Source organism: Ptychodera flava, chromosome 2 (assembly GCF_041260155.1).
Source record: "Ptychodera flava strain L36383 chromosome 2, AS_Pfla_20210202, whole genome shotgun sequence".
NCBI classification, from domain to species: Eukaryota; Metazoa; Hemichordata; class Enteropneusta; family Ptychoderidae; genus Ptychodera; species Ptychodera flava.
Window position 1 is genome coordinate 7,897,683 of NC_091929.1, and position 260,766 is coordinate 8,158,448.

General features: G+C 37.5%; 6 protein-coding genes and 2 long non-coding RNA genes across 8 annotated transcripts; 5 read left to right on the forward strand and 3 right to left on the reverse strand.

The window, feature by feature from the left end:
* The first annotated feature begins 1,486 nt into the window (after positions 1 to 1,486).
* LOC139147052 (FAS-associated death domain protein-like) lies at positions 1,487 to 6,293 on the forward strand. The gene is made up of 4 exons (XM_070717906.1): positions 1,487 to 1,593; positions 3,295 to 3,613; positions 4,839 to 4,923; positions 5,196 to 6,293. The coding sequence occupies exons 2-4, from the start codon at positions 3,319 to 3,321 to the stop codon at positions 5,251 to 5,253; spliced, it is 438 nt and encodes a 145-aa protein (XP_070574007.1). The 5' UTR covers positions 1,487 to 1,593; positions 3,295 to 3,318; the 3' UTR covers positions 5,254 to 6,293.
* Positions 6,294 to 33,650: 27,357 nt separating this feature from the next.
* Positions 33,651 to 49,700, reverse strand: LOC139152662 (uncharacterized). Its single transcript, XM_070725947.1, has 3 exons — positions 49,516 to 49,700; positions 46,288 to 46,430; positions 33,651 to 36,452 (listed from the first exon to the last, which is right to left on the reverse strand). The coding sequence occupies exon 3, from the start codon at positions 36,442 to 36,444 to the stop codon at positions 35,188 to 35,190; it is 1,257 nt and encodes a 418-aa protein (XP_070582048.1). The 5' UTR covers positions 36,445 to 36,452; positions 46,288 to 46,430; positions 49,516 to 49,700; the 3' UTR covers positions 33,651 to 35,187.
* Positions 49,701 to 50,428: 728 nt separating this feature from the next.
* On the forward strand, positions 50,429 to 72,055 carry LOC139152672 (ras-related protein R-Ras2-like). The gene is made up of 6 exons (XM_070725958.1): positions 50,429 to 50,697; positions 63,629 to 63,716; positions 64,469 to 64,571; positions 65,612 to 65,720; positions 66,745 to 66,863; positions 68,232 to 72,055. Exons 1-6 carry the CDS (start codon positions 50,596 to 50,598, stop codon positions 68,299 to 68,301), a joined length of 591 nt encoding a protein of 196 aa, XP_070582059.1. The 5' UTR covers positions 50,429 to 50,595; the 3' UTR covers positions 68,302 to 72,055.
* A 6,696-nt stretch (positions 72,056 to 78,751) lies between these two features.
* Positions 78,752 to 80,372, forward strand: LOC139147061 (perlucin-like protein). Its single transcript, XM_070717918.1, has 4 exons — positions 78,752 to 78,767; positions 79,110 to 79,482; positions 79,966 to 80,045; positions 80,182 to 80,372. The coding sequence occupies exons 2-4, from the start codon at positions 79,151 to 79,153 to the stop codon at positions 80,211 to 80,213; spliced, it is 444 nt and encodes a 147-aa protein (XP_070574019.1). The 5' UTR covers positions 78,752 to 78,767; positions 79,110 to 79,150; the 3' UTR covers positions 80,214 to 80,372.
* A 12,961-nt stretch (positions 80,373 to 93,333) lies between these two features.
* On the reverse strand, positions 93,334 to 96,427 carry LOC139124211 (neuronal pentraxin-2-like). Its single transcript, XM_070690351.1, has 2 exons — positions 96,346 to 96,427; positions 93,334 to 93,848 (listed from the first exon to the last, which is right to left on the reverse strand). Exons 1-2 carry the CDS (start codon positions 96,425 to 96,427, stop codon positions 93,334 to 93,336), a joined length of 597 nt encoding a protein of 198 aa, XP_070546452.1.
* A 12,049-nt stretch (positions 96,428 to 108,476) lies between these two features.
* LOC139124223 (uncharacterized) lies at positions 108,477 to 135,066 on the forward strand. Its single transcript, XM_070690359.1, has 12 exons — positions 108,477 to 108,494; positions 113,486 to 113,510; positions 116,284 to 116,913; positions 120,554 to 120,793; positions 126,029 to 126,090; positions 128,243 to 128,333; positions 129,017 to 129,345; positions 129,753 to 129,864; positions 130,357 to 130,484; positions 131,312 to 131,540; positions 131,718 to 131,809; positions 132,173 to 135,066. The coding sequence occupies exons 1-12, from the start codon at positions 108,477 to 108,479 to the stop codon at positions 132,248 to 132,250; spliced, it is 2,034 nt and encodes a 677-aa protein (XP_070546460.1). The 3' UTR covers positions 132,251 to 135,066.
* A 106,556-nt stretch (positions 135,067 to 241,622) lies between these two features.
* LOC139147070 (uncharacterized) lies at positions 241,623 to 242,846 on the reverse strand. The gene is made up of 3 exons (XR_011555628.1): positions 242,687 to 242,846; positions 242,228 to 242,316; positions 241,623 to 241,825 (listed from the first exon to the last, which is right to left on the reverse strand). It is a non-coding gene; the product is annotated as an uncharacterized lncRNA (long non-coding RNA).
* Positions 242,847 to 256,226: 13,380 nt separating this feature from the next.
* On the forward strand, positions 256,227 to 258,455 carry LOC139147077 (uncharacterized). Its single transcript, XR_011555629.1, has 3 exons — positions 256,227 to 256,318; positions 256,709 to 256,806; positions 258,038 to 258,455. It is a non-coding gene; the product is annotated as an uncharacterized lncRNA (long non-coding RNA).
* Positions 258,456 to 260,766: the final 2,311 nt, after the last annotated feature.

Below are 260,766 nucleotides of genomic sequence, written 5' to 3' on the forward strand. Positions count from 1 at the left end.
TTATTCAAACCCCTAAGCTTGACTACCATAATGTAGTATTGTTGTACAAAACGTACTGTCAAAGCTTTTAGGATCTCACCAGAATTTTCGCGCACTCAGGGTAAACAATATAATAATTCATTATGACAAAGGAAATGCCAGCATTTCGAGGTAGTCAGGAGGGGAGGGTTGATGGAGTATTTTATTGTTATCATTATGAATAGAGTCATCTGCTTAGAAGAACTGAATCAACTGATCCCGGCTTGTGTTGGTTTCAGTTGGCATAGTTGACACCGACAGATCTCGAATGTGGCTCTCGGAAGGTATCTCGTGATGGGTACACTTCGCACCAAAACCAAAACCATGTCGCACCAAAGCATCCCGCATCAAAACCGCTGTGCCCAAGGAGTCACGTCACTTAAAACCACATTCTGTCCCAATACAAAGCCACTTCATCCCAAACTACCGCCAACTGGTAAAGCTGAAAATAACCAGCCACTGCCATCGAAGTTTTCATCGCCTAGCTACACATGCAAAACAGCTTGTGTTGGGAAACAATAAAAATCAATTTGATTTGTGTGAAATTCTTTATAAGGGACCGTCTCAGATTGTCGCATAAGTTCAAGAAACGAATTCTTTCGTTTATATCAAAACCCCCTCCCCTCTCCGGGCCCAAAACGAAAGTTCAAACTTTGGGAAAATGCGAAATGCTTAAGTCTACCTGAGAGTACAATGTAGTATTTTGCTATAGCTACTGAAGAATATTGTTTCCCGACAAGTAATCGATCAAACCTCAGTACTAATACTGTCAGCATGTGACACGAACGAGTTGGATTTAGCTACAGAAAAAGTTGTTGGTACGAGTGTGCAGGGTTTGTTTATTTTTACATACAACTTAAAGTGCGAAAGAGAAGTCCACTGATTGAATTGAGGTCAAACCCCCTCACCCCGTAAACGAATGAATTTCGCTTTTTGAACTTCTGCGACAATCTGAGACGGCGTACAAGTGATCATTCAGTATTGAAAGTGAACACATTTCGCGCACATAATATCGCACAATTCAACGCAAGTCACTTTGAGGTAGCTTTGAGTAATTTGCAATTTTTTTTCTTTTCACTTATTGCACCGTTTGTGATTTTGTGCAATAATAATGTTAGCCAAAATGTTTTGATACAGTACTGCTTTCAAGTTACGTGTAAAAACAACACTGTGGTACATTGTTGTTATACTAGGACGAGTTCGTAGCATATAGATGATAGTAGCTTGGTAAAAAGTGATTTTGGTACTAGGTGGTACTTTGGCTACGTGGCCTTGGACGAGGTAGTACTTGGGACGAGGTGGTTTTGGTAACTTGAAGAAGCTTTGTGTGCGACCTGGTTTTAGAACGAGTTGTCTGGACCCCACATATCTGGAATGACTATGAATACCATGTACCTGTAAAGCCTGTTTATCATACTCTCGTGTCATACGTTAATCTCGCATCTTCAACCCTTCGCACGAGAATTTGCTTTGGAAATTCCCATATCGTCATGCAGCGAGAAAGTGTTTACCAAAAGCTCTGCTGTGAGTGTGTCAGCAGAAATACAAGAGTGCACATCCCAAGAAATATCCAAGGTGAGATATTAATTCATTGAAAAAATACATTAACTGTGAGTTGATGTCACATACTCGTAAATTCTTCAATGTGCAGGACGTTATGTGTTACTTATACACCTGGAACATCTGGTAGTTATGGGAATAGCGCACCTTTACTCAGGCTTTGAACAAACGGGGTCCAGGTGAAAATATAAGATCCCATTATCCAATCATTGCAGTTACTGTTGTAAAACTAACAAACTGATTTATTGATATCTGTACGATTAATATTGTTATTATACCACTTTCTCGATATATATTGTTGAATTGTGCTTGGCAATGAAGGCATTAGACATCAACACTTTTACCTGCAGAGTTTGGTACATGTCAACAGGTTTGATTACCGTATGTAAGACTGAGCTGATAGGGATTTGGACCATTTTTGTCAGCAAGACCGTCTCTTGAAATTTGATGAGTTGTGACAAATACCGTTTCTCGCAATGGTGTTTTCATGCCAATATTTAAAGGTATAGCGATATTACAATGAGAAATAGGTCAGCTTTACTCGCTTTCTTTGTTCCGATACGGTGACCCGGTGACTACATTTTGTTATTCGTCTTTGTCTGAAATCACCAAGCAGCCAGTAGAACGTAGTAGCTTCTCTGGGTCACGATTTTAGAAGTTTGCCCTTGAAAGCTATTTAGAACATGACCTGCAACGCACTGCACGAGCCAAGGCGAAGTCTCATTGTTACCACTCCTGGTGTACGGCGCTAAGAACTATGTATAAAACGGCACAGAACGGACTGTGAAAAGGACCATTGTTATCTGCTTTCAGCGTCACAAATCTAAAACGGCATGTTAAATTAAAACGACTTTCAGATATAATAACAGAGAGTCAAGTATCGAAAGCACGAAGTAAACATTTCTTTTCCATTTTTTTCGTAAATAAAGGAAACATTCTGCCATTTTATCTTGAAATATAACATGGTGACACCTGGTCGACTTTTTAAAATATTTTTTTCTCTAAATAGCTTCATGTATTGAATTCCTCATCGTGAAAGTTTCCACAAAATGACAATGTTACTTTTTTTACAATGACGACATTTTCTTGCATTTCTACATGCCCTTTGATATAGTTTGCTCACTCCGGGCTACCCATGCATAGTCCTCTACCTTTATCGAAAGGCTTAGATATCAATATTTGCTAAAACGTCTATGAATGCAATTTGTGCAATAAAATTTTACAATATTTATAAAAAAATGTACAGAAAATTGAAATTCTCGATTTAAATTTGATTTTGCCTGATTAACTTGCTGATGTAGAATATGTGATATATATGTGCAAAGACGTCAACATAAAACATGTTTTTAATAATTCTTATTCAAATGGTCACTGTAGAGGATGTCCAATGGCATAAAATAAGATTTTCTTCATTCATTCATTCATTCATTCGCTCACTCACACTCTTTCTCTCTCACGCGCTCTCTCCCTCTCTCTCTCTCTCTCCCCCCTCTCTCTCTCTCTCTCTCTCTCTCTCTCTCTCTCTCTCTCTCTCTCTCTCTCTCTCTCTCTCTCTCTCTCTCTCTCTCTCTCTCTCTCTCTCTCTCTCAGAACAAACGTTCTCAAGATTACAAACTCATCATAATGCTGTTAAGTTTAGTGAATGCACATGACTATGTGAGTGTTAAGGTGAAATTCTTATTTCATATCAAGAGTTGCAAACACTAAATGTTACAGATATCGACCAACGTTTGAGAGAAGATGACTGGCATTGATCCGCTACGTAAGCTGTTTCGCCAGATATCGAAACAATTGACCAAGAGTGAAGTATCAGATTTGAAGGAATGCATAACAGCTGATCAAATTTCTGCCTCGACATTGGAATCACTTGACAAAGCCAGTGCCATCTTCATAGAGTTACAGAATAAAGGCCTGATAAAACATGGTGATCTTCAACTTCTGAAAGATTTATTGTCAGAAATTCAGCGCCATCCCCTCGTTGAAACTGTTGAACGGTTCGAACGTGAAAGAAAGACTGAACGTCACCAATTTGGAGGTGAGTGGTTGACCCATGAGTGAAGTAAAATCGTTTTTCAATACCAACACACAATTGAATCTCCAATGTGGGATTTCAGATACACAGTGAGGTTGAACATGTTGTATGTCGAATAATCTATAGAGAGGATTTTGATATCTGAAACAAACATTATAGCCAATAAAAATCATCTCAGATTTTCCGCATTGTGAGACCGAGGTGATAAGCTAAAATTTGCTAATGTTCAATATGCTGCGGTTGGATTCTTTACATCATTCACTAATACATAGAGAATTTCTGTACATATTTGGTGTTCCACATTTCACAAAGGAAACGGTATAAGTGAGTGGGTAAAATACGAAAATTTCACATTTTAATTAGGTAGAACGCGCCTCAAAGACAGTCGGACTCTCAACTTTTACAATATTATTTGGCCTACCACTTGTTTGGGCTCATTTTGAAGCTTATGGAATAAATAGAATTTTTCGTCGGCTTAGATTTGTAAAAAGTGGGATTTTTTAAACACAGGGATGACGTCATTTTGAATTTCAAAATTCAGTAACAAACATTACGTCATTCGCTTCTCTAGCACCAAACTTTGCACGGTGACCCCCGATTTTCAGTCTTAATTTTGAGATAGGATGGTTGAAAGTTTTCATGAGAAAAATTAGACCAAAAGTTAAAGTCTTTATTTTAAAGGCGCGAACTACCTTAATAGAAAGTGAGCAGGTCCCCAGTGAACCAATCAGTGACTTCGAAACAACTCTTGAAAGAATGATAAACTTACGTCTATAATAAAAGCAACAACAAAAAATAAGGAATATAAAAAAACATCATTTGTTCATTCCCCCGTTTTGGAGAGTACAATTTCTTCAATTTTTAGAGATTGACGTCATCTGTCTGTGACTATATATGGTTACGTTTTTCCTGTGTACGTTACAACTGTCACTCACGTCAATTTCGCTTTCGAACATCCCCTACTGAAAAGTCAATCGTGGTATGATCATAGACCCTAGAGCGTCTATGGCATGACGGACATATGCCCAAACATGAATGGATACTGTTAATAAATCATTTGAAAGAACGATAAACGAATCTCTAAACTGAAAATACGAAGGAATTCTATGACACAAAACTCTTTTTCTACTTCCTTACAAAACCAGTGAAGAATGTAATGACGTCATCAAGTGACTTTTCTTTTTTATCAATAGATTAGTAAACTATGTGGTTTTTTTTCCATTTGTAGGTACAAGTCGCAAAAGACGTAATGATGATGATGACGATTCTGACGATGATCGATGCCGATCAACCCCTAACAAAAAACTTCACAGGTATGGACTATCCTCTTTAATATGTACATATATTAATAATTATAAACTTCCATTATGTTTTTCACTAGTGTTGCCTGTAAATGGAAAGGAAAATATTAAAAAATATGCATATATTTAGGTATGTTTTTAATGATAATGTAAGCACTGTGAGGTACTAGATGGTTTCAATAACATAGCACAATTATGATATCGTGTTAGTCCATTTTCACCTCCGTCGTCAAAATATTTCAGACGTATTGATGATAATCTCTTCAACGTTTCTGTCTCTGCAGATTTTATGAAACTCTGCTGCCAGTATGGGCACAAAAGGTCAAGGATGAGAATCCGTGAGCAACGTTGTGACGCTTATCGCCCGACAAGTTATAACGGCTAATATTACAGGGTTATTCTGTTGTTTACCAAGGCTTGTTTCGGAATAACAGTACTCAGAGAGTAGGGACTGCTGTTATAGTATCACTATGAAAAACTGACAAGCTTATAAGCTTATGGACACATACTGCTGAAAATGGAACACATCAAGAAACGACGTGCAATCTCTGTTAGTTTGTTTGTTTTCTCCTTGAACAAATGATGATTTCAGCAATTCTGATCTGTGTGGAACAGTTGCCTGCCTTTCAAAACCGTTATATGCAGTCATCTATCTCTCTCTCTCTCTCTCTCTCTCTCTCTCTCTCTCTCTCTCTCTCTCTCTCTCTCTCTCTCTCTCTCTCTCTCTCTCTAAACGAATAATACAATTTCTGTGGCATTATTTTAGTAAACCAACACTATACATACCGTACAGCAATCGGATAAAGAAAATGTCAAACTTTAGACGCCAACGAAAACAAATGAATCAGATACTGTTTGAGGGGTGCGTATGGAGATATTAAACATCCACGGTAAAGTTGGCATATGATAGTGTTCTGCCCAACATTCCTTGAATATTACATTCCATGGCATTACTAAATGTTCAAGTTTCCTTCCCTTCGTGTGAAATGATTCACTCGTTATGTGTACGTGTTCATTGAATTAGGAAATAAAGAAAATTAAAAGAAAAGAAAGAAAAGAAAATAAGCACATGTGCTGTATGTTTGGACTCAGTGTACAGCTGAGAATATGTAGAAAGTAATTCATCTGGTCTATTAGGACTCACACCATAATGGTCTAACCCACTGTAAAAAGTAATATGAAGATCTTGAAGTTTGCTGCGCTGATATGAGAGTTGTACAGTTAGTCGGATAGAATCTATATCACGGTCGACCATTTAGATTCGTTTCATTGACGATGTACATATTCCATCGACCCAAATAATCCAAATAGATAACTATAGTAATGTATATTTTAAGAGATATAAGAAAGCGAAAACTTAATAAAAACGTGTAAATGACAGGGGCACACTGTACCTTGCATCTGGAGATAATATTTTCATCAAATCTACGCTAATTTGCATTCGTGGGGTACACTACCGCTCGCCCAGCTGTCTATTCATCTGCCTGAGTGTCTGGCGTGTCTGTCTGTCGGTCCATCCGTCTATAAATCTGTCTCACCACTTTAAACAGCTACAGGTAGATATGAATACAATTGCTTACCTACCTTTTAGCATTGTCGCAGTAGGCCAACTATTGAAAATACGTGACTTTCCGGTTACCCAACCTATCCTACGAAAAATCTTGCGACCGTAAACCGTTTTCCACATTTTTAAGAACCACGCATAGTTTTGCCAACTTGTACTGTTTTTGAAGGGTCGAACCACATTCTAAATAAAAATAAAAAAAGTTCTCGACCACCTGACCCTATTCCTTGAAGGATTGTTAACGGAAACAGGTATCTTTTGGCCTTCCGTGACTTCACTGCAGAAGTTCACACGGTTTTATTAGTACCAGAAAATCTATTTTTTGTATAATGACACAGATAAATTCAATGGTAGATACGGGGACATGTTTTAAAAGTATGAAACAACTGTTACGCAAATGATGCGTGGCAGTATTCCTAACTTTGATTTTATGCGGTAGCTTCACTGAGTTGTCATTGATTTTGACACTTCAGGGCCATGTTTGACGGGTGTAACATGCTAGCAGGGTCCGCTTACCCATTCCGGACACCTGGTACCGCCATTTATGATTGCATTCGTGGTTCAAGATGGTCCTTCATTATGTTGTAAATATGTTAGTTATGATAGTTTATACTCAAGGACCTGGTAATTTTTTACCCTGTATGATTTGGATTATGTTGCTTTTGTTTTGACGACATATTGGAAGCTGTCCAAAGGTCAGGACTGGTCAAGATGCATTAATACTAAAATAAACGCTACATCAGTGAAATGAGAGCAAAGATTTCTAAGATATGAAAATGTTGAAAAACGAGATAAATAACAAAAAGAATTTATTTACATTTAGGGCCTAGGGACAAAAATCCAGAATAGCGTGGATGGTTGAAGGGAGCTTGGAAGGAGTCGAACCCTCATAACCCTATTCCCGCAATAGATCCTTTACCGTTAAGGTACAAGCTGAAGTAACCATCCAACATGGCCAGCACGACAGGTGAAAGTGAATTACCATACATAAATCTCCAGCTCGTAAAACTGATGCAAATAACGAGGGATATTGTGCAATGGGTTGCAAGACCTACCGCAAGAGGGCGTTCTTTCACTACGTAATTGCTCTCTATTTTTCGCGGTGTTGCCTCCGACGGCACTATGGTACACTAGTACTCAACTGAAACGAAGATAAGCGCCGTGGATTTCAGACGCAGTGGAGAAAAAATTGTTGGTTCTAGGTAGAACGCGGCTCGAGGACAGATATTCGGACTCTCAAACTTTTACAATTCTTTTCTGATATACCACTTTTGGGGTTCATGCAAAAGCTCTGTGGTGTAAGAAAACTTTTCACCGGCTTAGTTTTTCGAAATTTGAAAATTTTATTTTTCTCCATAGAGTTAACACAGGGATGGCGGCCATTTTGAATTTCAACTATCCCTAAATCTTGAGTTATTTGTTACTCTAGTACCAAAGCACACATTTTATATTAAATCCTGGATAAACTACGCATCGGAGGGAAACCACGTATTCTCATGTCTCTGTTACGGAGACTGCATTTTTTTCAATGCGTATCGGATTACGCAGACATCAATTTACGTTGCATACTTCAGTGATTGCAGAAAACATACAAAACTTTTCAAATGGTCGGACATGGGCTGTCAACAACTGCGATCGTTCGGTACAACTGTGCATACTCTCTAAGTCAGCGCAGCGAAGGGAAAAATAATGTCGAGTAAAGGACATGTAAATGAAAATAATAAAAAAAGTGGAAAAAACTGCAAAATGTACTGGATTGCGTCGGTGGAAGGGTAGGTGCTTGGAAGGAGTCGAAAGTAGTAGAGTAAGCGTGGACAACTGGGATGAAGTAAGAATTTTACACCCATTTTATTCATTTATCTACATGAAGCGAAGGAAAATTTAACCATCCATGTAACTAAAGTGTGACCCTGACCTATATATGAACTCACGCGCAACAGGGGTTTGGCGCAGTAGTGCATTGTCCTGAACTAAGCGGGCCTGCTGAGCATGTTTATACACTGTCCGAAGGTGGAAGGTGGGAAATTCCGTGTGAGTCATCCGGGTCATCAAACTAGCCTATATAAAGGACCCGTTGTCAGTCCGGCCGGTCGCGGAGTCTAGCTGATGTTGAACACGAAGTTCCTATCGGGGCGAACTTGTTCACCCGATAGATAAAATTTTAGTAATTTCCTCTGAACTTAAAATGTGACGGAAGACCATTACTTCAAATAATATGAGACGTTTCAGATGAATGGTACTGATATCTAAAGTGTTCACTCTTTTATCTCTACGTACAAATGTAGTTCCTAAGTCGTTCTCTATTCTATTCCCACCAACAAAACATTCAATACTCATTTCCCCTCCCCGATCTTTATCAATACTTATGATAATATCACAAGTTGTTCTGTTATCTGTTTTCATAGCATAATATCCAACCAAATCGTCAAATTCATCTCCAGTAGCTAACTTTACACATCTAATGAGAACTGTACCATGTTGAAGTATTTTCATATTATCAGTCATCTGTTGATTTACTGTCTGTAAAGTTAATTCAGCTGCCTCATCACCGACACTTTTAAGACCCAGTTTCTTTAAAGTTGTGTCCCAAAATAATCTAACTGGAACTCCGCTAGCTGTATACGAGCAATAATTCTCCCCCTCGTTTATCCACCTTCTTAGTGTATTATCTGCCTTCATTATTGTATTAAGAGGACTAATTTTAAGGTGAATCGGTATACCAAGAAGTGCAATGTATGGATTCGTAGGAGTAAGCCAACTACGAAAATCTAACAATTTATATTTGTTTACATTGCTATCAAAATAAATCACATTCGGAGTTCCTGGTGGTTCAGCAACACCTCCTGCAATTTCACTATCCAATATATCTAAGATGTTACGCGGCACATTATAAGGCATGAATTTCTGACTATCCCATCCCATGTTAGAGCAAAAGGAGTAGGATCATTCGAAGCCTTTGTGGCGTCAATTACAGTTTCATCAATGTCTTTAAGTTCGGAAAATTCTACAGCATGTTCGTGGGGTGGCGCCGCGGCATTGGCTAAAACGAAATATTTTTCGCGGTCTTTATAACGAAGGACGTAATCCTTATTATGATTAGCAGCCATCTTAGTATTATTGTTAACTTTAACATCACTCAGATCTTCAAGCTCAAGATTTTGCATACGAATTGTACCTAGACCGAAGCCACTTGGATCAGACATACTCCGTAGGGACCTATATACAGTGAAAATTAAAATAATACCTTGTAATATACAATACACAGTCATGGCTTCAGCAATAGGAATGACAGTTCTCGGTGCTGTATTAAATGCAACGGCATTCACAGGAGGAAATATTATCGGACAAAAGCTTTCTGGGAATGGTGAGGCTCTTATTGAAGAAAAGGTCCGACATGATAAAGCATTAGAAAAATTTGAACATGATCGCAACGTCTGGTCAGAAAAAAGATTACTACAGGCTGATGGGAAAGAGAAAATCAAGCAAAGGACGCACATGCTGCAGCAGAATTAAGAGATACAGATGCAGAAATCCTGGAAGAAGCAGAAGCGGTGCAAAGCAACTCTACGTCAGGCCCCTTTCGGAACGGTTCCGAAGGGGCAGTTCAATTCTCAGATTATTATCAACCCAGTCCTGAGCAAAAGAAATATGAGATGATCTATATTGCTGGAGGATTGGTCGTGGGATGGTTTATCTTCCGATAGGGTTCCTTCGGAACGCACCGGTAGGGGCCCCGCTTCGGGACTACTACAGCAATTCAATACAAAAGCTAATTGGCCAGTTATTGAAATCGATCATGTTCCCATCCTGATCTGTTATCCAGATACGCATTGAATTCATGTAATCTCCCCCTTTTCTCAATGGCATAGCTATCGCCATGCTCCCGTTTTTAAAATCGTAAGTAACCTTTTCACTTATTTCTCTCGTATCCCGGATGGGAAGTATTTGTAAACAGTTCGATACTTTCCCCTGTATGTATCCTCCGGAGCCAAATGAAACATAATTTCCAGTAACATCGACTACATCTGAATGAACTATATATTTAGTGACTGTTAAGAAATCCACTTTCTTCGGACTAATAGTACTTTTTATAACTGGGTTGTCCTCAGGTTTATCTGAAAAGCCGACGACGTTGGCGAAGCTACCTGTGGCATTGAAATAGACTTTAATATCTTTAGCCAAAGTTAGATAAACATGGTTTGTCGGCAGATGTTTTTCAAAATTAATTTTTTGCTTCAACCCGATTGCTTTGTTTAACGTATCGATATTGTAGTTACCTGGACGTATTGATTTAGTCTTCTTCGGTTGGTCACCTTCTTGATATTTTATTACATTATTCGTCGATGTTATGTTATGCCATGAATTATATAGTCCGCACTCTAGCAGTCTTATCTTCGTAAACTGTGTCGTGTCAATACAAGGGTAAAAATTAACAGTGACTGGTTCACCTGTTTGGCTTTCAATCCAAATGATCATTGTTGTACGTTGTATGTATATATTACTAAGTATAAATGTTCGATGAATATTATTATTACGAAGTATAAGGTTCAGCAGGAATAATATTTTTCTGTTCAGGAGATCTTTGGTTGCTACCGCGGCAGCAGTCGCACCGCCTAATTTTGCCAATCGAGTCAAATTTGGACGACTTGGATCGCCAACCTCTATTTCAGAAATTTGCTGGAGATCATAAGATATCCCATCGCAAGTCCTGCGATTACAATACCATCGTACATTGTGTTTACAACTGTTTTAATATCCATGATTGCTGACTAGTATATAAAATAAAAAATAAAAATAAAAAATATGGGGAGTTAATCCATCTCATACAATGTAGAGGAGCTGGAAACCTCTCCCTCCCCCTCTCCCTCCCCTCCCCCTCCCCTCCTCTCGGAACCCCTGTCGGAACTGTTCTGGAGGGAGCTGCTACGTGCTCTGTTTTTTTCGCTTTCTGGGGAGGATCTTTCGAATGGGACAGGGGGTATGTCGAGCACGCCCCAATATAGCCCTAATGCAGTCAATGAAACTCCACAATTCCTAAAACAAGATAACATTTATTATACCAGCGTGAATTATTATCACACTGTTCTTTCATTGTAGGCGGTAGGCTTATACAGTTTGTCGCTACCGCATCGCTCCCCCCCTCCCCCCCTCTCCTCCCCTCCATTGCTTTTAGTTTCTTCTCCCTGTTTTGCCTGTTCCATTCCGCTAGTCGCTTCCCTGAAGCAACTCTCCTGGATGCTTCGGCGGCATTGTAACTTTCTCTATGTTGCGCTGTGGCATAGGGAAGGTCGTCCCTGACGGAGTCGTTTGCGGTGTGGGCTCCGTCGGCGGAGCTTCTGACGGAGTCGTTTGCTGAGTCGGCGAAGTTGAATCCATTTATTTCAGGTACTATATTAAACCGATTTTTTAAAATTTAAATGTTTACCCGTAATTAAACCGGTGGAAATTAGAGCAATCAGGGGACCCCATGTGTACCCTATCCGTCCTGATAATCGTTTTATTTCACTGTTTAGAATAAATCCTTGTTTAAGATCAGTGGCATAGTTATCTCGATCATCGATTGGAACTACCTGACTTATTGCACGGGCTCCTAGATCTATGAAACTTTGAGTGATGGTATCACTTATAAGAGAACTGTATTTCGCTTCATAACTTTAAATGCTTTATTCACTGTTTCATCTCCCCATTTTTCTACGTCAGCAACTGAATCTCCTTACCAAAAAATAACTTACTTTGTCCACTTGCGATGACACAGAGTATTTTTTCACGCTTTGTTTCTATTATGGATCGAGCGTCTGAAGGTAGTTCCGAAGACCCTTCGGAACGCGTATTTGCCGCTGCCGATGACTTTATTAAATTCTCCATTGTTTGCAGTATGTTATCTATTCTTAGTAAAAAATAAAAATTCGTTTAAACCTGAATCCGAAATAAAGTATTAACATAGTCTGGAATGTTAGTACCCCTAACAGAACCGTACCGACAGGGATTCCGACAGGGATTCCGAGAAAATTCTCCTCCATTTAAATCTATATGTATATAGAAACACGAATAATGAGTACAGACTTATTCCCAGTTGCTTTTCAATTGAATAAGACGAGCGTACCGACAGTACAGCATGCTGATACCCCCCCTTCCAAACGGACGGGGGAATAAAACCTATTCTCATGGACTTAGAAATATATGTAACGCCGACAGATAAATTTACTTTCATCCTCGAGATATTTAAAGATAACGTAATCACTCATCGAACAGCGAAAGAAAGTAATGTCTGGCTGGGCGGGCCAAACATGAAATACTGGGACCAGCAATGAAATTTCGCCGTATGGTGCAGCACTACTGGTTGTGGTATATCATTCGCCCATCTCTTCGATAAGAAATTTCCGCCACAAATACGATCATTCTGCCGTTTTCATGTATATTTTACAATACGTCGGATCCTTCACGAAATGGGCGTTGCACTTCCAGACGATACCCCCACCTTCAAAGCGGGCGACAATCCGTACAATCTCGTCCAATATGAACTTCTATGTACAGAATTTGGAAATATAAGTCCAACGAAGTCCGACTTTCGTTATCGAAAAGGTCAAAATAAAGGTCTTGGTTATGGTTATGAATATTACACTAATCGTGGCCCGTTAGACAGCCAAAAGCGATATACAACGGTCATGACTTTTTCCTCTCCGCCGACGGAGGCGTTTTCTATACACATACAATTTTTGGAAAGAAAAAACATGTACTGTCCGACAAAGAACGACCGCACTACTATTTCTTCCGAAATGATGGATCGGAGGGACAATACAATAGTTTCATTCCTCTGAAGGGAGACTCGGGACTAACAAAGGCCGGTCTCGCCCGCCTCAATGAAAGCCTTGAAGCCTACGTATATTGCATACTCGGCGCACAAGCAAATATTCGCAGTACCATTGTGGGCGATACTGGCAGTGCAGTGCAAGTAAGAAAAGAATTCGGTGTTCTCCTCGAAGATGAAATTCGTAATACCGACAAAGTAATCAGTTATCGGCGATATCAAGACACAATAATGAATACTGGTGTCAAACTTGATATGGCAGTCTCGCCAAATTTACTTCTCTTACCGTCTGAGATGGTCATTCTTTCGGGCCCGGCAATCTCGGGTTATAATAATGAATTGCAATACGCTACAGAATCTATGTCCTTCGGGGTGAACGGTGATATAAACACAGAAGTTCGAGAAAGTGCTGTACATGAGATGGAAGGAGGAGGGGAGGAGAGGGGGGATCCCGTGAAGTGGCAAGACGAGCCCGGAGAGTCACCTCACAATGACACGACTCGGGGGCCTCCCCTCCCCTCCCCGGAACGGGCAGCATCTACGACCAGCGTAGACCCTATTCACGAATATGGTAAAATTGGTTTGTTATCTTTAGCAATATTCATTACTATTGTAGGTACTGGAATAAAGTCACTAACTATATAGTTCATTCAGATGCTGTCGATGTGACTGGGTTTCATCTAACTCGAACCAGTAACTTAAAAGAACTAGAAGAGATTCATTAATTTACAGTATATAGATCCAGAGGAAATGTCAATATACGTAACCCCACCATTCAACATGATTATAACTGGACCGACATATTCTGGCAAAACAGAATTTATGTTGGACCTCCTCACCGGTCCGTACTTAAGGAAATTCGAATATGTGATATTCATTTGCCCAACATTCATGAATAATAAAGCGTATAATAGAAGATTCATTTTACCGATGATAATGTGTTTATATTTCCAGTCGGACTCGATGCAGTGGATGATACATTAACCTACGTGCATAAAGAATGGGCTGGAACGAACACTTTAATAATCCTCGACGACTGCGCCTCGTCCAAAGATATGAAGAAGCGCAGTAACGTTTTAGTCCAACTTGGTTTCAGCGCAAGACATGACGGATTATCTGTCTGGGTTCTGACTCAACAATATACTAGTATTAGTAAACCATTTAGGGAAAACATACAGATGTTAGTACTATTTTACACACCGAACAAGATAGACAACAAAACTATTATAAAAGAATATGGAATGGAGGTGTCAGAACGGGAAGCCGTGGGCCTAATCAAGCAATTGAAAAGTAGGCCATTCAGTAAACTAGTATTTCGGTTTACGGCATCCGTATAGTATGAGATTTATAGAGGGTCCGGTGGCCGCCGATTTTGGTACTATATAGATGCCCTCCGTACGACATAAAATTATTCGTATAATATAGCAATTATGGAAGCTGAAGATGAAGGTTCTACCGAAGGTACTCTTAGAGAATTATATTACAACCCGAAAACTGGTTTTGGAGGTGTACAAAAATTGTATGACGCAGCACGGGCCAGCGGACTGAAAGTGACCAAGAAAGAGGTGCAGGAGTGGTTAAAAACTCAGCTAACTTATAATCTACATAAACCGGTACCTCGTACTCGTGGGGGTTCGGGCGGCCGTCGCGTTTTTGTAACATCGATAGACTCTCAATGGCAAGCGGATCTCGTGGAATTCCCTCCCCCGTTCGCAAAAGAGAATCATAACATTCGATACATGCTAACAGTAATCGATGTACTCAGTAAATACGCATGGGCCAGGCCGATACAGTCAAAAACGGCTGATGATACGTTACAGGCGCTACAAGACGTGATTAAGAAATCCGGGAGAAGGCCCGACAAACTTCAGACAGATGAGGGGCGGGAATTTACTAATCAGAAAATGCAGGGTGGTTGGAGGAGGCGGGAATTCACTGGTTTCACACCTACAGTGACAAAAAAGCTAGCGTCGTTGAACGTTTTAATCGAACCCTCAAGACGATGATGTGGAAATACTTTACATATAAACAGACACGAGAATGGTTTTCTATTCTACCAGAACTTCTTGAGAATTACAATAACACCGTACACGGAAGTATCAAAATGAAACCCAGGGACGTAACAGAGGAGAACGATTGGCAGGCATTTTATACACTATTCGGTCCTGAGTTGGCAGCCGGGGGAGTTGACCCTGAATTCAAGCCGGGAGAACGAGTCCGAATTACAAAATACAAGACCACTTTTAAGAAAGGATATTTACCAAATTGGACAGAGGAGATTTCGTAGTTTCAAAAGTGGTGTATGCAGCTGGACTGGGAACGCCACCAGTTTACAAAATAAAAGATCTGAATGGAGAGGAAATACTTGGCACTTTCTACTCCGATGAACTTCAGAGCGCACCTTCAGAACGCGACGAGCTGTACAGAGTAGAACGAATTTTGAAGACGAAAAAAATTAGAGGAAAGAAATATTATCTGATAAAATGGAAAGGTTATCCAGAAAGTTTCAATAGTTGGGAGCCGGAGGAAAATGTTATTAGAACTTCGTAAGTTCCTGTCCATGGTACTTGTCAAGTACTACGTAAGTTCCTGCCCATGGTACTTGTCAAGTACTACGTAAGTTCCTGTCCATGGTACTTGTCAAGTACTACGTAAGTACTAACGTAAGTATTTACGAAAGTTATTCAATAAGTACCATGGAAAAAGTCTTAATTTCTTGAAAGCCGAAAGTGTCAGTTTACCACCTCGCTTCCACCCACCTGGCCAAGTATTATCATGTACTGTCGTAAGTAATGTTCACTTATTGCATCTTTTTGGGCCGTATGTGGATGAGGTGGGGGCCCTCGGTTCCTGAACATATTAAGTTTGCAAGATCTTCAAAACGACTTCTCATGTTACCACAGTCCGTTCTTTCGAGTCCCCCTTGTTCAGCTTTATCGATAAGTTCTGGTTGAAGTATAATGTACACAACTGACATAAGCCATAGACAAGTAACTTCAAAGTCCGGTGTTACAGAACCGTAGGGTTTCATAATGTCAAGTGCTCGTAGGTCAAACGAAGCATTATAAGCACACACAGATTCACAAGCGTTAAGAAGTTTGTGTAGGTTCTTTAGTGAGACTCGAGGTTGTTCTAGTTGTTCTTGACCAGGTGGGAAGTACGCTTTTTCAAGTTCCTCCTCCTTGAAACCGTCTATTAAAAATCCCTGGCTGCCGCTATCGCGTGAGCTGCCCCATGCAATTCCAAAGTCAAAAGCTCGTGGATATTCTACTGGTCCGACTGTCTCGGTATCAATTGTTGGATTAAGTATATTCTTGAGAACGAGGGGGTAAGAGCGTTCCGAATTACCAAACATGGAAGTCTGTAGTCGTGGCAAATTTCTAAGAAAGTCTGTTTGAACTTGTTGTGAATCTCTTCTAGTTCTTTTAAGGCGGTTATTTCGTACGACCTGGCTCGAGTCAACACATTCCGCCTGCAATAATCCCAAGGCATATCTTTGAATATGATAATGAAACTATGCAAATGGTCAAATGCTCTAGAAACAATCTTTTTTTCTTCCGCTGCCACGCCCCGGATTCTAGAAAAAGTTAGATGTTGAATTATGGAAGAGTCACAAATAATGTAGCGTTCCGAAGGAGAGGTCCTCCCAGCCCGACATTGTAAACTAAGAGTATGTTCTATAAACTGATTCTGAAAATCGGCAATCGAAACGGGGGTGACACGCCCATTATAAAAGTCGGCAATGTTGCTAGAAAAACTAGTGTCAAATTCTGGTACGTGAGACGCAGACAAATTTACTGCATCGTAACTCTTACCACTTCCAGTTGGTCCATTTATGAATATGTATGACATTTTGGGGATACTATATCATAGAAATTTTTTTAAAATTTTTTTTTATTAAGATATATACGATAAGACAATGACAATCCTTTCTATTTCAGATGCAATAAAATACTTGAAACCGGAGAAAACATCAAAATTGATGATGGAGGCAAATTAGTATTTGGTGAATATGTAGATCCTATTATATATGTAGACAGTGAGCTAGAAGTGGTTTTCAATATCGGACCTAAGTACGGTTCAAAAGATCCAGCTACATGTGATGAAATGTGTGTCCGTTGGCAACCGAGTCTTCAAAAGTTTACCGATCTGATAGTATTCCGTACCTTAGGGGAAAGTTTCGATGCAAGCACTGCTAAAAGTTATGCTGCAAGCCTGGCCGCTCACTCCAAGAATACTACTGGATTTTACAATCCATCTAAAGTGTATCAGAAGCGAGGGAGCGAGGCACAGGGCGTGGCGTATTTTAAATTTCGGTTTAAAAGAGGGGGAGGGAGAAATCACGATTTCGCTACATGTATTGATATGGTTAAAGAAATTGACTGTGCTTTTAAAACAGTGAGCCCATTGCCAGTCCGAGAAAATCCTGCTATTGTACCTCGTAATATCCAGAAAGGTAGTAAGATAGAATTCTTAGCATTTAAACCGCGCTTAAATAAACGTGCTCTTTCTTTCACTGTTGAGAGATTAATATTTGTGCTGCGCCTAATAAACCAGAAATTCAAGATGCGGAAGAAATAGTCGACTTAGAAAGATTAGGTGAGATATATAAACAAATAAATGCTGACAAAAATATTATAGTGGATTTTGATGACCTATCATAGAATAATTATTTTTTCATTTTAAAAATTTTTAGGATAGTATATATCATAAAGATTATTATGGCCCGTCGATTACATACAGCATTCAAGGGAGCAGTTTTACGAAAAGAATTTCCTGAAGTCAAGCGAGTCAAGGATATCGGGGAGCTGGTGGATATTGAAGGTATGGTTAAAGAACGAAAGATGTACTCTGTTTATACCGAAATGGAAGTCAAATTATCGGATCCGAAAACTGGTAATACACAACCGCGTTCATTGTATGTTAAATTAAATGATACATACACAAAAGATGTAAGAGGATCGGGATCGGATGTGGGGCAACAATTAATAGATCGCTACGATCGTATGCTTGATACAATTGAAAATGTTGAGGGTTCTGGTCTCGTTCTCGAGGAGATACTTAATTTTGAAGTAATTCTAGTAGAAGTTTTACTCGGGGCTGGCGCAGTCCAACTTCCCGGATGGTTAAAAAATAAGCATTGTGTTAGCGATCTTATTCTACCGGTGGGGGCTGAGAACTGTTTTCAATACGCCATCGTAGCAAGTTTAAAGTTGACCGACCCCGAGTTTCGTGAAAAGAAATGTGGTCAGGTAAGGAGAAAATGGAATACGTACGCTCCATTTATGGCTGACTACTGTTGGGAGGGAATACCCACGCCCACGCCCGCCGATCTGACTGTATTCAGGCGCTTCGAGCAGCAAAATCCAGGCATCAAACTTCAAGTATTTCAGATCTACGAAAATGATCCTGCTCCCCCGTCTGACATAACTGTGTTATATAGTGCCCCTGGCGGAGCCGAAGGTGAAGCGATAGGAATCAAATAGCAAATATCTTACTGATAGTTGGTGAAGACGGCGGCCGTTCTCACTTCGTACCAATTACTGCGGAAAATCGCCTTCGTAATTCTCGTACTAATCGAAAGAATGAGCGCAGACGGAAGTGTATTTGTATGGTTTGTAAAAGAGGTTTTAAGTCAACAGAAGAATTAGAAAAACATCAGGTATACTGTGGAACAGACACTGCCCAGCCAGATTTTCCTAAGGAAGTGTGTCAATTTGAAGGACATCGGAAGAAGGTTCCTTCTCCCTACGTCGTCTATGCAGATACTGAGGCAATTATTGAGAAGGGGACCGGCCGACACATTCCAATTTGTCTTTCGTATGTTATGGTGGAACGGGGGTGGGGAGGATCGCGGACCCCTTCGGAACGAGGCCGGGCCGCCCACCGTTTATGGTAAAAGAACATTCACAGGTCTCTCCTGTGTTACAGAATTTCTAAAGGATATGAAAGAACGGGCCGAGTATTATTCGAAATCGTATTATTGGAAAATAATACCGATGAGGGATCCTTCTACTTACCGGCGCGACGGATGTGATCCAGTCTGTATTGCATGTGGAGAGCCGGCAGGATACCGAGTAGTGAAGGAGGAGGCGACCTTCTATTGCGAAGGATGCCGGCCGTCGAGAACCATTCCTATCTACTTTCACAACCTCAAGGGATACGATGGTTCTTTTATTTTGAAAGAATTACATGAAATCGACGCCGGAGGGGGACCAGAGCCTAAAATTATAGCTAAGACGAGCAATGGAGGAATTATGGGTCTCTCGAAAACATTTATTTTTCACGCCTCAATTGTTGTTGCGGAGGGAAGAGGGAGATAAAGAGACGTTTCTTTTCTATAAAGTTTATGGACAGTGCTCAGCTGATGATGGGGTCATTGGCGAAGTTGGCAAAAACTGTGCCGACCACGGATGGACGGCAGTACCACTTACGTACCCGGACATTCAAAGGGCGAAAGGTTTCTTCCCCTACGAATATTTAGACTCGGTTGACAGACTGGGAGAGGAGGAGCTCCCGGAGAGGGGGGAATTTTATAGCGAATTGACGGAAGAGGGGATTTCTGAGTCTGATTACGAACATGCATTAAGAGTATGGGACGAAGTTGGATGTAAGACGATTCGTGATTATATGGAATTCTATTGTGAGACTGACGTTCTACTTCTTGCAAATATATTTGAAAATTTCCGTGACACATGTTTAGAAGCGTACAAGTTAGATCCAGCCCACTATATGTCAGCGCCCGGCTTGACATGGGATGCTATGTTACTTTACACGGGTAATAAATTTGGGCTCATTCAAGATGCTGAGCAGATGACTTTCGTACAACGGGGAATTCGAGGCGGCATCAGCCAGTGTAATATTCATTATTTACAGACAAATCATCCGGCTTATGCGCCGGCGGGAATACTTACGTTAGTTACGATCCAGAGAAACCAGTGACCGAAATAAAATATCTCGATGCAAACAATCTCTACGGCTGGGCAATGAGTCAGCCAATGCCTACGGGCGGACTTCATTGGATGACGATGGAAGAGTGGGAGGAATGGGGGGGCGGAGCGTGGGGACCTGGTTCCACCTTTCCACCAAGTTTTCTAGAAGTAGACTTAGAATACCCAGCCGAATTACATGAAGAACACAGCGATTTGCCATTAGCACCGCATCACTATGAATTTCCGAGGCAGGGCGGTCGACTGATTACAAGTGTGATGGATAGAGAGTCCTATGTCTTACACTACAAGTTGCTGGAATTCTATCTTCGGATGGGAATGAGATTGAAAAAGATTATCGGGTGCTTGCTTTCGATGAAGCTCCATGTCTCGCGAATATATCGACTTTAACACTAAAATGAGGACAAAGGGGAGGACAGATTTTGAAAAGAATTTCTATAAGCTGATGAATAATGCAATGTTCGGTAAGACAATAGAAGATGTTCGAAAGTACAGAGACTTTAAATTTGTTTCGGACTGGAACGGCACGGATAGTGGACGTAAAAGATTCAGAAGTATAATCCAAAGATGAAACATATAACTTTCATAACTTCCGAAGAGGATGGCGATTCCTGCGACAGTGCCTACTGGAACTGAAAACGGATGAGCATAGATATGTAAAACCAGTTTTCATCGGCGCCGCAGTACTGGAACTTTCTAAGCTGCTTATGTATGAGACGCATTACAATTACTTTCGGGTCAAGTTCCCTGGAATACGATTAGCCTACATGGATACTGACAGTTTTGTTTACAGTGTGCCGATCCCGAACGCCTCCCCGGACCCGGACGGCTCACGCGTCAGCACTTTCAATGATATAGTCGGGAAGATGTGGAAAAGAATGGTGAGAAGTCTATATATGATACTAGTGGGATGAGTGTACCCAACTTTCCGAAGATTATAAAAAAGTGATAGGTAAATTTAAAGATGAGTTGAATGGTGAACCTATTCTTGATTTTGTCGGCATACGCTCGAAAGTGTATGCTTTTCGAACTCCAACTTCGGAGACGAAAAAAAATAAAGGGGTGAAAGATGTTTGTGTTAGAAAACATTTAAACTTTGAAGATTATAAAGATCTATTTGAAACTGGGAAGAAGCCGGAGCCGGCACAGTTTGTACAGTTTGTACGGAAAAAGGCTGGAGAAATCCGTAGTGAAAAGCGTAGTAAAATCATGATGGCGCCAAATGATATCAAACGTGTGCAGTTATACAATCCAGACACGGGCGAATGGCTGGCAGAAACATGGCCGATAGGACGGACGACGGGTCATGGTTTAAAATTGTAAAGACTTTAATCTACTATTTTCAATAGAGACCAGGGCATCACTGATAACATAAATGTGAGCAAATATATTGACATCGTGAGCGTCATCGCCAACCTTAATTGAGGTGTCTTTCTTCAGGAATTTCAAGTTGAATTCCGTCCTTGTGTTCATTACTTTTAAACCATTTCCATGAAACTCAATATCTTTAAAGCTACGCAGATCGATAAACAGACAGAATTTATTCTTCAAATAATCGACCTCATCTATATCAATTTCACACCAATCTTTATCTTCAGCAAAATACCGTCGCACCTCTCGCCAAAATTGTCTTGGTATCATCTTCTGAGCGTACACTTTATTTGCAATGCCTTCGATTGATTACAGACACAGATTCAATGTAGGGTTAAAGAAAAATTCACTGTTCAGTTCTGCATGATACTGATTTTTAGTGAAGAGTATTGCGATACCTCTAATGCTACGTCGTGGTACATTTATATTTTCATTGATAACCGTGTCCGATTCTTTGAATGGGATTTTCTAAAATAATGTATATGCTCGTAAAGGTAACTTTTTCCACCGTTGTAATAACCAGCAGTTGACCTCGCGAGTTCGGGGTCAGAAATTGTTTCGTATTCCATTTGAATGTTTTTTAATTTATAATTGGCTGTAAAAAATTATTATAAGCGATAAGTAATTGTAGATGGGTGCAAGCGTAATTTCCCATTCAATATGACTCCCTAACGCTGATGGATATGCAACTCCATGGCCTGTTATGAGGGGATGAGTGAGACGAATAGCATATTTTGTTTTATATGTGTCGAAAAGTAACTTATCGCCCACGACGGCGGCATCTGCATCGGTAGAACCGCTTCTCAATTTCTTAGATTTTCGTTCTGAATTCCGTACAGTGTCATGTTCGATCTCTCCTTTTATGTTTGAAGAGATCGCGATAGCATTCAATAAGGTTATATTTATTCAAATCGAAAAGTGTCTGACCCTCAAATGTGAGTTTCATACGCTCCACCAAATTTTTTGCAACATTTTGTACTACTCGGTATTTTCATCTCCCATTACTTCGAGATCAAAAACCAGGTTGAAAGTATCTGGAACTAAGAGTACTCCGCTTTCTAACTTCGGACATCGTATGATAAGTGTCTGGCCTGGATCTGCCTCACTTGGATTATGAGCAATCACGTGATGAGTTCTTTCTGACTTCGTTCCATTCGGTATTCGGTTGGTGAAATTCGGTGATAATGTTCTATCGTACCCCATTTTTCGTGTAATGTATATAGTAGAAGAAAAAAAAGAAAATAAATCACATCTTAATTTCACTTCGTGTATATAATGACTTAGAAGAAAAAATCACATCTTTACATAAATATTTCCGTCTGCCTGAAAGATAAATCGATTGCCTGTGTCGCGAATCAATCGAAGGACCCAATATTCTTGTAAATGTTGGACTTCCATTTCATCATTGTCAATCTCCTGAAAGACGTTTATGAATTCTAGTCGCTTAAAGAAGTTAGTCTTTTGACATTCCTTCACGAAAGCTAATATGTTATGATAAAGATTATCATCTTTGAGTCGGACACCTGGATTTGCTCGAAGGATATGTCGATTTACTCGTCGGAGTTTGCACCATTCCAATTCGACAGAGAAACCAAACAGGTCTTTATTTTTAGAAAGAAACTTTGCAATATTCTTTTCACCAAACATGTTGATGCCGTAGGGAGTGTCATATATTAATACATAATTTTATTTATAATGACTAATGTTAATCCAGTTAAAAATATCCATAGCTGTTCTCCGACAAATCCGACCACCGATCCTGCTGTTTTTAATAGAAAACTGACGAGGGAACCGATTAAACCTGGTATTGCAGCAGCACTTTTTGCAGCCAATGTTTTTAACCATTCGGCAAATTGCTTTACAATTTCTTTCGCTTTTGTATATACTTTGGGTGGACCTGAACCTCCTGCGTTTGCTCCAGTTCCTCCTTTAGTCACAGCCAGGGCAATTGTTGATATTGCCATTCCAATGGCAGTCAGTATTGCAGCGATTGTTATACCATTTCGTTTAAATAATTCTGTCAGCTTCAGTCTCAGTGATAATTCTGGATCAGAAATTACATCACGAAGAGACCTAGTCGTCGCCAGTCTTTCACGTGCTCCACTGATCATATCAAGTTGTACTTCAATTCGATCATCAATTTTAGCTAGTCTTGTTCTGAGTTCGGGTGTAAGTTCTGTCTGCTCTAACAGATTTCCTCTTTCACTGTAAAGTTCATCAAGACGCATATTTGCCATCTTTAATTCATCAACAAAAGCTCTATATTCAGGGTTTAGATTGTTCCATTGTTCGATTTTATTTTCAAAAGCTTGTATTTTATCTGCATTACCAGAAGCATCTTGTCGTAATAATGTCAGTTCATCTCTGTATATACCCATGTCTTCTGGTGTCATCTTCTCAGCCGGTATTTTATCGGTTATCACATCTTCAGAATGCAAATCACGACTCACATTTTTGGGCTCACTATATTTATATACTTTGTTTACAAATTCAGAACCTCCTTTTAAACTTTTTAATGTGGATTTCTCTAAAAATCTACTTCCATTATCTGTTGTAACTCTGATGTCTTTATAATACAGATCATTACCAATAATCTTAGCATTTATAGACAATTCGTTTCGTGCATCCGGATTAGTAATCCTATATTTGTCTAAGAGTTCTTCAGCCATATTTTCTGTAATTCTTCTTCTCTGATTAATTAAAATATCCACCTGTGGGCTATCCACTGAAGGATCTGGGTTTGTAAAAGTATCATCGGTAAAAGATGTTTCAGCAGTAACATCGTCATCATTAAAATATGATTCATCGAAATCCTGGAGTTCTATATTTTCTTTTCCTCCTTCTGCCATATTATCTTTCTATATTACTACAATTATTTTTTATCCCCACTTACATATACAGTAAAAAATGCACATCTCAGTTGTTGAAAGCGTTGAACAATTGGCTGATTACATAGAAAGAACAAGTGCTGCATATCGACGAAGTTATAAATTAATGGGTCGAATTGATATGGCTCTTAATATTACTAAAGGAATTCTTGTAAGTTCTGCTGTAATAGCAGCAATTCCTACAGTTCCGGTACTGTTAGCCTTAACTCCTATACCAGGTGTTGTTATTGAGTAATACAAGGAAAAACGGGAGTATCAAAAAGAAGAGAGAAGTATAAACATTATTACGTTCAATATAAACAGCTGCTTACACAAATACAAGAAAAAGGTGCAACCCTTCGGAACGAGGAGGCTCCGGAGTCAGAACTTATTCAGAACATATTTCATCAGGCGCTAGAAATACAAAAACAAGAAGGATTTAGTCCGCCGCTGGAGCGATATCTACGATATTATGGATTGAATGGATATGAAAGTTAGTTCGTACCGATAGGAACTTCGTGTTCACATCAGCAGACTCCGCGACCGGCCGGACTGACAACGGGGTCCTTTATATAGGCTAGTTTGATGACCCGGTTGACTCACACGAATTTCCCACCTTCCCACCTTCGGAACGTGTATAAACATGCTCAGCAGGCCCGCTTAGTTCAGGACAATGCACTACTGCGCCAACCCCTGTTGCGCGTGAGTTCATATATAGGTCAGGGTCACACTTTAGTTACATGGATGGTTAAATTTCCTTCGCTCCATGTAGATAAATGAATAAAATGGGTGTAAAATTCTTACTTCATCCCAGTTGTCCACGCTTACTCTACTACTGTCGAACCTTCATAATCTACGTGCAGATAGAACCTTTTTCCGTTAAGGTACAAGCGATGTATCCACCCTACTTAGCCAGTACGGCTGTAAGTCATCAATTATTCTGTTGTAAATGGTCCTCAAAGTGATGAAACAGCCTGGGTTAGTTGTGACATGAAAGACGGTTCCTGCCACTAGATGGCGCACTTCGATTTGAAAGGGTCTCACATGCGCTGGCAGTCGACTTCACGCGTTGACGTTGATATTGTTTTGGTTCTAGTATACAAAACAAGTACAGTTTATCCCTGTTTTCGAAAAGTATGATCAAATACATGTACAAATTGTAGTGTTAGCACTGTACACAGTGCTCATTGTGTACAGCGTGCGATGTTAGTGTTGACAAATGGATATGTATACCAAGGCTGAAAGAGCCGTCCCTCGACGACGCTCCCCCAGGCCCTACCCTCATCCTGGAGCGACGGACCTTTCAGTCTAATGTAAACCCTACACATTAACTGATCAAGGGTGCGTTTAACAACATTGGTAGTTTCACATTATTGGTAGATGGTTAGAAGAAATAAAATTTTATAGACAGAACAAAAATGGCGGTATGGCTGATTGAGCTCAAACTCAAGTGCAACCTACTACAGAGTTACATGCTGGTGATCGAATGCCGCGTGCAGGATTCAGAACATTGGTTTCGAAATACCGTTGACAGACTTGCAAGTGAAAAACTGCTCCGATGCATACTATATTTCACCTTAAGTTACCTGAGTGTGCATATTGAAGTTAAGTGATATTACAAGGATAATTTGGTTAAATATTTGTATGTAAACATATACGCGTTGTTCACGTATTTACATACAAATACATATTAACATTGACGTGCGTACCGAGGCATCACTGGATAAATTCTCATGTGCATGTGCCGTTGGACAAAAAGTGCCACATCACTGGGAAAACGTTTCCCTACCATTCGGATAGCCGGGCAGGGCCCTTTCACATCGCGCTTAGGGACTGGTCAGTTTCTTCGGCGGGGGGGGGGGGGGTGGCGGTGGATTTTTGCCAACGTCAAAAAGTGGCTGACCCCTATTCCAAATTTTAAAAACAGGGTGACCTCCCTATTCCAAATTCCGAAAACAGGGTGACCCCCCTCCGCGCGACAACCGTAAAACAAAAGGTATATATATATATATATATATATATATATATATATATATATATATATATATTATATAATATATATATATATATATATATATATATATATATATTATATATATGACCATATTATTAGGCCTATACTAACTTACGGATGTGAAATTTGGGGAACTGAGAAATATTCAGATAGGACACCAATTGAAAAATTGAATCTTAAGATGTGTAAAATACTTCTCCAAGTTAATCAGTCAGCAACAAATTTAGCAGTGAGAAGTGAGATGGGCAGGCATCCTCTTTTAACTTTTATCAAGAAAATGATGGTTAAATATTGGTATAGCACATACACTAAGAAAGAAAATACTTTGATCCATGAGGTGATGGTATTTTGTACTAACAATAACATGGCCTGGGCAACTGCAATGCAAGAAATTACAGGATTGGAGAGTGTTGTTAATTTTTGGCAAAATGATAAACATAGTGTGAAAAACTTAACAGATAAGATAAGTAATGACTACATTTTAAAATGGAAAAATGAAGTTAATGCAGAAAAGACATCATCAGGAGAGAATTTCAAATTACGCATATATAGAAAGTTTAAAACGGATTTTAAAATGGAAAAGTATTTAAGCTGTATCAAGGATAAAAATGACAGAAAATACATTACCAAACAGAGAATAAGTGACCATAATCTGATGATTGAGAAAGGTAGACACATGAGACCAAAACTAAAAGCTGAGGACAGAATTTGTAATAGGTGTGATACCAACTCAGTTGAGGACGAATTTCATTATATCATGTGTTGTCCATGTCATGCACAATCACGACAAAAATTGTTAGACTCGATAGCAGTCAACAATGAAAACTTCAACAACTGGGATTCGCAAGCCAAATTTTGCTACATAATGAGCAATACAGATAGCATGATATACCTCACAACATTTATCCAAGAAACAGATATTTTTTAAGATTACCCCACATTCCATATTCTGCATAAAGTTATATCTTATGTATAGGATAAAGCCGAAGTACGAGGGCTCTTCTGGTATATAAAGTCCAACCTAACGATAAAATGTCGAGGCCGCAGGCCAAGACATTTTGTCATAGGGTTGGACTTTATATACCAGAAGAGCCCGAGTACGAGGGTTTTATCCGACTTAAAAACTATCGCCCCTAACTGATATATTTTCGTTTTCAATGTGTTTACGTCAACCGTCCCTTTTGTCAATATAACATGTTTAGGATATGAATTAAAACTTTTATTTGTGAAATAGCCTTCCAATGTAATGGAACATCCTATAAATGCCCTAGGGCACATTATATACATGCCCCAGGCTAGGGCACAGCAGATTTTGTGTTGCAGCTGGTTTCCGCTGTGTTACCAAAGTTGAATATTAAAACGTACCAGATGTCTACAGAATATGACATGTTCACTTTGATTGGACAGTACTTTACTATACGGCGCTGTCATTCGTTTCTGGAATTGGGTGACCAAGGCTTTACGAGTAAATAAACACCCTGAATTGAGTACTGTGATTGGTCAATCAACAGTAGATAGTTTTTAAATATTATATATATATATATATATATATATATATATATATATATATATATATATATATATATATATATATATTATTTTTTGATAAGTACCCTTTTCTTATTTTTGTAGTATTAGTTCTTGACTATGTTCACCTTTGAGGAATAACGTCAATAAAGTTATTATTAAAGTTATTTTATATATATATATATATATATATAATATATATATATATATATATATATATATATATATATATATATATATATATATATTTTATATATATTTATTTTCAACAGTCATTCTGTGTTTTAATGAAATTGTTGACATGTCAGTTGTAAGATAGGAATTTCAAAGGGTCAATTTTAAAGTTTGAATACAGTACATTTTGAATGAGCTGTGAATGTATTTCACACTTTCTATGCTTAACCAGATGTCCTGAACTGTTGTACAGAAATGGATGTCAATCATTGATATCAAAGAGGAAAAAGCAGTAAATCAAAAACTTTGATGGGTGTTAAGACTTGCCAGCCATCCAATTAAATCTCCTGAGAAGCCATAGAGAGCTATTTTAGACAAATCTGATGTGTGCAGTGTCTGAGAGGACCTTTTCTTTTAACATTGAAACCATAATGACGAAAACTCCCTTGTTTTAACTGTTATTTTAGTCATAAAAAGCATCTTTTTACAGAAAACCTGTGACACAAAGGAAAATAGTTGCATCAATGAGAACGAAAAATATCTTGTCATTTTTCTATCTCTAAAATATGTCACTGTATCAAATACATATACATTGTGAAATATTTGTGCATGTTGCTTTCTCATACTGAATTCTCATAGAGACTACAGAAAAGTATCAGGAATTTGTCATGCTTTCAATATGAACTGTAGATTTCATAATGGTACACTTTCACTAAGCAAACATCAAGATATCTCTGACATATATCTCTGATTTATTAAAGTGCGGCGAAGGGCGCACTGAAATAAAAATCTTGATATCTCTGATATATATGCCTTGTATATTAAAGTCATGCACCGGAAGGGCATGCTGAAAAATGTCCGATATATTAAGTAATGCGCTCGAAGAGCACACTGAAAAATATTGAACATACAGATATCTCTGATATATGTGTGCCTGATATGTTAAAGTCGGGCGTGCTGAAAAATATCTCTGATTATTAAAGTTACGCGCCCAAAGGGCGCGCCGAAAAATGCAACTGAATGATGAAATTTGTGGCTGACGCGATGCATTTTAGGCAATGATGAGCCTGTGTCAAAATTCAAAAACACACTGACCCCCCCCTATTGGGCATTTCAAAAACATGGTGACCCCCCTATCACCAAAGTCAAAAAAGGGTGACCCCCTCATGAATCCACCGCCCCAGGCCGAAATAACTGACCAGTCCCTTAGATCGTTCTGTATAATCACGTTTTCTTCCTTAGTCTACGCAATCAGGGGACGTATCTCTTGAAATTATAAAAAACGTCGAAGAAAGGAAATCGAGGGGAAGAGAACTTTAGGAAGAATAACAAAAAGAGCTAGCTGAACAGGGAGAGAAAGAAAAAAAAAACAAAGGGGAAAATTGCAAAATGTACTGGATTGCGTCGGTGGTAAGGGGTTAGCCTGGAAGGAGTCGAACCTTCATAGTCTATGTGCATGTAGAACCTTTTCCGTTTAAGGTACAAGCCGAAGTAACCACCGACTTAGCCAGTACGAAGGATTGTCGTAAAATAACTGACTATAAACCAACCGATAAAATCTGACGCAAGCTTGTGAAATTGATTCCTGGATCGCACCGCGAGATGGCGCACTTCAAAATAACGATGTCACCTGATCATCAAACTGGCCCAAGCGCCGACCATTCCTAGTCTTCTTGTAGGTCAATGAACTCACTCTCCAGCTTGAGTGAAACTGGAGTTTTAATATTAAGTATGGCCAAGGCCAACATGCTGTTGCACTCGAAATGTAGACATTCAGATTATAGTACAACGTCTCATCAGCACCTTATGAAAGTCGATCAGTACTTCTTCCAGGATACTCTCCCTATATGCTTGCCTGCCTGTCGCTACAGATTTGTCTTAAAATCACAGATAGGCTCAGCTCTACGATCGTTTGAGTCGCCATTTCAAGTTTTGCCAATTTAGGGCGCTGTTTTATATTTTAGATTATAAGTCTTCGCTTTGCAATTTCAGTAGTTGTGTTTAACCGTGGACCAGTAGTCAAGTGTTGTTTCAGTTCAAAACCATGCTTTCAAGAGGAATAACATTCATGGTTTAAGGTAGTTCGCGCCTCGGAAATGAATATGCTTAATCTTTTGCTCAAACTTCCCTCAAGTAAACTTTCATCAATTCTCTTTCAAATTCAAGAATAAAGATAGGAGGGGGGGGGGGTCACACTGCAAATTTTGGTACAAGAGAAACAAATTACCCAATATTTACAGCTACTTGAAATTCAAAATGGCTCAGCCTGCTATCACTGTGTTATCTCTACGGGGAGAAAATTCCCAATTTTCACAAAACTAAGCTGGTGAAAACTGCATTTACTCTAAGAGCTTCAAATTGAGCCCCGCACCGTGGAGAGTCCAACAAAATGTTGTAACAGTTTTAGAATCCGAATATCTGTCCCCGAGACGCATTTGACCTTAAGTCTCTCTAAGTATATGTCTCCCAATAGGCTTTCTACGTCAAGTGTGTCAGAATAATCTATAATTATTGGAGATTATGAAATGTTATTATTATACCATTGCTGAAATTCTGTCACTTATCACCATCCATTACCCACTCGGACGTCAGATCAGGTCTCTGCGTGATCAACATTTTTTGGCATCAAAGCAGGTAATTTGTGCTTGAAGAATTGATGTTGTCACTATACCATCCAGTACCGAAAACAGGATATTTCAACGATTAATCTTACATCTATTTTTAAACGTTGACCGTTCCGCCGGAACTCAGGACAGGAAACAAGGAAAGCACAATTACCATTAGCGGCAGGCCACTCTGAGGCAGCGGAGACAAAGAGATTGGTTCTCGTATTAATGATATAATGCATGGTGAATACATTATTTATACTTGGCACAATCAAAGTGGACTCGTTAATAATGTACATTAGCTAGTTGGCGCAGTAACATCTCAACAAGTTTGCTTCGACCTAGTTCTTTACAGTCTCATGGGTTGACGATTCAAAAGACCTCCGTTGAATTTAGTAAGAAAAGTCCATCTCAAACTTTCTATAATGTCTGGAAATATTTTCAGCGTTGTCCAGCTTAACGCAAGTAAGTTAAGGGAGGAGTCACTGTAGAAAACACAGCGGACTCTATTATTTTAAGGGATATGGTCAGACTTGACAGAAATTCGGTTAACAGATAGAATATGAAAAATGTTGACAGAGATGGTCACGTGACTGAAAATTGACATTTTCCAGCCAAAATCAAAACATTTAAAAAAGCGTAAAATTTCAACTTTTTAGCTCAAATGTTTTGTCAGTTTTTCTGCATATTCTGAGAGAGAAATTATCACTTAATATAACAGACACCGTAATCCGAACAAAATGATTTTATATATCTATTCAACACTTAAAAATGTCCATGAAATGTAAAATATTGCTAAATTTTTTAAAGGTTTTAGTCACGTGACTTGGTCAAAATCTAACGATTTGCAAACATTTCGTTTACACATATACTGAGAAATATATTGTTGCCAACTTTTAAGTCATTTCGAATACAACTTTCTAAAACAAGATCCTTAGCTACTCTACAATGTTAAAAGTCTCAGACCCAGGCCATAACTTGTTCATTGGTGGATGTTTTAATTCTTATTATCTTCTGTCTTTTGTTGGTGATACTTTCGATAAATTTGACCTCTGAACCTAAGCCAGATAGGATGTTGTGATTGATTTAGAAATTTGACTGCAAAGTCGCTTAATATAACACGGCTATATTTATTCGTTCAACAGACAGAAATTGAGTTCCGTGTTTAATTGTCAGTTTGGCTGGGCTTCGCATGCCCTGGTCATCATACACTTTCGTAAGTTTTGCTTAATAAATGAAACTGCGCGGTAGATAATACGTAGGCCTGCTGTGATAACTCGTACAACACTGTACGACAAGGGCATTCTACGGTATTTGTATTGATCCGAATGACTCAGGATTCCCGATGGTGAATGGAAATACAACAGCGTAGAGCTATTGAGCTATCCTTCGTGACCTTCGAACCCCTAACATCCTAATAAATGCTTGCGTATTTTTTCACGTTATCAAAGGGATTTTTTTCCGAAGTGTGGGCAAGAAATACCCGGAATAATTTGAAAGAGGAACAACGTTTTACGTCATGCCTCCGAATTGAATTTTACTGTAAATATTTGAATGGTAGGTTCCGAACCTCCCGAATACCCAAAAGAGTGTTTTTATTGCACAGGTGCTGTGAGTTAATCGCTGTCATGACCACAGTAGCATTTGAAACATTGAAGTATTTGCAGTGCTAAAAAGGTCTGAAAAGAATTGACAAAGTTGTCTAAGTTTCCCCAACCAATATTCAAAGCGAAGAATACGAAAACAAAGACCTGCCACGCGAGTTCATAAAATATATAAAACTTTGTCCACCTGTGTTTGCTTATGTGTTTATTGACTAGCTGCAGGTTGTAAAACGTGCGACTAACGTGCTCTCGCGTCGACCTCGAGTTGAAAATGTCACCTCCCACAAAGGCCGCACGATACACCGTCTCATACAAATTGAATCTGCCAGACCGTATAGCCACCATATTGATCCCTCCGTTAAGCCTAATGTACACAGTACAGGGATTTAGATGCAAAAACAAAGTCAAAGTTCAAAATTGGAATAACAGGGTTATTTACTGGGGTGTTGATGGTCTTAGGCCACTCGACTTTATCAAACCATAAACTGGGTATTGCTGATGTGTTTACCTTTTGCAGAGGACCTGTAAACTTCTGTGCAACAAAAAATGGATAGGTTTCTGATAGTTGCCTAGAGCAAAATTTTGAAGCGATTTCCCGGCAATATCCCGACATGTTTTGGTAAACATTCAGAGGAGATAATTCTTCAACTTGTCGCTAAGGGAAATCTCCATTAGTTTAACTTTAGTGAGATTCCGTTGTTTCTATTCTGGTCGCAAAACCAAATGCCTTATGTTCGTCTTGCCAGCACAACTACAACCATCTGTAATTTTGTTGTCATCTGTGAAATGTACTCCACTCTGTGATTCGTCGACAATCCATTGCATGGTCAATTTGCTGTGTCAGTCAGACCAATATTTGGTATTTCAACACACTCTAGTGAAGACAGTATACTTGATTTCAAGAATAAGAAACGAAAATATGATTAAAATTTGAAGTAACTGTCCCTATAATGGCATATCAACGTGAAGAGACCAGTGCAGTTTTGTTTCACGTATAATATATGGTGAACATGTATTACTCTGATAGCGAAAAAAGTTGCCTTGAGTGTCGGTTTGTTTGTAGAAACGCATAATTTGTATGCTCAATGTAAAACTCATAGTCAATTTAGGTAGTCACAAATGGAATTTCAGAAATTATATGGTGTACATCACAATTGACCTCTGTTTTCTGTCTGTAGCAAAATTTGCCGCATCTATTTCATGTCGGTTCAATCTATTTTATCAGCGTTACCAACCAAAAAGGACTCGAAGAACGAGTGCTCACTTCAAGTTTAATCTCATGTTAATCTGATAGTTTATAAATCTTTATGCCAAGGTCAATGGTAAAATGACCAAAAACATTACTCTTTTAGATTGCAATCTAATGTAAATCACTCATCAATGACAGCATTCTACGTGCCGAGATATGAGTGTATACCCGTTTACTTTAGATTAGACTCAAAATGATGGACGTGCAAAGTCTGTAGCAAGACCTAACCGAAACTCAAGTCCGAAAATATGCACTTCCTATTATATATCGTGAAATTGTTTTTATTCTTTATCATTTTGGAGTGTGCGATCGAAAAAAGTGTAAAATTGTGCTCATCTTCCAAGACTTTGTTATCATGTGGAATTTATTATGGTTAACGGATTTAAAATAGGCTAAGCTACCGACAATGCTCTCTATTTGGTCGTATCTTCGACTTGGTTCATTCCGGTACATGGTTACATCAACCAGTGTGTATGTTTCACAGCTTGACCACTTACAAAGCTTAAAAAATCTATCAACATCTTTAAAAGACACTTATCAAACACCTGTGCGGACGACGAGAGGGCCCACGTGTTGTCCCTTTCTCAGTTCGCCTCGAACCTTTGTGAATAACGATGGCATCATGGGATTAAATTCTTAGCAATGGACATGTTCATTGACATGTGCGCTCTTTCTAAATATGGAAGCTTTTTGAAATTGAAATCAAAGACCGTGTCTGAAAATTTTCAGCGTGAAAATGAATTGGTTTGTTGTAGAGTGTTTGCTTATAATTGACGAAATTCTTCAGAATACTGCAGTGTAAAGGACACTTTAAGTTCTGTTGCATTTCTACTGGTATATTGTGATTGTCACCCTTAGTTAATAAGTTAATAGTCGTAGGAATACACAAACAACATAATCTTTGATGGCCAGTGTGAACAACATAGTTTAAAACAAAACTTACAATGCGACCCGTGGTAGTTTTTGTAAAAGTGTAAAAGTACATTATATACAGTAGGGATAAACATTACTTATTGCATGTTGAGTAGTTCATTTCTCACAAAACAAATGCATTTACAGCATATTTAGATTTTGTGGTTCGATACAACAGTTTAAATAGTATTGCCATCAGACCAATCAAAACTTATTATCTTCTCGGGTAAAAGTGCCTGTGTGCATTATGTACGGCGGCCTGCTATTGGTCACTGTTTGGGGACGACATGGCACTTCTTTCACTCTCGTCACTTTTCACGGACATTTGATAATTATTGCCAAAATCTGGATGTTCTCCGTCCATGTCATCGTCGTCGCCTTGGTTGTCATGGCAATCGTCGCTGACGTCAGTATTGTTTACACGCACAACGATTCGCGTATTGTTATTCCCGTTGTTTGTGTCGTTTGCGTTTTCTGCAGCCGCTTGGGCCTTCCGCCCCAATTCTAACAGTTCCTCCTCGGGGTAGTAAACACTGCCCGCCGTTGGCAGAAACACGTCCACGTACGCCTTTTTCACTTTCGTCTTCTTCCCTTCTTCCTTTGTCCTTTCCTCGACCACATGTTTTACCGTCACCTACCCTGTCTGTTGGGAATCACGATCGGAGGTATCTTACGCTTGCGCAGTAAGTCGTGCTTTTCCCTGCTCCTGTCCCGGTCCAGCGCTCCCAGGTGCAACTCGGGAAATTTGAAAAAGCGGAATTTTTGCGCGGTAACGAAGAACCCGGTCTTATGAGCGAAGTCGTCCGAGTTTCTGATATCGTTATGGCCGTCTCTCGTCGGGTCGTACACAATATTTCCCGCCCTGTCGCTTATCATCCCGTTCCGTTGTGTCACCACAGACGTCAAACGTGGTGAGATGCTCAACCCCTTGCATAGATTCCTCGATGTTTGTAAAATTCCCTGTTCCCGCCATTCCTTTGATTTTTGCTTCTCGCTTCCATTATCGTTTCCTTGACAACCGTCCGATATCAAAACTGGGTTCAAGTTGTGCGCACCTTCCAACGCTTCTAAGAAATAGTTATTATGACGAAGGAGCCAGGCATCGCGGTTGTTGGTATCAAGGTCATGTTTAGGGACTTGAACGGTGGACGACGGTGATACATCAATACTTTTCGAAGTTGAAGTCCTCGGGAAAGGCACCCGTATATCGCTCTTGTTCCGTACAATACCGCCTATTATGGCCTGCTCTCCTTTTGTCAGCGTCGTCTTTTCACGCACGAACATTCGGCCAGTCACTGACCTGGCGTCGAAGTGGGGACCATCGATTCGCCTCGCGGAGCCGTCTTCGTCGACGCTGTTTGCCCTGCCCCGCATATCGCTGAAACTGCAGTCGACGAGGCTCGACGGGTCGCTCCAGTCGCAGAAGCTAGCTACGGTGACATTTGCAGCTGTCCTCGGCCTTTGGGTGGGCGTCGCCGATCGCCTTGGCGTCCCCGGTCGACGTGAGGTGGCAGGTCGATTGCGGAAAGTCAAGTCGTGCCTGCACGCAGTCGTTGATCCTTGTAAATCTGTTGTAGCTTGCAATTGCGGGGTTTCAAATCTCTGCAACGTCTCGGCTTCCAGAGTTAGCGATCGACTTGACAACGACGATTTTGACCTTTGCCGTGGCCTTTGTACCGGTGGAGTTCTCGGTCGATCGGTAAACTGTTCGCTATCAACCGATGGCTCCACACTTAGTGCTCGCCGGTGAGTTGCTTCAACGTTTTTACCTCGACGGACTGTTGATTTATTGTTGAGTGCACTACTCGTCAAACGTTGCGTACCGCCACTCGACGACACGTAGCCACCGAAGGCACAGCACGGCGCAGCTTCAATATTCTGACGCATTTCCTGGCCTGAAATATAAAAGTAAAAACACACCTGCTCAACTGCTCGTGTTACCATGGACACCGCCCCAACAATAAAACAACCGAAGTGTTCAAACTGCATTTGTAGACAGAACAGTTGTCAATTTTTCGAAGTGAACAGCGTGATCCAACTGACCTGTTCGTTCAAACTACATAACTGCAAAACAGGTTGACTGCACTAGCGTAGTATATTATATCTGAGTACAAACGTCAAATATCTCCGTAGTCCGTTGTGACCTATAGCCTGCAACGCTCTGCTGGTATGTCGCACAACCATTTAACTTGGCCAATAGAAGAGAAAATTCCCGCAAACTATTGTCAACAGAAATCTCACTTTCTAATAAATATCCCCTGTCAAGGAGAATTTTCAATCACGCCACCCAAAAATAGCGATGCCATTGTCTTTACGTGATTAAATCTCTGTGAAGCAGATTCACGGGAAGGATAAATCTTACGTTCGTACAGGAGCGCATTGTTTCGCGCTCTTTTGTCGGACGCACCTGACAATTAATGTTTTTGTCAGGAAATTTGGAGGATTTATGTCGATTTCACACCTGATCCATAAAATCTCACTGCCAACACTTGTCGCTGCCCGATTCATTGTGTTTCAGCTCTACAAAACAAACGTGCGCACTTAATAATAACATAGACGTCGGCCATCAAATATTTTATTTAGCGAGAGAGCGTGAGTGTGTACTCAAATTGAATGCAAAAGTATGTACAGTATTTTGGAGAGAGAGAGAGAGAGAGAGAGAGAGAGAGAGAGAGAGAGAGAGAGAGAGAGAGAGAGAGAGGGGGGGGGGAAGGGGAATTAGAGAGAGTCTGAGAAGTGACACAACTGCAAGATAGATGGAGACACGCATGAGGAGAGGCGGACCGAAAGATGAAATGTTGAGACGACGAGATCGTCGCACGGAGGCCTTGTCAGAGAGAGGCATAGGCAGACAGACAAACAGACAGACATAGAGTACATATACATATGGCGTTAAACGTTCAGTCCAACCGAGAGAAAATCTTGTGAACGCTAAATGATGTCACAAGGTTAGACTTTAAGTTCTAATGGTTTATTTATAGGTACAGATGATTACAATCAAAGTAATTTCCTTTCCTAAAACGATGGAATTATTGCTTATTTCTATACCAATGAGAATGTGGCACGTTGCCACCACGTGAGTTTCGACCGAGATAAATATAAAAAAGAAAGAGAGAAAATGAAGCATTATAGGTGGCGATCAACAAGGACCTTGAAGTGCAATCTTTACATCATCTTAGAGACATGATTCAAGTTGTCTTTTGGTTTACATTTATTATCGTTGCTTTTTGGGGCAGTTCGTTTTCTCAGTTTCGTTAGCTAAGCATTCAGTGTTGCAGAGGCTAATGTTAATCCAGACGACCTTCAAGGATTAGGAGAGCGTACCGATGCATCTTGGGTATTGTTTTCTCAATGCTTTTGACACAAATGTCCGAGATTCATTAAGAACTTCATCCCTGAGTTTTGTTCATTTTGATAATGAACAAGTTTATATCAATATCACTATGATTAAAACGCATAGTTATGCACAAAGTTGTTGATGCTGCTTCAACACTAGCTTGACTCAAGATCACAAAAACCTGGAATAAAAAAAATGGGCGTGACGCTTTTTTCTCTCCAATGATATGAAGAAGACAGCATTAGGCAGAAATCTATCCACTCACACGCAATAGCAAATAGTTTTTGAAGCAAAAGCGATATACTTAATCAAATATGCATGTGACGAGACGACATAAAAGTACTATACAGCAACTTAAATGCAAGCACTTACTTCAAGTCACATGTAACCGACATATTGTCTATAAAAAGACAATCGTAAAAACGATCATTCACCAGGTTCGTGTATAACATTTCCGGTCGCTTTATGAACCTCGCCACGATGATGTATCGATCCCTCTACCGATGTCCTTGTGGTCGTTTTATTATAAGGGAGGCGTACAGAGAGTAATATCCTTGTGGACATTTTAATGTCGATTTTATGATACAAAAATAAGAAACGCACGGATATTGGAAATTGGCTTGCTTCTAACGGCTTTAAATGGAGGTCGTGACACCACTTTTTTTTCTAAGCAAAAGGATTGTAAAATATAGAATAATATTGGTGAAATTGCTTGTCTTCATAAATTATCCCAACAAGCCTATCAATATAAATACTAATTTATATGACATCGGAACAAGTGTGTTATATCTTCTGTCCATTATCGACTTCTCTTTTCACATATGCGACTGTCCATAAAATTTGAAATTTCGATAAAATTAACGCTAGTGATTTTAAGGCTGAGTAGATGCTTTATAGTGATATTGTCGACAAATACTGATTTTAGCTGAACTCAGATCGACCAGGTTCATGGTTGTGATAGTTTTATTAAAACAGGCCCGCGTGTGCCAGGAAAAGTCGACCATGTGTAGCGACTGTTACAATACAGCGTCAATGTCTGAAGCAGAACAAATCACTGCGACGCAAGCTTATGTACACTCATCTACCGACCCACCCTCCAACTCATATGCATAAATTCGTAAATACTACAGAGATAAATACATGGGTACCTACCTACCTACCCACACAAGCACATACATACACATACGCATACATACATACATACATACATACACTACATACATACATACATACATACATACATACATACATACATACATACATACATACATACATACCTACATACATACATACATACATACATACATACATACATACATACATACATACATACATACATACATACATACATACATACATACATACATACATATTTGTTCAAAGCTTGTCTTAAGAGCTTTCAAGATGAAGCAACTATTTGAAATTTCCAAATCACCGGCGTGTATTATCTACTCAAGTGCCATTAGCAGGCGTTTTAAGGAAACTCTCCTTTTAGTTCATTTAGAGTGCTTCCATTTGCTGTGAACATAATGGCGGGTGGATTTAGAGAAATGTTAAGTAGGGCCTTCTTTAGCAGTCTGCTCCTGGCACGTTGTAAGCATTGTAGGCTATTTTCCCGAAAGTTAGCTTAAGTCGTTAACTTTTTCACGGCTGACCCGTTTCTTTATGGCGACCGTTACTTAGCGTCCGAGTCAAAACATAATCGGCAATCGCGGGGGTCTCAAAGGGTCTGTAAAACCCATCGTCCAGTCCGATCGCCACACGCAAGAATCGAGTTTCGTATTTTCTTCACTCAACGCCGGTAAAGAAACATAGCTACTTTATCGTCACAACCTTCCAGTTTTAAAATAAGATGATTGTCATTTAATCAAATTGGCAAAAATCTTAATCCATATTTTAGCCAGAGTAAGCCCTCAAAGCCATTTCGCTCGATTGGTGGAGGTTATTGGCTGTAACATTTGAATTAAAACCAGTATTTGTGTTATGTCTTACAAAATAGAGTTTCTCTTTCTACTCTGAAAACCGTGTCGAAGTGGCTAGACTTAAGAACTTGTCTATACAGCCAGATAGTGTGTAGAGTCGCATTAAGTTACTGTTGACAACCAAATTCCAGTCCGGAGGAGAATTTGGTAACAACAGGGCCAATACTTGGTATTTCCATACACCTTATTATGTAGAACGCGCCTCGGGGACAGAAATTCTTGCTTTCAAATTTTATCAATACTCTTCAGATCTACCACTTGTGGGGTTTCATTTTAAAGCTCTTGGTGTAAGAAAAGTTTTCAACCTCTTAGTTTTCGTAAATCGAAAACTTTACTGTTTTTCATAAAGTTAACATAGGGATGGCGTCCGTTTAGAATTTCAAATATCGGGAAATCTTAGTAACATGTCTCTCTAGTACCAAATTTTGAGCGGTGACCCCCTGATTTTTATTCATGCTTTGGTAAGAGAATGGTTAAAAGTTTTACTGAAGAAAGTTTGAGCAAATGTTCAAGTCTTTCACAGGCGCATATTACTTTATGGGAGAAGAATAAAGATGCAGTGGTTATACGACACAAAAATCCTGAAAACATTATCAAAAGTTATATTTGTTGTCCCTACAAGTAACATGTCCTAAATGAGACGAAGTGACCAGCTTGAGTTTATTCCTGGTAGGCGGCAGTATTCACGTCCGTGACGTACTTACGACATTCTTCAAACGGAGAAATGACGATTTGACGTCCACTTATCCCCAACAACAGTGATGCATTCACCGGGTTTGTCATTCTGTTATTCCAACGTCTCCCGGTAAAAGCCGGTCGCTTTTAGACACAATTGAACTTTTCTTCTTTGTAACACCGTGACGAGTTCCTATAAGATATGCGTTGACAGTGTCTTTCAATTACAGTGCTGTCTAAAATAGACCAACAAGAACTGTGAACAGTCATGATCAAACCATGGAAGCAGTCTTGTGAAAAACTGACGATTTAACATATAAAGCTAACTTTATAGTGTTAAAGTCACGATAAATAACTTAGGCGTCGCCAAATATCAATAACATGTGTTACTTATTTTTGATGGTAATAATATTGACACACTGACTGCCTACTTTTTTCAAATTCGCGACGATATTCCCATCGTTGTAATCAAAGGTAGATTTCTGACATACTGGCAACATATGTGCAACTAGGTCTTGCAATCGTGGGAATAAAAATATCGTTATTTGCACATTTCTAAAATCACATAACATCGCCCTAATTGATTTCACATCAGAAATACGTACAGTTAAACCGAAAAGGCGATGTTATTATTTGAGGGGGCGGCAACTTCGGTGCGGGTTTAGCAAAAGGCCCATGGCAGCCACGACAGGAAACTATTAAAACCAATTTAGAGATATGCATTTGCCTGCGTGACTCTGAGTTTGTACGTCACGACGGATGTCTCTCTCTCGCCATAGTTTGTTTTCATCGTATCAAAGTTTTCCAATAAAAGTGCTGATGGCAACAATATTATAAAATCGCTGACGATATCAAACATAATTTAATCCGCTGACCTTTGTCATTCGTAAGATGTAATATCTTATGAAAAGTAATAATTACTACCGTTATTATATCATGAGATGTAATAACGGTAGTAATAACTGCCGCATACGTCTTTTGTACTCACGACAGGTGAGTGATGTCACTCACCTGGATGCTATCCCTCATCAACCAGATGTATTGATGACGTCATATGAAACTGTTCATTTTGTCATCAGCGAGCAGAACTTTGCATCCGGACTCGCAGTGTTGATGAATTGTGAGGACAACTTAGGTCAATTTTTACACAAGAAATGAGTGAATGAATGAGTGAATGAATGAATGAATGAATGAATGAATGAATGAATGAATGAATGAATAAATGAATGAATGAATGAATGAATGAATGAATGAATGAATGAATGAATAAATGAATAAATAAAGAAATAAAAAGACAAATAAATAAATAATAAATAAATAAATAAATAAATAAATAAATAAATAAATAAATAAATAAATAAATAAATAAATAAATAAATAAATAAATGATTGGTTTTCATAAGAACAAGCACATGCATGGTCTATTATGAATTCTATGGTGAGTTTCGTATATAATCATTATGCCCTTCGTCATACAAAATCAAACCGTTTGCATAGGGTGCAGACAGCTTTACTGGCTTAGCAAGATCAACTTAATCCCCGGCCTTTATCTGGCGCAAAGAATTGTTTTATATGCATGTCTGACGGGAAATACACGTAGATGTAATTTCTTTTACAAAATTATGAGTCACGTATCTAAACTTTAACGGGTTAGCACTGAAGGTTCATTTTTTACTAAAATGTCGGCGAGTTCAGAGTTCCAGACAAATGTTAACTATCATTTACAAATAATTTAGAAGAAAGGTCAATTGTTGCTCGACTTTCAATCAATTTGCAACATTTGTCTTGATTCCACTCCGGCCAATTTCCTTTGTTAGATTGAACACACAAATATGATGAGATGACGTCACCGCCTCGTGAATTTAAAATCATGGCTACCGTTTAGATAAATTTTTGTAATATTCAGGACTTTCTATATCTAGTTCAATCGCACACAAAATGCTCCTGAAAGTTGACAGGTGTGCGCTCTCTGCTCAGAATAGCTCACATTTGACTTCCAAAGTTTTTTTTCAAATACTTACAGCAAACCGTACAACTGTTTCCACTCCGCGTGGAACTGAATTCAATGACCTGGTCGCGATTTTGCGACATCGTCTCAGGCCAAGTCACACCGGCGGGCAAACTCTGTCTCCGTAGTAATCCGTGGCCGACAAAACGCACCAGACCGAACTATACTCTACGTGCTGTGCAATCCCATATACCCCATCACAGCCCCCGGAGGGCCTGCATTCGATGACACCCGAGTCTTGACCTGTCAACGGTGAGTTCAAAGCGTGTCCTGCCACACAATCGATGGAGTTGAAAGAATGCGTGTCATCAGCTCAAAAGACACGCATAACGGTACTCTCTCAAACGCTGTTTCACGCACACCCCATTATGCTTGCAATAATGCCAGTATAGGAATGGCAAAACCATTAGGCATAAAGTCGCTGAATGCCAATTTGAGTCAAAGTTGATTAAATTTCACCCTTTGTTCCTTGATCCCCTCTGTACTCTGATTTTATCACAAAGAGTTCAGATATCCGCTCCGTTGATTGGCTTTGTCAATGGCCAATCAAGTCGTCACAAGCGTATTTTAATTACGCTGCTTTTTTATGTTTTCTTCAAAAGTCTTTAATACTTGAATGTTGATGGCGGAGCTTTCAGACAGACGTTGGACTTAATACACGGATTTTCTGCATGGTTTTACATGTGAAGTGGCTGATGAGCTTGTCTGACCACATGTACAGTCCCTCCAGTCTGACGCATTTAACTAATTGGCGCATATTTCTATCCCACAAAAATACCCGGCGGTGAAATGGCTTCTAGAACATTTCACATGGATATTAAACATAATGAAAGTTGAAAGGAAAGACTTTATCGCTTGTTACGAGATCAATATTCAAAGCAATGCTTAATTACAATCTTGTTCTATCCATTACTGTGTTAAAATCTATGAACGGATACTTATTCGAAAGGAACTAGTTAGCGCTTATGAGAATATATGTAGGGGTTGCGTACGCATGCGCATCGCTGTTACTTTGTCAATACAACCTGCAGACGCCTGTACAAAGACTCTTTTTATATTTTTTGCCATTATTTAGAGTACGTACTCAAGATTGAGACTGATGAAAATGTGCGGCAAGGTCACACGTAGCTTCGTGACACACAGTTTTCAAACTAGATCCTACTTTTGGCATTATTCTTTTTCTTTATCTGAACATTGCGTAATATTGATACCATAAGAATATTCAGTACACGTGGCCATGAACTTGTGATTTTTTTCTAAGTGAACATACCTGGCACGTAGAATGTAATATGTTTATGAGAATTCTCATATTTTGAAAAAAAGAGCTCGCTCGTATTAATATTGGTTAAACATTATTTGCCAGAGAAAACGCTTCGGTGCATATTACATTAATAATGCATTCATTTGAGATATGGCCCAAGTCGCTGAGGCCTATCGGCGAACGTAATCATGCCTTTTTAAGCAATAACCCGCCGTTATTATATTCGCTATTTGTCTTCACTATAGCAACAAAATGACCGTCATGAGCTGCTGAGCCCGACTGCGATAAAAAGAAGAACCTCCTGTACCCTTGCAGATCACCCTCGTCCTCATCGAACCAAAACAATTTCTCTTCCAAGCAGTTTTTATTTGCAATGCACAGAAATATGGGGCATCCAATATGGTTTTGTGAGCAGAGTGCCTGGTACGGTAAGATACAGTAACCAACATATTCTGAGAGAGAGAGAGAGAGAGAGAGAGAGAGAGAGAGAGAGAGAGAGAGAGAGAGAGAGAGTTGGATTGTCTTGTCGCTGCATCGATGTTTGAGTTTTCTGACGAACCTTTAAACTTCCGTGCAATATTTTGACAGTATACACACACGAACACGAAAAGCAGTAACGTAAGTAAAATGCCCATAACTGTTGTTCTCTGAGTGAAGAATAATAACAATTCATGATAACGCAATATGTGAACTAAAAACTACCAATATCTCACACTTCATATGAAAGATCTGGTTAATTCCGACTCTGAATAGCCACAATTAATAGCTTACCTGTTGGCATACCAAACAACACAATCTCTCCAAAGCAATCCCGAAGGTGAACTGCTTACTACGAAATAACACTATTGATTAAAATGCACAACTGCAGGCGGAGTCGTGAGGAATGGCATCGGACGAAATTACTTTCGGCGTCGAAAAGGTAGTAATTGTGACGTCTTTGTGTGATGGGGATTCAGTACGTGCACGACTGGTTCGTCTTATTGTTGGCATGTCAGAAGGGGATGTCGATGAAATGAGGGGTCAGACAGGGTCAACTAATTGCAAATTAAAATATTGAAACCATGGTATGCAATGCCAATCAAACACCTCTTCGACATGAGCGGGATACGTCCGACTGCACAACGTAATTGTGATGAGAGAGAGAGAGAGAGAGAGAGAGAGAGAGAGAGAGAGAGAGAGAGAGAGAGAGAGAGAGAGAGAGAGAGAGAGAGAGAGAGCGTCGGACGATGAGGAATCCAGGTATTTCAAAGCGAAGGACGTGAATGGAATGACACGGTACACTGTTGTTCATCTTTAATGTGATACGTGACCTTACCGTGGTGTCCACTGCGTCCATATACGCAAACGCGTAAGACTATCACAGTAATATTATCGATGACAGAGATGAAACGACCTTTACACCTTATTGTTCATTATTTGTAATCAAAATAGCAGACGGTACCATTTACACAGGGCTTGTGCAATGTTGGCAGAGGTAGTTGAACGGGGAGTTATCCGCCGCATTATTCTCCCTTTTATCAGGGTTGACATTGTATGCGTCTATGTGGGACTACAAAGCAATGTCACTGCCATTGCTACCAATTAAAATAATTTCTGCTACTAAAGTTATTATGGGATACAGTCCAAACCGGGCAACCTCGACAACAAAAAAACATAACAACGGACCATACAAGTAGAAGAGTTTCAACCACACCCGTACTCGTTCAGAAACATTTTTAAATGTCATTCAGTCGAAACTTGACAATTAATTGCTAATAACAAAACGAATGTACATCTCTGTCGATTTCCTGTCGAAAAAAAGCATAAACTCCCGGCTTTATCAAACAGTTCATAAAATAACACCTGCAAGTCTTAATAACAAAGCATGGTCAAAGTTCACTTACAGAGGGATATGAAAAATGCATGTACGACTCACCCACGTAGAAGTCCATCGAGAGAGAAATAATATTAGATGATTTATCAAGAAGTGTTTAATTTACTATGGCCTCTTGATTATTGATTACTTTGCTCAGCACTTTTCAAAAATTCTTGTTATAGCGATACTTTTATATCTTCCTTTTTACAAAATCTTGACTAGCCCCATAATTACGTTAATTTTCGTTCTTTCACTGAAAACAGTGCTATTTAGTCAACTTGTGAAGTGAACGTCCTGAAATTTGTGAAAATCTCTCATTTTCCTCTGTGTTTTACGGACTATAAACACTCATGAAAGGTGTCATTGCATTGCGTTCTTTTTTTACGGTATATTTTCATTTAAGGTAGCCACATGATCAGCAGAACGTAAATACAAGGCGTGATACGCTGCATAATATGCTGTTGAATATGCTGTGACATAGTCCCTGTAGTTGTATCGACCGTTGGATATCATACTTTCCTTAAAAATAGCAGTGAAAAGTCCCCCTCAAAAAAATTCACGGTTTTGAAAGTTAAATTTTCCAGGGCAAGCAAACAAGAATGGCTGTCTCACCTCAACAATGATGCGGCACTGTCAGTCTTCAACCACACATGGCTTACTTTTCTCACCCAGGCAGTGTGTTGACAACAGCCGACCAGGTGACAGGAAGTACCGGCTGAGTCACCGGAAGCTCCGTTCCTCTCCGTCCATGAATACTTTAACATGTAAATGATACAAAAACATTGTCTATAGTCATGAATCGTAGGCGGATTTCCTACTTTCTTTCGATCGTTATTTTAAGTGTTGACGGTGGAATGACAGCGTGGAATATTTAGATTGAGGAAGATCGTGAGAATTGGGAACAGATATTCGGACTCTCGTACTTTTGCAATACACTTTTTTGTCTATCACTTGTGGCAGCTCATTTTAAAGCTCGTGGAGTAATTAACTTTCCAACCGGCTTATTTTTGTGAAAATCGAACATTTCATCTTGCCAATAGAGTTAATAACACAAGGATATTCGCCATTTTGAATTCAAGTGTCGGTATATTTAGGGTTTTTTTCTCTCTAGGACCATATTTTTGATCTGTGATTCATTTGATTTTTATTCTTGATTTCGAAAGGAAATGGTTAAAAGTTTCCTCGCGGAAGGTGAGCAGAAGTTTAGGCGTGTTTCAATTTCGCGATGAGCACTACCTTACATGATATTATGATGGTTTTCTCCAGGCTGGGGCACGAGACACATTATTATTCCGGCATAATAACAGCGCCCCCATAGGTTATTGGATAACACGTAAATGTTCACCCATGGTAACAACGAAAGTAATTCGCCCCAATTTGGTTTGTTTATAAGCAATAAAGCACTCTCTGCGACGGTATACCACGAGATTTTGACCAGTTCACACCATATGTGCACGAGCGATAGCGTCGGAGTGCATATATGAAGTGAACTGGTCAAACCAAGTGGTATACCATACCGTCGCTGGGTGTGATTTATTGCTATTATATCATATCATATCATAACGGTATATTGAAATTCTGACGTGGAACGTAAAAAAAGTATTTTGCTCTTGCCGAGAGTGCGCGTGTGCGCCAACCGTGGTATATCGCGAATATACCACGATTCTTTTCTCGTCTCGACCAATCAGGTAGCTGTATTTGCTCCATCGATATACTGGTATGATATAATATATCATTTATCAGGCTTTCTTGCCTGAACTTTTAGCTCTTGCACGCGTTCAAATGATACTGTGACAAATTGTGAAGCTTCAAACGACAGATTTGTCGAGAACATCAATATATATATTGCCTCTATCATTATACAAGGTGCTTCAGTGACTCTATTCAAGAAAGTCAATTGCATATATGCGATGAAGGAGCTTTTTTTCCATCTTATCATAAACTAACGATGAACGTAATTTGAAGTTCAATAACAGATTCTTTAAATTTGTTGATAGAACTATACAAAAATATATTACGGTGTAATTTTTTATCACGAGTGGGCCTACTTACCGAACTAGCTAAAGATTTAATGAAATGTTAATATTTTCATTCACACCTGTTTGCAGAAATGTTGCATTTTACACAAAAAAGACTCCACTGTAATAGTGACCATGTAGAGATGTCGATATTTTACAACAGCTTCTTGATTGTTTTATATAAAGTTCACATAAAAACAAATATACTATCAGAAACAGTTTCATAAAGGCACACGTAGCAATATTTAGTCATATGAAGAAAAACCAATGACATTTTATCCCATGGAAACTTTTAGAAATTAACAAATGATTACTAACCCACAAAATGTGACAAAAACAAACAAGAACACAAACTTAAATAAACAAAAAGCAAAATATAAACAAACGAAAATGCTAAATATATCTTAACGACAACACACATGGGAGGCTAGACTAAGACCTCGTTTGTCATTGTCGCTATTGTCAAAGTGGTGCAAATGATATGATTTATTATGCCAAAGGGAATTAATAATAATACGAAATCAATAATAACAAGAAAGGTAATAATCTTTTGATCAGCGGCAGATGTGGCAAATGTCAAATTGATATCTATAAAGGGTTTTTGGTATCTGTTTGTTTTCAATTCCCCAAATTAGTTATCTCTGAATTGACGTATACCAACTAATTATAAACGTTCTACTTCAGTGCGTATTTTTTTGAGATGAAGCTCAAGTTGGCACGTGATTGATCATCACCCTTACAGTGTTGCTGACGTTGTATTAAATCTTCATACAGTTGGTAATTCCATGGGAATGTCCTTGGGTATAAGACAGAGCTGTAACGTCCTTGTGTACATGGAAATAGCTCTGAGTCATAAATCACTATTATACGCTGTATATGTCGATTCGTGATGACGAACACAATAACAGCGATAACATTTTGAACGTTTAGACCATTGTCCACCATTCTCCCATTCCTTCGTGGAACAATTCCGAATGCAACGTCGTCAATCTCGAGGGAATAGGCTGAGCACAAACTCATTAAAAAGACTAATTATCGAGAAATTTTTTGTCCATTTGTTGTCATAGCAATTTAATCGACGTTGTTGGTTTATGTAACGCATCACCTGTAATCCATTTGATGTAATAAACATCTTGTTGTCATAGCAATTTAATTAACGAATTAAGGATATCGATCACTTCTTTGCAGTTGTTCGTTTGTAGAACGCATCGATCATCTGTGATCCCTTTGATGCAATAAACATCTTGTTAAATTTCTTGAGCGGTAGAATAATTAAAGCTTGAAGAAAGGTGTTTTCTGGTGTGCAGAAATTGGTTTTCTATCATTGAACTCTTATGGAAGAAATGTCCTCGAAAATTTGTGAATTTTGTGTCATTGTTGAAGTAATTCATCTGGGATGAAGATATAGATGACATATATAGTTCATGTTCATTATCATCAATAGAGCAAGTGTCGATTTATCCATAGTGCTCACTTGCTACATATGATACTTACTAGGGGGTCAGGTGAATCTTCTATCTCAAAGATGTTTTTTCACTTCAATAGGAGAAAAGATAAGAAAGAGAAAAAACATGGAAAATGACTGAAACAGTGTGCAACACTATAAAATTTCCGTTACTAGTCACGAGGCGACCAGAATAGATCTATCAGAAGAACGGTACACAGCACGATTGGAAAATAATCAATTATTTGTAAGTTTTTACTATATCACATTTGTCAAGCCTGTCGCTCTGAGAGCCTCAGATATTGAAGCCTTCCATGTTTACGAAAAATGTTTATGTAACGGAAATTTGTCAAAATGTAACATGTATCTCCAACTTACCATGTGACACTGCTGATTGATTCTCCACTGAAAGAGCAGATACGTCACCTTCAATTTCCTTTGAAATGTGTTTTCTTGTGATTCATCAATTTGCCTTGTCTCTTGGTCTCACTATCTGCAATGCTCGCGTTCGTAATTGCGCTCTCTGCAGCGTGTCGACATGTCCTCGAATGAACCTGTGTTGTGAGTAGATTCTGACATGCGCACTTGAGCAGCAATTTAATGCAACCGTGATTTCGCTCACGAATATTGTCGAACATATGAATTATAGATGATAGATGAACTATATAGTCGTATGAGTGATAAAGGAAATGACTTTGGATAAGAGTACAAAGACTATTGATAGGCCTATTAGCCTCTCTCTCTCTCTCTCTCTCTCTCTCTCTCTCTCTCTCTCTCTCTCGCTCATGGAAACAAATTCACGTGAGCAAATGCACTTTTTCCCGTATCTCGTGTGACCAACCATTTGTTTGACTTACGTTGCAGAATGGACACACGGAGAGTTTTATATTCTACCCTGTCTACGCCGCAATTTCCTTGTTCAACTGTTATCATATATATCCCCGACAATATTTTTTAAGTATTTTTTTTATAATTTATTTCCTCGCTTTCTTTCTGTCCCCAGCTGACGTCTTTGCTTCTGGGCCAATGACCTCGTGCAGCAACAAAGGGTGGGGTCGATGTCGGGTCAGGAAAAGGTCGCATCAAAGGTCGACAGTAGCGCCCTCTGTGTTCTAAGATAGTTTCGTTTGTTGTGAAGGAAATTTAGGCGATTCTTTCCAAATGTAAACTCATAATCCAATCCTCTCTCCCTTCCGGTAAAAAATTACGTGCATGCTACATTTTTCTGAATCACTACCTGCTTTTCAGATTCCAGGATGGGACGTTTGTTCCGAATAAATTTGCATATATCAAATATCCTGATCAGCGCCATCTTTACTCATTTCCGGCAAGGCTGTGAACGACCATCAGTGCGTGAATATTATTTTTGTAAATACGGGCAACTTTGGACGGTTTCCATGGCGGTTTTGTAACTTTTTGTGATTTTCTTGATATATAGTGATTTTGAGGTCTTCCAGTATGTCCAGCACACAGAATAATTCCTACAGCAAACTCCATAAGTTAGTTGTTGTTGGCGGCGGTGGTGTCGGAAAAAGTGCACTGACAATCCAGTTTATTCAGGTAAGAAGGCGGAGGCTATTTCGAAAACTACGCTTATTATGTACAGACTCTGCGAAGTTTTCCATGTAGCTGCGCACATCAAAGCACATTATGATATTTCAGTGAGTACCGTGAAAAGGCGTGGCTGTGTAATAGCTGTATCACATACTCCGAGCAAAATATTGATGTCGAACGCACTTCCGCATTGGTAGACGGGATTGCAAACCTTGGGTCCTCAGGAAGCTGGCTGTTTTAGACGTGAAAAACAGCAGGAATCAAACCATTAAAATTGGGAGAAGTTCCACGAATATCGCCGTCTTTCTATTTCATGGAAAATATGAGTACATGCCAGCAATCGCCACCTTCTGAATGGCTCAAATTTTGTTACCGATACATGAAGTTTTGCACCGGATGTTTTACAATTTCGAAGGCAGGTACAACCTCTGTACTAACGCCATTTTAAATTTGTCGTCGTACGCGACAGGCCAATGCACGGTTCGCTGTGATTTTGGCTCAGTATATTACAGCTCAGTCGGATTCTAAAGATAACTTTACATAAATCATTCGTGACCGAAAGTGATGTTAGGTATAGAGTTATGGTAGAGGCCCCATCACAGGAAACCAGTTTAAGTTCCTATCCAAATATTCTGCGTCAACTTATCTTCACTTGTGCCCTCAATAATATCCTGACGTTATCACCTCGGGTGTACTACAGTTGATAGTCCCTCAGGGGTAGAGAATTGTATCTGAAGGAAAATATTTAGCACAGCTGCAGACAGAATATACTGGTAGTACATAGACTCGGTTTGCTAGGGTAGGTCATGGTAGGGTCGAGTACCCCGATGTACCTGGTCTGTGTTTTGTGTTATTTACACATACCCACATACTGGTACACCCCCCTTCTGTTGTGGAGACAGTTGAACCTGTGAGTGCATAGACCTGTACCAGGATCCAGGAGGCTCCATGTTGTAATGATACCTGTGCATAATGAAGTAATTTGATAAATTTATTGAAGTTTTGTTGTGGTATTAATGTATTCTACCACCAAAAACATGTCCAGTATATGTATACATGGTTTAGCTTACTGTGTCGTGTATACAATGTAATACACATGGTGACACAACTGTCTCAAAAATTGATTCCAAAACACAAAAATATTCAGCAATGACTTGAGTTCAGGCTGTAGAATTTCTATATGTAATTTTGTTTAATTGGCTTCAGCAAAATATTATCTGGCACCTACATATACCTTTAGCAAAGCTGTTTCCAATTTGAGTCATAGGTATACATGAATGTTATCATGTAATGATATCTGACATGTTCCAAGGTCATTGCCCTCTATCAAAGTATGTGAGCTAAAGTTATTTCAGTGTACTTGCATAAGGCTCAAACCACGAAGGAACACCAAATTTTAAAAAAGTATTTATTATATGAAATTTGTGAAATATGACTCTACTTACATGCAAGTAAACATGAATTGTCTATATTTTTGTCAGTGTATGCCTATAGTTAAGAGGCCAGGACAAGTTTTGCTATAATAATTCTAACACCATTCAAATGTAATTTATTTTTATCCAATGCAGGAAATTTCTTGAATGTTCTGTGAGCTGTGTTGACAAGTATTGATGCATTATAGGTGGTTTCATAGCATTCAATAAAAATTTCCAAGAACTAGTTTGTCATCAATGCTCAAATCATAATTCATTTGGCTCTTGGTGTGGGATGGGATGGGGGAGGGAGGGAGTGAAAGGTGTTACAGTTCCCCAGTAATTACCTGGCTCAATTTAGTTTAATTAAGACATATTCAGTGAATCACTTTTAGTGTTTAATTTTGAGAATATGTTTCAGGGTACAATGCCCCCAAACAGAGCTTGTACCTTTAAACTCTGTTCAGTATATTTGTACAGTGTACCTCTAGAGTGTGTGCATATTAAAAATCATTGATGTCTTCAAGTTCAAGATGCAGACCTACATCACTTTCACAGATAATTTTTATTTCACTACAATTCCAGGCCTATTTGCATATATCTAATATCTGTGTTCACATCACATTGTTTTTAGTTAGCACAGATTCAGATATCCATATTGATGGAAAATGTTACTTATCAGTCAGTAATATTGGTACTGCCATACAATAATACAAGTACAGTGTTTTTGGTAAGGTTTGGAACATTGGTAAATGAGTTAGGAACCCTGGTAACATTTCTGCAGTCCCCCAATCTGATTGCATTGACATACCCAGGGGAACCCCGGTAAAATGACTGCGGAACCCCAGTATTATTTACCTGCTTATCACCGTTAGCAAAAACACTGATGTATCATGTACATCATTAGAAAATATTCATCCTCATCAGCTGTAATACATATATATATATATATATATATATATATATATATATATATATATATATATATACAAGTATATGTATGTATGTATATATATATATATATACACACATACACACATATATATATATACACATACAGTATTTATACCATGTATATATATATATATATATATATATATATATATATATATATATATATATATATATATATATATATATATATATATATATATATATATATATATGTACACACACACAGACACACAGATTGTATCGTGTTGTAAGTTCTTATATTTTGTATTTTGTAATTCTTGAGATGGAACATTAAGAAAATTTACTAGTTGCTTTGAAGGGAAATAATGAGAATCTTATCAAAATTTACAGCTATTGTGTCTTTAAGTTTAAAGGGGCAGGTTATTTATCAGCTGTATCTCAAAGCAAATTGACCGACTTGATAACAATTTCAATGGAAAACAAAGGAACTAACACCATGTAAATACCAATGCAAGAACCAGGGATTGAGGACTGCCCCTTTAAGCAGCATATCTTTTAAGATTTGTTACAGGTGTAAGGATTGTTTGTTGTCATGTACATTTTGTTACTAGGTTACTGTGCATGTAGTTGCCAGCTTTGCTAAATGGGTGTGCCCTAAAAAGTTAAATTACAACTTACTCACCCTTTGTTTCTGTCTTTCTATTTTTAAAATTTTGCCGGAAGTCTTATGAACACAGGAAGTGGACAGTTAGTGTATGTACACACTTTGAACCCACAATGGAAGTATTTCAGTATTTCAGGTAGAATGCCTCAGGGACAGATATTCGGACTCAAAAATTTCTGTAATTCTTTTCTGATCTACCACTTTTTTGGGGCTCATTTTAAAGCTTTTGGAGAAAGACAAATTTTCACAGCTTAGTGTTTTGAAAATCAAAAATATAATTCTTCCCCATAAAGTTAGCATAGGGATAGGCAAACATTTTGATTTTCTAGTATCGCAAAATGCTTGGAAATTTGTTTCTCTAGTTCCAAACTTTTCACGATGACACTTGAATTTTACTGTTGATGTGGTAAGAGAATGGTTGAAAGTTTCATTGAGGAAAGTTTGAAGAAAAGTTGTTTCACTTTCAAGGCATGTACTATCCTAAAGTGGTACACTGCACGTTAAATGCTTTTGAATTTTCAAAAATGGAATTTCTCCAGAAACTATCAAGAAAATATCTGCTTTTATTCTTGATGTCAGTGCGTTGTAAGAAGTCACTGGGTTTCTGAACCCAATCAGTCAGGTTTACCTTAATCCTCCTAATTCTCTGTAAACAAATCCTCAATCACCATTGATAACAATGGGTGTGGACCAAACCATGGTGAGGATAGAGGGTACAGTATTACCTGCCCAAAAAGAGAAAGTTGTAAAATTTTGCTGAAAACCTCCCCCAAGGAAACTTTGAACCATTCTCTCACAAAGTCAAAAACAAAACCAGGTATTACCACGCAAAGTTGAAGATTTGAGAAACAAAATGCCGCACTTAATAGTTTATTTGATATTCAAATGGGCTGCAATACCCTTCCTTAAGTAGATCTGTACATTGGTTGAGGGGGATCGAAGTTTTGATTTTCACTAACATAAAACAATACTAAAAGTTCCAATACTTCACAGGCTAGCAATGTATCCATTCAGGCAGCAGACCAACTTAGTATAATATTGTAAAAATATTAGTGAAAAAAAGGGACTCTGAGAGGCATTTCGTCATAATGAATATTTAGATTGGAAAGTATCATTGCTTTGGTTTTAGTTTTGGTTTTGTGTTTCTATTGAATAGTTCATCACACTTTTAAGTAATAGTGTTGACAAAAATTCAGCTCAGAATTCTTTCTCTCCTCTATGACATCAGCTAGAAATCATGACATTACAATACTGTCAACAAATTTTTAAAAGTGGTACAAGAAATTGTTTTGTTCTGTGTTTTGTGTGCGAAACGTTGGATCTAGTATAAACCTATGCATAAAACAGAACAATGCATGACATCCCAGTTTTCAGGGGTCACTGGAGGATATACATAAATGACTTCTTTGTTAGCTAAAATTACTATTCAAAATAAATTTTAGGAAGTAAAATTGCATTGAAATAATGTTAAAATTGTAAAAGCTGATTGTCTAGATGTACAAAGTTGACAAAGAAAAAAATGCAGAAATGCATGTGTTTCGATTTATGTACCATTGTTCTGAAATGAGAACATCAACGTTGTCTTCACATCTCACACTGTTGTGTTCACTCAAAATGCTAGCCATGGCCCAAGCTGATGCTAGTCAAGAACTGTATTCAAAGTTGTCCAAAAGTGGCACATCTAGTATCGTTGCAACCAGATGGTAAAAGATATTGAGCTGACAATGGGGTAGATATTATTACCTCATTGTTGGCTTGCTGTTTTTATTTGTGGTATTGTTTGTTGCTTCCTGTCAATATCTATGAGGTTACGTGCTAGCAAGGTGCTCTTTTTAAGGAGCGGGCATCATGATACTGTATACTGTAGCCCTTGGTAGGTTTATCTAGCCCAGTGCCATCCCAGGCCTGACTAAGTCTAGACTTGCTCCAAATCTATGGGCATATAAGCATCAAAACAGAATAAATTAAAGGAAAAAACTTTAACAGACTAATGTGTTAGTGATTAGCTGTTGTGTAGATAGTGGGGTGAACATGTCCCACATACCAGCCGGTTACTGCTGCCAAGAAAAGCCTGGCCACTAGGGGACACTCTAGACTAGGTCGGGAAGCTAACACCTGTCTGAAATGTAGTCGCTGGTCAGTCTGTCCTTGTAACTCACAAACTCTCTCAATCATGTTAGGAATTTCCAGAAATTTTCAAAGCTTTAGGCCTTTACCAAAAGCAGGATTGCCAAGTACTAGCCCATACCTAACCCTGAAAGCTAATGTACATTAAGGTGTATGCTGCAGGTGATAGCATGTGGCTGGTATTTGGTAAAAATCATTGCTTGCCCAGCTAGAAGGGTAGTATTGGTCTGTAATGCTGGCACTGGCAACATACTTAACCTTAGCAGGTTAGTGCTAGCTAAGTTCTAGCCTAGGTCAGTTTAGGCTAGTTTAGTTCAGGCCCATGGGCTAGGTTAGAGGAGTTCAGTTCCAGCCCAGTGCTAGTTTACTAGCTCAGTTCTAGACCAGGGCTAGTTTAGGCCTAATATTTCAAGCCCATGAGCTAGGTTAGAGTAGCTTCATTCTAAACCAGGCCTAGTTTAGGCTCGCTCAGTTCTAGCCATGGCTAGTTTAGGCTAGTTTATTTCAGGCCCACAGATTAGGTTAGGTGAGAGTACCTCATATCTAGGCAAGGTCTAGTGTACGCTAGCTTATTTCCAGCCCAGGGTTAAGTAAGGCTAGCTTATTTCTAGCGCAGGGCTAAGTAAGGCTAGCTTATTTCTAGCACAAGGCTAGTAAGGCTAGCTTATTTCTAGTGCAGGGCTGTGTAAGGCTAGCTTATTCTAGCGCAGGGCTAAGTAAGGCTAGCTTATTTCTAGTGCAGGGCTAGGTAAGGCTAGCCTATTTCTAGTGCAGGGCTGTGTAAGGCTAGCTTATTCTAGCGCAGGGCTAAGTAAGGCTAGCTTATTTCTAGTGCAGGGCTAAGTAAGGCTAGCTTATTTCTAGCGCAGGGCCAAGTAAGGCTACATGTAGCTTATTTTCTAGCGCAGGGCTAAGTAAGGCTAGCTTATTCTAGTGCAGGGCTAAGTAAGGCTAGCTTATTTCTAGTGCAGGGCTAGGTTAGGCAGCTCATTCTACCCCCGGGTTATTTTTAAGCCCATGGGCTAGTTTAGAGTAGCTCAGTTCCAGCCCAGGGCTAGGTTACGTTAGGTTAGGTTAGTTATAGCCCACAGCTAGCCAAGTTTGACAGTTAACTAATTTCAGTCCATACTGTATTGCCTGCATCAGACTGTCCGGTCCCTTGGAAGTCTTGGCTAGCATACCATCTCAGTGCTAACCTAGTCAGAAAGCAAATCTTGGTCTGTTACGGCAACATATTCTACAGCCATGGTGTTGTGTTTCCAAGAGGTGTTCCACCATCAGTAGAGTTCACATGCCAGCGTGATATGTGTTTCTGTTTCACAGTGATCTCTGTAGCATGTGAAATTATGATCCATGTACAATCTACAGCAAGTGAATGAACTCTCCACCAAACCATTCACTTAGGCCAAGAAAAAGAAAAAGTTTGTTTCTCATCCTCACGCTCGTCAATTCAGACCCGCCGCATCAACCTTTTTTCCACTCATGAGGAAAAAAAAATAAGTAAACGCAACAAAATAACTGACACTAACATTCCATTCAGAACTGTACACATATGCCACTGTCATATTAAACTGTCAAAACTGTGCATTGCTGCACTAAAAGTCAAACAGCAGAACTGTTGCTATACAAAAATACTACAGAAACACTGCTGTGCATTTATCTCTGCGTGCATTTCTATGTTGTTTTCATGTTTTTTGGGCGTTCTTGTTGATTGAAGAATAAAAAAAAAATTGAGAGAGAGAAAAAAAAACCCTGCGTCACCACATCATTTTTGCAGTACGTCTAGGATGAGAAACAAAGTTATTATTTTTCTTGGCCTTATATGAAATGTATAAAAATATTTGTCCAAATATATGGGAAGTCAATTCTTATATTGCTTGCGAGTGTATACAAATTTTGTTGGCCATTAGTTATACAGTTTTGGTGACGAAGGTGCAAATAAACAAGCAAACATAACATAAACAACATTGTTCAAAGTACCGAGATGCACACTTCACTTTGCATGTCTGTGTTTCCATGGTGCAGATAGAATTCCACCCCAATGTGGCGGCTGCACATGTTGAAAGTAGCACAGAAGATATTTTGAGCTTTACCAGAAGATATTGAAATGTAAAATCATCCCACATCGGCTGTTTAAATTTGAATTTAAATTAATTAAATTAAGCGGCAAAATTTTGATAGCTTTAATTTTTATTTCAAATCAATTGTTCATGGCAAACAAGCATAAATCAGTGCAGAAATTGAAAACAAGTTGACTGACCATGAGATCTGAATGAAGTCCCAAACTACAGAGGGTGAGTAAGCATGAAGCCCCATGTCACACCCATTCTTAGCCTCACTGTAATATTACCCAAAGTACATTTCATGGCCATACTCTGTGGATCCATAAAGACACTGCATTGGATGATGGGGAGAATGAATAGGCATATCATTTTGATAAAGTACCACTGTAACTCTGCCATTGTGCAGGTACTGAGAACCTTGTACATGCATGTCCTTGTCCTGTAATGCTGTCCAAATTTTACTTGACAAAAATATTCATGTCGCCAAGGTCAACATGTGAATAGATGACAGCTTTATTAGCTTTGAAACATTTGTACATATCATATAGTCAGTGGCAACTATAAAGATTTATGTTCCAGGGTTGTCACACCAAGATATTATTATAACAGAACAGATGTTTAAATCTGTCATTTCCCTGTACTCGTATGTCCAGTCCAGCTTCCTTGTTGACCCTGTTTCCCAGATATTGCAATGTGCCATTGTCTGAGTTTACCCTTCAAGACAATAAAGTGAACTTATCTTTCATAGGAAAATGTCGTTACCCTTTTGAGTTTGTACCTGTACACACTTGTAGCTATGGTTCTGTCAACATTGGCTACAACAACATATCGATCATCAATTATTTGTTTGGCAAACATGTACTTCAGTTTACTTCCTTGTATTAACAGAATATATATATAGACACATGATAGATGTACATATGCACATAAAGAGTTCACAATTGATGCAAACAAGTTTTAGAATCCAGTTTAAGCCCTGTAATTGTATCCCTTTGCATTTTACATACAAAAAATACCGTCCAATCTTCCGGGAGGTATTTTTGATATTGTCTTTGAAAAACATCACTATTTCAATCCTTTGGGTTTGTCGATTGTTCACAGTTATTGTGTACTTGCTGGTGGCAGCCACACATATATGACTTTGCAAGTCAAACATGATTTTGTTTAATTGTTAAATCCAAGTTGTCCATTGCCAAGTTTAATCCTTTTTCTCCCAAATTGTATTTAGTTAGTTGTGGTTTGTCTATGGAGCCTAGTAGAAAGAGGATTAAAAAGTTCTGTGATCACACTTTAGTAAGAATTTTTATGTAGGTCGCTTTTTGATTTCAAATAATCTTATCAAAAAGGAAATATGGCGAATGACACTTAAACAGTGCACATGTATAATAACATCTGCTATCTGTAAAAACAACCATTGTTTCCAACCATTGTTATCACTCATTAATGACAATTGGTACATTTTGTAAATCTAGATGGTATGAACAATGGTGTCAACAAATGGTATTGTTTAACTATTGTTTTTGGTTGCCCTGTTTTGTTTCCCTGTACCAAAGTACAGTACACATGTACATGAAGTGCTGAAGTAGAACCTGTCTATTGAGGACAACTTTTGGAATGGCAAATAGGTTTTCCAACTACACAGTGAGAATTCCTTGCAGTCTGTAACTCACAGTCAGAAAACATTCGCATAATTGAGAATTGACTTGACCAGTGATATCCATAACTGCCATAATGACAAGTTTCAATGTACATTTCCATGATAGTGTTAACACATCCTAATTCCTGACAGAAGATATTCTGTGGAGGCTTTCTGTACAATGATACATGTAGTTCCTCAGCCTGCTTGTGAATTGTTTTAAGTCCTGCTCTGTCCAAGTTAAAATCTTGTGGAATGTCATGGCGTCCTGAAAGGTTTCAATTCAGAGTTAAAGAGTTTTTATCACTTTTTAGTATTAAAGGACCAGGGGCTGTAACATTTGAAGAAGTTTTTTCACAGTATCGTTTGTATGTCAAGTGCAGTGTCTTGTTCACCTCCCCAAACCACATTGAGATAAACCAAGCTAAGGACATTCAGCCTGTCAACTCAGCCTGTACATACATCGACAGCTTTGTTATTGTTGACAAGTGAATTCTGGTCCTGTGTAGAGATCATATGTAAACAGTGCAATGTATGTGTTGACACTGTGTTGACAAGCTAAACAGTTAGTGTTTCAACATGCTTTTGTTAGTACAAGAACTTGAAATTGATATACAAAACAAAAATAGTGCCTCTGAAAAAAATCATCTACAGTTACAGCTACTTGCCTTTAATTAAATAAATAAATAATAGATAAATAAATAATGAATCAATAAATAAATAATTTAAAAAAGGTTTTTAATTACAAATAAATAAAAAATAAATGATAAATTGATAAATAAAAAGATAAATAAACCAATAAATTAATTGCTAGTAATGATACTAGTATGCAGGTGTACATTCAGTTGATGATTTGCATATACAAGTGTTATGTAAGTTTGCAGGTTGTATGAGTTTGTTTCGTTGTTACTTTCACCACGGTTCAACCAGGCGGGAACGATTTTTAATACATACATGTATCCTGCTAGGCAGTTTCACTTTCCCATCTACCGAGTCAGTAAAAAGCAGCATTATGTCAAAACCTTTGTGAACTTTCACCTACTTGGCGTGGTATGTTACGGCAGGTTTAGTCAGTAAAAATCATGTTTACAGTATCTAGTGGGTTTCAGGAACCTTCAAATGTTCAAATCTTTGTTAAAATGCATATGGGACATGTTAATTGTTATGTCTCATTGGCATAACGATCTTGACCTGATGGTGACATATGAACTTGGCAGGATAATAGTTAAATGAGTTGAGGAAAGGGAAGATTTAAAAAGGACTAACAAGTAACATCATGTGAACAGCGATAAAAAATAGCTTATTCAAGTACAGTACTAGGATTGAGAACTACACTGAGCTGACCCTTCACCCTTTGCTCCCTGTTTTGCTGAAAAGCTCCATATGACGTCACATGTGACCAGGAGGTGAGAGGCCTAACAGGTTAAACACCTGTGCATTTTGCTTGCTGCGCAGATGTGAAATATTTACCAATACCAGATTCCCTTATTGATAGCAGGATGCAGAATCTGATGCGAACATTGAACGAATCATGTTCAGTTAATTTAGCAGTATATTGTGTTTGCATTGTGTGATTGCTTTCCAGATAAAAGTGACCATCAACAAAGAATTTGCATATTAAAATTAACCCATGGTATACACAAATCAACATATGAATACTACCACCAAAATAAAAGTATTGGATGTATGACTTATGCCTCTATGTGAGTCAATTGAAAAGTTGACAAACAGCTTTGTTCCTCAAGTACAGTATCCATTGCATGTATAATATAGCAAGGTCATGACCTTGTTTTGCTTATCAACTCTGCATGTCACTGAAGGTGTATTGTACAACACTTAAGAACATCAGAAACTTCCACCTTTGAATATATTTGGCTTCTCCTTTATGATTTTTATTGCGATATCCTTTCATGATATCGTGTTATTGCCATGACATTGTTTTGTGATGAATATTATCAGCAACGCAAGCAACTTCCGGGTCATTTCTTCAACAATAAAATCAACAGTTAAATTTTGCCCATGTTTAGTTTTCATTTCTTGCATAATAAAATTAATTTCGAATCCAGCGAAGTTCCGGGGCAATAGCTGTAATATTTGATGTGTCACCTCTAGAAAGCAAATTATGCATTTTTCCTCATCCCAAAGTATGGTAAAATTCAAAATGTTATTTACACAAACACAATGCATTTTGTTCAATATGCAAATCTGCAATCTTATTTCCCCAGATGAATGCTATCTAGCCCCAAATACAACAACATTGGTGGAAAGCTTGGCATGAGAACATGGTTATGGGAGTAGAATTGTAAACTGTATTTCACCAAAAAAAAATTTAACAAAAGCTACGGCATATTGAGATTATAGCATTTCACTAATATGGAGTGTTTTGCATTGACACATATTTTCTCCCCTGTGACTGATTAGCATCATAGGCACCTGAAAAGAGACCAAGTATTTAAACTGCTTAAATCATTCTGTATCTGTTTAATTGAATGCAAACTGGATTTTCCATTATTTTAAGAGTCAAAGCTCAAAGAAACGGGACAAGGGACAATTTTTAAAAATGTGAGTTGTCTTTGAAAAGACTAACAGGTGCAAAGACTACTATGTGTCACTGATAATACTGGTATCATAATAAGTTGCTCAGTCATATCTTATCATTGATGTACATGTACATGTAGGAATGCAACATGATGAATATTCATGATTAATATTCAAATCTATTGTCAAAACAGGGCCTACCATTGCCTAATTTTGTGACACAATATCCAAATGTATTTATTATTGACAAAATTAATATATTTTTTTTTTTTTGGCAGGGGGGAGGGGATTAGAATAGCTGTTTGTAGCTGTCCTCCACCTAGGATTTACATGTAGATGTGTACATGTCAGCCATAGACATGTACATGTCAGCAATAGACATTTTGTATATGTCAGCCATAGAGTCTCGTGTCAGACATAGACATGTACATGTCAGCCATACACGTCAGTCATAGAGTCTCACATCAGACATAAACATGTACATGTCAGCCATAGTGTCTCATGTTAGCCATAGACATGTACATATCAGCCATAGACATTGTACACCTCATCCATATACATGTACATGTCAGCCATACACATGTACACATCGTACATCAGCCACAGTGTCTCACGTCAGCCATACATGTACACATCATCCTCACACATGTACATGTCAGCCATAGACATCTACATGTGCAGTATATTTTACTTGCTTGTGTATTTCTGTTACGATAAAAGATATTTGACAAGCATTTTAAACAAAGTGGTTGTTATTTTTATAATTTATGTTTTGTTTTCTTTCTGCTGACTACGATATGCTTAACCTTTGAAATAATAAACAATAGTGTTGTGGTGGAAAGACCTCTACAGCTCCATGGTCTGTAGATAAAATCAACAGCAGATCAACAGAACTCTCCTTCCTACACCTTCCTTGATGTGCAGCTTCAAGTACATATACCGGTATACATGTACTTCAGTGAGGGACTGTGACTAACTATGCATATGGCAAGCAAAAGTCTTTGCGGTTGACCTCAAAATGCCTTCCCTAAATGAATATTTTGAAGTGCAAAAATTCAACAGTGAAATTATGTTTAATTCTGACACAAAATTGCCATACATTGTTGGAAGTTTCAATGTGTGACCTTTTTGTTTTCGAACAACAAATATTTAAAAGTGAAATCCAGTTGAGTTTCATACATATACATAATTTTCCATGGTCACAATTCAAAAAGAAAAAACCCACTCCCAATAGGACATTGAGTTTTGTTTGTGTCACCTTGTTACAATTATCCATGGCCCTTTTTATGATTTCCTGCATAAAGCATCACTCAAATTATGCCATTGATTCATTGATATCTTGTGCCGGAAGAGGGAATTTGATAATTCCAGGAAATAAATTAACTGGAAAAAGTCATCTGTATTGCTATACAAAGAGAAATCTGTGATCTCTGAAAGTAGATCTGTTAAACACAGATGATTAATGTTCATGGTGCCCTGTGTAATGTATATTTTCATGAATACATTGTCCCAACTATACATGAATGATGATTGCGATAGCAATGAGAGAAAAATCAATTCTTTTTGCACTTTTCTGTTTTAGTCGTACTTTGTCCAAGACTACGATCCAACGATAGAAGACTCCTACACAAAGCAGTGTGTGATCGACGATGAAGTGGCCAGACTAGATAGTAAGTTTGCAGATCATTTTTAGTGAAGAGTGTGTTATTGCTGTGTTCTCGACTAGCCAAAATTCTATGCCACTGACACATGAAGTCCAGAATTTGTCTTAAGACTGTCATGTATACGTACCTGCTGTGATATTTGCCTGATTGTTTGTGTAATATTGTAGGTAACTGACTATATCAACATCAATGATTCAGGTTTTAAGATGTGCAATACTCATTCTTTCTTTCACATTCTTGAAGGAGTAGAAATGCTAACCAGACTTTAATATTCACTGCATGGATGTGAATAACTTCAAGAGAAATATTGCCGAGCAACTCTGTATCATTGACAGGATTTGAAACGGATTTTATTATTGTACAGGCATCCAATGACATATTGTGGCAAAGATATCCAGTTCATATTGACCTGATTTGAACCTAACTTAACTCGTAGTGTGCCCTGTAACCCAATGTACATCGTAACATGCCACAGACTCCATAGTCTTCTCTGTTTATTACTCAAGAGAATTGTGTGTGTTACATGTGTAAATAGAGGGCTATTCTAGGAAACTTGAAGAACTCATAAGTGCAGAAATGCTAAAACATACAGCACATTAGTAAGATTTGCATATTCATTCTTTCAACTATCAACTTTTTCATAAAAAATGAGAATGTTGCAACGAACAAATTTTTGGTAGTACTTGGATACTGGACATGTTTTAAGTTTGAAATTAATACCCATCTCTGATTCCTGTCTTTGTTTTTCTGGCAATCAGTTTTAGATACTGCTGGACAAGAAGAGTTCAGTGCCATGAGGGAGCAGTATATGAGGACGGGAGAGGGGTTTCTCCTTGTTTTCTCAGTCACAGACAAAGGAAGGTAAGTCAATTTGTCCTGTGCTCTTAACCTGTTCACCCCTAATTCCCTGTAAACAGGTCCACACTCACCATTGATAAAAATGGGTTTGGGCCATACCATGGTGGTGAAAGGGTTAAGGTAGAATGCACCTTAGGGACAGATGTTTGGACCCTCAGATTTTTGAAATACATTTTCTCTATCTACTGCTTGTAGGGATTCATTTTAAAGCTCTTGGAGTAAGTAACATTTTCACTGTCATAGTTTTTTGAAAATCAAAAATTTTTATTTTCCTCATAGAATTAACACAGGCTAGTTTTATTGGCTACAGTTTTTGATAAAATTTAGAGGCAAAATCTGAAAAAAACTTTGTCTGGAACTGGGAACTGAAAAAATGGTCTGTGTTATATTTTATGTAAAGACAACAAAAATTGACTTTTGCACTCAAAAGGTTAAAGGGACATAAGCTGTACCTTGTGGCAAGTTTTTCAGTATTCTGCTTCTGTATATCAACTACCGTGTCTGACCCTAATCCATTTGTCATGCTGAAATTTTGAGTATTCTTTTTGTCAACACAGCATGTATGTGTGTAGTGATCATTGTCTACCCGGTATTGTTTACAAATGAATTCTAGTCGGGACTGGAATACAATTTTCAACAATAACAATGGAGATTGTACTCATATACATGTAGGTTGTGTTGATATGCCAAATATTTGGCATTAAATTACAGTTTAGGGGTTCAATGCAGAAAGTGTAGGGAAACCACAAAACAAAAGTTCTGAAAAAATAGCCAAAAGATACAGCTTATGGATCTTTAAACATTTTTGCTTAGAAATCAAACTGATAGAAAAGCTGCCCTTTTATATCTTATATATCACTTAAATCATGAGAGGATGTAAAATAATTGTAAATTCATCAATCCTAAAACACATATTGCCAGTATATACATTCCACATGATTGATGTGGATTGTCATGATTGTTTTAGTTGTCTGTGTAACTATGTACACCCATATGCAATTCACACACTGTTTCTGATCCATGGATCTTTTTGCCTCCATCAGCTTTGAAGAAATTTACAAATTCCATAGGCAAATACTAAGAGTCAAAGATATGGATGAGTTTCCCATGATCCTTATCGCAAACAAAGCAGATTTAGAGCACCAAAGAATAGTAAGTGTATAACCATGTATTCTTCATTACTTGGTTTAAGATGATAGAATATCTGCACGGGGGACATGCTTTGAGCAGACTATTACGGTGTGAATTCTGGATTTTGTATAAGCAGTCTCCAATTTTACACTTTATGTGTATCTGTGCATTGGCAATCAAATTTGTTTTGCTGCAAGGTTGATAGCAGTGATAATTATGAAAGAGAAATATTGCTGAACAGAAATTACATGTGCAATGGTTGTACTCTGGAATAAAACAGGATCCATGTTGTTCTGTAGACTTAGTGCACCCACGAGATCAGGTGATACCGGTGCAAACAAACCCACGTGTACAAACGTGTATGGAAATACACACATTTCTATGCACGTTTGTGTAAGTGGATTTGTTTCTTCTGTGGTCTATTCAAGTCCGGGCTTAACCCATTACACAAGTGTTTCCTAATGCTGTGACAGTGTTTTCCGAAGGTTTGGGCATGTAGATATAGGGTTTGGGGAACCTCGGTAATATTTCTGTAGTCCTCTTATCCAGGCAAATCCAGTAACATGACTTGGAAACCTTGGTAAAATTAACCAGGGTAAAAGAATGCTGTATGATTTGAAACTTCAAAGTTTACATAACCAGAAAGACATTCAACAATCGATACAGGGAATTATCAACCGCCCAGTGTGTTTCCATGGCAGTTGAAACTCTCAATGACCCGCGTTGACCTACATTAAATTTTACATAATACTTAAAGTATGCTTTGTACTATACACATATTTACATGTAGTTCCACTGATCTGTCTTTAACGGTGTCATGTTAGTTTTTAGTATATATTTCATCAAACATGAAACTGTATCACATTAGGCCATCAAAAAGAAAAATACAAAATACAAAAACAACAGTTGCAAAGCCTTATGTAGGTGTATATGTCAGTTTAGAGTGACAAATATAGATTGTAGCCATTGCATATATTGCAATTTCATGAAATGTTTCCTTCATGTATTATATCAGTTAATGTCATATTTTCAATCTTGCCACCAGGTATCAAGAGAGGAAGGGGAGGAATTGGCCAGAAGGTTAAAAATAGAATATATAGAAGCCAGTGCTAAGAATAGAATGAATGTGGACAATAGTTTTCATCAGCTGGTTAGGATAGTTAGGTAAGTGCAGTTTCAAGTACACTGTGAACTCTGCTGATGTGTGACATTTCAGGCAAGGATAGGGAAGTCCATTTCATATAAGGTGGGCAACAGAAGAAGTATCAGGTTTAATCAAATTGTGGCGCTTAAAGGTATACTGTCACATGTTCCAATTTTGCCACAGTTACCATGGAAAGAAAAAATCTAACCAATCACAGATTTTAAGCGGGTGGCCGCTTTTTAAAAACAGCGCACAGGCATTTTGAATACCGAGGAACGCCCCTTTGACCATATATGGGCATATTTAGGTTACTGGTGAGTGTATACCTTTAACAGTTCTGATGGTGTTCACTTGACATGTGGAATGTTGATATTCATGAGAACTAGTCTGAGCACAAAAAATGTTGGCCATTATCTCGGTTCATAGGATTTGGTGACTCCTGCGGTGCATGACTTTCACTAATGCGCAAATCACACTCTCAAGAAGGGTCACAGGTTCAGTCTTGCCATTGCAAATGAAAATGTCAGTGGTCACTAGTTTGTTGTTAGATACAGCTGCCTGTTCCTGACATTAGACACTGCTGCTTGAAATGTGCACAGATTTTGTCAGTGTTGCATGCATGGAAGTTGTTGTAGCTGTCTAAGCTGTAGTTATGCCTCTTAGTATTCATCGTAACATTAGCAGTCGCCATCTAAGTTGTATTTGTATCATTCTTGCATGCATTATTTCCAAAAGGTGTAATAAGAAAATGTGGAGATATATTTATATTTGCATATTAATGAGAGAACAATGGCATTTCAAAAAGCCCTATTGACATAAACAGGTAGTCCTTCAATCCTTTCAGTACATGAAATTCTCATGTATTTTCAGCAGTTTCATACATATCTCTTATAGAAGAGTAAGAGTTCTGTATACTGAATGGCACTTTTTCATTTACTTTTGTTTACATGATTACGGCATGATTGACCCGGTGACCTTTCATGTCAATCTACAGCAATGCATGGAGTCAGTGTCTCATGTAGTGGATCCCATTTGAATCAGCCAAATAGTGTTCAGAAAGAACATGGAAAATATTTCACTTCACAAAATGGAGATTTTTTAAATTTTCTTGTTTTCTTTCCCGGACTTCTATCAGAGTAATTAACTTGCCAGGAAGTGAAAATGCTGGCATGACAAATATTCCTGAAACTGCATTCTTCTCAAAAGGAGAATAACGCTGAAAATATTTCTCAGCAGTAGAGAGAGATCTGTAGAATCTAGACAAATACAAGAGTACTGTGTGATAAGCATGAGTGGTATCCACTGTGTACCAGATGTAATCTCTCTATGTTTTGATTATGCAAATAGCGAAAAGCAAATGATTTTCAATCTTCCATTTTTCTCTCCAGGAAATTTCAATCTGAACAAAACCCTGCAAAGACGGAACCCAAAAAGAAGAAGAAGTGTACAATTCTTTAGAAGTAATGCATGATTAAGATAGTGTATATGTGTTTATAAGGTGATGGGAATACTTTAATACCTGTTGGGAGGTACTTTCTTTCTTAGCGCTAGGGGAACTTTATGCAAATTTCAGCAGTACAACCTAGGTTAGCTCATTTTAACAGACATTGTAAATAATCAAGCAAGTTAGGGAGTCTGCAATCATGTAAATCCCATCATTGAGGCTGTTGATGTGAATTTTGTCAAATTTTGCTCATATGCATTAGGATAAAAAAAGTGATTTGCGTGAAATAAACTTATGTATGTGACTTTGATCAATTGATTAGCAATATGCATGAAGGGCTAAATTTAAACTTAATTGACAAATATGGTCACAATGAAATTTGTAAGCTGTTGTAACCAATTATAATCAGGCTTTGTTGTAAAGCTCTCCTAGCATATTGAACAATTTCCGAAATCCCATGTACTTTTATTTTTGTCCCCGTGCTTTTTTGTTTATAATACTGCCCTTGTGAGGTTAAACACAGAAACACATCATTGAAAATAAACAACTAAGTCATGTCACACAAAATTCATGATCAAAAATCAAACAATCTTAATTAGTAATAGAAATTGAAGAAAATAAGTTTCAAGCCCCATTAGCTTTGTCTTTTTGTATTTACTTACCAAAAATCTTCAAAGAAATGGTTTGGATTTCTGTTATCTAAGCAATAATTAACCATTGTGGCCCATAATGGACAAAAACAAACGTTGCACAACTTACTGTACGAGGAGAAGTGGAATACATTATGGAGTGCAAAGTTTGCTTGAGTCCACTATCTATATATGAGGCGGGAGTACATTATTGCGATTATTTTAGTTTTGGCGATATCTATGAATTTGTAGATGCAGGAAGCATCTTGGGCAACAATGCTAGATAATTGGATACATTATTAGTAATAATCTGAGGGTAGTACATTGCCAAATTCACTGAATTGATAAAGCTTCAATGTAATAAGCCATATTATTTTTGAAAATATCACCGTTTTAATCCTTGTGATGGTAGCCATACTTGAGTTGCAGCTCTATTTAGTTTTTAAAATCTAATTATTGCGTTTGTTGTGAACGTTTGAAAAACGTTTCGTGGTCACATTTAGGTAAACATTTTAGCATACGTTGCTTTTGATTTCAGGGCATATTATCGAAAATTTTTTGAAAAGATGCAGTTAATAGGGCTTGAATTTTGCTGCCTGTGTACAGCTTAAACCTCACAAGCTTATGTAGACTAAACAGTGAAGATATTCTGAGTTTAAAGAGATAATGCCATTCTCACATAGAGCAAATCATGGGAATTTTTATCAGAAATCCAGTCTTCAAGTTACTTCATATGACTTTGTTGAGAATATTTCAATGAATTGAATTTTGCGAGTATTGTGAAAAAAAAGACAATATCTGCTTGTCAATAACTTTGTCCACGTTCTCATATTTTATTTATTAATGCATAACAAACTATGAACAATTCTGTATCATCCATGGTATGAATGAACATTATTATTTTGTAATGTAACATACTTCCACACGCATATAAAACCACCGTGGTATCGAAGCAGTTTCACTATTTACTGATATAATAGTTGTCTTAATGTCATACAATCTTTATACCCTTTAAAGATATAACACATGTTTTTTCAAAAAGTGTGATCAATTATATTAGAGTGTAGTTTCATAATAGATACTTTTGAGCTCTTTTGGAAATGCTTATATCAGAGATACCAAACCGTCAATAATTTTTAAAATGTAAATGTATAATTACCATAAACAGGTAAAGCACCATGATATTTTGCAGAGTTTTTAAGTCCAATCTTCCAACTGTTAGGAAAAAAACAGCAGCGTCATCGTTTCTGTGTTAACTATCCTAATATCGACTGTCTTCCGACTGAAAGATATTTTTCTCTAGTTCATTTATTTGCGGTAAGGGGGTTTTGCTTTGTTTGAAACATTTGGAGCTGAATTTTGAAAAATAATTCGATTGATATTCTGCTGTTTGTCTTCTGCCTGAATACTTCAGGATATTCAGTACATATTTTAAAATACCATGTCGTGTTTTTCTGTGAAAATCACAAAGGAAATTAAATATTTTAACATCATACACAGCAAAACATAACAAAATTCATGAAATTTATCCAGTAGGAATAAATATGTTACCATGGTAACAGCAGTGAATTTGAACTTTTTATATTTGTTTGTAATCTGAAAACAGAATTTGCATCAATTTTCCATCTAGCATTATAATTATTTAATGTGGAAATGGAAGTCAACAAATGGCAAGATACCATTTCCAAATTCCTGTACCATCAGCCTCATTTACATGAACACAAACTATCCAACCCGCAGTGGTCTGTGAAAATCATGCATATGCAAATTTTTCACACTTTGCGATTTGCTCATCCCAGTGCTCTTTATCAAAAGTCAGCCCACTTTGTCCGAACCTTACCGGACAGTTCAGTTAATTTCCAACGAGGGTTACCTTATCAGTATTATTTGCGCTTTCCTTTTGGCATATTGCATATTGTCTTGCCAAGGCATGGCAATTTCCATACATAGTGCTGATCGGTCCATTCTCACACAGTTATCATTCAATTAGATTAAAAGAGCTTACATGTACCAGTAGGCCTATGTCACATTCTTAACTGATTGCATGGTTCATGTGTAGAAGATTCAATCATTCATCCAATGATAGTGGACAGCTTTCCAGTCAAAAAGTTGGGATGCCCACAGTCATTTTTCAGTGATTGTTCCATTGTATAACCTGATATATGTATTTATCAGATGTGGTAATAGATGCATAATGTATGATATTATATCATGGAATGAACTGCATGTCAGTCCCAGTATTTCTCCTATAAAAAAGAGAGTAAAAATCAACGGTCACTGTGCAAAATTTGAGAAACTAATTAACTAATGTTTCCCCACACTTGAAATTCAAAATGGCTGCCATGAATCCTGTGTTAACTCTAAGGGTGAAATCGCATAAGATAAGTTGGTGAAAACACCTGTTACTCCATGAGCTTCAAGATGAGCCTCTACAAGTGGTAGACCAAAAGGTTTTGTGACAGTTTGAAAGTCCGAATATCTGTCCCGGAAGCGCATTCTACCTTCAGCTGTCTTCCCTTTTTCACCAATAATGCATAAATGGGAAGATAAAGTAATTTACTGCCAACTAAAAGGAGAACTGTTGCCAATATATTTTATTTAACTGGTTGGGGAAATAAAAACTGAATTACTTTTGCCAATGTCAAGGACCAGATACAAATGCATATTTTCTTGTTCATGTATCTCAAGTCAACAATTCCATTTCCAGTTTAATTCAATCAATTTGTTCATTATTCATTATCTTGTTTTTAGACGTGCAATTTGAGTCACACCCACAAGAATGTTTTACATAATATATACACTCCATACACCTCATGTTGACTTCTCTTCAATTCACAGATATATCAAAAAAGCACTTTCTGAAATGAAATCGCAATTTCCTTAGTGGGTCATCAAATGGAAAAATATGAGAGATTTCTGTCTGGGTATATTATATCCATTCATTCATCCATTCAGACGTTTTTTCACACACCTGAAAAATAAAACATACTGCAATTTTGCTATGCAGTTACCCAATACGATGAAACACTTGTAAATTATCACTCACTGCTTTTGTACCATTTCACAGGCATTGGAGTTTGACAAAAGAACAATATGCCTTTGACTTAAGATTTAATAAAGATGACATTTCATCATACAATTGCCATCAACGGGTTCATTTTTATCGAGCCAATGTCAGCGACACAGAGCTTATCTAATAGGTTGATGTCAGGTGGTGTCCGGCATCTATCAACTTTTTATGCCAAGCTTTTCTTCAAAACAGCCAGTCTGATTCTTTTCATATTTTGAGTACAGTTCTCCAGGGATGATGACCTAAATCAGATTTGTTCGAATTGAAATAGGCAACTTTGTAATTTTTGAGGCTAATCATGCTATTTTTGGGCAAAAATCTCTTCTCATAACAGCTGGTCTGACAGCTTTAATATTTGGTATACAGATCCCCAATGATGACCTTATTTAGATTTATTCAAATGTTGATGAAAATGTGAAGATTTGTATTTTAAGGCAATTTGTCAGTTTTGGTAAAAAATCTTTTAAAATCTTCAACTTCAAAACTGCTGGTCAGACAGCTTTAATATTGGAGATTTAGGTCCCTGGGGATAACCTTTTTTCAGATTTTGTTCAAATCGTGCAGAAATATGGCAATTTATGTTTTTAAGGCAATTTTTGTCATTTTTGGTCAGTTTTTTATTTTCCATCAAAAGTGTTTTTCCAATAGCTTTGATATTTGGTAAACTGGTTCATAGGGATCATTGAAATGCGGCTCAAATTGTGAAGGAATGTGCAATTTTGTATTTGTTGGCAATTTTTTCTTCTCAAAAATCGCTTGCCTGATAGCTTTGAAATTTGATATACAGATTTCTAGGAATTATCTTTATATATTGAAATTATGATGAAATCTTATAGGGCAATTGTTGCCATTTTTAGTCCAAAAATTTGTTTCTCAAAACTACTTGTATGATAGCTTTGATATTTGGTAGACATGTTCCTAGGGATGGTCTTAATGTGATTTATTAAAATTATGATGAAAAATCTGACTTTTATAATTTGGGGTAAATTTTGCCATTTTTGTTTTTTTCTCAAAGTCACGTGTCTGATAGCTTTGAAATTTGGTATTCAGATTCCTAGGAATTATCCTCATGTTGTATAGTGAAATTATGATGAAATCTGCAATTTTGTATTTTTTGGTCCATTATCACCAATTTTGGTCAAAAAATTGTTTCTAAAAACTGCTGCCTGATAGCATTGATATTTGCAAGGACATGTTCCTGGGGATGATCTTAATGTTATATGTTCATATTATGATGAAATCTTCAATTATGTATTTTTTGCAGCTATTTTCACCATTTTTGTCAGGTCATCCTGAAGTGAGCTATCAAAGATTTCCACCTTCTTCATCAACACATTTGTCATATATTATTAGTTTCTACATAACACGGCAGATCTGTATCGACCGTTAGGTACAGTCTGACAGTGTGCTTCAGTATATCCAGTCATTTCAGAATCAGAATCAGGGCTGTCATTTAATAATACTGCAATACTCAGGCAACAGAAAGTTGAGAAACGTGCGTAAAAATTCTTGGATAATTTTTGGATGAAACTATTGAATCATTTACTACTAGTAAACGCCCATGCAATATTTTTTTGCCATTGAGATTGACCTTGCATGATTTTGATCTCTACCAGCAGCATTTATTGTCGAAAGTGAAATGGTTAAGATGAATATCGGTTATTCGTACTCTGTAGTATAAATGATGATGGGGAAGATTTTAATAATGTGATTTTGATCCGTTAGATATTGTGTTATGATTTATTGTCCAAACAATGGAAAAGTTTTTGCAAAGTCTACGGAGTTAGTACAGTTTTGTCACAGACATGTACCGGTCAACCCCCTAGCCTCCCCGCGGGCACTACTGAAATTTCAAGGAAGTACCCTGAAAGAACTACGTTTAGTTCTGACTTGAAACTTTCGCCTGTACTTCTTAGTCTTAATGGTTGTTCGTTGATTACAGTTTTGTAAACAAAAAACATTTCTAACGTGGTAAAACTAGCGTAAAATCTCCTACCTTCGTTGGCGACTGAACTGGAGATGAAGAGCGCCACAAGCGGTCAATGAAGGCATTGAACGTCACACTTGAAAGGTTCGGAGGCTATACTTGCAAGTGTTGCTGCCTTTACTGTATGTTTCTGAGGCTTTACACATAATTTCTATGTTAGGCCTGATATTTCATGTTTCTATTTACAATAAAATACACCGGCAATGCTTTATACTAAATAGCAAGATGTCTAGAAAGTTATTTTTATTGCGAAAAATACCTTGCCTAAATTCGATTGCATGAGGTTGGGCAACACAAGGGTAACGCTCACCACAGTAATATCACATGAAAGAATTTCAAAAGAAGCCATCAAACCTACACTGTGTTTTTCTTTTTCCATGGCAGATGAGAGCGGGTGGTTAGGGGAGGGGAGATCAAACATTCTTGCTTTGCACTAGAAGAAATCCACCGGACTCCTTCAGATCGGATGACTGAATACGTTGCTGTGTTTCCTTTATTTATTCATTTGGATGTCAATTCGGATCTTGATGACGTTTATACATTTCAAATGATGCAGGATCAACCTCTCCCCGGTTTCACGAAGTCTCTTCCTCCCTCAGACTCAAAGTGGCGATTCTCCTCATGCACACTGATAAAGGTCATATCATTTTAACTCCAAGAGTATTCTTGATGAAAATGTATGTACCTAGAATTGAACCCAGAGAGTGACATCAATGTTCAATATGACGTCAGCCCGTTACTTGCTTCTTTTTTCCATAAACCAGTACATATTAGAGGAAAAAATACGAAACATCGCAGTTATTAGTATTCTAGAACCATACAATCAAGAGTTCGGCGACTTGTAACGAAAGCCGTGTCATTTTCGGCTAAGAAATTTAAATAAAAAAACGCGCAAAATGCCGTTAGAACCCACGCTCCAGCAGAGACTAATCCCCTTTCTTTTCACGCCTGACTTAATTTCCATAAATGCAATCTGTACCCACTTCACTCATTCTCTGGGGAATTTAAGCTTATACTATGCACTGTATTCTCGACCATTAAACCCATATCTCAGAATATAATTTCCACAAACTACTCTTGTTTTCAAGTTTTAAGGAACACATCTGCCAAACGACCAGTTGAATAGCCACATTGCTTTGTAGTGCCCAGAAAAAAAATCCATCTGTGCGTGTTTCATTAATGAACAATGAAGTAATTTGAATTGAATTGAATTGAATTGAATTGAATTGAATTGAATTGAATTGAATTGAATTGAATTGAATTGAGCTGAATTGAATTGAAAGGTTAAACTCGTCAGAGCTGGGTTATCAAGATCCATACGGGAATGAACGATAGCCCAGTCCTGTAAAGTGATATACCTTGCTTCCCTTCGAATTCGCCGTTAATTTTGTGACAACCAAAGTACAAATACGATCATGCCAAATGTAACTAAGAATTTCGGAGACTATTTACTACATAAACCACCTTGCATTAACTTACAGAATCAATGCGTGAAGCTTGGCATCCGAGTAAAATGAGCGGTTTGGTAGCCTTGATGTAAAGAAAGGGTGATGATCACTCCATTTTGACAGATAAACTAGACCACTTTGGCATGAGAGATACTGAACTGAAATCGTTTCATTCCTAGTGAAGTAACCATACTCAGATTGGATGTGAAATAGAATCTACAGCTTCAATGATAAAAACTGGTGTCCCGCAAGGCTCCACCTTTGATACGATGTTGTTTACATCTTATGTAAATGACCGACCTTAACTTTGAGGCGTTTTAATTTGCTGTAAACTTGTCTGCTGCCGATACAACTTTTTATTTTGGATAAGGATGTGAACAGAGAGAGAGAGAGAGAGAGAGAGAGAGAGAGAGAGAGAGAGAGAGAGAGAGAGAGAGAGAGAGAGAGAGAGAGAGAGAGAGAGAGGTGTTTGTTTGTTTGTTGTATGGTTCGTTGTTGCTGATACTTTACTATTAGAAAATGTTCAAACGTTGCGTGCGCGAACGGAAGATAAACGGATACGTCATCATTTTCTTCGCGCTCTCATCATGTTATGATGTCATGCGTTTTCTTGTCTTTGCATTCATTTTCAATGTAAAAAAGCGACTTTTTATCACGTACATCTTTTCCGGGAGCTATTTTCACGCTCGCTTCGTTATAAACTTGATGTTCGATACTGGCATTCCTTAACTTTGTGTTTTTGCTTTTGTTTTTCGATTACTTTCTGATTTTGAGATATATTTGCTAACAAAATGCATACGAAGTCGCTCTGAATAAAATCAAAATAACAACTGCAGTGGAAATCACAGCGTCGCATCAGACGTTGCATAAGAACCGCTATTATACCACTAAGGCTTTGTAAGCTTGTTCAAACGCAAATTTAAGTTTCAGTATTTCAAGTTTTTATCACTGTGTTCTGTAAACCAGATATCAAAGCAACATTGTCTAGTCCATGCGACTATGTGAACGGGTATGTTAGTCAGCACATCTTAATCGGAACTGTGCAATTACGATACTTTTACGGAACGCGCAAGCCACTCTGCGCTACGTTCTCGCTACGGGTGCAATTTTAACTCCTTTAGCAACCGTAGCCCTCATCACACTGCGAATAAATCATAGAAATACTGAAAGTAAGTCTTGAATTGCATGCTTAGATTGTTTTATTTCTGTTTTCATAGGTGAGGTTGTCTTACTCTTTTAGGTGGCGAGTTCAATAATTTTGAGGGAGGTCCGATAAGAGATAGCAGGCCAAATAATAACTGGAAGCTCCCCTGTGTGAAGCATTCATATTTTTCAAATTTCTCGAAACTGTTAGGTGCCCTATAGGTGAGTGTTGCAATATTACAAATTACTCATAAAAAGAAGTGTGGAACTTAAAAAGATGTTTTGAATATAATGATTAATTATATTCAAAACGGCTATTTACATTACACTAATTTCAGCTTCGTACATCCTTACGAAGATATAATTTCAGGATGAATCCGTACTGGTTGATAGACAGTTAGTTATTTCATTCCTAGTCAGCTTTCTGCCGATTTCAGGATGTTGTTCCATAAAGTGAAGCTGTCGGTAATACTTACGAGTGACGATTATTTCCCTAAAACTGTTAGCCGATCGACTGTTCCAGACTGACGATTTTCGTTAATTAAATATTTTAATACTGGCTTATCACAATATGGAAAGCGCTAGAAATCGGTATATGTTGGCTTTCTTTTTTATACATGTCTACATTTCTTTGTAATATCGACAATTTAGGACCGCAGATTTTAATTCGAATGACAGCCAACATATGTAAACTGATTATTTGCCAGGAAGCGATATTTTCTCTGCAGTAGTTTTACAATCATGAAAAGTAATTGATTTCATGATACGCACATACAAAAGTCAGGGAAGCTTTAGTCTACTGGACGCAAGTAATGACAAATACCAGAAAGTGTATTCAATAGAGGGCAGAGTAGACGAATATCCGATTTTCTCCTTATTGAATCGAGTTAATTTGCGTCCCGTCAGCAATGATGTCACGGGGGTACATCCTCTATGCCAAATGTTAATTCACCACACAAAGCGGGCATTACGAAAGCGAGAGGTAGAGAATGCACCCCCGATATCATCGTATTCGATATAAGCCCTTCTTCTTCCAATAATTCCCCGTTCATCGATAACAGGGGAACGCTCGTCCGAAACAAGCTGACAAGGTAAGAAATTCATGTTTGTCGTTGTTTCATTTTACTTTGCATGAAATTACCTTGTACCTCAATTCACTTCAGCAGATTTTTATTCAACCCAAACATGTTGCTGTGGAGCTGTAATTGTGCAGCAACAATTCACCTATCTCTAATTACCTATAAAACTCATCGATTGGTATCCTGCAATCAGCAATGAGAGCTTTCAGACACGCTAACCATCCACAGAATGTGGCCATAACTTGTGTTTCACTTGCAGTAAAGGAAAAAAAATGAAAATTATTCGAACACCTATTCGACTAACATTGTCATTTTCAAGGACGTTTTTGTTTTCATTTCAGACTCGAAAATGGATCTCAAAGCCGTTCTCATTCTACTTTCTGGTGTAGCTGTCGTTGTAGCACAGGTAGTGTAGTGCCTATTCAAATATGTGACAGGACACTTGTCTTGTCAAATCAAATTATCCGCTTGTCACAAAGGTTTATCACTCACGAATACTCTAATGCAAAGACGTAGGAATGCCATATAAACAGTTACATGCCTGAATATGATGTCTTATTCAGTTCTGTCCATCTATCGTCGCTAATACTTTAAACTTGTTCAACTATATTTTTTAATTTTTTTTATAATAATTGTGTATTTCTCAAATTATAAACCCTCTCCATATTATTGGTTATTTATTACATCTGTGTTCACGGGGCTATATGAAGCAGAAGCTAGCGATATATTCTTTACATAAATAGGGCATGCGCATGTGTGAGTTGCATACTGGCGTGTTTGTATGGGCGTGTGCCTTATTGAACTCCAACTGTATGGAGGGGTCCGACAGTCGAAAATACAAAAATCTTGCTCGGTGATTGAGCGATAATTTTACAGCTCTTAGGTAATTATGTATCTGAACAGTTTTTATCGTTATCTCCTGTGCTCAGGAGAGTAGGTATTGGAGGTTGTGCCTTCAAATCTGATCAGGAAATTACTCAATTTACCATTTAAATGTTTTTTTATCCCCTGCTACCTTGATATGTTTTGCCCTGTATTTACCATATTTTCTGTATTCTTCCCATTTCTCTTCATTATTTCATTACCCGCGAAACAGACTCGGAACTGGGCGCAAGATTGTGTGCGTAAGTTCTACATCAATTGTTCACTACGGTACACCGTGACGCTACAAGCTAATATTTTATTGGTAGTAGTGTAACGCGCAGCCTGCACAAAAAACGTTCATTTTTAAGAAGTACACACTTGTATACAATGTCTGTCCAATATTTTACGTGTTATGAAATGTAACACGATCATGACATATATTGTGATGGGAATGTGATCAGATGCGTATTCATTTCAATATTTAGGGAAACTGTAATGCCGATTCAAATTTGATGAACATAATTCATTACTTATAAAGTATTGTGATACAGATAATAGTTTTTGTGGTGTTCTCAATTCTGACGTAAAATTTTCCTTCACAGCGTCTTTCTGTCTATGTAAGAGGTATGAGGTGCATTGCGAAATGCCAAAAGATGCCAACGCTGGGATGACCTACTATGAGTATGCTGAAGCGAAATGCGCTGAACGTGGAGGTAGCCTTGCTAACTTAGTTGATGCACACATTGATTCCATGGTTAGGGCCTTCATCGCCGGTGAAGGGCTTGATGGCCCCCCATGTATCAACAAGCCAACATGGGGATTTTTTATTGGTCTCACCGATGCTGCTAGTGAAGGTACATATGTTTGGAACAATGGAATCGAGATATGCGGCAACGGTTTTACAAACTGGGCTCCACGCGAACCAAACAACAATATGAAAAAAGACAAGGATGGACAAGACTGTGTTCAGCTTTGGTAAGTCTCTCATAATTCGTCGATGTCTCTCAAAACAAACAACTTATAACAGAAAGACTTATGCTAAAAATACTTGACTAAACCAGGAAGCAATCTTTATAAGTAAGACAAGTGTTTCTTCCGAGAATTTGCAGTAAGTTTTGAATGATTGTACAAATCAGAGTCATTGAGAAAAGTGCATTTGAGTGAGAACAGTAATTACTTCTCAAGGGCGCGTTAAAAATATTTTAACTGTTCCGTTAGCATTACGTATATACCTCCGTTTATATTAATACTGATGAAAAGAGGAGAAGATGCAGATCAATTGAAGCATCATTTGCGCCTAGAATTTACATACATTTCGTGCCTCCAATTTTACTGCTAACAAAATATTATTTAAACACAATTTGGGTTTTTAACGGGATGTATTGTTCAATGTGATACTTATTACATGCTATATTGGAGTGTGCTATAGTTTAATATTTTGTTGCTTGTTTATGTTAGGTATAGACGTGGTTACGATGGATTGTGGGATGATGAATACTGCAACTTCCGGCCAAAAGGATTCATCTGCGAGATTCCTAGTAAGTATTTTTTGCTTAATGTATCGATAGATCCCAGGAAAATAAACTTGCGAAAACATGGGCTTATTTCTATGGATTACACAATCAATGGTCATTCGACTATTCACTAGATAATATGCGATGTTGTCTCTTACAGACCACTGTTGCTGCAGTGAAGCACCCCACTAGCTTTTTCTCGCATCATCTACTCCGCGGAATATAGCTAGCCCGATCAGTGAATTCCATACGGACATGAAAAATATCTATTTAACTTTTGCTTAGCATTGCTCAATTTGACCTGTGAACTAGAGAAAAATAAAAATAAAGTAAAGTTCTTTATGGCATGAACTGAAAGTGTGGCATGAACTAAGTTTTTTTTGTGAGATGTGCGCGGTTGTTCTGGTAACCGACCAACGACGTCGTACAGTACGAAGTAGAAAATGTTTTCATTTCTGCAGCATTCGCTGAGCACTTACAAACACTCAGAAAGTTATTTACAATTAAGGATTTTGTCGATTGCCTCATAATACTATAGTCAGAAGAGGAGAGTCAATCACACTATAAGTATTGAAGTCTTCCTTGGAAAAAAAAGAGCACACACAAAAAACATGATAAAATAGAAGGGAAACAAGTGTGGTCGACCAGAGTTCCGTCTTCAAGAAAGTAATCTTTATCTAATGAAATGCAACAGATGTCAACATAACGAATCAGGCTCCATTACTGGTACTCAAACTGGGAAAAACCTACGTAATAATGGGCAATATTAATTGCGCCACTAGCAACCTGATCTCTATCATCACCTGCCAGAAATGCCGTCAACAATATATTGGGTAAACTAAACGAGAATTTGAAGGACTTGTACACAAACACATCTACGCCATCCCAAACAACAAACCAACATTCGTAGTCGAACATTTCAATAAACACGGGCATAACTTAAGCTTCATTCATTTTCTTGTCAGTGGTCTTTGTAAAATGTCCGTACACAATACCTAAGAGAGACGTAAAACAAACTCTTTTAGTACTTTACTTAATCCGGCATCATGTCATCAAATGGCATTAACTGCAAAGAAGGTTAACTGCTGACTTGTCTCACATGACGGGACTTTCTTTCTCTTTCTTAGGTGCTTGGTAGCTTTTCACCTTTTACTCAATACTAGAGGGTCAGTTTCCATTCATTTCACACTAAAACATATTCCGACACAACACCCCATCAAAGTTAGTTTTAACACACACACACACACACACACACACACTCTCTCTGTCTCTGTCTGTCTGTCTGTCTGTCTGTCTGTCTGTCTCTCTCTCTCTCTCTCTCTCTCTCTCTCTCTCTCTCTCTCATCTCTCTCTCTCTCTCTCTCTGTCTCTCTCTCTCTCTCTCTCTCTCTCTCTCTCTCTCTCTCAGAGTCTTGAATATTTTGGCATAACTTTTCACTGTTCTCTCGTCATCTTTTAATCACTGCAGTGTTTATTACTAAGGATAGCATATTCAAAACACAATTGTGTCAAACTTTAGTGAGTTTCTTCCGAAACCGTCAAAGCAGTAACGGGCTGGCCATTCTGATGAAGTCGGAGCAATAAAAACAAAAGAAAAAAATATATGGCGATGGCGGCGGTAATTAAAGTAATTTGTCCCCGATACATAAGTTATCGCAAGACAAATACGAGTTTGGTTGATGCAGGTATTTCGTGAAAGTTTTCGGCCACGACTAAACCATCATGTGGCTAAAAGTGTTCATATATTTCTTATACATCAATTGACGTAAGATTGGAAGCAGACACAGTAGTGATATGGTGATGTATGATGGCTCTGGTTGAACAATCCTCTCATGACATTCTAACACCATAAAGAGTGATGAATAATTGTGTGCTCGTATTGGCCCTTTCCCGCCTCGTCTTTTCAACACTTCGCTCACAACTGACATCGTTCCGTATCATTTCAAGTCAGCGATAATTCGTCCATTGTTGAAGACATACAGCGAACTTTGATGGGAATATTTCGCAGAACAATAGCCCTGTTTCGACTCCTCTCTCATCAAATTTCCGTGAGCGGGTCGTTGTGCAGTAATTAAACAACCATCTCTGTAAATTAAAGCTCTCCACAAAGTTTTAAAGTGCTTACCATGCTAAGCACAGCACATCACAGAAACGACACTTTTCGTATTTACTATGATGTATCTCGCTCTGAATGGCAAAAAAGATGTGATTCTCATCACGTTGCGTTTGTCAGTGGCGTTCGATACTATTGATCATGGAACTGTTCTACAGAGACTATAATTCCGTTTTGGTATCACAGGCTCAACATTATCTTCAGAGTTGGTTTCATTCGTATCTTATTGATAATTCTCAATGCGTCGAGATAAGAGATCTGCATCATCCCAAATTTCACGTATAAAATACACTGTATCACAAGGATCTGTGCTTGGCCCAGTCCAGTTTACACTTTGATAACCCGACTGGATCTTCACCACCTTCTAATTTACATGTTTTGAATTTTAGTTTTCTTGTCGATTTGTTTTTGTCGTTTTGTGTGTGCGTTCATTTGTCTCTTGTGAGCTGATTCACTCCATCTTTTTCTCTGCATAGTATTGTGTTAGCTTTGATTGTCATGTTTCATGTAGATCTGCTTTGTATCAGTTTGAATGTTCAAAACGGGCCCTTGGGAAGATAAGCGTCATTACTGAAGCTTACCAGGCTACCCTCGTTAAATAAGGTTTAATAAAATAAAATGATGAAAAAACCGCCATCGTTAACCATGGATTTGGTGTATGATATATGCGGATGATGCACATATTTATGTCATCTGCGACCGACCTGACAATATTCGAAAGAGTTGGCTGATGACGTTCGCGTATGCATGACACCCAACATGCTTTCACTGAACGGTGACAAAACAGTAATAGTTCAGTTCTCATAGATTCTGAAGGCTAATGTGACAATAATCAATGTCTATAGTCTTAGAACAGGCCATTGGGACATAAATTCGTCAACAGTTTCAGTCAGGAATCTCGCTATTTTGAATCAACATGATTCCATGTATGACCATGTCAATATATTATGTAGAAATGGCTTCATTTCGTTGCAGAGGACAACGATAAAGATCCGTAAATTATTGAAAGATCTACGATTAAATTGAAAAATTAGTTCATGCATAATGGACAACCTAACTAGACTATTGTAAAAGTCTTTTATTTGGTTTTCCTGAGGGCAAAGTTGGTCGACTTCAGTCTTTTCAGAATGCTCTAGCGAAGTTAGTTTTTCGTACGCGCAAGTTCTTTCACACCACATCCATATTAAATGATTTTCATTGGCTATTGGTAGATACTCATATTAGATTTTAAATTAATTTGTTTACCTTAGAAATCAAATTTGGAAACAAATCTCTTTACTTGAGAAAATTGATTAAATTATTTGTACAAGCCAGATCTGCATTCCAATGAGAAATAATTACGTTTGTCACCACTTTGTGGTAGTTTCAATAAGATACACTGCCAGAGACTGTGCGTTTTCTGTTTGAGCGCCGGCGCCATCACATTGGAATGGTTTGCCATTTGATATCAAGGCAGCTAAAACTATTGAGAGTTTGAAGTATAACATGGAAACTTTACTTTTTTCCTTACGGTTAGTATTCGTAATTTTGAAAAGCTTTCTTCCGCAAATTTGCATCCAGTTATATTTGTCGTTTAAGCTTCATTATGGACTGTACTGTAATGTTTCAGTCTGTTATGTGCAATGCCCTGAGATGTTTGTGTAGAGCAGTACAAACATATTTTAATAATAATAATAATAGTCAAGAAAAAAGGAAGTGGGTGGGATGATGACAACACCACTTCACATCTTGGCACACATTCTTCTGTTAAAATTATTGACGATAACATGTAGCCTGTCGGGTGCAGAGCACTGCCAAGGTCAAGGGGAAGTTGGGTAGTATACGCATGCGCAGTTTTCAAAACAATCGCATCCTTCCATAAATCCTAGTTATGTTTATTTTCAACAGAACTGATGTCACTGATGATGATATAACAACATATTTTCTCAATTTCTATCATCTTAGTTATTTTTGAGTAGACTTAGACATGAACACTTCGAATGATTAGAGGAGAATTGTGAAAGGGTTTGAAGTGCTTTATTCATCGATTAAAATTGAACATTTAAGTATCGTTTACTGTTTACTACTGTAAAATGAAGACAACAAAGTAGTAAGATCTAAACAGGAGAATCTCTACAAAAGCGATCATGTGATCAGGGAGTGACTTGTTGCAAGTCACGTAATCCGTGCATTTCGCCTTTTCTTCAAAAGCTTCGTCTGCGATACGGATTTCATTCGATAGAATAGCATACATCTGATGTATAGCGCATAATTTCTGCAGAGACAAAAAGTATTGGCGATCACTGGTTAATAAGCATTCAGCATATGACAAATCTTAGAGTTAAATGATTGTAGACCTGTTTCTCAGCTGTGGTATCTTGCAATTGCAAAATCATACATTGACGTCATTTCTCACAAGATCCAACCACGGTCCCTCTAGGACCGTGATCCAACTTTGGACTTGAGAACAAAGGAACAAAACATCGTATGTAGCGGTATACGTATGTCGGGCACACAGTAAAATGAAAGTAAGTTCATTTGTGAGAACAAGAGGGAAATGTTATCATGACACATAAGACCTTAGCTTGTTGCTATTTTTCATCCGCAAAAAAGTTTCTCAGCTGGTTTTGAACTGTATACTATTTATTCTGTGTAAACCTCACTGTTTGCCTATTGACCGTTATTGGTGCACATACGCCAGACACTTTCTTGTGAGGTACCTGCCAAGTCACTGATCAGCGGACACCACCAGTGTAACAATTTGAGCAAGTTAGCCCATGTACCAATAAGTGAGTCCAGTTAGCCTGACATATATATATATATATATATATATATATATATATATATATATATATATATATATATATATATATATATATATATATATATATATATATATATATATATAATATGCTATGCGTTACGCACGGCCACTTTTTTGTTAATTTTCCGAGTCCATCGTGGGAGCTAATATGGTATGTGTCTCGAAATTGAAAGCCATGTACTGTTGACTTTTCCAAAGGAAATGTATATCATTCCCTTTCGAAATCAAGAATAAAAATCAGAGGAAACTTACAAAATTTGGTAATAGAGATACAAAATTATATAATATTTACCAACAATAGAAATTCAAAATGACCGTAATCCCTGTGTTAGTCGATAGAAAAATTCAATTTTCGATGTTCACAAAAATCACTTGTTAAAAAAAACAATTACTCAACGAGCCTCAAAATGAGCTTCCTACACAAGTTGTAGACTACAAACACATCGTAAAAGTGTCAGTCGACTATCTGTGCCCGGGGTGCATCTACTTCAAAAACGCAACCAGTCATGATTGTTGCCATCGAGAAAAAGATATTTTTCTTCCCTAGGCCTATCTTGCATGAGTCACTACAGAACATTTAGCTCGGTTGACCAATTCTTTCGTTGAGCATTTACGGATTTTTGAAAAACCATTTTAAAGGGATAGGAATTAATATATACTCACGGCAAACGTCATCGATATTCAGGCAAACATCGCCTTTAATTTCGAGGCGGGGAAGGTACCACTCGAATACATTCCCACCAATGTTTGATCCTCCTGCGACATTGGCGATCTCGCCTGCACCAAGCACTCTTGACCACATGTTGAATTCAGTGATTCTACCGATGAGAGCTTGATATTCTTGATACCCACCTCTAACGGTATCCTGGTCTTGCCCTAAAACCAAGACGCCGCCACCAGTAACCTGTTCACCCTTCTGTAAGTTAGACCCTCCCTGTATTAGGACACCGTCACGGTAGCACTTCCATTTGCCGCCGCCGGAAGACCACGTGACGCACACATGGTGCCAGCTACTGTCGCCAAACGCTAATCTAGTAGTAACTCTTTTAGACTTCACGAATAGACTCATATTATCAACACCTTCCAAAAACAACTCATTATATGACCCTTTAACGGCATAGGACACCGTTGTCGCTGTGCGTCTATTCCTAAGACACTTCACCCAGATACACGCAGTCAGAGAATACATTGGAGGAACGTATGTTTGTGCAACCACCTCGGTATTGGTAGATTTCAGTTCCAATGTCTTCTGATCTGAAGCGTGACAAAACATGTTGATATGGTTTTAAATTTAGTTACGATACGGTACTCTATATAGCTTATGTGTTACTACTCATCTTTGACGGGACTGAGTTCAATACTAAAAAACTTTCAAAAAAAATATACAGCTTCATATTTCCATAAGTACAAAGTGGAAACACAACTTTGTTTCTGGTAATTGTCCGAGACATGATGCTAACGTGATGTGATTTTTTCCCTTGACCTTTCTTGGGTGAGAGTAGACAAAAGAGTTATTCTTGTATGTTTCTGGTACCCCAGCCTGTACCTGTTTTAAGTACTCCCTACATACACGTTTTTTCACGTTTTAAAAATGACGCATGGTTTTGCAAAATAGCGTCTGAAAAATTTAACAACCTACAAGTTTCCGATTAAGTTAACATATTTCGCCAAGCATGTTCCAAAAAATACATGTTTTTGGGTTACAGCAATAGTATGTGTTTTGTAGTGCGATCTCTATGGTTTATCGTTTTAAAAAAATGCAAACAAAGAAGAGAAAAAATGTGCAGGTCTCCGAAATATATTGTTTGTTTTTGCCTATAGTATTTCCTTATTCTTTAATTACGCTAGTTATTTGATTTGCTACTAAAGAGACGACTTGATCATTTCTGGTTGTAAGAGTTAAACATCAAAACCTATCCAATAATCAGTATTATTCAGGTCAAATAATCATTATTATTCAAGGTAAGTAAATAATTTACCTGGTACAAGGAAATAGAAAATGACATTAACAATGCTATTATAATATAATCTTGAACCACTGTTAAGAGTTGGTACTGGGTGTCAATGGGCAAGCGCTCCCTGCTGGCGTGCTACATCCATCAAGATTGACTGATGAGACAAACTCACGTATGATTTTGTAAAGCCTCTGTTGTGAGTCAGAGCCACGTATGCTGTTTCTCGTGTCTTTTGAGAAACAGACGATTTCGATATACAACATCTCCGTATCTACCACAGAATAGTTACTTCTGAAAGCAATCAACTAGTCTAACATGATTGCTTTTTATGTTTTTTGAAAGAAATTCGATCAGAGTATAAAAACATGTATTTTTAAATTTGATGCAGCATTCGCGTTTTTCTATTCATATTTCACGAGAACTTACCAAGAAAATCTGACTTGGTCAGAGAAACGTCGCCTTGTACCGAAAGTGAAGTTACATCCCAGGAGAAAAGATCACCTCCGATCGTACAATCTCCAGCAACTTCCGATATCTCAAGACCTGTCATTGCTCGTGACCACATGTTGAATTCCGTCAGAGTCCCAAGAAATGCAAGTGCCGGGGCGTATTCTCCGCTGGCAAGTTCCTTTACCTTGCCTAGGACTAAGTTACCTCTGCCCTGGAGCATGAGATCAGGTTTCAACGCTGCCCCGCTGTTTTTGAAATCGCCATTCCGGTAGATCTTCCAAGCCCCACCACACGAAGACCAAGTGACACACACATGGTTCCACTTTGCATCGCTCACCGCCAATTGTGTCGCTACTGTTTCACGTTTGATGGTTAATTGCAATGCTGTCGTATCGTGCAGGGCTAGCTCGTTATCTTCACCATGGACTGAGTACGAGACTAGCGCCCCCTTCCCGCCGGGATCTCTTGTTTTTAGCCAGATACACATGGTTAGCCCAGAGAGATCAGCGAATCGCTTTGACACCACGACTTCGGTGTTCTGGCTCTTGAACTCAACGGCTTTCTGATCTAGAATAGCAAATGTTACACAATAAATATATAAATTACCATATGGGTTGCTACGTCGATGAGACACAAATCCTTAGAATCGAAAAATGTAAAAAATAAAACCTAACCAAAACATTTTCAGGATCCCCTTATACACATATCAAAAGTTTCAACCCTACCCGCAGAATTTTCGAATCCGCCCTGAATTCCTCCAGACCCCTCACCAGTATTTGTGAACGCAGCCTTACAATACGTACAGCCTATTTCTTCTGTTCTTCGGGAGACAGCGCCCTCTATGTAGAGAGACGAAATTCCCCACCGGTAAATATCGCCGCCAATAGAGCAATCTTGTGCCACTTTGATGATGAGCTGCCTAGAAAGAACTCTTCCAAACTCTGTTAAAGGACCAAGTAGAGCTTGAATTGGATTGAAGCGTCCCCTGGGAGCATCTTGCTTTTGTCCAAGAACAAGAACACCTCCACCAGTTACAACCTGATTAGTCTTCAAGCCCGTCCCAACTATGTAGAGTGCACCGTTGTGGAACAGAATCCACGCTCCTCCAGTCGATGACCATGTGACACACACGTGATGCCAGTAACCATCATCCACCGCCAAGGTTGTTTTCCCATGACCATTTTTTATCAAAAGACGTAAATTACTAGTGTCGTATATTAAAAATTCATTGTCGTTGTCCTCAACGGCGTAGGACACCAGAGTGGCTGTTCTTCCTGCAACGCTGGTTTTCACCCAGATGCAAGCAGTCAAAGCAGATAGGGAAGGAAGAGATCGTGCTAAGGTAATATTAGTAGCAGTGCTGTCCAATCGAAGAGTTTCGCCATCTAGACAAAATCAATCACAAATCAAGTTATAAGAAGTATGAAAATATGATAAACTTTAATGTACGTGATAATATGCATTCAGTTTGACACAAATTGGACTTATTTTGTTACTGCCCTCGAAATGAGATGGTAAATATAACTCTTTAATTAGAAAACAAGGGTGTAAAGGGTGTAATTAGAAAACAATGGGTGTAGTCTGTCTGTGTTCTAGCTTCTATGCTCGACCAAACGTTTAGGTCTAGGACCTGACTATCGCGATCGGATGCACATTTTGTTTCCGGTAAATGTTTCTTACTCAGATACTGGTATCTACTTGAAGAGACGAAGCCCTCTTTTAGATATCTACATTTCTGGAACCAGGTAAAAAATGGGGGGCGGGAGTTTAAAGAGGTCCAAAAGGGACAGGCAGTTATCTAAACTAAAGGACGCGATGCTCAGAAAGTTGTGTTATCTTAATGCTTATCTTTTCACCAATCCGGATACTTTTGTAACTTTGTTACACAGAAACTCCCAAACAGTTTGTGTTGAAGGTAGCCTGACCTATGACCTATGCATTTCAAAATGTCATGATCGCTCATACTTTGTAAATAGGCATTTCCACAACGTCACCCATCGTAACTTTACAAAGTTTCCTATTTAACTGTACTGCTGAGATTTTAATTATTCACTTTAACAAAATTGCTTTCAAATCTTCCTACCTCATTTTAGGAAGCCACTATTCAAGTAAATAACCTTGTTGCACCGAAATTGCAAATTTAAGGTGGAACTTTAGGAATGACAACACAAAGGTCTAAAAAATGTTAGGACTACGTTCGAAACATTTTCTGCTGTTCTGAAGTTAAATCCACACGAGTATCAGATTTTCTGTATTGCCAGGGTAAAGTTTTCGGTAAGAAGTTCCCTAGGTAATATGACTGTTCGACGTTCAAAGCATTCGTTCCTCTGAAAATATTTTGTACGCATACAAACCTAGAATACGAGTTTTGGTCCAGGTGTCGGATTTTAGTCGAGCGCTTCTCCGCGCAGGCGACCGTTTCTCCTGGTATTCATCTTCGCTACAGCTCGGCTCATAGCTCGTAACAGATTGCTCACAACTATTGCCACCGAAAGACAAGAATTGTTGCTGAAAGCTATCTGAGAGTTTGCCATCTGAATGGTCAAACCCAACCTTAAGAGCTCTGGTGCTTGAAAACACAACAAAACAAAGGCTAATTCCGACAATTTGGAACCCTTTACCTCCGATCGTCTCCATTATGCGATGTGTTCGCAAACGAATATCCACAATCATTTAAATCGCAACGCCACTTATGCAATCAATGTCCCTTTGTTTCTACGTTTTGGAAGTTTGCGTTTACATGATATATCACTGTAATCAATATTTATTGTCGCTCTAGTGAAAAAAGTGAACTTAGAGATAACCTGTAGGTTATGTCACAGACAGTAGAGTCTACTGTTTATGGTTATGTGAAGTAAACAAAACGTAATTCCTTCCACTTCCAATACTTGAAGTGCTAGGGACGATTTTCGGTCAACTTCGCATTGAGGCTTTTAATTATGGAGCCTGTCGGTAGTATCGTCACCAAGGCGCGTTGTAAAGCCCTACTGTGGCAACCACTCACTACATGGGAATGTGAGAACATCCAGGCTGATGATGTAATACAATGGTTCTGAGACTTCCCAGAGGGATACTATAGCAATCGCACGAAAACTCACTAAAATTGTCTAAATTTGTCTCATTATGTTGACCTTCTCGCTCTTCAATTGGCTACCTAATGTGCTATTTGATTTAAGTGGGCGTTTCTGTTTTATCATGGAGCACACATGCTTTTCATCTCATGTCAAATTTCGAATTAGCTCTACTGAGGTAAAATTGTTTTCCTTCTGCGAAATTTTATCGTTAGCATTAATTTTTGCCAATCGATAAGGTGTTCGGCTGTTTTCACTCTGAACGACATTTTGTAGGGTGGCTGGGGCCATACAATAGATCAATCACGAATTCCCGTTCCTGGGCTTTACCTAGTGATGAAGTCATTCGGTCATTTGTTACAAGGTTTTCTGTCTCACACTCAAGATTCATCTCAATATTTGATCAGTATGTGTGCTAAAGAGTAATACTGTTTATATGTGCCTCCGGCCTCGTTGAACTAATGGTGGCTTCTACGATTTTGATGAATCTTCTCATTTTCTGTTTGTAATTTAAGATCTTCATTGTTAACAACCCTCATTAAAATTTCTTTGTTTATTGCAGTTTTGTATGTTTGTTGAATTTTCTAATCAATTCACTATCGTATCGAGCATGGTCTGTTCTAATTTAAATATGATATAATGAAAACTCTTCTGTAAACTACAATTTATTTATTGACGGAATCAATTTTTTTCAAGAGTTCATCTAAACTACATCATCTTTGCTGTATGTTATGGAGCGTGTCTTACAGTCTGTTCTTTGGTATCATAACTTCCCTGATCGGAGTATGTAGAGGGCCACGGTTTCCCTCAAAGTCCTTATCGTTGGGTTTGGGAATTTGCGCCACCTATCATGTCGTCGATGTGATCTTCCCTTGCTGTTGTTGCAGTTGTTGTTGTTAACCTTGTCGTCGTCGTCGTCATCATCATCATCATCATCATCATCATCATCATCATCTTCTTCTTCTTCTTCTTCTTCGTTGTTGTTATTATTTATGATGCATCGGTAGTGTAATGAAATATCATTTGTTTCGTCCATATGTTGTTATGCTTCATATCTGCATTATGGATGGGCCCCGATGGAATTTTACCTTGTGATCCTATCTTTCAAGGGTCAATATGTGACACCTCGGACTGTATGTTGGTAATGTTATAGCATTCGTGTGAAAGTATATCGATAAAGAACATAAATCGACTTATCAGAAGCAACCTTTCGAACGTTCTTTACTTAGCCAAAGGCACATCCTACGTTTTCCATCCATCACAACGCATTCAGGGCAAGCTAGCATGGTACACTTAACACACAGGACACTTCAAGTGCATAATTATACATTTCATGGTATGTGTTATGGTGATGTTGCTGAAAACTTTACCACAAACTCCTGTAGGGACTCCAATTATGTTTTTGCATCACTGGCACAACGCTTTCATGGTTTCATTCGTATCTTATTAATAATCCACAATGCATTATGCGTCAAGGGAAGATATTCATCATCCAAAAGTTTACACATGAAGTACTATGGTGTTCGACAATGAATTGTTCTTGGCCAAGTCCTAGTTACACTCTATACAATACAGTTGGAAAACGTAATCGTAAACCATTGACTTATAATATACGCAGACGATGTGCATATTTATGTCATTGCACACGACCAGACGACATTCGTATTAATATTTGGATTAATCCAATATACTTTTACTGAACTATCGCAAAACACAAACTATTCACTTCCCATCACGTTCGAAATCGTTGCATAGAATAATTATAAAGATCCATAATTTGCTTGACAAATCTACAATTAAAAAATTAGACCATGCATTTGTGACATCCAAACTAGACTATTGTAAGTCTTTTATTTGGTTTTCCTACGGGGAAACTGAGTTAGCTGAGTTGACTGAGTTGACTGCAGTCTCTTCAGAATGATGCAGGCATATTAGTTTCTCGTACGCGTAAGTTTGGTCACATCACAGCCATACTTCAATATTTTTACTGGTTACTGGCAGATGGTCGTATTAGATTTTAAATTAATTTTTTAACCTTCAAAATTATTCGTGGCATTATACACCTTTTTACTGGAGAACATTGATTAAATCATTTGTACCAGCCAGAAATAATAACTTTTTACACCACGTTGTGGTAATATCAAAAAGATATACTGTCAGAGAGCGTTTTCTCTGTGTGCCATCACACTGGAATAATTTGCCAATTGATATTAAGGCAGCCAGAAGTGTTGAAAGTTTGAGGTGCAATATGAAAATTTTACATTTTTCCTGATTTATATTTATACTTTTGAAAAGCTTTCGATGATTTTTTTTCTTTCTAAGTATCCAATTTTATTTGTTTCTTTTAAACTTCATCATGAATTGTACTTTACATGTTTTAGTCTGTTATCATGTATATTGCCCTGAGGCGTTTTGGTAGTATACGCAAGAGCAGTTTTCAGAACGATCACATGCTTCCATAAGTCCTTGTTAAATTTATTATGCATATAAGTGATGCCACCTATGTCAACATAACAACAGATTTTCTCGAGCAATTTCAAGATGGCTCAGAAGTTTATGTTTCTGTGCATGCTGGCATGCCATAGCCGTCAAGATTGACCCAAAGTGATAAATGTGATGTCAGGTAGAGTCACCAAATTGATCTGGTGCGCCAGAGCAAAGTATGTTGTCACTCATCATTTGCGAAAAAGATAACGTATTTCGATACAACATCTCCATATCTACGACAGAACGTAATCTCGTTTTATTACAAATTACAATTGGAATCAAAGACCATGAAAGCTTATTATGAATCTCGATGCAGCATTCGTGTTTATATAATTCACTTGGTTAAGAGAGCTTACCCCAAAAAATCGGTCTTGCTCAGAGAAACGTCACCTTGTACGGAAAGTGAAGTTACATCCCAGGAGAAAAGATCACCTCAAATCGTACAATCTCCAGCAACTTCCGATATCTCAAGACCTGTTATTGCTCTTGACCACATGTTGAATTCCGTCAGAGTCCCAAGAAATGCCAGTGTCGGGACGTACCTTCCACCGGTACGTTCCTTTACCTGTCCTAGGACTAGGTTACCTCCGCCGAGGAGCATGGCATCAGGTTTCAACGCTGCCCCGCTGTTTGAGAAATCGCCGTTCCGGTAGATCTTCCAAGCCCCACCGCATGCAGACCAAGTGACACAAACAGGGTTCCACTTTGCATCGCTCACCGCCACTTGTGTCGCTACTGTTTCACGTTTGATGGTTAATTGCAGTGCTGTCGTATCGTGCAGGGCTAGCTCGTTATCTTCACCATGGACTGAGTACGAGACAAGCGCCCCCTTCCCGCCGGGATCTCTTGTTTTTACCCAGATGCATATGGTTAGCCCAGTAAGATCAGCGAATCGTTTTGACACCACGACTTCGGTATTCTGGCTCTTGAACTCAGCGGCTTTCTGATCTAGAATTAATATATCAAATGATACGACATGTATATATAACATACCATGACGTTTGCAACGCCAATATATTGGTCACCATGAACAAATCAATTGATGTTCCAATACACCTGTCATTAAGGTAATTTAGATCGTCGATATAAATGTAATGGGTGCATTTTAGTGTGGATATGGTAATATACGGTACATGCAGGGACAGTATAGTGGGATTTCATTCCGTGTGAACAATCTTAAGATAATTTTCTGTACTGGCATATAACATATTGAATACATACAGCATATGTCTTCTGTTCTTCGGGAGAGAGCGCCCTCTATATGGAGAAATGAAATCCCCCACCGGTAAATATCGCCGCCAATAGAGTAGTCTTGTGCCACTTTGGCAATAAGCTGCCTAGAAAGAACTCTTCTCCACATGTTAAACTCTGTTTTAGTGCCAAGTAGTCCCTGAATTGGATTGAAGCGTCCTCCGGGAGTGTCTTGCTCTTGTCCGAGAACAAGAACACCTCAACCAGTTACAACCTGATTAGTCTTCAAGCCCGTCCCAGCTATGTAGAGAGCACCGTTGTGGAACGTTATAGTCCAAGCGCCTCCAGTCGATGACCATGTGACACACACGTGATGCCAGTAACCATCATCCACTGACAAGGCTGTTTTCCTGTGATCATTTTTTATCCAAAGATGTAAACTACTAGTGTCGTACAGTAAGAACTCATTGTCGTTGTCCTCGATGCAAAGCAGATAGGAAAGGAAGAGATCGTGCTTAGGTAATATTAGTTGCAGTGCTGTCCAATCGAAGCGTTTCGCCATCTAGACAAATCAATCACAAATCAACTTGCAAGGAGCAAAAAATATAGTAATGTTCGTAATACTGTGCTCTCAGCTTGACACAAACAAAAATATAGTAATTCACGTGATACTGTGCTCTCAGCTTGACACAAACCGAAGGAACGATGACTTTATTTTGTTACTGCTCTCGAAAAATATGAATTGGTGAAGAACTCTTCAAGCACAAAACAAGACAGACCACAGTAAATGGCTGCGAACGTCGCAGTAGAAGAAGTACTGGCAGATAATCTCCCTGATATTATAAAGCTAAGTCTCTCCACCCATGGAGGCAGTCCTTGCCTTACCTTAATACTGAACATAATGGTAACGGCTAGGCCCCAACTATCGCACTCGCAATTTGTTCCCGGTAAATGTTCATTTTGTTCTAACAAGCGATTTTTTCTGGCTCAGCGCCAAGATAGCGGTCTCTACTTGAAGACACAGAGCAAAGGTATAGTTTTCGGTACGTTTTCTAGGCAACACAATTGTTCGATGCTCAAAGCTTTGTTCTTTTAAAAATATATTGTACGCATACAAACCTAGAATATGAGTTTTGGTCTAAGTGTCGGATTTTAGTCGAGCGCTTCTCCGTGCAGGCGACCGTTTCTCCTAGTATTCATCTTCACCGCCTGTCTGCTCATGGCTTGTTTCACATTGCTCACAGATTTTGCCACTGAGAGTTAAGAACTGTTGCCGAAAGCTACAGGAGAGTTTGCCATCTGAATGGTCAAAGCCAACCATAAGAGCCCCGGTGCTTGAAAATAAAATAAAACACAAGTTAATTCCGAACATCTGAGCCTCTATACCTCTGATCACCTGCATTGTGAAAACGTATGCCAACAATCATTTAAATCTCGACGTCACGTCACGCAATCGATATATCATAGGTTTTGTTTCTGCTTTTTGCATGTTTGCATTTACATGATATATAACTGCAATCAAAAGTTTGCTGTCGCTCTAGAGAAAATGAGAACTGAGAGATAACCAGTAAGTTATGTCACAGACAGTATAGTTTACTGTTTATGGTTATGTCGACTAAACAAAACGATATTCTTTTCACGTCCAATACTTGAAGTGCCAAAAAGATATTACGCTCGGTCAGCTTCGCTTTGAGACCTTTATTTCTTGAGTCTTTCGGTAATATCGTCAAAACGGCGCATATAAATCCCCAGAGAGACAACCACTGTCTATACGGGAATGTGAAAATGTCAAGGCTCATGATTTCATACAATGACCCTAAGACTTCCCAGATGAATTCTCTAACATTCGCAATAAAACTTACTACTATTACTTTTTCATAAACTTTTGGAATTACTAATTTGTTCTCAGAACTGGGGAAGTCGAAAATAATATGTTAGGAAATAAATCATTTCCTTAGAATGAGGATTATTGTTACACAGCGTTCATGTAATAGCTGTGTCCTATTTTGAAAAGTGAGTTGAAAATGAATCAGCTAATAACAAGCAACCTGTCTAGACCGTTACATCTTACTTCGGGCCATCTGTCGATGTTTTAGGTGCATTAACAGCCACAACGTTCAACATTCCTGGCCCTAAGCATATTCTACGTTTCCCGAACACCATAACGCATTCAGGGCAAGCCAGCATGGTACACTTCAACAGCATGATTAAACATTTTATGGTATGCGCTATGGTGATGTTGCTGAAAACGTACCATGGAAACTGATAACTGTCACTGCGTTATCATTATCGCCATCAACACGTTTATGTTTCTCTTGTGTGAAGTGGATGAGCATTCTGGAAGTGGCGATTTTAGTAGAGGTCCTAAACTTGTCCTGGATATATAGTGGCGAAACCACAATTGAATTAAACTGTGACTGATATGCAGCCAAGGTGTAACAGAAATAAATTAGTACAGATAAATTTGGTAAAACGGGTAATACTTAAAGGGACATTATTTTTATCTTTTGACCTTATATTGTTGCAAACGAGCAGTTGATAAAGTTGTTCGACTTACTGAAAGATGTCTAAAAAACGGTCGACCATAGACAACTTCCATCCCGTTTGCGTACACTGTATAGAAAAACCTTGGGTCTGAGGTTTATGGTGGGCTACTTTTAACCTCAGAGTTGGCAAGGTTGACCTAGTACCTGCGATCAGACCACACTACTAACTGCTATCTAGGCCGCTGTAAGCATCCGCGTGTAAAAAAATAAACCACGCGAAGTGAAAGTCGAAAGCGCAGTATTGCAGTTTCGGGATTCCCTATTACCGATGCCGTTTGCTCAGTTACATTTTGACGGTCAGTTTTTCATGGAGCTCTTGACGGCCAATCCTGCTCTTAGATACACTATTCTTTGCTGCTGGAGAGCACATTTTATAATGGGCATTTCAAATGCCTACAAGCTGCAAGAAGCCGACGACAAGGCCTATAATGGCGTATTTTTTTCGTCTCGTTTGTTCCTCCATATGCATATGTAGACTTGCCCAAAGCCTGTGGGCATAGAAATGTGAAAACAGAGTAAAATGAAGGGATAAACTTCAGTAGACAGTCACGTTATTGTCGATGTGATCGCGAAATTGAAGCAATGTACTTTGGCGACTGACACGTACATCATGTACATTGTTGGGTGAAAGCCAGCTCTGCGTGGCAGGGCTGTGCCAAATCGCTGGCAGCACCTCGGTTGCGGCGTGCAGTTTCTCCACCAAAAACAACCCATTTTTAATCCCAAGCTTGCATTGAGTTTCGTTTTCGAGCACACCCACCTCGCCTGGGTACACGATTAGCCCTGCGTACAGGTCTGTGTGTTCCCGGCGTTATGCGGCCGTATAACGCCGGGAACACACAGACCTGTACGCAGGGATAGGTACACGATGTGCTCAGCTGCGCTTCTAAACTTACGTAAAGCCCACTTTTGGGAGTGGGTCGGAGGCACGGAGGCCGTCAGGGACATACAGGGTCTAGGCAACTGTCATTGCGATGTTCTTACTTTTGGTTCAAAATGCGATTCAAATGATATAAATAATTACACGATGCACAGAGAATAACAATATTAAAACAGATCTTTGTGTGTCGAGAGGTGACTCCAATCGCGAGCAGTATCAATCACAGTACTCGCCCGGCGCGGTGTCACGATGTCACCGATGCTACATCGTGAACTGTTCAGTCCGAGTGCGATGTTTCCAAGTGATCATGTCGTCTTTGTAAAACGAACCAACGTAATGGCAAGAAAATGCCCTACTAAAAATCTTAAAAGTTGACGAAGATTTGCTAACGATCAAATGCACAGAAAATGCATTACTCTGTACCTGTTTCACTATCACCACAGCAATCTGACATCGTTTTAGTTTACCATTGACCCAATTACGTCTATGGTTTTATTTGTTTCACAGTCCTGTCATCGATACTAAAATCAAACTTACAAGCAAATGCCCTGCTTAGTTTCACTATTTGACAATAGTTTGTGAGACGTGAATTTGTTTATGCGCCGTGCGCTCCTCGATATCCATTGCGCTGAATTTGGTGTGTATAAGTCACAGGCCGTTCACATTCCAGCTGTACTTTGATGGTTGACGTATGCGTAGTAATATTGGTCTTGTGCTTGGGTTCAATAATGGCGGTTGGTTCAAATCGCGCGGGCGCCCTTACGAACATTGAACCTTGCCGTAAAGAGCAAGAAGGTGGATTTTACATATCCTTGAAGCCGTCCATAGTCACAATTTAGGTCTCCTATTGATTTGACCAGGGATTTCGGTCATCGAAAAAATGAAAAAAGTCAAAGATACAAATAATGTCCCTTTAAGAAATAGAATAACAATGGTCTTCACTGCCAAATATTTGAAAATTTTGAAAATAAGTCATGTCAACTGTACGGCCATGGTGAAAACGTCATCGTCAAACCAACAATTAGTACGTTGTAGCATATATGCCTAATTGATAATAATATGCATTGCTAACTCTGCAGTGAACTGTCCCCTTGGGTATTGCTTCTTTATATCGTCCTGTCGATAACACGGTGAAGTACGTACCTAAAATACTAATGAGAAGAATGGCGATGAGGCGAACTGAAGAAAATCGCAGTAAACTTTATAAAACTCATGAATGAAGGGTGTATTATCTGAAAAATAAAACAAATCGCTATTTCTAAATAGTGTCGTTATTTCAGAAAATGCAGTTAACTCTGCGGGCGTTTTTGGCAATAACCAACCCCTCCCCGTCCACCAACTCACTAAGCTAATTGAACGTCTTTAGCGAAGCGAGTTGGCATGCCTACTGGAGTTTCAACCCAAGGTCACTGAATAATATTCTGCCAGACAATTTTATTCCTCAGAGACATCAAGGAAATTTGCTTGACAATTTGGTTGACCTGTTGACTGTAGTGGATAAACATTCTGGAAGTTGCTATTTCGTGCATTATTTAGTAGAGAACCTTACCTTTGTCTAGGTATAAACGTCCTGCCGACAACACGCTGTAGTGCACAAAATAATGAAAATGGCCGTGAGACGAACTGAAGAAAATAAGAAGTAAACTTAAAAATCATAAGGATGTATTAACTAGAAAAAGCAAAACCAAACGCGTTTTTTAAATATTGTCGTTATTTCAGAAAAGGTAGAGAATTTTGCAGCCATTTTTGTCATCAACCAATTTCCCACTAATTCAATTAGCTAATGGAATATCTAGGCGAAGCGAGTTATCATGTCTACTGGAGTTTCAACTAGATTTCGCTGAATCATATTCTACCGCTCAATCCTCAGAGACTTAAGGAAAACATGCTGCAAAGATGTCTTTCAACAATTTGGTGGACCTGTTGAGTGTAGTGAATGATCATTGGGGAAGTTGCGATTTCGGGCAAAATTAAGTAGAGGACCTGAGCTTGGAGAATTAACGATTTTCCATATCTTTTGACATGATGAATTGTGTGTGACAAAAATTATTATATAAATGACAAAATGAGTTTGTTTAACCAACTGTGGATAATTATAGAAACTCTGATGAGTGTTATGATAATCGTTACTAAGCCAGTGGTCCATCGCGCATCTCTGAGGGAACTTATTTAAACCCACGCTCTTACAAACAGTACAACCGATACCCTGTTCATAATACTAATTAAGCTACTTATCCAGGTAAGATTTTGACATTCACATTCTGCTGTATGTTCAATGTTTTCAATGAATGCAATGCTGTAGGTACATTTTACCTAACACCGTGAACCACAAAATCCTCTTGAATATTGTTGTTGTGGAAACTTTAACTCTATTTCTCTTAGCATATTACAATTAGTCACTTCGCTTTAGAACAGCCATTTGTATCTATACTGAGACAATGGTAAAAGTTTCGCGGCTAGGTTTTAGCGACTATGTTACGTGAATGCATAGATAAACTTCAGTATTAATGTGAGCTATTGTTAACAGTTGTACCGCGTGGAATATTTTAGTTTCACAATATAGAAAAGTATTGACAAGATATGTTTGATAGCTTAATCTTGTGCTAGTGTAAATGATATTACGTCCCGTGCGATAGTACTTGCAAGAACGTCAGGAAGGGAGGTGATTATTTTCCCCAAATATGCAAACTTTCACCCCAGAGGTCTTATATCCACAACCAAATACCCTGGCAAGGGCACCGTTTACACCGTCATTATATTTATGATAAAGATAAAATACAAGTGGACAATGTCGATATTGAGGAAGTAAAGTTTTGCCGAGGGTTCAGAACAAGTCTAGCATTAATACAAACCCCCCAAAACGTGTCAGAATGCGCACGCGTGCACAGTTGAATTCATACAATACGTAACACAACGCAACGCATCGAATGCACATCAATCTTGAAGGATTAACTTGAAAAATGGCTTAAACAGAAATTTTAAACAATTCTCTTCTGATCTACCACATGTTGGGGTTCATTTTAAAGCTCTTGGTGAAAGAAAACTTTTCACCAGCTTAGTTTTTCGAAAAGTCAAAAATCCGTACCAAAATGCAATTAGGACATACTTTTCAGTATCGTTTTTTATTTCTACAATGAAATATGGTTGGCCTAAAATGGCACGGATAGAACGTAAAAATTACATAAAATATTGTTGGGAAAGTAACATTACTTGATTGATTTTAGAAATTTTATTAAAAAAATAAGCTGATTCTCTTTTTATGCCACATGTTTCCATAACCGAGCCAAACGAATGGTTTTCAGTTGTTTCACAGCCATTATTTCATTTCGGATTAATATTGCCAAAAGCAATGTCACATACCTTCAATTGTTCTATTGCGTGGATATTTATCTTCGAAAAAAAATCAAACGACGTCATTGTTTCCAATATATCAATGTCAAGTTAATATAAATGATCTCTTGTATTGGAGCGATGGTAATTGTGGAAATGTAAACGCTTTCAAAAAACACAATGGCGATTGTTACAAAGGTTGTTGATTGAGTAATGACAATTTCTCCAGCGTTCTCGAACGTACGTAGACACTATAGTAGCACTGCACTTCTAGAGTCGATCCAAAAGAAAGTTTTTTCACATTTTTTTTAAAAAACGTCTCTTTCTTCTTACTTATATAAATTTCTTAACTAACACGAATATGTCATTTCGTAAAGGAATCTTTATTGTGACAAAAATCCAGTGTTAACCCACAAAGAGATGTATGTCTTAATGAAAATTTTGGTGTGAAATTAAAGATTAATCACCGTCTAAAATATCTACTAACATGCTGAGTGGACAGTGCATCCATCCTCAAGTATTTTTAAGTACGTAAAGGAGAATGATTCTGGAGGTTTTGGGCGCTCTAGGCTTCACAATAGGTTTTTGTCTTTTACTTGTGAACCAGTGTGAAGGCTGTAAGATTGAATGAAGGTTTCGTTACATTGTTTGGTATTTAGTTCCTATAAACTGCCTTTATAAAATGAGGGGCACAGCACTAACGTACTGAGCAAACTGTTGATAAATTCTTAAAAGAAGAGAATATCACTTTTCCGTCAGCACGAGAGTTTTGCTTCTGAATCCTATGATTTAGGACAAAAAGCTGTATTGTAAAGATACCAGGCTATCAAAAACGAAAAAATGGGTTTTTAGCACCACTTATTATAGCGCTGACGTCAATCGTCTCACGAGCAGCATACCAGGGATCGACCATAGTAGTGGCTTGTGGATGACAAATGTGAATCTTTATTTCTTCGATAAAGATGCTTACAGACGAGCCCGCTGATGATAAAAGGCTAACTTCATAAACTCATCACACAGCTATATAATGCCTGAACTTAATTATAGATGGAAATTCAATTCATTACAATAATTCAAGGTAAAACTTCATTTAACAAACAACTGTAATAATGATCATTGGGAAATGAATTACAGATATTAAGCAATAAAATGTTAAGCAATAAAATTGTTTCATGAGTCACTCTTCCGAAGAAACTCTGGTAAATCAATCAGACACTGGCGAAAACGATAGATATTGTCTGAAACGTCCATCCTTAACCTTCCAATCCATTTAGACAAACATCCTTTTATGCTGACATCACCCTGTGGCGAAATCCGTTCAACAACTTTGCGGTAGCACCGACAATAAAGAGTATGCGGAAATTAGATGGCACTTATGTACTAAATTACCATCAACTTGATGTTGTTTGTCACAGTGTCCAATGAAAACATAACTGTCCGAATTGAGGAAGTCAGGATACGTAAAATTCACAAAGTCAGTTTACGCAACTGTAATGTGTACTGAACTTTGTACCGCACTGAAAGTTGTCTTAGAAGTAAATTTGCTCCGTAACACCTGCCTCAATACAAGGACCAGGTGCTTCTGACTTTGTAGGAAAAGTATTACGCACTGGTAACTGAGCGCGTTGTCTGTCAGCTTTGGACAATGTGAGATAATTAGCAATGGCTGCCAGAATACCACAAATTTCTAAAGAAAAAACATACAAGGAGACTTCATATAGTAAAATATTGCTAGTAATTGCATATTTTCGTAATGCTTTAATAGAAACAATTCGGTAATCGTAAGGTTCCATATTTGAATACTAATTTGCTTAAATTCAGTACGGCGTATTCTATATGCACAGTCACTCTTTATTCAGTTAAACGATTCACTTGAATTCTCCCAGTCAGAAATGGATCGGCTTCTGCAAGGGCACAATTGTTGTCAATACAGGTTTTTTCATCATAACTATAACAATCATCATCGACATTTAAATCATCGTGAACCCGAAGTTTCGATATTCTCCTCCAGCAATATTGTTGTCCTCTTTATTACCAAAATTTTTTATGAGCCCTCCCTTACATATATCAAATTGGTGAATATGTACATCTCAGTTGTTGAAACTGTCGAACAGTTGACCGACTACATGGAAAGAAACAGTTCTGCATATTGTCACAGTTATAAATAAATGTGGCGAATTTACATGGCACTTAACATAGCAAAGGGTATCCTTGTAAGCTCTCCCTTTAGAACTGCTATTCCAGCAGTTTTGGTACTGTAGCCTTTACTCTTATACCGGGTGTGGTTATTGATGTAATACAAGGAAAACAGGAGTAGCAAAGAGGAGGGAGAAATATAAACACTAATGCATTCAATATAAACCAAATATAAACAATTGCTGACTCAAATACAAGAAACAGCCACGACAGTCGCTGCCACAGACCTTATTTAGGACTTATTCCAGCAGGCATTCTAAATAGAGAAACAGGGAAGATTTAGTCCCCTTCTCCAACGATATCTGAGACATATTAGACTCAATGGTTAGGAAGGCTAAGTAAACGTTTGGCAACATTGTTAGATAAGATACCATAATATGCGTCAAGTTCTTTTGTTTTGAAAAGCTGACGCCATCAGCGCTGCCTATCGAGTGCCACCCACGCTTTTTTTTTCAATAGAAGAAAAACAACATCGTAAAATTTATAGACATTTGTGATGTTCGATCAATAACGCATACGTGAGTGAAAAAATAATGACATGGTTGCTATGACAATGCACAGTTTAAGAATACACACAGGGGAAAGATGATTTCCCCGTCGTCTTAAAATTTAAGAAGACCTACAAATATCGTAAAGTATTTTCCTTCTCGCATTGACATTGAAAAAAATAAGTTTACATCAATGTATACCTATCATGAATTATTAAGGAAAATTTAACGATATATATATCTAAGTACCTTGCAATGTAAAGATAATAGTTCGTTTCAAACCGATAAAAAGATCGTGTCCGTTTAGTGGCGACCATGATTAAGCAGCTCATAATACTGAATGCAACAATTTTGCAGGTAAGATTTGACATGAACTTTTTCCTTTCATTTTATAAATATTCAAAACAAATTTAAGACAATATTAACGAAATGTTATATCTACGTTAATATTTGCCTCTCCTGGTACTATGAACCATACAACTCTCTGAAATATTTTCGTCCAGGAAAAGTTTTTACTCGAAGAGTGTCACATAAGATATTAGAATTAGTCTTTTCTCTTTTAAAGAGCCTGCGTATTTGTTACGATAACAGAAGAAATGGTTTTGCGACTATATTTTAGATACTGTTTCTGAATGCGCCATTAAAAGTACAACCAGATAAAATTACCAATAGTTTATTGTTGACCTGCGTCGAACGTTTTAATGTTGATAGTAAACAGTAATTGACTGAATTTTTTCGAAAGGTAAATATCAAGTTTATGTCAATGGTATTATGTGGCTGTGAGATAGTACATCATTCGCGTTTGAGGCGTGTGACTACATAGAAAATGACATCATATCAGTGAGGAGAATAGGGAGGTTATGAGAAAGAATGTTTTAGTTTTAGACACGGAAATACATCCCTTCATTAATTTTGTCCGAGGCAGCTCACATTGTTTTTAAAACAAAAAATTGTCTTTAAGAGTGCCAATTAATGGAAACACTGAAACAATATTTCGTCTCAGTACAAAGCTCTAAAACGTTCTTCTACAAAATATTCAAGACTTAGGAAGAAACAGCCGGATGCTTAATAACCGGACAATGAAGAAGTAAAACAAATATTCATCCTAAATTATAATATGCTGAACTCGAGTCCGGCGATGTGCTTGGCTGGAGCCGGGGTTTAAATTCTCAACAAGAAGACCTGAATGCTGCGTAATTTTTTTGAGCTCGTTCAAATTTCCAATCCCAGCTTAAGATCTTAAAGTACATAATGTCTAACAAGTCTACGGCTTGAGATTGATTTTAATTGTTAATTTTTACACTGGTGAAGCTCGATGAACCTACAAATGCAGAGTTTGTATAAGCATTGCCGGCGATGTGACAATAAGATAGTTTTGACAGTTTTTTGTACTGTCTGCGGCATGACCAAAACGACAATGTTTAAAATTAAGCTCTATACCTTGGAGTTAAGTTCTACCGATATGTCACATTGATCCGAGCATAAACACCTTAAGGCTACACTGTAAAGTGAAGTGTTCAAGGATAGAACACCAATTAAACGCCTTTTTGTAACACCTTTTGAACGCGTCTAGACGTTTAGAAATTTAACACTACGTGTTCAACCAACGTTCAATTTTTGAACACACGTGTGCAGATTTTGAACACTATATGTTCATAAAACATGATATTGAACACCATGGTGTTCCATATTTGAACACACGTTGCACATAAAATGTGTTCAAAAAATTGAACGCATTTACGCGTTCAAAGGGCTGTAACACTTTTTGAACGCATGGACGCCGTTCTACGATGAGTGTGTTAAAGGATAGAACACATGATGCGCACTTGTTGAACACCTTTAATGTTGGGCGTTCAGGGGATGATCAAGCCTACAAATAACAAAACGGACGACTGATATACAGTAAAATTATTTTATTCATATAAATACACAAACATTCCTCGAGTAAAATACGATTATTTAGTGTAAAATGGGAAAAATAAGCATGGCCACTTTGTAAAGTTTGTCAGAGGAAAACACCAACGGTGTTAACACCTTCCTATCAAAACAAATACAAAAGAAAGTCCCTCTTAACACTGTCGATCGTTTTCCAAAAATATGAACAAACTAATGAAAAAACAGGTTTTACTTACTAATATTGTGGATAATGTTATATATTCATACTTGTAAAAACGTACAAAAATATCAGTTTTGAAAAAGCTCAAAATTAAGCTTACTTAGCTTACTTAATGTGTTGAAAACACGTTTTCATATGAAATATTTACTCCGTTTTTGTAAGATGGTTTAAGACATTTCCTCTTGTATAAACAATTGTAAACTTGGAAAAAAGTTAGTGAAGGCTTCTCTGATGCACATGGTACATAGTTGTCCACACTAAAGTAAACACAACATGGCAAGTTGTCACAAAGTGTCACAGTAAGGCACAACATGCAGGAAGTGGGTAAAGGGGTTTTGGGTAGTGTAAACCTATTTCCTTGTCCAACAAAGTCCTTCATGAACGAAAAGGTTTGTTTGTTTGTAATATCTTTAAATAAAGCCTGAAATAAATCAGTGACATTACAAAACTCTACTTCTCAGAATTTTGAAAATACAATAACTAATTTTGTCTTAGTTTGGTAAGTTTTGTTCTATGTGTCAATAAGCATTTGCTGTTGAACCTTGAAAATTCAGTCCTTACTAAATTCACTTATAAAAGGAAACTTCAGTCTGAACCATGGCAACAACCTAAATTCTAGCCATTCCAACACCAATATAGCAATATTTCTGCATAATTTGATCAATCTTGAAAAAGCTATACGCAGAATCTTATGTCCCGAATATCAAAGCTGTTCAACTAGCAGTTTTGAAGACGTTTGTTAGAGATTTTTTGACCAAAAACGACAAAAATTGCCATCAAAAAATGAATATTTTATCACAACTAGCACAATATTGACGAAGGTCATTCGAAGGGACAGGTTTACCGAATATTAAAGACGTCGAACCAACAGTAAAGAAGATTTTTAAGAAGATTTTTGCAAAACAAATAGCATAATTAGCCTCAAAAATACAATTTTGCGTATTTCATAATAACTTGAACATATATGATTAGGGTAATCCCTGGGAACCTGTACTCCAAATATTAGAGGAATCGCAAAGGTGGTTTTGAAGAAAAGCTTGGGATGTAAAACTTTGAGGACGATGCCACACATTTATCTATATCTATTTGATAAGCTCTTCGCGTCGCTAACAACAAAGCTAAAAAACAGTAACAAATCGAGAACAAAAGACGTGTTGATCTACAATACAAAGTAATCTAAGATTTGGTAGTAGGCTATGATCAACTAAATGTTACTAGAGTATAAGCCTTCAAAGACGTGAAGTCTTCTTCATCAGATGCAAGGGTGGAATGATGAATTGAAGCAGAAAGCGACAGAAAATTCAGAGTGAAAATTTTCACTCTGAATTTTCTGTCGTTTACGGCTTTAATTCTTCATTCCAACCTTGCATCTGATGAAGAAGACTTCACTTATTTGAAAGCTTATTCTCCGGTAACAATGAATTGACCATAGCGTTCTACCAAAGCTTAGATAAATTCAGAACAAAAATACAGAAACTAATCAAAGTTCAGTTACTGACCCTCGAAAGTTTGAATATACATTAGAGATGAACTGAGGTTCTCAAGCTTGTTTTCCTGTACACTCATTTTCTTCAATTTCTGTACCATCAGCTTCTGTAATAAATCTTCGATTACCAGGTAAATCCAACTTTTCACATCCTCAAAATAATGCAACAATAGGTAATATGGCGACATGAAACTTTAAATAAAAGATTAGGTAGCCTTATTAGATTAAGGAAAGGGGTGACTTTGGTATACAGTGCCTCTCTTCGATACTCTTACAAAATATTGGCTTCTTCTTGTTATCAACTTATGAAAAGTAAAAAATAAAGCGACTCTCACATGCTGAAAAAATAGAGTGTACACTGTGCGATGTTTAACTAATGTATTACATTCGATTGTGATTACTAAATGACATATTTTAGCTGTGATTACTACGCAGCTGTAATGTGGCATATCGATCGCTCTCGGATCAAGGATCATCGACACAGTTGTGTGGTGATGACCCTTGACCCGAGTGCGATCGATACGCCATGGCCCAAAGCAACGCTGCGTATTCACAGCCAGTGCATGGTATACCAGCCAATGAAAGAAAAACAGGTTTCTTCACGTATTTTAGCTATTCTAAATTACTTAATACATAATTTCAAAGGATAATAAAACAGATGCTTCAAAATTTAACACCTTTTACTATTTTGGAGAGAAAACTTACCCTTTCTGGTCTTGTTTCCGCACGATCACGACTTCAGCGTGCGTTTACAAGAAAAATGTCGCAAGTTCCGTTTTGATGCATGACGGGATAAGAAAAGGCACCAAACTTGAACACCAAGTGTTTAGGAGTAGAACGCCTACTGCACGCCGATGTTAAAATTAAAGCGTTCATGGTGGTTATCTGATTTTCTTTTCAAAATTTCAAAATTTTAACCAGTAATAAACGTGTGAAATTATTTTGTATGTTTCCTTTTTTAGAAAAAAAACTTACTTTCAGTAATTTTAGAACGGAGATATTTTCATTTAGAGGGAAATTCGTTACATCAAAATCAGTGTACGGTTGCCGGACAGCGATGCAGTAGTAAATTTAATATTGCCATAGTAAAGTAAAAAACACTTAAGATTGTTAATTGTTTTGTAGTATTGTAAAATTTCTGTAATGCTGAGTTTTTGAACACTTGAAGGAGATGGTTGTTAACACTCCGTGTTCAGGTTTAGAACATCACTGTTAATAATATGAACACTAGTGTTAACAATATGAACACTAGCCGTTCAAATTTGAACACCGACGTCTACATTTTGAACGCGTAAAGACGCGTCTCGCGTCCGCTATTTTTACAGTGTATAGGTTACGGAACAATGCCGAAGATCAATCGAGTAAGTTTTCCAGGTTGCATGAATGAAAGAGGAAAATGAAATACGCTGTTACAAATGTTGTTTTTGTGCAGCTTTGTTGTGCCATTTCCGATTAATAGACAAGCGATAGAGCTTTGAGGGAGGGGATTTAACGTAATCGCATTATTTAAAGCACGACATTGCGTATATACATTGTATTACAACATTCAATACGTTCCTACTGTCACTCAGTTGCGTCACAATCACATCGTCACATTACTTATCCAATATGTCAAATCATGTAGCTTATCAGGTAGGAAGTATGCGTAATATCGGACAAAAAATAGGACTCCGAGTTTAATCAGTTCACGTTTTTGCAGCTCTAATGAAATTTTTTGCAGTATTTCTTAATATGATGACACTGTCATTACTGTCTCCATAGGGAAACCATAATATAAAAAATGATATTGCGCAACTCCGTTAATATGCAAGGCACACTTACCAAAGTCTAACAAGTTCTTGCATGTAGCATATGGTACCTTTCCACCTAATCTGACTTGAATCTGTTCATGGATTTTCTGTAAACAGACAGACAGCTCATACACACAGAAACTCACACACACACGGAGAGACAGACAGACATCGCTATGACATTAGCTAACGTGTGCGCACGTGAGCCAAAATGGCATCAGTAGTCGATATTTATACACTGCTAACTACGGAAAACAAATTACAAAGACAGAAGATTGACGATGACACATAGAAATACAGCACATCATTCCAACACTCAAAACGAATGTCTATCTAACAAATATCTACTAACACAGTGCCTCAAGTCGAAGGACCGTGATCCTGCCTTTACGTGCCGTTATTTAGCTCAGATGACTTCGAGCTGACGAAGGTTTTAGCTCCATACCTCTACCAAAGTGTTTTCGAATTCTACCAACAGATACCATTAACCCATTTTGTCAGTATATTATAACACAATTGGAACAACCTTGTGATAATTGGAGATGTACAATTTGAAAAAAAACAATAAATTTGTTTAATACCCGCTATCAGTTTGGTTTCCTCTTAAAATTCAACTTCAGCTTTGCGGCATTTCAAAGATTAAGAGTAAAAAAAAATTCCATAAAAGTATTTTTGAATGTTATTCAAACATGATAAATATTCGTATTTTCATGAGAATTATTGACTGTTTCTGGTCAATGAAATACTTGTAAAATCAGCAAACTAATATTTTGTTCCAATCAAACTTTTTCAAACAATTTGCAGTGAGGAAACGTTCGTAGACATATTTCAATATCCTGACTTAAAAGTTAAGAAATACAGTTTTTATGCATGTTGCATTGTTTTGAATTGTACTAAAATTTACTCTTACAAAAGGATTTCATAGAAATGAGTTAGATTTAGGATATTAATCTATCTATCAATCTATGAGTGTACCTATTTATTTACCTATCAGATGTAGTCGGGTGATTTTTCTCATTAGTTTATATATAATATATATATATATATATATATATATATATATATATATATATATATATATATATATATATATATATGATGTGAGTCTGTGTGTGTATTTGTGTGTGTATTCAAATATAACTTTCTGGATTAGGATTAAGATTTCCTGCAAAAGTCCGTTCGTATCTAATCTGATACCAGCTTCAACACGATGTCATCATTATTCATCACCACTTCCAGACCCTCGCGAACGATAGCTTTAAGGTATGTGACTGCGTAGAAAGTAACGTTACAGGTAACAGTAAGGAGAGTAGAAAATATAATTAGAAAACAAGTTTTCTAATTAACTTTTAGACACATCGTATAGAAACGCATCCCTCCCTTATTTTTGTCCGAGGCTGCAAAAATTTTCTTAAGACCACAAATTAGTCTTGAAAGCGCCGCACTAATTGAGACTGAAAAATTGCTATTTTTTCAGTATAGAGCTCTGAAACTTTTTATGAACGATTTCTAGACACAGGAAGAATCAACAGGTGCTTAAAACCAAAATAATGAAGATGTAAAATAATTATTATTCATTATGAAATACCGGTGAGTCATTACTTAGTCATAGGTTCCTATGTAAAGGGATATAATTTTTCCACCTCATCAAGAATTCTGTCATGATGATACCACTTTCGTATACGTTTTTTAAAAGTACTGATATTATGAAAATGACAATATTACAAGGATATCGTCATTTTTTCCATAATTAACTCAGAGGTATTCTCTAAATTTGTACACCCATGAGCAGCCTCCCCTTCTATAAAGCCAAATGGCCGATAGTGTCGCACATGACTTAAATAGAGCCTTGTCTCGTTTTCAGACCGACTTGTCAAACCTTAACCAGTGATATAACAGGAAAATCAAGAGGATACTCTGAGATAAGACGATGAATTGACAGTCTATTCTTAAGTATATACATAAGTTAGTAAAGGGAGAATGATTCTTGTGGATATGTTTTTCGGGGTGTCAAATTTTGACAATAGGTTTTTTGTCTGCTACTTGATCGTTTTAAAATTTGTGTAGTAATAGAAGTTTCTTCTCATTGTTTTGTATTTTATTTGATTTAAACTGTATAAATGGAGAACAAGGATCATCTCACTATATTCTTTTTATATACTGATGTATACTCTACTTGTTTTAAAAGTAATTATAACATACCATACCAATATTCTACGCTGCAATACCATCATGTCAAGTCCTTCAAAGATGAATAAATCGACAAATTTGCAACACACGTTTGAATGATAGAATACAGTTTAGTTGGCACTATGTAGAAAAATTGATATAATGTTTTGCAACATACGATATGTTCCTATGTGACATGATGATAACTCGAAGATTCGTAAGTTAAAGGGCACAAAAACGATGGCAGATTTTTTTTTTAACTTTTCGCTATAGACATTTGCAAGGCCGTCTATTGGTATGATGGCGTCTAAAAATTTGTTAGATTACGTTATTCTTTTCATGATGCACGAAATTCGTAAACAAACCGGAATTGATTTTCTTATTTAAGCAATAATGCACCCCCTCCCGGCTCATAATGGACGAAAGCAAACTTTGCACGACATAATGTACGAGGCGAAGCCGAGTACATTATGGAGTGCAAAGTTTGCTTGAGTCCATTATGAGCCGGGAGGGGTGCATTATTGCTATTATTTTATAGTTTTGGCAATGCCAGTGAATTTGTAGTTGTGGAAACGAATAAAAAAGGAAATTTTAACTGAGTTTGAAGCCAGTGAGCGTCGTCCAGCATGATCGGCCCTGACTCTGTACACACTGCACAGTGCACTGCACTGAACACGCACGTTCAGCACAAAAAATGACCAGCACTTTCACGGTTCATTTTGAATTGAAAAACGATGTATTTTCGAGGGAAATGAAAGTAACTGCATCCCTACCGTCTATATCAAACTTGAAACATCACCTTTAAATATCATGCCATTCAAAAAATCGACACGGTGAAATGCCAGAGATGAAGAAAACGGAATGTTCATGCATCGACATCAGCATGATCAGCGAGCTGCATGCCATGGTATCAGCTGATCAATACGATCATTATTATGTCGCTAGTAGTACAGCATTCATTGCAAACGATATCAACAGAGTTCAACATTGTTATTCAAATGTTTATATTTCAATAATAACTGTGTCTATAAATTTAATTTTCGATGGCTCCTTGAGAAGAGCTATTTTATTTCGGCGAACGACAGAACTTGACGTAAACGGGTGCTTGAAAGGTACAGTTGACAAACATACTGGAGGGTTTCGGTACCGTCGCGATATCGAGAACAAGGCAAGGTAAAATCACAGACATGGAGAAAAAAACGATGAATGAAAGTTGTCTCCGATTACAGTCAGTGCATCAGAATTAGGTGGCCGAGATGTTAGATCAACGAAGAGTCCACGGTCGTCATGATTGTTGGTAGTAGCTGACCTTGGACCGAGACTTTGAATGGCTCCGTAGTAATTTCCGTAGACACTTCCGGTCAAGGTTGATGACATCAAGCTGCCGTTGTTGGCCCGTTTACGGCTGGTTCGAGTAGCCTTTCACGCTTGCATCGTTTACATGGCCACTGACATACATGCCATGTGTCAAACCCAGTATCGTCTAGGAGTTTGCAAACGTACTGAGTTCTGTTTCACCTATACGGCAACGAAGCGAACCATGTTGTAAACAAACGTCGTAGTACAACCAGCGTATCGGACGGGGACTGCATGCTGAGCGCCAGCCAGACAGACGGCAAGTGCGTGCGTGAGGACTCAAAAAATGTAATAAATCATACAGTAAGACATTATTATCAATATTGTGAACCATTGTCAAGATTTATAGTTTTGTGTATTACATGTTTATCCGATATTTCCCCTCCTTTTAAATGCGCAGTCCTATTTTCGTTTTCCAAAAAAAACTTGCTCGCTGTGGGGCCGCAGTGCTGAATAATGGAATACATTATCAGTAATAATGTATGGATATGACGTCACAAAATTCACTGGTATTGACAAAGCTATAATATAATATATGATATCGTACATGTTATTCAAGGATGTAATCAGAAATTTATTACACAGTCGACGAATATGAAAGTATGACCAGTTCCGTTTACTTTTTAAGGCTGTGTTAAGACAGTTCGGAGAAAAAGAGACAGTTTTGCTCAAACCTTCCTCAAGCAAATGTTCGACCATCTTCCCGTTAAATCAGGATTACAAATCCACGGTCCCCGTGGAGATTTGGTACCATAGAAGCAAATTGTTTATGTCTTTATCGATATTTAAAACTTCAAAACAGTCGTCAACCCTGACTTATCTCATAAGGAAATGAAACTCACAAATTTGAAAGAACTATGCCGGTGAAAACCGTGTATTAACCTCATGACCATGTAAATGAAAAAGTGGCAGACCAAACAAGTATTCTACAATTGAGAGTCCGAATATTTTCCCCGAGCTCGAGGGGCAGTATAAAAATAACTCAATGAAGTAAAATGATATGTTTACTGAAAATTTTCCTTTTTTTTCCTTTGTAGATTTTCTCCGTTGGAGCAAATCGAAGTAAGTAATTGACAAAATTATTGTTACGAGTGGATTAAGTGGTTTGCCAAAGAGATCCTCGTTCAGTTTCAAGTTACTTTTAGATCTTCGTGTCAAACAAATAAAACAAATCAAATATCAATTGTACATTTAAACTGAAAATGTCTTGGTTTATGTTCACCTTTTCAGTTCGGCTAAAGCATGCTTTTTATATACAAGGATTTTGATTTAGATTTTTTTGTCAATTTTCGTGCCGTTCAAGTCTTGTCGATCAAAGTGTTGTAGCAGTGAACGGTCCGCGGCTAATTGCGGCCAAGTAAAATTCTAAAATTTCCTGATATCGACGAATTCAGTTTTTGGCGTAATTTCAATTTTTGGCGTTAGGTTTTATACAGAATTGCGTTTTTTGTACTCGCCCTTGTAGCCTTCTCTTGTAACGTTTGAACTCGTCGTCGCAAATGAAAGGTTTGCAGTCTTTTCTGATTATTGAACTTTCTAAAGCTAGTCGACGCTACAAGGCATTTTGCAAGCCGAGATAAGCTGTCTACAGATTCTTGTAGATTGACTGGACTAATGGGCAACGCGAAATCTATGTGGTGAATTTCAGAGATGAGGCGCTATTTATGACATCCACTTCATTGACTTTTAAATCCTGAAAAAAATGTCAAAAGTTAAATCAATATTCTCTTTATACCAGCGTGACTTAATTCCTATCGCCTAAATTGAAAACAGCAAAATATTATAGAAACCATGGTCAAGTTCTTTTCTGTTTCCATGGTTCATTGCAAATGTATATAATAAAAATGCCACGGGTAGATAGGGGTTTTCATTATCAGGCACCTCTCATTATGTAATAGGTGAAAGAAGTACATATAGCGTGTGAGTGGGGTTAGATGTGGAAGGGGCTGTCCCGGCTTCTTCTGTAGAATGGTTTTTAAATTGTAAGACATATTTAAACATTTCATAATGGACATTTATTTGGCCATAAGAGCTATTTAAAACTGAATGCATTTCAAAAGTAAAAGCATGGAATAATTTTTTTGTATTTTACAGCACATAATAGGGAGTGATAGAATTCACACAAAACTAGGTGTGTCCGAAACAAAATGGTTATTCTATAGGGAATCTGAAGCGTATGTATGTATGTATGTATGTATGTATGTATGTATGTATGTATGTATGTATGTATGTATGTATGTATGTATGTATGTATGTATGTATGTATGTATGTATGTATGTATGTATGTATGTATGTATGTATGTATGTATGTATGTATGTATGTATGTGTGTGTGTGTGTGTGTGTGTATGTATGTATGTATGTTTGTATGTGTGTGTGTGTATGTATGTATGTATGTATGTATGTATGTATGTATGTATGTATGTATGTATGTATGTATGTATGTATGTTATGTATGTGTGTGTGTGTGTATGTATGTATGTATGTATGTTTGTATGTGCGTGTGTTTATGTATGTATGTGTGTATGTATGTATGTTTGTGTGTGTGTATGTATGTATGTATGTATGTATGTATGTATGTATGTATGCATATGAACGATACATAGGGCTTTTCTTTTAATACAAAACTGCAAAGTCGCATCTAGCGAAATACGACCGAATAATTATTAGCACACAAGTGTTAATGATCGTATGCTGTGCCGTCTCCATCAAGTATCTATTAACATGTTCTTAGGTAGCCGTCATTATTTCCGGCCTGGGAATCTGAGGAATCAGAGTGGGTCACTTAGAAAACTGAAAGCTACAGGGGGGGGGGGGGGGCTCAAAATGTGGGGAGAAAGAAAGGGGTTAAGTTATCTTAATCAATTGAAGACCCTTCGATCACAGATAGCACTATTGTACACAGCAATTTCCATTTTTCATGCATAGGGGAACATACCTCGTCCCCCGGTGTGTTCCAACAGTTTTACAGGTAAAACAACGTACATTTTGAAGACACCTCGCAGATTACACCAGACTTCATCCTTGCACACTCCAATTTCTCTATTTTTTCACAGGATCTATCCTTTTAGCCTTTAGGCCTTTTATCACATAAACATTTTTATTGAGTTCAGTTCAATAACCATGTTGACATTTAACCGTTATACCTTATTAAGATTTTTCATTTAGAAGCTGGAGAAATTGCTCGGCTAGCGATTTTGCAAACAAATAATGACTGCATTTAAAACAGACTCTGGCTGATGGTCCTTTAATATCTTTTACAGAAACGTAAGACTTTGCAAATGACAAAAGGAGGTCGCAGAATTTCCATTCCTGCATATGTTTTGGTCTTCAGTCTCTTCCAAACTGACATCTGTGAAATGTATCGTCATTATTTGCTAGTCTTCAATGTCATCTTCAGTTTTAGCGAGTGCAAAATAAATTGAAACACCTCTCAGATTGCACCATTAATTCAAACACATCAATCTCTCAAAAAGTTTCGATAGGAGAGGAAAGACCCCCGCTAATGCTCTTCCCCCGTTCTAACAGTTTTACCTAGTAAAAAAGCAAAGATTGTACCACACTGCACCATTGCCCAGATCCGTTTCTAAAAAAATTCAACGAATGATAGTGGACACCCCTCTAACACTAAGCCCCTCAGTCTCTCGCCTGTTCTCCCATGTTCTTTCAATTTCAAATTCATCATATGGTTGGCAGGAGGTTACTCGAAATTTCGGAGTTGTCGATAAGATTCCTCCGCCCCCGGCCGTAGATAATGACGTCTCCCTAACTAAAATACATTATGTAGATCAAAAAAATGTCTCAAGTGTTGTTTATATCAATTTTTAACTATTAGGTCCTTTACAACCCGTGGCGTTCTGGCCTTTGGATAAAGACGCTCAATTGACAGATGCTTCCGGAAATGGTAACCATGGTGTTAACGGTGGTGGCGCTATTCTCGTTCCTGACGCAGGTGGCACGTTGGCCGGGGCATATCACTTCACAAGCAGTGGAAACTCATACGTTGAATTCCCTAACAACGGTGCATACGACACAAGGTATTCAATACACATGCTAATGTACATCTACCCTCAAGGGACTCATGGCCCAACTTTCCACTTTAAACGAGATGCTTGGGGAGTACACATGGAAGGCGGTGATTCAAGTCACTTTGTTCGATTCTGTGTACGAAACAGCCTGGCTTTCACTCAAGAGTTGTCGGTAAATACCTTGCAACTTAACCAGTGGAACTTCATCGGAGCAAGTTACGACTACAATAGGGGAATAGCCAAGCTGTGGGTAATGAACCAGGTGGTTCTATCGATGAATATTGGCGTAGTGGAGCTCGCCACCAACTATGAAGCCAGAATGGGTACGCGTAATGGTGACAGCAGATATTTGAGAGCTCTCATAACTTGTATGCAGGTGTACGACAGAGAATTGTCGCCATCGGAAATCTTGCAGGCGGAAACAAGATGCAAGATAGGTACAAATATTGTTTTTAATGTAGTGTGATGAGAAATAAAGGAAACTTAAAATATGACGCATGATGTAGGCAATCCTCAGGTTCAAAATCTGAAAGTTTTGTCAAACATGAAGCAGATTGCAAAGCGGATAAGAGGGCACATTGTGCTTTCCTTGTATTCAAATGGACATCTACAGTGTGCAGTGTGGATCCGTATGAATGTGGTTTTAAGCTACCTTTGTAAAAGGGTAACACATATTAACTACATTGTTTCTCTTTGTGTTCGTTTTTTATTCGCTGAAATTTTCAGTTTTGTTCAGTATTATAAAGATTATCTTTTACTAGTATAATATACAATTGAAATGCATAACAATGAACGACCTTACAATGAAATAAAAAGTCATGTGAAATTCAATGACCGTACTTGGATTGCTTTCATATTCCAGGTACTAGTCGATCATTTACCCCTTCGAATATTTTAGAAGCATACACAGAGTTGTTAATCTGATGGTTCAATACAAACATAGCTGTAGTGCAAAGAGATTTTATCACTGATTGTACGATGATTTTACTCAATATTATAGTTCTTTGGCCTTCATGTATAATATAATGAACGCTGTACAAAGTGATGGCATGTTAAAAGTGCCAAATGCAAGTGCCAAAAACCATCCTTGAACTATAAAATGCAGATATGGTAATCAGGTATTATTCCTGATAAGCCTGCAAAATGTCTAATTAGTTAAAATGGCAAGTAGCATACGCAATGTCATGGATGCCTACACTGTTTCAAAACCGACACAAAATTGGCTGAATATCAGGAATACTGCAGAGCTAGACTGGTGAAAAGCAATATTTTCTTCATTTCAGTGCATGTTAAACGCCCATTGGAAAACGATGCCTGTGCAATATGTATATAAATGCATAAACTGAGTATATCATTGTTGCCTTCGACATTGCACATAAACCTATATGGATGGCTCTTGTAGTTGTCCCGCGAGGGCCTCTATTCAGTAAGAGCAAAACATTCACGGGTGTACAAGGCATTGACATATTTATTGATTTCCTGAAACAGCTTGCTGACAATGCATAACGAAATTCTAGTCAAAACTGATGAAAACGGACACAAACACAGAGGGGTTCTTTAAGGACAAGTCGGGAAAGCCTTGCCAGTGAGATAACTGTCATGAGGCTCCAGCTGCAAGATGCATAGGCACCAGCCCAGGTCAACAATTTTGCTGTAATGTTTGTGTGCTTATGGGTCATGACGACAAATTCTCTATAAAAGCTATGTATAAATAGGTGTGGATCCTTCTCCTTCAATCATCGCTAAAACTATTATTGGTACCATGTGCCCAGAACACAGTGCACCAGCTGTATCATAAGAAGGACATTTTCCCCTGTGAAAATTTAATTTCTCTGCCTAGCAGACTGTCGACAGTCCCTCGTGCCTTTTCTGTCTATTACTGACGTACAGTGGGATTTGCGAGCGTAGCACCAACGGCGTGAACTGAGAATGCCGCAGCCGTTACAGCGAGTGCCGAAAGCATGAGGCCTGTCCTGATTTGCAGGACTTTGCTTATTAATTATTCATCAGATCTGATGTCGAGAACAGGACGGAGGCAGAGGCAGCATGCCGTGACCGGCTGACCTACGTCCCGCTTCACCTGTCAATCATTAATTAAGTTGGCACTGCTAATGCTTCATTGAACAGTCAATATCTGCAGCAGGTTTCATCAGATTTGGTGCTTCCATTTTGGTTATATACTGATTACAAAGTTTATAATATGCAAAGAGCCATTAATGCACTTAACTCCGCTAATTGCTCCACAGATCAATCCGGCATCTGTCAGATCAATATCTATAGAAATTTTCATTAACTTTCGCACAATACCTTCGGAGTTAAATCACTAATTTCAAAACGTCATTTAAAAAGATGTATTGTTATATGAACTTGAACAAGCTGTTTATCTACCAACGCCTGGATTAATAGTAGATCCAATATTGCTGTATATAGTCGACACTTTCAAGCTGATTCCAGATTCAGTGCCAGTTGGGCTTGACTAAGATGTATTTAAGGCAGGATCCAATTTTCAATGCATGATTTGAAGATTAATCATTCAAGCCTGAAAAGAGTAGCTAATGAGTTGGACAGACCTGACAGGCGCATATACGAAACAAAGTACATTTATGCAAACAATATTTATGTTTGGTCGGTGTCATAGGTAATACCAACAGAAACAATAGGTAGAATCAGTGACAAGAAACTGCTTGGCACAAAAGAAAGTTGTTTCCATTACATTGTCTGCTGATGAAAGTGATATAATGGTCGAAGTGACTATCTCAATGGCCTCGATGAAGAGAATGGAAAACAGACAAATGAGGGGTCTTTATTTTGAGATCGATTTTAAAGACCTAACTTTTCTTTCTTGTTTTGTGCAGGACTGCATTAATTGTAAGCACTTACTGAAAACAACTGCAAAGTTCGTACAAAGTATAATGGTTCCAATAAATTGAAACTTCAAGAATAATCTTGCCATACGATAGAACTTTGTGCAGGGACGCCATGGAAAAAATACAAGCACTTAAAATTGAAAAACAGGTTTTATTAATTAGAACAAATATGCGAAATTAGTGATTTTTGTTCAAATGTTCAGCCAAAAACTTACTAAAAACCTTCTGATCTAAATTGGGATTTTCTGAGTTTTCTGATATTTACATGATACATTTTTTAGTTTCCCTGTAATTGACTACTATTTTGCAAAATTTTGAAATCAAAAGTTTGAGTTTATGGTTTATAATTTCAGGCTGCTATAATTTTCTGCATAATTCTTTGGTCAGCAAAACTCTGCTGTTTGCTGGTTCTTCATTATGACTGACATATAAATCACAATTCAAAATTTCCATTCAGTCCATGTAATGTATTTTAAAATTTGCAAGTTCAAAAATTGCATTTTTAGATATGTTCAAATAATTTCCAACTTCTTCCTATAAATTCAGATGTAAGACATACTTGCCAAAATGAAACACAAAAAATGACAGTACAAAAACATATTTTTATTTACTAACATTTTTATTCAATAATTTACAAATAAAATACTACAGTTTTACACAAAAATTTCGAACTGAGATATTATACTGGCAAAAATAACTTTGTATTCTTTAAAAGAGATGTTTGTAGGACTTTGCACTGGCATCATTTACTTTGTCATTAAAAAGACCTACATTTTAGAAAGAGTGAAACAGGCAGTTGATGTTTGAGACGGTGTACAATTGAACGCCGTCTCAAACAACATGGTTTGAGACGGTGTTCAATTGAACACGATCTAAAACCAAGTTTAAGACGACGTTCAATTGAACACCATCTCAAACGTTCTAATATTGTTTGAGATGGTGTACAATTGAACACCAAAATTGCCGAGAACCCCTCACAATTATGAGCGATGATAGGCATGGGGTAGCAAATACAGCACATATCGTAGATACTTTTGAATCATATACTAATAATAAATGAAAAAGTTCAAGGATAGTCAAAACGGCAATCAATTACGTATATGATGTTGCATGACTGGTGAAACACTGCATAATCTGTCATCAAAACGTATTATTAAATTAATGTCATTTTAGAATATTTGATCTCAGTGGTTTCCTATTCCGATTACAGACACAGAAAATCCTGTGATCAACTGCCCATTGAACCTGTCGACATCGACCTTCATTGGTACCCCTTTTTCGCCAGTGACATGGCCTCTACCTGTTGCCACTGATAATTCTGGTACTGTACACATACGTGGAAGCCATGAGCCTGGAAGCAACTTTTCAATAGGCAGTACAGTTGTGTCTTATGAGGCGTCGGATCCTTCTGACAATATGGCACACTGTTCATTTACCGTAACTGTTGAAGGTAATTAACATTACGAATTTAAGGAGACTTTTTCTCTCAATTTACTGTCCTACCCTTGTCTTCCAATACGAGGAAAATGAAGGGATTTCTATAGCTACATTAATAAGTGAAGGCATCAAATATACCAACCAGCCATGTCAATGTAACATTGTCATACAATGTTATACATGTGTGTGTCTTTGATTCTTCTAAATATTTGAACTGTTATGTTTTTCAAGGAAGAGTTCAGTACGTAAGATTTTCAATTCCCTATGTTTACCAGTGTGTTTTCACAATTTTAATGAATCTGAGTGAGTTGACAAGGTCAAAATGAACCTTTTAAGACAATGTTAGTTTGTTAGTTGACCATGTTAGCATGTTAGTTTGAGTCATTTTTTATTGAATTACATGCATTGAGCCACCATGTCCGAAGGGTTTTTCTTTGTCTGCTAATAATAGTGCCTAGTAGAAAGTAAGAAAAAATACATCACTTAGGGACCGGACAGAAATTACTGGGGCGAGTGCCGGTGCTTTTCCACATAATGCTGCGCAAAAAATAGTGACCATTTTCACATATGCCATGGAGCGGCCTACAATAACATTATCTCTATTGACACGTTATTTCTACTTTGACGTTTGAACTTTCAACAAGTACTTTTAACCTTTACAAATAATAACTTTTATTCAAGGTTTTTAAGTAAATCGATAAAAGAGCTGCATTTTAACACAAAATAATTCTATTAACTAATTGAGTGGAATTTGCTATTCAAAAATCAAAAGGGGACAATATTTTTTATGTTTACTTTCGTTTCGTATTACTTAGTGACTGCGAGGGAACTTTGTCGACAGCAATTTGAGAATTATCGTAGAAATTTTGTCTCATTAACTGATAACGAAACGAAAAGGTACAAGGATAGTCAAAACGGCAATAAATCACGAATATGGTGTTACATTATTATGAAACACTGTAAAGTATGTTTTTAAAACGTATTATCAAATTAATGCATAGTCATAGTCATTTTAGAAAATTTCATCTCAATAGTTTCCTATTTGCCTGTAATCAACTGTCCATTGGGTCTATCGACATCGACCTTCATTGATATCCCTATTACGCCAGTGACATGGCCTCTACCAGTTGCCACTGATAATTCTGGCACTGTACACATACATGGAAGTCATGAGCCCGGGAGCAACTTTTCAATAGGCAGTACAGTTGTGTCTTATGAAGCGTCGGATCCTTCTGACAATATGGCACACTGTTCATTTACCGTAACTGTTGAAGGTAATTTACATTATGAATATACGGAGACTTTTGTTGCAATATACTATTTTACCCTTGCCTTCAAATAAAAAGAAAAGTAAGGGATTTCTTTAACTACTGTTATAGTAATAAGTAAGAGGCATGTGTAACATGGAGAATATCGTAAATATGTGCGTCTGTAATTGTGTTCAACCTTTAAACTTTTATGTTTCTTTTTTCAATTAAGATTGAAGTACCTAACTTTAGAATGATCATTCTTTACCAATGTGTTGTCACAAATGTAATGAATATGTGTTAGTTGACAAGGTCATAAACAACCTTTTTAAGACAATTGCATGTTAGCCTGAAGCATTTTTCATTGAACTAGTCGCACTGAGCCAAATATCCAAAGGATTTTACTTGCTTAGGCACCTTTTACGATTCCTGCTAATCATAGTACATTTGAGAAAGTAACAAATAATATATCACTTAGGAACCAGAGAAAAAATACAGTGAAGAGGGCTGGTGTTTTCCAAAATAACGCTGCACAAAAATAGTGACTTTTCCTGCGTGTCAGAATCAACACCAATAATGTCTTTATTATCATATGTAATTTTACCTTTACAAAAAATTACCTTATGCAAGGTTTGAAGTAATAGCATTTCACACAAAATAGTTTTAACAACTACTTGATGTGGAATTAGCTATTCAAATTAATCAATAGAGACAATATCTTTTATGTTTACCTTCATTTCAAGGTTTTTCAACCAATTATGAAGACAACATCATTCTTGTTTGTCAAAGACATTAAAGCCTGAAAATCAATATTTACGACATTTACATAGTATACTGTGACAAATCTCTCCACCCTGACCGCACTCGACTCTACGTTAACGTGAGAACAAGCCTGCCAAGTGGAGACTTAACTGGAAACACGTACACGTTGCCCTGCCCTCGACTTACTAAAGCTATTGCCGTCTCCGCAGCTAAACGACACTATGATCTTGTGATAGGGAGACCTTTGGCTTACAATCACAGTAGAATGAGTCAACAAAATTAGGTAACAATGCAGCAGATCAGAGGACAGCTGGTCCTTCCGACAAAGGTCAAAACTCGGAAACGCTTACATGACTCCAGAACGTACATTTAATTGGCGTCAAAATGACATCATGACATCATGGTTATTCTGGGTCAAGTATATGATGAACATTTCCTATTCAAGAACATTCCCTGACATCCTTAGCAACAGTCATTATAACAACGCAATGGCACCATACGTTAGCAATCTACTTCGTCTAGTACCGTTTCCATAACAATAAAAATGCAAGAATTGTACGGGGAAATGTCTATAAGTTTACCCATAGACTACTATGAGATGTGAATGATCATTTTTGAATGAAATACCAATATCAAAAATGTTGTTCATATATGCAATTTAAAAAAAACAATGTCTAATAGCGTACAATTATACCGACTGGGAAACATTTATAAATGCTGGGATTTAGCTAGTTCAGGATAAGAGAAAAATGTTAGTTTGATCATTGATTGCCATTTATAGAGAATTGACATTTATGGTGAAATCCCAAATGTCTTGTAACATATGAGCTTGCGACCACCTTATTCAAATCAAGTACATTTATGTCAATTATAAAATGACCATGAATGCACAGATATTGATAGTTTTATATTTGAAAAAATCTGTTCATAGTTTTCTCATAGAGTATCATGAATAGTTAAGCTACAATTTCGATGAGATCCAAAAATTGAATTTCTTGTAGCCAAATTTACTTTTTACCCTCCATTAAGTGCAAAGTACATATGAATGCACAGATAAAGCATGTTGTGTAGGAGTAATTGTTACGCGTTTTCCCGGTAGACTACCATATACTATGATTTAATTTTTTTTGGACGAGGCACTAAATCAGCCATATCTTGCCTTATTATATTTGCACATAAAATTATGTCCCTCCCTATTGGCTTTCGCGAAATTTCATACCCCTTGAAAATGCTCGCGTAGAAAAGGGCAACCAATCCCTAAACACATCGGCCTTCCCCCTATAATTTCCGTCCAGTCCCTTATAGACTATTTGAATACATGTGTTCATAATTTAATATGTGTTTTGTAGCTGTTGCTGTGAACTACTATACTACACACTTCACACACGTGAGTTAATGTCGTAGTGATGTCTGTCTTTGCGTCTGTGCGTCTGCCTTTCGGAGCTTTCTCTCTAGAAAGACCGACAGAAAAGAAATGCAATCTTGTTCATACATTATGTTCAGGAATGGCAAGAACTATTTAGTTTTTTGGGAGTATGGCTCGATATTTTGTGTGTATTTGCACGATTAATGAACTATGAAAATACAAATAAACATTGACCTGGCTGCACAAGATTTGATGAGATTTTCTAAAAATGCAGACGACACGATGGTGTGTCAGCCATTGAAGATTTTAAAGGGGGCATGACAGCTAATAGCTCATTTGCATATTTGATGAACTTTTATTATTCGGGATATGTATCTGGAGTAGGCCGTGGGTTAGAGGGGGTCTACATGCACCCCCCTCCCCACAGGATAAGAAACCTGTATCTTTCAGAAGCCTTGGGATCCCTAGAATACGAAATGGAATTTTAACAAAAAAAATATAGGGAAGCAATAGCTGTTATGGTCATGTTTTGAAGGGAACCGCAAAATCACGATTTTGCAATCCAATTGCATTTTCGTCAAATCTGCCTTCTTGTAAGTCGTCTACTGAGCTTATTTTTTAACATGACCTCACTTGTTTGGTACCATTAGAAAGGCAATTTATTTTTCTTGAAGATAACATATTGTATTATGCAATATCTTCTACAGTTTTTGCGAAATATAGCAAAAAGTTACCCCATACTGAAAAGTTTAACATTGCAAATAACAGTAAATCAACCCGTGACAAATCGCGGCTAATCTGTTTACCGCAACAAAATGTTAATAGAGAAATGTGAATATAGATTTTTTGTTGATTTTTCTTGTTCGCTAAAATCTATTGAATATTGAAATATACTCATATTTCTATTTCCTATTTCTAATATAAGCGTATGATTTTGAAATATGCGTAATGGTATTTTTCCGGAAAGCAAATTGCGGCACACAAGAAGCCTTGTTCACTCACCAGCCCGACGTAATTTGAAAATAGGAAATACAGGCTATTTCCTATTTCCAATTTGGTGTAGAGATGCGCAGTGGCATAAAGCGTAGCCGATCCATTCATCAAAGAGAGTCCGACGCACTATATTGGATACGATGTCATTAAAATTTGTCATCCCGCGCTTGGACTCTAATTTGGCGCCAGATTTCGTTTCGACAGTTATTTGTGTCAGGGAGTATGAGTGCAAGCTTGTCTACTGGATTGATCGCTGCACAACTTTTTTCAAAGGAATGGATGCTGATAAATTAATCGATGAAAACCTCGTGCAAGCAATGGTTTCAATTGGTCGACCCCATAAGGAGATCAGTCTAGTTCTCAGAATGGCGTTTCCCGAAAGGAGGGGATTTTCCGAAAGAACTATTCGGAGATATTGCAAAAACAGAGATATACGTCAAATGTCTGACGGTAACCTAGACAGCATTATATCACGGTCGATCGAGCAAGTGGGAGCTGCGTATATGGTGTAAAAATGATGCAAGGATATTTACGTCCAAAAGGTGTCATGGTTGGCCGATATCGCGTGCAGGCAAGTCTGAGGAGAGTCGATCCAGAGTACCATGAACGTAGGAGGAATGACACCGTTCGGCAGATCAACCCCATTCCGTATCATGGTCACGATTTTTCGTAAAGTATGGTCGTATTGCCCGGATTGATTTCTGGTATAAACAAATGATACACACATGACAAGGAAATGCAATTTGACCACTGAGACTTTCGAATTTTACAGCCATGGTACATTTCAAAATCTTAAGAGTTGAACATAAAAAACTAGGATAACATCATACATTGTTCTTCTTTTTTTTTCTACATCTCTTCTGAACACGTATTTACACAGCAAAGGTCAGGCCCTTTCTTGATACAGTTAATGGAACAAGTGAAACCTTGTCGACAAATGAAGTAAGTAGATGTCCTTACGACAATTCTCATATACATTATTATATCATACCAGTATATTGATGGTGCAAATACAGCGATCTGATTGGTCGAGACGCCAAAAAAAGTGGTATATTTGCGATATACCGAGGCTGGTATACGCGCGAGCTCTAAACTTGAGAGAAAATCCATTTTTGACGTTCCATGCTAGAATTTCAATATGCTGTTATGATATTATAGCAATAAATCACACCCAGCGACAGTATACCACTCGATTTTGACCAGTTCACTTCATATATGCACTCGCTATCGCTCGTGCATGTATGTCATGAACTGTTCAAAATCTCATGGTATACCAACGCTGAGTGTGCTTTCTTGCTTTATTATGTAATATTGACATTAACTGTACACACAATCAAATAAACCCTTTGTTCTCACTGTGAATTTCCTGGGTCTGTGTTGACGCTTTGCAAATATAGGGGATTATACCGAGGAAACTCTGTGCGTCCACACTCTGAAAGTTTAGGTATTTGTTTTGAAACTAACACCGACCATAACGACATCTACGGTTATATTAGGCATCATGCAACAATCAAAATGGTTTATGGATTTATCGCCGATTGATCTTTAAGGATTTCACATAATTCATCAAAGAATGGTATGGTCTTCCTTTCTCAACTACTTTGGTCGATTATATCTTGAATATGCCTTCATGGCTTTTCCTTTTCTATGACACTGCGCGGGGCTTCTCTACAGTCCCTTGACTGCCTCAGGGGTTATTCTTTAGTATTTTCATAGGGGGTGCCGCCTGATTTGAAGACAAATAACCATGAATATTCCCAAAAATATGATTAAATGTTAGGGAGTTTGCTTGACAATTTCTGGCATTTTTCATCTTTATTCTGTTTTATGTGCAGGGCTTCCTACGGAACAGAACATCTGCTTTGTTAGGGGTTTTAACACAGGGTACACGGGCTTGTTGTTTATTTGTGTCTGTTTGTTTGTGTGTATGTTTGTGTTTGTTTATTTGTTATTTTTAATAAATAACAGCGAAAAGCTGTTTTGTTAATATTTGTCAATAAAGAGCAGTTTATTTGTTTATTTGTTTGTTTATTTATTTGTTTGTTTGTTTGTTTGTTTGTTTGTTGATACGTATTTCCGATGGTAAGGGTTAGGGTTAGGCTTAAGTTAGGGTTAGGGTTAGGGTTAGGGTTAAGTTAGGGTTAGGGTTAGGGTTAGGGTTAGGGTTAGGCTTAAGTTAGGGTTAGGGTTAGGGTTAGGGTTAGGGTTAGGCTTAAGTTAGGGTTAGGGTTAGGGTTAGGGTTAGGCTTAAGTTAGGGTTAGGGTTAGGGTTAGGCATAAGCCTAACCCTAACCCTAACTTAAGCCTAACCCTAACCCTAACCCTAACCCTAACTTAAGCCTAACCCTCACCCTAACCATCGGAAATACGTATCAACAAACAAACAAACAAACAAATAAATAAACAAACAAATAAACAAATAAACTGCTCTTTATTGACAAATATTAACAAAACAGCTTTTCGCTGTTATTTTATTAAAAATAACAAATAAGCAAACACAAACATACACACAAACAAACAGTCACAAATAAACAACAAGCCCGTGTACCCTGTGGTTTTAAGAATGAAAAATCGATCTATGTTTAAGGATTTTTTTGTGAATAAGAGACCCATTTCGGCAGTACATGCCCGTACAATTTAATCTATCGGAGTACCCCAGGGGCTTGGCTGCTGCTTTGTCTGCGACTGTTTCATAAACACCGGCCAAGGGACATTGGTTTCTGTTCTCATGTACTTTTTAAGCATTGGTATATGATAAACGATGACATTGCCCTTTACCCTCCACCTCGTCAATAATGGCGCGTTTTCCCATGATGTAACTTTGTTTTGCTTTGTTTTTTCCTTTTTTAAAAAGGCGCATGCAAGTTTTCAATGGAAAAATATAATTTCCTCTATATCCAGACCCAAAGCTATCGCGTACAAAAACCCACTTTGGTGAAATTCCTCTTAAGTAATTTCGCCTATAAATCCACAGATAACACAGTGGATATTACGTTAAATATATGGCAATGACGGGAAGACATCCAAAACTGTTCAGCGGGTGTTTGTTAAACGGGGAAAACTACTATCGATGACTTTTCACTTTTTCCAACAGGTTGTCAAATATTTGGATGTTTTATCAAACTCCATAACTGGTGTTTATAATATGAACATGTCACAGGAACAGAACGAAGAGATAATAAATGGTAAATGAAACCATAGCCTATTAGAATTCTAAGTTGAATGCACTTTAATGGATAATTAGTGACAGGAAGTTCATGCTGTCAAATTTGGTTCTTGAAAATATATTATTCTGCACGATATATAAAAATTATATGCAGTCTGTGAAGGTCAAAACGGCTTCTTTTGCAATCAATTTAAATTAATTTTCGCTTGCATTATGGCAAGTTTACTGAAAAAAATGAAGGGAGTTAGAGAAATGAGAAGAAACATTTAAACATGCCTATACGTGGTCGAGGATATTTGTTCATGGCAGAATGGTCCGTGTTTTGAAAATAGGCATCTCGTAATCAGGCGTAAGTTACCGATGACCCAAGTTTAATAACATGGTCTTTTTATACAACAAAAAATGAATGTAGGCATGTATATTACATTGCTTTACGGGTACAACTATCATGGCAGTTGCACAGATGTTCATCGTGTTGAATATTATCCATTGGTTGCACAATCTGTGTTAGCATAATGTTAACCAAACAATAGCATTGAATTAATTGACCAGTCGACATGAAATTTATTTGCATGACTAAATATCTGTCCAAACTGTCACTATCAAAATTAACTAACATTTCAAGATGACTATTCGAGCAAAGTAATACGATATGCAAGGCCAAGATTTCGTGCCTTCTTTTAACATCTTCCTTCTTTTCAGATGTCTTAAATGAAATAGACGTCGTCGCTGCAGGTATTATTTCTTCAGTGCCTGAAGTCAAGAGCAGCGGTGTTGAGGCAGATAGCTTCATACAATCATTGCTGAATACCGCAGACAAACTTGCAACGTTTGCACTTCTGAACAAAGAGCCAAGTACTGGTCCCGTGCTACTTAACACTTCATCACTACTGTTAAATTTGGATAGTGGCTCGGCAAGCAAGTTGTTCAACTCTTCTATAGAAGTGGGCATTGGGTATGGATTTATTATACCAGAAGAAGGCAAACTTGATATCAATCTAACAGAGAAAGCAGGCCGATTGAACAGGATAGTGAGTAAATTTTGTAAATTCACAAACTGTAATACAAGTTATTATCTGTAGAGCTTGGCGGGCAATATAGTGTTTATTTTCATAATTGTCATATCTCTCCGATATCATTTGGAAGTTTATTGTGACAAGGCCAGTTTTTGATATACGGTCAGTAATAGAAAAAATAATTAAAAAGCCCCTTTATGATGAAGTCCATCTGTTACTTATCAGCTTTTCATTGTGTCAATTGAAATAGTAGAAATCTGTAGGGAAGCTAATTAACATCGTGATTAAAAGCTATCACAGTGTTCGGAATGATATCAGTAGAGATAGGTAGAATAATAGCACTTTGTGATAGTAATACTGGCTTAGCACATTACAATACAAACAGAAGCTCAATTCGATCACACAATCATTATCTCACACAGGTGAAACGTCTCAAAAGGAGATCTTTGCAGAGAGATAATGGTGGAAATGTATCTTCGGAAAATGATGTGCTGGCGTTGTCGTTCACGGACAGGGAAGGCAATGAAGTTGAAGGTATTCATAGCTAAATAAAATTCAATGTAACCTTTGATTCTCTTTACTTCCGTCATCGAGAAATGAGACATAAAGATCTACTGTAGTCAAGAGTGGAAAAACAGAAGTATATCAACAATATTTTCTGGCAAGTAATGCCAGGAACTTTAGGAAAAAGTGTCTTTGTAGTTTCCGTGTAAACAAGAAACATGTAAAAATGCGGAAAACCAATTCATTACACTGCTTGTATGATGGCACATCCTTGTTATCTATATTTATTGCAAAAGTGATGTTTAGTTTAGCGGCCTTTTCGTATGCAAGCATTTATATTAATGATGTTTAAATTGATTAAGTAATGATTGGAACATCAATAATTTTGTTAATTTCAAACAGGGAATTACAACCAACATATTCATCATTTGGTAATAATTTACTATTGCAAGATATATTGTAACTGTTAAAGTTGTGGAGCTTCCCCCCACAAGAATGCGTATTTTTTTTCTGTGCACGAAGTGAATAATGCAACGGAACCAATTCAAATTATATTTATGAGTGACCTCCCCGCTTATGAAAAACATGGAATAGTTGAAGGTCTCTTTCTCGAAATGAATGATGTCACATACTTTGGAACAGTTTTCAAGGTGAGTCAATCTTATGTTTTGTATTGTATTGTATGGTATTGTATTGTATTGTATTAAATTGTATTGTATTGTATTGTATTGTATTGTATTGTACTGTACTGTACATGCATGCATGCATGCAAGCATGAATTCATGCATGTCTGTCTGTATTTCTGAGTGTCTGTCTCTCACTCGTATGTCTGTTTGCCTGTGTGTTTGTCTGTACATACGTACTTAGTATGTATGTATGTATGTAGAAAGTATTGTATTGTATTGTATTGTTTTGTATTGTATTGTATTGTATTGTATTGTATTGTATTGTATTGTATTGTACATGCATGCATGCATGCATGCATGCATGAATTCATGCATGTCTGTCTGTATTTCTGTGTGTGTCTCTCACTCGTATGTCTGTCTGCCCGTGTGTTTGTCTGTACGTAGGTACTTAGTATGTATGTATGTATGTATGTATGTATGTATGTATGTATGTATGTATGTAGAAAGCTGTATAGTAGTATGGTTGTACAATCGTAGATTTGTATAGTCGTGTGAATGTATGCATTGTCTTTCTGTTCGTCCGTCTGTATGTCTAATGGTAGATAGATGGGTATTCATAAACATATTGCGAATTAGTAAGGTAGGTTGATAAGCTCTTAGGTAGGTATAATTAGTCGTCCAAAACTTTTATTTTTAGGATATATCGCCTAAAATCCGAAAGACAGGAGATCACTAAAAATAGCTTCATGTGTGTGACACGTAAGAAAGGAAGAGTTGTATCTCCAATATATAATTAGATTTTTTTATATAAGTCTTACTCCTCTCAACCTCCCTCTGCATTCCCTTTCAAGGTGTCGAAGTTGGATCATGCAGTCGTCATCATGTTAGAAAACTCAGAACAGCTCTATGGAAATGCGACGTCATATATATTCAATGACGTGGTCATGTATTCGAAGCAGTACAGTGGATACCAGTTCTCTGTTGGTGTCCAGTTCAGTGGAAACCATTCGAAAATTTTCATTCCCGAGGACTACTTTATGACAACTGGAGATTACTATTTGACCTTCACTATTCCAGGGAGTAAGTAACATACACGTTCAAATTGTATTTCCTTCCACCTTGATTACGATTTCGGTAAAAAGTGGTTACTTATGGCATCATCAAATAATACAATAATATTATCATGTAATGTTGTCGTTTGCACATTAGTTTCATAATTCTTTAGCTAAATATCCTTTTTGTGAATTTGATTTGCAGAACAGGAAGTGAAGTTCTCTATGGCTGTTAAAGAGATAATGTGCACGTACATGGACAAACAAACTAGTACATGGGATAGACGTGGTTGCCAGGTACACTGCTATTTGAAGATCATTAATTTTTTGGCTTCGTGAAAGCAATTTAATAATTTTTCGCAACCATTTGAAAACCTAACAAACGATTTTTTCAAAGTTACTTTACTTCCTTGTGTGACTTGAATTTGATTGTTTTAATGTATTGTGAATATACTTTGTCAGTTGTGTGTTGTACCACATACGTCAATTCTTTTGTGTTTGTTTATTATGAATATGCAAATACATTGCTATGTGTAAGTTCTAAGATTGGGGTCTTGATTTGGGCGCTCTGTCTAGCAACATAAGAAATTGTTACAACAGTTTTGCACGATTGAATATCCCTGATGCACAGTAAATTGTACACATTCGCTGCGTTTCCAGGTTTCTTCAATGTCCAACATTACATCAACTGTATGCCTGTGCAATCACCTGACCACATTCACAACTGCAAATGTGTAACAACAGAGTTCCATAAAAAGGTGAGAGAAAGAGAGGGGGAGAGGGAGAGGAGAGAGAGAGAGAGAGGGAAGAGAGAGAATCAGTCAGTCAGTCAGTCGAAATCAGATCAAAGTGTCAGAGAAGGAGGGGAACAAAAAAGCACGTGGCAGAACCAGACACAGAAGAACCGTGAATTAATGGAGGGAACGCTCAGACATAATACATAATTTGATATTATTGACTTGTCTCAATATAGTCCGTCTATTGTTTTGTCAATGTATAGATGTGATGCCGAATTTCTGCATGAGGAGAAATTCCAATAACCTCTATTATCACACGAACAAGCAAAGTGTGTCATCTCTGAACAGAAATACCCGGATTTATACTCAGGTTGTTCTAAGTCACGACAACCCGCGTCTAATAGTATGTATCAATCAGTGCGCCGGACTTTTCTATGCGTCTATCTTTGATGCATTGCGATGTAGTCGTCTATGTAAACAAATAACATGACGGACTTTAATTCTTCTGCTATCAAAATTTGTGTGACGTGAGAATTTGTAAAAATCGGCCATCCTTTTTGGAGTGTGGCTAAATGCATCGATTTAGAAAATCATGAGCCTTTCTGTTTTAGTTTTGTCACGAATATTGGGGCTCGTATACGCATAGAACCTGCCGCTTGAACTTTTGACGCATAGAGTATCGTTCATGTATACTTTCGGGCGGTACGTTACACAGTGTTCGCACTGTTGAGATTCAGTCGATTTTTCTTGTCGACAAATAACGTAACTTTTCTCGGAGTTAAATTTTTAGGCCTATACTACCATTGAAATTGTGTGGAACTTAGCCGTAGTTGCGGTAGGTGTTGTGTGAGGTCATAGTGCATTTGCTTCGTACACAAACATAAACGCCGTCTTCCCTCGCCACAGCTCACTCAAGAGACCGAGGACTAGAAACGATTGACAGTTCGGCCGCGGCATATTGATTATATTCCAAACGTAGTTCAGATGTTTTAACGCGGAATTCTTGTGGAAAATTCCTTTGATTTTGCAAAATATATATAATGAATTCTTTGCTAGTCCTTGTGATAAGTATATTATATAGGTCTCCAATATTGTTTTCGCTCGACTCTAAAAATACTCGCGACGTAACGACCATGTCATAACTTGTCTTCGATTCGTGGCGACGTGGTCATTACGTCTCTCGTATTTGCATTTTTACTGAACGAAGACAAATATTAAGTGGTTGATTAGACATAAGGACAACCATGTAATACATTTTGAAGTCGAAATAGCTTGAGTTTTAATTTGAGTCATTTTACACTGTTCACAGCTGGTAATGTGGCCAAAACGACTTTTGCTGTGTCGACTGGATACTGAATAACAAAATTTTTAAAGAATTTCCATTAAATATGGACTCCTAACGACAGCTCAGAGAATTGGTATTGCCTGTACATGAGCTTCAATTCGAGACTTGATGGTCCGTCAATTGAGAGTCCTTTGAGCGGCCTGAAGTCATGGCATGTCCGGTTTATTTGTAAAGAAACGCTCTATTGTTCACTCTTTTGCTACACGTTATGGCGTGTGAATGAAAACATTATTATATTTGAATCCACCATTCGATCGTATGCAGGCTTGTCTCGAATTCTTAATCATTGATAACATGTGATGAAGTTTAGATTTTTTCATCGTTAAATCCATTGATAACTTTGAAATTGTAGTACACGTTTAATTCCATTGTTAATCACAAAAACTACACCTGTTTTGTTCCATAGTATATTGACTTATATTTACTCAGATTTCAGTGTTATATTTAGGTAATGGAAGCACTTAATGCTAACCGTAATTTTAAGACAAAAATTATCGTTCTGATTATACAATATCAGGCACTGAATATTCTTTACGATACAAGTCTCAAACTAGTAAGCTTTCATATAAGACTATATATGTATTAAAGTTTACAAAGGTGTGCGCCGATTTGAATTCATAAATTGCACACATGTTGCCCAAACTCATGTACACACAATCAAATTTTTATTGTATAATATCAGCCTAGATGTTTTAACATTCTTGAGCCAATTTGCTATTGTTCATGAGCTTGTCGGTAGATTCAACTTAATGATATGATTTCTGATATCGTTTCGTTTCCTCTGTTATGTTTCTCTTTTCGATAATTGTCTCCACAACGTTTTTGAACGAGATTTGTTTTATCGAGATGTAATCTTAGGATTGGCTCACAAAACATGTAAAATATATGTGTTATAAAAATGTTAAAATATGTAAAATGATTCATCCAATAATGTAGTTATTTACGATTTATTAAAACAATGTTACATTTTTTATTCATAATTGATCATTTTCGAATTCAATGTTATAAATTTACTTATCTTATATACTTATACTGATCTTAATGTCTCAAGGTAGTACGTGCCTCGGAAGTCGCCTAAATTTTTGGTCAAACATTCCTAAGTGACTCTTTCAGTCATTCTCTCCCATAAGCAAGAGTAAAATCCAGTCACAAAAGAAACAATCGACTAAGATTTATCGAAATTGACATTCAAAATGGCTAACATTCCTGTGTTAGCTCAATGGAAATGAAATATTCGAACTTAGAAAAACTGGGTCTCCGAAATGGTAGATCAGGACAGAAATATCTGTCCCCGAGGCGCATTTTACCTAAGTACATTCATTAATTTACACATATGTTTTTTTCAGTGTTCACAATGCACTTATAATTAATCAGTTGTGTTTTTTTTTGTTAAAGCCAGAGTTGATAATGCATCAATAAGAAGTCATGGAAGTTGTAGTCCTTACCAAATAAATATCTTGAGTTGAAAATCCATATTCATCTCCTCTTGATTCGTCTAGACAAACAAAAACCAAATATGATGTCACGCATAAGAGCAGTTTCGGCGTGCTGCAACGTCATGATACTTGTGACCTAGCCAGACTGCATAATACAAGCTCTATAATTCTTTTCAATAGTCCTTATCATTCTTTTCGGAAAGATCATACCTGAAAGGTTTATCCATGGAAATTAGCAATCACTCTGATGATTGCTAGTGTATGAAAGACAGATATTATTAAAGCTGCAAGCAGCGTTGGCGGGGCCAAAACGGTTGCCATAAGTTCAAATTCTCGCACTGATGATACTACGTGTAAAATGTAAACCCTAAAAAGTCTTTTGATTCTTGTGAAGAAGGATTCTGAACATCATTTCATGGTGTTGTAGGTTTCCCTGGTAAGCATAAGTTTTCGCAAAATCCAATATGGCGGCCAAACCACATGACCGATCAAAATGCCTTTCGCAAACTTGAAAGAGATCACAGTTAAGATTATTCATGTAAAATTTCAGCTCGATCTGTGTGTTGGTTCTGGAGCGGAGATTTTTCAAAATTTAATTGCGATTTTCACAAAAACCAATATGGCCGCAAAACCACGCAACCGATCAATGCCTTTTGTAAACGTAAAAGTGCTTACACTACGGATGGCACGAGTAAAATTTGAGTTCAAGCGGTGTGTTGTTTCTGGAGAAGAAGGTCTTTAAAGATTAAATTGAGATTTTCGCCAAACCTAATATGGCGGCCAAACCAAGAGACCGATCCAAAGACCCTTTACAAACATGGAAGTGCTTCCACTAAGGATGACACGAGTAAAATTTTAGTTCAATTGGTGCGTTGGTTCTAGGGTAGGAGATTTTTAAATATTAAATTGGTATTTTTCAAAAATCCAATATGGCGGCAAAGGTCAAGTGACCGCACGCAGTTTTATTTCCAAATTCTTAAGACCTCGGGTCTTGCTTGCTATATAGATAATATACCAATATACCAGACCCTTAGGTCATGAGGAAAAGCTATTTTATGTTTTCGGAAAATCCAATATTGCCGCCAGGTCACTTTACCGATCAAAATGTTAAGGATAATATGCCCGAGTACTCATAAGTACATATTAGCCCTGAAAGTTAGAGAAATTTCTGTTTAGCGGTTTTTTCTGAGATCAAGAGTGACAAAAAGTTACGGAAAGAGAAAATGAGGAAGAAGAAGAATATTGAACTCCACAAAACCAATAGGGACCCAGCCGGTAGGCTCGGACCTCTAATTACTATGTACTTGAAGTAATTAGTGCTATATATTTTAACTAAACCACTCCTGGTCATTTTGCTCTGTTTGTGGGAGATTAATATCACCAAAACAATGATGACATGGAGAGTATTCTTGACGTTTAAATGAATGGGAAAATTGGGAAAGCTCGGAAAATTCCTCGCCAGTTTACTGGAATTGAGAGAAAACTACAGAACAGACCCCCAAATAGGAGGTCACAAGTCAAAGGTCAACTGGCGAGGAAAAAATATTAAACAACAGTAAAACACTGGAGAAAAGGCACATATTAATCTACCACAAAGGCGTGGGCCTCAAGAACACCAAAAGCCACATGTGTGGCCGCCCAACCCAAAATGACCAGAAGCGAAGGTAAAACCTGGTGAAATTACAAAACTTGTTAACGCATTCAAGAAAACTTAACTATTTTGGTTAACACCGATGCTAACAATCTAAGTATTGTTACCCTCACCTGGTTTATGTAGAAATGAGGGAATGATCAAACCAGGAAGGGCACCCATATATAGCGGCCCCTGCCTGGCCTATATATGAGTGCACTAGAGCACCATTTTCCTTTTTTATGTTCAACAAGCTACCAAGCTGCTGGTTGCCTGATATACCTCTTAAATGCATCTGAGTTCCACCTGCCTAACACACGGATCTGTGCTTCAGACAAACCATCTGCGGCAGCTTGCGTGGCTGCCCCTATTCGAAAACTGTGTCCCTTAAACCTACTGACATCAAAGCTGCAAAAAATGATAGAACGCTTAAGATGTGCTGTGAAATCACAACGTCCAATGCCCAACGCCCCTGGCAAGCAGAAAAGTGGGCCAGGCTCCACTCCCCTAAAACGGCAAAAATCACAGATTGCCTGTACAGGGCAAAGGTCAGCCACATCAATCTTCTGAAATGAAATAACAAATGCTGTGCCCGGCCTGCTATGCTTGAAATTGGAAAGAGTTAATGTCATTGACTGAGGTCGATCTGAGGTTCCCTTAAACTGCAACTGATTGAACCGAATGACACCACCCATATCGTGCTTATTCTTAGTGGTGATTTCCCCAATCCTGAGGAATCCATAGAAGGCTGTAAGAAACATTGCTCTGAATAAACAACACTGATAAGCTGATGTAATAACATCTGGAATGGCCTTAACTAGACAATGCAAAATATCCCGTGTGATAGGGAGACGAGTATCCAGTTTATGCTCTAACTTGCGATATGAATGAACCAGTTTGTGTACCATAAAAGAACTGGTTGTGTCTGAAAAACCTGCAAGTTTAAGAACATAGCTTATGGCTGACAAGTAAGTTGACACAGTGATTGGGCAAGGTGCTGTCTGGAAAGGTAACCAATAGACAATGCAATAGCCGCGTCTGGGAGTGGTAGTGATGGACAATGCCCCCCAAATTGGCTGCCCGTGAACTGTATAAAAACCCTCCATGCACGTTGGTATGTTTTCCTAGATGAACCGTTGAGGGCTTGCAACAGAAGCCTGTTTACTTCCACCTGCAATTGATTAGTAGAAACAGTGAGGGGATTGAGGTTGGGTTGGTATCCATGCCCTGAGCCACAGATCTGAACTGGCCCACCTGCAGACGAGAAAGAATGTCGGCCAAGGTGTAATACCTGCCAGGGATATATTTTGCTCTAAAAAGAATGTTGAAACGGAGGCTTATGAACACAATCCGACGAACCAAGATTATTAGGTCCCTGTCCTTTGCAGTTTGCCTATTCAGAACTGACACAAGGGTCTCATTATTGGTGTAGAACAATACCCTCTTGTTACTGAGATTATGCCCCCAAATTTCCGGTCAAGCATTATTGGGAAACACTCCAGGATCGCAATGTTTAAACTTTTCCAGCTAGTTAACCACTCCCCAAAAAACCAATGAGAACCAAAAATGCTACCATAACCTAGTGAACAAGCTGCATCCGTGAATAAACAGAGAGAGTCAGACGAATGCAACATGTCATCCATGAAAAACGTCTTCCAAAAATAAAGATCCTAAAACTGCTTCTACACATTAAGATCTGCTTTGACTTCTTTGGTCAGCCAGATGAAGAAATTCGACGTCTTGACCCCTTTTATGAGATTAATTAACCTACGCACAAATGCCCGGCCTGGAACCACCACCAGGCAGGCAAAATTTAAGGTCGCTACCAGGGACTGAATTTCCTTTAGCCTTACTTTTTCCTTACTAAGAAAGAACCAATCAAGTCGCGACAATGCAATAATTTATCCTCTGAAGCCGAGATTCACTTTTTACTGTATCTAACTCAATACCTGCAAACACCAAGGAAGTACTGGGCCCATAGTCTTTTCCTGTGCAAATGGAACTCCCAGCTCAGCACACAAATCAAAAAATGCTTGAAAATCTGATAAACAGCGTTCCTTATATCTGGCCAGAAAAAGAAAATCATCAAGAATGTGCATAGTTGCCTCAACACCCGCAACCCTAAGCAAAATCCACTCTAAAGCAGTACTGAAATATTAAAATAAGCGACATGACGTTGCGCAACCCAAAGGGAGACATCTGTCAAAAAAGAAACACTCATCCCACTTGAAACCTGACAAGCATATTGTCATGTTGAGCAACTGGAATAATTATGAATGCTGACTTGATGTCCGTTTTAGCCAAAAAACAGCCTGGGCCCAGGTCCATGATTATCTTAACTGCATCATCGACATTGGCATACAGCACAGTTGCCAACTCAGCTGGAATGCCGTCATTTACTGATGATCTCGGTGGAAATAATAAGTGATGGATAAGCGAAACTTATTCGGTTGTTTCTTTGGAACCACTCCCAAGGGAGAAATGCGTAAATTGTAAAATTGAGGGATGTGAAATTGACCTGCAACCCTGCCAGCCTGAACCTCAGAGTGAAGCATAACCCTTACAACTTTCGGGGTTATCTAGTGCAAACTTTAATTTAGGGGACGACCCCCATCTCTGAGTCAAAAATAGTTTAGGGAAAACCCTCGAGCAAAACCATGCAACAAATATAATGCACTGCCCATATCATAGCCCTGCAGAAACCGATGAAGAACTTCCACCCTTACTGGGGTTACTATTAACCGCCGTAGTGGGCAGTCGGGAAGCAAAGGAACCACGGGAAGCATGGTTAGCGCTTTCTCCTTTCCCTGCGCTAGCCTGCTGTCGAATCCCCCACTGATTTGACTAGTGGAACTGTAGGAGCTACACTTGAAAATTTGGTGGCTGCTACGCACTTTAAGCATTTGTGGTCGAAACGACACCCAGGGAGAACTTGCCCCATGAAAGTGCCAACAGACCCCCTTCGGAAAGGATTGCCCCGAAATGCCAGAAACAGAACTGTTAGAAGTGGGGAAGGCCCGAGCCGTGGTGAAATTCTTTCCCCATGTAATGCTTGTACCCAAACTCCCAGTGTGTCTAGTCACATGACAGTTGAGTGGACTTCTTCAGAAAGCGAAATTGCTCATCGTTAAACTTCCATCCGGTCTTTTTGGCTCCCAGATCGCGCACTACTTTACCATATTACAAAAGGCCTGAAATAGCCTCAGGTTATTTTCACAGTATATACTGCCAAAAAGATGTTAAATGCTAAAATCCACTGATCGATAGAAGTAATTTTCTTAGCACTTGCAGCAGGTTCAAGACAGAGCTGAAGCCTACCTACGCTATCTGATAAAGAGACGGTGTACTTACCGTCTCGCAGGGAGGGATTAATAAGCAAAGTGGCAAAATCGATATAATCACCTTCCCAGATTTTAAACTTAACCTTATCCGATACTCTCGTTGCCAAAGGTACCGATTACCCTGACCTTCCAATTGCCTAGAAACTTGACCCCCCTGACCCGTAATGTCATTGATAACTGATTGGGCTGGAGATGTAGTAGTTGCAGCTGGGCTTGCGGAGGTGAAAAGGCCGGCATCCTTTAAACCCTGGATGACTGCACGCGATATAGTGGCTGCCAATGCACCGGGATCAGTGTGAGTCGCGGAAGTGACACTAGGTGTTGAAACTGCAGCAACCAGTTGTTCGTCATGTTGACTGGTACCGGGAACTTGTAGGACTTCTTGGATAGGTTCAGCTGCATGTGAAGGATTGACCGATGCTCTTACTGGAACAGCACATGTTGTTGTTGATGAAACCTTGCGTTTAGCTGTAGCTGTTCTGGTGGCTGGTACATTATGCTTCGGTGGCATGCTGTTGATAAAGTGAAATATTGGCAGCAAGTAAAGTGGACTAAACCTTTGGCCCTATTGGCCAATAATGACAATAGCCATGCCAGCATAGGGAAGAAAAATAAAATAAAGCTTGCATTGCATAATAAAATGTAAAAATTGTATACCCTTCACCCTGGTAACACATTCATTAAAGTACAAAGAAATTAAAATAACCATTGCATAAATTTAACAATGCACATTGCTTCACTTTATATCAACCCTTGAAACAGAAGGTACATCCAACCAATAATAATGGTAAACCACTCTCCCCTGACAAGGTATTTGAGAGGGTACAAAAACTGCACTAGTGCAAATGGCCACCAAAATGGTTACCGGGTACTATATTGCACTAATCATGCTGTAAACAGGGGAAGACCTTCATTGGGTCAATTAAAACTAAGCTAATAAAAATGCATAAATAAGTAATACGTAATAAGGTACGTCCAAACAAAATAATGTAACTAATGGTAAAACCACTCTGCCATGACGAGATATGTCATAGTGAGTGGGAACAAAAACAATTAAAAAACCCAAGGCTGTAAAGTGTAACACAAATGTACAGAAATTGATCACACCAACATACTGGCAGTACTGTACCATCAAAACACGCTCAAATTAACCGTAATGATTTCAGAACCCCCCCCCCCCCCGTAAGCTCCTATAATACCTGATCTCGCCAAGAGCGCTAAAATGAACCTCATCGTCGCATAAAATCTGTGCACACTTGCTAAACACACGCTTGTGTGTCCAGCAATGCCCAAAGGTAAAACCTTCTAACTCGGCGTCTAAGAAGGTATTCAACTGTGACACACGCTTGTTAAAACGGCTACCTTGACGTCCATGTAATCGTGCAAATGCTGCACGAAATTTATCAGACTTGAGCCGACAATAGCTGCTGAAAGTGAGGACAAATCATTAGCACCTGGCTAGAAAAATAACCACATCTGGGTTAAAACGCAGGACTTTTTTCCACCGTAAGGCCTCCGATGCCGTGTAGTTGTATTTCTGCAATACTTCTCATGTTGAATGACTGCAGCACGTGCGTTACACGGTAATGACATAGACGCCTTTGACCTCGCAACGAAAGGATGACCTAAAATTAACACCTTTTGCTTCATACTGATTGCCAAAAACGTGTACTTGGTGCCCAGAAATTATATAGGGTAGGACCCCTAAGACAAAAAGAGAGCTTGCCTGAAAATGTAGAAACGAGGATAACATTGTTGGAGAAACCAAACTGCCAGCTGCTTGTTTGGCGGTGTGATCCAAAGAGGCAGATCAATGTTATGACCCCCTCCTAGGCACTCATGAATGGAGCTCTATTCGCCGTAGAGGGTGGTCGACGCCTGAAAATATGAAAAGTACAACTGCATGTATATAAGTCCCATTATCTATCTATAATCGTGGTTATATATATATATATATATATATATAATATATATATATATATAATATATATATATATATATATATATATATAGTAATATTCCTATATTAAGAAATATCGAGCAATTTATAAGTACATCTTTGCGCTGGATTATAAACAGTTCTCAAATCGTCTCACCATGTGTAATACTCGTGTGGTACGAGATTTATCCGTGTTGCGCCCGTCAAGTCAATTTTTTTGCAGAATGTCCACATGTTACATTACACTTGCTAGCACTTACTTTGGTCTGATCTTACTGTCATTGCTGGTTAAAAAATTGTGAGGAAATTTCAAAAGAATGCGCCTTTTAATATTTTTGGCATCATCAGAAAAGGGTGGCTTCCACTTTGTTTGATTCGCATGGATAGTTGTGAGAATGGTGTAGTATCCTACGAGTTCTGACGTTGCACAACTTGTAAAGATCTTGTAACATTACATAACAGAAGTAATATTGTATGGTAATGAGTTATCGTAATCAAATATCGAAAGCATTTTAGGTGATAAACGTTTTTAACAAACTTTGCGGTATTTCGATTAATTGTCTGATTTACTTTCTATTTTGTTGTATTTCATGATATCCAGAATTATCTTTGAAGGCAGTGCACACAATATAATTGTTAATACTATAATGTAATAGAGAAAGATTACATTTTTCACCCGTGACCTATAGCATTAAATGCAATAAATGCAAAGAATCCCTTCTTTCTGTCATGGATTAAATCCCAACGCACTATATAATTGCCAAATAATACTTTTTTCCTCGGCCAGTGCCCCATTCTGTCAATGTCTTTTAACATGAACCCCGCAACGAAATCGTAGCACACATTGAGCATGTTATGTGTTGTAACACGATAAACAAGGTGTATGATATTTTTGATTCACTTTGTGTCGATAACTTACATGTAATTACTGCGACGAAAATCATTAATTTCGATGATTATATACAAGACTGTCGAGGGACAGATCGATTGAAAATATTTCTGCCTAAGTTATATCAGTTTCTTCAGTAGATTTTTCATGATTGTCTGCCTGGATCAAAAAGATTGTTTTTATATAAAAAACAGCAAAGAAGATAGCGTACATTCTTGACTTTATCAGATGTTACAACCTTTGAAACTTGTAATAACTGGTTCAATACTAACAATATTAGTGGTTTCAACCTGTTTACCTGTTTTCCGTCTCGCAAGTTTAGTATTTATTGCATTTTTAGGTTATCACTGTACTATAGTGCACTTTGCTTCATTTCTTTAGCTTTCTGACATTGAGTCGCTTTGCGAGACAGATGTCATTGCTTGGCATTACGTACCTTTCCTTGCGTGTCAGGAACACTAGACATATTCATTTTTTAATTATAAGTTTGAACATTAGTGTTTCGCTTCTTTATAACTTCCATTCATGTGCTTTGCTCTGTACATGCACGTACATTGATCATTTAAATGACCGTATGTCTTGACTATTTTACAAATGTTATTGGTTCCCCATAGAATGTAGCTGCTTTCGTTTCATGCACAAATATCCAATTCATCGTGAAGGTTTAGTTGCATTACGCCAGTAACGTACATGTTTTGTTTTTTATTTTATCCAGAATAGAGAAACTCCTCTTGACGTTGCTGACGGCAGAATAGTGAATTCATTGTTAAAAGTAAGTTTACCTATCGCTATTTATTGCAAAACGTATCCCTGGAGCCTACGTTGGTTATTCAGATATATACACGGCTTCGCTTCACACACACACACACACACATTAACATACACACACACACGGATAGACAGACAGACATCGCTAAGACATTAGCCCACGTGTTTACACACGAGAGCTAAAAATGTGTTAATGTTTTATCGCCGTCGCTGTGTGTACAAAACTCTTCATTAGTGAGTTCATCGAGCTAAAATATAATTATAAAATCAAACTAGAGAGCATTTGCAAGCAAAAGCGAAGTTCCAGAGAACAGTGCAGCGGAAGAAAAGAGAATGTGTGACGAAGACTGGTGCAGAATGAAAGAGTCCTTGGATTTTTAATATGCATGCACTTACCTATATGAGGGCTGGCGTTTGTAGAGTAGTGCATCATGGTAACTGTAGTATGCCTGTATGATATGGGCATTGTAGATGGCAGAGTTGGTAGACGCAAACCATACGCTGCGCTACAAGGCCCTATGCCATGGGCGATTGGTCAATCAATTTTCCCGAAACCATTTCGCATTCAACTAAAATTCAGCGAGCGACCTCTCGTTACATAGCGTAACAACAGAATACAACTAAAAGCAAGGCAGTCCAGGGAATTACAGTACACAGATTACAAATGCCTACATGTACGATTAAAAAAGCAACAGATACATACGGGGCGACAACACACAGAAATGTATATCAGACCAGGGGAGACATCGGACCTAGGCCGTTGAACTTGAAAAAACGAGGCCACATGGCTACCCACTCAGCTCCGGACAATCAACAAAGAATACCTCGTACAGGTATACAATATCTTCGGCAAAACTTATCATAAAGTTATAAAACCCAGCTTCAAAATGCGATCGCTCTCCGAAACGTCACAATATCTAAGCTCTTGAACGGTCACGCACAGTCGCTATACTTTAATCATCGCAAATCAACGATTCAACATGTACAGTCTAAACCAGTATGGAAGTGTATGACGTAACAGTATAGCACCACATGCATGGGTATTTAGAGAATAATAAAATCAAAAAGCAACAAAAAACAAAGCGAAAGAAAGCTAAAATTATTAATAGCTGATCACAATTTGATATTTTGCAATGAAAAATAAAAAAAAATAAATAAACAAACAAGCAATGCCCGTGAAACCCGTCCGAGCTGAGCGATGACGTCATAAGCGTGTCGCAATGCATTCTGGGCAATGAAGGTAAAATTTGCATATAGCATGTTCTGTGGTGGTAATACGAGAAATAGAGAAATAGAGAAAGAAAGAAAGAAAGAGAAGGAAAGTGAGCAAAAACTAACAGTTCCAGAGCTGGTCTCTGGAACTAATTAAAGCCTTTGACCAGTCCGATATAATAAAACGCTCTTTGAGCACCTCAAGCTGCACTTCGAAATATACTCGAACTTCCAAATGTGTTGCAAATACAAACCTTTGCTCAAGTCAATCAGATTGCCAGAGTCCAACTAAGCATATTGTAATTGCCTTCAAGAGTTGTGCCTACGCAAAAGTAATGTTGCAGGTAAGGCTGCTTTCAGACTCCCTAATTACCCTCACAAAAAATTTAAACCCCGTCTGTAGATTTATATATGATCAAATTTCCCCCAGGTATCATATAGCCGCGTACTTTAGTACGGGCTAAAAATCAAATAAACATGCATTGTGAATTTTATGTTCGCACATATACGACACTTCTAAATCTTCGGTAGTGGCTTTCGAATGTTCTCGGCAGTTTTAGAGCCATATTCCTATGGCAAGTTCTTAAATTAATTCATTTTTAAAAGCATCAGTGGACCTTTTGGATTTACAAGTCCAAGCCGACTGGAGTTATTCCGAATCTTGTCGGGTCATGAAAAACGCTCAAATGACAATTTGATAAAACGAGTAATTCTTTCATCGCCGTCGCTGCTTGTACAAAAGTTTATTTGTGAGTTCATCGAGTTGCACCAAACTCTGAAGATTACCCACAATGACGATCATGAGAGATTATGCACATTGTAAAATTCTGGCTAAACTTTGCCGAAGAAAAATTTTATAAAAAGTAAAAGACATCATTACATGGCCTATACTACTCGTAAAAGTTTAATAAAATTGAAAATACCGGAACGTTGGAATATTCCATCATGACAGCTTTCCCCACATAGATTTAGACGTTGTGGCTATGGCCTATTTGGGCCAAATTGGTCATACCCACCACGTCTATTAAAATTCATGAGTTTACTTTTCTTGTTTACGCACACACTTTATCGATTGGAAATCTGGGGAATGGCTATTACATCAGGTTGACAACCCCCACATGTGGCCAAGACATTAAGATTACTCTTTTGGTAGCTCAATACAGACAGTTGCGATTCCGAATAAAGTAAGACAAGTTTGTTGGTTTCACTATCTACCCTACAATTACAACACAAACGTTCATTAAACAGTGAAAACTATGCAGACCTTGCAAAGCCGGTTGTAATAACAATATTTGCCGTTTACACGGTCCCTCACCACGATGCTTGCCATATAGCAATCAGGTACCAGCTCCGCTCCTGGCTCCATTACTAGCCATGGAGGTAGAAGAGAACTTTTTACCTCCTTTGACTGACGTTCGCGTGACCTAAAAATAAAGCCATGGAGATTAAATAGTTTTCTGTCACGGTATCAACCGATACAAGATGGTCAGCACCAAGCCCTACCACGTTGGAGTAGGCCGTGGGCTAGAGGGGGATCTACGTGCACCCCCACTGGATAACAAACCTGTATTTTTCAGAAGCCTTGGGATCCCTAGAATACGAAATGGAATTTTCACAGAAAAAGTATAGGGACGCAATAACTGTTATGGTCATGTTTGAAGGGCACTCAAAAATCACCCCAAAAATCACCATTTTTCAACCCAAATGCATTTTCGTCAAATCTGTCTTCTTGTAAGTCACGTGCTGAGCTTATTTTTTAACATTACCTTACTTGTTTGGTATCATTAGTACTAGTTTGTGTGAAAAATGGCCAAAACTTACCCCATATCCCCCAAAAAACATTGCAAATTACAGTAAATCTCAAATTCTACCTTTTTTTAGCTTGGCACAATAAAAATGGAATGCTTTGTATGAAATCTGTTTTATTTGGTACAGGGACATGTCAAAAATGTGAAATAGACTTTTAACAGAAAAAAATATTGGGACTCTACAGCTGTAACAGTCATATTTTAAAGGGTACCGCAAAATCACAGTTTTGCAGATTTGCATGCATTTTTGTCAAAGCTGTCTTTCTTTAAGTCATCTGCTGAGCTTGTTTTAGAATATAACCTCATTTGTTAGTTATTACTAGAAAGAAAATTTAATAATCTTAAAAATGACATATTGTAACATGCAATATCTAGTATAGTATTCACGATATGTTACCAAAACTTACCCCTTACCCCAAAGTTTACATTGAAATTTGCAGTCACAGCTAAAATCAAATTCTACCATTTTTTAACCTTGACATATAAAATCAGGCATTTTTAGTATGAAATCTATTTCATTTGGTAATGGGTCATGTCAGAAATATAAAATAGTCCTTTAAGAGAAAAAGATCGGAATTCTGTAATTGTATTAGCCAGATTTGAAAGGGTACATCAAAATCTCAGTATTCCTGACTTGCGTGCATTTTTGTTGAATCTGTCTTCATATAAGTAATCTGCTGAGCTTTTCATGGAATAAAATGTAAGTTGTTAGGTATCATTAGTAAGATAATATACTACTCTTTATAATGACATATTGTAACATGCAATATCTTGTATAATTTTTTTGTGAAATATGACAAAAACTTACCCCATACCCCAAGTTTACATCGAAAACTACTGTCATAGCTAATATCAAATTCTACCAATTTTTTTACGCAGACATAAAAATTGGGCAATTTTAAGTATGAAATCGGTTTTGTTTTAAACTTTGCCATATCAGAAATACGAACTTTTAACAGAACAAAATATTTCGCGGAACCGCACAACTTCTCGCCTTCGGCTCGAAGATGTACGGCTCCGCGTAAAACACTCGTATAAGATGACGTCAAACAGAGAAAAATACCATGGGATTATATAGTTATCACATGAACAGTCTTCTTATTTTTCTTTTGATGTAGATAGATCAAAATTATCGTAACAAATTGCATGAATTTCGTCGCGATTTGTGTTTTACTTACGCGGATTACTTTCATTTGAAAAGAGTAAAGCGACCCGTCACCCAGAAGATACTTTCATTCATAAATCCCATCAAGCTGAAATTTGATACATCGAATGGTATCTCCACCAACCAGACATACGGATTCGGTCACGTGAACGTGTCAATCATTGTCTCGCGCTGTACCGATGCCAAGGCAAGTTGGTCATCGGCGGATATAGGCATAGCTTTCACCGTGCTCATGGTGCTAGCGACGGATTACCATAGTATTCAATGTTACTTAGAATATTTACAATTATATTTATGAAGTAAATGCAACGACACAATCGAAACAGTAATTCTCATTCTCAGAGATGCCGTGGCTTTCAAAATATCACACAAGTTTACGACCTTTGCGAGCGCGAAAGATTCCGTTCGATGACACTGTGCCCACAACGTTGCAGTCACCGGTTTCTGCCGGTGTCAACTCGTCAATCCCGATCTCGGTCATCAATGTTTTCGTCTTACGAACTTTGATGTTTGCATAAACACATATCTCGTCCATAGATACATCCTAATTTTGTTGACGGAAACTCTGTTTTGAGTGTTGTCTGAGTCAACTTTCGAAGTACATGGGCGCTGCACACAGTTCGACAGCTTATTTCTTCGCTACAACCTTGTGCCGCGCTGGAAGTTGATTCCGAGCGAGAATTTACGGAGTTTTTGTGTGATTAAGGAAATTGATCGTTGTTAGTCGAATGACTTTAGGCATGTGCCGCCTATGTTGCTTTCCTGAAGATTATACTGTATTCATTTATTCAGTTTGAGGTGTAGGTTTTGGTTTTATCGCCAACCGGGATCGCCAGGTACGACGTCCACATTGAGCCTACACGACTCGAATGGAGTCGCGACGTTACTGGGCCATTAAAATAACGATCGTCGGTACGGGCGTCGGTATCTCCAATCAATTCATGGGAAAAGCTATAGTTTTAGCGACTTGAAATTTCGTTGGACAAATATGCCTTCTATGTTTCCATGTCTGGATTTATCGGGTCACCTTTTTGTAAAAATAACGTGTGAGCTAGCACGGCATCGATCAGGTGCAGCCAACGGAGCTATTCATCGAAAAAGCTATTCCAGGAGCAATTTTTGAGGGCAGGGGAATTTTAATTTTGCTAGGGCAGGGGACATGTTTTTAGGTGGCAGGGGAGCAAATTCTAGTTTTTTTTGTAGGGCAGGGCGGATATCGGTTTATTGTCCTGGGGAGAGGGCTTGGCGAAAAACTTTTTGAGGGGATTTGTTTCCAGGGCAGGGGAAATTGGCAAGTTTTTTCGCCACAGGGCGGGGGAGCTTCAAAAATTCACAGTGGGGAGGGGAAACAGGCAAAAATAAGTGGGGAGTGGGTAAAAATGAAGTTTGAGTGTGGGAGGGTAAGTCGAAAAATTTTCTGTGGGAGGGCAAATTATGAACAGCTAATTAATTACCCTCTTGACTTAAAATGAGTCAGTTCACATTATTTGTCATGCACAATATATCTCATTATAGTAAGGACCTTTTTAAAAGTGCACTGTTCGTTGGCTGCACCTGAAATCTGTTCGTGTCGCGACGCCTGCATGTATGAACGGTACTATGTACGAAAAAAGTTCCGGTTGATGACGTACAACAGGGGTAATTAGGATTTCTTATCCGTCCTGTTCTACGTCACACAGGTGGAGATTCGGGCCAGTTCATGTGATAATAGCTGTAACAGTCGTATTGATAACTCTTGTTTTGTTAGTAGAGAAATAAGCTGATTTTCAGTATTGTCGTTTGGGAAATTGATTTTGTTGAAAAAATTCTTTCTTTGGACTTTGTATTTTTGACAGACTAATAAAAAGTGTGTTTCATCTTCAATACTGTTGGTGTTACACTGATTGCAGTATCTTTTAATGAACAACTTGCAGATTATATTTTTACTTTATATAAACAAAGAAATACCTAGTTATATTTATTATTAGCTACTATTATTATACCGTAATACTTTATCTTTCTTGAAGAAAATTTGAACTTATTTTTGTATCACACTTTTATTTCCACAAATGTGATGTAAATCCTATATTTACAAGTCAAGCAATAAAAAAATATTATTATTATTATTATTATTCTGAGGGGTACCGCAAAATCTCAGTATTGATGACTAGCATGTGTTTTTGTTAAATATGTCTTCTGATAAGTCATCTGCTGAGCTTGTTATTAAGTATAACTGACTTGTTAGGTACTATTCGAAAGGTAATTTACTAGGTTGAAGGTGATATATTGATGTATGCAATATCTTCTTTAGGTCTCACGATATATGACCAAACATACCCCATACCCCACAGTTTACATTGGACATTACTGTCATAGCCAATGTCGAATTCTACCAATTTTTCACCTAGACATAACAAATGGGGCAATTTTTTGTATGAAATCTGTTTTATTTTGTACTTGGCCATATCAGAAATATGAAATGAACTTTTAACAGAAAAAATATTGGGATTCTATAGCTGTAACAGCTGTATTTTTAAGGGTACAGCAAAATCTCAGTATTCCTGATTCGCATTCGTTTTTGTTAAATCTGTCTTCTTATAAGTCGTCTGCTGAGCTTGTTATTGATTATAACCTAGCTTGTTTAGTATCATTGGAAAGGTAATTAACTGATCTTTACAATGACATATTGTAACAGGCAATATCTTGTACAATTTTCATGGAATATGACCAAAACTTACCCCATACCCCAAGGTTTATATAGAAAGTACTGTCATAGCTAACGTGATCAAATTCCGCGAAGTTTTAGCTAGACATGATAAAAAGAGCTCTGTTTTGGTATTAAATCTGTTGTATTTGGTACTTGGTCATGTCAGATATGTGAAATAGACTTTTAACAGAAAAAATATTTGGATTGTATAGTTGTAACAGCCATATTTTGAAGGGAAATGCAAAATCACAGTACCACAGACTGGCACCTTTTTTGTTAAATTCTTCTTATTTTAAGTCATCTGCTGAGCTTATTTTGTAAAACAACTTGGCTTGTGAGGTATCATTAGTAGGGCAATTTATTCTTCTTTAAGATGACATATTGTAATATGCAATGTCCTTCATAGTTTTTCTGAAATATGGGCAAATTTTATCCCATACCCCAATAGTTTAAATCGCAAATCACAGCTTATTTTAGATTCTACCAATTTTGCTATACATAATAGAAAAGGATATTCTTGTATGAAATCTGATTTATTTGTTACAATAGTATGTCACAAGTATAAAATTAACTTTAAACGGGAAGATTGTACGATTAAGTAGCCATTTGGATCATTTTTGGAGGGGGAACCAATATTGTCAAATGTATGTGTTTCGGTAAATTTGCCCTGATACCTGGGTACCCTTCCAAATATGACCCAAAAGGCTATCAAATCATTTTATATTCCCTTTAAAAGTTAATTTCATATTTCTGACATACTTTTTAAACAAAAACAGAGATTTCATAGGTTGCATACAATCATTGCCTTTTGTATACAAAGTTAATAAATTGTAAAAATGGTAGAGTTTCAGATTTGCAGTAATTTGCTGTGTAAACCTTGGGTATGGGGTAAGCTTTGGTCCTATTTCATGAAACCTAAACAAGATATTGCATATTACAATATGTCATTTTAAAAAACTAGTAAATTACCTTTTTATTGATACCTAACAAGCCAGGTTATGTCAAAAATCAAGCTCAGCAGATGACTTATAAGAAGACAGATTTAACAAAAAAGCATGCGAGTTGGCAAAACTGTGATTTTGCGATACCCTTCAAAATATGACTGTTACAGCTGTAGAGTCCAAATATATTTCTGTTAAAAGTCTATTTCATATTTCTGACATTCCCCAGTAGCAAATAAAAAGATTTCATATGAAGCATTGCCTTATTTGTTATGTCTAGCTAGAAAATTGGTAGAATTTGACGATAGCTACGAAAGTAATTTTCGATATAAACTTTGTGGTATGGGGTAAGTTTTCGTCATATTCAATGAAAACTATGTAATATATGGCATATAACAATATGTCATTTTAAAAACTACTAAATTACCTTTTCAATGGTACCAAATAAACATGGTTATGTAATAAAATAAGCTCAGCAGATGACCTACAATGGGACAAAATTAACAAAAACGTATATGAGTCCGCACTGCTGTGATTTTTAAGATTGTTAAATTACCTTTCCAAAGACACCTAACAAGTTAGGTTATATTCAAAACCAAGCTCAGCTGACGTCTTATAGGAAGACTGATATAACAAAAATGCATGCAAATCTGCAACACTGTGGTTTTGCGGCACCCTTCAAAATATGACTGTTACAGCTGTAAATCACAATATTTTTTCTGTGAAAAGTCTATTTCATATTTCTGACATGTCCCTGTACCAATAAAACAAATTCAACCGCAAAAACGAGCAGTTTTTCTATGTCTAGGTTAAAAAATGTAGAATTGATGTTAGCTATGACTGCAATTTTCAATGTAAACTTTGGGGTATGGGGTAAGTTTTGGTAATATTTCATGAAAACTGTAGAAGAAATTATATATATCATGAATACTATACTAGAAATTGCATGTTACAATATGTCGTTTTAATAATTAGTAAAATTATCTTTCTAACGATACCTAACAAGTGAGGTTATATTCAAAAACAAGCTCAGCAGATGACTTATACGAAGACAGATTTAACAAAAATGTATGCAAGTCTGCAACACTGTGATTTCGCGGTACACTTCAAAATATGACTGTTACAGCTGTAGAGTCCCAATATTTTTTCTTTTAAAAGTCTTTTTTATAGTTTTTTGACATGTCTCTGTATCAAATAAAACAGATTTCATTCATAGCATTGCATGTTTTATCATGTCAAGCTAGAGAATTGGTAGAATTTGAGATTTACTGTAATTTGCAATGTTAAATTTTGGGGTACGGGGTAAGTTTTGGTCATATTTCACAAAACAAGAAAATATTGCATAATACAAAATTTCAACTTAAACAGGAATAAATTCCCTTTCTAATGATACCAAACAAGTGAGGTTATGTTAAAAAATAAGCTCAGCACATGACTTACAAGAAGACAGATTTGACGAAAATGCATTTGGGTTGGAAAATGGTGATTTTGCGGTACCCTTCAAAACATGACCATAACAGCTATTGCGTCCCTATATTTTTTCTGTTAAAATTCCATTTCGTATTCTAGGGATCCAAGGCTTCTGAAAAATACAGGTTTGTTATCCTGTGGGGGGGGGGTGCACGTAGACCCCCTCTAGTCCACGGACTAGAGGGACCGTGACCCTACGGCCGATATGAGTCAAGAGTGCTCGGCTATGACTACGCCGTAGCCGTATTACAGCCCTGCCACGTAGAGTGGAGTATGTGAAGACGTGTGACGTGTGAAGACGCAAAAGAAGTAGCCGAGGCCCTTCTTTTATTGTACATTTGGTGTTTGGTCCTTGCAAACTTTACAGTCACCTAAGTCTGTGTACCGTGATTTCTGTTCGTCCACAGTTTCCCTCTATTTAGGTGCAGGATAACATAGTGAACGGAATATGTACACAAAGGTCCACACAGCATCGTACCTATGGTACATCAGAAAAAGGAGAATTCTGTCTCTAAAGAGAGGGATTAATGCGTACAATTAGCACCTAGTTAAAGCTTTAAGAGAACACAAACGGAACCTGAAGCATTTCCGCTTGTATTAACAATCCATGTAGGCAACGGCCTTGTCCGTGATGTAGGGGAAATCATAGTTTTGTACTCGATGGATCCACAGTTTGGATTGTTGAGGACACCATGGAATTTAGTTTTCTTTTTTTCGACCCAACCACGTGTGTTGCAATGTTGATCGTACTTTTACTTTACTGAACTGATATGACCATTACCAACTTGAACAATTTGATGTCGATTTGATGCAGTTTTAGCCCCCCCCCCCATCTCCGACGACTTCTCTCTATTTTTGTCGTGGAACATCCGGCTTTCAACGAGGTTGTTTGATCATAACTATAACAATCATCACCATCGAAACTGAAATTATCGAGATCGCGGAGATCGATATCTTCTCCTCCAGCCATATTGTGCTCATCTTTATTACTCAAATTATTTTTATGAGCCCTTAGATATATCATATTGGTAAATGTGCAGATCTCTGTTATTGAAACTGTCGTACAGTTGACCGACTACATGGATAGAAATAGTTTTGCATTTTGTCACAGTTATAAATAAATGTGGCGAATTGACATGGGTGTAAACATTATAAAAGGTATCCTTGTGATCTTCCCGTTAGAGCTGCTATTCCAGCAGTTTGTTAATGGTAGCCTAAACTCCTAGACCGGGTGTTGTTACTGATGTAATCCAAGGGAAACAGGAGTAGCAAGGAGGAGAGAGATTTAATATAAACATTTATACATCCAATATAAACCAAACATAAACAATTGCTGACTCAAATACAAGAAACAGCCACGACAGTCGCTGCCACAGACCTTATTTAGGACTTATTCCAGCAGGCATTCTAAATACAGAAACAGGGAAGATTTAGTCCCCTTCTCCAACGATATCTGAGACATATTAGACTCAATGGTTAGGAAGGCTAAGTAAACGTTTGGCAACATTGTTAGAGAAGATACCATATATGCGTCAAGTTCTTTTGTTTTGAAAAGCTGACGCATCAGCTGACGCCATCAGCGCTGCCTATTGAGTGCCACCCACGCTCTTTTTTCAATAGAAGAAAAAAACAAGACCGTAAAATTTATAGACATATTGTAATATATGTACGATTAATAATGCATACGTAAGTGAAAAAAAATGACATGGTTGCTATGACAATGCACAGTTTAAGAAGTGTGTTTTGATATGTATATACACACAGGGGAAAGAGGATTTCCTCGTCGTTTTAAAATTTAAGTAGACCTACAAATTTCATCAATGTATTTTCCGTCTCGCATTGACATTAAAAAAATAAGTTTACATCAATGTATACCTATCATGAATTATTAAGGAAAATTTAATGAGATATATATCTAAGTACCTTGCAATGTAAGGGATAATTGGTCTTTCGTTTCAAACCGATACAAAGATCGTGTCCGTTTAGTAGTGACCATGATTAAGCAGCTCATAATACTGAATGCCACGATTTTGCAGGTAAGATTTGACATGAGCTTTTTCCTTTCATTTAATGATATTCAAATGTAAGACAATATGAACGCAATATTATATCTACGTTAATATTAGCCTCTCCTGGTACTATGAACCGTACAACTCTCTGAAATAATTTCGTCCAGGAAACGTTTTTACTCAAAGAGTGTCACATAAGATATCAAAATAAGTCTTTCTCTTTCAAAGAGCCATGCGTATTTGTCACTGAAACAGTAGGAATGGTTTTGCTACTATATTTTAACTAATGTGTCTGAATGCGCCAATAAAAGTATGACCAGACAAAAGGGCGTGAAAATGAACAATGGATGACTGTTGTACTGCATCGAACGTTTTATTGTGGAAAGTAAATAATAATGGACGGAATTTTTTTCGAAAGGTAAATCAAGTAGATGTCAATGATATTATGTAGCTCTGAGATAGTATTTGCGTGAAAATCATTCGCGTATGAGGTATGTGACTACATAGAAAATGACATCACATCAGTGAGGAGAGTATAAAGGTTATGAGAAAAAATGAAGAGGTAAAACAGATATGTATCCTAAATTATAATATACTTAACTCGAATCAGGCAATCTGATTGGCTGGAGCTAGGGTTTAAATTATCAACAAGAAAACCTAAATCCTGCGTAACATTTTTGAGCGCGTTCAAATTTCGAGCCCCAGCTTGAGATCTCAAAGCACCATTATGTCTAACAACTCTACGGCATGAGATTGTCTTTAATTGTTAAGTTTTTCACTGGTGCAGCTCGATGTACCTACAAATGCAGAGTTTGTATAAGCAGCGACGGCGATGTCACAACAAGATAGTGTCGACAGTTTTTGTACTGTCTATGGCATGCCCAAAACGACAATGTTTAAAATAAAGCTCTATGCCTTTAATTTTAAGTTCTACCGATATGTCACATTGATCCGAGCATAATCACCTTCAAGAGGCACTCCCACTTGGTAACAATTTTAAAACTCATTTTTTTAATGCCAACGGTCGATATTTGACATGGCGAATGCGCGCGGATCGCGAGATATCGATAAAATTATGTCCTCAAAAAAGTTAAAGTTTGAATTCCGGTGGCCCACCTGAATACAGCTTCCGAACATAGAACGTTCGGCACTGGGGCCATTGTCAACTAAGCTATGGAGTACGAGTCTACGCTGACGCTGCTGTACGCCACAGCAGTACCACTCGCTTCGGTGAGCTGTCATGTCCCATGGGAGAAAGCCGAGTCCTACTGACCGGCAAAAAAAACGAAAAAAAAGTTTTCTGATCCACCAGAATTCGCATAGGTGACTAGCACAGATAGGTGCGGTTGATACATAGTATGCATAGTGGCCGCCGTGTGGTATGCGCGCATACCACACGCGGAGGCCGCTATGTATCGAACCACGCGTAACTGTGTGGCAGACGACAAAATGTAGTCATCAGAGGCAACTAATATTTTACACGTAAAAACTGATATCTATGTGGTATTGTTTAAAAATTTAATACAACTGATTGAGAATAATGAAAACGACAAAAACTAAGGAGAAGTTTTAAAAAAGAATTACCAGAGGTAAAGGCATTAATAATGATGTATATAAAGTAATCGCAGTTGGAGGTAAATTAATTGCGTCATTCGAACGTTTTTGGACTCCTTAGAATATCGTCAATCAGCACAACAACACACTTTTGGGGATTTCGGGTCATAACCAGAAACGATCGTAAAACTTCGGGATGTGAAAATACGCTCGGGAAATGACATGTTTTCATCGATATTTCGCGATCCGCGCGGAGCCGCCACGTCAAATATCGACCGTTTGCATTAAAAAAATGTGTTTTTAAAAAATGTTACCAAGTTGGAGTGCCTCTTTAAGACTACAGGTAACCGAACAATGCCGAAGATCAATCGAGTAATTTTTTTAGGCTACGTGAACGAGGAAAATAAACTCTGCTGTTAAAAATGTTGTTTGTGTGCAACTTTGTTTTATCTATTTTCTATTAATAGACAAGCTATAGAGCTTTGAGGGGAAATGTTTTACGTTATCGCATTATTTAAAGCACAACATTGCGTATATATTGCAACATTCAATACGATCCTGTTGTCTCTCAGTTGCGTCACAATCACGTCTTCACATTTGTTATGTGGGCCTCAGCTCTACCATGGACTACAGTGTACGTACCAGCGAGAAGCACTTTTAATAGGAAATGTGCTAGTATCTTCGATGTGAGATTTTGTTATTCATGAACGGTCTGATATTCATTTTTCTTGCACAAATTAGGCAACGCCTTCAAATTATAAATGAAATACTCAAATTGAGGTTTTGATACCTTTGGTCAGAACACAGAAGTAGCTCAGCATAGCAACCCCTGTCTTGTTGTCAGTGAGGGAAATTGCAGAATAGATATTATTCTTGTCGATAAAAAGTAAAATATATTCCAAATTGATATACTTTAAAAAAATTTCTGTGCAATTTTCATCCTGGAGATTGTATATTCGCAACCAATACCCTCGCTTGCCGTTTATAATCTCTAATAATTTAAAAAACAGCTGTTAGCATTTATTTATTTATTGCAATGTAAAAATTACACTTAGTATTGCAATTTTATCAAGAATATATCATAGTAGCTATATTTTTTTCAAAAATGCTGCTCTAAGGAAATATTGGTGAAAATTTCAGAGAAATGACAACAATGAAATTTTATAATTTTATGCATATCAACACTTTAGTCAGCGGACTTAGCTTAAAGCACTACCAACGAGTAATGGCCCTCTTGTGTAAACCTGGTTTTGTCTCATCATTCTTTAAATTTTCGCTGGATATTGTTTTCAAGCCCATCAAATAAAAAAAATGTATCTTGGCTGGCACTCTGCCAGCTTTGTGCAATTGAGTCATTAGTATGATCGAACGGCCGATTGTATATCTCATGTTGACTCAAGAAAGGGTGCAAATAGCCATTAAATATCAAATTTCGCTTTTATTGTTTTTATTACCATGATTTTGCTGAAGATGAAAAACAAATATATTGTAACATTTAATAGTTTGCATGACATGCTAATTTGTATAATGTGAATATGGCCGCCACCTGTAGCCCTTATTTATAATGAATAACTCAGCACTTGCTTCTATTGTTTTTCGCCTAGATTTTGCTACATAAAATGTAGTTAGAATACCGTTCAATAGTTTGTATGATATGCTTTTACTTGCATAATGCCAAGTTGGCGGCCTGCTGTATCACCTTTTAAATTTATATCGTATAACTCAATATTTACTCAATATTCACAACAATCTCATTTCTTATGGTTGTTAAAGTTGCAATATGGATCAGAATTGACCTTCATATTTCGAAGATTTGACTTTATAGAAAAATCCATAACAATTTATTTGCAGATTCGACCATTAACAGGAACACGGGGGTGGCTCTAATTCGAGTAAATTGATTTAATTACCGAATAAATTGCTGTTTTAGTACGTACCGTTTGCGAGAGTAAAGCACAAAATTTGAAACGTCATTTTTACTATTTGAATATGTACGCATGCGTATTTGGCGCATGGTAACGGTTTGCGAAATTGCAACTTCGTGTCAACATGCGTAGCTAGCCTTCCCACGGACAAGCGTCAGGTCTCTGCCCGCGCCCTGCCTGGGTCTCTGCTGACTGATTCAGCCCAGTAAAAATGGAAGAAATTAGCCAACAATGTCGGCAAAATAAACAACGTTTGGTCAGATCCGAAAGATGGAACTAGAGAAAAGAGTGACACGCGACTAATGCACCACGTCGAGGAGGCAGACTGTGTCTACAGTTTCTCGCGAAAGCACCAACGTCGCCACCGTGTGATGACCAACTTCGCTACAGCGGTGTTTCCTCGGGCAATTAACATCGACCTACCATCACCGTGCGGACCCCACGATTTGTAATGTGAACCGGGCCGTAGTCCCTCCGCAAGGAAATAACTTAGATCTGTTAGCATTCATTGATAATCTATATCCTTCAGGTCAAATATGCATTTTTCGGAAACAAAGAAGAAAAACTGCAGTTTCCATCATGGCATGGTCTCATTTACGACACGACGCGTCGATCGACGCGCTGACATGGCCATGCAAGACCTGACTGAGGGGCAAGACAGTTGCCAAACTTTTGCAGTGGTGGATAAATATTATATAAATATATAAATAAATATAGCGTGCAGATACCTCGCCTTTTAACATGAAAAATGTAACAACATGCAACGTGGAGAGGATTGCGGAAACGCTGTCAGGCACGCGGTGAACACAACCAGATCGGTGTACGTGGTCTGGACGCTCGATCGATCGAACGTACACAGTAGGTGCACACTGCACTGCGTGTCACTGACATACATGTATATGGGTGAGAAAACGATCTTTTGTAGAGCTGTACTTTATCATTTCTGGAACATTGTGGTGCTACCAAAGTTAGGCAAACGCAAAATTTACAATGAATTATCATTATATATGTCAAGTTCTGTCATCGTGTCAACATCGCCCCTCCAACGTGCACTCTATTGAGACGTCATCACTCTTGGTGGTACTTGTCACGTGCACAGCAGAAAACGCCAATGTTTTTGTTTTGAAAGTTTGTTTACAAAACAGCTTTTCTAGGCGGCCGAAACGTATCAAAATGAACGTATTTGTGTGCCAGGATTGGTAAGAGGCTTAGCTAAGAAGAGTACTTCAACGCAGTATGGTCTATTTGCTTTAGTTTTACGAAAAAAATCGACAATTTGATCCATATTGCAACTTTAAGTTGTTTGTAAAGAATGTGCTTATTGTGAAGTTGTAAAATAAACCATACCTTTGCATTCTTAAACAGATATCAATTAGTGTGTTTATAATCATGCATAACTCTGCTAACACATTAGTCATTGCTGATTCCTTCAGTCCTTTATCTGTCTTTTCAGATGGATCTATTAGCAAAAGAGCAACGTTAATCTGATTAAATTCCTTCAGCTAGATCAGTACTTATCCAATATGTAGCTTATCAGCAGGAAGTATGCGTAATATCGGTCCAAAAAACTTGAACTCCTAGTTTAATCCGTTTACGATTTGCTGGTCTAATGAATTTTTTGCAGTATTTCTTAATATGTCGACACTGTCATTACTGTATCCATACGGAAACCCTAATTAAAAGTCAATAAATACAGTTTTTATGCATTTTGCATGTTTCGAATTCGTACTAAAATATACTCATACAAAACGATTTCATAGACGAAATGAATTAAATTTAGGATATTAAACTATCAATCCATCTATCAGTCTAACTATTTATTTATCTAATATATATAGTCGGGTGATTTTTCTCATTAGTTTTATATATATATATATATATATTAATATATATATATTATATATATATATATATAATTTAGGATATAAACTATCAATCCATCTATCAGTCTAACTATTTATTTATCTAATATATATAGTCGGGTGATTTTTCTCATTAGTTTATATATATATATATAATATATATAATATATATATATATATATATATATATATATATATATATAAACAATATTTCCACCTTTAACAATATTCTGTCATTTTTCAAAATTGGAGGTGTAGAATTTCTGGTTTCACTTTCCTTTTCTTATAAGTGCTCTCATTTAAATACGATCGGAACTAAATTGGGATAACTGGATTTTCATCTTTTTCAAATCTCTCAAAAATGTTAGCTGCTCTATAGCTGAATATGGCGACATTACAAATTACCCTTAAAACAAATGTGTAACTTAAAAAGAAAACAGTTGAGATAACATTTGCAGATCAAATAGACATTTCTTCACCATCCAATTATCCCAAATTAGTTCCTATCGTGTTTTGAATTATACAAAGTTAGTTTAAGTTTTGTATATAAGATTCATTATTTTTATTGTTTACTTATTTTGTCATAAAAGTAGATTTTTGTTTTTCTAAAAAATTTCTAGTCGCCATATCATGCACTTATATATGTACGTTTAGTGTATCTATTCTTGCACTGTTTAGGACTTGCATTTATTCTACCGATGTTTTTTAATTTGCCTGATTTTATGGTCAACGATGTGACCGGTCACTTCATATATGTATGCCAATACTTTAAAAGCCATTTATTGGCTTTCCTATGTACTTAGCGCGGGAAGGATAAATTTAATGAACAAAATAAATCTTGGACCAGTTAAAGATTGAAAATAACCAGGCATTGTCTGTGCCAGGTCCAATCAATTGTGAACAGCGCTAGGCAATAGTCCTTTAAAGACGAAGGTCCTAAGAAAAGTGTATTGTTGTAGAGTTATGCAAATGTGAACATGTCACACCACGAACCCGGTGTACTCGAGGTTTTCAGAGATTCGACGAGTAAACAGCGTGTTTTCCATCCAAGCTCAAAACATGACATCTGTGAATGTAGAGCTATCGCGTTTATATCGAAAATGCGTTAGAAGAAAAGACTCTTCAATTCAGAGAACGACATTTTCACACAGCATGGTCCAAGAATGTTCATTTGAAATCAGTCCGAAATGATAATGTATGTCATCAATGGTGATTATTCAAATTCATATTGGGGTCTGTGTGATCTTGATTCCTGCTGAGCACTAACAAATATAAAGTATAATATGATTTCAAAAAAATGGAAAACGTCAATGGAAATATGCCCCTCCTGTAGTACTGTTCGATGCGGACCATCGCTGAGGCAGTCAAAAATAAAGTCGCAATCTTACACCGTTACATTGTACCACTGTATACATATATACCATCGATGCTCTATACATGTCTAGGTACACGAGGTCAAGGCCAATACATTCCTATATCGCAGGGCCAAAAACCGATATAAATCTTTCCAATGTGACAGTCCCTTCACTACGCAAGGGGGCAGAGGTAAACCCCGAGAGGTAAGGGTTAGCCATAGTTCGAGTGTTGAAGCATGGAAGATGAGCACATCATTGACTGCGTTGCCATAATGATGACCATGAAAATTCATCGTTAATAATCAAATATTACTTAACACAGTGAACAAACTAACTTCATTCATACTTCGCCACGAAACACACACAAGTCGCCGTTTTTGCAACGGGTATTAATAGGTGTACATGTTTACGTTAATGAAGTGTGAAGCGACTTACCAGACGTACCCCGTCTCCACATCAGGCTAGGGAAACCCTTTCAAAATCTCCGAGTAAGGTGGGACGATACAAACAAGAGCAAGACATCTTTCAAGCAACTGATCTGTGGTGCAGTTGTGATGTTTTGAGACAAAATTACTGAAAATATAGCTGCAACACATATACGGTTATGTAGAAATGACTTTAAAAGTCCCAAGCTAGTAATGGAAGTGACTATAGTAATGACTTTTTTATGCTGACTAGTTGTATCATACTTGTTCTTGAAAATTGAGAAACCAACTGGAAGTTTCCTATTAAAGTGCTACTTATATCCCGTTATTTAAAGGATGTGATGAAATGAGTTATAAAGTCGACGAATAGAAATGTAAGATCAGTCTTGCTCACTTTTTGATTTTTTTAAAGTTGTTCACGATTAAAAATGATTGAATTAAAGTTTTGCTCAAACCTTCCTCAAGTAAGTTTACATTGATCATTCTCTTTCAAAATACAAAATACAAATCGACATCCTCACCTAAATTTTGCAACTTGAGAAACACATTATCTATAATTGAAATTAAAAGGACCGCCATCCCGGTGTTATCTCTATTGGTGAATTCTTTCCATCTTTAATAGGCTTTTAACTGAGCACCCACCAGTAGTAGAGCAACAAGTGTTATAAAGGTTTAACATTCTGAATATTTGCCGCCATTGCGCGTAATACCTTGATGAAGTAAAGCGTTTATGGGCTAGCGGTTTCATCTGACCAAAGCGCATTTTAATTTTATGATTAACCCCATTATTGAACATGCTTAGTCTGTAATCTTTTAAAACAATTCCTGTTTTCCCTTTTTTCTTTTCAGATTTTCTGCCTTGGAGCGAATCAAAGTAAGTAATTAACAACAAATACACTAAACAAAATTGTAAAGTAGTAAAGTAAATAAAGTTCCCTTTTTCAGTGAGGCTGAAGGGGGAGGTTTTTGGGTTCCCATTATTTGTTTTTAATAGAGGGATATTTTTGCGTTTTCGAAGTATCTAACAGTTCGTCAATCAGCGGCGATGTGAAGACTTCAATCCTAAATCCGCCCAAGAAACTTAGACGTTTTATTTGTAATCTATCATATAGCTTTGTCTAAATAAAATGTACCGGTGGCCTATTTTAAGGTAAACTTGAATGCGAGACAAAAATCAATCCTCTGCGAACGCTGCAATTCCCGACCAAGGCCGCACATCAGTTGCAGCGATGCGGTGCCTGGTAAGTTACAACACTGAGGAACACAAGGAATATCAGCTTGTGTCTCGTGGATAACAAAAGCGTCAATGACACTTTTCTCACCTTTGGTTACATTGTACAAGCCAGAGTAAGCGTACATACGATATTAAATAGATTACATCGACCTTAGATCATGATATTCATAGTCAGGTCCATTTGAACATATTTTCATGCACATGCATCGAAGTCCAAAATGGTTGGCAACCGTTCCTTTTTGAAACGAAATCGATAAACCTTGTTTAAATCAGGACCAAGAACGAATTGAACAGGAAATTTCTGTGTATATCCTGCATGTGCCATTATCGAGCCATATCTCAGGGAGCTTCGAAAAATAAAATATTTCTCAAAATAAAGTTGACTTAAAAGTAGAATGTGCCTCGGGATATATATTTTGTCTAACTTTTATAAAATTATAAAAAACCTCAAGAGGGATAAAAACTGCAGCAAGTAAAAATGGATACAATAAAATACTGACTGGCAAGCGGGAGATATGAACACTTCATAAATCGCAAAGAATAAAAGGATGAACGTTTCGGGTACAACCCTTCGTCAGCACTAAAAACTCACTGAGGAAACGTGGAGATAAAATGACAAACAAGAACCAATCAGAGAGCAAGATTAAAAGTATTAAGTGCAAAGTTTATTGTTGCCTGTTCGAGTTTATGACGGGTAGAAATATGCTGTCACTCCCTCTCAGACTGACCACGTGGGGTGATAATGTACAGAAATGTTTAGCAACCGCATATGCAAGCTTGCTGTAGGTCACGGTGCCATATTCGACGAAGCAATCGCCTAGTCGACACTTTGTTTCGCCAATGTATAACATGCTATATAGTGTTTGAATTTGATACCGAAAATGCTATTAGCCGACGTGCATGTGAACACTCCGGAACTTTGACTATACCGAGAGGAACATGAATAAATTTGGTTTAAAAAATAAGCGAGCAGGTGTTACACACTCGGCGGCCACATGATAATGTGCCAGTTCCAGAACATACAGAACTGTCTTTGATGTTCATTGATAATACATTTACGATATTATTGGTTTTATTAGTGACGTCTAACAGCTGCCCAAAGTCATTTTGATCAGAGAGAGTGCGCCGAGCGCGTACCAATTGTGAGAACGGAACAGATTCCTTGCAACGTCGGCGTGAGATGAGCTGAATAGAATGTACGCATAATATTTTTTGTATTCGGGCAAGACAACGCGTCCCCCTAAACACCTATTGCTGGTCATGAGGGCTATAGCGCCCGTCTATTACCCCTAGGGCCGTGTGTTACCAGAAACACATCGCTATTCTCCGAGGCCCTAGGTGTCTGGTGGTTATAATAAAACTAATATGCCATGAAAAGCAACCGATGTGTCTGAAACAGTGAAAGTTAATTCCATTGCATGGTAAAAATGTGAAACAAATTCAATAATATTGTTCAATGCGTGAGCAAGATCTCCAAATACAAGGCTTCGCAGGTTTATCTCGCAAAATAACGTTTTTATCAAAGCTGCTGACAAGGGAGGAGGGCGGCGCTGTGGTAGCATTGCGTAAAGATTTGTACGTTGCCGAAACTCAAAGGAAGCTTCTGACACATTCTTTAACGAACATCTCGACGCTGACATCACTAATAAAATCAATAATATCACTTGGCCGTAGAGTGTGTGTAACACCTGCCAGCATATTTTACAACCAACTTTATTCATGGTCCTCGCGGAGCATCTTCGCACCGTTACCGACAGCAAGCTTGCATATCCGGTGGCTAAACATTTCTGTACATCACCCGACCACGATTGGTCGGAGAGTGAGTGACAGCAATTATTTCACCACTGACTCTACCCGTAGTAAAATCGAACAAGCCACAAATAAACTTGGCACTCTGGCGCTAGCTGGAATGAATGTCACAATTTAAGGCTTTTAATCTTGCTCTCGTTTGATTGGTTCTTTTTAGTCCTTTTATCTCCGTTTCCTCAGTGAGTTTTTTAGTGCTGACGAAGGGTTGTACCCGAGAAGTTCATGCTTTTATTCTCTGCGATTTTGCAAGTGGCTTTTATGTCCCATTAGCTGACCAGTATTCAACTCTATTCGGTTTTACATATTGCAGTTTTTATCTTCTGCTTTTACGTGTTTATATCTCCCGCTGGTCGGTTATTTTTTTATGGTAACTTTTACAAATATCTTTAAACTACCAATTTGGGGGAGGGCTTCATTTTAAAAACTCTTGGTGCAAGAGAACCTTTAACCGTCTTATTTTTTCGAAAATCGAAGATTTGGTTTCCTTATACAAAAATTTGCACCGTGACCCAAAATTTATATTCTTGATTTTAAAAGACAATGATTTAACATTTCCTTCGAGCAAATGTTTAAGTCTCTCATTTTCGAGGCTCAACTACCTTAAAGGGCCTATGGCATAATTTCCAAAGTTCTTATTTTTTCCCTTCAAAAACTCAGCTAGGGGACCTGTCTATGGATTGCATATCTAGTGGACAAAGCAATAGAATGCTCGGGACAGATTGGAAAAGTACGATGAGGCTACGTTATTTCTTTGTATTAAATAAGACAGTATCAGTCTTAGTTTGCACTTTTCACGGTGATTTTATTTTTATAAAAAGGGGAGCGATCCCGCTCTTGAGTGTTTCAGTTCAATGCATTGCATGTTGGTAGCTGCAGTACAGTACTCTCAGTGTGACAGTTTTCGGACGACCTCAGTTTACGGACATTTAATGACATGCTGTTCGTCAGTACTCACTTCGTCCGTAATGATAGCGTCTTACAAGTTATGTGACCTCATATTAAGTGAAGTGATACTGCAGTCCTGTTTTTGATAGTTTTTTTCAGTAGAAGCTATTTCGGGCGCTAAAAATTTGGCGAAGTTAGCTAGAGCGTACGATTGAAAATGTGCCGGAATCAACACACAGAGAAAGCGCATATGTCAGGTAGTAGGTAAGCGCAAATACGTCGAAATATGGATGAGTCGTCTATTGATAAAGGTAACTAATTATCATGAAATATTACATTCAGTTTTTTAAATACATCGAAAATGAAAATCGGCTTTTTGAAGTTTAACATTTAGCCCCATAATCACATTCCAAATACGACGTCCGTTTACTGCGATAGCAGTCCGATTACTACGCACCTTACACCTCCGTCGTGTTAAGAGTTTTGAGGATTAAACACAAAAATAGTTTCAAAATGTATGGTAATAAGATTTCTCGTCATTTATGAAACGGCTTTGGGTGAAATTCACTACCCTGTCTGAAAAGTGTCACACTGAGTGTAGCTGTGTTGGACGTCGACCTTTGACAGAGCTATCATTTCCTTGGAGCATGAGACAAATGGTGCAATCGACCCATGTTCCCGTGCATTTTCAGAGCAAACGAGTTCTGTAAGATTTCTTCTGGAATAGTTTTCTGAGTTTCTTCACCATTGACCATGTTCGAGAAGGAATTATTGGACATTTTTCGTTCTCTTTCCAGCGTTTGGTTAACTTCTCTGTGATTGATCTGGCGCGCGTTTTTCTGAGCGAAGGGTCAATCGTACATGGTGATCGATAAAATCTTGCTTCCTCGTGCTCCGATGACCGACTAAAGCAGTTGACTCATCTTTGCAAAGCTTGAAACATTCTCCATACTGCAGATGGCAAGGGTAAATTGAAATTTGACCAAAAATACGCGACATTTGGCGACATTGCTAAGTCAGGGAGAGAATACAAACAGTAAAAGTGTACAGGCTAGCTATCTCAGCTGGGACGGCAAAACCCCAGTCTCAGAGCTGTAAAAGTCAGTCGGATGAATGAACAGTCATTTGGTTTGCAGGCTTGAAGTTGCACAAAGTCCACAGCATAAATACAGCGTTGGCAGTGAAGGTCTTGAAAAGTCTTGAAAGTAATAGTGCTGGAGTTTCCATAGCCTTGAAGTAACATGCCAGAGACACGATCCCAAAATGTCTGACTGCAAGCTGCTGTCCCAGTATTTATACTCGTGCGGTTATATAAGAGCATATAAGAACAATCAAGAGCTTTTATTGACATGCTAATCACTGTTCTAAAATTCTCTCTCTTACACACGTAATTAAATTTTCAGAACATTCCAAACACCACTAATTGAATGCAAGGTTGTGAGGTCATTAAGGAGAGTGACCTTGGAATGTTCTAGACTAATTAAACTCTGGTCATGATGAGTGTGGCGGAAAATGCCTACATAACACTAGCGACATAATAATGATGGTATTGATCACCTGATACCATGCAGTTGGCTGAATATGCTGATGTTGATGAATGAACATTCAGTTTTCTTTATATTTGATATAGGCGGTAGGAAAGAAATTCATTTTCATTTCCTTCGAAAATATATTGCTTTTAATTTTCAAAAGTGCTGCTCAGGTAGTAAAATATTATTCCCTTCCGTGACAAACAAGAATTTTTTCACCATTTTATTCATTTATCTAAAGGGAGCGAAAGGAAAAATTAACCATCCATGTAACTAAAGTATGACCCTGACCTATATACGAACTCACGCGCAGCAGTGCATTGTTCTGAACTAGCGGGGAATTCCCTGCTGAGTCAGGTCCTGGACTTGCGCAATACACTAGCTATGACTCACCCCAACTATCAAAACGGAACGACATTCTATTCTCTCTCTCATTTGTTAGATAGATTCTGACTGAGCCGTACCGGAGCCGGTCTGCTCTTCAAGGCAACCGTACCAGAACAGTTCCGAAGGTGCGGGTCTCGTTTCTGGATGTGAATTTTATCTGCTGGCTGTTCCCTTTTCACTATGTTTGGAGTCGTCGGAACGAGCGGAACCATAGGGATGTTGCGCAATACCCCTACCAGAACACTGTTGTGCAATACCCCTATCGGGACGCAGCAGGGGCTTTCCAGGAATTTCGCAATACCGTTCCAGTTGCTTAGTAACTTGTGATGTCATGTTCAATGTCTGTCATTCTACAGTTTTCAGAAAATCGTTCCGATAGGTTTCTGTGGATTTTTTTTCTGAGCGACTCTAGTTAACTTGTTCACCCGATAGATAAAATTTTAGTAATTTCCTCTGAACTTAAAATATGACGAAAGACCATTACTTCAAACAAAATGAGACGTTTCAGATGAATGGTACTGATATCTAAAGTGTTCACTCTTTTATCTCTACGTACAAATGTAGTTCCTAAGTCGTTCTCTACTCTATTCCCACCAACAAAACATTCAATACTCATTTCATTGCGATCTTTATCGATACTTATGATAATATCACAAGTTGTTCTGTTATCTGTTTTCATAGCATAATATCCAACCAAATCGTCAAATTCATCTCCGTAGCTAACTTTACACATCTAATGAGAACTGTACCATGTTGAAGTATTTTCATATTATCTGTCATCTGTTGATTTACTGTCTGTAAAGTGAATACAGCTGCCTCATCACCGACACTTTTAAGACCCAGTTTCTTTAAAGTTGTGTCCCAAAATAATCTAACTGGAACTCCGCTAGCTGTATACGAGCAATAATTCTCCCCCTCGTTTATCCACCTTCTTAGTGTATTATCTGCCTTCATTATTGTATTAAGAGGACTAATTTTAAGGTGAATCGGTATACCAAGAAGTGCAATGTATGGATTCGTAGGAGTAAGCCAACTACGAAAATCTAGCAACTTGTACTTGTTAACATTGCTATCGAAATAAATAACATTTGGAGTTCCTGGCAGTTCAGTAACTCCACCACGCATTTCACTATCCAATATATCTAAGATGTTACGTGGTACATTATAAGGTCTGAATTTCTGACTAACCGAATCCCACGTCAGAGCAAAAGGAGTTGGATCGTTTGAAGCCTTTGTGGCGTCAATTACGGTTTCATCAATGTCTGTAAGTTCAGAAAATTCTACAGCATGCTCGTGGGGCGCCGCGGCTAAAACGAAATATTTTTCGCGGTCCTTGTAACGAAGGACATAATCCTTATTATGATTAGTAGCTATCTTAGTATTATTGTTCACTTTAACATCACTCAGATCTTCAAGCTCAAGATTTTGTACACGAATTACACCTAGACCGGAGTTACTTGGACCAGACATGATTAACCTATATACAGTGAAAAATAAATAATACCTTGTAATAATATACAACATACAACGATGATCATTGAGATTGAAAGCAAAACAGGCAAACCGGTTACTATGTATTTTAACCCTTGCATTGACATATCACAGTTTACGAAGATAAGGCTGCTAGAGTGTGGACTGTACAATTCATGGCATAACATAACATCGACGAATAATGTATTAAAATACCAAGAAGGTGACCAAGCGAAGAAGACTAAATCAATACGTCCAGGTAACTACAATATCGATACGTTAAACAAAGCAATCGGGTTGACAGCGAAAATTAATTTGAAAAACATCTGCCGACAGGCCACGTTCTTCTAACTTTGGCGAAAGATATTAAAGTCTATTTCAATGCCACAGGTAGCTTCGCCAACGTAGTCGGCTTTTCAGATAAACCTGAGAACAACCCCGTGACAAAAAGTACTATGAGTCCAGGTCGAGCAGATTTCTTAACAGTCACTAAATACATAGTTCATTCAGATGTCATTGATGTTACTGGAAGTTATGTTGGCTTGGGCTCTGACGAATACATACAGGGAGTAGTATCAGACTCTTTACAAACACTTCCCATTCAGGATACAAAAGAAATAGGTGAAAAGGTCACCTATAATTTTAAAAACTGGGGCTCAATTTCCATGCCATTGAGAAAAGGCTCAGACTGGATGGATTCAATGCGTATCTGGATAACGGATCAGGATGGAAACATGATCGATTTCAATAACTGGCCAACTAGCTTTTGTATTGAATTATTGTAGTCGTTCCGCCTACCGGTGTAACCCTATCGGAAGATAAACCATCCCACGACCAATCCTCCAGCAATATAGATCATCTCATATTTTTTTTGCTCTTGACTTGGCTGATAATAATCTGAGAATTGAACTGGGCTTGACGTAGAGTTGCTTTGCACCGCTTCTGCTTCTTCCAGGATTTCTGCATCTGTATCTCTTAATTCTGCCGCAGCATGCGCGTCCTTTGCTTGATTTTCTCTTTCCCAGTCAGCCTGGAGTAATCTTTTTTCTGACCAGACGTTGCGATCATGTTCAAATTTTTCTAATGCTTTATCATGTCTAACTTTCTCTTCAATAAGAGCGTCACCATTCCCAGAAAGCTTTTGTCCGATAATATTTCCTCCTGTGAATGCCGTTGCATTTAATACAGCACCAAGAACTGTCATTCCTATAGCTGAAGCCATAGCTAACTGTATGTTGATATATATTACTAAGTATAAGTTTCTGTAGGAATAATAATATTATTATTTGTGACTCTCCGAAGGTCCGTTCAGAAGGTCTATATACATTACAAAGTATAAGGTTCTGCAGGAAATAATATTTTTCTGTTCAAGGAGATCTTTGGTCGCAACCGCGGCAGCAGTCGCACCGCCTAATTTTGCCAACGAGTCAAATTTGGACGACTTGGATCGCCCATATCCATCTTCAAAAATTTGCTGGAGATCATTAGATATCCCATCGCTAGTCCTGCGATTACAATACCATCGTACATTGTGTTTACAACTGTTTTAGTATCCATGATTGCTGACTAGTATATAAAATAGAAAAATAAAATAATTATGGAGTTAATCCATCTCATACAATGTAGAGGAGCTGGGTCCCCCCTCCCCCTCCCCTCCCCTCGGAACCCCTGTCGGAACTGTTCTGGAGGGAGCCGCTACGGGCTCTGTTTTTTTCGCTTTCTGAAGCGGTTCATCTTTCCGGAGGGGACAAAATGTCGAGCACGCCCCCAATATAGCCCTAATGCAGTCAATGAAACTCCCACAATTCCTAAAACAAGATAACATTTATTATACCAGCTATCACACTGTTGTGGTACGTCCTGAAAGGGGCTTATACAGTTTGCCGCTACCGCATCGCTATCATTAATCATTGCTTGGTGTTTCTTCCACTGTTTTCCCTGTTCCATTCCGCTACTCGCTTGCCCGCAGCAACTCTCCCTGGATGCTTCGGCGGTAACGTCATTTTCTCTATGTTGCGCTGTGTCGGAGGTGCCGGTGTTGGTGGTAGGATCGTCCCTGACGGAGTCGTTTCCGTTTGCTGAGTCGAAACCGTTTGCGAAGTTGAATCCATTTATTTCAGGTACTATATTAAACCCGATTTTTTTAAAATTTAAATGTTTACCCGTAATTAAACCGGTGGAAATTAGAGCAATCAGGGGCCCCCACGTTGTAGGCTATCCGTCCTGATAATCGTTTTATTTCACTGTTTAGAATAAAATCCTTTTTAAGATCAGTGGCATAGTTATCTCGATCATCGATTGGAACTACCTGACTTATTGCACGGGCTCCTAGATCTATGAAACTTTGAGTGATGGTATCACTTATAAGAGAACTGTATTTCGCTTCATAGACTTTAAAGGCTTTATCCACTGTTTCATCTTTCCATTTTTCTACGTCAACAACTGAAATATCCTTACCAAAAAATAACTTACTTTGACCACTTGCGATGACACAGAGTATTTTTTTCACGTTTTGTCTCTATTATGGATTGAGCGTCCGAACGCTGCGGTCGGTCCTTCGGAATGCGCTGCCATATTTGCCGCTGCCGATGACTTTATTAAATTCTCCATTGTTTGCAGTATGTTTATCTATTCTTAGTAAAAAATAAAAAATTCGTTTAAACCTGAATCCGAAATAAAGTATTAACATGGTCTGGAATGTTAGTACCCCTAACTTACCGACAGGGATTCCGGGAAAATTCTCCTCCATTTAAATCTATCTGTATATAGAAACACGAATAATGAGTACAGACCTATTCCCAGTTGCTTTTCAATTGAATAAGACGAGCGTACCAACAGTACAGCATGCTGATATTCCTACCAAACCGAATGGGGAATAAAACCTATTCTCATGGACTTAGAAATATATGTAACGCCGACAGAAAAATTTACTTTTCATCCTCGGGATATATTTAAAGATAACGTAATCACTCATCGATCAGCGAAAGAAAGTAATGTCTGGCTGGGCAGCCCGCATATGAAATATTGGGACCAGCAACTGAATTTCGCTGTATGGTGTAGCACTACTGGTTGTGGTATATCATTCGCCCATCTCTTTGATAAGAATTTTCCTCCGCAAATACGATCATTCTGCCTTTCATGTTTATTTTACAATACGTCGTATCCTTCAACGAAAATTCTTTCCGAAATGATGGAACGGAGGGGCAATATAATAGTTTCATTCCTCTGACGGGAGACTCGGGACTAACAAAGGCTGGCCTAGCCCGCCTCAACGAAAGCCTTGAAGCCTACGTATATTGCATACTCGGCGCACAAGCAAATATTCGCAGTACCATAGTGGGTGATACTGGCAGTGCAGAGCAAGTCCGAAAAGAATTCGGTGTTCTCCTCGAAGATGAAATTCGTAATACTGACAAAGTAATTAGTTATAGGCGATATCAAGACACAATAATGAATACTGGTGTCAAACTTGATATGGCAGTTTCGCCCAATTTACTTCTGTTACCGTCTGAGATGTCATTCTTTCGGGCCCGGCAATCTCAGGTTCCTGTGAAGTGGAAGGATGAGCCCGAAGCGTTCCGAAGAAAGGGAGCGACTGATACGAGTCGGGGGACGTCCCCTCCCCTCCCCCCGGAACGGGCAGCATCTGCAGACCCTATTCACGAATTCGGCAAAATTGGTTTGTTATCTTTAGCAATATTCATTACTATTGTAGGTACTGGAATAAAGTCACTAAATATATAGTTCATTCAGATGCTGTCGATGTGACTGGAAATTATGTTTCATCTAACTCGAACCAGTAACTTAAAAGAACTAGAAGAGATTCATTAATTTACAGTATATAGATCCAGAGGAAATGTCAATATTCGCTACCCCGCCATTCAACATGATTATAAATGGACCGACAGATTCTGGCAAAACAGAATTTATGTTGGACCTCTCACCGGTCCGTACTTAAGGAAATTCGAATATGTGATATTCATTTGCCCAACATTCATGATAATAAAACGTATAATAGAAGATTCATTTTCACCGATGACAACGTATTCGTGTTTCCGGTCGGACCCGATGCTGTGAATGATACACTAGCCTACGTGCGGGACGAGTGGGCCGGCACGAACACTTTAATAGTCTCGACGACTGCGCCTGGTCCAAAGATATGAAGAAGCGCAGTGATGTTTTAGTCCAACTTGGTTTCAGCGCAAGACACTACGGACTATCTGTCTGGGTTCTGACTCAGCAATATACTAGTATTAGTAAACCATTCAGGGAAAACATACAGATGTTAGTACTATTTTACACACCGAACAAGATAGTCAACAAAACTATTATAAAAGAATATGGAATGGAGGTGTCAGAACGGGAAGCCGTGGGCCTAATCAAGCAATTGAAAAGGATACAATTCAGTAAACTAGTATTTAATTTTCAGCATCCGTACGGCATAAAATTATTCGTATAATATAGCAATTATGGAAGCTGAAGGAACTCTTAGAGAATTATATTACAACCCGAAAACTGGATTTGGAGGTGTACAAAAATTTATGACGCAGCACGGGCCAGCGGACTCCACGTTACTAAGAAAGAGGTGCAGGACTGGTTAAAAAACTCAGCTAACTTATAATCTACATAAACCGGTACCTCGTACTCGTGGCGCGCCGGGCGCGTTTTTGTAACATCGATAGACTCTCATGGCAAGCGGATCTTGTGGAATTCCCTCCCCCATTCGCAAAAGAGAACGTAACATTCGATACATGCTAACAGTAATCGATGTGCTAAGCAAATATGCATGGGCCAGGCCGATACAGTCAAAAACGGCTGATGATACGTTGCAGGCGCTACAAGACGTGATTAAGAAATCCGGGAGAAGGCCCGACAAACTTCAGACAGATGAGGGGCGGGAATTTACTAACCGAAAAATGCAGGGGTGGTTGGAGGAGTCAGGCATTCATTGGTTTCACACCTACAGTGACAAAAAAGCTAGCGTCGTTGAACGTTTTAATCGGACTCTTAAGACGATGATGTGGAAATACTTTACATATAAACAGACACGAGAATGGCTTTCTATTCTACCAGAACTTCTTGAGAATTACAATAACACCGTACACGGAAGTATCAAAATGAAACCCAGGGACGTAACAGAGGAGAACGATTGGCAGGCATTTTATACACTATTCGGTCCTGAGTTGGCAGCCGGGGGAGTTAACCCTGAATTCAAGCCGGGAGAACGGGTTCGAATTACAAAATACAAGACCACTTTTAAGAAAGGATATTTACCAAATTGGACAGAGGAGATTTTCGTAGTTTCAAAAGTTGTGTACGCGCTGGACTGGGAACGCCACCAGTTTACAAAATAAAAGATCTGAATGGAGAGGAAATACTCGGCACTTTCTACTCCGATGAACTTCAGAGCGCCCTTTCGGAACGGGGAGCCGACGAGCTGTACAGAGTAGAACGAATTTTGAAGACGAAAAAAATTAGAGGAAAGAAATACTATCTGATAAAATGGAAAGGTTATCCAGAAAGTTTCAATAGTTGGGAGCCGGAGGAAAATGTTATTAGTACTTCGTAAGTTCCTGTGCTGGTACTTGTCAAGTACTACGTAAGTATTACGAAAGTTATCAATAAGTACCATGGAAAAAGTCTTAATTTCTTGAAAGCTGAAAGTGACAGCTTACCATTATTCTTCCAACCACCTGGCCAAGTATTTATCATGTACTGTCGTAAGTAATGTTCACTTATTGCATCTTTTTCGGCAGTATGTGGATGAGGTGGTATCTCAGTTCCTGAACATATTAAGTTTGCAAGATCTTCAAACGACTTCTCATGTTACCACAGTCCGTTCTTTCGAGTCCCCCTTTTTCAGCTTTATCGATAAGTTCTGGTTGAAGTATATGTACACAACTGACATGAGCCATAGACAAGTAACTTCAAAGTCCCCCTTTTCATAATGTCAAGTGCTCGTAGGTCAAACGGAGCATTATAAGCACACACAGATTCACAAGCGTAAGAAGTTTGTGTAGGTTCTTTAGTGAGACTCGAGGTTGTTTTAGTTGTTCTTCACAAGGTGGGAAGTACGCTTTTTCAAGTTCCTCCTTGCTGAAACCGTCTATTAAAAATCCTTGGCTGCCGCCGCTCCATGCAATTCCAAAGTCAAAAGCTCGTGGAAATTCTACTGGCCGACTGTCTCGGTATCAATTGTTGGATTAAGTATATTTTTGAGAACTTCAGGCGTAAGAGCGTCCGAATTACCAAACATGGAAGCCGTAGTCGTGGCAAATTTCTAAGAAAGTCTGTTTGAACTTGTTGTGAATCTCTTCTAGTTCTTTTAAGGCGGTTATTTCGTACGACCTGGCTCGAGTCAACACATTCCGCCTGCAATAATCCCAAGGCATATCTTTGAATATGATAATGAAACTATGTAAATGGTCGAATGCTCTAGAAACAATCTTTTTTTCTTCCGCTGCCACGCCCCGGATTCTAGAAAAAGTTAGATGTTGAATTATGGAAGAGTCACAAATAATGTAGCGTTCCGAAGGGAGGGAAACCCCCCTCCTCCTCCCAGCCTGACATTGTAAACTAAGCGTATGTTCTATAAACTGGTTCTGAAAATCGGCAATCGAAACGTGGCGCCCATTATAAAAGTCGGCAATGTTGCTGGAAAAACTAGTGTCAAATTCTGGTACGTGAGTCTCCGCCAAATTTACTGCATCGTAACTCTTACCGCTTCCAGTTGGTCCATTTATGAATATGTATGACATTTTGGGGATACTATATCATAGAAAAATTTTTTTTAAAATATTTTTATTAAGATATATACGATAAGACAATGACAATCCTTTCTATTTCAACTGCAATAAAAATACTTGAAACCGGAGAAGAGAATATTCAAATCAGTGACGGCAAACTCATATTTGGTGAATCTTTGGTAGATCCTTTCATATACGTAGACAGTGAGCTAGAAGTAGTTTTCCCCATCGGACCTAAGTACGGTTCGGGAGGAGATCCTGCTACATGCGATGAAATGTGTGTCCGTTGGCAACCGAGTCTTCAAAAGTTTACCGATTTAATAATATTCCGTACCCTAGGTGAAAGTTTCGATGCATCTACTGCTAAAAGTTATGCTGCAAGCCTGGCCGCTCACTCCAAGAATACTACTGGATTTTACAATCCATCTAAAGTGTATCAGAAGCGAGGGAGCGAGGCACAGCCAGTGGCGTATTTTAAATTTCGGTTTAAAAGAGGGAGAAATCACGATTTCGCTACATGTATTGATATGGTTCAAGAAATTGACTGTGCTTTTAAAACAGTGAGCCCATTGCCAGTCCGAGAAAATCCTGCTATTGTACCTCGTAATATCAGGAAAGGTAGTAAGATAGAATTCTTAGCATTTAAACCGCGCTTAAGTAAGCGTGCTCTTTCTTTCACTGTTGAGAGGTTATTTTGTGCTGCGCCTAATAAACCAGAAATTCAAGATGCGGAAGAACTAGTCGACTTAGAAAGATTAGGTGAGATATATAAACAAATAAATGCTGACAAAAATATTATAGTGGATTTTGATGACCTATCATAGAATAATTATTTTTCATTTTAAAAATTTTAGGATAGTATATATCATAAAGATGGCCCGTCGATTACATACAGCATTCAAGGGAGCAGTTTTACGAAAAGAGTTTCCTGAAGTCAAGCGAGTCAAGGATATCGGGGAGCTGGTGGATATTGAAGGTATGGCCAAAGGGGGAAAGATGTACTCTGTTTATACTGAAATGGAAGTCAAATTATCGGATCCGAAAACTGGTAATACACAAAATCGTACATTGCATGTTAAATTAAAAGATACATACACAAAAGATGTAAGAGGGGCGGATGTGGGGCAACAATTAATAGATCGCTACGACCCTATGCTTGAAACAATTGAAAATGTTGAGGGTTCTGGCCTCGTTCTCGAGGAGATACTTAATTTTGAAGTAATTCTAGTAGAAGTTTTACTCGGGGCTGGCGCAGTCAAACTTCCCGGATGGTTAAAAAATAAGCATTGTGTTAGCGATCTTATTCTACCGGTGGGGGCTGAGAATTGTTTTCAGTATGCCGTCGTAGCAAGTATAAAGTTGAGCGATCCCGAGTTTTGTGAAAAGGGGGGTGGTCAGGTAAGGAAAAAATGGAATACGGCCGCCCCATTTATGGCTGACTATTGTTGGGAAGGTATCCCTTCCTACGCCCGCCGATCTGACTGTATTCAGGCGCTTCGAGCAGCAAAATCCGGGCACGAAACTTCAAGTGTTTCAGATCCACGAGTCCGATCCCGATCCGTCAGACATAACTGTGTTATATAGCGGAGCCGAGGGGGGAGCGGATCGGGTAGCAAATATATTACTGATAGTTGGTGGGGAGGGAAGACGGGGTCACTTCGTGCCAATTACTTCGTTAAATCGTCTTCTTAATTCTCATACTAATCGTAAGAATAAGCACAGAAGGAAGTGTATTTGCCGGTTTGTAAAAGAGGGTTTTAAGTCAACAGAAGAATTAGAAGAACATCGGGGCTGGTGAAGCTGGCGGAAATTACGATCGGAGAAACCGTGTGACCGAAATAAAATATCTCGATGCTAATAATCTTTACGGATGGGCAATGAGTCAAAAAATGCCAACTGGCGGACTTCATTGGATGACGAGGGAAGAGTGGGATGAATGGTATGCCCGAGACGGCGGAGCTGGCGGGGCGTGGGGACCTGGCGCCACCTTTCCACCAAGTTTTCTAGAAGTAGACTTAGAATATCCGGTCGAATTACATGAAGAACACAGCGATTTGCCATTAGCGCCGCATCACTATGAATTTCCGAGGCAGGGCACTCGACTGATTACAAGTGTGTTGGACAGAGAGAGATACGTCTTACACTACAAGTTGCTGGAATTCTATCTTCGGATGGGAATGAGATTGAAAAAGATTTATCGGGTGCTTGCTTTCGATGAGAGGGCATGTCTCGCGAAATATATTGACTTTAACACTAAAATGAGGGCAAAGGGAAAGACAGATTTGAAAAGATTTCTATAAGCTGATGAATAATGCAATGTTCGGTAAGACAATAGAGGATGTTCGAAAGTACAGAGACTTTAAATTTGTTTCGGACTGGAACGGTACGGATAGTGGCCGTAAAAAGATTCAGAAGTATAATCCAAAGACGAAACATATAACTTTCATAACTTCCGAAGAGGATGGCGATTCCTGCGACAGTGCCCTACTGGAACTGAAAACGGATGAGCATAGATATGTAAAACCAGTTTTCATCGGCGCCGCAGTACTGGAACTTTCTAAGCTGCTTATGTATGAGACGCATTACAATTACTTTCGAAAGCAGTTCCCTGGAATACGATTAGCCTACATGGATACTGACAGTTTTGTTTACAGTGTACCGATCCCGGATCCGGACGTAACTTTCAATGATATAGTCCGAGAAGATGTTGAAAAGAATGGTGAGAAGTCTATATATGATACTAGTGGGATGAGTGGCCCAACTTTCCGAAGATTAATAAAAAAGTGATAGGTAAATTTAAAGATGAGTTGAATGGTGCACCTATTCTTGATTTTGTCGGCATACGCTCGAAAGTGTACGCTTTTCGAACTCCCATTCCAAGACGAAAAAAAATAAAGGGGTTAAAAGATGTTTGTGTTAGAAAACATTTGAACTTTGAAGACTATTATGATCTGTTTAAAACTGGGAAGGAGCCCTAGCAGGCACAATTTGTACAGTTTGTACGGAAAAAGGCTGGAGAAATCCGTAGTGAAAAGCGTAGTAAAATCATGATGGCGCCAAATGATATCAAGCGTGTGCAGTTATGCGATCTGGACACGGCGAATGGTTGGCAGAAACACGTCCGATAGGAATGACTACGTTACGGTTTAATATTGTAAAGACTTTAATCTACTATTTTCAACAGTGACCTGGGCATCACTGATAACATAAACGTGGGCAAATATATTATCATTGTGAGCGTCATCGCCACCCACGAGGCATCTTTCTTCAGGATCTCAAGCTGTATTCCGTCCTTTGTGTTCATTACTCTAAGACCATTTCCATGAAATTCAATATCTTTAAAACTACGCAGATCGATAAACAGACAGAATTTATTCTTCAAATAATCGACCTCATCTATATCAATTTCACACCAATCTTTATCTTCAGCAAAATACCGTCGTGTTTCTTTCCAAAATTGTCTTGGTATCATCTTCTGAGCGTACACTTTATTTGCAATGCCTTCGATTGATACAGACACAGATTCAATGGATGGATTAAGAAAAGTTCACTGTTCAGTTCTGTCTGATTCTGATTTTTAGTGAAGAGTAATAAGATACCTCTAATGCTACGTCGTGGCACATTTATATTTTCATTGATAACCGTGTCCGATTCTTTGAATGGTATTATTCTAAAATAATGTATATGCTCGTAGAGAAAACTTTTCCCACTGTTGTAATAACCAGCAGTATCTCTCGCGAGTACGGAATCAGAAATTGTTTCGTATTCCATTTGAATGTTTTTTAATTTATAATTGGCTGTAACAACCTGATTACTGACAAGTAATTGGGAGGCAGGTGCAAGCGTAATTTCCCATTCGATATGACTCCCTAACTCTTTTGGATATGCAACTCCATGACCTGTTATGAGGGGATGAGTGAGACGAATAGCATATTTTGTTTTATATGTGTCGAAAAGTAACTTATCGCCCACGACGGCGGCATCTGCATCGGTCGCACCGCTTCTTAATTTTCTTAGATTTTCGTTCTGAATTCCGTACAGTGTCATGTTCGTTCTCTCCTTTTTATGTTTGAAGAGATCACGATAACATTCAATGAGGTTATATTTGTTCAAATTGAAAAGTGGCTGACCCTCAAATTTGAGAACCATACGCTCCACCAAATTTTTGCAACATTTTGTACTACTCGGTTATATTCATCTCCCATTACTTCGAGATCAAAAACCAGGTCGAAGTATCTGGAACTAGTACTACTCCGCTTTCTAACTTTGGACATCGTATGATAAGTGTCTGGCCTGGATCTGCCCACGTTGGATTATGAGCAATCACATGATGAGTTCTTTCTGACTTCGTTCCCTTCGGTATTCGGTTGCTGAAAGTCGGTAATAATGTTCTATCGTACCCCATTTTTGTGTAATGTATATAGTAGAAGAAAAAAAGAAAATTAATCACATCTTTACATAAATATTTCCGTCTGCCTGAAAGATAAATCGATTGCCTGTGTCGCGAATCAATCGAAGAACCCAATATTCTTGTAAATGTTGGACTTCCATTTCATCATTGTCAATCTCCTGAAAGACGTTTATGAATTCTAGTCGCTTAAAGAAGTTAGTCTTTTGACATTCCTTCACGAAAGCTAAATATGTTATGATACAGATTATCATCTTTGAGTCGGACACCTGGATTTGCTCGAAGGATATGGCGATTTACCCGCCGAAGTTTGCACCATTCCAATTCGACAGAGAAACCAAACAGGTCTTTATTTTTAGAAAGAAACTTTGCAATATTCTTTTCACCAAACATGCGCGGCCATATATTAGTACATAATTTTATTTATAATGACTAATGTTAATCCAGTCAAAAATATCCAAGCTGTTCTCCAACAAATCCGACCACCGATCCTGCTGTTTTTAATAGAAAACTGACAAGGGAGCCGATTAAACCTGGTATTGCAGCAGCACTTTTTGCGGCCAAGGTTTTTAACCATTCGCCAAATTGCTTTACAATTTCTTTCGCTTTTGTATATACTTTGGGCGGACCTGAACCAGACCCGCCAGTTCCTGCTCCCCCTCCTCCTCCTCCTACTTTAGTCACAGCCAGGGCAATTGTTGATATTGTCATTCCAAGGGCAGTCAGTATTGCAGCGATTGTAATACCATTTCGTTTAAATAACTCTGTCAGCTTCAGCCTGAGTGACAATTCTGGATCGGAAATTACATCACGAAGAGACCTAGTCGTAGCCAGACTTTCACGTGCCCCGCTAATCTTGCCATTTTCGTATTCAATTCGATTGTCAATTTTAGCTTCTCTTGTTATGAGTTCAGCTAGTAGTTTCTCGGCTTTTTCTTTTGCTTGGGTGTGTTCTACAGGAATTTCCTCTAACTGTTTTCAACTTCTCTTTTCTCTAGCCTTATTTTAACTTTTTCATTGTTAAGGTCGCTAATACGCATATTCGCAATCTTTAATTCATCATTAATAGCTCTATATTCTGGGTTTAGATTGTTCCATTGTTCGATTTTATTTTCAAAAGCTTGTATTTTGTCTGCATTACCAGAAGCATCTTGTCGTAAGAATGTCAGTTCATCTTTGTATATACCCATATCTTCTGGCGTCATCTTCTCAGCCGGTATTTTATCATTTTTCACATCTTCAGAATACAATGTACGACTCACATATTCGGGCTCTGCGCTAGAGCGACCTCCGAGTACATCTCTCATAAATTCATGTCCTCCTTTTTCTCTCATTAATGTGGTGAGCTTATAAAATCCACCTCCTCTATCTTTAGACAGCTTGAGGTTTTATAATACAGCTTTCCATCCCTAATCTCAGATTCCATAGCCATACATTTAGTGCATCCGGATCAGTAATTTTATTCTCCTTTAAGAATTTATTAACCATTCTTAATTTTTCATTTGCTCTAAGTTCATTCAAGCGATCAACCTTTGGGCTAGCAAGGAAAGGATCAGCTTCTGCAAGGGTATTATCATCGTCCATAAAGAATGTTTCAGCAGTAACGTCATCATTCAAATTTGCATCATCGAAATCCTGGAGTGGTATATCTTCTCCTCCTTCTGCCATATTGTATTTCTATATTACTACAATTATTTTTTATCATCCCTTACATATACAGTAAAAAAAAATGCACATCTCAGTTGTTGAAAGCGTTGAACAATTGGCTGATTACATAGAAAGAACAAGTGCTGCATATCGACGAAGTTATAAATTAATGGGTCGAATTGATATGGCTCTTAATATTACTAAGGGAATTCTTGTAAGTTCTGCTGTCATAGCGGCAATTCCGACAGTTCCAGTTCTTTTAGCTTTAACTCCTATACCAGGTGTTATTATTGATGTGATACAAGGAAAAACGGGTGTAGCAAAGAGACGAGAGAAGTATAAACATTATTACGTCAATATAAACAGCTGCTTACACAAATACAAGAAAAAGGTGCAACAACAGAAAACGGGTCAGAACTTATTCAGGACATATTCATCAGGCGCTAGAAATTCAAAACAAGAAGGATTTAGTCCACCTCTGGAAAGAACCTAAGACATTATGGATTGAATGGATATGAAAGTTAGATTCAGAAAAATTCTGTAGAAAATGTTTCTGAAAACTGTAGAATGACAGACATTGAACATGACATCACAAGTTACTAAGCAACTGGAACGGTATTGCGAAATTCCTGGAAAGCCCCTGCTGCGTCCCGATAGGGGTATTGCACAACAGTGTTCTGATAGGGGTATTGCGCAACATCCCTATGGTTCCGCTCGTTCCGACGACTCCAAACATAGTGAAAAGGGAACAGCCAGCAGATAAAATTCACATCCAGAAACGAGACCCGCACCTTCGGAACTGTTCCGGTACGGGTTGAAGAGCAGACCGGCTCCGGTACGGCTCAGTCAGAATCTATCTAACAAATGAGAGAGAGAATAGAATGTCGTTCCGTTTTGCTCAGTGGGGGTGAGTCATAGCTAGTGTATTGCGCAAGTCCAGGCCTGACTCAGCAGGGAATTTCCCCGCTTAGTTCAGAACAATGCACTGCTGCGCGTGAGTTCGTATATAGGTCAGGGTCATACTTTAGTTACATGGATGGTTAATTTTTCCTTCGCTCCCTTTAGATAATGATAAAATGGTGTAAAAAATTCTTGTTTGTCACGGAAGGGAATATATTTTACTAACTCTGCTCATTTTTTGTGTTGAACGTGCGTGTTCAGTGCAGTGGAGTGGAGTATGGAGTGCGTGTAAATGTAAACAGTGTACAGATTCAGGGCCGATCATGCCGCACGACGCTCACTGGCCTCAAAGTCAGCTTAAATTTCTTTTTTATATGTTTTCTACATCTACAAATACACTTGCATTGCCAAAATTATAAAATAATATCAATAATGTACCCCCTCCCAGCCCATAATGGACTCAAGTAAACTTCCACTCCAGAATGTACTTGGCTTCGCCTCGTACATTATGTCGTGCAAAGTTTGCTTTCGTCCATTATGGGCCGGGAGGAGGTATATTATTGGATAAATATATCATCTCAGAAATTGTCTTTCAGATAGCTTTCAAACATTATGTGAACGCACACAAAATAAGTCTATCAAACGGCACAACAAATGTAGTTAATTTTAGTATTTTACCACATTTCATACACAAAAATTGCAATGATTAGTAACATCTTTACTGTACTTTTAGTATGCAGTAAAGACTATGATACTGATAGACCTGGTGGTGACATAAATGACGGCTGGCGCAACCTAAAAGACAGCGCAGAGGAATGTTGTCAGAGTTGCGTTGCTGATCCACGATGCAGAGCTTGGGTATGGAGTCCTGCAAGAACATGTTGGTTAAAAGGTACACAAGGAGCACCGAGGTATTCCCGAGATGCCGTGAGCGGGCTGATAATCCAGGTACGCCATAGGGGAAAATAATCAGTCCCCTGGGGTGGGGAGGGAGGGTTTTTTGTGCAACGGTTACCTTATTTGATTTTATTAATTTTGACTGTGATATTCCAAATAAAGATTTCAACTCCATACCGTCTGACTGCTTTATATATTACCGACAAGTCCTTATCTCCTCTCCAACTTGTGTATACACCACTATAATTGCTCCGAAAACATTGCCAACTTGCTAATCCGCTGTCCGTATCAGCGGATTAATTGATTGAGTTAACACCACAGCCGTCACACACGTAGTAAAAATAGGGAAAGGGTTGAAAATCACAGACACAGTATCACAAGAAAACGCAAATCTGAGCAGATATAGAAGTCAATCGAAATTTAACGACTATCAAAAGCATCGCTATACCGATGAACTGTTACATGCCAAAGTACGCCGTCTAAAATGGTCATCTTGAGCCAGAAAACCAACCTACATTTTTGAGTCGGTCATGGTCCGATGTCGTCCGTAAGAGCGGGCAGTCGGAAGTAGAACCTTTGACCTCAAACCTGTTTATTTCCAATCCAGAAGTAAACGTATTTCCCATGATGCGTTTGATGTTACATAATGTCAAAGTTAGTACATAATGCTCAAAATGAGCAAAAGTTTTATAAGTTCACGCTACACGGCTGGTTTTAATCAATCCTACAAAATCAAAACAAGGATTCAATTTGTATCCTTTTTGTCACGGAGTAGTGGCGAGTTCAATGTTTGTATCTAATAGTATCAATAACTTTGACGCTCAAATGCGTAAACAGATTTATGGTTTGAGAGAGCGACTTTTGAACAGCAGTAATACAATTGTACGTACATGTGACTTATTGTACTTCAAATCTGATATAGTTAAGGTTTGGAATAAGCTTCTTTTTGTTTAACTGATTGTTTTTTGTTTCACCCAGTATGCAAGAGAACAATTAATTCTTCAAAGAGTCTGTAATAACATTTCACAAAATTTATATGGACTTTTAAGTCCGAAATAAAGTTATAATAATAAATAATAAAAATGTTGCTAACGATGAGTTCGAGAATATAACCAAAACTTCTGTAAATCCTGCACGGAAAGAGCTGAAGGGTGAGGTATCACGTTTCCTGCCTCTGCATCTACACAAACCTTTTTGGTCAATCGAGGTGGTAGCTTCAACAGTCACAGACAAGGAGAATTTTTCTCCTTGTAGCGAGGCTCAGACAGCATCAACCGAACCGAACACCGCTGCAGGCAGCTCAATATAGATTGATGTCATCGTGTATACCAGTATTATACACTATCCATATTCAGATATTATTCGATGCCACCATCGTCACCGTACATCTATAGCGTCTATCGTAAACGTAGCACACCGTCATCGACTGTGACCGACTCGTTTGCCCGGCCTCCCGCTAATACATCAGCGACAATCCATACCAATGAAGTTCTCACCTACAGGTACTCCAAAAGAACCTCCAAAATGTGCACATCGTATCAACAAAACATCTTGAATGGCAAGGAACACGATTAGCCTTCCTAATATTAACCCCAGTTATTACCAGGATTACGAATTTACTGACATTTTCTTACCCGTTCTCGTTTTAAAATGTTAGGTGTTTTTCACTTCCGCGCCCATGTGTAGCGTAAGTTATAGTATTTTCCGCAAAGACGGACAGCCCTCGCTTCACTTTCCGAGAGCAAGATGGATAAAACCATAACTTTTTATTCAGTTTTTTGTTGGTGTGCTGGTACTGCAAGCACGCCTTTCAATAAAAACGATTTCATGGTACTTGATACATTGTCTGTGTATTCTGTCTGTAAAAACGTCAGCGGCTGCGTTTAGGTTGTTGCGCGGCACAACAGAGGGTCCACGCTGACTTTTATATATTTTCGCTGTATTGTTATGCACTTTCCACCAGTATCATTCCTCAAACACGCAACTCAACGACGACAGCACATAATCTGAATGAACTGAAAGGATGGACTTAGCTTTTTAAAGTTCTAGGGTAGGAAAATGTAGTCAGGAACTTAATCTATGTCATCAAAAATTTTGTAACGTTGCTGTTCTCCTTCAGGCCGTCCAGATCATGTATTTTATTTTTTCTGAGCTGTCTCTCCACATGGCTGTTGTTAGTGACTTTTTAACTTTTCTACATTTTCTCTCCTGATCGGTCGGACGGTAGCCTAGTTGATTTCATCACAGACAAGGAGCTTCAATTTCCCTCCACGAGAATAGTTTAAGCGTCCACGGTCGTAGATTTCAGGTTTCCGATTTTTTCCCAATATTTTCTCTCCACAACCGATCGCGCCAGGTCGTGGCTGTAAAGTGTTGAATTTTCACGACATTTTTCTCAACGACCGTGGCTTTCAGGTATTCGACTTCATTTTCTGTCCACGACCGGTTGAGGTAGTGGCCGTAAAGTGTTAAATTTTTCCCGACATTTCTCAACGATCGGTCATGAGGTTATGGCTTTCAAGCTTTGACTTTTTTCCCCTGTAATTTTTTCAACGACTGGTCGTGGCTATATAGTGTTGAATTTAGCCCGAAATTTTCTCAATGATCGGTCATGAGGTTATGGCTTTCAGGTTTTTACTTTTTTTCCCGGTAATTTTTCTCCATGACCGATCGTGAGGTCGTGGCTGTAAGTGTAAAGTGTGGAATTTTTGCCAACATTTGTCTACACGACCGGTCGCGAGGTTGTTGCTTTCAGTAATTTCTCTCAATGGCAGGTCACTAGGGAGCTCCTTTACCGTTTATTTATGAATAATAAGTTGTGTACCTTCCTATTTATTTACGAATTCATGAATATTTTAAGCGTCCACTAGTTTTACGGACGACATCGTGACACTGTGTCTGTGATCTTCAACCCTTTCCTTATTTTACTACGTGTGTGACGGCTGTGGTGTTGACTCAATCACTTAATCCGCTGATACGGACAGCGGATTAGCAAGTTGGCAATGTTTTCGGAGCAATTACAGTGGTGTATACACAAGTTGGAGAGGAGATAAGGACTTGTCGGTAATATATAAAGCAGTCAGACGGTGTTGAGTTGAACTCTTTATTTGAAATATCACAGTCAAAATTAATAAAATCAAATAAGGTAAACCGTTGCACACAAAAAACCTCCCTCCCCACCCCAGGGTCCTTTTATCTGTTCCCTGTGGGTACGCATTGCCTGGGAAAATGTAGAGATGACGCCCTGTTTATATTTGCAATTACAGTCTGACAGTGTAGCAAAAGTAAAGGCATGATAAATGACGTAAACAAATTCAAGAGTATTGATTGACATAAAACTTTCAGCCCAAATTTTATCGATAACAACTTCTCGCAGACAGCAATAGCACGACAAAAATAAAGTGCATTTTCCTGTTCAGCTCTGCTGTCAGCGACGCGAAGATTATCAAATCGGCTGATTGACCGTCATCCGTCTACCCGTCATTCGTCAGTCATACATCAACAATTGCCTTCTTTTCTAAAACTGTATTTCCGATTGTTTTGAAATTTTGATATGCACTTCATTTGTTTTACATCAATTTGATTTTTTCAAAATGTGGTGATATTTGTATATGTTCATTTAAGGGCAATTTTTGCTGCTTGTGTCCGAAAATCTTCTTTTCTGGAACCGTTTGCCTGATTGCTTTTAAAATTTGATCTGCAATTCACTTGAGATGACATCAGTATGATTTGTTCAAATTGTGGAGAAATTTGGATTTTTGTATTTTGGGAAAATTTTGGCTGTTCTTGGTCAAAAGATTTTCTTCTGAAACAGCTTGTCTGTTTGCTTTGCAATTTGATTTGCAAGTCCATAGGGGCACCTTAATCAGATTTTGCTCAAATTGAACAAAGTATGCATATTTGTATTATTAAGGCAATGTTTTTCACCAAAACTGCTTATTTTATAGCATTGATATTTGGTATACAGGTTTAAAGGGGTGATCTAAATATGATATTTAAAATTTAGTTTATAACATTAATAACTAAAATATTTAGCATGCATGATTCTAGGGATAATATTAATATGAAATATTGAGGCATACAATGCAACCTGCAATTTTGTATTTTTGTGGCAATCTTTTCCTATTTTTTATCTATTTTTTTTTTCTGAAAAACTAATCTGATTGCTATGATCTAGGGATGTGTTTCTAGTGATGATTTTCATTTGACATGTTCAAATTATGAAAAAATGTTCAAATTTTTATTTGAATAAACGTTGGCATTGGCGAAACCCTAGAAATAGGAGTCAAACATATTTCAAAAAGTGTAGCCCAATGTCAAATAAATAAATAAATAAATAAATAAATAAATAAATAAATAAATAAATAAATAAATAAATAAATAATAAATAAATAAAAAAATGAATGAGCAACGAAATTATGCAACGTAATAAATAGATAAAAGCCTGTGAACACTACAAAGAAATGTCTTTATACTAAGGGGCGCATTTTTAAACATTACCCTATGTTGCCCGTCAGATACAAAAAACAATACATGTATTCATACTAAGAGGCTAAAGGTCGAGACAGTATCGAAATGTAATACATCACATAGGGTCAAAAGAACAAGGATGGGTGGCGAGGGTATTCAAAATTTAGCGGATTATGTGAACAAATTAGAAAAATATTCATTATAACTTGAACTTTCGACGTCAGTAACATTTCACAGGTTCGTTTTGCAAAAGGTTATTTTATAGAAAATTTTTATTGTCAGGATTGTACTATGCTCATGGCAGTTTTGGTTGATTGGGCTTGATATTCAGCAGATAGAAAAATAAAACACATTTTCTATGGTATATGCAAGCAGTGGTGTATGTCAAATAAGTAGATCCATGATAGCAACGTTTGTGTTCTAATTCGAGTATAAATGCCATATAATATTTAGGTGTTATTACACGAAGTTTGGGCGATACCGCGTCGTATTCGAGTGATGTGTCCGTATTTTGACGAGTTGCGCAGCAACGAGTCAAAAACGAGAATACGACGCGGTATCGCCCGAACTTCGTGTAATAACCCCTTTATCATACATGCATGCTTTGGTTATGACTGTTTTCCTACAGACGCTCCGAAATTAGCGACGAAATCAACTTGAAATCGACCTTGCTTCCTCCAGGCTGTACTTATAAAAAGTTGGTTGCTAAGGAGTGATGACAACCGTATCACTTCTTGATATTATTCCGCTATTGGGCCATTCCACTTCAAAGGAGGGTTTATGGAACTTTTAAAGCAAACAATTTAGATATTACGATGTCGACACAGGTTTTCACAATTTGAAGAAGATTATTTTTAGTTTAAAATGACGGTGGGTGTAAAACATAGGCGGGAGTTTGTAAAATGTGTGTGTTTTCGTGTTTTGATACATAACCTCATCCCTGCGTGAAAGTTATGAGGCCGCCAAAATCGGGTCAAAATACTCGCGCCACGCTCAAACTCTATCGAGTATGAACAGCTGAGAGCACAGAGAGCAAGCAGCTCTGCGACATCTTTGAATGCACATACAGTGGATATAATACCCATACCAGTCAGTTTATCTCGAAGAATTATACATGTTCCCAGACGTCAGATATGCCGAATTTACCATCTCAGTAAGCGGATAAGTGAAAACATGAAGTGAGTACACTGTAAGCTGTAGACTGTAGTGTCGTAACTCGTTCGTGATTTTGTTGCTGTACGAATAAATATTTCAAAGGTATTTCCGTCGTCTGCTCGTATATTTTCGTTCCTGGCTTGCCTAAATAGAACTAAACTTCCTTTAACAACCTAAGCGAAAGTTTGACTTTCCCTAGATGGTACATTGTATCTGAAACCCGCATCGCATCGGTGCCACCAGACACGATCATGACCTGTGCACTGACAGGTACAAATCGGAAATATCATGTGCACCTTCAACCTTGTCTGTCGCGAGTATTTTCGGTGCGGTTGGATTTTCGTGGCTCATTTACGACTGTAAACGATGTAATTCACCGCCCAGATACTTTAAGCTCATCAACAGGAAACTTGTCGTAAAGCGATTCTATAATGATGCTCTGTCAACCGATATCATTACGTGCAATCATACATGCATGGTGTAATCTTCAGCAGCGTAGACGACACGAAAACACTTCACCGTGCACCGCCACGGGACCGCCGTGAATTGACAGGTTTCGGCAAATTATACAAATTTTCAATACGTTTGTTTGTATGTTTGGGTACAACTGAACTTGTGCTTAAGTGCAATGCCCATTAAGTGACTGCAAACAACAGAATTTAGACCATAATCATAATGACGGTTCGGATTGTCATTTGTCTTATTCGCTCAGCTGTTTTATGTACATATACCAACGGAGGTCATGCATATAGCGAAGGTCACGCGTACGTACGCGTCGCTGTAAGTAGTTCGGTTATAGTGAAAATATAATCCATATTTTCACTAGTTAAAATATGGGCTCATATCAGTACCGTCTGAACAATAGAAGAATGGCAATACAGGCACAGCATGTATGATAATACTATATATTATAGCCTAAACAAGGGACTATTAATTTGCCCGAGGGCAGATAACCATTTATTTACATTACATCAGGAGGGCAAATGGTCTCCTGCCTTGTGGGTCTATAGTCCCTTGTTTGGACTATAATACTCTATTACATGCCTATCTCATACAGTCTTCAATACAAATGTTTGAGTTTGTTTTCCAATTACAATCACATGCTTTATTTCTATGTTAGACTAAAATCCGTTAAGAAGTAGAACGATTTTCATCGTCGAAAGGACCAATGATAAATATAAATCATTGCTAAAAGGTTTATGAAAACACGATTGGAACTAATTTGGGATAATTAGATGGTGAAGTAATGTCGATTTAATCTACAAATGTTATGTCATCTGCTTTTCTTTTTATATTACACACTTGTTTTTATGAGTAATTTGCGATAATGCAACATTCAGCTATATGGCACCTAACACTTTTGAGAAATTTGCAAAATATGAAAATCCAATTATCCTAAATAAGTTCCAATTGTGTTAAAATGTCCTATGTTTTGTGAAACACTATACAGCATGTCATTAAACGGCACGATTAAACTAATGCTATTTTAGAAAATTTCATCTCAATGTGTTCTTTCTCCGATTACAGACAATGAAAAACCTGTAATCAATTGTCCATTGAACCTGTCGACATCAACCTTCATCGATAACCCTGTTATCCTGTGACATGGCCTCTACCTGTTGCTACTGATAATTCTGGCATTGTACACATACATGGAAGCCATGAACCTGGGAGCAACTTTTCAATAGGATGTACAGTTGTGTCTTATGAGGCGTCGACCCTTCTGAAAATATGGCACATTGTTCATTCACCGTAACTGTAGAAGGTAATTTGCATTTTTAATATAAGGTGATTTTATGCTCGCATTATACTTTAAGGTAGAACGCACCTCGGGGACAGACATTAGGACTCTCAAACTTTTACAGTTCTCCTCTGATATACCACATGTGGGGGTTCATTTTAAAGCTCTTGGTTAAAGAAAACTTTTCACCGGCTTAGTTTTTTGAAATTCGAAAATTTTTATTTTTCGCCATTTAACACAGGGATGGCGGCCATTTTGAATTTCTAATATCGGTAAATCTTGGGTTATTTGTTTCTCTAGTACCAAAATTTGCACGGTGACCCCCTATTTTTATTCTTGATTTTGAAAGAGAGTGATTGAAAGATTCCTTGAGGAAAGTTAGAACAAAAGTTTAAGTCTTTCACTTTCGAGGTGCATACTACCTTAACACCCTTTCCTTCTACTCAGAGGAGTTGTAGCGATGTCTACAACAATTGTTGCAGTAATAATTGACAGGGCATTAAACAATACAAACCAGTTATGCCAACGCAGCATTGTAGGTTTTAGCAATGTCATAAACGTACGTGTCTGTGATACTATTAAATACTTTTTGTTTTTCCAAGGAAGAGAGATGAACTTAAAATTGCGAATATTTTGTTTACCGATGTATTAAATGCGATTTCAACGAGTCTGGGTGAGTTGACAAAGTCACCAGCAACCTTCGTAGACCGCAGCGTATTAAATGGAATTATTTCTCATTAAATTACACTCGTACAGCCACAATATCAGGGGGTTTCACTTGCTAAACCCCCTTCTACGATTCCTCTTAATTTCGTGCTTTCAAGAAAGCAAAAAAAAAAAAAAAAATCAAAACTGAATAAAACTGAATAAAGTACATGGCGGGGAGCATAACAATTTCTCAAAACGAATTTCTGTCACAGTAAGTATCAACAATATATTACTTGATATGTAAAGATATGCACTTGTAAACGCCCTATTCTAAACGAGTACATTTATATCAATCAAAATTATCTAGTATTGCAAAGATATTGGTGTTTTCAAATTTTAAAAAAGCTATTCATAGTTCTCTCATAGACTACCATGAGTACTGGATCAATAATTTCGATAAAATCCAAACCCTCAATCTCTTCAACACACGTGCATTTTTTACCTCGCATGTAAAGAGAAGTATATTTACATAAATTATAAGAATGTTTTTGTAGGGGAAAATTGTTAAGCTTTTGCAAAGGTATAATTTTGAAGAAGCACTATATCCGCCACACCTTGCCTTACTCCATTTGCGCAAAAATGGTGACCATCCTCCCTAACGGCATGTGCAAAAGCTAATGACCGTTCTGAAATGCTAGTGCAAAAATGGCAACTCATCCCCGTAAAACACTGGTATTGCCTTTTATTTCTGACCACTCCCTAGTGCACTATCGGAAAATATGTGGATAAAGTTCACAAAATGTGTTATGCTGCTGTTGCTGCTGAATACAGTCAAACAGGCCGCTGTAGCTTCATTGTCAGTGCCTCAAACAAATTATTAGTTTTTTGAGTGATGTATCTTCCATATTTTGTGCTTATTTGCATAATCAACTACTAAGAAAAAGGGAAATACATTGAGCTTAATATCACAAAATTTAATGAAATTTCCTACAATCTTGTTCACACTAGGATATATCAGCCATGAAAGATATTAGAGAGGGGCATTATAGTAAACTGCTAATGAACGTTTATAATTATGGATATATAAGAGGAGCGGCTGAACTGAAGTTAACAAAATTTGCTGCAAAAATTTGAAAAATTGTGATATAAAATTCGCATATTGTGACCAGCTGATTACTAATGTGCATATATTTACGAACTTGTATTGTCAAAAAGGAGCCGAGTCTTGCTAACAATGATCTTGATTATTACAATGCCTAAGAATAACTCACGGTACAGCTACTGTACCGTGTTGATAAATTCAAAGCCAGCTACCGAAGTATCGGACACTTTCCTTTTTGTGTTGTATTTCTGTATATTGTCATGTCGGCACTTAAAAAGGTACGACTATGACAGATAAAAAAGATAAGCAACAGAACTGATAATGGTAAATAATTGATCAGATTAACTCTCCTGTTATATAGCTAAATTAAGTACAACACATACAGACATGAGGAAAGCTACGAAATGACATAGTGGTTCGTTCATTGAGGAATCGCCACTAGCACATGCCATTTTTGGTATTTTTGATGTCGTGACATGTAGCAGCAAGTGAACGGGTGTGCATAGAATCATATCATGGCAGTATATTGATGGCGTTAATACAGCCGTCTGATTGGTTAAGACTGAAACTAATCGTGATATTTTTGCAATGTAGCATAGTTAAAACACGTACGAGAATAAAGGTAGAGAAAAAATCATTGTTTGACGTTTTACACAAGAAGGTCAATGCACTGTTATGACTCGACATTTTCAAATGCATAATGTGAAGTGGGTATATGTTGTGAGCAGGTCAACGTCTCGTGGTATGCCCGTCGCTAGATGGTGCATTGCTTTAATGCATCGGCTGTTCAGACTGCTGACCAGTCACAAATATATTCCTGAGTCCATGTACTTAAACGTTATTGAGATTGTTTTCTTCGAAAACACCTCAATAGGTTCTCTCAAAATTTCAACTTAGTGCTATAACATTCAAGCAATAAACCAAAAATACAACGTGCACCCATTTTTGCTAATTAACTTACTTACGCATGATTAACAGCAAGAGGGTAAATGAAATGATGTGGTAAAATCTAGTTCGTTCCCCTGGATGATTTGTTGCTCTTATAAATGATATATTCATGACTAGGGAATGCAACTTGGCCACTGATAGTGGTGAATTAATTACCCCTGGTAAATTTCAAAATCTTGAGAGTTGGACACAAATTGTCAGGTTTACGCCTATTGGTTTTCTTTTTTCTATTATATCCTCTTCCGAATATTTACTCAGCAAAGACCAGGCTATTTTTTGAAACAGTTAATGAGACAAGCGAAACCTTGTCGACCAAAAAAGTAAGTACACATACTTATATGTTAACATTAACTGTACATAGAGCCAAGTTGTGCTTTTGCGTATGTACTAAGAGGAACAGTTGTTTGTGTGGTGTTGTTATTGGAGTGGATTTCAGTGTCACTAGTAAAATAAACCAATTGCAGTTGGGATCTTGCCGCATATAATTATACTGAACACGATTGGAACTAATTTAGGATATTTGGATTGCGAATTAATGTCGGTTTGATCTGAAAATGTCAGCTCATCTGCTTTTCTTTTTAAGTTATACACTTCTGTTTATGAGTAATTTGTAATATTGCAACATTCACCTATGGGGCACCAACACTTTTGAGAAATTTGAAAAATACTAAAATTCAATTATCCTAAATTAGTTCAAATCGTGTTACTGCCCTCTAGGCCACATTTGCTTTTTACTATGATTAACTTTGCTCTACTTTTGTTTTGCAAGTTAGAAAAGTAACGCGCGAGCTATAAATTGTAAAATATTTCCTATATACCCTGACTTAAAGCTTACACATATCAAAAATTCCCTCAGTGATATTCCACTATTAACACTTATACTTATTATTCCAAAGTAAATAGTGGACAGTATTAATTTGATTGGCGCTGCTTGTAACGCATCGTATTTTGCTCAAGTTAACATTTTTTGAAAAAAAATAATGCAATTTAAAGTAATCCGATGATTAAAATGTAGTTTTGTTCACCTCTAACCTTGTCAAGCAGTCGCAAGTTGTTTAAATATGCAGTTTAAATTTATGGCTATAACAAATGTAATCATCCGGTTTCCTTGACTTTCTTTCTCCCAATGTCTAGATTTCAAAACACTTAAAATCCACTCTGGCTTTTCAGCTTTTGTGACATTCACACATTTTGCTTTTCCAAATCGAATATAACAGAACTACTATATTTGTGGCACAAATTATTACATTTTGAATGAGAGGAATGCTGATTTTACTTATCATGACTTAAATTACTTTTTGAGTGTTAGTTTTGCAATACCTGCCAGTTCAGAATGAGATTAAATCATAAAAAATGTATTTGTCTTTTTCCCAAATATACTCCTGTTTTAAGTGACATATTAAATTCCAGAAATAGTTTCAATTTTTACTCAAATTAGTTTTATCATTAATGCCAAAATTTACGGTTTTCTTCCCAAAATACATCCCAGCTCATCCCTCAAGTAAAGTACTATTACAGTACTAGACTTTAGAATTTCTGCTTTTAGAAAACATATAATTTTGGGGTTTCTTTGTCAGCTTTGATTAGAATATTCCTTTAAAAGCTGTGTTGGCTCCATGCAGCACCATCATAAATATTTGACAATGGTGGGAAGAAATTCAGAATTGTGTCTTTGGTGTTTGTTGAACGGGGAAAACTACTTTTCATACTATTTCGCCTTTTCCAACAGGTGGTCAAATATTTGGATGGATTATCAAATTCCCTATATGGTCTTTATAACTTGAACATGTCAAAGAGCAGAGTGAAGATATAGCAATGGTAATGAACCAAAAGACTCAGAGACTTCTAATTGAATACGTTTATACAGATAATCAGTGCAATTTGACATAGGGTCATTAAAATACGTCAATCTTCTTATTACTTAAATTATGTTTGATCCAGTCTGTGAAAGTCAATATTGGTTTCTTGTTCGATAAATTTAGAATTTTGGCAATTAATTTTATGCATTTGGCAGGTTTGTTAAAAAAAATCGAGCTAGTCAAGAACAGAGACTGAACATCGGAGTGATGCTGCTAAACGTGGTCGACTATAATTGCCTAGGAAACAAACGGCTTCTCGTTATCAGACAAAAATTACCGATGAACCAGTTAAAAATTTGGTCTGTTAATACTAAATATTAAATATTGTTACGCCTTATCAACTGCGCATGCTTAACGTGAGTTGTTGACAGATGTTCATTTGTCCAAAGTTTAAATACCCTGCGTTTCATCTAAATGACAGAAATCGATTGGTTGACCTTAGTCGACTAGCAATTTACTTTTCATTACATCACAAAATTAGTCATTCAGTATTAAAAGCTTTTTTACCGAAACCCATCATGACTATCATTTTAAAATCATCTTAATAATGTTTAAGATGGATATTCGAATAAAATGATAGGATATGCAATGAATAAGCTTAGCTAGGTTTTTTGGCTTCTTTTACCATTTGCCTTCTTTCAGATGTGTTCAATGCAATCGACGTCGTCGCTTCAATTGCCATGGCTTCATTCTCTGAAGTCAAGAGCAGCGGTGATGACACAGATGTCTTCATACAGTCATTGCTGATTACCGCAGACAAACTTGCAACGTTTGTACTTCTGAACAAAGAGCCTGATACTGACCCATTGCTACTTGAAAGGTCATCACTACTGTTAAATTTGGATAGTGGCTCGGCAAGCAAACTGTTCAACTCTTCTATTGAAGTAGGCATTGGGTATCGGTTTATTCTACCGAGAGATGACAAACTTGTTTCCAAATTAACAGAGGAAATAGGCCCATTGAACAAGATAGTGAGTACATTTCTTGAAGTCAAAGACTGCGATACAAGATATTATTTTTCGTTTACGGCGGGCAACATAATATTTATTTCACAATGGTCATATCTCTCCAATGCTATTTGAAAGCTTATGTTGGCAAGTTCAATTTTCAAAATGCTACCAAAGTGAAAAAATAACAGAAAAAAACACCTTTATCATGCAGTCTGTCTGTATCAGTTTCCCGGTGATCATTTTGATTAAATCAAGTAGGGTAAGGTAGAATATTAGTAGGTAGAATATTAGAGTCTGTGGTGTCGCTATTGACTCAGCACACTCTGTAGAAATAGAAACTATATTTCATCATTCCATCATTATCTCACACAGGCGAAACGTCTGAAAAAGAGACCTTTACAGAGAGATAATGGTGGAAGTGCATCTTCGGAAAATGACGTGCTTGCATTGTCGTTCACGGATAGGGAAGGCAATGAAGTAGAAGGTATTGATAGAAAAAAAACAGTTATGCGAAATTTTGCTTTTTTACCTCCATCAACCAAAATGAGACATGAATTTCTTCTTTAGTTTGGTGTGGAACATTATATACTTGCAAGTAATCCAAGAAACGGTAGACAAAACTGTTGTACTTTCTGTGTAATACAAGCAACTGGGAAAAATGTATGTCATCTGTACATTAGGCAGAATGGATAGTACAACCTTGTTTTCGCAATTTATTGTGACTTTTCGTTCATTGCCCTTTTCATAAGCAAGCCTTTTAGGTTAACTAAGACTAAGGATCAGACAATCTAATACTTTTAAATTATAAGAGTATTCACCGACAACATGTACATCATTTTGTATTATATTACCATGCCCTGTCCATTTCGTTTTAATTGGTCGAGCTGAACCACGTGACTGCCCACAAATACACAGTAATGGTTTGTTTTCATGCCCATGAATATGATTAATATCGTAAACACAGTTACTTTACGGCGAAAACGAAAATTGTGATTTGTACAAAGGTCATAATCAATCAGAAAATAAAATGGAGTATTTGTGGGCCAAGTTTAGACTATTTTTTACAAATGATTTCCGGATTTGCAAAATTTTGCAGCGCACCAATCAATGACAGGTTCTGGGGGCCCCGTTGTGTTCGCACTGTAAATTTTCGTAAATTTTGACGTTTTTTTCGGGGTTTGTTGATAATAATAATTGAAATAACAGACTCCGCGCTGACCATTAACGTTTATTTATTGGCGTGGGCGACAGGAAAGCCGAATTAACGGGCTCGGCAAGCCTCGCCCGTTTATTTTTGGCTTTCCTCTCGCTCTTGCCAAAAATTGAACGTTGATGGTCAGCGCGTCGTCCGTTATTTCTATAATATTTTACCATCACAAGGTAATTGTAACTGTTTGAATTGTATTCTTTTCACTTATATCTCATGTATATTATTTTTATGCACAAAGTGAAAAAGACACATCGGAAACAATTCAAATTATGTTTATGAGTGACTTCCCGCCTATAAACAGCATGTATTAGTGCAAGGCTTTATCTCGATAAGGATGATGTCACATACTTTGGAAATGTTTTCAAGGTGGGTCTATCTTGTAAAATGTCATACCCTTAATATTGCGTTGTATTGTATTGCATAGCATTGCATTTTACTATATTTTATTGTATTGTATTGTATTGTATTGTATTGCATTGTATTGTATTATTGTTTTTTATTGTATTATGTTGTATTGTGTTGTATTGTATTGTATTGTATTGTATTGTATTGCATTGTATTGTATTGTATTGTATTGTATTGCATTGCATTGTATTGCATTGTTTATTGTATTGTATGTATGTATGTATTGTATTGTATTGTATTGTATTGTATTGTATAAAAGTGTATTGAATTGTATAAAGGTATTGTATGGTGCTGTATTGTATTGCATTGCATTGTATTGTACTGTATAGCGTTGCATTAAATTGTTTAGTATTTTATTACTTTATATTATTCCATGCATTGCATTGCATGAATTGTATTTATCGTGTTGTATTGTTTTTATTGTATTGTATTGTATTGCATTCCATTGTATTGTATTGCATTGCATTGCATTTCATCGAATTGTATTGAATTGTATTGTATTGTATTGTTTTGTATCGTATTGTATTGTATTGTATTGTATTGTATTGTATTGTATTGTATTGTATTCTATTGTTTTGTATTGTATCGTATTGTATGGTAGGTATTGTATTGTATTGTATTCCATTGTGCATTCATGCATACATGTATTATATTTGTATGTATGTATGTATGTATGTATGTATGTATGTATGTATGTATGTATGTATGTATGTATGTATGTACGTATGTACGTACGAACGTATGTATGTACATATTTATGCATGTATGTGTGTATGTATGTATGTATGTATGTATGTATGTATGTATGTATGTATGTATGTATGTATGTATGTATGTATGTATGTATGTATGTATGTATGTATGTATGTATGTACGTACGTACGTACGCACGCACGCACGCACGCACGCACGCACGCACGCACGCACGCACGCACGCACGCACGCACGCACGCACGTACGTACGTACGTACGTACGTATGTATGTATGTATGTATGTATGTATGATACATGTATACATGTATGTATACATGTATGTTTACATGTATGTATACATGTATACTTGTATGTATGTATGTATGCATGTATGTATACATGCATGTATGTATAATGCAAGCATTTATGCATGCATGAAAAATAGGTTTATAACAAGATAGATAGGTGTAAATACTCGTCCCAAATTTTTTAAGTCAAAGCTAAAATTCTAAAAACATGATCACATACTCGATGTGACTTACATGTTTACGAGGGCCTTGACGAGACACCCTGCTCCTTGTTTTGAAACAAAAACCAGCTCCATGTGTTTGACACCGATTGAAAATGTCATTATCACTAATATTTAATTTGATTGACATTTGCTTTCCAGGTGACGAAGTTGGCTCATGCAATTGTCATTATGTTTGAAAACTCAGAACCCCTCTATGAAAATACTACGTCATATCTATTCAATGACTTGGTCAAGTATTCGAATCAATACCGTGGATACCAGTTCTCTGTGGTGTCCAGTTTAGTGGAAACTATTCGAAAATTTTCATTCCGGAGGACTACTTTATGACAACTGGAGATTATTATTTGACCTTCACTATTCCAGGGAGTAAGTAATATACACGTTCAAATTGTATTTCCTGCGACCTTCATTATGATTTCATTACACTTGACATAATACCATCTGGAAATAATGAACGGTTCTCGTTTGTATAGTATTTTCAAAATTCTATGGTTAAAATAGGCCTTTGTGAACTCAATTTGCAGAACGCAAAGTGGAGTTCTTGATGTACGTCAAAGAGATAGTTTGCGCGTACATGGACACGCAAACAAGTACATGGAAGAGAGACGGTTGCCAGGTACACTATTATTTGATGAAAATGTAATTTTGAGGCTTTGTGAAAGCAATGATACTTTTTTGTCAGTTTGTATTTCACCCTCTTAGCTAATAGTTTTGTGTTTTTTTGATTATGACTGCGGAAACACAATGCTGTGACTAAGGTTTAACCCTTTGAGCGCAAAGACACTTTTTATCACCTTTATAAAATATACTCCAATCAATTTTTTCAGATTTTTGCCAGAATTTTGATAAAAAGCTGTAGCTTATGAAATGCAATGTCCATTTGGTCCAAATTATCAAAGAAATTACAGAATTTTTTTAAAAACTTTGGTAAAATTGTGCACACAAATTTTGGAGTGAAAAATTACAGCACCCAAAGGGTTAAGACTTGAATGTCAGCGTTCTCTTTTTTGTATCGAAGCACTTTTCAAGCAATTTTACATGATTGGATAGCTCTGATGTAACATAAATCGTACACATTCTTTGCGGTTCCAGGTTTCATCAATGTCTAACCTGACATCAACTGTGTGCCTGTGCAATCATCTAACCACATTCAAAAATACAAATATGTGAACACGGAATTTCCATAAAAAGGAGAGAGAGAGAGAGAGAGAGAGAGAGAGAGAGAGAGAGAGAGAGAGAGAGAGAGAGAGAGAGAGAGAGAGAGAGAGAGAACGATCAGTGACCATATTTTTAAACTTTGCACTCTGGCGCCAGCCGGAATGAAATGCGTTTGATCGTTCTGTCGTCTGATTGGTTGTTTTAATTTCTTGTGTCTCCACGTTCTCCAGCGAGTTTTTTTAGTAGTGACGAAGGGTTGTACCCGAAACGTCTGTGTGTTTTAGTCTCTGCGATTTGCAAGTGTTTTATTTCCCGCCGGTCGGTCTGTATTTTAATGCATTTGTTTTATGTATTGCGTTTTTATCCTCAACCGTTTAACAGGTATTGTATCTCCCGCTCGTCGGCCTAATTTTTACATTGTTTAGGGATATTCCTGATGATAACCTTTGTATATACTGTAAGCAACTTTGGTTTGTTGGAATCTAGTCTGTCCTTTGCTTTATCAACGTACAGATATCACGATTGGAAAAAAATTGCGAGATTTGAGCCAGAACGCGACGATTTCTTGGAATCGGTGATAATCTCTTGCGATTCTCACCGCTTTCAGTGAGATTTTTGTAATTCTCTCTGTTGAGCAGTAAGAAATGCACCCCTCTATGACAATCAAGTATGATAACATTTTTCACTCCGGTGAGACTGGAAATTTTCACCAAGCACAGTGAAAATGGTTATTTCACGATGAGAGTGTATCAATCTGGTTAATTCCCAGCAGTGAATAATGAATCTAGCCGATTCTCATCGATGAAAGGTGAGTCCGGTGAATTCTCACTAGTAAATGATGAGTTTGAAACATTCTCAGAGAGAAAATTACCATTCTGACTAGGCTTGGTGAGAATTTCCTGTGTGATTACTGAGCATCCGTTACCATGCTTGATTCTCAGCAAGCTGTGCATTTCTTACAGCTCACCTGTGAGAATTCAAAATTTCTAACTGACAGAAGTGAGAATAACAAGAGATTCGCACCAATTGCGAGAAAGCGCCACTTTCTCCCTCCAGACTTGCAAATTTTCCTATAGCATATGCGATAGAATTTATGCATGACGAGTAATCCTAATACTTTTTGAATGCTAAGGTCATAAGGACAACTAGTAACAAAAGTAGTTCACATTTTGAAAAAGTGAATATAACTTTAGTTTTAATTTTTGTCGTGTTTTTAACTATTTTTACAGCTTGAAATGTACTTAAGATGGCTTATGCTGTGTCCACTGGATATTGAAGAACGACATTTTGCAACGTATTTCATCTAATAAGCCTATAGACGCTGTACGAGAGCTCAGAAAACTTGTAATGCCTGTGCAGCAGCTTGAATTTAAGACTTGATGATCCGTCAATTGAGAGAGCCTTGAGCGGCCTAAAGTCATGATATTTCCAGTTTAATTGTAATGATATGTCCTGCTGCCCAGTCTCTTCTAACAAATATTGGCAAGTAAGCGAATGAAGAAGTAGCTTTATTGGAATCAGCCAGTCGTTTACATTGTATATTTTTCTGACTTTGTAGTCATAAGTAACATGGTTGTTTAAACAAGTTTCTTTAGTTAACGTACTTATTTATCATCGAATCCATTGAAAACGTTGATGTATTGCACGTCTAATTTTATTGTTAATTATGGAAGCTACACCTTTTTATTTTATATCTATCGCATTACTCATTATTTCGCAGATCAGTACTTTATCTTTACTAATAATAGCCGTTATTGCTATTTGTAATTTTTAGACAAAGAAATAATGTTTTGGTTATTCAAAATTGGAAACTGTTTTTCAGAAGAAAATTCAAACAAGTATTCGATTGAGACTGGCACGGACTATATATCCAATTGTACTTATTTGTACACCCATTTTGATTCACGAATTGCAGACACGCTTTCCCAAATACATGTTTACACAATACATAAAATACCCGACCTTGTTCTGGGTATATACTGGTGGGCCTGAAATGTAGTTGTTCTGAGCACTGGGCAACGTCAAACCGGATTAATACCGGTATAAATATAGTTTACGGCACTAGCTAGATAAATACATTTAGTTCATTGGCCAAAAGGAACCAAAAAGTGTTATTTGTCTGCACGGCCAGGAAATTGAAAGTCTGAAAATAAATCATCATGTCAATTTTACAGACATGTTTAGTAAGAAGACCATTTGTCAAACCAACAATTACTATGTTCTAGCAAATGTACCTATTACTGACAACTATATTATAGCTTTGTCAATGCCAGTGAAGTTTTTGACCTCATACCCTAATTATTACTAATAATGTACCCGATTATTCATCATTGAGACCAACAGCGAGTAAAAAAGATACAAAGTGGTTTTTTTTGTAATAAACGAGTAAAGGCCTGGGCATTTAAAAAAAGGGGAAATGGTTCAGAAAACCATGTAATGTATAGACCGATAAATCTTGATAAGGTGCACAATATCGATAATAATACCCCACTGCACTATTTATCAAATATTTTGAGTCCTCCCGCATGCACTTGTCATCTGCTCTGTCTGTCTCGCGCTCAGCTGTCCCCGTCCGACACGTTGCAGTGCAGTGTGCACAGTGCAGTACTACGTTGTGTAAAGCATTGGTCGCTTCGTTGATGTATAGCTGAAACAGAACCCAGTACGCTTGCAAACTCCAGCTGTGGGTCCGTAGGTGTGGTGGTTACAGACGGGATTCCTGCCTTTTACGGGCTGGTCTTGACTCTTACGACTTTGGGTTAAAAGTCGAAAAAGTCAAAACCAGCCCGTAAAAGGCAGGAATCCCGTCTGTAACCCCCACAGCTATGGACCCACAACAAGCAAACTCCTAGATAATGCTGGGTTAGACATACGGCATAAAGTGTAAGTTAGTGACCATGTCAACGAGGTAAACGTGAAAAGCCACTCGAACCAGTCATCAACGGGCCAACAACGGCAGCTGTTATCGGCCTTGACCAGTATAGCGTTTAAGGAAATGACTCCGGAGTCATTCAAAGTCTCGGTCCAAGGTCAGCTACGGCCAACAATCTTGGCAACCGTTGGCTGTCCGTTCAGTTATTACGGCCTGGGTTGGGCCGGCAAAATCCAGGGTCCACCTAAAAATTTGAAAAATGCAAAGGCGGGGGGGGGGGGGTCATGTTTTTTTCCAAACAGCACAGAGGGGAGGGAGGGTCGCTTAATTTTCATAGGTATCCGTACCGTCAAAAAGTAGTTTTCGTGTTTAAAAGTATATGGGAAATAAAATGAATCGTTGCATGATTTCATTCTCTGACGTCATTTAACTATGAATCTAAATAAGAGTATAATTATCTGTTACATGAACATCTTGCCTTGGCAACTATGAGGCTTGACTTGTAAATCGATCTTACTGAGGGCAATGAATAACTCCTATTATTCACATATTAGAGATATAGCAAGTTTTGTCAGGAAAATATTTAACAATTACTTGTAGACTGCATTAAAAATGAAATAATACTTTAAGGTGAAGTTCTTATAATTGTTGTCCACATCTGAACTTTCAAACACCCTATTTGAAGCACGTACATTTGTACCAATTGTCAAAAACCTATAAAAGCACAGATTGCGTTAGTTTGGCATTGTAAAAAGTATTCATTGTTTTGTCATAGACTTTTTGCGCAAACATCCATTTGTAACCACCCTATTCTAACCAAGTACATTAATATTAATAATCAAGAGTACATGAATTTACGGATTTACCTTGTTTTGTATTGAAAAAAATATTCATAGTTTCCTCATAAACTACCATGTATAGTACATCAACATTTCAATGAAATTCCAGAATCAAATTTCTTGCACACACATCTACTTGCAACTACCCTAGTCTAATTAAGAACATAAAAATGAATTATCAAACGTATATAAATTCATAGATTGGCTAGTTTTATATTGGAAAAAATATCCATAGTTTCCAACAAGTCTAATGTATAGTGGATGAACAATTTCGGTGAAATTCCAAAATCAAGTTGGTTTTTTTTTACACATAATATAATGTGCACTTGTAACCTTCATATTCTAATCATGTACAATTATGTGAATTATCCAACGTCTATATATGCACAAGCATAGCAAGTGTTTCATTGGAAGAAATTATTCAGTTTTATCATAGACTCCCATGTATACGAGATGAATATTTTCGATGAAATTCCGAAATTGAATTTTTTTGGACAAATACAAATTGTAATCGCCCCAGTTCCAATCAAATGCATTTATGTCAATTATCAAATCCATAAATCTAGATATTGCTAGTTTGTATTGAAAAAGTATAATATAGTTTTCTCGTAGACTACCATGTATAGTGAATCACCTTTATCAATTAAATTCAAATATCAAATTATTGTATACACATGCACTTTTTACCTGCCACTGCAAGCAAAGTAAATTTACATAAATCATCAAACTTGTGTATGTGTACAGATATATATATTGTTTTGCGCTGGAAAAATCTTAATATAATAGTTTGCCCAATACATCTCAATGTATTATGATTTGACATTTTAGGGCGAAGCACATCAGCCACATTATGCCTCTAATAATTGCGCAAAATAGTGGCCCTCCCCAAAAGACATGCACGAAATTTCATGACCTTTCAAAATGTTTTTGCTATAACATTTTGAACAACCTGTATTTTCTGTCCAATCTCCTTGGGGATTTAAAAATTAAAGCAAGTCAGAAGGGAGATTTGGACGTTAACACATGAGTTTGTTAGTGGGGTAATTTGCAAATCCTTATAATCTTTTATTTTGGTTTCTACCGCACCCCCAGAGGTATTAGTGTGTGCCGCTTTACTCAATCGATTTTTTTTTTGGGGGGGGGGGGGGGGGTCATGAAATTTTTGTCATCTTTAAAGGGAGGGTCATCAATTTTATGATGCAATGGGTAGGCTGAGGTTTACTTATTTTCACTGAATTTTTCTTCGAAAATAAATCGTGTTTTCCCCAAATCGACGGTGAAACGTTGATCACTTTTACTTGCGTGTTTAGTGCAGTGCAGAGTGGAGTGCACGTAATGTATACAGATTCAGGGCGGATCATGCAGGACGATGATCACTGGCCTCAAGCTCACCTTAAATTCCATTTTTATTCGTTTTCTACGTGTAGAAATTCATGGCATTGCCAAAACTCTAAAATAATAGCAATAATGTACCCCTCCCGGCCAATAATGGACTCAATAAACTTTGCACGACATAATGTACTCGGATTCGCCTCGTACATTATGTCGTGCAAAGTTTGCATTCATTCATTATTGGTCGGGAGGGGTACATTATTGCTTAATTATATTCTCTGTAGAGTAGGATAAATAGATGGATGGATAGTGAACAAAGTTGGGTCCATAAACCGTTTAAGCACAAGGGTTCCTGCACGGCTGTCGCTGACAGTCGATGACAACTTATCTAACGGTATGAAGATGGGGGTTTGTTCAATTCAAGTTGATTTGATTAATCTAACTGGAATTTATATTTCTCAATGATTATTTTGTGTATTTTGTCAGTTCACCAAACTACATTTAGCTTGTGTCACAGGTGCAGTGCTGTGCTTATTCCTGTTGATCCTATTGTGCTGTTTTACTGATAGCAACTATGTGGATCGTTCACACATACGCGGGAATAATACCGACGGGGACGGAATCGGTACTGTACATTTGCAGAAGCATTACTTAGGTGCAATGTACTTAAAACGGGAAAATTCTTAAAATTTGAAGATGTTAAGTAAAGACAAACGTCATAAGAACACATGTGTACCATGTTTATTGTTTTTTGGTGCCACGCCTGTTTGTTTCTTTGTACATATTCGACTTTGATTCCTAATATTACATAGCAGAGGTGTGGTTCTTTTCAAAACCCGTTGCATCTTTGAGATCAAAAATCTTCTAAGTAAGCTATGGTCGCAAACATCCGAATTTTGCTTCCACAGTTTTACAAAGCATGAAAATTAAACAAATGCATTGATGCGAAGGAATAAGGCATAAAAACGAAATTATTGGGGATGAAAATAAAGAATCATTAGGTTAGGTTGTGCTACCCCATATTTTCTTGGAGTTTGTGCTTCGATTTTTTAATATGTCATGGCAGAGATGTTAAACTTTCCGGTATAGGTTTTTGTACTTAGTTTCGTGTATTTGAAATGGATGCAACCCTACCCAAAAACCCCGACTTTTTGTTTGATCTGTTTACATGCGTAAGTACCGTAACGAAAAATCGCTTTGATAGCTTTGTATGTGCCACTCTTATGTATATTTTTTACAGTTTCGACTCTGTTTCTTCAATGTTATAGCAGAAACGTTGGTTTCTGCAAAAAAATTCGCACTTAAAAATCATAAAGTTGTAAGTATGTTTGCTGTAGTCACAAACTTACCTAAACTGGACAGTTTATCCCATATGTTTACATGGAATAAAAATCACGTTGAGAGTTTTGATATTTTACAGTAGCTGTGTTGTTCCTTGGGAAAATATGTCTTACTTTAAAGATCGGTCTAATGTAGGTACATTAGTTGTAGTCGCCAAACTATTAAAGGTATTTCCGTTGTAAAAATCAATTGCACTTTAAATATCTAATATTCGGCTTTGATAGGATATGCCTATTTGTAACAATCATACTTAATTTTTTACATCGTCATCCATTTCAAACTGTAATCCAGAAACTGCTTTCTTTTCGTTTTTTTTTATCGTGGTTGCTGTATATTTTCTTTCTTCATTGATTATTCTGCATAAGTCAACAGATGGTCTTTCTTCGGCGCTACACACGCTTATATTACCAGTTATTTAGGCCCCTATTTGGCCGTCGACAGCACAAACTTTATTTAACATTTTTAACATATTTATTACTTTTTCAAAACGTGTTAGTTTCTTTTGTACGTTTGCATTTTACTTTTCTACAAATCGTTCCTGTTGATCATTTAATGCTGATACAAACTCTATCGACGACTTCCTTGGTGAAACCTTTAAACTCCTTTGCTAGACATATGTTTTTTTATTTGAAATATTCGTTCTATATGTGTCTGTTGGCATCTCCAACATATGTACGTCGTCATATTCAGAGTCATCGTCTTGATCAACGTAAGGTCTGATGAGAAGATTCGGGTTAGAGTATGCTCTATGCTTGGTAGTATTATGCTATCAATGGTAGTCATTCATCGGCAGCCCAAACCCTTTATACCGACGTTGCGGTGGCACTTGTATTTGGCGGTCATTTAAGTTTGTTGTGAGCAATAATCCCTGTCCGCAACTGTCTTGTGGCACATACTACACTACCTGACACATGAATTCCTTTTGTTAAGGCAGAAAATGTTGCTCGAGTTTTGGTATTGTGGGACATGTAAGAGGCAAGTGGTCTGGCCAAATCCTTCTGAACGCTAGCACGTGTTACAGTTGATTTGCGCATAATTATCGTGGCCAGCTCCTCGGTATACTGCCAGGCAGCCCTCAAAACTTAAGGAAAAGTGCTCATGTCATGATCCTGACAATCATGCAAACGGATTGAGAGGACTTTGACGACATAGCGCTTGTAGTCTCAGAGAATAACATTCTAAAAGGGCCAGAAAAACTTACAATCTCATGTTGTACTACCGTGACAACAAAGGCGTCGTCAATCTTATTGGCGCCATATTTAAGTCGTGTACTTTCAAGTTGATATAGATACTGCTCCTGTGTGCGTTATAAAGCATATACGAACCATAAGATGACTGCACATGAGGCCAAGTGACGATCTTCATATGGTTTAAATACTGTTGCATGTGCTGTAGCACACTATGAGTTTTTGGGGCAGCGGCTGTAATTGCCATCTTACATGTCCCATACGCCAGAAGGTCGGCAAAAGTCAGCAGTTTTGTTTGCTCCTGCTCTTTGAAAATGATTGCCTGTTTTGGCTGTGTAACGTTGTCAGATCATGGTGGTGTTATTTGTGACCAGTCCCTGTTACTCTAAATCCAGATACATGTAGAAAATACTCAGGAGAACAGATATGATTTTTAGGATGATGCATTAGGTCTTCTGACTTGTCTTAAAAAAATATTTCCTCACTTTGGCCTTGTCACCAAAATAATAGTACCATTTAATAAATCTAACCACATCATCAGCTTGCTTCATGTGTTGTGTCGCAGTTCTTTTTTTTACTTTCCCTCGACATTCCTTTTCTACCCTGGGTTGATAACTGTGCTGGTGGACTAACAGAACTGTCTTTCGCCCAGTTAAGTGATGTGTATTCATTGCTTCGATAAAGTTTGTGTATAATGTGTGTTAGCGAGTTTGTGAGTACGAGTGTGTTTTTAACTCTACAACTTATGGAGGAGTCACAGAAAAAATGTAGTATCTTAGCTCGGCTATTGAACCACTCCTTTTAAGAGTGGAGATTTGGCCGAGCGGTTTTGACTGTGGCGTCTTTGCTAGATGACTGGGTGCCGTGCGTTTTGGGTTCCAACCCGATCGAAAATTTACTGTTTTTTTAAGCAACTGCAAAGGTTTCGGTTGAAATAATTTTCTTGACAAACAATAATATTACTTTCTGTACAATTAAAAGCCAAATTATAATAAAAATAAACATCACAGCTATTCTTCCTATTTGTTTTGAAAAGCCAATTGTACTTCATGTAGTTGATAGAATTATTTATTGTGATTTGTGATCTCTTTTCATTCAATTACTTTAACCTCGTGTACAGAAAAGAAAAGATTATTTGTAAAAGTAAGAAGTATTCTTTGAAATTTCGGAGGTAAATGGAAAATTATATGTCAATTAACCCTTTGAACCTGGCTCGGACAGAAATGTCCAATGACGTCATAGAGTACCAGGAGGTCAGGGTGCAAAGGGTTAAGATATTATTGATACAGACTGTGACACGCAGGTTGACGGTAATTGTTTTTGCGCATAAAAATTGTGAGAGTCACTATTTCTTGCAAACGCTTTTGTAGGGTCAGTTTTTTGCGCAGCGTCATTTTGCAAAATACTGGCCCTCCCCTTTAATGATTTATGTCCAGTCCCTTAACAAGGTTTAGTCACAGAGACCTCTATTTGGCTTGGGCCTTTCCTCACTTTGAGTAGGGTGACATGCACGGCAACATGGCAACGTCCATTGATATGAAGGAATTATGTACTTGACAAAATTCCATTACGATTACTTAAAATGAAACACTGGGAGCACATGGGATCACATAGAATGGGATATTTAATTACGCTAGAGCCGGGTATTTATGACAGGGAAGAGGTATAAAGTTCCGTGTCTTAACTTTCTGCTAAAATATCTCTTCAATGCAATAGACTATTTTATGCGATAGCAGAAACCAAGGTCATCCATAAATCGAAGGAAAATAGTATTTCAATAATCCATATGCATTATCAACTACGATGTTTTGTGGGGAAAAAGTTTCTATTCTGCATTTTTTACTTCCAGTATTTTCCATTTGTATGAAGTGATTCTTGTTTCGTTTGCAACTCAATATTTTAAAAAGTATTTCATAATTTTCTATGCTGTGTGTTCTGAAAAATAAACATTGACTTCAATGACATACATTTTACGCCGTTTATGTGTACTACTTGCCAATCTCCTGCCCCTTACAAAAACAGCCGCACAAACAGCACTTCAAACATGTTGCTGGAAGATGCGGACCAGCCCAAAATTGTTGCCTACTTTCATCACATCCTTAGCCAAGGTCTTCACTCAGAACCACACCAACAAGCATGCTTGACATCTACGGTGGAAAACTCATTATTAATCAATTTTACGTGGGCAGACTGAATTCGCGTGACAATGCGCCAAAATGGCTAATAGCTTTTAAAACCGAACGCAAACATTTCTCATTTGAAATACCATATCATTAATTTGAGCTCTGATACTATAAATGTACAATCGATCACCGTCAATCGTCTTCAGCAAAATTAACGCTATTTTTAATTTATTGTCGTGCCGGGAACACACGACAGAACCCCCTCAACCAAAATAAGGAGAACAATGGCGATGAGACGAACTCACAAATACCATATTAATTAAGCAACGCTCCAATTACTTCGCACTTTTTGCTACCAGGCTTGAAGATGTGATGGAAGCTGACAAATTGGATGTTTTGAAACACGACAAATTACTTTGGTTGTACTTATAACTTTTACAAATGCATATTTAGTAATGACTCGGTGTGGTTGCCGCTGCCAGTACATCATTTTACAATTGTCATGATAATCCTGTTGAGTGTAGTGGATAGGTATTCTGGAAGTAGGGATTTATAGCATTAGTAATGTACTTGTCCTTGTTCCGGCTTTATACTGGCGAAAACAAGACGTTTAACGACATTGAGACTGATTTGCGTCCAAAGTGTTGCTTTTCTGAGCACCAGGCAACATGAAATCAAATTTTGCTTGTCAGATATAGTTTACGACTAACCTAAGCAGACATACACATGGTGAAACGGGTAATATTTTAGAAACTAAGTGATCTTTGTCTTCTCCGTTAAAGAAATGTCAAACTCTGAAAATGAGTGTACTGCGGCATTTTGTAATACGACGCATTTTGTAACAACTTACGCAAAATGTAATAAGGGTATCAGCATTTTGTAATAAATGGTCTACGCATTTTGTAATAAGGGTATCAGCATTTTGTAATAAATTATTGTTTACGCGATTTGTAATAAGGGTATCAGCGTTTTGTAATAAAACGCGTTTTGTACATTAGTTAACGCATTTTGTAATAATTATAAACATCCGCTGATATTGTATGTATTTTAAAATGCTTTGTGGTTTCTGAATACGTAAAAATGTGATAGCATATAATGATATCGAGATTATATCTCACTACCGGTGCTAGGTTATCATATTAACGCCATATAAGGGGGTCTGAGTTGACATTCGAAATGCAATTGAAGACAGAATGAGATCATACGATTTATAATTGAGAAAACAAACTGAGAAAGTTTTTGTTGGTTTTACATACAGTACTGTACTTTGAAAAGATAATATACTGCAGACAGACAGACAGACAGATAGATAGATAGATAGATAGATAGATAGATAGATAGATAGATAGATAGATAGATACATTGATAGACAGGCATACTCAGGCACTCTTTCCTCTCTCTCTCTCTTCCTCCCTCCCTACCCACATAGATGCATGCATAGATAGATAGATAGATAGATAGATAGATAGATAGATAGATAGATAGATAGATAGATACATACATACATACATACACAGATACATACATACATACATACATACATACATACATACATACATACATACATACATACATACATACATACATACATACATACATACATACATACATACATACATACATACATACATACTCAACAGGTCAGATATACTTCCGCTTTATTAGCTAAACAAGTCATCGTTGATGACACAGTCCCCGCTTAGTCCATTTTGTTATAATCTTTGGTGTCTAGGTAGCTGTGGTCTACGTTGCTGTGGAATGATATTGATGCGGGATGCATCAGGCCTGTGACTTGCAAAGTAATCTGAGGAACGTTCAATAAAATTGACCCCTCTCTACCGGTAATGACCAATGAAGGAACTTTTGATTATATCACACATAACGATGCCCTCACTGCCTCTAGTGTCATTATGGCACATACTATACACATGTTTTGGTGGAATTTTAGAAATGGTATTGGATCGGGTATGCTGTTGCAATTAGCCATTTCGGATCATATAATGAAACAAATTAATGTGCACAAGAATGCAGCCATATATCACATTTAAACAAAATCAGTCCATCAAAGGACAGTGACCTATGTTTATGTTTTAAAGACATAAAAAATCACGCCAAAATTGAAATCAAATGGCTGTCTATTGACCATATGGATCATAGCACAAAATTAGTAGACATGCATATGTATGCCATAGTACTTATCTTTGTACAAAGTCTCAACAACATTGGATAAGGAAGGAATATTTGCATATGATTAAGCCTAAAAGACATGAAGAAATCCAAAAATGACCATCTAGCAGCGATATTGGGAAAATGACAATCCGGCAACCATATTGGAACATGTCACGAAGTACATTGGCATGTACATGTATGCCATAGTGCATGATCTTTGTGCCAAGTTTGGACAAAATCGATGTAATGACCTTTGAATTAAGCTTTAAAGACACGCAATTCCAACATAATGGCAGTTCTGCAGCCATATTGGCTCCTATCGCAAGGTTAATTGATACATGCATATGCCATATTGCTTTGCCTTTGTGCAATGTTTGAACAAATCGGTTCAAGGATGTTTGAGTTATGGTTCAAAGACATGAAAAAATCGCAACAAAATAGCCGCCTCACGCCCATTTTGGATCGTATCGAAATATGAGTCTACATGCATATGTAGGCTATAGTGTTATGCCTTTGTGCCAAGTTTGAACAGAATCGGTTCAAGGATGTTTGTGTTAATTGTTCAAAGACACGAAAAATCGCAAACAAAATGGCCTTCTCACGCCCATTTTGGATCGTATCGCAATATAATTCTACATGCATATGTAGGCCATAGTGTTATGCCTTTGTGCCAAGTTTGAACAGAATCGGTTCAAGGATGTTTGAGTTATGGCTCAAAGACATGAAAAATCGCAAAAATATGGCCACCTTGCGGCCATATTGAATCGTATCGCAAAATAAATCGATGTGCATCTGTAGGTCATAGTGCTATGCCTTTGTGCCAAGTTTGAACAAAATTGGTTCAGCAGTGTCTGAGAAACGGCTGCGGACGAACGCACGGACGGACGGGACCCGATCTGTAAGTCCCCGCGGACGAACAAGTCAAATCACTAAAACATCAGATTATTCTGACTATTAGTTTAGTTTAGTTTAGTTAGTTTAGTTTAGTTTTAATTTTGTTTACTTTAGATTACTTCAGTATAGTTAAGGTTATTATGAAAATAACGCAAAGAATGTATAACGACACATAGATTTAGTCATTAGCGCGCGTTTAGCGCGTCCGGCGATGCGTTGCACTAATGTCTGAATGCTTACTTTGCGGTATTTTCGTAATAGTTATTATTATATTACCATGCCCTGCCCGTCGCATTTTGATTGGTCGAGCTAAACCACGTGACTGACCAAAAATACACAGTAATGGTTTGATTACATGCCCGTGAATATGAATAATAAGATTAACGACTCAAAGTATCGTAATTTTACAGCTCAAACGTAATTAATAATCAATCACAAAATAAAATGGAGCACTTGTTGGTCAAGTTAAGATACTTTTTTCTGAAAACACCTCCGGCTTTGCCAATTTTTGACAGCGCGCGTGACAGTCCGTCGCGTATTGCTCAGTTTCTGGGACCCAGTTGTCGTTCGCTCCTGAAATTTTCGGAAATTTTGACGGTTTCCTTGCGTTCGATGATAATATAATGGAAATAACAACCTCCGATCTGACCATTAACGTTTATTTGTGGGCGTGGACTTGAGGAAAGCCAAATTGACGGGCTCGGCAAGCCTCGCCCGTTAATTTTTGGCTTTCCTCTCGCCCTTGCCCACAAACAAACGTTAATGGTCAGCGCGTCGCCCGGTATTTCTATATCATACATCTCCTTTTTTATCAAGAATATACGCACCCGTCGTTTCCGATGCATTATTCCATACACTTTAAAGGCATATTCTGCGAGCGGGTTAAGGGTAAGCGCCATCTTTGTTTACATCGCGCGCTCATCCAACATCGGATGTACGAGCCAAGCAGCGATGTCGTGCCAGATTTGTGAAGTGCCGTCTTGGTGAACTGCCGTTATTACCTCTTAATATTTTTCACCTGCAAACAGTCGTAATACATTTACTTCTGTTTCTTTTATCAGAAGTTATTTTCAAAGTACAGTATTGAGTTTCAGTATTGAGCCAGTCAATGATGCAATGTTTATCATCAAATATGAAAGTAAAGGGGTTACTGCATGCCCGTTACGTGCCCGTTTTTACTGAAGCTCGATTCTATTGTTTGCGAAGGCAGATGTATAGTTATTTATTTTATGTTATTATATTTTATTTTATCTGAGTATCTACCTGTTGATTGCTGGTTGTCTGCAATACATGTACATCAGAAAGAATGTTCTTATCCTCTATTCAATAAATCAACTGACTGTGTATACCAATTATTCTCTCAAATATATGATAATAAACTAGTCAAAATCTAGTAGTTACCTGCCTCAGATGATCAGTTGGTAAAAATACTGATTGACAGCTATCTAAAATTAAGTCATTCTAATTTGAAATGGAAGTCAGGGAGCGATCAATTTTTGTACTTACTTAACGAGTAAACACACACTTTGTAATACCAATCAAAAGTCAAAAAATATCTGTTAATGCTTTAAAACTGGGAAAATTTTTTTAAAATTATTACAAAATGCGTTAACTGTTATTACAAAGTGCGATATATTACAAAATGCTGATACCCTTGTTACATTTTGCGTAGACAATTTTTTATTACAAAATGCTGATACCCTTGTTACAAAACGCGTAGACTGGTTTATTACAAAATACTGCAGACGTTATTACAAAATGCGTCAGTTATTACAAAATGCTGATACCCCTTATTACATTTTGCGTAAGTTATTACAAAATGCGTCAGTATTACAAAATGCCGCAGTACAATGAGTCATTTCAAATGTACTGTCATGGTAAAGTCTTATGTTAACAAACAGTTACTACGTTCTGGCATGGACAGAGACGGAAAGATGGACGCGTCGACTCTGTCGCATTTCTTATTCAGTAACACATATTTTAATTCCATTTAATCTAAACTTTAAGAATCGGGCCTTGTACAACCTTCTTAAGTATGTCAAACGTAGGCGGAAATATATTATGCGCCTAACCCTTAGTATTTATATAGAGTATATAGACATCACCTTAGATCAATATATCGAAGATTGATGCAAATGTCTGGCCTGCAAAATTTGTCCATACAAATATGAAAACTTTAAACAATACAGCGGAAATTATGCACAAAACATTTTATACTACAAAGTTTCTTACGATCAATTGTCATGACAATTTCATCAGAAAACAACTTTCACATAATACTTCACTTATTTGATTAATTTCGATGAACGTTTTGCATTGTGACACATCAATCAGGTGATGAATTTTTCCTACAGTCTATCAACCAACATTTCCGGACCTGATGGAAAGCCTACGACTTAGACTACAATGGTTGAATTAAAAAAACAAAGAAACAACAAAAACGAGCAAAAACTAGAAGGTCGCAACAACTATCAAACACAATGTACCAAAGCCAGGGTGTGGCTTTTATTATGGACTTTGTTTCATTGAACTAAAATTTCAAGTAAACTTGAAAATCATGAGCAAAAGGTGTGATACTATCGTTATTTCAGACAAAAGTACAAAACTGTGCAGCCGTTGTTGTCAGTACACCCCCACACCCAATTAATTAATGGAACGTCATTAATGGAGAGTGTTCGCATTTCTACTGTTGTTTCATCCCCGGGTCACGACGCATGACAATGATTCTGATTACAATGACTATAATGATTCCCCAGTGTAAAATTTCTAAGATTCGCTCTCACAAGCGGTCTCGATGAAAAAAATACGCAGAGTCTCTGATGTCTGTATCATTGCTCCGCCAAGTTTATGCTGGCTCTACGAGAAGTGTAAAAGTCAAGGTTGTCTCAACTGTAAACCTCATTTTGTCATTCAATGTTTTACGCGTGAATATGCATGTTTATCTCAATACGTCCACAAAACGTTTACAGAAATTCAATGGTAATAACTTGCTCAAGGCCGAGACATGTCTCCAGTCAAGACGTTTACCGCTTTCGAGACGAATGGTGTAATATTAGCAGCGATGTTCGCGTTTTTGGATTTTGATATTGAACACAGAGGGAATAAAACATTAAGAGTGACGAGGGAGACCATACCCGACACCATAAATTGACGCCAAGATTTAGTGGTGACCGTTAACCTTTCAGTAAATGTCGACAAAATAAAACATCGGAATGGTAAGAGAGAGAGAGAGAGAGAGAGAGAGAGAGAGAGAGAGAGCGAGAGAGCGCATCAAAACACAACACAATAATACAGATAAATTCACACTAATGAGTTGCCGGTATTATAGAATAATACACGTGAATTTGTTGCCGGCTTTTTACAGGTTGATGACTTCAGCTAGGAAATTAACCCACTGAGAGGTACCACTAGGATACTACTACACAGTGACGCCGCAAGTTGAAGTGGATAATGTTCATTATTACGCTGTCGGCTTGACCGACCAGAAAGTCATGCTCTTACATCAGAAAGTCATGCCGAGGCCAGGAGAGGCCTAGACCCACAAAAGTTTAAGCCTCCCCCACAACGTCTGGAATCTAAAGTCTAGAGTCCAAAGCCTCCTCCACAAATCTCCACCTGATATACTCCAAAAATCTGAAACTCTGCAAATCTGAAGATCTGAAAATCTACCTTTACACATGAAAACTTCACATTAAATAGACATTTTTCAAGGCGTAACCTGAACATGTAAAATACATCACAGGAAGTAACTGTAGGGCCTACATTGGCTAAAAGTATTAAAGGTACTTGATTGGATAAAAGATGAAAATCCAAATACTTGATTGGAAGGAAGTTTTAAAATATTCAGAATTATTCTGCTGAGTTGGCATCCCAACCAACGCTTTTGATATTTATATGTTCTTTTGACAAATGCCGACTTCTAAAAATAATAGTACTAACGTTGCATGTTCAAGATTTGTGGAGCCCGAATTTGATTATGTATGTATGAGCCATTGTGTCATGCCAAAGTCAATTAAATGATGACCACTGTGAAATAACCATATCGGTGTCACACTTCATTGTTTTAGCTTAATTGTCCATTCGAGTACCAGTATCAATGTCAATGTCAGTAAACATCTTTTGTTCGTATTTGACTGACCAATAGTGGCATTGTATGTTAATTAACTCATCGGCAACGGTTCTTGAGTTAGTTTATAAGAGAACTTCTGGTAATGATACTTCAATAAACAAAAGAAAAGACCCTCCACGTTGTACCGTGTGAAATTGTTTATCCCAGTGAACGTTCGTTATGAGTTCAACAAAATTGTACATATTTCCTGTAATACTTTTACTTTAAAAATTACAATCATAACAAATTTACATGAATCCATAGGAAAACAGGCTTGCTGAATACAAGCAATGGATTCTTGACTGTATTATCTCTATACGCACTCTTCAGCTGAAATACAGGCAATTATCCATGCTACGACAATAGGTATTATTGGGGTTTCATGCTAGAGATCATTAGTCATCAGAGAATATATCCCTTATATATCTTTTTGGATATTCAACGGGAATACACCCTTGTATATACTTTAAGCAACATTGGTTTGTTTGAGAGTATTCCATCCATAGCTTTATCAACATACATACATGCGATGGAATCGACGCAGTATCGAACTTATCGAGGTCGATGGCTTTGGTTTGCACGTACATGTCCCGAATTGTTACTAAAGACAAACGAACAAAATTCAAAAGTATTAATTCTTTGAGCGCGCTGTAATTTTTCCATCCCAAAATTTTTATGCAACATTTTACAATTTTTCTATGAATTTTTGTGTAATCTTCCTTATAATTTTGAACCAAATGTTCATATCATTTCATTGGCAGCAGTTTCCTATCAAATTTTTGCAAACAAAATTATAAAATTGACCGGGATATGTTTTTAAAGGCGACAAACATTGACTTTTGGGCTCAAATTGATTAAGTTACTCTTCATATGTCGGTTTAGTGATTAGTCAGAGAAATACATAACCCTGTACTACCTTTGATCAAATTTCGTTCCTAATTATAATCGAAAGGTCGCTGGACAAGCATAGGTGTCATCCCATTCCGCAGGGAATTTTAAAATGGAGACAAAAGAGATGTCGATATCAATTTTTTATTGGTGTTTTTTTCATTTTTATAAAAAGGAAATATCTATTAAAAGAAAATTCTCTGAAATCTAGAAAAAAACGTTCATAAAAGGGTAGAAAATTGAAATAATAAAAAATATTTTAAAAGGTCGGGGACTCTCAAACATGGTCTTTGTACTTAAAAGCATGAGCCTGGACTTATGCTCCCCTGTGAAGCTCCCTTAAGTCATTCAAACTTCTAAACCGATGGCCTTTGGAACTTAGTGAGTACTGCTAGTAAATATTGTTTTTTATCTTATTTTTCAACACTCTCAAACAAATGGTAAAGGAATAAAAGGTACACCTAAAAAATATAATCCCTTTGATGGTCGCAGCACGAAGTCTTCATGGCTGAATCACTATCAACACAACAGGAAACAGTTTCTTTATGTTAGTGCTAGGTGAAACTGTGCGAAAGGCCACCAGCTTCTCTAAGAAAAATGATGAAATACTCAGACTACATGCCCTAGTTGGCATATACGGTGTAAAGTAAATAGATATGGTACGTGCACAACCATCATGCAAGATATTTAGGTGAGTATATAAGCCTACTACAAACATTTGCAACACACTTCTCACCATAGCTATATACTGTACAAGTACCTTTACAGCTCTAAACCCACGCATTCTAGTTGCATTTTAGGCTACCTGTGTTATTTGTAGTCCCTCTCGGTCCATGAATCGAGTTTCCACACACAAACTTTTTCACCCTGCATCTTAAAAACTACACCTTCAAACATGCCTTGGACAATATTTTACAAATTTCCTGAAGTCATTATGAAAAAATGTAAGCGTTTGAGCTTTAGACCCTAAAGCACCAAATATCATGTGTTTTGATGCAAGACATTAGCAATTAAAGATCTAGATGTGAGTTGACCTGAGTGGCTGGCATAGAGGTATTACATGTTTTTGTACGCAATAGACTTTTACTTATCCATCGCTCAAGATTTATTTGTGCGAATTTCTTGTGATTGTTAGTTTTTTTCCCCAATTCACGTAATTAAATTATTCATATATCATTTTTCTTTTTATTTGATTAATAACATAGATATTTAATTCAACCACAGCCTTTTCGTGCCTTTTTATGTTTATGCCTGTCTGTCTGTCAGCCCCTGCCCCTGAACGTCTTCACAAAAACTACACTACGTGTATAAGTTACTTAAAGATGCCAACAACAAACCCACTCCCCCTTACAGCCAATTGTCACAAAGATGCAAAACTTATGCCTAATCGGTTTTTAGGTTGCCGGATTGAATTTGGTGACAATTTGTCAAATTGGCTAATGGTTTTGAAAACCTACCGCAATTTTTTCTAATTAGGAATCCCCCTAATGAAACTCTTACACCATAAATGCACTTTCAATCACCACTTGCCCTGCTTCAGCGACATAAGTGCTATTTTTACATTATGAATGGTCTTTTTAGGAGATCGTTTGATATCAATGTTGAGCTATTATTACTAATAATAGAAACGTTAATAAGAGCGATACTCAATTAACATGCGATGTAAAGATGATTGGTCGCATAGTAACTGAGTGATTGATTCATCAAACATCTCTTGTATAACATGTGCAAAGGTCGTTTTTTTCAACCTTACAGTTCAACTGGTATCATAGATAACGTTCTATCTGTGGAGACCATGATTAAGCAGCTTACATACTGATTGCAACGTTTTTACAGGTAAGATTTTCACATTGACCTTTTCATTGTTTGTATATAATGTTAAAAATGTAAATTTAAGAGCATATGAATGCAAAATTATAGCTACGTTCAGCTATTTTTTCTCCTGTCACCACAAAAAACAAAATTCCCTAAAAAAAAACAAAATTTCGGGTAACGTTTATTCCGTGAGTCTAACATAACGTATTAAAATAAGTCTTGAGACTTTAAAAGAGCCATGTGCATTTGTTACCGAAATGATGGGAAAGGTTTCGCGACTGTTTTTCAGCGACTGTTTCTTGAAGCGCCATTAACTTTAATGCCAAACAAAACAGCTTGAACATTAACGAGAGTCGTAGTTGACTGTTCTACTGCGTTGAATGTTTTAATGTCGAGAAATAGGCAAGAATTGACGGAATGTTTTCGATAAGTAAATCTCGTGTTTGTGTAAATAATGTTACGTGGCTGTGTGATATTATTAGTACTTGAATGAACCTTAAGGTGTGTGACTACGTAGAAAATTACGTTACAGGTATTATAGAGAGTAGAAAGGTTAGGACAATACAAGTTTTTAAGTTAACTTTCAGACCCATTATACACAATTGCATCCCTCCATTGCTTTTGTCCGAGGCAGCTCACGATTTCAAGACGACAAATTAGCCTGAAAGAGCAAAACTAATTGAAAATTAAACATATTTCGTACCAATATCAAGCTCTGATTCTTTTTTCACGAACTGTGTCAAGACATACGAATAAAGAGTAGCAAAGTAGCTAGATAAGTCATTATTTATTCATAGGTTATCATGTAAAGGATCACAATTTTGCAAGTGTATCCTGAATACGGTGACACCACTTTCGTATACATGTTTTAAAACTACTGCTTTTAAGGAAACTTGTGGGAAAATTTATGGAAATGAGAATATTACAAGGGAATTTTCATGCATTTATATACTTAAATCAGAGGAATTATCAAATTTTGCACTACGCATGGGCAGTCTTCCCTCCTGTAAAGCCAAATGGCCGACAGTGTCGCAAATGATTTTAATAGAGCATTGACTAGTTTCCAGACCGTCTTCAGTAAAGGTTAACACCATACGCTGTTACATCCATTACAGATTTTTTCTGAAGCAAGTATTGTTGTTTTACTTTAAATATGTTTCGTAATGAAATAATTTATTTGCGGAGCGGTCTTTATTTCTTTGTGGCCGTAATGAAATAATTTATTTGCGGAGCAGTCTTTATTTCTTTGTGGCTACATGCCAAAATTCGTAGGACTTTGTAAAGAATGAAATTGTGTCGAAAAGTCTATACTATGTTCATTTGTAATGACAACTGTTATTTATCTAAAACCATTACCTAAAACAGAGTCCCTCGACCGTGCTATAACGTCGTAATACTTTTCACTTTTTGATGATGAAATTGACATAAATTATCAGGGATATTATGGCATTGCGTTTAACTAGTTTAAAATAAGGAAACGTTGAATTATTTACTTCCAACAGTACTTAGACCTTAACCAGTGATAAAACAGAGAAATATTTCAAGACACTCTGAGATACGACGCTGAATTGGCGGTGCGTCTATACTAAAGTATTTACGTAAGTGCGTAGATGGAGAATGATTCTTTTGGATATTTTGTTTGGGACTCAAATTTGTCCAATAGGTTTTCGTCTGCTAACTTGTACACTTGCTTTTAAAGCTGTATGGTAAAAGAATTTTCTGCTCACTGTTTTGTACTTAATTTGATGTAAACTGTATTAATTGAGAAATGAGGGTTACCTCACTATCTTCTTTACAATATACATGTACTGATGCATACATCATTGCGCGACCCTAACCGCTATTTTTTTCATTCAAAAAGTCGTTGATTTCTTTCATACCTTAAAGAAGAGAGATTTTATTAGAAACCATACCAATGTCCACGCTGCAAATATCATCCCCCTTCCAAGTCTTCAAAAAGAAATAATTCGACAAAACTGCAACATACATGCTTGGATGATAGAATACAGTTTAGTTGCTAGGTTGAGAAATTGATATAATGCTTTGCAACATACGATATGTTCCTTTATCATACACCCATGCCCATGTCACCTTATCCTAGGGACGTGTACCATAAAATATCAGCCGCGGTTTTTCACGGTAAAGTTCGAGATATGCACGATAAACGTCATCGGTTTTGGAGTATTCCCGAACTACATTTGCAATTTGATGGTAAACAATGTAAACAACCAAATGGCTGCCGCTCTCCGCCTGCAAAGCGATGTCGCCGAGGACGTAAAATGTTGAAGGCTTTGAGGAACACGGATATTTCGGGTTGCTAAATACGGAAATAATATGTTGGGTCTTGTAATGTTTTGCAATGGTTTTTATGTTAAAGTTATTGTATTTTTTTAGACCAGCTCTTACAAAAAATCTACCGTTCGCACGGCACGGTTGTACGGCACCTGTCTGACAAAACGTTCTTATCTGACAACAATGACTAATTACTGCTTGTAGCCCCACTCATTTGTGGAAAGTAATCCGGCACACAATACTTCGCCTGTCAAAACACACAAATGAAATCGTAATTTAAGCAGTCCAAAACCACAAAAATCACAAAATGGCCATGTAATAGTTAAAAAATACAGTAAATTGCATTGATTGCTAAAATCACCAAACCCTTCAATGTATCCCACGATTAACACATAGTGGCTGTCTTAAGAGGTAGAGCAGAGCGCCCCGTAGTCACACAAGGTCGTCTGCTGTCACGGTGGCGGTAGTATCAAAATCATTACAATGGCAAGCAGAGTACTTATTTTGTGTTTTTCATCACCTTCCTCGATCGCTAATTTTGCCATTGGAATACATAAATTATACTCAATAAACATGCAAGTGGACGATAAGGAAAGCATGCGCACCTACACGTTGCAACATGGAGCTATCTCCACGGTCTCAACTACAGTGAGCAAGCCCGGCCGATGCAAGACAATCATAACAAAATAGAATTTATTACATGTCAACATTTTGAGATTACTTTATAGAAGCAAACTCCTTCGTATAGAGACTTCGTATTGACGTTAAATTGGCACACTCCGTGTACATGTACTATAGCCCTGCTACAGTACATATTTTCCCGGTACCGGGAATACAGTGCATCGTACGAAGAGCGACATGTACCGCGCGCATGCAGTGTGATCCATCAATGACGGCGGATAAGTGCGCTGGCTAAGTGACTCCCCAGGCTATTGCTAAAATGAGATTTGTCAGATAAGCACATTTGTCAGATAGGCGCCGTACACACGGACTTCCTCCGAACTGGTAGCGAGCGTGTGGCGTGACAGCGATATCACGCGCGCAACAACTGTTGACATGGTAACTATCAGTGTAAAAATTTAAACAAAACAAAATGGCAGCCCTTCTCGGTGCGGTAAGACGATCGGGCGCTATCGAAATCAGGAGCGATTTAGTTTTTAAAGGTTATGATTGTAACAGCATAAGCTTATTGCACCTAAAAAAGTTCCTGCCTATACGTCAATATTTGAATTCCGGTGTCTAAGTTCTTCTTCTTCTCCGGGGTTCATTGAGATATTGAAGACTCGCAGCGATGTCGCGCGTGATGTTGGCTTCTTGAATCAAACCTGTTTACACAGATATGAAGATATTTATGCACAAGGAGTAATAAAGTAGAGCCTCAAAATTGAAGGTTTTTCGTTTACAAGTATTAGTGAAATTCTGGGCTTGGGCATATGATAAATAGGTTATTACTTCGTCGAGTGTCTGACGCAGCTCAAATGACACGAATGCTGATACGACGCAAGGAATAGGCGATTTGGGTCTTATATTACCATGCCCTGTCCATGTTGTTTTAATTGGTCGTGACTGCCCACAAATACACAGTAATGGTTTGCTTTCATGCCTATGATTATGAACAATATCGTAAACATAGTAACTTTACGGCTAAAACGAAAATTGTGATTGGTACAAAGATCATAATCAATCAAAAAAACAAAATGGAGCATTTGCGGGCCAAGTTTAGACGTTTTTTTTCAAAAAAATCTCCGTATTTGCAAATTTTGTAGCATAGCTCACTGACAGGTTCTGAGGCCTCGTTGTCATGCGCACGGTAAATTTTCGTAAATTTTGACGGTTTTTGAATCATTTCCTCTCTTGATTACTCCATCAATGGTACCCTCTTCAACGGATAATATAAATGGAATAACAGACTCCGCGCTGACCATTAATGTTTATTTATGGCAAAGGGAGAGAGGAAAGGCAAAAATGAAAGTCGAGCCTGTTAATTTGGCTTTCCTCTCAGCGCGTTGTCCGTTATTTCTATAATAACCCCTAAATGTGAAATGATGCTGACTCGAGTGTTTGTAAGTTTAAGGGCACAAAAACGATGGCGGATTGTTTTTTCCCGTTTTCGCTAGATGTTTGCAAGTAGGCCATCTAACCGTTTAGGTATGATGACGAAAAAAACTCTGTTACGCATAAAGCCGCCTGATCACCGAAAAAAAACATCTTTTGAAAAGTCGTAAACAAGCCGGAATTGATTTTCTTATTAAAGCCCGGATGATATCTTACATGTTATTCAAGGATGTAATCAGAAATTAGATACACAGTCGATTATATGAAAATATTACCACTTCCGTTTACATTTTAATGCTGTTTTAAGGCAGTTGCACCTCGAACAAGAAGGACAAAGTTTTGCTCAAACCTTCCTCAAGCAACATTTACCATCCTCTCTCTTAATTACAGCAAGATCTTGACAAATTTGCACAATGGTGTAACAACTGGAAACTGTCACCTAATATCAGTAAATGTAAATTTATCAGTTTTACACTTAAGAAAAGAATCATTTCCTCTCTTGATTACTCCATCAATGGTACCCCTCTTCAACGGGTCTCTGTTGTCAAGGATTTGGGCATTTACCTTACTTCCAACCTTAATTATTCTTTTCACATCAATAACATTGTTTCTAGAGCCTTCAAATCTCTTGGTTTTATTAAGCGTCTCTGCCAGCCATTCAATGACATTTCAGCAATTATTTCTCTGTATTTTGTTTATGTAAGATCTATTCTAGAGTATGGCTCTGTTGTGTGGTCACCCCACCAGCAGGGCCGGTCAGAAAAAATCGAGAGAGTACAAATTAAATTTGTGAAATACATTTGTCGCAAACTCAATGTTCACTGCAGTAAATCCAGCTACCCATTTTACTGCAGAATTCTGAACATTCCTAAGTTACACAATAGAAGACTAACCCTTGACATGTGCTTTTTGTACAAAATAATTCATTCATATTATGATGCTCCAGATATTCTAAATCAAATCTGCTTTTATGCCCCAGTAGAAATTTACGCAGGAAACCCCTTTTTAAACCAGACTTGTGTTCTGTTAATTGCAGAAAATTCTCGACAGTGCCCAGATGCATGTCTGTTTTTAATGATATATCTTTTAAATGTGATATAGATATTTTTGTCTACGCTGTGTAGTTTTAAAACATTTTATCCAGTCATTTTAACAGTTCTCCTTTTTGATTCGTGTATGTTTTTTTCAATTTAATGTTTCGTGCTACTTTTATGGTTGTCTTGTACATTTGTCTTGTGATTGTGTGACTTTTTTGTTTCGCAGATCTGTTAGTGGGTTTGCCCGTTGATCTGTGTATCAAATAAAATAAAATAAATAAATAAATAAGACTACAATCCGGGTCACTGCGCAGATTTAGTACCACAGAAGCAATTATTTCGTCTTTATCGATATTTAAAAATTCAAAATGGTCGTCACCCAAATGTTCTCTCGTGAGGAAATGAAACTCGCTATTTAAAAATGAGCCGGTGAAAACTGTATTTACTTCACAAGCATCTAAATTAATACACCTAAGTGGGCGGGTATTTTAAAAATTTGACAGTCCAATATCTGTCCCCGAGGCACAGTATACGATACCTTAATGAAGTCAAATTACGCTTGGCTCGCGGTCTATTGTAACAAGGTCTTTGTTTTACGCTGAACCCAATGATCGAACAAGTTCAGTTTGTAATGTTTGAAAACGTTTACTGTAAATATTCCTTTTTTCTTTTAGATTTTCTCCGTTGGAGCAAATCAAGTAAGTACTTGACAAGTATTGTTACGACTGCGTTGCGTGGTTTACCGAACAGACCTTCGTTAAGTTTAAAGTTACTCTTAGATCTTCGTGTAAAATAATAATAAATCAAATATGAATTGTACGGCAAAAAGCTGATAATGTTTTTAATTTATTTTACCTTTTCAGTTAGGCTAAAGCATGCTTTTAAGATACAAGAATTTTGATTTTTTGCTTAATGCTCTTCTCGTTCAAGGCTCGTCGATCAAAGTGTAGTAATGGCAAATTTCCCATACAATATGGGGCGACGTCATATTGAATCTATCGTCAGCCTCTGTCTTAGTAAAATGAAACAATAATTGCTTATTTCAGGTTATATTTAATATGAAACAATATTGTATCTTACACTTCAAGAACACATTTAAATCAACGTTCCTGCAAAAAAACAATAACACAGTGTAAATTCTATATTTCTTCCTGCCTAGCGTTGTTTATGAGTTTTGAAAAAAGCATATTTTTTCGAGTCTTGCCGAGTCGGTATCAGGTCGACACAACATCATCTTTTCCCATAAACATGCAACCACTGCTCCGTTATATTTCCGTTAAGTTATAGGACGGAATGCAGCATATTGTCACACTTGACTCAGCTGTACACACAGAGAAACATATTCGCAAGTTTTAACACCATATATTTTCGTCCCGTTGGGGTACAACATTACTTTCTCACTGGGCAACTTCAAAAACCTTTCAAGTTAAGACATCAATGATGTCATGCTGAGATCATTCGTAGCTAGAGGTCGATTGCAATTTCTGCATTGTGACAGCCACTTATATATTCCTTATCCACCTAGTTACACCAAATCATGTAAAATTTGTAATCACTAACTGAAAATGTTCACGTTTTAAAATTCAAGCAATTATATAATCTTAGACATAACAGAATAGTTGATTAACTTTGTCAGATGTTAAGATGTAATTAAAACAACGAATTATTTAAAGGTACAGTACTTACTTATAAGCTATTCAAAGACTATGTTGAACATACGTTTAAAAATTCACACAAAAGACCAGACACTGTAATACTTACAAGGCAAATAGAAAATACTCTTCCCAATTTAAATGCACATGTCTCAACATGTTACCAGTCAAAGTTTAATAAGTATTATCCTCTAACTGTTGAAATTGATAGCTTTGGATTCCGTTCCGAGATCGTCGTACTAATTATAGGTAGCCTTGGTAACGTTCATCAGAAATTGATAACAGGTCTAAAAAATACTGGGTTTAGAAGAAATGATGCCATATTCATCACTAAATTTTGCAGTCTGAGTGCCATTATGGGTTCTAAAAAAATTTGAGATTAAGATACAGGAAATATAATGTGTGATATTTCTGTTTCCATTTATTGACTTCGCTGTTCACGCTTACATAGGCCATTTCATAATTTTCCACGGGAGGTGTAGCGTGTTGAACTAATTTATAAGAAATACCAAAAAGTGGCGTAGTCTGTAAGCCGCCTACCTGAAACTTGTTGATGATATTATGATGGTTAACTTTACAAACTAAAATTTATAATCATTTTTTTCTCATTTTTACTGCAAAGGTATCTTCCGAAACTTCTAATACTCAGCTTCTAGCTCTTTTGTTTGAGATAGGGTTATATTTATTTTATAAAATACATATTTAAATTTATAGGGCATTACCATGTTTCTATTTGACCCGGCCTTTTCCAGCGATATATTTCATATGTCATACACACGTTCAATGAAAGGCTTAATGCTTATGTTTCAAGTGAAGATGAGATTAAATACAATTTCTACTCCTATTATATTTTATTCTTAGATTTTTGCCCTGGTTACTGATTTAAAAATGATTTACAATGACCTGGTGATTATTATTTTTCCATTGCACAAAGTATAATATTTTTGTCGCTATAAACGTTTGACAATATTCAAACGTTTTGCCAATACGTATGCGTAAAACAAGTGTCTGTCGGAGAGCTTCCAAACATAGTATATCAAGCCTAAATTAAGTTCCTATCAAACGAAAGAACAGTTTGTGAGGGTTTCCCTACCTTACTTTCAGCATGCAATATAGAATACAATACAGATAGATTTGGTGGTGACATAAATAATGGGTGGCTTAACCTAAAAGACAACGCGGAGGAATGTTGTCAGAGTTGTATTGCTAATCTACGATGCGTAGCGTGTGGGTGTGGAATCCATCTAACAGGGCTTGTTGGCTAAAAGGAATATTAAGAGCATCGACACCTTACCAATCTTTAGTGTGTGGGCTGAATCCAGGTACGTATCTTCATGCAAGAAATGACGAGGTGGTGCGTTACTGATATTTGCAATTACTGATGGATTTACAAAGGCAGCGGGGTCATATATGTCGTACACAACTTAACGGGTACATGCTTGTCGTTAACCGACTACCACGTTCGCATATCATGATGATCAAATTCAAATCGTCTTACCGTCTTTATAGACACGTCTAGGAGATGCTTTTTGTACACGTTGCAATTTTTCGATCAAATGCCTTGGGCAGGCGGAAAGAAGGCTATTGTAATAGTCTAAAGAGACAGGATAAAAGCAATAACAAGGGTCTATGTGGCCTGAGCAGAGAGGAGATGACGAATAGAACTGATCTTCCTCAGTTTGACATAGGTCAGCTCTGCATACTTCGTGTAATAACTGCCTTACGAACTTACATCGAGTCAGGAAGGGACAACCTGTCTTTCAGTCATGGTAATATGACAAGCATGGCTTCAGTTTTACTGTCGTTTAACTGGAGGTTGTTGCACTTCATCCATATTTTGACCTCATTTATACAATCTCGTATAGATACAATGGCGGAGTTGATCTCATCAATATTGGTTGAAAAAGGCGCGTAGTAAATTGTTTCGAAGTATCTTGTCCAAAGCCTGTTTTTACTTTTATACTAGACATAAAAGTACGAGCATCTATAAAAATGAATGTTTTCTTAATTAATAAAAATGCTGCTTACGACAGACGTTCCCAATATTTAGCCAGCACTTTGAAGATTTACTGAGAAATAAGAATACGTAGTTTGATTGAAAAATAATGGACCGCTGTTTATTTATAAAGCATTAATACATACAGGTCCCATTTATGCGTATTTTATAAGTACCACGTAACTATTTGGTTTAACAATTCAGTAGGACAGGTTCTTGATGTAAGAATACATTATTATTATATTTCTGGCTATTAGGAGTGTGGAATCGACGGTAGGAAAAATCGATCCATCACGCTCAGAAATCATCCCACGCTGAATGTAAACGCCATATACGGAAACGGTATATTATTACACAAGTCTTATATAATAATAAACGGACTTTCGCTCCACTTGCAAATATTTTGTAATGACGCGATGGGTAGCACGCAGACCGGAACTACACAGTAAGCAAATCTCAGTGCAATGACAGGCGACAGCGTTGTCACGATTTTGGATAATGTGAGATTCTTTTTTTCTTTTTTTACCTTACCATCACGAAGGATAGTGAATAATATACTTAAAATAATCACTGACTGTTTCCAGTGTGAATTTAACGCATTTTTGTGGTCATGTGAGAAAAAAAGAATCTCACACACCAAGAACCTCGGAAAAGATTCCCAAACTCGTGAAAGAAATCTGATCCCTTTGTCCATGAAGAAATGATATTCTATTTTTCTCAAATCCCTAGTATGGTGGGAGTGTGAGAACACAAATGTGGGATCGATTGATTCTCACACTCCGTGTTGCAATGAGAGCGATATATATTCATTTGACGCATGTATATTGGTTCTTTTCTGTCCCCGCACCCAAGTGTGAATATTGTTTTTCGAATGTGGTGACCACATGTACAGCAAAACTGTAGTGCGAGCAGAGGACTCTCATCAAAGTGAATACGTTTGAGCACCCCGTTAGTGACCACTATGTATAAAGATTGATGGTGTATGTATGTATGTATGTATGTATGTATGTATGTATGTATGTATGTATGTATGTATGTATGTATGTATGTATGTATGTATGTATGTATGTATGTATGTATGTGTGTGTGTGTATGTATGTATGTATGTATGTATGTATGTAGTATGTATGTATGTATGTATGTATGTATGTATGTATGTGTGTATGTGTGTATGTGTGTATGTATGTATGTATGTATGTATGTATGTATGTATGTATGTTTATGTATGAATGTATGTATGTATGTATGTATGTATGTATGTATGTTTATATGTATGTATGTATGTATGTATGTATGTATGTATGTATGTATGTATTAGTATGTATGTATGTATATGTGCATCCATGCATGTATGGAAGTATTTGTGTTTGGATGGAAGGATTTATGGCTGCACGTAAGTACACACTGAGTATATTCGCTTGCACACACGCATGCGTGTTTGTACGTATGTGTGTATGTGCATGATGTATGTGCATATGGATTTACGCACCTTCTCATATAAATATGTACGTATGTATTTTATGCCGGTTGTAGGATACAAATTTTCTTTGAAATACGCTTCAAGGGGTGACTTTTTTATTTTTCACATTTTCAGCAATACTCGGAGAGGTCGCATTTTGGCCACTCGACCAAGATCATTTGCTCAGCGACGTATCTGGTAATGATAATCATGGCATCAATGGTGGTGGCGCTCTTCTTGTTCCTGATGCAGAAGGCAGTCTAGCTGGGGCTTATCAGTTCACGGGCAATGCTGACTCTTACATTGAGTTCCCAAACAACGGTGCATACGACACAAGATACTCTATACACATGCTGATGTACATCTACCCTCAAAGAACGTTTGGTCCAACTTTCAACTTTAAACGAGACTCGTACTATACAGTCCACCTATACGGTGGTGATAAAATACACTGGGCACGTTTCAGTGAAGAAACGATTTATCGCCTACTGAGAAAGTGAACATAGAGACTATTGAAGAGAACAAATGGAATTTCCTCGGAGCAAGTTACAACTACAACACCGGGCTTGCCAAACTCTGGGTGATGGATCAGTTGAAAGCATCGAAGGATATTGGTAGAATTGAGCTTGCAACCAATTATGAAGCCAGGATGGGTGTAATTAACATTGACAACAGATTTTTGAGAGCCATGGTAACGTGTATGCAGGTGTACGACAGAGAATTGTCGCCAACGGAAATCTTAAAGGCAGAATCTAGATGCAAGATAGGTATATGTATGTTGTATTATATACAGTGTGATAAGATAATATTGCAGTGGAGAGAAGTTTAAATATTTCGCAATCTGAAAGTGTTGTCAAATTAAGTGGATTGCAAGGCGAATAAGAAGGCACATTTGTCTTTCCTTGTATTCACACACACACACATACATATGTGTGTGTATTTGTTACATAACATTCAATTAAATTTCACTTTCCAAGAGAAATAGGCCGACAGCCATACGTGCATACGCATATAAGCTTACTAAGCTTACTGCATTGTCAAAAATACAAATCATTAGGTGTTTGAAATGTTGGTAGAATTTTCAAATTAATGAATTAAACAATCAGTTAGATTTATTGCTATCTTTGAATATTTCAAACATTTTATATTTATATATTTATTTATATGTATAGATTTTATTAACATTGTATATTTTAAATATGTAATGCATTTATCAAAACAGTTACGGTAAGTGTCTCCGTTGAAAAAACATTTCTATTCGAAACAATTACAGTTAAATACGATAGATAAATATCAGTCATGAGCAAGTAAAACAGGAAATTCTTAATAGTTTTAAGGGTTCGAACAATTTTAAAAATCACGCACTGTGAAGAAATTTTCGTTGCTAAATCATCCGGGTTTATACGTTGCTTTCAATGCTATTCAATTGTCTGCTGCTTCTTTCCTAAGAAAATATTGAATGTTGTCAAAGAAGAATCGAGCGTCACGGCTGTGAAATGTTCCAACTCCCGGTCACCGTACCCAAACTTGCTGGTTAAATAATGACTGAAAACAGACAGCGTTGTTCGTTGCAGCTCTCGTGTATTCATTGTCAATTTTAAGTAAAATGTCATGTAACTGGGCCGGTAATAACTCTGCATGTCGTTTCGAAGCCATATCTGCACAACTTCATTGCATTACGTAACCCACAGTGAACGACAATTTGTTAGGCGCAGAAAAGAGTTGCAGTTGTATAAATCATCCTCAGCGGGCTATATCCCATCGCAACGAGCAAGAGTCCATCGGAACGAGCAAGAGTCACTGCAAAACATGTAATATCACTTTTTCCATACCACGTGACTCAGTCTTAGTCAATCACACCTATGGGATATTGCGTGAGGTGTAATAAATATATATGAGAATCTAGGAACCTGTAGGTGTCACTCTACAGGCTTTTTCATGCGCTGAGCAATCATCAGGAATGACGGTTTGGTGGGAACGGGACTGTTTATATTGCTTACCGGGTGGTTGTAAATAAGCGCATGAAACAGCCTGGAGAGAGAAGTTCTGTTACATTTTTGAGGGTTTGCTTCAACTTAAGTTAGCTGATATAATGAATACTACTGCAAGAGCTCTGTAGTGACAGTACTGCAGGCACAGTAGTAACTCCCTTTGCTGTATAGACAATGTTTAGTAACTTGTTGTATTTGTTAAATACCCGCCCTTCAGAGGGCTCTTACAACAGTGGTCGCAAAAAATAGCTGTGTATAGAGATAAACCACGGATAACAGAGGCCTGAAGGAATGTGGGATACACAAAACAGACCCAACTGGTGGCACCATTATACTCTAGAGTTGAGAGTTTATTTAAGAAGCCCCCTCGGACTAGGAAATTGGTAAAATATCTGAAAAAATAAACGAGTGGGTGCTGAACAAAACACTTGCAATAACCCTTAGAAATGCGCTCATATTTTTTTTATGTTTCGCGTAATGCTTACATTACTACATGCCATTGTTTTTATTTGCAAAGAGAATGAGACACATGAGAGTTAATCCACAAAAATCATTTGACATTCTATAATCATGTTTGGCTTGCTTTCATTTTCAAAGTACTACTCGATCACTTAACCTTTTCAATGTTTTACAAAGATGGTGTAATGTAAGGATATTGTATTATATACTTAATGTCATATTTTCTTATTCAGTACTAGAGACCATTGGCCTTCATTTTTAATGTTATGAACGCTGTACAAAGTTATGGTATCACTGAAGTGCAAATGTAAAGGCCAAACGTCCTTGCATTATTAATGCAGAGATGATAATCGTGCATTTCATATCCTGGTTAAATAATGTAACAATGTCCAATTCATCAAAATGACAAGTAGAATGTGCAGTGTCATAGACAACAGCAGCGTTTCCAAAATGGCAAAAACTTAGCTGAATATCTGGAATACTGCAAAGCTTGACTGGCTTAAATAGTGTTATACACCGTGTCAATATCTGTTGGATACATATTGGAAGACGATGCCTTTGCCATACGTATATAAATGCACATACTGAGTATATCATTATTTGGCATCGACATAGCACTATGTTGAACATAAATCTATATTGATAGATTTTGTAGATGACCGGTAAGGGCCTGTACTCACAGAGAGCAAACCATTGACTGGTGTACAATGCATTGAAATATTTATGGATTTCCTGAAACTGCTTTCCGACACTGCACAAAGAAATTCTAGTCAACACTAACAAAAAATACAAAGGGTTTTTGAAGGACAAGCTGGGAAAAGCCCTGTCAGTGTGATAATTGCCTTAAGGCTCCAGCTGTAGGTTGCACGGGCACTAGATCAGATCAAGAATGTTATTGTAATGAAAACATGTCTATAAAACCCATTTATAAATTAGGTAAGGATCCTTCTCACTAAAACTAACATTTAATTCAGATGCCTCTAACAGAGTGCACCAGCTTTATCATAAGAGGACATTTTCCCCATGTAAATTCGATTCCCCTGCCAAGTTGAATTTGGATAAGCTACCATTGAACCATGGATACTTTTCGAAGTCGTTCCACTGAAACAAAACATCACGAGGAGGATTATGAACGTGCATAGCATTGGTTAGAAGAACGTGGATGCAGGACATCAAGCAATAACATGGTTTCTGTATGGATAGTGTCCTGAATCTTTTGTTTTTAAAGAGCTTTATAAAGCATGTATTGTTTTATATAAACTTTAACCACTTTTTATCTATCAATGCCTGGATTGACACAACATCCAATATTGCTGTATGTATAATCTAATTTTGAGTGAATGATTTGTAGATGAATCGCCCAACACTAAAACGAGTCCCTGATAAGTCTGTTACAATTCTGAAAAGACTCTATGCTAAACAAAGCACATTAATATTAAAATATTAATATTACAAAGGTAATGCCAACAGGAGTAAAAGGTAATAATATATTGTATTGCTGCATACAAAGAAAAGTTTTTATAACATGGTCCGCTGATGACGGTGGCAGTAACAGTCTAAATGATTTAATAAGTGACCTGGATAAGGATGTTGGACAAACGACAAGTTAGGTAGCTAGCATGTGTCCATGTTTATTAGTTTGATTTTGACAACTCAGCTTTGCTTTCTTAGTTTTGTGCAGGACTACAGTAGTTGTAAGCATATACTTTAAAGTCCTGAAAGTTCTCGAAAGGTTTTCTGCTTTTCATAAATTGAAACTGCTATTATAATCTAGACCTTTTATCAAGCAACATTTTTCCTTCGCCTTTTTCGGTTTGTATAACCCAATAGATTTCGTTTTGGTAACCAACACACTTCCCACTCATTGTTATAAACTATACGATGATCAATAATTCGAAATTCTGTAAGCTCCTTATCTTGTTGTTAACTAGCAACATTGAGTATAGCATACTAGAGTTAACGAAAATCTATTCCGTTCAGTTTGGAAGACACAATTCCTTCCAAATACCGTGAGGAGTGTTACAGGGCGGAACATTTACTAACTTTTGTGCCAAGTGAAACCAAACGGCATAACATATTCGATAGATAACGTAGTATGTGCGGATGACAAGTGCACATTGTTTGGTCAGCTAGGGCTGGTTGTGGATGTTCATAACAATATAATATGTAGCTAGTGACAGAAACACATGTACTTAAATCTGTGCGAAAATTACTTTTGCATCTTTGCTTGAAGACAAGATGAAATCAGTAATCAAATATTTGTTGTTGTTGTTTCATGTTTGCAGTCTGTCCTGACATTTCATTTTGTCAGTGCATAAGAAAGACTCTAATTTTGTCACCATTGCCCTTTTAGACGTGTCTCCTTGAGTGCGTTTGGGTGCGCTACTCGAGTGTCAAATTTACGCCCTCATCGTTGAAATGCGATGTATGTTCTCATAACGTTTGCCCAAACGAAAGAAGCCTTGTTCCCAACATGGCGGCGCGTATGATAGTGGACGACGAAGCGCAAACATAGCGATCTTTAATTTTCTCGAAGAAATTTTACAAGACGATGTTATTTTTGATGTCAACGGCCGCACCATACCGATGGCAATAAGTCTTTTCTTCAATAAGAGAGAGAAAGTTCCTAAAATAAGCGACTACGCTGAAAATGTAATTCCCCTGTATAGCCTTGACGATTTCCGACAACACTTCAGATTATGCAGGACGACATTTGAGATAGTGTTCCAGAGCATTGCTCCCAATCTTACGGTAGCAAACAACGGAGGACACCTGCCGATAGAACCATCGAAGCAGTTTTTGATATTTATATGGTATATTAGCAACAGGTCCAGTATGCGAGATGTTGCTGAACGGTTTGGTGTGTCTAAGTATACCGTCCACTTCTGCTGCAAGAGAGTAATGGATGTTTTGTTACCTTTAAAGGTATGTGTAGGAAAAACCCTTATCGAGGGACTGGTCAGTTTCTTCGGCGGGGGGGGGGGGGGCGGGTGGATTCATTCAAACGTTAGAATTGACATTTTTAAGTTCTTATCTTACAACTGTCACGACAACAATTTCATTAAAACACAGAATGACTGAATGTTTAAAATATAAGCCAAAATTGTATATATATATATATATATATATATATATATATATAGAGAGAGAGAGAGAGAGAGAGAGAGAGAGAGAGAGAGAGAGAGAGAGAGAGACTGAATTACTGGTATTCATTTATATTCCGCCTTTTGTTTTACCTTTGTCTAGCGCGGGTTGGGGGGGTCACCCTATTTTTGAAAGTTGGAATAGGGGAGGTCACCCTGTTTTTGAAAGTTGGAATAGGGGGTCAGCAACTTTTTGACGGCAGAAAATAATCCACCGCCCTCCTCCCCACCCAGGCCGAAAAAACTGACCAGTCCCTAAATTGATGAGGGCGCCATTTGATGAGGTATAAATAAATACACTCAATTAAATAGGTAGACAGACACTAAGTAAATTATGTTTAATTCAGTCACTCTTGAGTATTTGTGTTGTATATCCATAGACAGTCGAGAAAGCATTCTCCACTGTCTTTGGTATATCCCACTGAATAATTTCTGGCTTGTACAATGACAGTCCTTGCAAAATTGACCAGGTCAAAATAGAAATGTATGTTACATGCACACACACACACACACACACACACACACACACACACACACACATATATATATATATATATATATATATATATATAATATATATATATATATATATACATGTGTGTGTGTTTGTGCGTGTGACATACATTTATATATATATATATATATATATATATATATATATATATATATATATATATATATATATGTGTGTGTGTGTGTGTGTGTGTGTATACAGTGTGGAAATGTATTGTTAGAGAAACTAATAAAAAAAATCACACAACTATATCTGATTGTCTGTATTGGTCATTTTTGAAGCCCAAAAATTGTAGTGTAGTGACAATCATATGTAGTTGTGTGATTTTTCTGATTAGTTTTCTCTCTCTCTCTCTCTCTCTCTCCCTGTCTCTCTCTCTCTCTCTCTCAATCTCTTTACATACATACAATTTTGGTTTAATTATTTCTACAGAATAAGATCATTCAGTGGCCTCATAATGACAGGATGGTTGGAATCGCAGTATCAATTCAGCAAGAGAGGCATTTACCAAACGTAGTTGGTATAATTGATGGAACGCACATCAGAATAACAAATCTTCCAGGCCAAACTGATGATTATATCAACAGAAAAAGCTATGCTTCTGTTCAACTCCAGTTGGTTGTTGATGATCACTTGATCATCAACGATGCCTTTGTTGGATGGCCTGGTTCAACTCATGATGCACGGGTGCTACGGAATTCAGAATTATACTCATCTGCAGCTGAACTGATTCCTGAAGGCATGTACATCATCGGAGACAGTGCATATCCCCTGCAGCCTTGGTTGTTGACTCCTTATCGAGATACCGGTCACCTGACACCTCCTCAAAGAAATTATAATAAAATTCTCAGTTCAAGCCGTCAAGTTGTGGAGCGAAGTATAGGACACTTGAAAGGGCGTTTTCGCCGATTGCAAGAAATATCTAGCCCCAGTATTTCCACAGTGTGCAAGCTGATCATGTGTGGTTGCATCTTACACAATTTTTGTATTTTGACAGATGATGACATAGAATCATACATTAATCTAGATGCTGTTGATGATGCCAATAATTTTGAAAATATTTTCCACAATAATTTAGACGCTGCGGTTCTTCGTGATAATATTGTTGCAATTATTCAATAAAGTACTTGATTGTGTATTGGTATGAAAAAGTTTCATGTGAAGTTTTTGAAGTTCCACACATTCTATCACTGTAAAAGTTTAGAAATAAAAGCTGCTTTATATTTCCTGTAATTATTTGTCCTGGATCTTTGAATAAAGAAATATCATTTTTTCGGTTGAACTTACACAGACATCAAATTTCCTAAAAGGTGACTTGTATGACTAATTTTATCATTGCTTTGAATAAACAATAAGCATATTCCTTGACTACTAATGGTATAGCACTGTGTGTAAATATAAAACAAAGGACACATCACAATACTCAGAACGGTGGCCACAAGTCTACTGTGACAGAACATGTATTCAGTTTCACAAGGTCATTGATATTTTAATGTTTGAATAAATTATTATGACCTATACAAAAAAAACTAGAACAAAGCAGCCTGGTACTTTATGTAAGAATTTTACATGACTGATACAGCTATATTCTGAAATTCACTGGTGTAATAATGACAAATCGATGATATGATTGGTTGATGAAATAAAAGACATGAGATGCAAGATACACACTTTCTGTTACTTATTGATCAACAATAATGCATGTTTACAAATTTACATCTTAACTATAATCTAAAGATGGAAAATGTTTTGTTAATAGATTATGATTGAAAAATCTCTTTGATAAAAAAATTATTTGTCACATGAATTGACAATGGAAATTTCAAGGTATTAATAGTACCTGCATGTCAACTTCATTGAAATTAATCTTTAATCCACTTGGAATCCATCTGTAGCCACAGTTACTTCAGACAACAGTGTTTGAACTAGTGTTCTGGTATGAATGGGACTGACTATTAATCACTGTTTGTATTATTAATTGATAATTCAATAGTCTTCTACAGGAAATGACAAAAATTGACAAAAGCTCTTTACAAAATTATAATTAATGGTACCTTACATATATTGAAATTTATAATTACTTTGCTCACGGTTTTGTTTACAGTCTTGTTTCTTAGTGTTGAAATAGTGTTGAAATTCAAAATATTAACAAATAAAGCTGTAAGTTTAAAGTGGTATTGCATCAAAAATAGTCAGTTTTGCAATTAGACATTTCCATATAATAAATATTAAGCCAAAAAATTCAAAAAATTTGAAAGACTTTGTGAAGTCGAGTGTATTCAGAGCACACAAAGAAACTTTACTTAATAGACAGAGGACACTGAAAAAAATATATAAAGTCACAACTGCTGTCGCTTTAACAAATATAACTAACTGTTTATAAATGCTGAACAAACTATACAATTTTGACGATGTCAGTTTTTCCAGCATATATTTCATTTTAAAATTCTACTCAGTATTACTAAATGATCTTTCTGTTCCTTTAGGAAGTTTACAATGACCTGAGCTAAAAACATAATGTTTTCTCCTGCCCCTTGATTGCCAAGTATAAATGATGAAAAAATCGACAAGAAAAGAGTTCCATTTAGTTGCAAAGGTGCAAGAAAACATAACTTGTGTTATATGACAGTAATATTATATAATCTGGGCATTCCCACACAAGCCATTAAAGCCCCACTAGCTGTATCTTTTAGCATTATTTCTATGATTTCACTTTTGAACTAAAATACGTTTGTGAGAATGTAGTAATTTAGGTGTGTGTATACACTTATCTTAACTACCCGCTAGGACTGTATATACAATTTTGAACAAGGTAACCGTAAAGATTACTACACTGCGAGAACAGCCCATTGGGGAAAGTGAAAACTGTGCACATGGATAATGTGTAAATCTGCACAGAAATCTTCACATAAACTGCACAGAGTAGTCCAATGTAATCGACAGGGGTGAATGTTTTCAAATGAGACATTGTATACTCTTTTTTATTCATAATATTATCAATTTTTGACCGTTAAAATTTGAAATTACTTGTCAAATCTTTCACAGAATGGTTTCCTACTCCTGTGATAGCCAATATCCCTTCAGAGTTTAGAATTCAGAGAAAACAAGGAGAGAAAGGAAGATATTTTGAGGTCAACAAAACTGCTAAAACAGAAAAGACATTTTTCATTGTTATTGCCTGAGCTTTTGTTATGATCAGTAGTATTTTTTCCTTCTTAAGACACAGGTAAGTACTAAAACTGTAAACTCTAGCATATTAAACTTGTATTAACATTGAAATTCTGTGTCTTGTTCTCAAGCCAGAGAGAAAGATAATGATGATATGGATCAACTACAGATAAAACACATATTTCTGCCAGTTGTTTTTTCATGTACAGGGGATCAAAAGTTAACTAGCAAGCAAAAGATTATATATAAAAGTGACAATATACCAAAGGAGTATAATATAACAGAATGATTATTCCTTGCCTTCATTTTACCGGTAAAGAGGAACAAAAAGTTAAAAGGCAAGAAAACAAGAATTTTGTTTTTGTAACAATAACAGTGTTCTACAAGATATAACTAATTATGATTTACTTTTTGTCTATAATGTCAAGCAATCGATCAAATCTAGCCATTTTTTCTGCATGTAGTTTTCTTTGCAATTCTTCCTGTCTTGCTATATTATCTTTTTGTTCCTCTTGAAAGGAAGTCAACCATGTCATGAGTTGACCTACATTTGAACGCTTGCTTCTGCCTCTTGGTTTTGAGGGTGTGGCATTGTCAGTGTGATCCACCACAGAGCAACACTGTCACCTTCACCAGCTTTAAGTGATGACTCAATGGTATAATCTGGGCGTGTACTTGGTTTGTTCCCATACAGGCGGTTGAACTCTTCATAAAAGAGACATGTTTTTTTGTTGTTGCCTGTATGAGAATTGTGATCAACGGTGCTCTTGTACTCTCTTTTAAGGCTTTTCCATTTGTTCAGACACTGATCAGCAGTAAAAGTGTAACCTCTATCCTTCATCTCATTGTTAATTTCATTCCATAGCTGTTTATGGACCTAAATTCCAAAATAAAGAAAGATTGCATTATCAATATTTTATTAAGATTATCATATCATTCTTCTATTATTACATGTTACTAGCTTGCCATAAACTGAAACTATTTAGAAAAGGGATAAAGGGGTTTCCTTTCTATGCAATCCATTCTCAATTTCTTGAGCTCAAATGATTGTTTCAATCTTTCCTTGAAATTCCATACTTTTAGATTAAAAATACATCAAGTCCAAAAATATTAACCAGAACAGAGAAAACAATGGCATTATTTCCAGAATTTACCTTGATGAATAAATTGTCCAAGGGTCAGCTACAAGTGTAAACTGTATTATGTGATTTTCAAAGGCTTTAAAAATGTTGAAAAATTCAAGTAATTTCATGGAACCTTCTATTTTCTAAGTTGTAATTACAGACTAACAGACAGTACATTAGATAAGTTTGACACATATTTTAATTGTGTTATTGCTTGCCATGCAAAAGTAAAACTACATTTAACAGCAATCATGAATTTATTTAAATTTATATTATGGTTGCATCATTGTTAATACACCCAACTCACTTTATGCTTATGAAATTCCTCATCCTTGTTAAGTCGCAGTTGTACAAGAGTTGTTGATGCCCCTTTGGCCATTTTGTTGGTGTTTCAGTTCCAGGAACTTGAAGTTGATCACCGCAGATTTGAGTTTCTTCTGCTTGATGAGGGCTTGACTTGTCAGTCATAATTTTGCTGGATACATTTGTTGGCTGTGTAGTTGCACTGGTAGCTGTACATTTGGTTCTTTCTGTCTCTTCTGCTTTCTTTATAATTTCAAGCAGGTATTTTGAATCTAATAAATAATAATGGATATTCAAGATCATTTTTTAAAATTATGAACAAAAGCTAGTTGTTTGAAAATATGTAAAATACAAAATGAAGTGTAACTTGTTTGACATATAGGGAAAAAAACTTATTGCTACTTCTGAAACATGTGCAAGGCTGCTATATTTATGCTGATATATGTCTTATTAAAATCACAATGCATGAATGTATTGAGGACAGCAGGGTGAAGAACAAGAAAAACGAGTATAACAGATATGTTAAACCATCCAACATTTTGAAACAAGATGCACAGAGATACCCGATCGCTCCCGGATTTTGCTTTGCCCTGTGAATATTTTAAAGTTTCGTCAACATCTTTAACACTGATACAGGGACCCCAGTTTTCTCGAGGGTCTATGCTGATACTCACCATTCTTAAGTTTTTCAGCAGTCTTGCGATCCGATCTTATCGTATATGTCTTCTCGTTATGCACAACTTTAATGTCTATCAATCCATCGCTAAGAAAGTGAGTGAAAAACAAACCACCGAGCATTTACAGACAGGCAAAAATAACAGTTCACTCTCGTTTGTTTTCACCAATGAATCCCGAGTATCAAAGATATTTATTAGCACTTTTAACACTGTCAATATTCATGGTTGTCAATGCATAATTATAAAGTCTTGGTATGTTTACAGGATTGCAAGTTGCACGGCTCGGCGTCTGCTATACAACAAAATAAAAACATGCCATTCTATAGCAGTTTCTTTAATTTTCTTCCTCGTAAAAACAAAGCTGACAGGAACACTGTGCATTTCAATTATTTCAATCTAGCTGACACATTTTTTTACAATTTATTTACATCGCTTTTACGAAAAATGTTACAATACCTTTTGGATGTGTCGCCGTTTGACGCCATCTTGTTCTCGTCTGCTCCCAACTTTTGCCAAGAGTATGTTCTCGACCCGAGAACAACCCTCGGCAATTTTCCGAACCTTAGCCGAAGCTATTCGGGTCGTTCTCGAGTCAAGAACTGCGCACCCAAACGCACCCCTTATTACAGATTGTTGGGTAGCATTGACTAATATTTAAAAGTTTAGGTAATTAGGCTATGTGATATGAAACTCAGTGCACTTAATTTGATTGAACTCCAGAGGCACATTCACTCATCGGTAAATTGTCAGGCTGAAATATACTATGGTATTGCATAGTATCAAGCATTAATGACTAATGATAAATTAAAGTATTTCCTGACTGCAAGAGATTTTAGTTGAGAGCGATTTGAGAATGATCCTTAAGAATTTAGTCTCACAAACTAATAACACAATGAAAAGGCAGAGGACAATTTAAAACGCCAATCAATTTCGTATAAAATGTCACATATTTCGAAACACTGTACAGTCTGTCGTCAAATACGGTTAGTTTTCAATCTGGTTCGAACTCACAACATACGATATCTAGTCACCTACCGGACACTTAACAGACAGAACCGCTCGGCTAAATCCCCACTCTCAAAAGTAGTCGTTCAATAACCGGCTAAGTTGTTACATTTTTCTGACTGAGACCCCTCCATACGTTGTAGAGTTCGTTAAGTATGCGCTCACGCTCGTACACTCACTGTCACACATCTTATACACAAACTTTATTGCAGCAATTTCAATTTAGAAAATTTCGTCTCACTGATTTCTTATTCTGATTACAGACACAGAAGCCCCTGTGATCAACTGTCCATTGAACATGTCGACACCGACCTTTATCGATAACCCTATTACGCCGGTGACATGGCCTCTACCTCTTGTCACTGATAATTCTGACACTGTACACATACGTGGAAGTCATGAGCCTGGGAGCAACTTTTCAATAGGCAGTGCAGTTGTGTTTTATGAGGCGTCGGACCCTTCTGGCAATATGGCATATTGTTCATTTACCATAACTGTGGAAGGTAATTTACATTACATAGAGGGATTTTTTTCTTGCTGTATGATGTCGCACACTTTCCTTCCAATAAGAAGGGAGTTAAGGGATTTCTACAACTGTTGTTACAGTAATAAATGGCAAGCATTAAAATTACAAACCTGTGATGTCAGTGTAACATTGAAGAGGTTTATCAATTTGATAAATGTGCCTGTCTGTGATTATGTAAATATTTAAAACTCCATTTTTAATGAATAGTGTAGTATATAACATTTGCAATTATTACTATTTACCTGTGTGTTGTCACAATTGTAATGAATCTGAACGATTTGACAAGGTCATAAGAAACCTTCCGAAACCATTGCATGTTAGCTAGGGTAATTTTTTCATTGAACTCCTAGCATTGATATACGCTACAATATAAGAAGGTCTCTACTTAGGTGATTACCATCTATGATTCCTGCTTATCACTGTGTCTCCTAGAAATTCACGAAAAATACATCACTTTGTGACTGCACAGAAATTAAAGGGAGCAAGCAAGGTCATTGTTTTGAAAAGGACGCTGCGCAAAAATAACATTAATCCTATTCCTGCGCGTAATACTTCATAGCAATATATCTTAATTTACATGTAATTAATAATTTGACCTTTCAACAAGTACTTTTAAACCTTTACAAATATTAACTTTCATGATTTTCAAGTAATTCGACAACAATCACATTTCGCACCAAATAATTCAGTAAACTACTTGAAGTACAATTTGCTATTCAAAAATCAAATGGGACAAAAGCAATGTGTAACTCTCAATATTGTGCAAGTAATTGTGCAGAGAACATTATTATTGTTTGTCAAAAACTTATAAAAGGCTTGGAATCAATATTTAACAACATTAACATATATGTGAACTTGTCAGGTATCACAAGGTTTGTAGGGGAAAGTGATGAATAGTTTAGTCATGAGGAATTTCAAAATATTATTTGTCGTTAAAATTTTCCCTTTCAAACATCCTCTTCTAATTAAATATATTGATATAAATGTCAGACCCTTATTAAAGCATAGATTATTAGCTAGTTTAGTATTATAGATATGTTCATAGTTTTCTTAAAGACTGCCATGTATAGAGAATCAACATTTTAATGAAATTCCAGAGCTGCAATTCTTGTTCACATAGGCACTTGTAACTACCCTATTGCAATCAAGAACATTTATATCAATTACAAAACTCTAATGCACTGATATTGCTGGTTTCATTTTGTAAAACGAAATTTTACATAGTTTCAATCCAAAACTTGCTTCTTGCACGTGCATTTTATTGTGATATCTTCTGCAGCAACAATTACACTATTATCAATACTTAGTCGTACACAGAATCAGTAATATGCCAGTCTATTGACGACGCAAATGTAACCACCATCTGATTGGCCGATACGTGAAAACCAATGCAGTGAAAACAAGCGCAAAAATTGAGATGGAGGAAAATTCCTTCTACCATGCCAGAAATCCCAAGAGGATTTGACCGGTTGACCTCGCTGTTAATTTTATGCAGGAAATTACAATAACAATGCTTGGTCGAATGACGCAGTGCCTTGAGGGTGGGATCGCCAGTGGTATAGGGGGAGGAGTACCTTCCCGATGGTGATAAGTGGTGCAGATTACCGTCGCCTAGGTGACTGGCGTATACGCGTGCCAAAAGACACCTATGATTGATTTCCTGTTGACCAGTCGGATGGCAGAGTTGCAAATACCTGGACTGAACCATTTGGTTTTTTGTCGGTGTAGGTGGTACTTTTACAGTAAAAGTAAAGATACACATATATTGAGCTTATTGTTTTGTTTATGAGCGGCCAGTATTTCCAACAGCATAAATTATGTGCATTTGACCTAGAAGAAATAAATAATTCCGAATAAAACATCGCGAATGTAATCACATTCCTTAAGCTCAACGTACACTTAAGTGCCCCAAAGAACCATGAAATCGTCCGACTTTCGATTGAAGAGATGAGTTTTGCCAAACAGCGTATACAGAAAAAGTGGCAGATGACTTTATTTTTCGAATCATAGACAGTATAGCGAGATGTAAAAACTGTGAAAGAGGCTCCCCACCAAACTATCCTAAATGTTTTTGTGTCGAGTTTGTGTTTGATTCGTTTCGAAAATGTGTTCTTATCCGATTGTTTGTGTTAATGAAATGTTTGTTTCGCTGTGGATATTTGTGTGGGGAAAGCTTATGGCGAGACGCAGCCGGACCTATGTTGTTACAAAAGTCGATAGAGTCGCCCTTTGACGCTTGCGTTTCGAAACCCTAGTGTGGTTTCTCATCAGTCGCAGTGTAGATTCTTTCCTTAGTTTGTGTTTGTGAAAATTTATTTTAATGCATTTTAGTGGTCTTGCTTTTCGATTAGCGAGGCAAGTATATTAATTTTGGTCACGTTGTGAGTCCGTTTTGTGGTTCGGTTTGTTTGTTCTATGTTTCTTTACTTTGGTAAATTTTGTTTTGACTGGTGTGCCTTTTAGATTTTTGCGGAGGTTTGTGAATTTTTAGGCAATAAGTACCACTGCGGGGTACGGATTCTATGTTGATTGGATCAAGATACTTACAAGTATCCTGGTTGATGTGCTTGTTCTCGTACATTTTGATTAATAGTTCATTTACTTTGTTTACTGTTTGTTCTGGCTTGTTGTGTATAATACTGAGTGTTGCGTAATTGCCTTTCGCATTCGAGTACATAATCGTTTATGTTGCCAATGACAAAAACCCGACCCTTGTCGAAGGGGTTTTTCCCGAAATTTGTCTATTGTTTGCAAGCTGGTTTATCACGATTCTTTTGGCACGCGACATGTTTTGTTTCCTTGTTTGAAAGGGTATCTCTAGAAGCGCGGGTTTAGTAGCTTTAGATCGCTTTCAAGTTTTTGTTTTTTTTGTTGTTCGTGGAGTCCAATTTGACTTTTCTTTGAATTGGTGTTGTTGCAATTGTTTGTGTCTCACGATGTAGCGTAGTCACATTTTACGACTTAATTTGTTGAAATCCTGAGGTGGTTTTATTCTGTTTGGTTTTGTTGGTGTCCGAATGAATTTTAAGGCTTTTGCCTTGTACTATTTTTCGGAGTTTCATAGTTTGAGCGATGATAGGTTGTTGTTGAATTTCATGTTGTTGTCGGCTTTTCTTTGGAAATTGCTGATTTATTCCACGGCCATTTTTTCTGTTACGTTACGGTGATTGTTTATTTTGTATTTAATGTTGTGTTTCAGTTGTTTGTTATGTGTACGATTTTTGTTATTTCTTTTAAGTGTTTGTGTGTTCTATGTCATTTTATGGTTTTTTTGGTCGTTCTCTTTTTGGAGTATTTGGTGGCCCTGAAAAGGTCCGCTTGGTATGGGTGTTTGTTAGCGCTTGGTGCGTTTGTTTTGGCGATGAGCCTAGCTTATTTATGCTTCTTTTCGCCGATTCGATGTGCTTGGTGAGTAGGTGTTTGCCGCCTTCTTGTCACTGTGTGTGCGTACATGGACAGTCTGCATAGCCCTTCAATGTGGTCTCGATTTTGATCAAACTTACAATTTAGGAGTATATATCAAAACTGATAAATGATTATGTTTTCACATGGATTCACAAAAAGTTTCGCCCCGGTGTTCATTTTTTGCCCAGGAATTCCATCTACCCACCCTTTGCAGAGTAGTAAGCTTATGGGGCAAGTAATGCGCCGGTGCGATTCAACGATCAACCTGTGTATCGGATCGAAAGTCAACAATTTTACGGCTCGGACTATGATTTTATAAGTTTATATAAAAAGTATAAGGTTCGGGGTAATATATATTGACTGATTACTGTAGCTGTAGATAGGCTACATTCAGGACGGGCAGCGACGGGCAGTAATTAGTAGGCACAACAGGTGGTTTTCACCGTGGGCAGAACTCGGTGCCATGATACTGAACTTTCATAGTAAGCCTGTCACCTTGAAGGTAATACTGTAGGTGAAACGAGGACTCCAAACGCACGATGGTATAAACAACACCACAAGTGAAACGAACACATAGAAATACGCGCGTTCCTACGTTGTGCCCATCCGGGCCATGCGATTAAAATATGACTGATACTGCTGAATAATGTTAATTGGGTCGGTAAACAGTCAATTAATAGCTTAATTGACTACCTTCGTGATTGGTAGGTCTTGTCCAACCACGTCATATGCAAAGCAGGCCAAAAGACAAAAGCTTCCAAAGATATTTACAGCTGGCCAGGGGTCACCATGAATACGTAATGAAGCTTCACTACGCAGAAATCGCGGTGTCAAGCCCTTCTGAACCGATCAAATCCTCTTGGCATTTCCTCTCATGATGACGTTTTACGCCAGAATGACAATATGCTGTTCTGATATGAATAAGCAACCTAAGCAACGAATATACCACACGGTTTTGACCAGTTGATTCCACAAATGCATACGCATAATTGCAATTGCATTGCGTGATATATCAGTCCCCTGGGCGGTGTTTCGGCTGTGCACAATGCTGATCAGCAGAAATAGTATTTCAGATTAATGTAACTAAAAGTTATTAAAGATTTTTGGTTTAGTCATCAAAGCAGCTTAATAGGTTCATCTCAAAATTTCAATCCATTTCTATAAGATTTAATAATAAACTAAAATACCACTCTTTTTGCCAGGTTTCCTGTTTACGCACGGTTAATAGCAAGTGGTTGTACATTGTAACGATTTTTCGTAAAGTATGGTCGTATTGCCCGGAATGATTTCTGGTATAAATAAATGATACACACATGACAACGAAATGCAATTTGACCACTGAGACTTTCGAAATATACAGCCATGGTACATTTCAAAATCTTAAGAGTTGAACACAAAAAACCAGGATTACATTATACATTTTTCTTCCTCTTTTCCCTACACCTCTTCTGAACACCTATTTACACCAGCAAAGGTCAGGCCCTTTCTTGATACAGTGAATGGAACAAGTGAAACCTTGTCGACAAATGAAGTAAGTAGATGTCCTTACGACAATTCTCATATACATTATTATATCATACCAGCATATTGATGGTGCAAATACAGCGATCTGATTGGTCGAGACGCCAAAGAACCGTTGTATATTTGCGATATACCAAGGTTGGCATACGCGCGAGCTCTCAGCTTGAGAGAAATTCATTGTTGACATTCCACGCCAGAATTTCAATATGCTGTTAAGATATAATAGCAATAAATCACATCCAGCGACGGTATACCACTCGATTTTGACCAGTTCACTTCATATATGCACTCGCTATCGTTCGTGCATGTATGTCGTGAACTGTTCAAAATCTCGTGGTATACCATCGCTAGTTGTGCTTCATTATGTAATATCAACATTAACTGTACACACAATCAAATAAACCCTTTGTTCTCACTGTGAATTTCCTGGGTCTATCTTGACGCTTATACCGAGGCAATCTGTGCGTCAACACTCTTAAAGTTTAGGTATTTGTTTTGAAACTAACACCGACCAAAACGACATCTACGGTTATATTAGGCATCATGCAACAACCAAAATGGCTTAAGGATTTATCGCCGATTGATCTTCAAGGATTTCACATAGTTCATCAAAGAATGACATGGTCTTCCTTTCTCAACTACTTTTGTTTTTTTGTAGTTGATTATATCTTGAATTTGCCTTCATGACTTTTCCTTCTCTATGACACTGCGCAGGGCTTCTCCACGGTCCCTTGACTGCCCCAGGGGTTATTCTTTGGTATTTTCATAGGGGTGCCGCCTGATTTGAAGACAGATTACCATGAACATTCCCAAAAATATGATTAATTGTTAGGGAGTTTGCATGACAATTTCTGGATTTTTTCTTCTTCATTCTGTTTTATGTGAAGGGCTTCCTAAGGAACAAGACATCTGCTTTTTGTGGGGTTTAAAGGATGAAAAATCGATCTATGTTTAGGGATTTTTTGTGAATAAGAGACCCATTTCGGCAGTACATGCCCGTACAATTTTATCTATTGGAGTACCCCCAGGGGCTTGGCTGCTGCTTTGTCTGCAACTGTTTCATAAACACCGACCCAGGGACATTGGGATCTGTTCTCATGTATTTTTTAAGCATTGGTATATGATAAAGGATGGCATTGCCCTTTACTCTCCACCTCGTCAATAATGGCGCGTTTTCCCATGATGTAACTTTGTTTCGTTTTGTTTTGTCCTTTTTTAAAAAGGCGCATGCGAGTTTCAATGGAAAAAAATATAATTTCCTCTATATCCAGACCCAAAGCTATCGCGTATAAAAACTCACTTTTGGTGAACTTCCTCTGTAAGTAATTTCGCCCATAACTCCACAGATAACACAGTAGATATTACGTTAAATATATTGCAATGGCGGGAAGACATAAAAAACTGTTCTTCGGAAATTTGTTAAACGGGAAAAACTACTTTTTGATTACTTGTCACTTTTTCCAACAGGTTGTCAAATATTTGGATGAATTATCAAACTCCATAACTGGTGTTCATAATATGAACATGTCACAGGAACAGAACGAAGAGATAATAAATGGTAAATAAAACCATAGCCTATTAGAATTCTAAGTTAAATGCACTTTAATAGATAATTAGTGACAGGAAGTTCATGCTGTTTCAAATTTGGTTCTTGAAAATATATTATTCTGCACGATATATATAAATTATATTTATCAAGTCTGTGAAGGTCAAAACGGCTTCTTTTGCAATCAATTGAAATTAATTTTCGGTTGCATTATGGCAAGTTTACTGAAAAAACTGAAAGGATTTAGAGAAATGAGACGAAACATTTGAACATGGTGCCTATACGTGGTCGAGCATACTTGTTCAGGGCAGAATGGTCCGTGTTTTGAAGAGAGGCATCTCGTAATCAGGCGTAAGTTACCGATGACCCAAATAACATGGTCTTTTTATATAACAAAATTGAATGTAGGCATGTATATCACATTGCTTTACGGGTACAACTATCATGACAGTTGCACAGATGTTCCTCGTGTTGAATATTATCCATTGGTTGAAGAATCTGTGTTATTATAATGTAAACCAAACAATAGCATTGAATTAATTGACCAGTCCACATGCAATTTATTTCATGACTAAATATCTGCCCAAACTGCCAATATGAAAATCAACTGAACATTTCAAGATGACTATTCGAGCAAAGTAATACGATATGCAAGGCCTAGGTTTCGTGCCTTCTTTTAACATCTGCCTACTTTCAGATGTCTTAAGGGGCAACGTCAAAAGATCGATGTTTGAAAAAAAACTTAATTGCTTAAGTTTGGGGGTGGGGGGTTTTTGGCCAAATTAATTTCTGTGCAGTCAAAAACGATTTAACGTCTTTATGGCAAATTTTACGATTTCAAGGCTGATTTTTGTACGCTAAAACCGATCCAGTCACCTGTATTTTTGTTACTTTATAATGGTTTTCAATTTTTATTTAATTCAATGGTACATTGGTATGTCGTTTGAAAGAATTAGTACAGGGTATGAGTCCGCATATTTTTCAATTTTAGGTCAGTTAAGTTAGAAGGGGGGGTGGGGGGGTCTGAGGCCAAACTTAAGCAATTAAGTTAGATTTATTATATTGAACTTTTGATGTTGTCCCTAAATCAAATAGACGTCGTCGCTGCAGGTATTATTTCTTCAGTGCCTGAAGTCAAGAGCAGCGTTGATGAGGCAGATATCTTCATACAGTCATTGCTGAATACCGCAGACAAACTTGCAACGTTTGTACTTCTGAACAATGAGCCAAGTACAGGTCCGGTTCTACTTAACACTTCATCACTACTGTTAAATTTGGATAGTGGCTCGGCAAGCAAGTTGTTTAACTCTTCTATCGAAGTAGGCTTTGGGTATGGATTTATTATACCAGAAGAAGGCAAACTTGATATCAATCTAACAGACAAAGCAGGCCCATTGAAAAGGATAGTGAGTAAATTTTGTAAATTCGCAAACTGTAAAACAAGTTATTATCTGTAGAGCTTGGCGGGCAATATAGTGTTTATTTTCATAATTGTCATATCTCTTCGATGTCATTTGGAAGTTTATTGCAACAAGGCCAGTTTTTGATATAGGTCAGTAATTGAAAAAATAATTAAAAAGTCCCTTTATGATGATGTCTTTCAGTTACTTATCAGCTTTTTATTGTGTCAATTCAAATAGTAGAAATATGTAGGGAAGCTAATAAACGTCATGATTAAAAGCTATCACAGTGTTCGGAATGATATCAGTAGAGATAGGTAGAATAATAGCACTTTGTAATAGTAATACTGGCTTAGCACATTACAATACAAACAGAAGCTAAGTTCGATCACACAATCATTATCTCACACAGGTGAAACGTCTCAAAAGGAGATCTTTGCAGAGAGATAATGGTGGAAATGTATCTTCGGAAAATGACGTGCTGGCGTTGTCGTTCACGGACAGGGAAGGCAATGAAGTTGAAGGTATTCATAGCTAAATAAAATTCAATGTAACCTTTGATTCTCTTTACTTCCGTCATCGAGAAATGAGACATAAAGATCTACTGTAGTCAAGAGTGGAAAAACAGAAGTATATCAACAATATTTTCTGGCAAGTAATGCCAGGAACTGCGGAGGAAAATGTCGTTGTAATTTCCGTGTAAACAAGAAACATGTAAAAATGCGGAAAACCAATTCATTACACTGCTTGTATGATGGCACATCCTTGTTATCTATATTTATTGCAAAAGTGATGTTTAGTTTAGCGGCCTTTTCGTATGCAAGCATTTATATTAATGATGTTTAAATTGATTAAGTAATGATTGGAACATCAATAATTTTGTTAATTTCAAACAGGGAATTACAACCAACACATTCATCATTTTGTAATAATTTACTACTGAAAGATGTATTGTAACTGTTAAAGTTGTGGACCTCCCCCCCCCCCCCACAAGAATGCGTATTTTTTTTCCGTGCACAAAGTGAATAATGCAACGGAACCAATTCAAATTATATTTATGAGTGACTTCCCCGCTTATGAAAAACATGGAATAGTTGAAGGTCTCTATCTCGAAATGAATGATGTCACATACTTTGGAACAGTTTTCAAGGTGGGTCTACCTTATGTATTGTATTGTATTGTATTGTATTGTATTGTATTGTATTGTATTGTATTGTATTGTATTGTATTGTATTGTATTGTATTGTATTGTATTGTGTTGCGTTTGCGTTGCGTTGCATTGCGTTGCGTTGCGTTTGCATTGCGTTGCATTGCATTGTATTGTATTGTATTGTATTGTATTGTATTGTATTGTATTGTATTGTATTGTATTGTATTGTATTGTATTGTACATGCATGCATGAATTCATGCATGAATTCATGCATGTCTGTCTGTATTTCTGTGTGTCTGTCTCTCACTCGTATGTCTGTCTGCCTGTGTGTTTGTCTGTACATACGTACTTAGTATGTATGTATGTATGTATGTATGTATGTAGAAAGCTGTATAGTAGTATGGTTGTACGATCGTAGATTTGTATAGTCGTGTGAATGTATGCATTGTCTTTCAGTTCGTCCGTCTGTATGTCTAATTTTAGATAGATGGGAAGTCATAAACATATAGCTAATTAGTAAGGAAGGTTGATAAGCTCTTAGGGAGGTATAATTAGTCGTCCAAAACTTTTATTTTTAGATATATCGCCTAAAATCCGAAAGACAGTAGATCACTAAAATAGCTTCATGTGTGTGACACGTAAGAAAGGAAGAGTTGTATCTCCAATATATAATTAGATTTTTTATAAGTCTTACTCCTCTCTACCTTCCTCTGCATTCCCTTCCAAGGTGTCGAAGTTGGATCATGCAGTCGTCATCATGTCTGAAAACTCGGAACAGCTCCATGGAAATGCGACGTCATATATATTCAATGACGTGGTCATGTATTCGAAGCAGTACCGTGGATACCAGTTTCTCTATTAGTGTCCAGTTCATTGGAAACCATTCGAAAATTTTCATTCCCGAGGACTACTTATGACAACCGGAGATTACTATTTGACCTTCACTATTCCAGGGAGTAAGTAACATACACGTTAAAATTGTATTTCCTCCCACCTTGATTACGATTTCGGTAAAACTGGTAACTTATGGCATCATCAAATACTACAATCATATTATCATGTAATGTTGTCGTTTGCACATTAGGGACTGGACATAAATTACAGGGGGGGGGTGGGCCGGTGTTTTTCGAAAAACCGCTGCGTAAAAAACTAGTGACCCTCAAAAGTTCATGCACAAAAATTAGTGACCCTCCCCCTTATCCGTGCATGAAATAAGTGACCCTCCCCTGTTACTCAATACCCCCCAAAAAACCTGCAATGTGTTAAAGACCCCCTTCTGACTTGCTATACTTTGTAAGTCGCCCTCCCGAAAGGAAGGCAAAATGTGGCCGATATAACGCGTTGTCCAAGAAATATCAATCATATGTGTGTGATAATTCATGTAAATGTACTTTGCTTGAAGTGGCAGGTAAAAAGTGCATGCCTGTACAAAAAATGTAATTTTTAGATTTTATCGATAATGTTGATTCACTATACATGTAGTCGACTATAAGAAAACTACGAACATGTATTTTCCCGTATAAAACTAGCTATATCTGTTCATATACAGATGTTTAATAACTGATATAGATATACTTGATTAGCATGGGTTGTGTACAAGTGCACATGTGAACAAGATATTTGATTTTGGAATTTCTGTCAAAATGTTTATCCACTATACATGGGAGTCTATGACAAAACTATACATGGGGTCTATGACAACACTGTCAAAAAATTTTCAGAATTAAAATTTTGCACTATTTGCGCATATATGGACCCTCAATAATTGACATAATTGTGCTTGATTAGAAGAGGGTGGTAAATGTGCATCTGTGTACAATAACTTTGTTTTGGAATTTCGCATAAAATGTTGATCCACAATACATGGGAGTCTATGACAAAACTGTAAAAAATATTTTCAGAATTAAAATATGTACTATTTGTGTATATATGACCCTGAATAATTGACATAATTGTGCTTGATTAGAAGAGGGTGGTAACACGTGCATCTGTGTACAATAACTTTTTTTTTCGGAATTTCGCATGAAATGTGGATCCATTATACATTGTAGTCTATGAAGAAACTATGAATAATTTTTTTTAATACAAAACTTGGCAAATCTGTGTATTTATGTATGCTTGATTATTGATATTTATGTTCTTGATTAGACTAGAGTGGTTACAAGTCCATGTGTGTGTAAGAAATTTGATTTTGGAATTTCACCGAAATGTTGATTCACTATACATGGCAGTCTATGGTGAAACCCTATGAATAATTTTTTTCCAATACAAAAATAGGTAAATCTGTGCATTTATGTACACTGAATTATTGGTACTAATGTTCATGATAGACTAGAGTGGTTTCAAGTCAATGGTTGTGCAAGAAATTTGATTTTGGCATATCACTTAAATGTCGATTCACTATACATGGCAGTCTATGATAAACTATGCGGAATATTTTTTTTCCAATAATTAATAGGAAAATCTGTGCATTTATGTACACTTGATTATTGGTATTAATGTTCATGATTAGACTAGAGTAGTTTCGAGTCAATGGGTGTGCAAGAAATTTGATTTTGGAATTTCACTGAAATGTCCATTCACTATACATGGCGCAGTCTATGATGAAACTATGAATAATTTTTTTCCAATACAAAACTTGGTAAACCTGTGCATTTAGTACACCTAATTATTAGTATTAATATTCATGATTAGACTAGAGTGGTTTCAAGTCAATGGTTGTGCAAGAAATTTGATTTTGGAATTTCACCCAAAATGTTGATTCACTATACATTGTAGGCTATGAGGAAACTACAAATAACTCATAGGTTATCTGATCCTAAATTGTTATTCAAAAGTTGTTCGACCTGAAGCTTCCAGTTGTTATTGATGGCACTATGCACTATTCTGAACAGTTTGTATTCTGTCAATGTCCTCAAAAATTAAAAAAATGTACATACAGCGACATGAACGTTTGACACCGACCTATACCCAATGTATTGTCAATGGGAGAATGATGTCAAATAAGTAATCTCCCAAATTGTTATTGAAAGAGTTATTATAGGGGACAGTTATGCACAATAGTGTTGAATAAATAGAAATCATGACAACTTAAATTAATGTGGCTGCTTGGATCATCAATACATTGTTTATTAAACCTGAATTTGCGCCCGAAGGGCGCGCCGAAAATGGTAATGGCAGAAAATGAAAGTGCCAGGAGGTATTTTTTCTTTTTTCAGTATTCCATAACGTGCACATGCAATTTCAGCTTTGATGCATGAAAAAAGGTGACCCTCCCCCATAGGCTTGCACAAAATTTTATGACCCTTCAAAAATGCTTGCGCGAAAAATGGCAACCCACCCCCAAAAAACACAGGCCCACCCCCCCTGTAATTTATGTCCAGTCCCTTAATAGTTTCATAATTCTTTGGCTATATATCCTTTTTGTGAATTTGATTTGCAGAACAGGAAGTGAAGTTCTCTATGGCTGTTAAAGAGATAATGTGCACGTACATGGACAAACAAACTAGTACATGGGATAGACGTGGTTGCCAGGTACACTGCTATTTGAAGATCATTAATTTTTTGGCTTCGTGAAAGCAATTTAATAATTTTTCGCAACCATTTGAAAAACGTAACAAACGATTTTTTTCAAAATGTACAAAGAGTGTCAAATGAGCAGTTACTTTACTTCCTTGTGTGGCTTGAATTTGATTGTTTTAATGTATTGTGAATATACTTTGTCAGTTGTGTGTTGTACCACGTACGTCAATTCCTTTGTGTTTGTCTATTATGAATATGTAAGTACATTGCTATGTGTAAGTTTTAAGATTGGGGTCTTGATTTTGGCGCTCTGTCTAGCAACATAAGAAATTGTTACAACAGTTTTGCACGATTGAATATCCCTAATGCACAGTAAATTGTACACATTCGCTGCGTTTCCAGGTTTCTTCAATGTCCAACATTACATCAACTGTGTGCCTGTGCAATCACCTGACCACATTCACAACTGCAAATGTGTAACAACAGAGTTCCATTTAAAGGTGAGAGAGAGAGAGAGAGAGAGTCAGTCAGTCAGTCGAAACCAGAACAAAGTGTCAGAGGAGGGGGAAAAAAAAGCACGTGGCAGAACCAGACACAGACGAACCGTAAATTGAATGGAGGGAATGCTCAGACATAAATACATAAGTTGACATTATTGACTTGTCTCAATTTAGTCCGTCTATTGCTTTGTCAGTGTAAAGATTTGATGCCAAATTTCTGCATGAGGAAAAATTCCGATATTATCACACGCACAAGCAAAGTTTGTCATCTCTGAACAGAAGATACCCGGATTTATAATCAGGTTGTTCTAAGTCACGACAAGCCGCGTCTTATAGTATGTATCAATCAATGCGCCGGACCTTTCTTTGCGTCCATCTTCGATGCATTGCGATGTAGTCGTCAATGTAAACAAACAACATGACGGCCTTTAATTCTCCCGCTATCAAAATTTGTGTGACTTGAGAATTTGTAAAAATCAGCCATCCTTTTTGGAGTGTGGCTAAATGCATCCATTTAGCAAATTATGAGCCCCTCTGTTTTAGTTTTGTTACAAATATTGGGGCTCGTATACGCATAGAACCTGCCGCTTGACCTTTTGACGCACAGAGTATCGTTCACTATACTTTCGGACGGAACGTTACACAGTGTTCGCACTGTTGAGATTCAGTCGGTTTTTCTTCTCGAAAAATAACGTAACGTTTCTCGGAGTTAAATTTTTGGCCTATACTACCATTGAAATCGTGTGGAACTTAACGGAAGGTGCGTGCTGTGTGAGATCATATGCATTTGCTTCGTACACAAACGTAAACGCCGTCTTCCTCGCCTCAGCTCACTCAAGAGACCGAGGACTAAAAATGATTGACAGCTCGGCCAGGGCGTATTGATTATATTCCAAACGTAGTTCAGATATTTTAATGCGGAATTCTTGTGGAAAATTCCTTTTATTTTGCAAAATATAATGAATTCTTTGCCAGTGCTTGTGATAAGTATATATTATATAGGTCTCCAATATTGTCTTCGCTCGGCTCTGAAAATACTCGTGACGTAACGACCGTGTCATAACTTGTCTTCGACTCGTGGCGACGCGGTCATTACGTCACTCGTATTTGCATTTGCTGAACGAAGAAAAATATTAAGTGGCTGATTAGACATAAGGACAACCATGTAACACATTTTAAAGAAGTCGAAATAGCTTGAGTTTTAATTTGAGTCATTTTACACTGTTCACAGCTGGTAATGTTGCCAAAACGACTTTTGCTGTGTCGACTGGATACTGAATAACAACATTTTAAAAGAATTATCATTAAATATGGAATCCTAACGACAGCTCAGAGAATTGGTACTGCCTGTACATGAGCTTCAATTCGAGACTTGATGATCCGTCAATTGAGAGTCCTTTGAGCCGCCTGAAGTCATGGCATGTCCGGTTTAATTGTAAAGAAACGCTCTATTGTTCACTCTTTTCCTACACCTCATGGCGTGTGAATGAAAACATTATTATATTTGAATCCACCATTCGATCGTATGCATGTTTGGCTCGACTTCTTAATCATTGATAACATGTTTGCTAAGATGAAGTTTTGATGTTTTCATTGTTAAATTCATTGATAACTTTGAAATTGTATCACACGTTTAATTCTATTGTTAACCACAAAAACTACACCTGTTTTGTTCCATAGTATTTGACTTACATTTACTCAGATTTCAGTATTACATTTAAGTAAAGGAAGCATTTAATGCTAGCCGTATTATTCAAACAAAAATTGTCGTTCTGATTATACAATATCAGGCACTGTATGTTCTCCACAACAAAAGTCTCAAACCAATAAGCTTTCAAATAAGACCGACACATGTATATGTATTCAAGTTTACTAAAGTGTGCGCCCATTTGAATTCATGAATTGCGCACATGTTCCCCAACACACACGCACACACAATCACATTTTTATTGTATAATATCTGCCTAGATGTTTTTAAATTATCGAGCCAGTGTGCTATAGTACATTTGTGTGTTTATAGATTCAACTTAATGATATGATTTCTGATCGTTTCATTTCCTCTGTTCTGTTTCTCTTTTGGATAATTATCTCCACTAGGTTTTAAGTGAGATTAGTTTTGTCGAGATGTAATTTTAGGATAAGAAAAAGATGGATAATATGTGTTATGAAAATGTTAAAATATATAAAATAATTCATCCAATAATGTAGCTATTTACCATTTACTAGCACAATTAATGTTACATTTACTGGTTCATAATCGATCATTTTTGAATTCAACTAAAGTTATAAAATATACTAATCTTAATATTTTAAGATAATATGTGCCTCGGAAGTGGCCTAGACTTATGTTCGAACATTCCTTAATGAAACTTTCAGTCATTCTCTCACAAAAGCAAGAATAAAAGCCAGTTACTAGAGAAACAAATAACCTACTAGCATTTACCAAATTGACATTCAAAAGGCAGCCATTCCTATGTAAGCTTAATGGAAAAATTAAATATTCGAATTTCGAAAACTTTATTGTCAAAATTTGAGACTCGAAAATCTGTACCCGAGGCGCATTCTAAGCACAGTAATTTACACTTTTGTTATTGTCAGTGTTCACAATGTACTTATAAATAATCAGTTGTGTTTTTCTTGTTAATATTTGATATTGTAGCCATAAGAAGTCATGGAAGTTATAGTCCCTACCGAATAAATACCTTGTGTTGAAAATCCATATTCATTTCCGCTTGATTCGTCCACAAAACATGAACGAAAGATGATGCCTTCCATAAGAGCAGTTTCAGAGTGCTCGAAGTCAACCTCGACAACTATGCATCGTCAAAAAGACTGTGACCTAGCCACACTTAGAGGTTATAAACGGCAAGCGAGGGTATTTGGTTGCGGATATAAGACCTCTGGGGTGAAAATTAGCATATTTGGCGGGAAATAATCACCGAGCGAAGCGAGGTGATTATTTCACCCAAATATGCTAATTTTCACCCCAGAGGTCTTATATCCGCAACCAAATACCCGAGCGTACCGTTTATAACCTCATTATAATATGACAAAGTTGAATACAAGAGGACAAAGTTGCTATTTCTGACCTGAAGTTTAGAGGAGGGATACTAATCATGCTGGCCCAAGGGCCTCATCACAAACTCGACAAGAAGATCTCAGTCCGAGGTACGCTCGTGCACACTCGATTTCACAAACAAAATAACGCAACACTGTGATGAAAATTTTCAAACTTGAAAAATTTTATTCAAAAAACTCTTAACAGGAAACGGAATGATAAACAGTGTAACATTGGCAATGTAAATAAAACGGAACTATAGTGCGCAAGAGTACGCATGTCTGAGATGGGTCGCCTGAACGCTGATCAAGTTACGAAATACATTATTCGGACAATTATGGCGACTCATATTATTCGAAATGTACGCTCTAATTTTTTTGATGAATGATAACTGTTTGTGTAAACACTGCCTTGAAAACTACAGTTATTGAACAAATTCGAAGGTGATATATACTGGACATTTTGGCATGTCGACGCGTTTCCCTCAAATTGAGTGTGAGCAACCGCGGGTACGGGTGTCGACGAAGCTGGAGTCCCGACAACTGAAACATTTCTGGTAGGTGAATTTAAGATTGCTGACATTAGAATGTCACTGCACTGGCGTTTTTTGTTCATTGAACTATCACGACAATAACTGCGGATACTCCCTTCATTTCGGTGACCACTCAGATTCATAATGATACGAGTCGGGACCCCAGCGTCGTTCAGTGACTTGATCGTGGTGGCTCGCACACAATGGTTTGTGTAGGCCTACATCGTACTCAATTCTGCGGCAATCGAAATCTTCTTCATCATTTCACCCAAAGAATTGTGACCAAGAGGACTGTTGACGTACCAAATGGTTTCATTACCAGAGAAATTGGAAATTGGCCGCTGAAAAAAGGCATTGCAATTTGGGTTGA

What these genes read in the sequence shown, in the direction of transcription:
- LOC139147052 (XM_070717906.1), top strand. Translation starts at nt 3,319, where the DNA reads ATGACTGGCATTGATCCGCTACGTAAGCTGTTTCGCCAGATATCGAAA. An exon ending in TGAACGTCACCAATTTGGAG is followed by an intron (nt 3,614 to 4,838) that starts GTGAGTGGTTGA and finishes TTCCATTTGTAG; the next exon opens with GTACAAGTCGCAAAAGACGT. An exon ending in CCTAACAAAAAACTTCACAG is followed by an intron (nt 4,924 to 5,195) that starts GTATGGACTATC and finishes CTGTCTCTGCAG; the next exon opens with ATTTTATGAAACTCTGCTGC.
- LOC139152662 (XM_070725947.1), bottom strand. Translation starts at nt 36,444, where the DNA reads ATGCGTCAGAATATTGAAGCTGCGCCGTGCTGTGCCTTCGGTGGCTAC.
- LOC139152672 (XM_070725958.1), top strand. Translation starts at nt 50,596, where the DNA reads ATGTCCAGCACACAGAATAATTCCTACAGCAAACTCCATAAGTTAGTT. An exon ending in TGACAATCCAGTTTATTCAG is followed by an intron (nt 50,698 to 63,628) that starts GTAAGAAGGCGG and finishes TTTCTGTTTTAG; the next exon opens with TCGTACTTTGTCCAAGACTA. An exon ending in ATTTAGAGCACCAAAGAATA is followed by an intron (nt 65,721 to 66,744) that starts GTAAGTGTATAA and finishes TCTTGCCACCAG; the next exon opens with GTATCAAGAGAGGAAGGGGA.
- LOC139147061 (XM_070717918.1), top strand. Translation starts at nt 79,151, where the DNA reads ATGCCAAAAGATGCCAACGCTGGGATGACCTACTATGAGTATGCTGAA. An exon ending in CAAGACTGTGTTCAGCTTTG is followed by an intron (nt 79,483 to 79,965) that starts GTAAGTCTCTCA and finishes TGTTTATGTTAG; the next exon opens with GTATAGACGTGGTTACGATG. An exon ending in ATTCATCTGCGAGATTCCTA is followed by an intron (nt 80,046 to 80,181) that starts GTAAGTATTTTT and finishes TGTCTCTTACAG; the next exon opens with ACCACTGTTGCTGCAGTGAA.
- LOC139124211 (XM_070690351.1), bottom strand. Translation starts at nt 96,427, where the DNA reads ATGCTCATCCACTTCACACAAGAGAAACATAAACGTGTTGATGGCGAT. An exon ending in GACAGTTATCAGTTTCCATG is followed by an intron (nt 93,849 to 96,345) that starts GTACGTTTTCAG and finishes TATTAATTCTAG; the next exon opens with ATCAGAAAGCCGCTGAGTTC.
- LOC139124223 (XM_070690359.1), top strand. An exon ending in GAACGAAGAGATAATAAATG is followed by an intron (nt 128,334 to 129,016) that starts GTAAATGAAACC and finishes CCTTCTTTTCAG; the next exon opens with ATGTCTTAAATGAAATAGAC. An exon ending in GGAAGGCAATGAAGTTGAAG is followed by an intron (nt 129,865 to 130,356) that starts GTATTCATAGCT and finishes CTGTGCACGAAG; the next exon opens with TGAATAATGCAACGGAACCA.